A 281,221-nucleotide genomic window follows, 5' to 3' on the forward strand; every position below is an offset into this window, starting at 1 on the left:
AAAATAAAGATATAGAATACGATAGTAATCTCAGAAAGTATGAATTTCTGATGGACTTTTTGCAAATAGAATATTTTTGTCAAAAGAACAGAACTCTCCAAAAGGGGAAATTTGCCATCACCATCTAAACATTTGATGCCTTCAGCCCGTGGAGGAGAAGGCTGATGAAAACTCAAAATTCAAACTATTTGTTATACAAAATGTAACCAGCCTTTCTGCATGAACATTTGCAGAATAGCACCTCTGAAATGCAGTAGATAATCTGATGCAGCAAACAGTGACTTAATAAATGTATAACATCACAATGTGATACTCTTCTTAAAGAAAACAACATCAACAGCAAAACTTAGAAGTCTTCTATTCCTAGATATATTTTCAAACATCTTCATCTCTACATTTTCTGTTTCATTCCTTGCTTGTTTATTTCAGGAGAAACACTTAAATAAAAGTTATACATTTTCTAAGCCAAATTCTGTTGAGAGGTTCCTAATTAGTCCTCTAATGTGATGAAAAGAAAGACAAATTTATGGAAAGCTTTGAAGTTAGAGCTGTATTTATCCCATGTAACTTTAACCACCAGAAATGTATGCCTGAGGTCCAAAGCAGTCATGTGGGTTTCCTTAGTAGTCAATGAAGTGAGAGGGAGGCATCTCATTCCAGTTGTTTTGGCCACCTCTGCCAGGACATAATGACTCATAACCTGGAAGCATCCCTCGCTGTCCAATGATTGCAGAAGGTAACTGGATGTTTTGCTCAGAGTATGTGCCTAGTTCCTAGATGGTTAAAGTTTGGTGAGATTAAGTCCATCACTCTTTGAGGTTTTGTCTTGGTGTTAGCAGTAGAGAGCTCTCAGTAATATTATCATTGGATTATAATTAACTTCTACATTCACAATAAGGAGGGGAAAATGTATATAGCATAAGAATATGGATTGCATTCAATTTCAAGGTTTATATCATTATGACTAGCTTTTGGTAGGGTTTTGTTTTGTTTTGGTTTGGTTTGGTTTGGTTTTTGTTTTTGTTTGTTTCTGCTAAGTTATTTGAAACAGAAGACCTACTACAGAAGAGAAATGAATCAAAGTCACTCACATTACTTGTCCCTTTTTGATAGGTAGTCATTGGCAAATCCCATCAGTATGAGACTAGATTTTGATCTTTTTATTTTATTTTTTTCCAATTACTTGTAATGCCTTTTTACCTCAAGGGAGACAGAACACACATCACAGCCCTTCTGAAACCAAGTGTTCTGAAGTTTTCTGGGATTCCTTTTCTTCTCTTCAGTAAAGTATCAAACTTCACAAGGGCTACAAACAGATGGAGTCTGGGGGATGTAAACACTGGTGCTCAAAACCACACTGTTTACCTTGGTCTGGAAATTGTTTTTCCTTTGTCAGATTATTTCATTTCTATAAGCCAAACTTTACCTGTGGGCCTAATTGTGGATGACTTGCCTACCTGTTCCCTGAAGCAAACACTGATCTTTCTGGTTCTTGTTTTGAAATGCAGTTTTATTTGCTGAAGACTAAAACATTTTGTCCAACAAAACTCTTTGTTTGTTACAGGGTGACTGGGAGAAAGATGATGATGTGAGACAGAGTGATCTACTGTCACCTTTAGGACATGAAATTAAGACTATGTACAGGTGTGAACAGTTGCATCTTCCTCATATCCTAGATATTTATTCTCTCACAGTTTTTTGTTGTTTTTTTTTTTTTAAATATTTGAATAATTGCTTTCTTGGACTCTTTTCTGAAGAATCTTAGCAACAAAGCTGCATGAATTTTGAACAGGTAAACCTTCACAGAACCTTCCTTAGAAGCCACTGATTCCATCACATAACCTCCTGTAACTGTAGGAAAATAAACATAAAATAAAGAGTTGTTTAGTTTTATTTTAGTCACTGTAGGGTATCCTGCCTGGCTTCCAGATGCTAATCCCGAATGGTATGGATCACATGTAGGTTGGGTGAACAGGCTTAATTGCCTGCATTGGCTACAGATGGGATTTACTGCCTAAATACAGATGTTTTATGCTATCCGAGGTAGCCTTGCATAGCCCAAGCATTTGCACAGCCTTTACTGCATTACTTTTGGGAGACCGATGAAGATGTGTCCAGGAGGGTTACCTTACAGCATCTCAAAAGGGATAAGGTGCAACTGAATCAAATTCCTAATCAGTATAATCTGTGAACTTACAAAGCATGTCTTATCACATAATAGGGAATGGTTTGGCCAGGACAGTGATTTTTTTACTCCAATGACTGTCTAGCTGTGTGAGAAACCCAAATGTCAATGTTTGCATCATTTATATTGGATTTTGAAGGAAAAAATGACTTTCCCAAGCAGACAGCTGGACAATAGGTAGGACAGAAAGCCAAGGAAAATAACTGTGAGGAAGCTAAGCAGGTGAAACATAAACATAAATCCCAAAATGACAGCAACAAGAGAGACAAAATTCTGCTCTGTGCAGTGTTTGGAAGATAAGCCATCTCCATCAGAGGCAAAAGAAACAGCTGAGACACAGTAGTATACAGTCTGTCCAATCAGGACAAAGGCTTCTCCTTCAGTTGTTAGGACAAAAGTAAATCTTGTTTCATTGTGATCCGCTAATGCTCCTAGGAAGCATTTGCACCTGAATAGGAAGAGTCTTACCTGACTTGTGTTCTTCTGAGAGTTTTCCTAGTTGTTCTAATTCCAGAACATATCAGTACCCATAGGTGATGATTTTAATGCCAGACATCAATTGGTTATTCCTATTTCTGTTAGCTGAGCTGTAGTAAAAAGAGAAGCATTATGCTGAGCATACAGAACCATCTCAGTGCAGAACTGAGAATGGGCTTCTATTTTCTAGGAGATTGCCTTAGGTTGGAAGGAACCTCAAAAGTCATCAGGTTCCTAGTTCTACATTACAGAAGGTAGTGGGAACATGTGGACTACGGTCCACAGCAAGCTCTGAGATGCTCTGTGAGGACATCATCAAACTCTCCAGTTTCAAACAAATTCTTTTGTGTAAAAACCCTCCAGGCCCACAGAAATAATGTTATTATTTATTAAATAGTGTTAAAAGACCAGATGGCAACCATAATGCATCCAGCAGTTCAGATGTAATATATCCTATAATATTCTTACTTTGCTTTATAAGGCCACAAAAACCCTCCATAAAATTAACCTTTATTTTTCCATGATGAAGGCAAACAGCATGTAAATAGCTTGGGAAGCATCAAGTGGCATAGGGAATAAGGAGTTTTTCTGTCTAAAAATGTTCTGGTTTGCCCCATGATGGAAGATTAAATAGGCCCAGTACAGAAAATTAAGATAATCTTCTACCATCATTCCAAGCTGAATTTCAATGGCAGAAGGGTGCTAAATGTGGGACTCATGACATAGGCTGTGGTAGGTATCCAGTTACTGAGCCCAGTGGAAACCCCAGATGGATGGTGTCTTGTTTCTGAGTAGGTCGTATTGCTTAGAAGGACAATGGAGAGGGAAACTTGGTTGTGGGTCACTGAATCTTCTTCAAATCTGAAGACCAAGTAAAAGATCACTATGGCAGTTTCTGCAATTACTATTATTTTTATTTAGGTATGTGAGCAGAAAGCTCATTTTCGTTTGGCACTGAAAAATCTAAGCTGTTGAACATGAATACTCACGACAAACCAAGACAGAAAGCTAAATTTAAAATAAAAGGTGAGCCTGATGTTATTCTTGCAGCCTATTGCCCTGTTGCCAACAGTGACATGGAGTGCACGTTTTATAAAAGAACATAATGGACAGGACGAATATGGAGTGATGTTTTCCCCAGGGCATACCCGTGCTTTACTTGTGGATGTGCACAGGTGAGTTTGCCACTGAAGAAGATTCAAGAATCTACAGTTTTTATCTGCACCTCTGCACTCAAAGGTTCTTGCTGACCTTTAATTTGCTTCCATTAACGTACAGCTTTTCGAACCCACTAGTACTTCTAGTCTCTGAAGTGTGTCGCAGTAATGTATCCATTTGTTTGTTTAAGATTTTCTTCTTGATGGTTTTATTAGGTGTCTCACAGCACTCCTAACTGTGTGAATAATTACTAATCCCACATTCAGCTTCTCTGCAGCACAGTGATTCTGTGTTCTCTGCAACATACCACTCACACATTTCTTTTCCAGGCAGAGACAGCTATTCCATTTATTCTCTTCTCATATGGAAACTATTCCATACTTTTGATTGTCCATAAGGCCCTATATAATTTTCCCATCCAATATACATGTCTGAGAGTGGAGACAGAGATGTAGATAGCATTCAAGACACAGGGATGCCATCTACCCTCATAGGAGCATCCCACAGCCTAGGGGAATCCTAAGTGGACTGAGAAAGTCTGATGAGAAAAAAAAAATAAAGAGGAAAGTGCTATCTGTGTATTATGAACAATTAAATGCTTGAATTAATAATAGTGCTGTAACTCTGAGACTCCATTACTTAGCTCTGATAGAGCAAGAGCCCTGTTGGTGACCTGTCATTTGTTCTTCATGTGATAACTTGGCAGCTTATATGTAGTACAAGATTTGCCCATCTCCAGCTTTCACTTCTCTGGCCTTTGCAGCATATTATCACACAATGCATGTGAGCTAGGTAGCTGATTTCCTCAGACACGTGGAAATGTGCCATGCATCTGAGAAGGGAATAGCTCAGAGCATTTACTGAAAGCTTTGGTTACTAGAAGGCAATGAAAAATATTTCTAGAAATCTCAGTAAATATTTTATCAGAGAAGCAAGAGCCAGGCAAAAAGGGAGAAAGGATAGGAGTGGGAGAGAAAGCTGCTAAGAGAAAGAATAATAAGAGGAGGGATTAAGGAAATACAAATTCACCATCTTTCAGTTTTCACTTAAAATCCAAGGCATTATGATAAAGGATATATTAGGAATCTTGGAGCTAAAAGGAAAGAAAAACAGTATTTTAACCTGCCCTTTTCTTTCATGCATCACAAGTAGAAAGCATGGAAAGACTGACTGGTACAACATATTTATAGTTTGTGCTGATTTATTTTTGAAATTCTTGTAGCATTTATAAGCCCTATTTATCAGAGCTCAGGACAACTTTACTGCCAAGACAAAGTTTCCAGTCCCTTTCTGAGTCCTGATAGGCTCCTCATCTCAGCATCCCTCTTTGACAATGAGTTTCCAAAGGCAGTGTTGGAAGGTTAGTAAGGGCTTGTTTGAGAACCACTTTTTGTGCAGACCACACTCGGATCCAGAAACTATCAACTTTTCATAGCATCAGTGGGAAATAAGGATCCAAATCTTGTCCCTTCATACTCCACGTGTGTCTTCTTGTAGTAATCAAGTCACCTTGAAAAGAACAAAAACATTGAGCTTCCCCTTGCCCTGTGTTCTCATTGAAAATGCCTCTAAAGTGTTTGTAGGTCCAAAGTTACAAAGTGGAGATTTCTGATCTCAGATGTGGGATCTGTTCCAATAGGGTGCTTTTATATTGTCTCTGTTTAAGTATCTCAAATCTTATTTATTTTCCTTCCTTATTGCAGAGTCCCCCACTTTTTCTTGATTGATTTATTTTTTTAATGTCATTCCATGGTGTTTTCTTCACTGTTACTTTTTAAAAAGCCATCAGAAGAACTAAAACTAAATAGTCCGATGAGTTAAGCCATTTGGGGGGCAGGACACATCTTATGTCAGTCTTCAGTTTTGGTTGAAGGCAATAATTATTAAAAAAATTAACAAAATGATTTTCCTTTTATTCCTTTTCTTTCCAAATTCTTATGAATTAGGACACCAGATATGTTGACCTGAACTCAAGTTCCTTTCCACCAGTGAGTTTTGCCTTGAATTCATGTGGAAATGTGTAATGGGAAAGGAAAGAAATGGAAAGAAAATAAAATGCGGAAGGAAAAGAACAGATTTTAACAAACAGCAACGAGAACAACAGGTGAGTTTCTGTTAGTGGGACACTTGGAGTTGTCCATGCCTAATCTGTTCTTCCTGTTCTAGGGTAAGGAAATGGAACAGCAATGCAACCAAAAACAACAGTTGTTTTCTATGCGCTTTTGCTTCTGGAGATAATGGGTCAGATTCTCAGTGGGTGAAAATGAGCTTAAGTGAAGCTGGCAGCACTAGATTCAGTGCCAGGGAGTGTCTATTTTTGTGTTTACATTCTTGCATTGAGGAACAGTGCAATTTTGCATGGCTTGTTTTCAACTGGGGAATCACCAACACTCAAAACCAGCATCTTGCCAGGAGGCCTCAGGTGTGCTCCAGCGAAAGCAGGATCATAAAAGTGGTAGTGAGGGATGTGAAGACAGCTCCAAGCTTAAAATTTATATCTCCCAGACTGCCATGATGCATCTGTTTTCTATTTGGACTTGCACGCGTGTGTTTTTTTAAGTTGACATTTTAGAAAAATTGGAACATTTTGTCATTTCCCTTTGTGCAGATGTACAGGCGGGAGAAGTCTGTTCAGATGGGAACTTGTGCTCAGCTTGGAGGAGAGAATTTTCTCCGTAATAAAGGGTCAGATTAAGGCAACCTGAACCTGTACTTGGAGTCTTCACTCTCAGAAACAAGGTAGGCTGTAAACTGTAATCTGTAATCTGTAAGTTGTTACTTAAGACAAAGGAAAAACAAGCAAACAAACAAACAAGGAACAACAACAAAAGTATATGTTTCTCATTTTTACTGCTTCAGTGATTGGCTTGAAAGGCAAATCTGTTGAATGCCAGAGTTTGCAGAGAGCCTTAATGTAAGATCTACTGGGTCTTCAGTGTTTTCTCTCCTATTCAACCTCAACTCTAAGACAGAATATCCCAGGCTGACTTAATCTGATTTACCTTCTTGTAATACATGTCAGCTTCCCCAGTGTCATGCTGGTGGCCAAGGCTAGACAAAATACAGACTGTGACACTTACTCTGCAGGACAAGAATCCAGTCACAGAATCATAGAATCACAGAATGGCCTGGGTTGACAAGGATTACAATTATAATCCAGTTTCAACCCCCCTGCTATGTACAGGGTCGCCAGCCACCAGCCCAGGCTGCCCAGAGCCACATCCAGCCCGGCCTTGAATGCCTCCAGGGATGGAGCATCCACAACTTTCTTGGGCAACCTGCATCCAGTGATGGTCATGGCAAGATGTCATCTTCATTCTCCCAAAGATTTGACCATTTTGCCCACTGGATTCTACTTTCCTTTCACTCTTTGCCTTGCCAGAACACCAGGAGATGATGTCTCATGAGAGAAAAAACACTATGAAAAAAATGGTCCAAGTGAAAAAAAAATTAGGCCTTCCATGTTGACTTTAAGAAGTGTCTATACAAAATAAATCAAGTTCTATGCAACTTACAGACAAGAGGATTTTTCATGTAGAATGGCAGAATCATAGAGCTGAGGTTGGAAAGGACCACTAAGATCCCCATGTCCAACCCCAACCTACCCCCGTCATGCCTACTAACCACATCTCTCAGTGCCACATCTCCATATTCCTTGAACACCTCCAGGTAGTGACCCCACTACCTCCCTGGGCAGCCTGTGCCAATGTGTTACCATTCTTTTTTGGAAGAAATATTTTCTAATATCCTAATTCCTGATAGGAGACTTGTCATATAAACAAAGTATTTCTTTATGTTTTTATCTCATACTGTGCCAATTATGTAGGCTAATCTCATCATTACTGCAGCTGCTATAGCATGCAGCACACTTTCTGCATCCTGGAAATGACAGCCATCCAGCATTCTCATGACCTTAAAGATAGGCTACAAGGCATTCAGATGCTATTCAACATTATCATTCTTATTTAGTGTCCAGCCTGACAAGATCTTGCATTTCAGTGATAACCTCCCCTTGCTGATGAGTTCACAATGAGCACTGATTACCATAGCACCTCTTTCCATTTGAATTGGGAGCTAAGTACAGTTTCCACTGATTCTCACACCGTCTTGTGCAAAGGAAAGAAAAACTTCAAAAGAAACAATTGGGAATAACAGTTTTGTCTACAAATTCTTCCAGATGTTGCTCTCTGGTCTGAAGGGAAGGTAACCTCCACCTCTCAAGGATCAGCATCTTTTTAGCTCAAGGAAAGCATCTTTCCTAATTGGGCAACTCTGAAGCAAAATGAATTGCTTTCTGACACATATCAATAGCTTCTGCCAAATTATACATGATTTAAAGCAACTAATGCACTATGTGATGATAGCTGAAGGCAAGCATATCCCAAAAGATATATTGCATACCACCTGCCTGGACAAGAAGTACAAATATTATTGTATACAATTTGGGGCAGCTCTGCACTTCTAAAATTCTGACATATGTGTTTTGGGTGAGTTGTTAAGATATTTTCCATAGGATTCTGTTCTCAATTTGTCACACTGTTAAAAGCAAAAACTAAGTCCCTATTCCAGAAGGGATCCATGTGGAAAATAAATGAGTAAATAATAATCTAATTGCAGTAGCAGCAACAGAATAGTGTTAATAGCTTAATAAAAAATCTTGGTCTTTCTAAATATTATTTTAAAGCAAAGCAACCTGTAAGAATAAGTATTTCAGTGAGCTCTGAATGACGTCAAATTTTGAATTAAAATTTGAAAGTTAAGTTTTCAAGTTAGAAAAAGCTAAAAAACAATAACAAAAAAGTGAAAGCCTTATGTTCTGATGATAGAAAATATTTTCAGTATGATGACTTACAGTGTCGGTGAGTTTATCTGTCAAGAAAAATAGATGCTGTTTATATGTGCATATGAAAATTAATGGCTTCAGGGTAAAAGGTTTTATTCTTATTAGAAGAGCAATAGTTTATCCACTAAAATGTTTATGACGTTTCCTCCTAAAATCCTGCATTACTCCAAGGGAAAAGAAGTAGTAGAAATGATATCCATGTTCTCTCTTTGAAAGGCTGTAGTGAATATATGTATTTCGCTCCAAAAGTAATGTCTCCTATTTATTTACATGAAAACTGTGACAGATACAAAGAGCAGAATAACATTATTTGATAGAGCGAATTCTCAGATACAAAGTTCTGTTTTTATATAGCTACCACCACTGGCTGATTCATGTGGAAAGTTAAAATAACTGGGTTTTGGGAGGGATGGAATTGTCTTGAGAACGTGGCAGGCAGTATTTCTGATGGAGGGGATATCTGATGAAATTTACAATCATGAAAGATATGTGGTGAAAATAAATACTCAAAACCTCCAGATCATTGAGTGAACAATAACTTGGCAGTGAATCTGGAATTAGTGAAATATTTTGGCTTCTCTTAGAGGAGTGCTTTTCACCCACCCCAGCTGCATTAGACACAACAAGGAGCAGAGGGAGTAGAAATCCATTTTAGAGCAACATTCTACTTTGAGAAATTAGTGGATGGAGATTAAATGGCTTGTTTAAAGTCAGATGGGAAATGTATGACCAAGGCCCTTGTGAGATCAAAGCTTGAACTGATGTCTTATCCTTCCTTTCTTGTTTTGATTATACGTGGACTGAAGATATTACTCAGAGAAAAGTAATCTTCACAGTAAAGGTAGGGAAAAGAAGGTGGGGGGTGGTTATCTTTTTATTTCCTTCTTATCTTAGACTTAATATCCTGCTGCTGAGGTTTGAGAATATGTACATACAAGTTTTAGTCCAAGTGGAAGACCTTCTGCTTCTTGCCAAAGTCTGCAGAGCAAGTTACGTCTTTGGTCTTTCTGTGTCTGGTCAGTGGTTGGGAAGGAAGCTGAGAGATGTGGAAGCTCTGCCTTGTAAGCCTGGTGTCTATTCTGAGCAGTCACCTAATATTTCTTCCTGCCCCTTCATGTTCTCATTTCTTCACACTCCTAATAGTTTTTCTTAGGCAGAAGACAATCAATCATGGGGCTGCCTGGAGCAATGCCAGAAGGTAGCCTTGTAGATGGAGTTTCTTTATATATATGCATGTTTTCATATTAAATAATAATAATAATAATTAAGAAAAGGATTTAGTCCTAATGTTTCCAGCTATTCACCTCTGCCCAATAACTTTCAGATGTCAGAATTAAAAACCTGGTCCTTGACGACTGCCAGGAAAAGATGTGAGCATTGGAAACCACGAGAGATACAAATCTTTCCTTCTTGAAAGAAAGGGCACAATTTCCATCCAGACGATGATTTCAAACTAGTCAGAAAATAGGAAATGTGTTTTTCACAGTGTCTCCCAATCATCACCCATGGAAATGTCCTTGGGATCACATCATTTAGGTGGACAAGCTGCTACAATTGGAAGATGCTGGCTCAATAAACCCATCACCAGATGTTGAGATTCTCTTCCATGCAGGTTCATCTTGAAATAAGCACAGATGCTGACAGGACTTCCTCCTGATGGGCTCTCCAATCTCAGGATTGCTTCCCCTGATTTAATATGTTTTGCCAAGATAAGAAAAAAAAAAATAAAAAAATAGGGAGACTAAGTAAGGAGGGAAAAGAATCTCATTATTTGTTATATGAAACACTCTGAACTCCAGCAACTCTTTAGTTGCCTATTTGAGAACATAAAACAGCCTGGTTTCCTACAAATCACTTCAATGTGCACTCAGCAGGGCAAAAATTATTCATTATGCACCAGGAAGAAAAAGAAAGGATAAGACAGGGAGAGAGAGAGGCTTACATGAGAACATATCTAGGTTAACTTCTAACAGCCAAGACAGTCAGGCAATGGCAAATTCTAGAGACTCAGTTCTATTTTGGTAGTGAATGTAGGTTATGTTGGCACAGTGTTTTGAAAACAGGTGTGAGCAGGCTCCATCCCACCTCCAGATCCTGTGCAGACAGGCTTTGTAGACACTTCAGCTGTGCTGAGGGTTTTATTAAGTATTCTCTGGCTTATTAACCTGAATACAGATCCTGTGGATAGAGCCAAGTTCATGGCCAACCGGTTTGGAACATGGGCAGAGGAATTACATGTTTTGACTGGACGGGCATCCCTTGGGAATTCTGGATGCCTCCTAGAACAGTGTTGATGAGCCATAAAAATATGTAAAACACTGCAAGGAAAAAAAATTAGGAGTCCCAAGTTCCATTACTGACCTCGCCAGTGATTCAGAACATGACCTTTGCCAGCTCACCTAATCTTGTACTTGCATTATTAACTGAGAATGAGACCTTTCGCAAATGCCTTGCCCCAGGATGAAGAGTTAGCCTTCAAGGTCCCTCTGGCTGTCAGCATAGTCCTTCCTCAGTAAGAGCAATGGTTTTTGAAATCTCATTGAGATTGAAGATGATTTACAGAATGGGTAAATTCATGTTCAGGAAAGTTAGGTTACAGCAGGCATGGCTGGAGAGCAAAGCTCCTGCTGTAATCGAGGGATTGGCGAGCTTCTCTTACCAAAGAAAACTTATGGGGCTTGGCTTATTCAACCTAGTAAAGTAAAAGAACCAACTAGAAACGTTGCTGAATTTCAAAGAACAAGATGAATCACTAAAATCATACAGGTGTGGAAAACTAAAGGGGGCAGAAAGGAGAAAGAGGTCACTGCTGAGAGAAACAGGACAGAAGACTCAGGTACTTATTTTAGCTATGTTACTTATTTCAAAAGGATCCTGGCAGAGAGCAAGGCATTAAATGAGAAAGTATTTTCCCTCATCAAATGCAAACTACAAAGTGGAGAGCGGGATTCAGGCTCTGAATTGTCCCTGAGGACAGTTCAAATGAAACCTCAGCACTTACATTTGACAATGGCAGAGCTGAAACTGAGCTTAACTAGTTTTTCTAGCGGAGAGGGATGAAGTCTGCAGCTCCAGGACTTAAAGTGTAGCATCTGTACTGGATTAGGAGAAATTTGCTGCTAGTTACACTGAGTTTGCAGGTGCTGCAAGCTGCAATGTGGTACATATTGACTGGTTCCTTCCCCATTCCCTCCTCCCCTTCCTTTTATCTGTCCATGGTCTCTGGAATATTTAGTCTAGACAATACAAACTCATTATGTCTCCTAATTCCTGATCTCTTGCTGAAATCATACTGGATAAGATTACATGCCAGATAAGGCAGAAAATTCCACCAGAGCCCAATGACATGATCTTATGAAATGACTTTAATTCCTATCTCTGCTAATTAGAGTTGCATGATATGTGGAATACAGTGCAGGCAAATTCCATTCATTTCTCCCCTCCCTCTTGATTTCCCACCTGTCTGCCATCAAAGATTTTCAGTGGAGGAGATGGTAAAGAAAAAATAATAGTGAACCAAAGGGTCTGTGCTCTTCTGCAAGTTTCCCTTCCTTCTGCTATATCTTTACATGGGATAAAAGGGCTTTAAAAGTGTTCCAGGTGCTCACCTTCTGAAGGTAACTTTACCTCCTGATTTCACCTGTATGGAACATATATATGCTGAAAAAGCACAAAATTTTCTCAAAGTGGGATTTCTGCTCTGTGCAGAAATTAAGATTGTTTTAGGGCAGAGAGCAAATGGTAGTGTAAACTATGGGAGACAATGCAGTGATACCAACAACTATTTGCTCCTCTTCCCACTGCAAAGACAAAAACTCCATGACATGCAATTTGTACTCAGTCCACATGCAGATATGCTCACGTCCTTATACACCATGCTGCAAGAGCTAATTCCATCTGTGATTAAACAAGGATCTGTTCAAGCACTCCTTGCACAAACAGCGAGGATAAAATAGGACCACGTTCAAACTCAGGGGGAAAGGGTGAGTTTATTTTGTGGCTGAAGGTGATAAACACGCTCCTCTTTCCTTTCCTAGCTGTGAATCAGCTTTAACTGTGCAGAAGTAAACACCTGCTTGAAGGGCAGAGGTTAGGAGCCAGCTGTCCTGGCTGATGCTCAAGCTGGGAGCAAAGCAGGCTGCAAAGACTCAAGCATTTGGATGAAATTGTTTTCTCCCTGAGGGTTGTGTGAGATCAGAGGAGCACTGAGAAGAAAGGAGAGTATGGAGAGGCTTTAAACACTTATCTGCAAAAGCTGTCAGGGCTCAGTGTCTTGGATGTTAACTGAAAGCGTATATGCTTTATTTGTCTGTTACTGATGAGTAGGAAGGGTTTCATACTGCAAATAAAGGAAAAGATTCCTTGAGGGAGTTTTGTTTCTGCCCAGCACTTATGGATAATGACAGGTCTAGCCAAGAGCTTAGGGAGTAGCAATTTGTTCTATTTGGAGACTAAAAGAGGCTTCCAATGGGATCATTTTTTAATGCAACACTGCATGCTCATCTTCTGAAATTTATGGGCCTTTGGGTGATATCAGTGACCGTCTATGCTGATAAAAATAAATAAATAAATAAATAAATAAATAAATAAATTAAAAAAGCCAGAAAACAAGCTCAGACAGTCTTCTGGAGATGGTTTGGTCTCCTAAGCAAGGTCCAGACACAGCCCTAGACAGCAAACCCTGGGGACCATATACAAAATGAACAAGACTACAGTGTAGCATCCCAGCAGTAGCCCACAAAGCTTTGCATCTTTGACCACCATACTTCTTATAACACCGGACAGGAAGGGAAGCAATATGTTGATTCATTGACAATGAAGTTAAAAATGGAGCAATGGAAAATCATTAATAGCTGTAGGACACTCAGATAGTGGAAAGGTAAGTGTGTAGATGGACCAACAAATAGGTAAGCAAACACGAGGCATTATCATCAGAGTGTCAGTTCTCGGATTAATAACTTCCTGATCCTACTTACTCTAAATATAGCTGGGTAAAGAGACACCAGGGATGCTTGACTACCTGGAGGCTGGAACTGGATGGAGATCAATATGATTAACTTCAGATTTCCTGGCTGGTTTGCATAAAATGAAAACTAATCATCACCATCCTGCTAGTTCACTGTTTCCTTCTACACATAAATAATAGTAACCTCCTTCTGCTCAGGGATTTAAGGACAAGCATTGCAGTAAGAACTTCTCCAGTGTCACTGAAACAAACTAGTCTTTTAACCTGATGGAAGTCTGATCAATGCGAACCAACATGCCTCACCTGAATAAATAGTCACCATGATCTTTGTGCCATTCCAGAGATCATGGCTTGTTTAAGAATTGGAACATATTTTATTTTTGCTACCAAGAAATAACTGTTGTGTGTACAAATGGGAGGAAGGGAGAAGGAAAGAAGGGAGGAAGTGAAAAAGGGAGGGAGGGAGGGAGAGAGAGACACACACAGCAACAAATAGTGCTTCTTTTGAGCAGCAGCCAAAGTTAGAAGAGGACAGACACTGACCTCTGGGCAGAATCTCTACTTGCTGTTAACTTACAATGCACTGAGTACACAGCTGTGCCCTCCAAGAGGCATAACTAAACAATTTTGTCTGGTGCCAAATTTGCATTCACTTTCAGGCCTTTACATACTTGAAGGTTAAGTTAGCTCTGGTTTCCTCTCCCCATTCTTCTCCTGGGTACTGGAAAGCAAACAATTTTCCTCTCCAAATGATGGCATTTGTACTCACATGCTCCTCTCTTTGCACAGCCAGGTACTACACTGAGAAAGGTCTTCCAGTTCCCTTCTAGGAATCTGGGCATCTCCATTTGGCTTAGGTTGGCAGAATATGTGAACATAACTGGCTGTGGTTGCTTGTGTCCGTGAAATGATGTTTGCTGACCCCTGAGGACACTGAATCCAGAACTGAAACAGAATCAACAGAAGAATATCTTTTACTGACAGTCAGGATAGGAAGACATGGCTTTTCCAATCATAATAGGTAATGTACTTGTATCCGGCCTTCACTGCTTTCTGTGTGACTGATGGACTGACATGATTTGGACGCAGAATTGCAGAATCATAGTACTGAAGGGACCTCCAGAGATCATCTAGCCCAACACCCTGCTAGTGCATGTTCCCTACGACAGGTCACACATGTAGGTATATAGATGGGCTATAAGCATCTCCAGAGAAGGAGACTCCACCACCACTATGGACAGTCTGTTCCAGTGCTCCATCACTCTGACGTCGAAGTTCTTCCTCGTGTTTGTAACCTCCTGTGTTCTGGTTTATCTTTGTTTCTCCTTGTTATAGGTGCTAAAGCATTAAGGGTTAAAGGACAGCATTTAGGTCATCTAAGGCACTTGGGAGGCTAAAAGGGAGAGCAGTGCCTTATCTGCAGCAGTAATGAGGAAGAATGTAAGGAGGAGAAATGAATGCACACCACAAATTGTGGAGGAGAGGAGTTGGGATACATTGCTGAAGTAGCACTTATTTAAGGGCTAGAAAGTCTCAATCTGCTTCTTCTGTCTTATGGTAAACTTCGGAATGGATTCAGGCAGAGCTCTTTAGTAGTGGTATTCCCCATTTGTCTGACATTGTCACATAAAAAGTTTTCCTTTCTTGGATGGGCACTGGCTGGCAGGAAGGAAGGAAGTCATAAATGGTAAACAGAGCCTCACTGCCTCCTTAAACTTACCCTGAAATAAGAACTCCCTTCCTAACTCACACAGAGTCTCTCCTTCTTTACTCATTGTGCATTTTTGCTAACAATTTTGAACACTTCATTGAGTGGAAACCTAGGGAAACATTCACTAATACAATGCAGATGCTTTGCATGGCTCAAAAAGACCACATGCAAAAACCAAGCTGATTATAGATGCTTTTATATTGTTCCTGTTTTGTTATTTAATCACTCAAATTCTGACACTAACTTCTTCCTGGAATTGTTTAGAGTCTCTGTATGAAGCAATTCTTAATTGAGCAAAACTTCAAATAAAGTGTTAATGGGCATAGTAACATCAACTATTATTTTTGGATGCTGTCATGACACATGGAGGCTGAAAGCACAATTGGAGCATGGAAAGTGTGCTAAATGCTGAGTATAAGCACTCTGTGTAGCATTCTTGAAGGTGGTCAGCTTAGGAAAGAAAAGGGTGACTTTCAGTTTCTGAAGACCTAATTTTGAGTAAGATTGAGGGGTTTCAAAGAGTGAATACTAAAAGTTTAGTGTATTTGTTCATTTTATGCCAGACAGATTGGAGAAAACGTATCTGAATTTTGATTGTAAAATAGTTAAAATTTTCATCTCCTCAGGAAGAAATGAACACGCTTTGAAATCAGATCTGTAGGGAGTATCATAGACTGGTGATTTCATAGTTTTCATGTTGAACTCTGAGAAAGAGCTCACCTGATTTTTGCCACGTACCTAGAATTTTCTTAATCTTCTGTTTGATTTACATTTAGAAACAATGGACGCAACCTGAAACATGGGAAGTATTTAAACATCAAAAAAAAAGCTTTCTTTTGTTGTTGTTGTTACTGTCAGCGTGGTCAGCCATTGGAACAGGTTGCAAAGAGGTTGTGCGATCTCCATCCTTAGAGACATTCAAAACCCAACTGGAGGAGACTTTATGCAACCCATTCCTCCTGGTTCTGTTGGAACAGACAGGTGGATTAATTGATATCTAGGGATGCCATCCAACCTGAACGCCCTATAATAAGTGAGCTCAGAACAGCCCTCATGCTTTAAGAATCTCCGGCTGACCACCTTCGTGGCTGCACTTGTATTTATTTTCCATGTCTTATGATACTGGATCATATTAAGTCTGTTCTCACATAGGTGGGAAACTGAGGCACTGTGCTTTGGGACTGATCTGTTTTCCTAAGGTGTCAGTGTCAGAGCCCTTGTCACCTTCTCTGATCCTCTTCCCTTTCAATTGTCTCTCTATATGGCATAAAAATGAGGACTGGGCAAAGTTGAAGAGATCTGATCCTGAGAAGGGGCTTTTTATTTCCTTAAGAGCAGCTGAGCTGTGAGTGGACCAGATTGTGTTATTACTGGTGAAGTTAGACTAGATGACCTTTAAAGGTTCTTCCCAACTCAAATGATTCTATAATTTCTGAAATTCTAGGATTTTCAGCAGGAGGAGAAGAGTAGGAGTAGAAGAAGCAAACCTGCAGAGACCTGACTTGGTTAAGTATGCAGAGAAGGGGAGAAAAGAGGAATTAGACAGAAATGCCAAGGGTTTTGAAGGCAGCAAGGGAGTGAAATAGAAATAACTGTTGAGCTAATGCACCGTGACCTTGCGTTGTCACTGTGCTTTGCTTGCTTCCTCTCTAAGACTGGGACAAGGACCCATTCAGGACCAATTGCCCATATCAGATAAGAGTGAGCTGCCAACACTAGCTTTGTGACCAGGAGGTAGATGCTGAACCAAAATGTGTTGCTCATATCCCCCCTCTTGGGACTGCAGGGACCACAGCAGAAAATCAGATCAGAAAATGGCCCCAGCAAATCAGCTGGAGTTTGGGTGGGGGCTGGCTGTGCCACCGAAGCTGCCTTTTATTTTTTACCTCAAGAAAGATTGCAGTTGGCAGTTCCTGTGCTTTGGGCTGAGGGCTGCAGGTTCTCAGGGCTGGGGCTGGTTCACTCTCCCCCATCTCTTCCCCTGGCCTCCAATGGAAAGTCATGCAAGTTCGAAGGAAACCCATAAAAACGCCTCCTCTCCTCAAACAAACCCCAACATCAAAGGAAGGCACAAAAGGCAGCCAAAATCTCCAAATCAAAGGCACTGACTCATTTCTGCAGCACTCTCAGCGCTGCCAGCAGGGCTGCAAGCCACTGCAGACCCCCAGGTGGGCTTTGGGTCATATTCTCCCCTCCTATGGGCAGCTCCTGGCAAGACCCCACCACAGCAGCACCCTTTTTCCTGACACCACCTCTGCTCATCTGCTGCAGGAAGAGAAACAGCAAGAACCAGATCTCCTCCTTGTTTGCCCTCATTCTTCTCTACAGCTCAGACATGGGGCGACCAGGAGGTGCTTCAAAGCCAAGGGCTTTTTAATGACCAAAGTGAGGGACAACCTCTGACCTCCCCATAGGGAAAACAATAATTGTTGACAGGGCTGGAAAAAATGTTCTCATTGTGAACATAAACAGGCTAGAAGGAGCTCGCAGTCACTGCCAGATGTTGCTGAGAAGTACTTAGGAGCTGAGACAACATATGAAATTTCCATCACTTTTTTATTAATCAGAAAAAGGGTCTGGGTGGTGATTTTTTTTAATTTTTTTATTTTTTTCCTGGTCAATACTGAACTGGAAAACAGACGTCAGCAACATTCCTCTTCTTTTCCTTTTCTTTTTTCTTCTTTTTTTTTTTTTTTAACCTGCTTTCCCTTCTCTCTCCCATTCTCCAAGTTTAATTGGAATTTAAAGTAAACTGAGAATCATAGAATCATAGAATGGTTTGGGTTGAAAGGGACCTCAAGGATCATCAATTTCCAACCCCCCGCCACAGGCAGGGCTGCCAAACTCCACATTTAATACCAGTCCAGGTTGCCCAGGGCCCCATCCAACCTGGCCTCGAACACCTCCAGGGATGAGGCATCCAAAGCCTCTCTGGGCACCTTGCTCCATCTGAGGATTGAGGATGCTTTGTTTGTAGGAATCTACCTTGTTTTTGGTCTGAAGTTTTCTTTTGCTTTTTACAGTGTCCCTCATATTTTGAAGCAGCACTTTACTTGGAAAATTATGATTTCCCTCACGGAATGGATGCCCAGCTGAGTTCTCCCTTTGCAGTGCTTGTCTGGCACACATGTATACATCTCATTCAGAGTGTGATAATAGGACTCAAGACAAGCTACAGGAACTGGAGATACATTTAGCTATTCTGAGTACCAGTCTGGGTATGTCTCAAATTCTGAGCTCACGATCCACGGAAAAATTAAGTCTATGGCGTCCTGGTTATGCAAGGTAAAGCTTGAGAATTGCAGAAGAGATTTTCTTTGTCCTCTCCTCAGGGATACCAGCCAAATTCCACTGATTGAAAATACCTGGACTCAGCATGCTCTGGAGGTGAAGTGATGTACCATGATGTTTAAACAAACGATTCCAAGACTTAGTGTCCTTTGGGTCACAATACTGAGAAAATCATGTACGATAGTCAAGATAATCTTCTGCTTTCTCCACCTTACATTGACTCCAAAGAGCAAAGGAAAGATTTACTCAGTGTCCTTGGGGGCCTGTACTGCTGATTCCAAGGGCCATTTATCACATCTCCGTGGAAGCCAGCTATCCAGCACTCATTCAGGTTGGGAAAGGGCAATATTGTGTAGTTGAATTTGACTTCCAGTATCTTCTAGGGAATATTCTTGCTGTTTTTCTCATGAAGCAAGGCATTTGGCCTGTTTCTAGTAGAAAAACAGGTTAGGGCATGGGGGCTGAAGACAGAAAGCTAGGGATGTATGTGGGAAAATAAGTGGCTATTTCTTCTCATGTGGTGGAAATGGTATGACCTTTGCAACAGGTTGGGAATTTCCCTGTAGATTGTCTGTGTTGAGTCTTCTCTGTCTTTCTCTTTTCTGCCTTTAGGATTCATGTCAGAACAGAGTAGTGAAGATGAAATATCCACTAGCTTGGGCTAGGTACCATTTTTTCCAGTGCATTAATGCTCTTTCCCATCAAATCTTCCCAGTCAATCCATTTCAAGAGTTAAAGGCTAGGACCCTCCTCTTCTTTCAGGCTCAGTGAGGTCTGAAAGCTCCTCTGCATCCTAAGTTCAGATCAGAGAAATTCTTCTACCTTTCTGCTCTGGCTTTCAGCAGTAGGCCTGGAGCTTCAGCATTTCTAACCTAAAAATACCCCTGTTCTTAACATATTATCAAAAAGGGTAACCCCTTCTCCAGAGCTGGACACTATTCATTGAAATCTGCATTTTATTAACATCTGCAATTAATTATGTTGTAGGAAGCTGAAAAAAAAAAAAATTAAGAAAAATGACTTAATAGTTGGCACTTCATTTTCTACACTATTATATGAGTATATTTAACAACATACTTCCATTGTAGAACAGAAAAATACCCTATTTTTATCTTCTGAATATCGTATTTGGACAGTTATTTTTCATCTACATCATTGTGTAGTAACGCCCTTGTGGATAATTCCAATAAAACTCCAACTGCTGCCCTAAAGGGGAACTGACACAGTAACTGCATATAAGTTATGTGAGAGGAAAAACCTGGTTCTCTCTACCCAACTTTCTCCATTTGAACTGGAAATAGATATAGATCTTGCCAGTAAAACTGAAGAAATCTACCTGGAAAGTGCAGGATTTGATAATTGAGCTGAAGCTCGCTTGTGGATCCACTGTTTGAGCTTCTGTTCAATAGAACAGCCACAGATTTGGTCTCTTTTAAGCTCCTATAAGCAACTTGTGAGATTCTTGTTATTATCTTCAAGGGTAAACACTGGAAAGCAATGATGTCTCAGGATTTCTGTGCTCTGGAACTACTCTTCAGCTGGATAAGATGAGTGTAGCTCCATGAATAAGTGTGAAACTCCATTCTGTATGCTGCTAATGATGTTTCTTCTTTAATTCAGCTTTGTGATGCACCTTTCACTTTGAATCCTCAAACGCCAGCAGTCTGGAGTAGACCTTCAGTGTAAAGCTTACTGCAGTGCAACCAGTGACTCCACCTTCAAGATTATGTCCTCATATTTATACAGGCCCAGGCTTCTTCAAAGCAACATCCTCAAGATTTGATAAGTTAGTGGGTGTTCTAGAAGAAGAGAGACATCTCTTGGCTTGCTCTTTATTTCTGGAGAATTTAGTTAATGTCTGTGAAGTGGGGGACAGTGAAACATGGAGTTATGTCCCTCTCAGAGATGCTCAGAGGTCAGAGAGATGGTGTTCCAAAGACTGAACTTTGTTGTTAGCTGGCACTATATACTGTTCCTGCAAGTGTAGCATCCAGAGAAGTCAGGGCAATTGAACAGGTTAGATTAATTTTATCTGCAAATAGAACCAAGATTTTTTTGTATAACAAAGTGCAACAGTCTGAGACCTTGATTCAGCAAAACACACATTTTCTTGTCTGCCAACATGGGAATCATATCTGGTGGTCTTTGTATTCTGCTTATGCCTTCATTAGGCCCTCTGCAATCATACATGACAATGGGATAATTCCATCCAGAAAGACATACAGATCATGCGTTGACAGCCCTAAACTCCACTGTTTCTTTCAAGTTCCCAAAAACATTTGGTTAAGGGCAAAGGACAATAAACGAATCTTCAGTTCCCTGGGAAAAATCAAACAATCAAACAAACATACAAATAAAATCAGGAGGATGATACAACTTCAATTAAACTTGAGAACTTTTCCTGAATCATCAAGGGTCAATCACAGAATTAAAATTATATATGGACTTACTTACGGGTCTTTGTTCATGTCTCCTAACTTTAGTCTTGGCAATGGGGAAAATATGTTACTGAACAGCACAACACAGGTTTTATAGTCAATGAAGATCTTGGACTGGCATGGCAATCTGAAGTTCTCTCTCTGTCTTTTTACTTTTCCTATGGAGAGGGCAATTAGTTCACTTAATTGAGAGTCTGAAGTTAGGTGAAAAGAATCTGACCTTAGTCTTCCATCCTACCCATTGCTCAGGATGAAATTACTCGGGTTTTACACACAGCACCCTGCTGAGATGACACAGCAGGAGACTCGAGCAGCAATGGTCGGGTTACACTGACATCAGATGCACATTATAGGATATGAGTTGGACAAGACATTGGCACCTCTCCTTGAACCTGAAACCCTGCTGGATAGGAAATGCCCAAATGTCTCCAACTCTATCTGCTCTACAGCTCCAACCTTCCTCCTCCCGATCAGCTGGAACAATCCAGCTCTGACTCAGAGGGAAATTTGCCATTTCTTGCATCACCAGAACAATTTTCTCCAGCAGATAGGTGTTCCTTGGAGATATCCAATGAACCTCCTCACTCAGTTTGACCTTGCTTAGCTTAGCCCAGACAAAAAAAAAAAAGGCATTGCGGTGAGACATCCTGCAGGCAGCCAGGAAAGGGTTGGCCTGGGAGAGAGGGAAATCAGAGGGCAGCCCACATCTATCAGCCACTTTCCTGCCAGTTCCCATACCTCCTGAGTATTCCCCTGGTTGGAAAGCAATGTATAGGCGTTCCCCTTTTGCCTGGGGGCGCTACTATATCTGTTCCATTAAGCAAACTTAACATCCCCCTAACCTGGGGTGTTTGTTTTATCACTCAATTCCCTGACTTACGCAGATTCAAAGAGTCAGCTGGGTCCTTTGGAGATTCCCTCTCTCCCTTTCAGCTCATAACAAAGCTTTGCCATTTTGGAATTTGACGCAAAACACACGAATGTCAGTGGTTCCCAGCGGAACCTTTTGCTGTAGGTTTTCAAAGGCTTCAAACATGAATGCCAATAACGCACATAACAGTAAAAAGAAAAATATATATTGGTATTATTGCTTCAGAGCCCCAGTCATGAACTTCTCAGGGTGCCGTACAGACAAAATAAGAAATGAGCACCGTCCAAAAAAGCCTCAAAGCCCACGGCTGAGGTCCAGAATGATGTTTATAGACACATTATTCAGCTTCTTAGTTTCCAAAATGAGAATAATAGGTATTAAAAAGTGAAAATCCTAAATCTTTCAGATCAGATGAAAAGCTTACTGATTGGCACAGTCTGTTGACTGTCCCATCCTGGGGTTTTCTAAGTTTATATGTGGAACTTGAGGTTTTCAGCTCTGTCTCACCATTTGGGCAGGATTTAGCTCCTTTGAGGGCAGGAGGTCAGTCATGCTCTGCTCAGGGCAACATTTCACCAATTGCTTTAGTTTTCCTAATGTCACCATTTTTCTCTCCAGATTTTGGCAAAATCATACTACTCAAATCTCTCCAATGAACACCAATTCATCCAGGCAGGTTCATATCCTTCATTAATTGATAAGAGGATTCGTAATTCTGATAGAGGATATGATACTTCCACTGCAGAAGTGACTCCATTTCAGGGAGAGATGAAGCCATCCCTTCTCTGCACTACCACACTGAGCTTAAGAAATCAACTTGCTGTCTCCTAGGGGCAAAGGTGCCCAATGAATTTAATTTACTCAGATTCAAGTCACAGAAGGCTCCTGAAATTTCTATCTGGCATACATCACAGGTGAAGTATGTGCTCCTTGGGGGATTTTAATTCTTACAGCATTGTAATGATCAGTCTGAGGGGATGTGTTTTGGCCACTCTATATATTCAGCTTCTACTTCAGCATCATAAAACTAGAGCTGGAGCAACTAAGCCCTTGTAAAGGCAGGTTTGCAATCCACCACCAAGCCAAAATATTTATGTAAAGGATGTTAGAAAAGGATTCCAGCAGGAAGAAATCCCAGCTCCTTTGTTCCCTTTCTGCAAGTGGTTTTCTTTTGTGTGGTATGAAGCACAGTAGCAAATTCTGCCTACATGAAATAATAAAGTCAATATGGTGCACTGCATATATGCAACAGTATTTGTGGAAGCAATCTTGTTTTTTAGCTGATGCTAATAGAACAGCTGGAACAATAGGGCTCTAGATTAGCAGGAAGTTCAGAAGCTCTACAAATATATGAACAGAAAGAATAACCACAGCTGGTCCCGTGACAGAAATATTGCTTTAAGAAGGAAATGAAAAATGAAATCTCAATTATTATTTTTTCATTATCTAAATGTATTTATTTATTACTGCTTCATGAATTTTGCTACATCATTATTATTATTATTATTGCTCTTATAATTTCCACAAAAACAAGATCTACTTGTAATAATTTCTCCTAAGGTTGCACTGAAAAGAACAATTGCTCCAGTTAAAAATGTTACACATTTATTAGTTTTTTCTTTGTTAATTTTTACTTTTGGGAGAGAGGAAGATAGTCAGCTTTTAATCCTGTGAAATAATCATTTGTTTTTAAGCCCTTTAAAAAGAAAGAGAGAAAATAAAGTCTCAAAGCAGAGAAAACATCTGAAGCCTATCACGGCTTCCTAAACCATCCAGTAGCTCCCAGCAGCAGTACGATTCCTGAAAGCATTTTAGCAAACAGAAAACAAAACTTACTTCGCACAGCTGTTCTTTCAGTCCAGATATACTGCATAGACACTATGCAAATATCAAACATGCTGCCCAGCGCCAGACCATGTAAAAGGAATGGGATTTTTGCACGGAGTTGATTACAGGAGGAAATTCAGAAGCTGTGCATTTTTTTCTCTTGTGGTTTCTTTTACATCATTTTTTTCCCCACCTGCAGAGACTCTGTGCCTATTTCACATCAGCTTCCCCCTAATTTGTGTGGGTCCTCATGCACCTTTAGCAGTGGTTTCTCCTTGGTGTGAATCTCCTATGTTTATAATGGACCTTCAGGCTAAAAAACTACTTGGCCTCCAGATATGGGCAATGCTTTTAGTCTCTTTCACTCCCTTGGGCACTTAACGCTGGATTTTAGCTACTGTAGGTCCTGGCAGTTGACAGTACTCCTTGCATTTAGAGCGAGGGGAAATGTGTGAGATATGTTCACTGGGCTCAGGTAGTGAGAATTGGGACTGAATGCCTACATAAAATCATAGAATCATTAAGGTTGGAAAAGATCATTAAGGTCATCTGATCCACCCATCACCACCATACCCACTACGTCATCACCATGTCACTCTATGCACACAGTACTACAAGCCTCCTCAAAGGATATTTGTAAGGAATGAAACCCATTTCACATTCTCAGAGAAATACTGGCCTTGATATACCATCATTCTTTTATTTTTAGCTAACTCCTTTCTCCACATTCATCCACATCGAAGAGAACATGATGAAATGGGCACCAGAGCTCCCATTTCCTCCAGCAAACAAGCTCTCTCTGATAGCAGCAACCCAATGGGTCTCAAAGCTGCTCCTTCTGCAAGTGGGGAACAGAAAACTGAAATGACAGCATCTATTGGAGCAGCAGCGCTGCTGGGGTGACAGATGCCCTTCTGGTGGACTGGAGCTCCTTCTGCTGGGCAAACAGCACCATGCCTGAGTGCTGGCCTCCAGCTCTGAAATCTGAGATGGCTCCGCTTTCTCACAAACTACCAGACACAAAGCCCAGCCTGTGGGGCTTTTCTTCTCTTTTCTCCTTCTCCCATAGAAAAATAATCAAAACTTCATAGCTACACTGCAAATAATATTTATTACTTCTACCGATGCCATTTATTCATAATCTTTCATCCCCAGAATATTTAGAAGAAAATGAAAATGTTCCCTTTGACCACTTCAAAAGTGGGGCCAAGTCTGGGGAGCAGTAGTGCAGCTGCTTAACAGCTGTACTCGACAAAAAAGAAGTCGAAGATGCAGAACATCATGGCTGGCTCGTATCGAGAGGAAGCTCCTCTTTTAGGTGCTGAAAGCTCGGTTCATCTCTAATTCATTCCAGATATCTTAATGGAATCCCTCTATTACAGAGTTTCCATGCAAACACTTGCACTGATGTTATTGCTTATTACAGTCATTCCTGTTGAGATATCCTGATGCAGGAAGATGTACAAGTGCATCATACCCAGAGACAATAGCCTGATGGACAAGGAGAGATACAAAAGTAAACCCAGCACCTCACCCTCCCACCTCATTCTGTCAGTCCAGTAAGTTATGTGCTACTGACAGATTCATTGCCATCCCAGAGTAACATCATTGCAAAACTCAGCCTGCCACTGAGCAGGATGGTACAACATTTCTTTCCCACTCTTCTGAAGCAACTGCAAGGTCTCCAGCTGAGCTTCAGAGTAGGAATAATAGTCAAGATGTGTTTGGTATGGTCCAACAAAAACTAGGATGGGCTATAAATGTCAGCCCCCTGTGCAATGTTACACAGTCCAGGAGAAGTGCTAAGAAAGTGTTTGTTCTCCCAGTACATCTCCCTTCTTGCTTTTCTTTGCTTTGTGAATAGCTGTCAATGGCATCCAAAGGTTGGGTGTTTTGTTCCCAGTGGTGCTTGCTGTGCTCAGCTGGGGGCTGCTGACATACAGCCAGCCCAGGTCTGCTCCAGCCCTCTGCCTGATTTATGAAGAACAAAAGCATTGCAACTGCCAAAGCTAACCTTGAAAGAGAAGCCAGAGAAAGGTTTGCTGAAAAGCCAGGGAAGCCTCTGCTTTTCTGTCAAGTGTGTGCACTATTGGAACAGGTTGGCTTGTTTTTTGTTTTTACTTTCTCAAGATACTTCCCCTTGAGGGGATGCTTGTGCTCTTCTTGGAAGAGAAAAGGTAATACTAGAAGGGACAGAAGAAGGAAAAAGAGCAGGAAGAGACTGGAGGGGATGGGACAAAGGTGAATTGATGATGGATCTGAGCCTTCCTACACAGTGTCTCCAGGATGTGACACTGAGATACTAATCAGGGCATTTTGCTTCATATTTGGAAGGAAGGTTCTGTGCTCTGTGCTGTACCCATATAGGAGAATGTTGTTTCCATCCCAAGAAGGAGCAGACGATACACATCTGTTTAATCTTCTATTTTATGATGTCTGCATATCCCCACAAAAGAATCTGTAGAAACAAGTGGATTCCCTGTCTTCAGGTTCCTATGACTGTAATGAGGTCACCCTGCAGCCTTCTCTGCTCTTAATATGGAATTTCCTGGAACAGGCTGCCCAGGGAGGTTGTGGATGCCCCGTCCTTGGAGGTGTTCAAGACCAGGTTGGACGGGGCCCTGGGCAACCTGATCTAGTAAATGTGTATGTTTGGTGTCCCTGCTAGGCAGGGGGATTGGAACTACATTATCCTTGAGGTCCCTTCTAACCCGGGTCGTTCTGTGATTCTGTGATTCCTTAATTGCCATTCTCTTGAGTAGAACCTGAGAGATATGATGGTAAGTCTCCATGTGAGTGTTTATATTCCCACAGTGATTAAAGAACACATGAACCCCCACTTCTAATACACTGAGGTGGCACCCAACTGCCACTCAAATGTCCTGAGTTGGAGACAAGGTGCTGAGTTGTCAGAGAAAAAAAGGGAGAAGCAGGAAAAGGCAAAGGAATTCCAGGTTCATTACAAAAATCATCACAGTTCATTGTTAAAATCACCCTTCTGAGTTTATCCAACCATTGGAATTAACAGCTGTTAAAAAATTCCTCTTTGAAACTCAGCATATAAATGGACCTGTCTGCTGGATGCTGTGTGCTGCAGGTGAGCTACACTAAATTAACTGACAGGCTAAAGATCCTGCACTGAGGGCTGGAGCCTGCTGGGGGGTTTGGGACATAAAAACAGCCAAATGGGTCCCACCAAACATCCACCTAACGCAATATCCTATTTCATAAAGTTGCAAGTACCAAATGAATGCAAGAATGCGGTGAGCATATGGCAATGCTTCCATCAAATACTCTCACAGTCTATAACAATTTGTGCCTGTGGGAGTTCCTAAGCTGGACACAGTTCCTGTGCATTTGGTATCTTAATGTTTTTCACTGGTTTGTTTAGATTCTCCACGATCTTATGAAAACTTTCTGCATCTAAAACATGCAGTGAGGGAGTTCCACAGCTTCACTACCCACATAGTGAACCTATGCCCATGCCCTTGTAGGACAAAATACAGTCTTCCTGTTCTTTGTGCTGAATTTGCCAATCTGCTTGCCAATGTTATCTCATGCCCCCTATATCTTCTACGGGGACAAATGAAAACTAAGCACCTCAAACTAAGGAGTCTTCTAGTTTTTCATTTGAGTGAGTGTTTCCCTGTTAAATTACAGCCCACTGCAATTAATTCATTTGTTCATTCATTCAGTTATTTATTTATTAAAAGGGCATTCTACAATGCACCAAGGTCATTTGAATTTTAATCCTGTTTCGGAACATACTTAGCAATCCAGATCAGCTTCATATCCTCCACAAGGGATTCTTTCTTCTTCCACCAACCTTGTCTTGTAGGGAAGTGCAAATAACACATCAGAGCCAGCACGGATGCCAGCACATCCCAGCTTGTTGCTTGCATCTGTTTTGAAAGCTAACCCTTTGTACTTACTTATTAGTAGAGCTTTTTTTTCAGTTGGTCCTGCTTCCTAGTTTTGCTTGGGTCCTATTTTCTGTTCTTGCATGAAAGATGGGAAACAGTATTTAGAGCCTTATACAGGTGGCACCCTCTTGTTTCTCTGCTGTGCTCAAGGTTTCTTACTCTTACAGTGAACTAAGAGCTTCTGCCTGGCATAGAACCTGACAAATTCTTGTGATCATCCCATGGCCCAGGTTGTTACCTGGTACCACTGGAACAATTGTTTTCCAAAACAAAGTGGCCACACACAGTCTACCTCCTACAGACAGCCACAAAAAATTCCCAGAGTCTGTCTAGGTTATAGTTTTGTACTAAGAGTCCTTCCCATTCATGAGTAACTTAATGCATTGGATGTAACCTTCAAATATGCTACAGTGTGATCCATAATTCTTGATGCTTACAAAAAAAACCCAGTCTCATTAGCCTAACAGCTTATTAGGATGCTCTTCCTTGATTCCAGGCTGGGTTTGTATCCTTTTTCCCTCAGCATCAGCATCTCACATGACAGGTCTTAGCAGGCTGTCCTTACAGCTCATTGCTCAGCAGTGCTGCTCCAAACTACCTGTCTCTACATTTCCATGCCACACCATGCTGAAGGCAGGAGACTAATCAGACATGGCCCTATCTTTACACATGTATGGAGGAATGTGCTTCAAGTTGTGTTTTTGGTGATGTGCTATGGAAGAGCTTGTGACACTGGATCATTCAGTGGGGCAGCAGCACAGTTAAGGGTACTGAGAGTGCAATGTCATGGTGTTTCCCTTGGGCAGGAGGTTCTCAGTGATCTTTTCTCACTTCTTATTACTTCCTAATGCTCTCACCCTTTTCCAGCTTCCCAAGTAGGTGTCCTGGACACAGTCAGTCTGTGGATCAAAGTTAAGGCTGACCCAGTGCATTGGGGTTTACACCTGGAGGGTAGCTGCCCTCTGACTGCAGGAGATTCTGAAACCAACTATGGTGAGTCTCACATGTAACCTGGGAGACTTTACACATCTGAAGGGAACTCTTAGTTTGTGCTCTCTGGTGACTGGCTTAGCTGAACCTGATTTTACGATGTTCTTTTTGGAAGAACTGCCTATGAGTAACTGTTGATTTTGCTGTAGCCCTGGACACCGCTTGTTTATTTAAACTTCCCTTGGGTGAGGTGACCTTCTTGCGTATCAGCTGCAAAGTTGACAAGTTTATCTCTTGCCACTGATTCAGCCCTCTGTTCTCCTCACAGGCAAAATCCTGTCATGCGCTGTGGGAATTTGTTTAGCACAACAGTTTATCCTACATATTCATCATCTTCAGCTTTCAGCTGCAGTGAAAATCATCCTTTCAAGAGCAAACAGAAGGTAAGGGTGGTGAGGCTCTCACACAGGTTGGCCAGAGATGTAGAAGTCCCGTCCCTGGAGTCACTCGAGGTCAGGATGGATGGGGCTCTGAGCACCTGATGGAGCTTCAGGGGCCTCTGTTCATTGCAGGAGAATTGGACCAGATGGCACTTAAGGGTCCCTTCCAACACAAACGATACTATGACACTTAGATAAATCCCTTTCTGAGTATAGGGTGCCCACTGTCATCTTCCTCTGCACAGTATTCTTCACCTTGGACCAACCTTGTTATTTATCATCTTCATTTCTGCTTCTCTCATCAATTTGCATGGGACTCAAAGAGCAGAGGAGGCGGGGACCAAGGGCCTTATCTCTCCTATGAACTGTTTTCATTACTTGCAGGAGGAGAATTTTAAACTTCACACCTTTTCCTAAAAAAAAAAAAAAGTTACATATCACCAATTTATTTCTACTACATCAAAGCATCGATCAAGATTGGACTCTGGTGCTTTCAGCCTTGAGCACTTAAATAGTGAGATGAACCCTTTCTCCTTACAATTTTGTGAGGCAGTTGCTAAACAAATAATCAAAATAAGTAGGGATGTGAGTGGCTCAGACATGATGTGGCTGACACTGAAGTGGAAAGTATATCTTGTAGGTAAACTGTGAGAGAGAGCCCAACAAACGGCATAAACAAGCACCCTTTCCTCTGTCACAGAGACCCACATTTAGGTAACTGGATGACTTTAGTCACATTAATGAGCTACTCCCATCATACAGCTTAGAAACTAGGAGGGTTTCCAAAATCTTACAGTTTGCGTGCAGATGTATGAGCCCAGTTGTGAACATTGTGCCCTGGGTGCACTTCATACCTGCTTATACCTGCTTCATACCTGGGTCCTTGACCCTGAAGAGTCTGTATGGTTGGGACCACTAAGAGCAACATCAGTTTTAGGCTCTCAGGATGATGCTGAGGCACTTAAAGTCATGGTGTACAATAGCAGCAGCTCCGCTGCCTTACAATAGGATGTTATTATATTAGTGGGGAAACCATGGCACACACACACACCCAAGGGTTCCTAAGCTGCAGCTGCCTAGTTACAATACAGGGAATATATACAGTGTTTATGAGCCCTAGCACATTTCAGCATCCTTCAGCCATACTGTTCCTCAAAGGCAGGTTTTTATCCAACAGCCTGGAACGCTGTTGGATTTAATTCTCTGTTTCCATGTTTGAAAGGCTCTGAAGGGAGTGTTAGCTTCCCAAGTTGAACTGGCTCTCACGTCCTGTGGTCATTTCTTAATTCCCCAGGAATGGCCTTTGGTGGCAGTATTTCTAACATCCATGCGGACAACTTCTCACTTTCCTCACTCTGGTTTTCCTGTTTGGGACTGAATTCCAGGCAGTTTTCTTTCCTCAAAGAATACTTTTCCAAAAACAACTACCTTAGGCAAGCAAAGAAGAACCAAAAATACAAAGAAAAATTTCTCCATGCTCAGATCATCCTTCTGGCAGCCTCTCAGCTCCGTTGCAAAACTCATATATCTTTCAGCATTCCTGGCCAAAGATTTTCTTAGAGAGCAGTGCTATTCCACCACATGGATATTCGCACAGAGATGACTTGTAATATGTTATGAAAATCTACATGGTGCACCTGGGAGTGTGGGCTGACCCAGGGTCTTCCAGGTATAACATATCAAGATACTTAAACATGGGTAAGATGTAGAGAAGGCCCAGGGAAAGGATTTTTGGGAAAGTAAGTGGTACAGTAACAGAGTCTACAGTTGATCCCACAGGTGTCTGTTGTAGGATAAGAAAAATCACCCCCTATATTCCAATAACACATAAAAGGAGAAAGGCAAAATATTATCAGATGATGAATTCTTAGACGTATAAGGTGGAGTATCAGGGTTCCTTAAGGAATTTTCAGAAAGCAATTTGTATTGGACCTTAAACAGGCATCTAGAATAAGTCACATGAATCAATGTGTTCCTGTTCTTCTCCGGTGTCTAGAGAGGTACATGGATGTCCAGCTCAGACAGATATATCTAACTGTCACATTCTTCTTCTAACTCATTTAGAAGAGAACCTCTATAATGAGAGTCTGTAGAGTGTTTAAAAGCCAAATTATTAATGAAATTCCTCGCTGTTTGATTATCTATTTGGGCACAACACAAACAATGTATATGCAAAAGATGGAAATGAAAGTCAGAGGAAAGTTTGAGTTGTTTCCAAGACACTGTTGAAAGATTATATGAATTTTGCCATCCATTTCTGCCTGCTGCAATCCCAAACAACTTATGGTCTAGTTTACATGAGCTTAGAGAAACAGGCAAGGAAGAAAGAATGAGTACAATAGACTGTGAGGATACCTGTTGTTCATACAAAAAGGAGAGCAGCAAACTGCTCCATCTGCCTGCTAAGAACAGGGGAAGTCACAGGTTTGGAAAGCACCTCTCAAAGCTCATGTAAGATAAAAGGCTCAATTTTTTAGTGGTGGTGTGAGAGAAGAACTTCAATGTCAGTGGGGAAGGGGACTAAGTATTGACAGTTAGTTGTAGAAGGCAAAAGAAAACCCATCAAGAACATTTAATCCTGATGAATTTTTGAGTTCCTTTCCAGTCCTCTTTTTCTCTGACTCTTTGAAATGTCTTCCAGGTTGCTGGTCTGTCTTCATTTTATTTTATGCTGACTTTCCTGATATTGGTTTTTTGTTGTTTTTTTTTCTGTTTAGACCAACATATCCCTAAGGTGTCTTCTAGCTTAAAATGCATATCCACAATATTAAAGTATCCAAACCATGAAAACAGTCACTCCTTTTCCACTTCAGTGAAATTTCTGGCTCCTGCTAACTGCCTCCTAAATGTTACTAGCATTTAGAATTTTACTAGGAGGTTATTTAAGGAAAAGTTTTTGAAAATTAAAAGTGTATCTGTTATCTCGCTTTTCTAAATGGATATTTGAAATAGAAGTCATTAAAAGGATGGCAAAAGGTGTCTTAAATGATTGTTTGAGGGGGGGGGGGGGGGGGGGAGTGTTAAGAGGTTGTGTAAATTTCATATATGCCACTGGAATGAAGAATTATTTCTGGATTCTCTGAGATTCCCAAAGCAGAGATGAGCTGTATGAAGATCTCCTCCCCATCTAATTAACGCACTTTGGATCCCAGTGGGTTGGAAGTGATGCTCACTGACATAATGGGATGTGGGAAACAATTTGCATTTGGCACTGGAGAAGGCATCTGTTTTTTGTTAATTGGATAACAAGGCAGGAAAGCTATCTGATGTGTTAATTCGTTGGTCTGGCATGTGTTGAGATGGGGTAAATGAGGATGTTCTGGCACTGTGTGGTGAAGAAATATTCCCAAGTCATTTGTGAGCCAAGGCAGTTTTAACAGGGAAGATAATCATGGTTTGTAAGTTTATGGTGACCTAACGGTGATGTTAAAGTAGAAGAGCATGAGCAAATTTATAGCATGACTGCAGATGACAAAGAGAAGCAATAGATATGCAGGTTTCCCTTACAGAGAAAAGGGATATAAATACACAGAAGCCAAAGTTCAACTAAATAAAGAGAATATTATGAGATACATGTCTCTTGATTGCTGTTGATTGTATAAAACCAGTAGTTTGGGCATTAAAATGATGTAGTTCATTCAGGTTTTCTTCTTATCATATTTTGAGTACCTCTTACTTACTGTATATTGCCAGATCAAGAAGCTGGAAAATCTAAAAGGGGATGGCATACTCCCTGGAAGGTTTTGCATTCTGTAAGTGCTTCTTTCATTTGACTGACATAGAACACTAACTTTATTCCTTGATTTCTATCTCAGTAACAGGGTCATTTTTGCAATAATTAGAATAGAACTAATGACAAACATACCTGTAAAAATACGAAAAATTAAGCATCACTTTCAGTGTAGGGTAATAATCTACATCCAGCAGCTCTCCAGCCCGAGCTTTGATTTCCTCCTCTGTATTTAAAGGGAGAAAAATCCTTTGACCTGGTTTAGATATTTGTGCTAGGAAGAGATGTATTTCACTTTTATTCCTCTGGCAGTAGAGATGATGGCAACGTAGACCCTTCACAGAGGCCAAGTCTGCAGGTCTGAATGGCTTATTTATTCATACGCACTCATAAACTGTAACCACATAATCCCTTTGTTTTCTTTGAGAAACTAGATGTGCTCAGTTCTGTGTTAAAATATCTCTGATTCATCAACATTCTTTCTTGAAAATGAACAATAGATTGGAAAGCAGAGATGCAGTGATAGCCATAAGTTAGTCCTAAGAGATGAAATAACATTGTATTGCATATCTCCTGGGGTTTCACTGGTGTTTTTGTGCATAGCAGCTCTTGAGTTGATTTTAAAAGGTGAAATGATTCAGAAAAGGAAGCTCTGTTTTTTATTTAGTGACGTCTACTTCAATAATAGCAAATAAACATAACATTAATGTTTCGGATTAAAATTGAAAACAGAGAATCATTGTGGAATTCCTCCAACAGATATCCTGCTTGATAGAGATGATAGCTGTGATTGAATGATAAATCAAATATGTAAGTTCTAGTCTTGGGTTTGTCAGCATTTTTCAGCATGACAAGAGGTTATATAGGATGGGAGACATTACATATCTATAATGTGCATCTTTGTCAGGCTCTGAGTGCAATAGGACTAAATGGCAGCAGCAGACACCTCAGCTGGGATCTCAGCCCTCTGCTTTTCAGTCCCAAAACTCTGCTTAAGCTCAGTGAAAGCATCCCCAGCCCAGGTTTTGCTTTTCCTTAGCTCATGGCTAGTTTTGGCCTTCTGGATGAGTAAAAACTCATCCTTAGTCTGTCTGACTGATGAGTTTTTCAAGACGTGAACCATCATTCACTATACGTTCTATAGTGCTCTTCTGTGAGAGAGTTCTACAAATAAGGAGGTGGTCCTTTTCTGATCAGAAAAGGAGCTAAGCAAGGAGCAGAGTGTGGTCAGGAGTCTGGCATGACTGCAGCTGACAAAGAGTAACAGTAGGTGCACAGGATGTCCCTCCAGAAAGGAAGGAGAAGAGGTCAGAAATGATGAAGCGATTCCTCCAAACTGTTCTTCACATGGATAATAAATGTCAAAGAACGATGAAGTATCAGGAGACATGGAAAAGGAAATGGACAAGATACAAAATACTTGGAAAAGCAACAACAGCAACAACAACAAAAATGCTGACCTGGAAGCCACCAAGTCAAAGCTGTTTGACAAGTATTTGAAAGAGAGATCAGCTGACTCATTGTGAATACTGTGGCAGGCTGCTTTTTCCATACCATTTCTATGACAAATGCCTCCAGGCTTCAGATGTTTCCCAGAAAACACTGTATTGAGAGGGGGAGAGAGAGTGCATGATGCTAAAAGAAATGTACTAGACAATTGGAGGAAATGCTTTTTAGATAGCCCTTAGATACTGTGTTTATCTTCCTACCTAATAAAATTAATTTTCCAGGCCTACGCCTGCTTAGTGAGCCTGTTCTCCTCCTGGACCTTCTCCACACTTTGAGTGTCTGAACTTTGCTGCCAACTGATTTCCTTAAGAAAGCTCATGCCTGCCTCGTGTCTTTTCTCAAAGGAGAATTAATTATCAAGTCACTGAGAACACGGGTACCAACTCTATTCCAAAAGTAGCTGAACTAGAAAGCTGATGGCATGAACATATTTCACTGTCTATAGCTACTGGCAAAGTAAGGTGCTCCATAGCTACCAGTCATGTCAGACAATGCTATTTCCCTTGCTTGAATGACCAAGTCTTCAGCTACATCTGGGTCAGTCAAGGGCAACGTTTTAGGTTGATGGAGAAAGATTTGATTTTGCAATTTGGTCAATCATGACCCACTCAATGAGAGAAATGTTATAATTTCTTAAGCAAGTAAGTGCACTCACAGTAAAGCCTTTCCATTAATAATCAGACAGAAACACTAAAGAACTTCTAAAATAGTATTTTCATTCATTGGCCATTAAATTTTTCCTTTGTTTATTCGTTTGATTGGTGTGTGTGTGTCAGTGCTCTAATATGTTGAATAAGAATGCTCTAAAAGGATGTCACAAATCTTTCATGCAATAGTCAAATGAAGCTCATTCCTTGCTTATTTTGAAACAGTTGGTAAACAATATGATCTGAGTTCTTTTCCTGTTGCCACCTTGAAATTACAAGGCCAAGACCGACATCCAAGATATTCTTGGAAAGGTCAAAACTAGTTACAGGATTTACTTTAATAGAAAGTGACTTAAATTCAACTTTGAAAACCATTGAAATGTTTCCTAGCTCTGTCCATTTGGGTTGGCAGAGGCATGAGCACACATAATGTACGCATCATAAAAACTGAGGCATGTATAAAAGCTTACTCTTTACCAATGTTTTGACCAGGGAATGATCCTAGTTTTGCTTCTACTTCTGCATTTATAACTTTCCCCAGAAAGTCATGGTTTACATTTGGAAGTCTATTTCTTTTCCTATAAATTTCAGATGCTTATCAGTTGAAATAAGGGGCTAAAGGATATATAAACCATTGGGTCACCATGCCCATGAAGACTGTGGAAAGATTAAAAGAAGAATATGAAGTTTTAGCATCTTTCTTATTCATCTTTCCAAGATGATGTTGAAGAAAATCAGCTCCACCAGCATATGGGAATGTGAAATGACCATAATGACTGTGCACAAGAGTGGGATATCTTCAGTCCAAATTCAGCTGGCTAAGATGTAGGTAACTGAAAATGTGCTAGACACCTTAGGTATGCTTTGTAGTCCACAGAGATAAATAAGATACATCAGATTTATTTTATTAGGACAAAATAAACTGACCCTCAGACTCCCAAGCTACTCTATTGAGTGAGATACCTGTTAAATGTGTCTATGTTTTATGCTGAATATAGATTTAATTTGATGTACCTTAATTGTTTCTGTAATTGCAAATAGCAGCTCAATTCTTTCAGCCTGGTAAGAGAAACAATTATAATCACTAATACAAGCCATTAACACTACATTGCTACATTAGTGAATGAACTGAGCTGAGTCTGAAAAGTCAAACTATTCTGCAGAGCAAATAGACAGGAAAGCTCAATAAAGTATCTGTACTGAGATTTTGAGTTAAATAGAATGCATAATACAAGTTGCTAGCAACATATAAAGTGATTCATTCTAAACAGAAGCTACTGCTGAACCAAGATCAGCTTTTGAGATATCTTCCTTGTTTGTTTTTTTTGTTTTTTGTTTTTTGTTTTTTAAATACAAAGAACATTTAGGGGTGCAAGTGAAAACACAGATGAATTTTAGAAACTGTGTGTAAATGATATCTTCATCCCACCTCGTTTCCAAACAGTAATGATGTTAGTAAGAATACATAGGGTGACTAAATACCTGCTCTTTCTGCCTTAACCTCCAGTGTGCAGGGAGAGGCAGATGCATCCTGGTCTCTAAGCCAAAGTGCCAGTGCACCAAGAGGACAACAGAAATGCAGCTGTGTCATTTTGTACCACCTAAAACAGACAATTTGCACGGGAGAAACACATCTAGGAATTTTAGGTCCATCTCTCTCTTGTCTGCCTGCTCTTTAACCAACTTGCTTAGCTGAGAAGTCTAAATATCATTTCTGACTGTAGTCAACGGTCTGACAATGAAACCTCACAGCAGATGAACTTGCAGAGCTCATAAGTCACTCTTTCTTTCAGCAGAGGAACTTAGAAAGCTTTAAGGAGTTACAGAATGGCCTTTCTGAAGACTAATGATGGCTGAGCTTAGCCTTTAGCCTTTCCTTAAGAGACAGAATATACCCCAAAACCCAATTTCACTGCCTTCCCTTATTCTGGGAGTATTCAAGAGATGATCATACCTTCCTCAACCACCATTCTCACTCCCAAGGAGAGATGTATTCTCCCTCCACACTAGGAAATATCCAATATTTGGAAGCAATATCTATGTGTGAAGCTGATAACTGCAGAAAAACAAATAAACAGAAAACAGACGAATTAACAGTTCTACCTTGTACTTATCTGAAATCTTTTGGACCTCCTTAGTGTTAAAGTCCCTTTCAGACATCAAATTCTACCAGGGTCCTAATTATTGAAGCAGCAGCCTGCCCCCACTTTCCTTAAGCCCAGTTCCTGCTATTACCAGGGAGGTAACTATGGTTATTGAGGTCCAAACCACAGACTGATCTGGGCCAGTATCTTGTTTCCATAAATGGCCATTTCCAAAAGCAAATACCTCAGAAAGAGTTTAAGAATAGACAAAGCACGTAGTAATAATTCTCCAGATACTCTCCCAGCCTCCAAGAATTTACAGCTCAGTATTTCCTGAATCCTGGAAGCCTATCTTTCTACGTGATCATTTCCCATGGATGCTACTTCTGTGAACTCACTCAGTTCACCCCCAAGTCTGTATCAATTCTGAGTATCCAAAACATCCCATGGTGAAAAGCTCACATAGGCAGGAAGGATAGGAAATGTTCTTTGAAGCAATAATCCTGTTTGGTTGTACTGAAAGAAATTTTCTATCTTGCAAGGAAGAGGAAAGAAAAAGCTTCTATTCTGATGGAAAATAAACAAACCAAACCCACCAAAATTTATGGATAAATAGTCACAAAGAAGGAGGAAGAGATTTGGAACTGAGCTTGTCTCTGTGACATGGAGTAACACGTATCTTTGATGAACAGGAGCATCCAGTGCCAGTGACCACTCCTTGGCTTTAACACAACCCAGCTGGGCACAGCGCCCCGTCATTGAGCTGCTCAGTGACCAGATTTGTCCTCTGCATGAGTTGGCAAAGGTGGCTCTTGGCATCATCCATGTTGCATTGAGCGGCACAAGGAGGCTCTGTGGGATGCTCCTGGGATGCTCCCTCCCCACCTACTCCTGCAGCAGATGCAACAGCACAAGTTCTGCACGAAAGCAAAGCTTCTTTCATGCCCCTACAGCTGTACTTCCCTCCTTTCCTATGCATCCCTGACCAAGGTCATGGAGAGATGATAACAGTTATATCACAGGAAACACAGCCACACTTTGACTTTTCCTCCCTTCTTGGGAACAGGGAGGTGCAGCTGTCACTGAAATGAAAACTAGGCACACCAAGCAGCCTCCCATTTTGACCTGGATCCTGCAGAGAATCTGGGGCCGATCCAGAAGCTTAGCCCAGTTCATCCAAACACAGAAAAAATGTTTTAACCTCTCAACGAAGAGAAGTACACAGAGGTTTCTTGGGCCTTCTAAAGTGCAAAGCATGTTCTGGCTCTCTCTTTCTGGAGGCTGAAGAAACCTCCTGGATTCGTGGCAAGCACAATGTGATGTTGGGGCAGATGTTGGGCCAAGATGACAGCTTACCTTGCCACAGCTTGGTGTGGCAGAGGTGTGAAATGCCTGCAGGAGAACCATGCTGTTGCACATGGTTCTGTGTGGCCTGCATGGTGCAAGGCTGGTCCAGAGGTGCCATGGTGTGGCAGCCCAGAGTTGCTGTTTGCCTATTTAGGTTGTACTGAAGAACTGAGCTTAAAAAATACTGTGCTATCCCTCCCTGCAGAGAAACCAGTCTCCTAGAAAGTTCCCGGTGCCTCACAGAGAAAGATAGATAGGATTATTTCAGCTCTTTCCATGAAAAGCTGTACCTTTGGTACCATCCTTCAGGTACATGAGAGGTGCTGAGACCTTCAGACTGGGCATACATCCCAGACGATTGAGAAATGGATTCAGAGGAATCCATGTAAGCAAGCCAGGAGGATTTGAGTAAACCAAGTGTCAGAAGTCACCAACTTTTTCCACCTGTCCCCACCCTTAGCTAACACTTTGCAGCCATGTCACCTCAGGGAAAGCTGTGCAGATGCATCCTCCTTGCTCAGGAATAACAAACACCTCTGAGGCAGTTCCTTCTCAAGGCCTACAAGGGCAATTCCTCATGTGTTTCACTTCTTGACTCATTTCCTGTTTTGCTGCCAAGGAAAGAGAGCACCTGGTGACCAGCAAGTGCCAAAAGTTGCATCTTTGGGTTTTAGAGGAGGGTGTGGGGAGAGTTACTGGATCACCAGACGTCTTCACTTGCAAGGAAAAACACCACCTGATCTGAGGTTTGAAGCTCTTTGTAACCTGCTCAGATACATCCCAACCCCATCAGTTCCTGGAAGCCTGAGACTCAAGGGCCATACTCTAGTTTTAATGACAGAATGGCACCTGTCACACTGAAGGATGGAGTGGCACTCTCAGTCCCCCTAGCCCAAATCATGCAGCATGACGGACATATGACTGAGAAACTAGACATAGATGTGTTATGCTCCCCAGTGCTTTTCCACCTTTAGCATGGGAGGTGTCACGATCCTCCTGCTTCAGGAGGAGGAGGTGGGAGAGAGGGAACTGCTTTTCCTTTCCTCATGCAATAACAGGTGCTATAGGCACAACTCTCACTGCTCCCAGTCCTTCTTGCTCACACCAGAGGAGGAACAATCTCCCTCCAGAGAGAAGAGTGTCACAAAATATCTTACTTTTCATCTCCATATGCTATAAAAATACACCCCCCCCCCCCTCCCCCCAAGCAGCGCCAGTGGGCTCAGCTTGGATATCCAAATGAGGAGCCAAAGGAAAGGCAGAATTAGACAGGATGGCTGTTATTAAATGGCTGTCCCACCATGTGACTCAAAGCAAGCCTCCAAGCCTCCTGAATTATGAGAGGCTGTTAGTGCCAGCTAATTAGCAGCAAGCTAATAGTTCAGATGCTGGAGCCCCTGGCTGCAAGTAAATTAAGAAAGAACAAAGGAAATGAAATCTACTGAATAGGAAAGTTATTGGGGGCGGTAGCACAGGACAGTTCCAGGAATAAACTTAATAGGCTTAGTAGTATTTAGGTGTAGCTAACAAGAGCTGAGGTTCACATGCTGCTTGCTAATTTATTCTATCCTTTTGACTAGAGGCAAAGAGAAGGGACAGAAAATGAAGAAACTCTCAGAGTAGAAGACAAGGACATGTTATAATGTCTTCAAAGAGAAGATAAGCTACTTCAGGAAACCTTTAGACATTTACTTCCATATGGTTCTTTCAAGAAAAGTGAAGCAAGCTGGAAAGAGAAGTAGGTCATCAGGTTGGGCGCTGCTAGAGGAATCCGTCTACTGTCCTTCCCTATAAACATGAGACAAGTCACCTAACCTGGCCCATGCCTCCATCACTCTTTGTTCCTCCAGGCAGAGCATTTTCAATTAGATTTCCTTCCCCCTTCTTAACAGGTGTGTGTTTTTAAACTACAATAAAAAGAGATATTCTTGTTCCTGACCTAAAGGATTTCTTTCTAATCATTGCCAGTCCTTTTTATTCATAATTAGTAAACAATCTTCTTGAGATAATTAGCCTTTAAAAAGCATTGTCACAGAAAAGAAACAAGACTGAGGACCACGTTTCTTTGAGCATCTTAAATTCATTACTCCTCCTGGCCTTCAGAAGATCTTGGTCCAGAAACCACAAAGAGTCTGGTCCCAACAGCTCCTTGGGGTGTTCCAAATCTGAGCACATGAAGACAAATACATAAATTCTTCCTCCCTTTTAGCCCACATGAAAACTGGGTTATCAGCTCTTAGGCCTTTACCTCTGCCATGATTTACATCTTTGCTCAGACCCAGACAGAAAAGATACAGCAGAGAAAGCATAAATCATGGCAGTACTCTATCTACTCATCAAATCTGTCAGTTTTCCTCCCAGATTCTCTCACTTCAACTGCCATATATTAAAGCAAAATCTTCTTGGATGACATATTTAGCTAAATTTTAGCACATTTTTTTCCAGCTACAAAGTCAAGGTGAATCCTCTGGAATCTCACAGAAGAAAGAGTCGTTTCTGCTGCAAGGTCTCTGCAGAATGAAGTCTTCATGGGTAACTTCAATTTTGCATGTTTCGTGGTCAGATAAATGATAATTCATCAGGGAAATGTGGAATTTATGTCATTTATTAGCTTGCTTGCTGTAGCATAGCAGTAATAATCTATGAGCAGGTACAAATTAATGAAAATTAGAAATACATTTATTAGCTTTGGTCAGGAAAAGAACCCATAATTAAGACTAGTAGCCTAAGGAGTTTAAAGTAAATGGCTCAGTTATAGTACCTGTAAGTGTGCGTAGTCTTCAGATGTATGATATGCTCTGGCTTAGATAACTCTTAATGGGAAAGAAGTGAGCTTTGACCTTGCTGTTGGGGTGGACAAAGACCATGCTCATGCAGCCATGTAACTGACAACAAGTTTAAGCCACATTACCTTGATTGTGTGTTTGAGCTTCAACTCCTCATGGTGAAACACTGCTGTAGGCATGCCTGGCTACACTCTGTCATCCTTGTTGGTGAGGGTGGAGAACTGAAGGAATTTTTGGTGACAAGACAACGAAGCTTTCTTATTTTGTGGGAATACAACAAATTCCTTCTTTACACCATTAGAAAGGTTTGAGTTGACTGGAATGTTCTGAGAGCTGAGTACATCCTGCTTGTCGTGGTTCATAGTCTTTCTCTAGGATAGAACAGAGAATGGACTTGACATGAACATTCACCTAAACTTGACCTTCCCGAACACTGATGTGGTGCATCTTAAAATCTGCCATACAGTTTGCATGTTACTAAATGATTTTGCAAAGACAAATTAACAGAAAAAAGAGGGAATGAGTCCTGAGGGTGTAAGGCAGGTGGTTTCCAAAGATGGTTGTTGCAACTGAAAAGGTGAAAATATGCAGGCATCCATCACAGCTCTGCAGCTCTAGCACAGCTATACATAAGGGGTTACCATCACACCTCTATTTACTTCAGTTCAGCATTTAGAGGTTCAGCTTAAGTTTCTGATGAAACTTGACTTCACATTTGCACAAACTCTTAAAATTACCACAGCTGGAGATGTATCAGTGAAGTACACTGGATGAATGTGTTTATCTTAAATCATTACAACTGGCTCCACAACTCATCTAAATCTCCAGAACATAGAAGATTTATCTGCTATCAGAGATGATAGGAACTTCAGGCATTTAAAGTAGACTCTCCTCCTCTGAGTCTAGTTGATATACTGGGAAAAGACATTGGTAAGGTTTGGTGTGTGTTTGAATGTTAAGAGATCCTGCATTTGTTTCATTTTAAATTGTGTTTGTTATAAGAGTTTAACAGAAATGAAACTAAAATCAAAAGCACATCACTCAGTTATCAATCCAATAATCAGTAAAGATCCCCAGAATCACCACAAAGGCAAGTGACAGCTCTGATGTCTAAACATGGATTTGGCTCGCTCTCCATAATCAGCCAAGCTGGAAAGCATGGCCCTGTGTACTTACTTTCTCAAAGAGAAGTATTTCTTTACATGGTTCTTTGCTCTGCTCTGATTTGTACTGCTTACATTCCACAGAATCAGATTTCTGACCATGGTTAAATCTCTTAATCACCAAAACACTGGGCCATGGGCTGAGAGCAATGCACCTGCAAATCAGCCAGAAGAATAGTAACACGGCAGTCCTGTAAACCCATCCCAGATGAGCTTGGTCAGTGCAAGACTGGAGGGATTCACACTTGGTAACTATGAGTAATGTTGTTTGGGATAACACTGCAATGAAAAAGATGTCCATTCATGGTGAGCTCTGAAGTCTAAGGACAGCTACCTCACAGGGGATAGATAGAGTAACACTCTGTGCTCTAAGTTCCAGTATGCCCTGCTCCTGTGTGATAATTTCCTTATGGGTTTGAGACCTTGTGTTGCTTCCTGTGCTGACATTCCTGCCAAAAAGGGACAGCAGTGTGGGTGTCCATGAAGACAGACAAATTTACACAACAGGTTGTCCTCCTCCATTGTAATACATGCTTTGCATCACAATTTTCCTCCTCCATTACTCCCAGCTGACAAAGGCTCCCCCTTAGCAAGCTGCAAAGCAGCCCCTGTTCAGGAATGTCATTACTAGAGGGGCTTTAAAATAAAGCAGGGCACACAAAAATGTGATGACTTGTCAAAAATGCAGGCTGCGAGGTGTTTAAGGCATGAATTTCCTCTTAATGAAGCCTCGCTGAGGGAATATTGCATTCAGCCTAGAGTGCGAGCGATGATGTATCACAAATTTATGGCTGTCCCCCAGCGTTTCCCAGAGTGAGGAAGGGGGCATGAAAATAGCCACACAAGGAAGGGGTTGTAAAATCACCGTCATTCAAACACTTGCTTGGCCCCAAGCCATATCTGTCAGGGGGTTTCAGAGCACTGGGTTGCAACACGGCTCAGCAGGAGTACCGATTAGATGCAAAACTTGTGCTGATTTCCCACTTGGGTGGGTAGTTCACAGATGGTTTGGGTGGGTAGGAGGGAGATGGAAGACACTGCAGAGAGTTAAACATCATCATGGGCTGCACAGAAAAGGGGCATGAAGGAATGCACTATAACAGGTTGTCTGTCAGAAAGTTGCCTCCCCCCATTCCCAATGGTCACATTAATCTCTTCTCTCTTAAAATAAATGGCCTGCTATTTCCACCTGGAACAAGACAGGAATAATTGATTCAGTAATGTGGGATGTGAAGTCTTCCCCTCCTGTGTATGGACAAAACAATCGTAGTTTGAATAGGAAGAGTAAGTCAGTCACCATCTGTCAATGGACCTGATGGATGGACATTTCAGGCATCCTCCAGGGTCCATCACCATGGTGGCCTCCACCTGAGATAGGGAAAGACCTATTTCTTTCCTTTACCTCCACCTACAGAACCAATAAAGATACCTGCTTCAGAAAGGTGACTTCAACAAACTCTTTCTTCTATGCTAAATATCCTCAGCCACCAGGTAGCTAAAAATATGGGAATTTCTATTGCTTGAGTGAGAACGAATTAATTCATACAGGATTACTTCAGCTTAAGCAGATAAAGTCTGGAAGTGGTCAAGTTTATATCAGAAATACTGTTCATGTCTTCGTACCTGGAGACAATCCTGAGATAAGACCATGGCCTATCTTCTGCCCCATGCTGTCCACATCACTCAGTGACATTCATTTTATTTTGACAACTGATCTTAATGCTTGTGTGGGTTCATGGAGCAGGAGATACACTGCACTTATGGAAGGAGAGGAGTAGAAGTGCTTGTTCTGGCAGGGTCCTGAACACAAAGGATTTGCTCTGCAAGATACCTGCTGCTTTGGCATCATGGGGTAAAACACTGTTCATGCATAACTCAAGGAATAACCCTTGGGAGAAAGACAGGACTCAGAATGGTACAGAAGAAGAGACCAAAGTGTACAGGGTTCAAAAATCTTCCTTTCTGACTTCACACTCACAGGTAATTTCCATATGTGAGATCAGGATCTGGATTAGAACTGACACAAATGTGAGTGACCAGTTGGAGTGCAGAGACTGATTTTCTTTGGACTGCATTTTTTAAATGGCTGGGTTTCACCTTCCCTCCCTCAAGAAGCAGAAGGTACACGTTGGTCTATGCTCATCACCATTTGATATCAATAGTTGAGACAGCCCCATAAAGCTAAAAGTGGATGTTCATTATATATCTTTGACTACTACCATAACCTTTCCCTCCAAATCATTTATTGTTCTGTGGACAAAGCCATCTCGTGGTACTTAGAAGTATGAGACCATCACAGGAAATACCATTTATTGCAAAAAAAAGGAGCATTGTATCTCTATTTTACCATGAGGGATGCTGAGATACAGAAAGGTGAAGCAGGTCACACAGCAGGTCACAGGGATTAGAATTCATGTCTCTTGATTCTCAGCCCAAAACCTAATTTGGAGTAAAATCTGACTTGACAACATCCTTTTAAAGCCTGGAATTTTACAGTAAAGTGATCAGTTCTGACTGGAGCACCACACCGACATTAACAAATGAAAAAAGGGAGAAGTAAAAACAGCATGGATGCATTCAACTAAAGGGTTGCTCCTAACTCAAAAAGAGAAAAAATGGTGAAAACAAACAAACAAACAGAACACCATAAATCTACAAAACATTCTCAAGTGGAAATTGGACTTCTATCTCTTCTGATTCTCAATCGTTTGAAATCTTTTGCAGGTAATTTGAAACAGCTGACATTTTCCCTACATGAAAGAATAAACATTTAATTTGCACTGCCGATTTGGGAAGAAGAATTCTAATCCTATTTGCTCAGCCTCAGCAGAAGCACAGACGAATGCAAGATCTTCTGTAATTACTGCCTTGTTGCTACACACTTGCTGCACAAGTAATTCAATTAGGAATCTTGATGGCAAGGATCAGGCTAAGACAATATAAACCCAACATATTGCAGTTGGATATTAAGTAAGATATTGAAGTCTACTCTTTGGAGTCAGTTGTTCCAAGGTGGCAAAGGCCAATGGCACCTGCAGGTTGGTTTCCAGACGCTGCTGGGAGTGATGGCTTCCATAGACAAGTTGGTGGTCTTTCCTAGATGAGTACCTATCCAAATAAAAGCCACCATTTCTGGGGAGTTACCAGTCATTTCCTTAGTATTTTCTATGGGTTAGATGTATTCCTGAGAAAAGCAAACTCTTCTTCTTCTGCAAGTGATCCCCACAGGGGAGAACTACAGGCAAAATGTAGGGTGAATCCACAAAAGAAACACATAAATATTAGGACTTTTAATTACATAATTCTTCTGTTCTTGCAACTATTTTATGGCTTATATATTAATCACAATATTTTGCTTATAACATGGTTTCAAGATGAGATGGGTATGGCTGGGTAGCAGAAATGGTGAGAGATTTAGAAAACAATGACATGATCAAACAGGAGGAAACAGTTATTCATACTAAAAGTGAAAATATGCAGGTAAAATTCAAGAACTATCTTAAATATGTGAGGTGTTTATGCAGAGAACAGGCCATATGTCATGGCTAGGATAAACAGAAGAATATTTCTTCCAAGGAAATAACAAAATAACGAAGAGAGGATTTCTTTATCCTACTAGAGGCAGTCACAGAAGAAATGAGGTCAAGGGCAGAATATGTTATTCTGTCAGATACATCTAAAGTGGGTCCGGTGAATCTTGCCTTGCAAGTGTGTTTGTATTTCGGTTCACTAGAAAGGAAGACCTGAATGGACAAGTTCATTTGTATATGTTTAAACAACACAAGTCTACAGAAAGGTGAGACAAATTTTGTCTTTGGAAAAATCTTCCAATGTAGAAGGATGCGTTGCTTTGGAGAAGGCATAGAGCCCTTTTTTATTAGAGATTGAAACAGCAGTTACATAAATACTTGCGAGGGGTGAGATTTCTACACATGCTTCTTCCCTTGGGCAAGATGTGGATTATTATCTTTGAGATCTCTTCCATGCCTCGGGTATTCTCCCCAACTGCATATGAGGCTATGGACTCTGCTAAAGAGGTTAAGAGGTACTCCTCCAAAATAAGCAGAAATTACAGAGTTATGAGTAAAGATGGAGTCTGACATAATGGAGACCAGGGCTAATCTGTTTTGTGGGTTGATGAATGAATGAGCTATTAGAAAACCAGTTCACCTGCCTGCACACAGGGTCACTGAAGGCATTTTCAGATATCTTAACTTGTCACCAGCTCCTGAAGGCCCTGTTGGCCCCATGTCCACTCTGTCAGTGATTTGTGCATGTGCAAAACACCTGAAGGAACCCAACTGGCTGTTGCTATCTATGCTCTAGAAGCTGAACTGACCCCTTAAGTTCCTTCTCCAGCCACAGAACTTTGATTTTCAGTGCCCATTGGTCTCCACCTACTCAGTCAATCACTGCTGAAACTGTCTCTTGCTCTTCCCTGACTTCTGGTTTAAATAAATTGTATCTTACAATAATATATATAATATATATGTACAATTGATGATCCATACTAATTAAAAGGCCAGCCAAATAGGCATCCATTTCCTTAGGTGTTGTGTAAAAATAATATCTGCCTAGGATGAGCATGCAAAGTAAAGAAAATGTGGAAGAAGAGAACTGAAATGGGCTTAACCTGTTACACCATACAGGATACTGAAGCCTCTGCAGTAGAGGCCTGTTGAGACATAGCTTAGTGCTGTAATAACTTTCATAGATATATCTTTTAATAGAAGACCTTTAATAATATCTAATAATAGACACAGACTGGATCATATCCCCCAGGTATCAGCACCGACACCAGCCACCCACTTCTAGAGATTAACTCCAACTGTGGTACTGCCTGTATCTGCCTCACAGAAATGGAGTGAGGATGCATGGGGAACAGAATCAGAAAGAAGAGTGATAAATTATTTAAAGGTTACTTTAAAATGAGCTGTTCCACTTTTTCTTGTTGAGATAAAATGTTCCCCATTATTACTTCTTTGTCTGAGAACGATTTTATTCCATTGCTAACCTAGCCAGTGAGATTTAGGTGTCAGCACACTATTTAAAACAAAACAAAGAAGTAAACTCTTCATATCTAAAATGCTCCCAAAATATGGATTTAATGTTTCACAAACAATCATGGATGTGTGCTTACAGAAGGTAGTCCCCATTAACAAGGGGCTATTCAGCACTGCTCCTAAGCAACATACATATTCTGCTTGCTTTGTCTGATTGAAAACATTTAATAACTTAGTTTCCCCTCTGGTGTAGGAGATATTTAAATAGATTTTGTTCCACTGGCTGAGCTTATTTTAACCAGAACAACTTATTTTTGTCCACATTTCAGAGCGGTATGTGACTTAAATAGCAAATGACTATAGATAGAGTTGGCTTTCCATGTCCTTCTGGTGTACCAGTCTGTCTGTTCTGGCTAAAGAGCATCCCTTTCTAAATCCCCTCACAAGTTCAGGCAACGATCTTACTCCACTGATTTGTTTTAATGGGTGTCTGAGATAATCTCTCTTCCTTAAACATGATGGGACATTTGCAGCTACTCAGACTCTGAATGGAGAATGCAAGTCCCATCAATTTTCCACTGTCATTATCATAAGCCATTTTCAAAGTTTGGAAATGCTAATAAATAGAGCAATAAGGTGAGCAAAGGTGCGACTCGCTTGATTTTGTAAGGGCCTTTTAGCTTTTTAGCAGAGACAGCTGGAAGTAGGTTAGAACCCTCTGCGTTGCTGTGTTCCCCATTCAGTTCTCAAAACGATAGTCTAAACAAATGCAGGTGTTTAGGGTGACACAAACACCTCTTTGGGAGTCAGTGGCTGTACTGGTTAGAGGTTTAATCCAGTTCTCTAATGAGAGATGCCTAGCAAGATAAAACAGTCAATACATTGATATGGAGCTAGAAGAAATGACAGCGCTGAAGCCATTTAGATCAGCAGGTGAAAGTAAGGACATCTCAAATGAAACTGTCTATGAATATCTGGATGGCTCTAGTTCACATGGAGACACATATTTACTTCTACAGTCAAAGGGAAAACTCAGGTAGCTAGAAGCATCTACTGCCGTGGAGTATCAACAAGACCTCCAGATACTGCTCCAGAGGGCTGGGTCCTGTGGAAGTCTTCTGTCATATCTGCCAGGCCCATGTCAAAGACTTAGATGGTTTTTGGCACATCCAGTGGCCTTTGGGCTTATACAGGGAGCTGATTCATGCCCATTCTGGACTTCTGACAGAAAGAAGGTGAACCCCATGACCTGATGCTTGCTCAAGTCACCCAGGGCAGCACCACAAGCAGCAAGAAACTGAATTTAGGCTCCTTGGTTTCACAGTGTTGGCTTGAGCTGCTGATCCATCTTGCTTCTAGCTCTGCTGGGTCACATCTAAGCAGGTCTGCCTGCACCCCCCAAAACCCAAGGCTTTTACATCCCATGCAGGGCACTTTGAACTAATTCCAATTGTTTCAGAGACAGTGTTTCCTGTTCCTACAACCCAGCCGACTCCTTAATCCTTTTATCCAGCTGATATTGTGCCAACTTGTCCTTATGTTCCTGTTTGACCTCATCTTTATTCTTTCATCCACATGCTCCATTCCAGCACCCTGTACAAGGCATGTACTTGCAACTCCATGAAATAGATCAGTGTGGTTTATAGGGAAAGAAACTATTGAGCAAGTGTGCATAAACACATGCACACACAAACACATGCCCCAGGTCAGGCTCTTCCTGTTGCTTCACTTCTTCCATTCCCCAACTGACTGTGACACTGAACAAGTCACTTAACCTCTCTCTGTCTGAGTTTACCCAGCCATAAAATGGGGATAAAAATACTTCACCTACCTCAGGCAGGACATGTGGTTTAATTCCTTCATGTTTTCAAAGTGCTTTGAGTTCCTGAGCTGGATAAGAATTGGCTTACATTTTCTCAAATGACTAATGTTTGTGGTGTCCAATTGGATGTATATTAAACTGGTCCTACTTGTACTTGCTTGGTTGCCCCAGCACCATGACTTAGGGGGCCTTAGTCAAATTATTTTTCTTTGAACTGGGGGAAGATTTCTGACATAGAGGGCATATAATAAAAGCCAGTCCAGGGCAACTGATGAGCTTTCTGAGTCTGTGTTGGTAAAACATCATGTTCAGCAAGGAACAGTTTGCTTGCACCAAAATAAAATCCATTTCCATTTGTTTGCCCTGATTCTTATTTATTAATGAAGTAAGACCCTTTTAGACAAATTGCTGTTAAAGACTCTAAATTAAACACAGATTTGATTTCATGCAAGTTAAGATGGGTTTTGTTGCTGAGCTTTTGCCCAGCGTTGCTGTTGTCCCGGTGGATGTTCATAGAATTATATCAATCACAGAATGGCCTGGGTTGAAAAGGACCTCAAAGATCACCCAGTTCTAACCCCTGCTATGTGCAGGGTTGCCAGCAACCAGACCCAGCTGCCCAGAGCCACATCCAGCCTGGCCTTGAATGCCTGCAGCGATGGGGCATCCACAGCCTCCTTGGGCAAAATGTTGTTGTTGTACAAATAGATGCTCTAAATTTCACTGACACTGAGTTAACATTAAGTGTGTTCAGATTTAACTAAATTCTGATTATTTTTATATAATCATGGTATTAACATCTGAAATAATTTCCCAACAGAACAGTGAGCTTTACATCATCTAAATCTTAGAATTCTAAGCCCTTCTGAAAGTGATGACCCAACCCAAACAGAAGAGTTTAGAGACGTGTACATCACTGAGGGAAAATCTCAGATCTGAACTGTTTTACTTCCTGCTGAGCAAGTGTCATAACTCTGTAACTGTACCCTCTCCCACTCCCTACCTCCTCTTCATGCAGAACTATTAGTGATTACGTGAGTAAAATTGTGTTGTTTTTCTTATGATGGCCCCTGATAACATATCCACATATGCTTCCAGAGAAGGTTAAGGTGGGATATAAGAAGCATCAGACAAAATGGGTATCTTTTCCTCCTGGACACAGAATAATATGGTTCTGCATCATTTACCAAAACATAGAGCTGGCTGAACTCCTTTTCATCTGTTCTTCCCATTTTTCCTTAACAGCTGCTTTGTGTTCCATGTGTTTTGGAGGCTATTGCAACTACATTTCTTTTATTTTCCTTTTATTTTTCTTTTATTTTCTCTCCTTTTTAATTTCACTGCTTGCTTCATAGCTTTTCTCACCTCTTCTCTCCCCCACTTCTTCCATTCACATTTGTGTTACTGTGCCCTAACAGAAAATCAGTCACTCCATGCCAAAGACAACATACATCACCCTGTGACGGCTCCTTCTGCTTCCACCCATGACCTTTAGAAACAAAATAGCCAAACACAAACAAGATGTGATAAGGGCTCATTCTGGACACAGCATTTTTATTTGCTTCAGGTGTGATTTATAGAGCTGTCACTGAGTTCTGCTGGCAGCTGCGGATGCAGTAGGAAAAGTTGTTTCTGTATCCCATATAAACGGTGATGGGAAGTGATTTAACTCTGGCTGCTCCAGGTGCTGTGTGTGTGGCACTTCTTTGGGTCTCTGTCTTGAAGAGAAGGCTTCAAATCAAGAAGATGGAAGAAGAGCAGGTCCCACAGTAGATGTGGTCATAAGATAAGGGGGTGTCAATCATGTCAGGTCTCCAGAGCTCTGCCCCTTATCTTGTACGTTACAGCTGCATAACTCGTCTGATCTCCCTTGCAAGGACAGGGATGAGAGGTGAAGAAGACAGAAGAGACCTCATTGCAGCCTTTCAATACCTGAAGGGAACTTACTCCCAGGAGGGGAGTAAACTCTTTGAAAGGGCTGATAATAGCAGGACTAGGGGAAATGGTTTTAAGTTAAAAGAGGGAAGATTTAGGTTGTATGTTAGGGGGAAATTCTTTATAGGAGAGTGGTTAGGTCCTCGAATAGGCTGCCCAGGGAGGTTGTGGATGCCCCGTCCTTGGAGGTGTTCAAGACCAGGTTGGACAGGGCTCTGGGCAACCTGATCTAGTAAAGGTGTATGTTTGGTGGCCCTGCTAGGCAGGGGGGTTGGAACTACATGATCCTTGAGGTCCCTTCCAACCCGGGTCATTCTGTGATTCTGTGATTCTGTAGGAGCCTCTGTGCTACATGGATGGGGCACAGACGGATGTGTAGTACAAGTCAGTGCATCACCTGTGACCAGAAGCATCTTTCCAGGTACTACAGCATGGATGACTCTAGAAAATATCATAGTCCAAATCACCTGTTTTAGCACCTAAATACATACTTCTACTTTGGTCCAGTCATGTGCTCTCCACTCTATATATTAATTCTTCTATATTAATTCTTCCTGTACATGAAGACACTAATCCCTACTCTTATTTTATATAGAACTTATATAGAATTTCATATAGGTGCCGAGCAGCCCATCTCTCCCAGAGCCCCAAACTTCACATTGACAACAGAATCATAGAATTGCTCCGGTCGGAAAAGACCTTCCAGATCTGAGAACACAGCTTGTCTCCTCCCATTAACAACCTGCATGGACTATTTCCATCAGTTCCTCTGAATTTCTTTTTCTCCAGCATTTTCTCAAGTTCATGAAGTTCACTTACTCTCCCCAGTCCTTGCAAATGATACAAATGGGTCTGAGCATTGCTACACTACCCCAGAATGCAGGTTAGTATTTCTGACTCCCCTGCCCCCTTATTGCTGTTCATTTGAGGGGTGGCTGTAGTTAGAAAGTGGCCTTTAGGTTGTTTTTTCAGGTATTATTACACTGTCAAGGCGAGGTGTAAGGCAAGGCTGTTGAAGAAAGAGATTTGACAAGTGAATTTATTTTAACAGGCAACACAATTTAGTCCATTTAAAAACAAGGCAGAATTGTAAATGCTTTAGGGACTCAGCCCTGCAAATACTGGTGTCCATAGGCCCTCAAAAGTATAATTAAAGCAGGAGTTGATTGACTGAAGAAAAATAGAACGTCAGCAATGAAGGCAATTATAGAAAACAGCAGCTCCTTTGCATTACTGCTCTGTTTCATTTTCAGGCTTGGAAACTTCATTGAGGAATGATCCTTTGGCCTAACTACACTAGAGCCAACAGCAAAAGCTCTCTTTGGCTTCAACACAATCAAGATCTAGGCCTCAAAATAAGGTCAATGCCAGGGAAGGCACTGATGGTGCATATTTGCAAAGTCTTCCCATGGAAAACTTTACTCTAGATCGTGGTGTAAATCCTTACATTTTCAGCTGGGCTGAGTTGTGATAATCCAAACCTGATCACTGCATGAGAATTATCCAGGGAAAATGTCACCTAAATCAGGTCCCAGGTTCATGCTTCTCCAGTTCAACTCACATTGCATGTCCTGGAACTTTGCTTCCTCTTCTTTCTTTTGTCAGAGTACAGTCCACCAAATTTGGATGAGAGAGAAGTGGCCTTTTTCATATGGATGGCACATCTCATCTCTATGTCCTCAAGGCCTAACCTCATGTGCCAGCCTCTTCAAGCTCATCACTTGAACCTGAGAGAGTTCTCCTAACTCAGAGATGATAGCAGCTGGATCTGGACAAGATGTTCAGAATTGGCTTTATAGCTTAGACAAAACTCCAAGAGAAAACTTTTCCTTTAGGGAGCTGGCAAGCACAGTCCTGATCCCAGCTGCAGCCTGTAGCTGGCTTGCTTCAAAACTTCCCTGAAAAAATAAATAAGAGGTTCTCTCCAAATTCATTGAGAGAAAGTACCCCAAATGTGTTTATTGACAGTGGCTCTTTTCCCTTCCAGATAGGGTTGGAAGGAACTTCTGTCTCTGGAATATAACCAGCATCTGAGACACAACGTTAGAAACACAGCTGGGCAATTCCCAAACATCATCTCTTGGGTCTTGTTTTCTTTTATTCTTTTTACTCCCCCTCTTTCCCCTTTGAAAAGCACTACAGAGACCATATCATTCTCGGCACATTGGTACAGAGGCATGTTAAGCCAATAGCATGCAGTTGAGCATTTGGAGAGCAGAGAGAATCAAAACACTTGCCAATGGTCTTGTGTGTTGAACTGTATTGTAAATACTCCTCAAAACACTGGAAAGTTGTTACCATTACACTTAATTTATAAATGCTGAAACTGGGGCTCGGAGATGCGAAATTAATCTCTGAAGAACATTTAGCAGGTTCGTAGCAGACAGGCATCTCTTGGGAGATATCCAACAGTCACAAGACCTCACATTATTTGTTGCATGGAGTTTATAGAAATTATCTATTTTGAGCTTGGGAAAAATACCCTTGTAAATCCCGCTGTGACCTCAGAAGATCTTTCTTCCCACCCATTCCTTTCTAACTCCTACCACTGTCTTACAGCTCTCAGTAAGGAAAGGATTTAGCGGAGGGCTGTTAGAGTTAGGGTAGTATGGTTAAGCTGTGGTTGGACTGTATGATCTTTAAGGTCTTTTCCAACCTGATCAATATTATGGTCCTATGACATGTAGAAGTACCTGTACCATCTTCTCTTAAGAATGCTAGGAAGGGCTTCAGAGAACCTCCAGTTTGTGAGACAAGCAAACAAAAAAATAATAACCAGCCACAAGGAACTATTAAACCAAATTGCTATCAACATTCAGCCCATCTGGGTTACTGACAAATTCCACAAACCATTTGCAAGAGGTGTTTCTGGTAGAAAAATAAAGCTCTAGGGCCAGGCCTGGCAAAATCTCAGTCCCCTCTGAGAGGTGCTAAATGTCCTCAGATCCCCACGGAGACACTTGCTAATGTTGTAAGGTTATTGCAGGATAAATGAGGGCACAGCCTGGGCAACTTGCCCAACCGGGAAAAAGAAATAGCACTTCTGACAGTGCGTATGGCTCTGACCAAGTAGATGACCCTCCAGATCCAGCTCCAAAGCCAGGATAGTTGGTTACAGTGTTTATGAATGCAGCCCCAAGGAGAGCTTGCATTTTAGCTCTCACAGCTGATGATCTTGCTGGTTTTAGGTGCCTAAATCCCAATTTGAGATACCACTAATACTCACAGAACTCCTCCTCAGCTTTACACATAGTGGGCAGTTACATTTAATCCAACTGCTTAAACCTAAGAAACACATAGCATTTATTTGGGCACAAAACAGTGTGTATGAAACAAAACCTTCCTTGCATCCCGTAGGAGATGTGGTTTGTATAAGCACCAAGTCCCAAGAAAGAAACAGTGAAACTCCAGTGAAGGTACCAAATGATGAAATGCAGATCCTTGAGTCACTCCATCCTCATCTACTGTGCTGTGGCAAGTAGGATGATTCTTTCTACCTCAATGCAAAGCTGACACCAGGTGTATGAGAAAGCCAGGCAATCCTGGTTACTTGCAACTGGTTTTAAGAGTCCTGTAGGATTTTTACTGTCAGAAGGGAAAGTTTATGGGAATAAGGTTGTTAATTGAGCACAGAGAGAAACACATTGCAATTTTGGGGCCTTTTTTAACCACAGCTTTTCCCCTGAGCATTCCTGAAAGAGAGATCAGATACAAGTAAATATGTGTGCATAGGATAGGATAGGATAGGATAGGATAGGATAGGATAGGATAGGGGTAGGGTAGGGTAGGGTAGGGTAGGGTAGGGTAGGATAGGATAGGATAGGATAGGATAGGAATAGGATAGGATAGGATAAGGATCGGATAGGATAGGATAGGAATAGGGGTAGGGTGGGGGTAGGTAGGGTATGGATAGGAATAGGATAGGATAGGATAGGATAGGATAGGATAGGATAGGATAGGATAGGATAGGATAGGGCAGGGCAGAGTAGAATGGAATGGAATGGAATGGAACGGAACGGAATAGAATAGAATAGAATAGAATAGAATAGAATAGAAAGAATAGAATTAGAATAGAATACGAATAGAATAGAATAGAATAGAATAGAATAGAATAGAATAGAATAGAATAGAATAGAATAGAATAGAATAGAATAGAATAGAATAGAATAGAATAGAATATGTTTTGCAGAAAAGTGAGAAGGGAGGTGGTAGAAAGTGTTTTTACTGAGAGGTTTGGATTTGGTACCACGGTGACATATGCTGTGGTTTCTCCACTGCTACCAGTTTTTAGAGGTTAATTTTTATTACTCTTGGGATGGAACCTCCAAATTTTCACTTTGCATGTCAAGATGCCAACAATGCCTAACACAATGTCACATGTGACCCATTGTGTATTGACCTCCTCATAAAGATGACAAGTCCTGTTTCATAATGAGGTGGATTGGCTCCTATCTTGTCAAATCAAAATCAGTCCGAGAATGGTGTGGGTTGGAAGACACCCTCAAAGACCCACCTCCCCACCTTGGATGGGGACATCCAACTAAATTTGTTGCTCAAAGCCCCATCCACATGAATCCCAGCATTTTCCCAGACAATGCTTGACCTCTGTGCTTGTATATACTTGATTCTCATTAAAAGTAGATTCTTTAAAAATGTCTAGATCGCACATACATCTATACTAAGATCTTCTTTTAAACAGATCCTACACTGTCTAACGAACTGTAGATGCATTTGTTACTCATGGTCATACAGAGGTTCACGATAGATCTCTTTCTTCTGCAATATCACATTTAATATCATATTCAGTACCAATACTTCTTTTTGCACACATGATCTTCCAACATAATTTCTTACATTTATTATAAATAAGACATTATCTACATTTTCTCTCTTCTTAAAGGAAGACCTCTAATTGAAAACATGGAAAAATAAGAGCAATGAGGTCTCGTGAACAGTATAATTCTTGACTCCAAAAACGAAAACTTAAACTGCAGTTTTGAGCATTACTTTAGTCCTTACTGAGAACACACCTGGAGCTTATTTCTGTGTATAAACCAGTATCCCATCATTCTTGAGCAGTAAGAGACATTTCATAAACTGGCCATGATTTGGTATAACTCCACTGAAGTTATTTTACACTAAAATACAGGAAAAAAAAAAAACATTGAATTTGAAACAACAAAAAATGAAAAAATAATGATAAAAAAGTTGATATCTAGCCAAGCTTTAAGATCGGTGCATGTAGTAAAGGAAAGTGTGCAGTGTAATGCTGAGCTAACTTGCAGAAGCAGCTGAAAAGGGTGTGAAGGGCATGAAGGTTGTGCATTATCTTATGAAGCTGTAATCCTTACTCACTGTGAACAGGGACTTCACAGCACAGAACAGCTGCTGAGTTAAAGAGACAAATGCCGACCACAATTTCTACAGTTTTCCACTCATGTTTGCTCAGGACAAAGCAGGTAGCATCTTATCTGAAGTTCTGTCTCCTTCAACTGAAGCTGAAAGCACTGGGAGGGCTTTTTAGTGCAAAAACGAACTAGGCATCCACTGACACAACTCTGTGTGTGTGCATACATTTCACTGCAAAAACACATATGCATATAGTGAAGATAAAGGAAGTGAGCACTAGAAGAATAGACCCTCATTTGCATAAATTGGAGGTAAATTTAGCTGTATCATACTAAACTAAGTGTATGCAGCCAGATATCTTCAGCATTGAAAACTGTATCAAAACCAAAGAATATGAAATTGAAAGAAGTGAGGTCGTCTTAGCTCTTAACCTGTTATGTAGGGTCTGTTGAGTGAATTCCTCCTTTCACAAAACTGCTTCACCTTCAAATTGACCATTAAATTGAAGCATGAAGAGTAGAGTTTGCTGATTTTCTTCAGTTGCTGCAGAGCAGAGGGTTTTCATTAGGGCAAAACATGATTCCACTAGAATTTTCTTCTTCAAACACTTTCGTCACAGTCTGAGCAGATCTCTTGAACTGTTTGTTCCTGTTACCAGTGCAATAGTATTTGTAGCCTCTTTTATCCAAGAGCAAATCTGGTGAGCAAATTGCAAAACCAATATTTATTTAGCATCTAATCAAGCTCGTTAAATTATCCAGGACCTGCCAAGATTGGAGCACAATTTGAGCTCTGCACTCATCCGCCATCACCATCCACCTGATGTTGGATAGGAGCTGAAGATGTTGATAAAGCACCATGGCCATTAGGATTTTGAGGTGATCATTTATCATAGTAAATGAGTAGGAGTAGCTTTTCTATTTTCCATGCACTATTATGGCTGGGGTGTTTGCACTTTATGGATCTCACTCTGCGTAAACACATTTGCAAAGTTGATTTCAATTGAACTGTAACAGTTTCAGCCCAGATTTCAAACCAGCACATGACCAGCCTGTGTAATCCCAATGGGGACTTCACAAATTGATTTGGAACTATTATGGCTTATTTTATGAAAATCACGTTGTAACACCTTTGTTCATGTTGCATTAAAGCTAAGTGGGAGAATAATTTTCCCTTGATGTTCAACCCATGTTGAGATGAAATCAAAACTAAGAAAAATCAAACAGGAAGAGAAATAATACAAAACAACAGAGGGTAGTCTGTTGTTAATAAAAGGAGGCAATGGGTTAGAAGACAAAGCTGATAAATAAGTTAAAGCATTCTTAAACATCATTACCATAATTCTCAAACAATTAAGAACTGAATTCTTTGTCCAGCTTACACATGTCAAAGTTTGTGGGGAGCTTCTAAGAACAGAAAGTTTTAATAGGCTAGAAAGCAGGTGTCCAGCTTATTCTGGAAGGAGAACAAAAGAACGAAGTTTGCTTTTTCTTGAAATCTCTTCCTAACACGTTTTATCTTGATTCTATTCTGGTGTTACAAATTTATCAGTGCTTTAAAGTATAAGAGCACCCCAACATGGTGCCAGTTACCTAGGGAAATATACCAGTTCAGAAGAGATCCACAATCAAGTCAGCACATCTAGATGGCTTGAATCTTTTTGTTTTAAAGAACCTGAGTTTCATTTGAAGCCTCAGTCTTTAGCTTTGTGTTGGGAAGGGTACTGATGCTTAGAAGAAATTCCTTTAAATCCAGTTGAGATACAAATGAACTTATGTTCTCCTTGTGGAATGAGATTGTAGGTTTGATCTAACACTTGTCTAGGAAAATTCAAAGGAAATTCATTAAAATGGACATTATACAGACATAGATTGAGGCAATTCACACCCACAAGATTTTTCTCTCTTTGAAGACCAAGATGTGGAGAAAGTCAAAGTGCCTTACCTTAACATGACACAGTTATGCTGGATCAGAGCTCACATCTCTGCTTTATGCAGGTGTCCTCATGCCTAGCAGTCAGGTACATCAATCCACCCATAAGCATAGTCTGTAGAACCTTGACTTCCCACATTCCCCAACCTCACATCTCCATTATTTTCCCTGCAGCGTTCCCATGGTCTGAGAAGAGGCAGACAGCGCAGGCATCTCCCAAAATCTGACTTGGTCTGCTCCCTCCCTGCTGATTCACGAGCAGGAATTGCAGTCATTCCTAGGTGACTCCTCAACAGCCCTCTCACACAGGCTTACAATCAGCTGCAGGAGATTTTATTTTCTTGTGGTCAACCACTCTCCTCTGAAAAGTCCCTGGAGAAAGCATTATATTTCCTCATACAGGCTTTGAACCTCTGGATTAGCACGAGCACTTCCTGCACAGAAGGAATTTGTTCTGCAGCCTTGGGGAAACCTTGGGTTAAAACAAATGAGTGAAATCTGACAGCAAAAGGTTGTTTCTAGTTTCCCTCACCCTAGCAGCCTGCAGGATTTGCCTCCTTCCAGGCTTAGGTCCTGACTAGGGATGAGCTAATTGCTTTGCAAGATTCCTGCCATACAGAAGATGCAAGTCTGCTTGAATTTCTTCCACTGAGGTCTTCGTTGTCCTAAAGAACCTTTCAATTATCTGATAGAAGAGATCAGCTATTACAAAGGAGTTTCTTCAAGATGAATTACTGCCTCAAAATATTCAGTTTCTGTGTTTCTGTTTGTCAGTGTGTCATTATGCATCAATCATACTTACATATGAATGGGAAATATCTCTCCACAGCCTACCATAGTATGAAAAATCCCATGTTTGTATTTAAGCATTGTACTTAAGTGTTTGTCAGATTATATGATTTTAGAAAAATAAGCTGAAGTCTTTCCAATCTTTTCCATGACTGCATATGTTGGAAAGACTTTATTTAAGCCCACTAATCAAAGGATATTGATTAGTTCAGAATTTAGGAGAGTAAATCTCTGTGGTCCAAATTGGAGGGTCAAGGTAAGGATCACTACTCTGGTAGCGCAACTGAGGTCCCACTGTTTGTTCCTTTCTTTATAACTACTTTACCCAGAAGGATTTGATTCACTCTCTGGAGATGCAGTTTTCTCCTTTTTGCCATTAGTGTGCATTCCTTCAGGTCAGTAAAATTAAGTTCCATGGGTTTTGTTGCCTATTTTATCATGTGGACATATTCATTCATTGTCTGATTGTACATAAAGATATTCTTAGCATTAGATCTGCACTTTCAAGCCAAAGAGAACCTAATGGACAGGCATCTTCCTTCAAATGTCATAGAGCGATCCCATGGCAAAGTCCATAGTTAGTTAACTAATTATTAGGCTCCCTGGTTTCATTTTTTGATTATGTCATTTCTGTCCTATCCCCAGAGGCATTCATGGCCAGGCTGGATGTGGCTCTGGGCAGCCTGATCTGGTGGTTTGCAACCCTTCCCACAGCAGCAGGATTGAAACTAGATGATCATTATAGTCCTTTTCAACCCAGAACACTCTATGATTCTATGATTTCTGCCAACTTATGAATTAAATAAAGTATTTGAGCAAAAGAGCATGAAATTAGTCTGATACAGAAAATGCCCATCATTTGGTAAAAAAAACAAAAACAACAACACCTGTTTAAACTGAACAGGCTATTCAAATTCAAGTAGTCTTTGAACTGAGCTTTCCAGGAAAATAAACCTGGAAAATGTGATTTTTTTTTTTTCTGTTGGAGGATGTGTGGGTTGGGTTCCCTCTCAAAACTGATGGAGTCATTTCCTTCCTGATTCATCACGCTGCACCTTTGAACTACCTCTGTATGGACGGACATCTTGCTTCTGGATTAAGTGTATAGTTTGGATATCTAAACATGCTTTGAACACATGGGGAAAACTATGTCTATGTTGTGAAGAGGTAAAGAAATGCTGATAACGGGGGCAACTAAGCTCTTGTTTCGTCCAAGTTGTAAGTTACAGACAATCATTTCAATCACAGAGTGTCTAAGTGGTCAGGAAATCTTGGACTCTCTGCTTAATGACAAAGCAAATGATTGAGTTTGTGATGAATGTAAACCTAGATTTGGAAAAGAATCCAGTCTGATTTATAGCTGGGATCCGACCTTCGTTCCAGAGAAAATTCACTGCAGCAGAATTTGAGCACTTCTCTCAAATATTCCCAAAAACTACTTAATAAGAAAGTTTCTATTCTTTTCTTCATTTTGAATAGATCAGATTAGGAACAGTTTAAAAGTATAGGAAAAAAAATAAAAAATAAAAATAAAAAAATAAAAAATAAAAAATAAAAAATAAAAAATAAAAAATAAAAAATAAAAAANAAAAAATAAAAAATAAAAAATAAAAAATAAAAAATAAAAGCATAGGAAAGCAGAAGCAGCCACTTTGTAGTATATACAATGCTATCCCAGAAACACGACCAGAAAGTGAACAAGAACTGCAGAGGATGAATACTTTTCTGCTCAGGCTGTTCATCTGGATGCCAGGCGAAGTTCTGGTTCATGCTGAATTCTTGTAGACCACATCAAGTTATTAATTCCTTGCTGTACCACTACTTCTCCACAAGACATCCGAGCAGACCTGGTTGTGTCCATGCATGTGCAGACCATCCCTTGCAGAGCAGCTGAGAGTGGGGCTGAGGGTTTTCAGGACCAAATTAGGTCACCAGAGAAAGAAAAAGAGCCTAAAACTGGGATTTTACATTCCACTGGCAACACTTCATAAATTTCTCTCTCTCTCTTCTCTCTTCCTCTCAGTTGCATGTTTGGGAAATGAGGAATGATGGAATTTGTGGATTAGAATTCACTGAGAATTCTTGGTTAATGTATTTTCCTAGAAAGAACCCTGATTCACCAAGCTGCAGTTGTTTTCTTCAGTTTCTTAATAAATAAATACCTACATGCATAAACACATAAATAAATAAATGTGCTTTGAAATTGTTGTATACAGCTTTGAGTTTCTTTGAGGGAAATGTTTTATTTTGCTTTGTAATAGCTCTTGCTTTTGCATTGCTTATTACTCTATTATTATTATTATTACCATTATTGAAAGGACCTAAAGCATGAAAAATATCTCAAAGGACCTATGATGAATTCTTCACGGATTACTGGTCTGCAAGAATTATCAGGTTTTATGGTAAAACTTCTGAAATCTGAAATTCTCACAGGACAAAAGGAGGTTTCACAATCAGTTCTGTTTCCATATGATTGTTATTTTGTTTTTTATGTGTCTGGTGGGTGAAGGAATAGATTTTATGTAAATCTGATTGAAAAATATGTTTGACCACATCCTGTGTTCTTTGTCCCACAGCAAATCCAGAGTGACTCAGATAATCTTCATGGCTTTGCAGAGTCTGCTGAGATAAACAAGGGGAGAATAATTTGTCATGGTATCCCTGGAAGAAAAACAAGTTTAGATGTCACATCACATCCATTTCTGAACATATAAGTGTGTTGCTCTGTTGGTACATAGTGTTAGGAAGCCCAACAAATCTTGCCTACAAAGTCAATGAAAAAAGAGTGGTTGCAACATAAGTTTTGAAATGACTGTTTCCATATTGGGAAAAATCAACTCTCCCAAACTGCAGAACAAGAAGGAACACTTAAGTATAGAGTGGGTATGGATTAAACAGGAAGGCAGTGAAGGAAGAATTTTCTTTGAGGGCTTTGAGCATTCATTCCCTAATGGTACAGCTGCCTGACCTGTCTGCCATAATTCAGCAACTGTTTCTATTGAATATGATTCTCAAGGTGACAGGAACTTTTGAAGTGGAAGGTCTATAAGGATGGTCCTCACTTCTTCCTGTCTTCTACTTCAAGGTGCAAATACCAACCTCAAATTGCTCTCACCTTGCTGGTATCAGAAGAACGCTTTAAGAAAGGACACTCTGTTTGTGATGTATGAGCATTTCTGGGACAAAACTTCTTTGACAAAAGGCACCAGACAAAGAGATTTAGCAGAGTAAGGAAGAAGTCTTTAAATGTCAATTTTGCTTCTGCAATTTTCCAACAAGGTCATTGTTGAAGGTGGTGGGGTATGCAAAGGGATATTTGATTTCACCTCTCTGTGACTAACTATTTGTTCCCATACAGCATTCATTAGAAGTCATCAAGACCCAAATCTGCAAGATACCATGATGAATTAAGGAGAATGATAATGTCCTTTCTTCTCCAAGGCTGACTTTGAATGGGGCATCAGCAGTTTTTGTATGGCATAATTCTACCAGTGGTGAGCTTAGGCTGGTTGGCAGGAAAGGAACTGTTCATGTGATAAGAAGGTGTTCAGTCTTATATTACACAAAACTGAAAACAAAAGACATTAGGAAAAGTTTGAGACAAAGGGGACGCACCAGCTGATGTCTGGCCTACAGATATAGTCCATAGTCAAATGAATACATATGGGATTTACAAGAAGAAGTTGAACATTCCCAAAGAAGTGAAGACTACAGAAATTGAGTTTCATTGATGTTTTTCCTTTTATCCCTCCCCCCTATAAAAAATATGGGAAAAGAACTAGAGCAGCATGAAACTGAAAATGAAAACTTTCCTATAGCTTAAGCTGACATGAAATGAGATGGCAAAGAGATAAGCGGCATTTTGAAGACTGGAGAGACCGCTGCTCATAATAGAAAAGAGGAAACTTCAGATCCTAGGAGGCACTCCTGCAGTTAGGGAAGATACCAGGTCCCTGTTCATTTGATCTGAAACTCATCAGTGCTCTCAAAACTAAATTTTAAAAAGTCCATTCTATTAAACCTTTGAGAATTTGGATTTATTTTCCTTCATGTTTTAAAGGGGTGGAAGTGATAAATTATCCACATTTCCCATAGGATGAAAATTCAATTTCCAATTTTCAGAGTGTTTACATTAGCAGAAGAGCCACTTTCTGTTTTAATATTTGTATTAATAAATTTTGGAAAGGTAACTTCCCACCATTTAACAAGATCCCAAACAGCTTTTTATGATTCTAAAGTACCAGTTTCACCGGAGCCTTTCTTGGGAAAGGTCACGCTGCTCTGGGCAGGAATTTACAATTAGAAATAAAAAGGAACAGTCCCATTTTGAAACAACTAGAAGTGTGATGGTTAGAGAACATATCTGAAGTGACATTGTTTAAATTTTCAACTCAAAAAAAACCAACAAAGGAATATTTTAATGTTTCATGTTTCATAGTTCAACTTGGCCATCGGTCTTCTACCTGTTTTGAACTTTCTCTTCTTATCCTTTATTTATTTTTTTTTCAAAAAAGGGAAGACTTTCTCTTCATTCGCACTGGAGATATTTTACATGCTTATATAGCACAGGACAATTCAAAAGAGCACAACTAAAACAACAGAAGAAACCCCTGAATGGTGCACAGGATGATGCTCTTTTCCTATTGAGTCCATTGGGTAACTGGCACGATAAAAATGTAGAATACTGCTACTAGGTTGTTTCTGTTTTCTCACTCCAGCAACAGCCATGTTTTAAAGGTAAAGTTTTGGTATGCTTAGAAAAGAATATGGAAAAGTATTCACTTGTTAGCAATTTTCACTGCCAAAAACATTTTAATTTTTTCAGGTCACTAACCAAGTTGGAGGATAGACTTCACAGAAGTTTATAATAAAATATTTCCTCTACAAAACTGAAGGGGCTTGAACTCAATCAGCAATTACTAATGAAGTTTATTCATGTTATGGTATTTATTTAGCTGCATAAAATATGTCGGGGATTGGAATTTCTCCTGGCAAGTCCTGCAAGTGTGTTGAGGAAAAGTCTTTGCTCTGAATACTGCCAGTGGAAAGTCAAAATAGACTGCTTGCATTATTTGCCCTCGAGCAAACATCTCCAATGAATTAGAATTGTTCTGCTGGCACGTGATGGTAAAACCCAGCAGTAAAGGGGAATTCAAGTTGTGTCTGATCAACATGTTTTCGTGACTCTCATCAGAAGGGGCCTCCTAAGCCTTAAATACTCTTGCTTACAAAATTCTCTTCTGTCCTTGGGAAAGGTCATTATCCATGTTTACCAAAAGAGAAACTGAGGTGCAAGTGTTAGACCTACATATATTTATGAATGTTCACTCACTTTGATTTTACAGTAAATCAGGAATTTCTGTACCTTTACAAATCCATGAGCATCGCAAAACACGATGCATTGGAGCCAGGTGCTGAGCTACCAGTAGACCACTGCTGGTGGATTATGAAGAATGCATTAGTGTAAGAAATGACACAGGTAGAACTGTCCCTGCATTAATGAGATGAAGGGACTTAGTAGCAAGTGTGGGTCTCTTCCAGATGAGTTTCTCGAAGACTTTGCATAATAAGGGCACAGCACAGGGAGACTGGAAGTTACCTCATCTTCCTCAATAGGAGTGCATGGAGCAGTGAGGTAAAATGCTCCCAGCCTACAGATGAGATCCTTAGGTCTCTCCCACATCACAGTTCCCCAAATTGGTTGTCCAAGGCCATGGTATGGATCCATAAATTCATAGATCATGGCCTGTACTATAGGGAAGTGTAGTGTAAAGCCATGGGCAACAGCATGAATCTCAAGCTGTGAGACTTAGCATTGATTTATGCTGGATCTTATCCTTTAGCTGCTGCTATAAAGGCACATAGCTCTAAAGGAATTGTAAATATGTCATTTTAGGTGACACATGACTTGTACTCTGTCTTGGAAAATTAAAGGGAGAAATTTTTTTATGGATTTGCAGTCCGTTCTCCTTCAGCTGCATTTTAAAGCCTACTTTCCATACCTCCACTGTGTCTATCACCAAATCAAGCTCCCTGAATAATTCTGAATACATGCCATCTGACTGCTGTAATGAAGATATTGGTTGTCCTCAGCTTAAGCTTCATATGCATATGGACAATGTGATGTATAGGTGTAGGTATATAGCCTATAGGTGTATAGGCTGTTCAGAGTTACAGCACAAATCTGCTCAAATCAATATCAATTCATCTGTAAATTAGCATTGGCTCATCCAGCACAATGACAGTTGAAAAACACAAACTCCCCAAGATTCCAAAAAGATAACTTACAGGGAAAATACGGGCATTTCACCTGATAAACTTGCTATTCAAAGTAGAAATCTGCACTCATGGCATGCCCCCTCCTCCACCACTTCAAGCCTAGATACATTTAAAGATAAAAGATAAAAAGTTAGTTGTAAATAAATGTGGAGAAGACTAACGCACAACGTAGCCAAGAAAAACAGGGAATGTCTCTGTGGAAACCACATCCTTTGAAATATCTTCAGTGAAATCTTAGGCCCTCAGATTTTATTATCCTATCTGTTCTGTGTGTGTCACTCCAGCTTATTTCTTCACACTGAAGAACCCTCAAATGCACTGCCATACTGTGTGTGTGTGTGGGGGGGTATTATCTGTAGATAATTAAAAGCAGGGGAAAAATTCCCATGCAGTGAAGGGATGGTGAGAAAGACATAGATTTGTGTTTTCACTTTTTCTGGAAAACTCTTTATTGATGTCAGCAACAAAACCATTACTGAAAACATCCATCAGGCACTGAAAGAAATGGTATCTCATTCCTGCCACTACTTCCCCCTGCTTTCTGTTACTGGAATTCCCCCATGTTAGCATTGAACTACGAGCCCCAGTTTATAAGAGAGATGTCCCCTTGGTTTATGACTAGAAGACTACTCAAGTCTTCCTTGAGTTTCACTTGAATTTCCTGTGGCAGGAGCACAGCAGTTTACCCTGGCTCCAAAGAATGAAAGAAGGATTCAATGGAGTGCGGTTAGATAAGAGTTTAACTCATGATTCACCCTCTTCTAAAATAAATGTCTAAAACAGATCTGTGGAATCAAATCTAAAAGTGGTGACTTCTTTATGTTGATAACATGGGAGCCCAGCATGCATGTCTCATCAATAGGTAATTATGGTGCATTTACCCAAAGCTAGGCTGGAGAAAGAAAAGTTTAGATCTGTTTAGCTACTTGTACTGAACTACCCTTCTTCCTTCCAGAAATTTCTCTTGAAGGAAGACAAATATATCATCCACGAGAACTACCTCCTGACAAAGACTTTGAGTGCTGCACCTCATGTTCACAAGACAATTGCAGAGATGCCCTCTGAATGCTTCAAGATTTTCTTTTTGAAAAGGGGAACATTTATATACCCACAAGTCAAGTCAGGAACATTTAATAAACACGCTCTGTTCAAAGCTGGCACAGGTCTTGACAGCTGACTATACTGTTTTGTGGATGTGGGTGATGCTTTTCTATGATGTATTCTGTTCCTTTCAGTGTCCCCCAATGCGCTTAACGTACTTTGCAAACTGGCATTCAGTCTAGGAGAGCATGATCCTCATTTTCCATGTTTCCAGGAGGCGTCTGGATAGGGATGTTAAGCAAGAGTTCATTTCACCTGTGTAGGAGCAGCTCCACTAATGTGGCATGCCAGGTGTGGGACTGATTTCATGGAGCAAGATAAATACAGTTATTGTATGTGGATGTCTGCAAGAGAGCTGGTGTCTTGGCTGATATTGCAGCCAACAGAAGTCTAGCAAGCATCCCTGCAAAATCCATGTAATTGCTTGATTCACCTGTCTAAATAAAACCAGCTAGTGCCATTTGAGAGGGTCTGAGACACCCATACAGGTGTCATATTTGGAGGACTGACAGAGAGTTTAAAAGCTGTCTTCACCCTTGTGGTGATGAGGGTAGGAGGGATATCCTGTGACATTTACACAATACATCTCTAGGTTCAAACAAAGAACATAGTTATACTGCGGATATGTCTTAGGCAAATACTGATTTTACTAATTGCTCAGACACTGAAGGTCCATGTGGATGTGCAGTTGTGGACACTGTATCCTACTCTGTCTCCTAAAGATGGTGTATGCTGAACATCAGCACCTCAGTGCCTCTGTTAGCATTTCCCTGTCTTGAAAAGCAGTTATGTCAGACTGCACTCTGTAGCGTGCCATGGTCTCTAGACATCCCAAAGCGACAGTGATTACCAGCTGTTGAGACTCCATTGACTTCCATGAGAGTTCAGCTACTTTGTGCATGTACAGGCAGTGTTTTCTTACTGACTATAATGGGAGCTAGAGTAAATTAGCTCAGCTGTAGGCAACTGCATTGTGGATTTGCACTTTCTCATGTGTAGGCACCTCAATTTAGGAGTCCTAATCTGTAAGCTAAATCCCACTTTGGAATACTCAGCTATGTTGAAAAACAAACTCCATCACACCACTTGTAGTAGGATCTAATGCCAGGGTGGGCTATAAAAGGTGGTAGGAATGTTATATTTTATATCTCTATCCTCACAGGAATATTTTCTTGGTTCACATGAGAGATGGCTGACTGCAGGATGAGTAATAGGTGGTTTCAGCGTTGTCTCTTTTTCCACAGTTTTCAGAGAGGTTTCAGAACAATCCACAGCGCTCTGGAAGATCTGCTGTGTTCAAAATATGGCTAATTCATGCAAAAATGCAAAGAATACTAATTTGTGGAGCAGCTCATAAGCGGATGGTCACAGTCACTAAACTGCCTGAAGGTCTGGGCAGACATCTGCTCCTGTCCGCCTCCCACTCCTTATGCTTAACCAACAATTAACCATGAAACCATTATTAAGAAAGCCAGGAGAAGGGGGAAGGACAGGGATAAAGGCACAGACTTTGGTAGAAAAGCATTTTTGGGTGAGAAAATGCTGTAGAGCACAGCAGACTATTACTGACGGGCTCAGATATTATCTGCCTCTCCTCTATTCAGATCTTATTCATTATTTGTTTATTCCAAGACTCTTTAGGTTTTGTGTGGAAGGGGAAACTTTGAACATCACTACAAAATTTTTGCTCATTCACCATCTATACATTGGCTCTTTAGTACTTAAAGCTGAACTGAAGCAGCAAAAGCAACGACGACAACAAAAAAAAAAAAAAAAAAAAAAAGAGGGGTTTGTCTTTAAATTTATGTGGCACAAAGCACCAGCAGCTCAAGAAATGAGAGAGCATTTAGCTCTGCCCTGGGACTCATGAAAACAAGTCCGAGACAAGTCAGTCACTGGGCTAATGCTGAGAAATAAAAAGGGACTTTTTCTATCTGTGCATTCAGCAATCTCTGTTTGCACTGGGAACCTCCTGGATTTCCCACTTCACCTAAAGCCTCCAGGTGTATTTTATAAGCCTCATAATAGGTTTGGAGCCTCAGTTCAGGAGTTTAATTTTCACATACGATGCCATCTGCTGTCTGGACAGCCCTAAGGGGAATCCTTATTAAAATAACTCTGAAGCAGTAAAGCCATATGTGTAGCTTTACAGCTCATGGAAGGAATTATAGTCATTCAGCCAATAAGAAGAATTGCTCTGTGATGGCACGATATTTTTTCTTTGTATGTATGGACTTTAGTTCAATAAGAAGCTGCTCTCCAAATTGTGCTGTGAAAAGTTGAATTAAAGACTTAGCAGGTGGAAATTAGTGTAATGTGGACTAGTTAATTGCAGCTACAGTATTTTACATAGCTTAGAAAACAATTTGTGTTTATTAATGAAGGAACTTGGAGAATATGATTTCCTCAGTGTCACCCACTCCTTGGTTGTCACTCCCTGCTCTGAAGAGGAAAATGACCCAGATTCTTCCAGAAGACTTTTAGGGCTTCCACACCAAACTCTTCCTTTAGTATGAAGGAAATTTAAGCCTCTGGAAGCCTCAACTGTAATGGTAAAGCAGTATTCAGAGTGGCATGAGTTTCAGTTAACTTTAGAGTCTACAGTGCAGACAAAGTTGTCTGAGCCAGTCGTATGAAGCTCCCTTTATAGTCGAGGGAGACATACTTAACTTAGACAGAACAGTTAGGAGCACAGTTTCTGAAGCTAATGTCTGAAGTCAAACTAATTTTATCTTAAAGTTCCTACTTCTGTCTACATTCTACAAAGAGTAATATGGAAGATCATCTCAATCCTTGGTGATTACACTGCAGACGTCTGCATTTTTTAGAGGAGGGTTGTTGATTTATTTTCCCCATAACCGCACATTTGTCCTGAATCATTCCCATATGAATTCCAGATTATTTTGGCTTTGACTATAGGGAATGCCATTCAGGAAGTCATTAGATCACTGGGATGAGAAAAGCTGATCAACTCAGCCATGAAATATCAACAAGGAGAAAGAGTCATAGCACAGTTATAGCCATGATAATACAAAACTATTCAAGAGTCAAGGGATACGTGCAGAGATAATTTCTCTTGCTGAGTCAATGTCTGGGAGAAGAAGAGATGAGCCTTTGCATTCAAGCATTTCTTATGATGGAGGGTGAAGCCTACACATTGTCTCCACTTCTAAGTGAGGACCATGGCCATGCATCTGGGACCCTGATGTAGGCTACTTTGCTAGCCATATTACATCTCCTTTTTGAAAGTAATGATAGAAATTATACTGTTCTATCCCGTCATGAAATTTACTTGATTCTGCTCCAGTGAAATGAACAGATTGTTCTTCTACAGGATTGGTTGAATGGGGGTGTTTGGTGACAAGGGCAAACAGAAGGAGGAAGGGGATGTACAGTATTATGAACCTCACCCAAGAATTTTAAGGTGGCCAATGTGGCCGATGTGAACTACTACAATAAATGTTCTCAGCTTCAGCCACCTCCCCACTTGCTGCATAAGTTTTGAAGAGGGAAAATACAATCATAGAATCATTAAGATTTCAAAAAAACCTACTAAGATCATCTAGACTAGCAGTCAATCCATCATCACCATGTCCACTAAAGAGCAAGCATATCAAGGATAAACCTGTAGGCTGGCCACTTTATGGTTAGGATCATCTATCCTTCTCTTGTGTCTGTAAATGAAATCAAGCAAAGAAGTGAGATGATAGTTAGGACAAGGAGATGAGCTGACCAGCTGTCTTTTGACAGCAGAAGCAAAGGAGAGAAGGAAATGTAGAACTTGCAATGCTGAGAAGCTGGGATGGCAAACTGTGCTTGAGAGATCCCCAAACCTGCTGATGCGTCATCAATGATGTGAGGTCTGCTGTTGCAACAACTGCCTGAGGTACTCTTAGTGGTAAAGTGAAATTGTGGTTGATGTAATAATCCCCAAGGTTTTTAGCCATATACCAAGTGTCCTGGAACATTCTAGATGCCACAGTGTGTCAAAAGTGGATTTCTGATCTCAAAATAAGTGGAACTGAAAGGATTTTAAGGAAACAGTTCATGAGATAAGATGAACTGGCCAACTGTCATGACATACAAGAAAGCCTCATGTATCAGTAAGCCAGTTCCACTTCCCTAGGCTGTCCCTTGAAAGAGTTACATAATCCCCCCATTAAAAAAATAAAAATAAAAATAAAAATAAATGAAAAATCATAATAATAAAGCAAATATATTCTTCAGTCCATTGTTCTAATGCCTGATTTAGTGGTTGGCAACCCTGCCCTTGGCAGAGGGATTGGAACTGGATGATCTTTGAGGTCAAACTTCCAATCCAAGCCAATCTATGGTTCTATGATTCTATGTTAGATGGGATCAATTGTATTTTCTTCTGATCTACTCTACTGGTGACCATGTGGGCAAAATAATCAGAGGTTGGACACTTTGCTATACAGGAAAGTGCAATGAGGTTTCTGAACTTCCTTGAACCTTTTAACATAGGCATCGTGGACTCACTGGTCAGGCACAACACTGATGAGATGCCTTTGGCTGCTCCATAGATGTTATAGGTTTTGCTGAAACAGGGGAGCAAGGGAGCAGAGGAGTTTGCAGGGTTTCTGAGCTGTGTGGAGCCTGCTGACAGGTGAGTTCACTCCCATAGTCAAAGCCTGTCGTCTGTCATATGACCTTGCACACACTTTCATAGGCCACATGTGTGCAATACAACCAAGGCAGAACAAAATGTAAGAAAGATTATGGCCACAGAGGAAAAAAAAATAACTCTACCAGTCCTCTTGACCTTAATTAGGCAACACAAGAGGAATTGTGGCTGCTGTCTGTTAAATCCAGAGAACTTTACAGGCTTAACTCCCAGTAAAAGCCAGGAAAATTCAGGTGGTCATAAACATCAATAAAGGCACACGAAAATAAATCTAGTCATGGCATGAAAACATAGATAAAACCTTTGCTATTACAAACAAAATGTCTTTTCTTAGTCTGGTAATTTTACCTTTGCACCAGGATTTGACATAAATTCACCTTGATGTCACATTCAGGACCATGAAGGTATATCTTCATCTGTATATGACTCTCTTGCACTCAGTATTCCATGCAGTTAGGTAGGAGTAAAATACCTAAAAAAAACATGTTGGCTGAGGACATTTGCTACAGCAAATCACTACAGTTGTACTGATTTAGTGCGTCAGCTAAAGTATTGACTTAAATTTTTTAGACTGCAAATATTTATAATTTAGTCTTCTATAATTAGAAGCCATCAGGACCCAATCAGTACGCTCTATCTCACCTGCTATCAGTAAGCAAATGCTTCTTGGAACTGGCCTGGTTTGTTTTCTAACCAACTGGTATATTAATCCCAGAAATTCAATATTTGCTTAAGATAAAATGTCCTCCCAAGAGGAGTACTGCGGTACCAGGCAAGTGCCGGAAGAACAAGTGGGAAGTGTTCCCCTTTGTTAGAGCTCAGCTCTGACAGCAGGAACACGAAGGAAATGGCAAACGTTGAAAATTAGAGGGGAAAAAAAATGCAAGAAATTTAAATATGGGGATAAAAGTATGACTGAGGTGCTCTCTGCTGGATCCACTAGTACTCTGTCAGACTGATCTCTCATGACTCTAATCTGGTAGGATTAATTACCTACCTCTGCTAGGATTAACTACAACTGACAATTATAGAGGTTATGCCAATATTAATATCTTTGATGGTAAGGAATGATACCAGTGACAACACTCTTGATCAAGTCTGTTTTCACACTTAAAGATTTGTTTCCTTGTAACTCCACATCTTATGCCATCTGGGTTTGGCAAACACAGGTACATCACATCAAGTTAAAAACTCATCTCCAACTGACGAGTAACCATGTCCTTAAAGTTTCTCTGAATATTTCCTAACAAGTCTGTTATTAGAAAGATCCAGATATTTCAGTTCCTGATCACTGTCCTCTACACTTCGATTTCTTTAATGCTATCATTAGATATCTACATTCCACATGTGTATATATACAAAAGAAAAGTAAATCTTGCACGTATGAGAACACTCACTGCAAAGAATAAGCTCACAATGCTCAACAATATTTTCTTGCCCATTCTGATACTGTCATTTCTCAATAGGCATACAAAAAGTTCTTTGGGTTTCGAATTTAGTTCCAGAGCCATGAGAAATATGGAGAACATCAGGCTATTTAATGTGTGATGGGATGTCTCTTCAAGGCTCATAGATAGTTCCCAGTCTAACAGGCAGAAGTCTACAGTAATTATTGACAAACAAACAATGAAAAAGCATTGGCAACACATTGAAAGCTATCCTACCAAAAATGACCCTACAATAAGATCACTTGGAAACTGAAAATGAGCTCATGTTTTGATTTTCTCTGGCACACAAATGTTGGGAAAATATCACAGGATTGTTTGGAAAAAAATAAAAATTAAAAAAAATAAAGGAGTGCTACATGTCCCCAGTTTCAAATGTCTCCTCTGGTCAATGTAGAAAGCAAGCTGTGAAAACTCAGTCTTTCCTCTCACATGTCAGTGATTGTAGTGGAACACAGATCACAGATCACAGAATGACCCGGGTTGGAAGGGACCTCAAGGATCATGTAGTTCCAACCCCCCTGCCTAGCAGGGCCACCAAACATACACCTTTAACACTATCCCACTTGGTTGGACTTCGGGAGTTGAAACGTATCACCAGCACAGCTTGCTGTCTAGCAGTTCATCTAGTGGGATATTCTATTTCTGTGGATGTCCACAGAATCATAGAATGACCTGGATTGAAAAGGACCTCAAAGAACATCCAGTTTCAATCCCCCTGCTATGTGCAGGGTCACCAACCAGCAGCCCAGGCTGCCCAGAGCCACATCCAGCCTGGCCTTGAATGACTGCAGGGATGGGGCATCCACAGCCTCCTTGGGCAACCTGTTCCAGTGTGTCAGCACCCTCTGAGTGAAAAACTTTCTCCTAATGTCCCTCCTGTCTCAACCAATATAATGCTGAAGCACTTCACAATGACAAATAGATATTTGTCTATGTGAAGATATATGCTCTAGGATATTCCTTGTAAAGTAAGGAAAGCATTTTCACCTCAGTCCAAGCTCACAGGACTGACAAGAGCTGATGAACTGTCCAAGTGCAAGGTAGAAATCTTTAACAGGGAGCTATGATATGGCTTTCATCCTGCCCATCCCCACCTAACAGCCAACTTCTCACTGCATTAATTGTGGTCACCTACCTACCTGTTTTGGATAAAGAAGCCTGACAAACAAGCCCTGGGTTTTCCTAAGGTCATGCATAGACTTTCTCAGAGGCATGAAGACCACAAAACCAAATGGAGAGTGGGCTGAAAACAATTGCTGCCAAGAAACATAGGGTGAAAAATAGAGAGAGATGATGGAAGGAAAAAAATAAAAATAAAAACGAAAGGAGATGAAAGCCTAAAAGAAGTTGGATGAAGGAAAGGAAACTGCAACATGATACTCAGTGCCAGGCAGCTGGATGTAGGCCAGGCCGTAATGAAGACCATCACCCTAGGAGCACCAAGCAGGCCCAGCTCGTTGTGCCTCTGTTTGACCATGAACCTGGGTGTTCCAGCAGCAGCATGTGAAAATATTTAGTCTGCTGCAGGCGGGAATGTTTGGGAAAAGAGATAGGAAGGCCTGCATTCCTCCAACCCCACAGTCCGATCCTCCCCACATTCCCTGGCGCCCCGCCAGTGCTCAGGCTGGTTGGGTTTTTTGGGGATCTGCTCTTATTTCTTTTGCTCAGATCACATGAGAAGTGAATGTTGTTTTTAATATCAGCCCTTTGGTTTAAAATCAAGTGGAGAGGAATCACAAGCTAGACGTGAAAACTGCTTTGTGAGGATGAGAACTGCTTTCTTTAGTCTTCCCTATCTTCACATTATCTGTGTAGAAAAACAGCTGTGTCAGACAATCTTCCTAATAAGCCAAACAAAAAAGAGCTCAGTCTTGGTCTGGACACCTATGCCTGAATAAAGCACAGGCATTCTTCTGGAAATAATAATATAAATTAATAACTAATAATAATTATTATTTTTAAAAATGCATTTTTTCCGTTCCAGAGGTGGGTTGTAAATGCTTTGCTTCAACTCAGAAGGAAGTACAAAGCACAGGGACAAAAAAGAAGAGACCTGAGAGAGCTGCAGCTTTCAGAGGTACAAGAGAAATGGGCCACCAGAGATTGCCAATTGCCATCTTCCATTGTGCTCACAGTAGCAGGCATTTGCCATAGAAGATGAAATGAGCTACTGGCAGGAATCAGTTAGTAAACTAAATGAAACTAAACAGTTTCATTGCTTGAATAACCCATAGATCATCTGTGAAATGAGAGAATAAACCACTGTGATGTGGTCTGGGTGGAGAAAAAGTTTCTCCCCATTTAGTGCGCTGTGAGGACACTGAGGTCACATCTATCCAAGGGACAAAAAAAAAAAGTGAGATCAGCACCACAGAGGATTCCCAGACCATGGAACTCCATCTCTTAGACAAGTAGATTGATGCAACAGTCCCTCACATGGTTTTGACCCAGACCAACCACCACCCTCCTGTACTTCAGAAATGAATCATAGAATGGCCTGGGTTGAAAAGGACCACAATAATCATCTAGTTTCAACCTCCCTGCAACATGCAGGGTCACCAACCACCCGATCAGGCTGTGCAAAGCCACATCCAGCCTGGCCTTCAATGCCTCCAAGTATGGGGCATCTACAGCCTCCTTAGGCACGTTTCAGAGACCATTTACCTGTAGGCAAGTCAGGGCCAGAGAAATGTCTGAGCTGCAGTTTAACTCTCTTTAGTTTCCTCCTGCAGATAAAGCCATTATATTTTATTCTTCAGAAGAACTCACCAGCCACAGGAATGGAGATATCCATAGAAATCAAAAGGGAGGAGCCTGGAACTGGTGGGGTTTTGCCGTCGATGGCTTTCAGGAACAAATGGTTTTGTAAGGCTTACTGAACTAGGAGAGAGAACCCACAGCCCATGCACTCTGCTTGGCAGGCCTTTGACTTTTTATCCATCTCACCCTTCCTTCCAGGCATTTTTCATACTTTGGGGAAAAAAAAATAAGATTTGCTAACGTAAGGTGAGAAGCATTTTCCCATTTATTTGGAATTACCAAATTGTGCAAAAAATAAAATAATAAGAATAAGAATAATAAGCCACCATTCTGGTACAGAAGAAAAGCAACGAAACTTGAAAACATCACATGGAATGAAATTAATGACCAAAGCAGGGGGTGAAAAGGGAGAGGCAGTTTTGTGGCATTGTTCATTCTAATTTCAGCTGCTTTTATTTGACATGTGCACTGTTGTTTTGTTGTTGTTTTTTAAAGGGAATGAAAAGCTGCGTGGATGCATTCCATCATGGAATAGTAAAAAGAGGCTGCTATAGCTTGCAGAAATGATCATTTTAGGGAAAACTCACTATTTGGTTGCCAAACCAGAAAAAAACTGAGGCAGAAAATCTATCCCAGAAATGTTAGACTGGCAAACGTCGGATATTTATGGATTTGAAAAGAAGAGACCTAGAAAATCTGTTTCTCATATGCATATATTTACTATACTTTGAAAAATCAAGTCATTTTACAGTAGCTCAGCTGGGATCTTTCCATATCTCTAACCATGTTTAGAAAGTGATCTATCATTTCTCTTTTTGTATTGTGGAGCAGCTCCCCCTTCTTCTCTTCTAAAAAGTGTCTTGGATAATAAGCTTCACAGGACTTAGATTGTGAGATAAGAATTTAAAGTTCACATTTAACAATCTTTCCTTCTTCTTAAAGAATCATAGAATCAGAATGGTACGGGTTGGAAAATATCTTAAAGACCATCCAATTCCAACCTGCCATGGGCTGGTTGCCCCCCACCAGATGAGGCTGCCCAGGGCCCCATTCAACCTGACCTTGAACACCTTGAGGAATGGGACACCAGAGCCTTGGCTCAAGGGTGCAGGTGAAGATGAGCCTGTTCCACTGTGCCATAAAGCAAGCCAACTTTCTTTGCAGATGAAATTTAAAGAAGTTAGAATGGTCCTATTGTTGCAGTCTACATGGTTGGACAGTTACAGAAACAATTTCTGTGTGGCATGAAATGTGGGTAAATTCCACTTTCTACTGCCTGTCTCTGACTGCATCCCTCAGGACAGGCTCTGGGAGGACAAGCTGATCTGAGATAGCCTTTGAGTTGGGAAGAGATGATCTTGTCTCACTTCTCACTTACTCCAACTCAACCACCCTACTAATCTTCTCTAAACACAAAAGCATATTATCAGGGGTTGAAAACTCAGGCCAGTGCAGAGGCATATGAACCAGATTAATCTCACCAGGATATGGGTGGGGAGCAACATAGGGAAAAATTCAGTTGGTTTCATACCAAACAAATCCCAAGACATGAAAACTTGAACCTCAAATGATTTCAGAATTGAACTTCTGACCTACCAGAGAGTGGCCAGTTTGAGTCAGTGAAATTGTACATATAAATATTCATATTTCTTTTTCAAGTGCACAAACATAACCCCCGCCACACCCCACCCAAATAATAGAGCATACCCTAGCTAAAACCTGGACATATATTCTTATTTTAGGTTTATACTCAATGAATTATTGAGGTATAAACCACGCAACACACTACCAGGAAGACTGAAACTATGAAGTTAAAACCAAGGCTATTCTGACTTAATAGGATCCATTTGTTGTGCAAAAGAGGCACTGGCATATTTTTTTCTTTGAAAGTAAGGATTAGGTAAGTGAAATTGTCAGGCGTGCATTTATGAAATGTAATCTGGCTAACCCCAGCATTCCAGCCAGCCTGGCTTTCAATAGCTGAAGTATGCATGATAAGTTTTATTTAAATGCAGGCAGCCTTGGCTTAGTAACTCCTTCAGTGCTCAGAGTGCAGCCTTTCAGGATATGAAGAAACCTGGGCATCCTCAGTAGCTTATTCTTCCATTAGAAATACATTTGAAAAAAATTGAGATAGCATTGTTTCTTTTGAAAGCTGCTGAGGTCTCCAGTACTGTGACACAGCAAAAATATAATCATTCTTATCATTTATTTATTACCACTCCGGTTGACACAAGTGGATAAGAGTAAAATCAATCCAGAGCCTCTTCATAGAGGTTCCTGGCATATTTCCCCTAAGACTCACAAATCAACACTGCTAAGTAAAGAAATTTCCACTTAACACCTCATCAACCCCCGCCCTTGCAAACGTTTATGTACATACTTACCTTTATGAGCAGGGGGGGAGCCCTTGGGATTCCTGGTATTGGTAAAGAAAATGTGTGCATTTGCAGGGTAAAGGGCAAGCCTGGGGGTTCTCTGCTTTTCTGGCTGTTTGAGGTTTCAGAGGTTTCTGGTGTTTCGTGTAAAGTCTTATCACTGAGAGTCTGGCAAAGAAATCTCTAATCTTGAAAGGAAGAGGGAATGTGGCTATAGAACAAAGGGTAGTAGTTTTAACCTAAAAGAGGTGAGATTTAGATTAAATATTAAGATTAAATTCTTCACTGCGGGGTTGGTAAGGCCCTGAGGTAGTCTGCCCAGGGCATCCGTGGGTGTCCCATCCCTGCAGAGCTCAAGGTTAACTTGGACAAGGCTGTGGGCACCCAAGCTGGTGGGAGACGTTCCTACCCAGCTGAGGGATTAGGCTGGACAGGCTATAAGGTTCCTTCCAGTCCAAACTCTTCTGTGATCCTACATGAATTTAAAGTGAGGAACAAGTTGCCCGAGCACAAAGTATGTTGATGTCACCTGAGGTCACCACACCACAAGGAGGTGTCATTCTATGAGCAATAGTCAAGTTTGGCTGATGGAGGATTTGGCTTATTTGTCTTGAAATGGGAGTTAGTGGTTTTTGTTATGGAAATCAGATTTAAATGAGACAGGAAACCAGATTTAAGCATTCCAAGTATTTTCTCCAAATATTTGGTGTCTAAACCTGTCTCTACTTTGAATCAATTTATGTTTAATAAAGAACTTTATTTAAAAATAATAATAATAGGAATTCATTTTGACACCAGGAAGGAGGGATATTCTTTTATAGCAGTCTTGCCTACTAGTTTTGACCTCCTTGCACAAAAGAAATTTCCTCCTCCAATGTGAACACCATAAAGATGAACCACAAGTTCAGAAGCATCCTTCCCTGGATGTCTGTCAGAGAGATGGGATGTTTGAATTGATGTCCTTCGTCAAAGAGTTAAGGATGCCATGAAACAAATGAAAGGGAAATTCTGAGGGACAATAGATGGAAGATGAAATTCCATCAGAAGGTTTTTGCTTCTGATGTTAATACTGGCACTTTTGAGTAATCAGATGAGAACCTTTTCTTCCCTCTCCATTTTGTCCTGCTGTTTAGACTCTAAAACATGTCATTAGTGCTGCTCTTGGAAATGTAGACGTCTGCTGCGTGAAACCAGAGAAGGAAAAACATTTTCCAGGAGAGGAAGACTTTGGAGGTTTACATGCACACCAGGGTGCCCTGCTTAGTTTAGACACTAAGCTTGAACCAGTATGGAGTTTGTTGACTCTGGCTGGTACCTGGCTTGATCACTAGCCATAATTTCTGTTTGTCTGTGGCCAGCTGTCTCACTTAACCACCTGGCTCTTCCACAAAGACATCTATCCATCTTTTTATTTCTCTCTGTGACAGCATGTCCTGCTTTGTGAATATGTTGCCAACGACAGAATGAAGAATAGATCTTAATAATTTGAGATTAACAAAGCTCTTTGTTATCCAAACCAGGCAGTCTCAGTCTGTTTGCTGCTTTAAAGACAGACAACTTAGGCATCCAAACAATGAAATGGTCAAACAAAAGGATCATAAACAAATCCTCGCTGAACTGTGTTCCACTATGTAACCTATTGTCCAGCAATGTTCTGTTTGACCTATTGCTATCATTGCTGCAACTATGAGCTCATTAAACACTGTACTCATTCAGCCCAGTTACAGATAAAAGCTTACAAAGTCTACTTTTCTGGAAGTTTGCAGTGGATAATTTACTGGTGTTCAGTTAAACTCCAGGCTTTTCTTTTGCCTGGAAATATTTTGGAAATGAAAAGACAAATATCTGATAAGAGTAGACAGGCAGACGTACCTAAAAACGAAACGCAAAATAATCTGATCAGTTGGAGACACAATTTGTCAAAGATAGATCTTCCCCAAACAGTTCTATAGGGGTTTCTGTTTACCATATAACTACCCCAGCACTTTTTGCTATCAGTGCCAATACAGAGGCATGCCTTTCTGAACAATTAGGCAACATTATAAATGTACCATTATCACTCATGAAAGTGGAATTGGGAGTCAGGATTGCTGAATTCATTAAATTATAGATGTCAACATTAGATCAGCCTAAATCATTCAAAAAATAATCCAGAGTGGTTCAGATGTACTTCACCAGTGCAGAAACTAAGAGGCCTGAAAAATTATGGCCTGTTTAATGAGTACTTACTTGACGTCAATGGGAGGGAACAACCAGAATACTGGATTGGGGATGTCTGCCACCTCCCAATGCTCTTATCGAGTCCCCATCCTTCCTGCAGGTAACATTTTCCCTTTTTCAAAAAGTTTAGACACAAGAAGATGATCTGCCCAAGGCAACTCAAGAAATGGAGTTAATACATTATTGCCCAGCCTCCCCTTACTGGCCACACAACTATCACAGTCAGGAATATATTCAGTCTGAAGACAGTGTATGGCAATTCACTTGAACCAGCATAGATAACACAGCGCATGGTTTTCTTTTTGTTTCCCTTTACATTGCTTTCCACATGAGCAGTTTTACTACCAGTGGCAAGTGCACAGGAATGTATTTAACAGTGCAGTGTTATCAATCAGAGCTCTTGCTAGTGAAGACAAGGCAATTCAACCACTGAAATCTAACTAATGCAATAGCTATTGCACTCAGGAACCCTCTCCCATTCCCCTTATTCCTCCCTACTGACACATTCCCACTCTGACAAGAGCTGGGATTTCTCAGCTTGCTGTAGAAAGCAAATGAAAATCCATCAGTTCTTCTTTCCTAGTTCTCTTAACTTTTGGATAAGATATTACATGTTACAGCCACATATAGATTCTCCTATTTTATACATTTAGATGTATACACCTCCTCTCATGATATCTAATGCACTGCTGAAAAAGACCTATAAATCCATTTTGAAATCCATCTTGTGTTACTTATTCAGCCCACAGCAGAGCAATGTTTTTCTTGTAAAAGCCATGAAACATCCACACAGACATCCTCCTTCTTTCACATCCAGATGGGGATGTTGGCCATAGCCAGCAATGGAGAGACAAATGGAGGCAGACTATTTTCACTTAGGGGAAACATCCACTGTTTGATATGTAGATATTATGTCCCAATAAGCAGTGCTGGTCATGCTCAGAAGAGTTCCAGAGCACGAGTATCTCTTTACAGAAGCAGCCAGATATTCTGGTCCTACTGATCACCTACCTGGTAAAAGGCTGGGAGAGTTGTTGGTCCTCCGTGTTCTCAGTAAATGGAAGGCTCTTATTTTGGGCTAGCTGTTGGCTTGTCTGCCTACTGAGTACCCTTCTGCCTACAGATCTATTGCCTACAGCAGACTTGACCAGGCTGTAAGAGAAAAAAACTATGATCAAGTGTGTCACTCACTCTAGATATATGTTCTGACCAAGATTTTAATTGTAAAAGCCTTTTTTTTAAGAAGTACTTTTTTTGACTATAAGGACAAAGCAAGGGCTGCTCTTCAAGGGTATCTGTTGGAGTTAAATATTTGTAAAATGTATGAGTGTTTGTGGCTTTACACAGCTGGAAATCATATATTGCCTCACCAGTGCCGCCATGTGTTTTGAGTGGAGGAGAAAGGGATGCATTATAATCATTCAACCCTTTCATTATCCATCCATTCCTTCCTCCATCCCTTACCCTCTTCCTTCCTGACATCTTATTATTTCTTTCTCTCTTTCAAGAGCTGGCCTGTGAGAGAGCAGAAATGAATATGTAGGATCTTTTCTTTCTCATCCCAGTGTTCATTCCTCTTGGTTTGTCAGCATCTGTCTACCTACCCATCTTTCCTAAAGAAAACTTTTTGTACAGTTTTATCTGCAGTTTTCTTTCCCCTTCATTTTTATTTCACTCCTCCCCATCACAATTTTTGCGTGAAGGAGTTGATTTTGGACCAAGTGCTTTCCATTGCTTCTGTCATTATTAGATAACCTTGCATGATTGGGTTCTGCTTTTGACAATGAATTCAAAGCATAACTGTAAAAATAACAATAATGTCAGCAATAGGAACACAGACAACAGTTACCACATTTCACTCTGAGGTTCCCAAACATGTATGAGTAATTGAAACCTGTCTGCAGTTAAAAATATCGTGAAAGCCTCCAATTCTCTGGCATCCTTTGGGAATAAATTCACTATATACCTATTGCTCTCTGCTTTAGTCTTATTTTCTCATGCTTCAGCTGTTGCCTTTGTTTAAACCTCAGCAATGCATACACTTCTTAGCTTTTTTGTTGTTTTTTTTCTCCCCAGTGATCCCAAATTTTAAGACAAAGCCACACTTTGCAAATCCCTACACCAAATGGCATGTTGATTGAAAACTCTCTGATTTCATTTCCAAGTATGCAAATATTTCAGTTTTATTCGATGTTTACACTTATCACTCTTAGTTACAATACAGCTTAACATGCCGAAGCATCGTTCCAGGCAGTGTTTCTGGAAGGAAGTATTCATGTCCCTCTCCAAATCCTTTCCAAATTAGAAATGACCTTGCTTAATTCCTTAGGGTCACAGAGCCTGGTTAAGTGCTGCAAAGGTCGTGACGCAGTGGGATTTAACACTCTCCAATGACCAGTGGCCTTTTGTAAGTAAACATAAATCTCTTCAGGGTTTTTAGGTAAAATCTCCTGAGGATCTGTGGATATTGACTAATATTCACTTTGAGATTTGAGATGTCCTTTGGCTGCAGAAAATGCCAGTCGCACACTGCAGCTCACAGTGCTTGTAAAGTCATACTCTATGAACCACGTTTAAGTGGGATTGAGGCAGGAAGGAAGAAACAGAGAGAAGACTACTTTCCTGTTCTCTCCCAGACACCTTGTGGAACTGGCTTTGTAATACATCCTCCCAGTTAAACTCTCTTAGAAACACAGAGCAGTGGTAAATATCTCAGAATGAATATTGGGAATGGTCCCTGCCTTATACTAACCTCAAATTGTGCATAAGGATTTTATTTGGAAGGTTTCCAGATGGCCCAGAATGAAACTGTGCCAGAGGACATGCTAACAATTCAGAAGTGTAGACTTTGCCATCTTCTGGTTTTTAGGAATACTCCCATGGCATTTTTCACTCAACAACACAACCACAGGCCCCATGTGCGTGTATGTCACACTTGTGCCACCAGGTTACATTGTTCACATCTGAACGCACCAACAAGTCTTTCATCTAGTCAAGTTCCCTGCTCCCCCGCAGCTGAAAGATTAATTACATCGTTCCAGCCTTGATCAATTTGCTCCATCCTTTGTCTTTTTCTGTAGCCTGAGAAGCCAACCCCTCTGTTGGTGACAACCAGCACGGTCCCATAGATGTCGTGGAAGTGATGCTGAGTTATACATCCTGAGGGTCTGGCCCAAAGTGATCAAACTTCCTCCACAGACTTAGCATACTTTTCCTTTACTGGAAAGAAGGTGTCTAAGGAATGTGATGATCTCAGTCACATTCACGCTTCTTGAAGTGGAAGTCTACCCGCATCATCTGATCTCTCCTCAGTGTTATAACAGCCCCATGCTGTGCTTTTCATGATCCTGTGGGCAAACTCACTATCCATGTGGCAAATTAAAGTCTCCAGACACCTGATCCTGGAGATGGAGCAGAGCCAGGGGGCTGTCAGCAGAAACAATATTGTTCAAAGGGTGGGCTCAAAGCAGTGAGGTCAGCTGGTGTGCCACAGCCATGAGTTGGCATTTAGCGGAGTGAACACTTCACTTACTCGCTGCCTCTCTTCTAGCCCCACGTCTGCTCTGCAGATGGGAAAACACATTCCTCTGCACATACCGATTTGTTCTGCCCTGTCACGCCAACATCAGTCCTGGTGCCTGAGGTTGCTGCTGAGGGATGCAGCCTTCATCTGATTCCCCGATAACCCCTGCTGCTAACGCTCTCTCGGGACTGGGGGCTACGTACTCAGTTCCTTGTGATGTTAGAAGCCAGAAAGATATCTTTTTTTTTGCATCTGGTTTTAATGTGATCCTGACATGAAGGGACTGGAATGCAAATGGCTTTGGGGGTTATTATTTTGAATGAATCTCGAACTTTGGTTCTGGGTCTTTGATCCTGGACCACAGTTCTTCACTTCAATGCTTTCCCAGGAATGGATGACATTTGTTTTCTAATTCTCTCATGGAGAAATAAACTTCTGGTGTACAGATTGGTCTTAGGCAGTCCGGTTGTGCTACACTTTGATCCCTTTTGAAGGAAAAAGCCAGAGCCACTTCTAATCTCCCATTATTGAAGCATAAACCTCAGTTATCTACACCAACACTCAAGTGGTTTCAAACAAATCTTTCTTGACAGATAAAGCTCTCAGTTAGATTTCCAGCCTGTCTCTAGGTAATCAAAACTACCCAAACTCCCTGCCTGAGTTACTTAAAGCAGATCCCTCACCTCGTGGATATTTACTTATAATTTTGACACGGCTGAGGAGCATAGGTGCCTCTGTTCTGTCATACAGATAAAAACATCTACAAGGCCACCTGGGGTGCTATAAGGTGACATCTGAATTAGATTGCCACACTGTGTTGCCAGGATGACTGTACTGATCACTAGAGCTTTAAACTAGATGTGGTAAGGGAAGAGGACATATTGCTGAGTGACAAGGAGTCAAGGAACACTGTCACTTTAGGAAGCAGCAGGGGAAATACTCAGATTTGTCCCAGAGGAATTTGGGAGGGTTCCTCCAAGAAGGTAATACAGTCATTAGCCAGATGAGGTATCTGTATATCAATGCATGCAGCATGAGAAATAAACAGGAGGAGATGGAAACCGCAGTGCAATTAGAAAACTGACCAAACTGATAAAAGCTTTTCAAGGTAGGGAGGGGTGAAAAGAGTGGCCAGAAAGGCAAAGGAGGTGATTGTTCCCCTCTGCTCTGCCCTGGTGAAGCCATATCTGTGTTCAGTCCCTACTCAACCAGTTGGCTCTTTAATAGCTACTGGTTTGATATGACATCTACTCTTTCCTTGGAAGACAGACTCTTTATCATCTCCAGTCCTAATTTTACAGGGTGTGTCCTTGCTCACCCCCATTCACATCCCCAGCTGTTAGCAGGAAAACAAGCCCAGAAACCCTGCCCTTCTCCATGTCAGCCTGCATAGATTTGGGAGGTGATTCATGCTGGCTGATCTCATATAGTCATGGGCAAGTGTCAGGCTTATGTAAATGGATGTGTAAAATCCAGCTATGAGTTAAAATATTCATGGCTATAAACGAGAGCAGGCTCTTCCATTTCCAAATGCAAGCGCAGAGACACTGGGAGCTCAGAGTCACTTTGGAGCCCAGCAGCTTTTCTCCATTCCTTCATGGGAGAAGCCCCTTCCTGTCAGCATGCTGTGCCTTTCCTGCTTTCTCAGACACTGTCCTAAAATCCACCCCTTCAGCCCTCAAAGGGACACTGCTTGCCTGTGTTGCATTTCAGTACAGCTCCTGTCAGGAACACAGCTATTGAGTGTAGTGTTTACCTAGTCCTAGCCCTGTTTAATTGGGAAATATTTGTATTTTATAGACTACAAGAAAAAAATATTTGTATTACTTAATAAATAGCTTAAATAAATAAATTATGGCAGGGACTTGCATCCCCATTTAGAAGACGGTTTGAACTATTCCCAAATATTTGAGCACAATACACTTCTTATGAGCAAGAAATCCTACCCTTTTTGATCACATCTGCCTGTAAGTGACTTATGCAAGTGGTCTCTTGCCTGCATGGAAGGGAGATAATAAAGTGTGACATTCAAGCTGAAGACATACAGGAGACTTTGTCTGATTCTTCCAGTTTGGTGGGAGGTTGTCATCAAGTTGCTTCCCTTTGTTTTGCTGCATGACAATAATCCTGACCTCTCCCAAAATGCAGTCCCTTCTTTCAGCTCTACCAGGTGGTCAAAGAGAAGATAAAACAGATTATCTGCTCTCATTTTTCTCTTCCAGCTACAATATTGCTTTTGTACAGACCTTTTGGAGCGCATCCAGAGGAGGGCCACAAAAATGATCCAAGGGATGGAACACCTCTCCTATGAGAACAGGATGAGAGAGCTGGGGCTGTGCAGCCTGGAGAAGGCTGCAAGGTGATCAGATGGCAGCCTGTCTGTATATAAAGGGGATCTACAGGAAAGAAGGGGACAGACTCTTTAGCAGGGTCTGTGGTGATAGAACAAGGGGAAATGTCTTCATGCTTAAAGAGGGAACCCTACTGCCCTTCTCTGGACATGCTCCGGAGTCTCCATGTCTTTCCTGTAGTGAGGAACCCAAAACTGAACACAGTATTTGAGATGCAGCCTCACCAGTGCTGAGGGGATGATCACCTTCCTCCCTTACAGTTAAATGGAATCATAGAATATGATTAAACCTTCACAGACTTGAGTTCTGCACTCTGTCCCCACCTCACCATGATGTCCCAGCTCCTTCCATACATGTAGAATCCCCTGCTGCCTTGTGCTGCCCATCTCCTCCTCTCTACTCCATATACTGCTCCAGATGGTGAGCCAGGAGGACCATCCTTGCCGACTGCCTAGCTTTAATTTCAGGAAAGATGAGGGACTGAAATACAACCGCCTACATCTTGTTCTTCACTCCTTTAATCACTCATCGACATCTAAAGCCCTGTAGGTATCTAATCCCCTTCTGTCTGGTATGGCCATCAAGTTCAACCTGCAACAGGGAGTAGCAGACAGGCAAATGGAAAACAAGTATGATTGTGTCAGCCCAGCTTGAAGCAGAATCCAGGTTAAAATCTAACAAGGGGAAGGGGAAGAAGGCAGGGGGCCAATAATTTTGAAGGCATTAAATGGATAAATATGATGAGAGAAGCTACATTCCGCAGCTGTCAGGACCCTAGGAATTTGTTTTGAGTATTTTTAGAAAAGACAGACATTGTAATAAAAATAAATGCCCATTTCCAGACGTAGATGATCAAGCCTTGAGAAATGATGGCGGAGCATTCAATACATATTTGTGTTCTGTAGTTAGCAAGGAGCAGGAAGCTGGATTCATATCATGAGAAACAACTTTCCACCCCACCTGTAATGAAAAATTGTGTTTAATATTATCTCCTAGGGTTATACATTTGCAAGTCAGTAGGCCCGGACAGCTCTCCAGAGAGCTGGCTGGCTGCAGGACTAATGCCTTGGCAGTTTCCTAAGCAAAGCAAGCCATTCCCCAGACATGTGCAACTGATTTCAGAGGTCATAAATAGACTCCTGACCTCCTGCCTTTTTGCCTGGGCCTGAACCCTGGAAAAGCAGACTGGCTGATACTTTTGCTGAGGGAGAGTATGAGGATGACTACTGCATATCACAGGGAAGACAAATATAGGGAATTTATTAGTGAATCATTATTGTATGTTTACCCTATTCATATAGTCATGCCTACGTAAGTGCTGCTGGCTACAGCTGCAGATAGAATATCGTGACAGGGGTAACTTTAGACAAGACCTAGAATGGACACTCTTAGGTTTTTATATTAGACCTGACTTTCTGGATCTCTTTCCTTGCTCATGATGGAAAAACGGAATAACTGGCATAGCTATGCATTAATTCATCTGATATTAATTCAGGAAGGCTTAAGGAAGAGACAGTACAGAATCCAACCAATAAGGAATTCATACATAAAATTACCACTGGTGCCTGTCAGCATGGTTTTAAAGAACGAGAGAAAATGTAATGAGATGAGATCATACAGTGTTTTGATTGAATGAGTCTGGCTGCTAAAAGTAAATGTGTAGATTAATCTGCACATAAAGGTGCCTTTCTGGAAGACAGAGTTGAGAAGAAGTTAAGGGATCCAATGCAGAGACCACTGGATGAAATGATAAGATTAGTGACCTACAAAGAGTTAGAAGATATGTTCTACAGCAGCTTTCTTGCATTAAAATCTGGAATTAGAGTAATTATATTTCTGGATATCTCTCACCAGGTATTATATAATTATACAATAATCAGATGCCCACTTCAACTTGTCTGTGTTTACTAATGTGTCATTTTGAACATGATTAATTCAAGGCCTGTTATTCCTTTTTCCTGTAATTCTCCACTGAAATAAATATTGAAAGCTGCCATTGAAAGCCTTCTTCAGTGTCTATTTGTGTTGAAAATACTTCTCCTCAGGATGTTGAGGGATGTGTGTACTTAACCCCATCTGAAAGTCAAATGAGTTCTTGACTATTCTGTTGGTCTAATTTGATTCGCTTTGTTTATTAAACAAGAGCCAGATGGCAAATGGCCTTTGGGCCACTTAGTGATGTAAAAACATATGTATATTTTATTCATCATTGCTGATCTCCACTGCGCTGTAGAAAACCGCGGATCAACTTTCGTTCAAAAACAGTAACTGTGTAGCATTGCAGATCGCGTCAGAATCTCAACTCTGAAAGTCTCCTCTTCTAATAATGTTCATAAGTGCTATTACAAGGATTTAATTAGGATTTGCAGCTACTTCATCAGACTTAAATCTGCTTGGTGTGTTTAACAAGCTCAGACACTGACAACTCCCTCAAATGGCAGCTTCATCTTTGCACCAGTGCCATAACCCCAGATACTGAGTGTTCTGAGTGTCTATCACTGATCCTCTAGGCCAAAGATTTCTGCTCTTCCCTTCATCCAAAGTAAATTCTCATCAAATTAAAAAGGGACACCTCCCACACCGTAACCCTCAACACTGCAGCCCATTACCTTCCTGAGATGGAGGTATTTGAAGGTTTACTTCTCATGCTGAGCAGGGACTTGAATCCTGATTTCTCATTTGGTGGATCTGTACCCTAGAGACATGGCTCTCATGCAAAGTGACACCTCCTTCCCCACCCATTTCCCACAGAGAAGTGACTAATGGAGTCACCTTCTCAAATACGTAAGTTAGATGTCAAAGACCAAGAACTGGGAATTTTCTTTCTGCATTTATTAATGCTGGGTATGGTGAGGGCTCAGTCTGGGCCTGGGTTTTCCAAGTGGCCTAAGAACCTAGAGTGACCTACCAACATCTGTGCAATTAAGTCAACCAATACCACTGGTGCATATAGTGCCTGGCATGGTTTTGGTGCAGCCTGACCACCATTTTCCCATACACAGTCTGGGATCTAAACTGAAGAACAGTCCCCATATGTGGTAAGAATTGGGCCTTGCTGTTTTGGCAAGGAAGGACTGCAACACAGGGGCTGTGACAACCAACTTGCTGTTGGACACAACCACTTTGTTTTGGAGGACAGTGAGTTAGCGAGCATAAATTCAGGTTGTCCCATGCCAGTTAACCTCTAAGGCAAAGAATATCTCTGTTTGTTTAATGTATAATCCAGACATACCTTTCATAAGCCTATGTCAAGAAGGTAGATTCTACAAATCCCATCTAATCCCTATAGGGCCAAGGTCCCGCAGGCCCTTGAATTATGGGTGCTAAAGTGTTCAGAAAGCACCGTAGGGTACACAGACTTAGAAAAACATCATCTTTTAAGTGCAAACACACCTAATCTTTCACAAAGCAGCATTAGCAGGAACTGTAACAATGCCAATTTTACAGCCCAGTGCCAAACTATTTGACAAAATGCAGAAACCTGTGTTCGCATACCCTCTGCTTATTTGGGACAGAATATGAAGTCCCAATCTTCAATATAGTGGCCCTGTGTCTCCTGAGAGACTTTTCTTATTATCTGTTATTAAATCTGTTCTTTATGTTTCGATCAATTAACTGCCCATTAATGGAGGGACTACATCCCAGTCCAACACATGAACCCTTTAGCTGTTATCTCTCTCACCTATAACTTGCCTGGTTTTTGTATTTTGCTGGGCTTTGTGTGTGTTTGTGTTCACAAACTTCTGTTTGCTTTGGTTTTATTTATTTATTTCCTTCTTTATTTTCCAGCTATGCAAACTTGAGTAACGAATGCTATTCTGCAGTTCTAGCATTGGGACTCAGCCTGGAGCAGGTGCATAGAATGGTTGTTTGTACAATAAGAATAAAGAGTCTGAATGTTCTGAGGACACCAAAGTACTCTGATATTTTCAGGGCATCCAAGCCAAGACTGAAAATTGATTAAATTGCTCATGAGAAATACATGATGGAACATAAGTAAAAGAGAGACAAAAATTACTATTTACTCAGCTTTAGTCACAGCAAATGAGCTTTTAGGGGTTTGTAGGGGTCTGTAAGTCTGAAAATTAAAAAAAGAGAGAGAGAAGGGGGAAAAAAATAGTGTTGTTCATCTGAATATCAAATGTGCAACACAAAGAAGTGTCAGTTGCACAGTGTTCTGAGTCTACTTCTAAATGGTAAGTCCCGGATGGGTAGAAGTGTTGGCTGGGTAGGACACACAGTGTTTTAAGACTAAAGGCTGTGGTCACAGCTACACGGTCTGTTAACCTCCTGCAAATAGATCAGAGCGCTCTTTCTGTTTTCTTTAAATGGCTTAGAAAATTACCAATGAAAGTGAAGCAGCTTTGCCTTGTATTTTTCTTTTTATAGTCCAGGAAATACATTTATTCTTTGTTATAAAAATGTTTAGACGCGGGCAAAAAAGTGCTCTTTTCAATAACCTCTTCCAACTTTCCAGTAGGAAAAGTCAGACCAAAAAGCCTCAATTGTAAATACTCCTTTCATTTGCTCTTTTTCTTTGTTTTCTTAATTAAAAGCATCAATTTTGGTGCTGTTTCCAAGAAGACTTTGTTACATGGTTTTGTTCCCTGAAATGAATGAATAAAGGAGTTGTGATCAGACTGTTGGAACACAAATGTTGCCAAAATGTCCCACATCTGGCACAATTAGGCTTTTATTTGTTAACCACTTGCAATTTCCTTAAGACCCAGATAGACACCACGGGGCAGACTGATGCCAGCCAAAACCAGCAAAATGAAATGGTGTTTAGTGAATTGCTGTTCTAGGCCAACTAATTTCAAAATTTTGATGATAATTGTGGAGGGAAAAGTATTGAGAAAATATCCTCCATCTCTGTTGGTACGTGGAATGATTTCTCTTTCTTTTGGATTTGTCCATGATGATGCACAGAAATGCAAAACAGATTGTAGAGGTATTTGAGCATTATTGCTTCCTTTTCTCCTTTGATTTTCATTTTTCTTTCCATTCACAGCTTCACAAGGTTCCTTTTAGTGAATCTTCCTGTGAATACACCACTTTCCATCTCCCTGTGTCCTCTTTTCTTGTTCTTCTATCAACACACCAAAAGAATTTAAGTTTCCTAACACAACTGGTCATTTCAAGTACATCAGTTACAATTTCCCATAGTTTTTACTAAAGTCATTGGATGCTAGATAGAGCCGTTATAAAAATGGTTTGAATTTCTTGTAGATCTAATGGTGCTGCATCCACTTGCACAGGCAGAATTCACCCACATGGCTGCCAACGAAGTGATGCCATTTTGCCCCACGGACCTTATAGCACATGGCCATAAATGGTTGCAAATTCTTCTGGATCTTGCAGAATGCAAACACTGGGCAATGTGTTAAGCTGTTTCAGAGATTAATCAAAGTGGGGCAAAGAGGTAAAATAGACACGCAATCCCCAGTCCAAAATTGCAATTCTTAATTATCTACTGTTTGGATTTGCAAATCTGGGAAAAAATAAATGTCCAAGGATACTGCAGGGGACACAACTATACAGCTGGAGGAGCACTGCCAGGAATTCCTTCCTTCAGAAGCCAGTTCTGAATGTAAACCACTGGTGAAAAGCTCATTTCTAGCAATAACAGCTATGTCATGTTTCCTGGAACACAGGCGATGTGGAGTATCATACGAAAAGGAAAACAAACACCGGTTCACTTTCTGAATCACCAGTCATAAATTCTCAGCAAGGAAAAAACACACACACACAACTCAGAGGAAGTTCTTACAGCACCAGAAGAGTTTTCTGTCCCCCTCAATCGGAGAGTCAAGTGGAGTTACTGTCCCCCTTTTCTGAGCAGGAACAAACCAATAGTAGCAAGCAAGCAGAATAAAACAAACACAAACTACATCCATTTTCACTTTTTGAAGTGGGGTATGTTGTAAAGCAAGTCATCACACCCATTTTCTGTTTTTAAAACTCAAGTCTTGTCACTTTGTTGGGTCCTTTTTCCTGTTCTCTCTTTTCTATTTTAAGTTGATTGCATTGGAAAAGGGATGGCAAATCACATGAAAGCCCAGGGCAGTTTCACTGTCTACAAGGTGGCTGAAATTTCACTTAATGTTTTTAAAAAACATGGAAGTTTAGTCCTAAACTGGTGTAAATAAACAGGATACAGAAGTGTCTATGCTTTTCTTCACTGCCGAAGCCACTAAATGCTCAAGGCCAGCTCACAGACACAACTGCATGTAGCATGTGGGGTACCAGGCAGGTGTCTGGCCCCTAAGCCATGTATGCACCAAATAACTGGTGCATACAAGGGGAGCAGCACAAGGGTCATTTTGTCTCTCTGTTTTGACTGTGAATGCATTCTGCCCTATGTTAGAGGAAACCAAGCAGTGTAAACCTGGACAATTACATGATTAATTAAACCTCCAGAGCTCAGTTTGCTCTAGCAAAAAGATCTCAGAATTAGGAAGTACTACTTGGAGAGATTTCTGGGAATGCAACCATCACATGAATGAATGAATCTCAACACCTTTACCCAGTATCTGCATAACTGAACCCAACGAGCCCTGTTTGGAGCCCGTAGCCAACAAGATGATGCTGTGGGGAAGCAGAGCGGCTCTGCACCGCTTTTGACATCGGATGCCCTCTGAAGCTGTTCCAGCAGGCTAAAGGAGCCACTGAGGCTGATCCGTATCATTCTTCAGGCAGCTCCATTGGACGGCTCTCTGGAGAGATGGCAAAAGATCCGTATCTGCATGCTTCATAGGGACAAATTGTTAGCGCCGGTATGAGCAACAATAGAGGCTTTGAGGATCCTGATGACCAACTGTGCCGAAGCATTCCTTCCCGCACACTTACATTCATTATGCTCTCACTAATCACCCCTCTGCCTTTCAGCAGTGAAATGTTATCACCCTTCAGCAAGGCATCAAACCAGAGCTGCAGAGGGATTGCTAACACTGACCTGCCCTTCTCATCAACATGAAAAGAAAGAGAAAGCCTCTTCGGGACTGTGTTGCACTGCTGGGAAAGGATGGAGGGCAGACATTTGCAGACAGCAAAGGCCAGACAAAACATCTTCATGGATGAATATGAGGCAAGTCCAAGCCGTTTTCTCCCTCCTCTCGGTGTTTCTTTTATGTTCCTTTGCTATTTCTTGCATGCATTTTTTCTTTACAATACCATACACTCATTCCCCATGTGCTTTTGTCAGTGCAACTTTGGCAAAATGATCCATCAAAATCAACTCTTAACAGAAAATTAAGCTTTTGGAGACAGGATTTATGGCTTGTGAAAAGTGCCTGTGGGAAAATAAATAAATAAAAATGTGAATCTTAACCTAAAAGTGAAGGAGATGCATCATGGAAATATTTTGGTTGAGATGTACTTCTCTGGTGCCTTTGTTCTTTCCTTGTGGTTCTTCTTTCTAATTTGCAAACAGAGAGAGTCAGAAATATTCTCCTTGTGAAAGTGGTTAGGGAAAAAAAGCACAACTCAAATTAACAAGTGACTATGCATGCTCCAGAGTGTGATGCATTGATGTGTACCAGGTTTGTGTGCCTTTTTAGCCTTAACTCTTGTTTTCTGTTCTCTCATAAGTAAACTGACCATCTCTGAGGCCATAATATCTGGCACAGGTGAAGCCCATAAAAAACATGCCTCAGTCCATCAGATTAAACCTCTTTTTCCATGTTAACTTTCATTCCAAACTTCGATGTGTCCAGCTACCATATTGGCAACTGCTATTGTCCATCCCTACCCTGAGAGGCAGGTGGGGTTGAAGATCTCCAGAGACCACTTCCAAACTGCACATCTGTATGTGAGAATTTAAAATGACAGATCTGTTGTTTAGTCTCTCAGTGTTCTGCTACCTGTATACTAAACAAGCTCAAATGCAAACATACCCTCTGCAACAGACTTCCCTTTTTGACATAAGCACAAGTAAGGCTGATGCATTTTATACATAATTATTGGTAGAATAGTTTACCACCTGGAGTTTCCTCTTCCTTTATCAGTTATAAAGGAAGGTTAAATCATAGAGTCATAGAATGATTTGAATTGAAGGGATCTTTAAAAGCCATCTGCTCCAACTCCCCTGCAATGTTCAGGGACATCTACAGCTCCATCAGGTGCTCAGAGACCCATCCAGCCTGACCTTGAGTGTCCCCAGGGATGGAGCATCCATTGCCTCTCTGCGCAACCTGTGCCAGTGCCTCACCACTCTCATCAGCAGTAGCAATGCTTTCCTACCATAGTGGGAAATTCATATTTCTGCCTATTGGTTATAATCTACTGCTATGAAGGGACAAGGCTGATATTCCAACAAGCTACAAATGTCTTTATAATGGGATTTATAAGCTACATGAAACTAAAGGAAAATAGTTGTAGTCTTTTTTTTTTTTTTTTTTTTTTTTTTTTTAAATTCTGAAATATTTAAAATTGTATGGTAAGGAGAAACAAGTTTTTGTTTCATCAATAAAAAAAGTAACATAGCACCAGGCTTTTCAGGTAGAGTTCTAAAATGCCCAGTTTCTTCAAGGCACACACTATTTAGGGGCTGGAGTTAGGTAGAATAAACCTACAATAACTACTATCAATAAACTCTCATACTTCAGGTGTGGTTGCTTCATCTCTTTAGGTGCCCAAGGCCTGGTTGGATGAGGCCCTGGGCAGTCTGAGCTGGTGCCTGATTTTGTGGTTGACAGCCTTGCCCGTGACAGGGGGTTGGAACAAGACGATCTTTTAGGTTCCCTCCAAACCAAGACATTCTGTGATTCTATGATTCTAAGAAATTATCATGCTACAGTGGTTAACTCACATCTGGAGTTTATGAAGACCTAGAAGTCATATCTAATATTCTAGGTTAAATTTTCATGCCAGTTGGAAGTGCAACTCTACTTTCTTGCTAGTAGTGAGTTAATTCATCTGCTCCGTCGAGCCAGTGTCATACTAGAGCAGCAAGAAAGCAATAATAATAATTAAACTTTAAAAAATAACACAAGATAGGTGCCACTTTACAATGTCTGTTTGCATGACATCCTGATTTGAGATATTTTAATAGTCTAGATGCAGCTCATCTTCATATAGCATGCTTTGGTGGTAGCCCCACAGATGTTTAACTGGTATAGGCACCACCAGGGACACAGCAGACCCAGCTCTGGCCTATATCACTGTTACGAAGTGGTATTAATTAAAAATTACATCCAACAAATGCTTAATATATTTTATTGCACTTATTTTCATGGCATATCACAAAGCTTTGAATTCTTCCCTTGCTGGCTTGTCAGCAGCAGAGTAGTTTCATATTTGAAGGCAATAAGACCTTAAATTAAGGAATGGACTGTAAGCAAAACAGGGTCAGCTCATGATTCACCCAGACAGACTCACCCTCCTCAGTTCTCACACTTCAGTGTTACAGAACAAGAGTGCCACTGTTTAGCATTCCCCCTAATTCTTTGGCTTCTCACTATTTATACTTTTCAGGATTTATTCCAAGGGTGGAGGTGGTGGTGTTGGGAGATGAAATTGCTCTGTTTTTCATGAAAAGAAGTTCTCGATGGGTAATTTACTACTGTATAATTAAGCTTCAGATTTTGTTTTTACTTGGAAATGTTTTTATAAGGAAGCCAACTATCTGGTCAGATTTGTGATGCGCAGTTGATGAGAAACAGAAGCCTAAAATGCTGATCAGAAATTCAGAACCAGTTCAATAGAATGAGGTCTCAGATCTTCTGGAAGAAAGTGAGCAGAGGTTAGTATTTCCAGTAAGCTTCCAGTGTTGCTCCAGTATAAGTACACAACAGTTAAGAGAGAGCTTTTGGCTTGTACGACAGAGGCTTGTGTGTCATAGGCAGGAGTTGTGTCTTGCTGGGCCAAGCTCCCTTTGTGATCACTGCAGAGGAATTGTTAGGGTCCAGGGTACAAGTCAGTTGTCCTGTCCCGGGCATCTCAACAAAATCCTACTCTAAACACCACTGCATGGATCACAGAATCACAGAATGGCCCAGGTTGGAAGGGACCTCAAGGATCATGAATCTGCAAATCCCCCTGCACAGGCAGGACCACCAACATCCACATTTAATACTAAATCACACTGCCCAGGGCCCCATCCAATCTGGCCTTGAACCTCCAGGGATGGGGCATGAAGGCCTCTGAGATTGGTTTGGATGAAGACAGATGGTTCATGCCATCTTCTGAGATTCTTTGGAATCTGCCAGAAAAGCTTGTATCCTGCGTGGAAAGATGCTACTGCTGATTCCAGCAAGATCTTATAGCTCATTTGTGTTTTCCAGATTCGGAGGAATAACATAGTAGACTCTGTAAGTGCATTATTCTGCCTTCATTTCCCTTCCTACAAATCTTAATGCTTTATATTTAGGTCTAGAATACTGAAAAACATTGCTTTGCATTGAGTCCCAAATAAATGAGAGAAAATCTGTCAGATTAAGTACTTTTTCATTTTCAGATCCTCATTGATCTGTATTTATTTACTTATTTTTCATTTTTTTGGCCCATATTTTGTCCAGTTGCACTTTTCCCATTAAATTTAAATATTTAAAACAGAAGTTATTATGAATAACCTCTCTGTGATGAAATACAGCTATCTCTATCTGAACTTAATCTTCCACATGCCAAACAAATATGGATTCAAATATGCTGATGTATGATGTAGATGTTAGGGATGAAGCTCTAACTTAGCTTCTGGTGACTCCTAGAATTAACGTGAACTACTCTCTGTGGTCTGATTCAGAGACCACCTTGAAAATTGGTTATTCCATGTTCATCTCACACAGAGCTATCTGTGAAAACTGTAAATGCATTGCTTTGTGAAGGCCGGAAAAACAAAAAAAATCTAAGACAGATAAACAAACATCTCAATGGTGTTTCTGTAGGCAACAATACCAGCAAGTCTGTAAGTCTTTCGTCTTGGAAACATGAACCAAGAAGAAGATTCCTGCAATTCAATTTTTCCTAGATGTTTACTGCTGATGACACTTAGAGTCAGGTTGCTGGGGTATATGGGCTGCTATTCTCCTGCATTTCTCTCTGATATGTCTGCAAAAGTACGTGGTTTTGGTTATTACTCTTTGTAATGGGAAGTGTTCCAATAGTTATGTTCCTATGAGCTGCTTCTCAGAGGAGCCCATCAGAAGATGAACTTAGACAATGGGTTTTGCTGAGTGAATATCTAACACCTGCCACCCTGTCTAAAAAGACAAAAGAGTATGAAAGAAAGCATAGCAAAGAGACTTGGTCAAGGCCAAAGAGCATTGCAGTGCCATAGGAACAACATGACACCTGTCCATCATTCCCAGGTCAGTGTCTCAGCCATGCACATCACTACGTGTGTTGACAGAAGTCCTTTCACCATAACAGAGTCCAGCAGCACGGTGTCTGCTGTTTTCCAAATATGGCTCTAGTAACTTGGGCCCTTGCTAGGTACAAAAATAGCAAAGCAGGCCAGACATCTAGTCGGCAAGATGCTCGTGTTCCTCACCATGGAACATGGGGCAGCCATTTGTTATGAGTCGTCACTGGGAGGATTCTCTTTCAGAGGGTATGTCAGCACGATGGCTTCCCAGGCCACATCTCTTTCCCTGGTATCTGGGGCTTGTTGATCCTGGCACACCACCTGGGAACAGGCAGGAGGCCAGCCTAACAGATTGGCATGTGTGCAGGCAGGGAAGGAAGCTGAGCATCTGGCTTTAAACACCAGGGCTCAGATTTCTTTCTGAGGGTGTTGACAGGAAAATGCATGCCGGGGCTCTGCTGCTGCAAAGGCTGCTAAGGGAGCAGGATGGCTCTGAGGGATTTGTTGAGACAATTCTGCTTCTGAGGTCTTTCCTTCCTGCCTCCTGATCATAGAATCACAGAATCATAGAATGGCCTAGGTTGAAAAGGACCACAATCATCATCTAGTTTCAACTCCCCTGCTCTGTGCATCACACAGCCATAAAAAAAAGGGACTGAATGAGAGAGTTCATCCCTTGAAGACAAGGTGGAGTTGACCAGGACAGATGTTACCTACATGGGCTGTAGAGAAGTTTGGATCTGGAAAATGAATCCCAAGGCCCTCAGCAAGTTAGTTCTGCAATAACCATTAAGCAGGGCATTATTACCAGTGGACATCACTCTATGCAACCAAGTCACTTCATCCTCAAGGCCAGGCCAGTAACTGGCCAATGAAAAACCTATCCACTGCATCTTCCCTGAACAAGAAGCAGGTTAAGATATTAAAAAATAAAAATAAAAAATAAAAAAATGCAATTAACTGAGCTGAGGTGATGCATTCAACACAACCCTTACACCTTAGACTTGATTTATCTCACCACCTCTCACCAGCTGAAGTCAGGCAGAGCAGACAGTCTAAGCTAGTCCTCTTGGCTCCTTCTACAGTGTCTAGGAAGTCAAAGTGATAAATCCAGAGCTTGGTGCATCTTGCATTTATACAGGTGCAGCAAATCATCTCCTGGGTGTGCCTGCACCTCGCACTTGTCTACAGAGATCTCAGATTTAGCTTGGATCTCCTGGACAACTGACTAAGCAAGCTAGATCCCACTCCATGACTACAATACCTTCTTTCCATGTAGTCAAAAGTAATAACTTTGTAGTGGAATTTGGCAGTATTCAACTTTGTTAAACAGTCTGAGACCCCGAGACAAGAGACGTTAATGGCAATGCATTATCTAGACTCGACTGTTGCAATAATTTTTCTCCTTACGACTCTAAAAGGCTTTCCAGTGCTGCAAAGGAATGACAGAAAGGTTATTTAATAGCAAGGGCTTGGCTTCTGTAGACAGCTGTTTAAATGACATCGGTATAACCAGCCACGTATTGAACCATTTGCTGCCTGTATCGCTATGGAGAAAGATAAATGGTATTATCTCTGCCAATGTATTAAGAACTGATGGCCATAGAAAGTGTGAGGTCTAGGGAAGGATTTAATGGATTCATTTGCCTGAGCAATGGCTCCATGACATGAATAGGTGTGGGAAAACCAAGTAATATGAACTATTTCTACTGGGTTTCTGATATTTGGGGCAGAAAATATGTTTATCTGTCAATGGAAACCTTTTTGCATAAAATTCCAGCACAAAGTGTTTTTGGTTGGAAGAGAAGAGGATGGAAAAAAAATAATAATAGCTAAAATATTCCATCCAATAAGTAGAAGAATTTTTAATTTGTAGTTGTCAAAAAAATAAATAGAATTAAAGAAATAAACTTTCTGGTGAGATTTTTTTTAAGGAGTGGAAAACCAAATTCTTCATCTTAAGCAAAAATTAATGTTGACAAGCACTTTCTCAATTCAACCTAATTATCACAAAAAAAAAAAAGAAGTAATATTTTCCAAAGCCCTTTTCTTCCCAAATTTTAAATCAGCACCCTCTCCCTGCAGACCATCTTTCCCCTCGGAAATGACAAATAGCATCAATACAACTGTTAGAATGATGTTGGCACAACAGTGGGGGTTGTGGGTACTTTGTGGCTTCCAGAGAGTGAGTCTGGATGGTCTCTGTGGTTTGCACGCATACGTAAACTAGTGGGAGTCTACAGATCTGGCTTTTCCTTCTGGCTCTCCCAAACGTTTGCGGTGTAAGTTTGGACAAGTTCCAATCCCAAAGCCATTCCTCAGTTTCCCCTTCCTATCAGGGCTGCAGAACTCCCTTTCTTATGTAGTAAGAATAAGTATGTACTGTATAGATTCCTGAGAATGGAGACTAACAACTGAAACTCAAAGCATGAGGATCTGTATCCACATTGTGAGGGAGGGCTGTGAATCCAATCCACATCATTACATTCTCTAAAGCAAGAAACTGAATCAGATGTGTCTGCAGCTGTATGTGCAGTGACTGGGGGTGAAAACATAGTTTAAGAAGACAGATTGTCCCCCGAAGAGTGTCTTCTCCTCGGTTTTCCACAAAGCACCAGTGGTTTCCATGAGGTGAGAATGTCTCAGGGAGAAGGGGTGGGGGACAGAGAAGAAACCTGCTTAATATGCAAAGGCAAGGGAAATGGCATGTAAATCAGATCTGTCATCCCTTTCCTGACCCGTGCTGCAGCACATACTTCTGTCCGAAAGTATGTTTATACTGGAAAACAGACACATGTCCAGATTGCAAATATATAAGCATAGAAGGCATAGGAAAGAGAGCCAACACTTCTTCAGTTCATACCCTGGTTTCTGAATCATCTTAGATTTTATGCCTGTGATATACATATGCACACACATGTATGTTAGTACAAATATATGGACGCACACTTGTACAGTCATAAATGTGGAGATGCCCGATCTGACTGTGCAAAGCTATCTCCAGGCCATTAAGGATGGTTGCTTCAGAGAAAGCACTGAGAAGTGCTTCAGGCATTGAGGACATTGTGCAGTTGTCCCTCCAGACCTTCCAGTCAAGCCCAGCCAGCTTACAGCCAGCACATTTCATTCCCAGTGTTCCATCACTGGCTTTAGCACTGTGAGCTGAACTCTTTCAAAGCTGTCCAGGTGTCTGCTCTCCACGTGTCAGAGCACTTGGGATATTTTCCTCCAGACACCACCAGTGCATCAGTGCTCTGGGTTGTGAGAATTATTACCCCAGAAGAAGTGCCAGATCTGAGCTCCTTGTGGACCTGAGTGAGTTTAAAGGAAAACGTCTGCTGTTTTCAGGTAGCGTATGGCTTTGAAGGCAGAGGATCTCAGTCCTGAGTATTTGCTTTGTGTTTGGTAAGATACTGGGGATCCTAAATATAGGCTTGCCATTGAACAGCATCTGGCTTTAATTCATGAGCTGGTTCAAATGGTGGTGAGCTGGGCATGGTGACAAAGGTTTGATAGTTGTCTTTTCTAACCATGAAATGGACTTAAACCCAGTTTCACTGGGGAAAATGACAGTGTTAACAGACTATAAGAGCTAATGCAAACAAACACTGAATCTTCCAGGGGACAGACTGCTCCTGGAAGGTGGCTGCAATGCTGCTGCAGCCAGAAGAGTTCCAGCTGAGGGATGTTTGCCACCACTTGACTACACAACACCTTGTGTTTGCTTTGCCTGGATCAAGCTATGCAACAGAGAACAAATACTACCTTCCAGCAAGGCTTCTTTGAATGTGACACTTCATAAAGAAAACATTTCTTCTGCAGATTGCTTGTTGATTCCCTTGCATATGAAATAAGCAAACAAATAATACAAAATTAAAAGGAAAATGTAAAAGACATGCAGATCTATGTGTCAAGAAGTAGAGAGCCAGCTGTGTCACACTCCTGCTCAGTGCCTGAACCCCAACAGATCTGCCTTGGATTTATTAACCATAATTGCTTGCTGCAACCAGCACATCACCATTAAGTCCTTCTTGACTGTGAGAATATTTCACAATCCTCTTTTGGGCCCATCAAGCAAGAGCAAGGGATGGATGAGTAAGGAGATCTCCCATTTTCCATAGGAGTAAGATTTGCCCTTTGCAAAGCTCCTGAGTCTGTGGACATCCACAGTCAGGGATAAAGGGATGAAGTCTGGAGTGTGCTCCTGCAGGAGTGAACTCACACACTGTAAAGCAGCAAGTGCTTAAGGCCAGACCCCATAAATCCACCAAATTAGATGCTGGTGACATTATAGACCCGTTTTGTTAGTTTTTCCAGCTGAGCTGCAGACCACAGAAAATGATTTATACTCCAAGAGCTGGGATGGTGGGGGAAGGGTGAGCAGAAAGTGGGAAGGGGAAAATGGGGAGTGACTCATTCCATTTAATACCTAATTAATGTCTTTCTTCAGGAAGGAGAGAAACAGGAAAGAGAAACTTGTTCTTGGTGTCATAAGGATGAAAAACTGGGAGCAAGGGAGAGAAAGGAAGAAGGAGATTAATATTTTGCTTCCAAATCAACATCTGGAGGGGAGAAAGGCACCACGGAAATGGTGGGACACATACTATGGGAAGGGGAAAATAAAGAGAAAGGGAAGGTGTGAATCCAGGATTCATCACATCAATTGTAAACCTGGTATAGAGGCTTGTAGGAATATTACACAGAGGAATTTGGCCGCTGATACAAACCTAGAAGAGGACAACCTTGCGAATGTGAGCCAAATACTTCTTCTTGAAACCTAGGCACTGGGGCCTATGTAGCTGACATGGAGAGCCAAGCTGGAGAGGAAGCAGATGACCTAGGCATTAATTCCACTTGAAAACCAAATGACATGTGAGAGGAATTGAATGTCTGAGAAAATCTTCAGAAATCTGTCTGAACACTCTTTTCTCTCACTATTCACCTGGCTTTGAGGGAAAACAAGGACTCAGCCAGGAGTCGGCCATGACTACAACTAAACTGAGTTAGTCACTTGCACATTAACAACCACGTGCTCGGAGATGGCTGTCCTACAAAACAAGTTCTTTGAGACCTGCACCACTCCTTCCTTTAGTTTGGTTTTCAACTAAAATGGGAGATTTAGACTGGAAATAAGAAATAAGGTTGTTTGTTTTTTTTATGTTAAGGGTGGTAAGGCACTGGCACAGGTTGCCCAGAGAGGTGTTGGGTGCCCCATCCCTGGAGACACTCAAGGTCAGTCTGGATGGGGCTCTAAGCACCTGATAAAGCTGTGGGTGTCCCTGTTCATTGAAGGGGATTGGAATAGGTGACTTTCAGGGTTTCCTTCCTCAAATGGTTCAATGATTCTCTGATTTTGATATGGTCACCTGTAGAGGTCAAGTGTTCCGCAGTAGTGAGATCCATTGAGCTGTGAGTCAGAGGTGGTTGGGTCTTTTATTGAATGCAGCTGGGTAAGTTGCTTAAGTACTGACTACAACCCTGCATAATCTGGAATGATACAGATCTCCTTTCTAGGAGAGGAATCTGGGATCTTATATCTCCCAGCTCCCTTTAGATCAGATCCTTTCTCAGTCCTCTTTTCCCCAGGCTGAACAGCCCCAGGTTACTCAGCCTTTCCTCATACAGGAGATGCTCCAGGCCCTTCATCATCTTTGTGGCCCTCTGCTGGACTCCTCCCAGGAGATCTCTGTCTTTTTGAACTAGGGAGCCCAGAACTAAACACAGTAGTCTAAATGTGGCCTCATCGGGGCAGAGTAGAGGGGGAGGATCACCTTTACCTGCTGGCCATGCTCTTTTTAATGCATGCAGGATCCCATTGGCCTTCTTGGCCACAGGAGCACACACTGCTGCCTCATGGCCAACCTGCTGTCCACCAGGATCCTCAGGTCCTTCTCCACAGAGCTCCTCTCCAGCAGACCAGCCCATAACCTTTACTGATCCACGTGCTTATTCTTCCCCAAGTACAAGACTCTATATTTGCTCTTCTTAAACTTTGACTTGTTCTTATTAAGCTTCAAATCCCCTCAGATCACTCTCAAGAGAATAAATAGGGGAAAAAAAAGAGAGAGAGAGAGAGAGAGAGAAGAAAACAAAAAGAAAGGAGGAAAAAGGAAAAATAAAAAAGAAAAAAAAATGGGAAAAAATAGGGAAAAAAAAAAAAGAGATTATACTCAAAGATGCTGATGGAAAAAGAAAGGACTATTATTACACATAAAGTCTTAAAGAATGTTAGAACTTAAAACACAGTGCTCCAGAATAACAGACCAGTAATTCATAGTGTCCCAATATAAAGATGATTTCCCTTTTTTTTTTCAGTCCTATAGCTAAATTTTCTCACTTCTCCAGCTGGGCCTCAAACTCATTTTCTTGTTATCTAGCATTGCTCATCATAGTTAATCACAATCCTAACCACTGCTTAATTTCCTGGAAAATATCCAAAAAAACCTTGGAGGCAGTGTGGACTATTAGGGTAAACCACAGCTTGGTTCCCAAGGTAGCTGTTCCCACAACAAACCACCCTTCCTGTCATTGTGTTTTCATTACTTTCAAAGATATTTGTCAGGTTTGTGTTTAGGTAAAGGATTCCTGCCCTCTCTCCAATCTCTCTTCTTTATACACCTGTTGCAGAATGTGGTTATTTTGTCTGACCAGACATAGTTTTCTACAGTTTAGATGATGTCATGTGGGCAACATTCCTAAATGGAAAGAGATAGATGTTTGAGGGGGAGTATCACATCTCATTTGAAAGTGGGTATCTAAAATTAGGTCAAACTAATTATTTGCAAGCTACAAGTGTAATTTCTTTTTTCTCCTGACTATGAAGGGGACCTTGAAACAATGGATATCTAAAATGGGATGAGTTTGATCTCACTCATTAAATTCTCCTGCACACAATCTGAAATGCGCACTGTTGAATTCATGATATCTATCAGGCTTAAACCTAGACATTAAAATCAGAATAGGGTACCATGTTGGTAAATAAAATATACTTTTCAAACCATCAGGCAAAAGAAGATGTGTTATCTTCCAGTTTTACAAAGAAAATGTAAACGTGACCGAATCAACTGTTTTTACTTATGAGAAAGCTGGAACAGACAGGAGACACATCTAATTCATGTTAGGAGAAATGTAACTGGAAAGGCTGAAAAGTCAACCTTTTAGTAAAAACACACACACATGGATGATAGGTATAAATACTAATGTTAAAAAGTCAATGCTTTTTCACCCTGAACTGAAAGGGAGATAGGAATGAATCTTTTATAAATAAATCTGGGACAATTCAGGGAGCTGAATCAGTTTGTGTCCCAGATAAATTTATTGATAAAACCTTCTCCAGGTTAATGCAGCAATGCCATTTCAATCACTGTACTTAGTATGGACTTCCTGCCAATGGTAGAACTTTGATACATATTATTTTGTGGTTTTTTTTAGGGGTTGGAGAGGTTAATCTGATCTACCTTTAAATTCAGGTGCCTGTAGATGAGCTATTAGAACTACATCAACTTGGAAGGAACTGAGTTGACAGTGAAGATGTCACACAATCACCAAATCAAAGAATGATTTAGGTTGGAAGGGTCCAACTGGTCCAACACACCTATTGAAGCAAGCTGCTTGCATTGAATCAAACGAATATCATGATGGAAGCCTGATATTCACATTTGAACACCAGCAAGATATACAATCACAGAATCATACAATCATTTCTGTTGAAAGGGACTACCAAAGATCATCTAACCCAGCTTCCCCACAATGAACAGGGACATCTACAGCTTGATCAATTAAGACAGTCATTCGATACACAGAGAGAAATGGAACAAGGAGATACGGTTAGACGAGAGTCATAAATCACACAGCTATCACCTCTGTTCATGCCGTTCCGATAATCAAATACAAAGCCTTGAAAACAAAGATATTGTCTTTCTGATGGCTAAAAAATAAAATGTGCCTGAGCAAAAAGGGAGAAAAAATAACTGAAACAAGATTTGAAATGTTTTCTTTTCTTGACTGCCATTTTGACACGTGAAGAAAAGAGAACAGCATTATAATGAAAGGAAATAGTTTCCCCTCTGTTTTTTTGTAAATATCTTAATGGAACATTTCGACCTGATTTGAAAGGTTTTGACAAGCTCGTGTTGTGACGTGAGTGTCGGGTTGCCCAGCAATGCCAACCCATACAAGGAAGCAGGCAGGATCCTGCATTCGAAATGGCTTTGGGTACAAATAAGGGTTGTATTCTGTAAGTAGTCCAGAGTCAACGGGAGATTTGGAGATCAAGGAGAAAGCATTAGCCTTTATGAGGTGAAACATTTAGTACCAGTATTTAAGGACTTAAATATCTTTTAGAGTATTGCTCTTAACTATTATTTACCTAGTGATTTATAGCTTGGTTTTCCATGCAGCAAGGAAGTCTGTTCTTGCTGCAGACTGAAGTAGTTCTAGATGACTCCTGTTTCCTTACCCTCCTCTCTTCTCTTTATGGTTTCTGTTAGAGGACTTTGTTGTTATATCTCTCTCCTTGGCAGTAAGTCTAAGGTCCCATAAGAAAGGTTTCATCCCCACCTTTGCAGGCATCACAACCACCAGAACTGAAGTAATGATCAGTGTGACCCTTTAGGACTCTCGAGGTAATGTTCAGATAAAACACTGGAGGAAAAGAAGCAGCATGTACTTGTAGAGAATAGATGGAGGATCTCCCTGAACGTGGACAATCACCGCAGCATTACTTTGTTGGTAGATTATTGCAGCAGCCTCACACTGTAAAATTATAAATGCAGAAGGATGAATCTCTTCTATAGGACTTATCACAGCCCAGAGATCCATGAACACGACAAAGCTCCTACCCAGGAGGGCAGGTGGAACAGTCCTTTGTATTCACAGCTGTAGAACAAGGATACGAGGGCATTTCCCAGGGCTCAGTGCCTAATTCAGACCCAGTAACTGCAACTGATAGGAAGAAGCATGGGTACTTCATTATATGTTCTTGAGATTCATCCTTGCTGTCACAGTAAACTTTTTCCAGACATATTCCAGAGCATTCAAGAAGGGGAAAGGATTTTGTTGTGCATATCTACGAGAGGAGTTTATTCTGAAAGAAATCATGCATTCTGACTAATTTTCTGAGTACATAGTCTCTCTTTGCCCAACTTACTCCAAGGCAGTGCTAGTCCCCACACCTTGGGAACATAAGGCCAATTGAAGGCACACTGTCCAGGTGAGTTCACTCTTGTAGTGAACTGCCTTTCCCCAGTGGCACATCCTTGTTGCTTGCTGTCATCCACCCAGGCACTGCCCAGTGCTGTGCCTTCCCTTGGAAGAGGTGGGGACCTACCAAACTCCTTTGGAAAGCCTGACCTCTTCTGGGAAGCCAGGATGCAGACACTGCTCTGGTATTTTCTAGAGATATTCTCTCAAATCTGCTTGATAGCTGTGTGATCTCCAGAGTGTTATGGACTCACTCTAATTTTATCTTCTCTTCCACATTACACTTATTTTTAAGTTCCAGGGTGTTTTCTCAACCCATTCCTCTCTGTATAATACTCCGGTATCTCTGTTCTCCTTGTTACTTACTATTTTAGCCCTTTTCCTGATGCTCAGCATTGATCATAATCCTAAAGTTGTGATTGTTTCCAATAAATAGATTAGTCCATTTTGCTTCACTGTCTGCAGCTTTTGAGAGATCTATGCCCTAATGGTATCCACATCACCTACAGCTGCATGGAGAAGTGTGAACCTGAGTCCCTGAAATACTGAGACTATGTTAGCAGGTGCCCTGCTTTCCTTTGGGCAAAGTGATATGTCCATATCATTTATTTATTCCCTGGTACCTTGAGCGATTACTTTTCTTGTCTGAGAGAAATGAGGCACAAGATCCTTCACAGATATTTATAAAGAAATCTAAAAATCATGGAATAGCTTGAATCATAAAATCATTCAGGTTGGAAAAGATCACAAAGATCATCTAGTCCAACCACCAACCTATCACTGTCATACCCAGATGACTTCGAGTCTTGTTGCATTCCTGTCTTTGTTTTCCCTATGGTCTGCTTTCATAGTGCTTGGAAAAGCATTTCCTTTTAACAAGTTTTAATTTCCCTGTCTTTTATTTGAGGCTTTGCCAGGGAACAAGATGCTAGTGGTGTATATGTATATACCAAAATAAGGTCCTGCTCAAGAACGTCACTCACATTACACCTGATGTCCCTTTCATCTCTCAAATCCCTTGACAAAGCCATTAGTTCTAAGTAATATTTATGGCCTCGATAGGAATTATCACCCACTGAAATCAAAAGCCAAAAAGAAAGGGCTTTGCAGTTAATTCAAGTTGAATGAGGATACTGGACTGTCCCATCTATGATTCCTGCCCTGTGGGAAGCCAGTTATGTCCAGCAGTATTTGTAACCCAAAGGTTACAGAGGTTACAAGGGTTGGGATGGAATAAGTGACCTGCAGACTTGCCTGTATGGAGAACCAACATACAAGCAAAGCAACTCTTTCCAGGCCTGGGTTATTGACATTAAAACCACAGAACTTAATTAAAAATGATGGTAATTAAAGCCAGATGGAAGAAAGCTGCTTTTTTTTAAAAAAAAAATTTCTTTTTATATTTTTTTTTATTCCACATACCATGTTATAGACTCATAGCATGACTCACGGGGAGAGAGCAGTAAGTCAAGGTGACTGGGAATGTTCAAGGAGCGATTATCTGGGATCATTAGTGAGGCTGGTGGGCGGCAGCTATAAACCGGGAACAGGTCCTGATGAGGTGCATGGCCTTTAACTCCTCTGGTATGTAATGAGAGCTGTAAATCTCCCCATTACAGCAGCAGTGATGCCGGTGCATCCAACCAGCAGCCTTGCTTTAATCTCTTTGTGACATCAGGAGAAGAGGAGAGGGATTCTTGCTGCAGGACCTGAGTCCCCTGAAGTGAGTGAAACAATCCATTTTCATTGGAAATTATGTGCAGTAACGTGAAGGCTGAAAAGTGCCCTTGGGATTAAAATCTGGTCTGAATAGCTTTGGTATGAACCTTGAGGAACTGTACAAGTTTCCTGGGATTTACACCTCTTGGAGCAGAACGTGAAGGTTTGCATCTAAAATCCCTGAGCTTATCCACATCTATTTTATTTTATTTTATTTTATTTTATTTTATTTTATTTTATTTTATTTTATTTTATTTTATTTTATTTTATTTTATTTTATTTTCTCTCTTTTCAGTAGAGATCTGAGTGTTTCAGAAAGGAGGGAAAACTGGGTGTCTACATGGTACCACAGGTGGAAACCTGAGGCTAGAATGACCTTTACATGCAGTGTGTCACAATATGAGTTGGACCAAGCCATAAAATCATTGAATCATTTGAGTCAGAAAGTCCAACCCCCTTGCAAGGAACAGGGATAACTACAGATCAATCAGGTCCAGCCTGACCTTGAGTGGCTCCAGGGATGGAGCATCCACCACCTCTCTGGGCAACCTGTGAGGACACAATCCTGGCTCTGTGCAGCTTCCATCCAACAAAAGTTATGCTGCTTCTTTGTGCCTCAGTATCCTTCACTATAGGTCAGAGCTCTATATGTTATCCAGAAGGCAGCAGGCATAGAACATTAATTAGGCCTAAAGTTCATTTTAACTAATCTTAAATTCACATTCACTTAATATTAAATTAAACATGTCAGGGAAGGAAATTTAGCTGACATGAATCAGAATCTCAGAGGTTACAAATGCACTGAGTCAGAGTTGTTAGAAGACAATTCAGAGTCTGCCTCCTCCAACTATCCTGGCCATAAGCCTTCTTTTGGTTCTTCAAATAGCTGGTTTAGGGGACTGGACCATTGTTTCAGTCCAATTGTACTGGGTTCCCTTATGCCTGAGGCTGTGGCTCACTCATGGGGAGCCCCTGAGGCTGTGTCTCTACAAGTGCTACGCACCAAGTTGCACTTTCTACTTGCTTCCAGTCATTTTAACAGTTAAAAATCAAAAATCCAAGGTCCCAGAGCAGACCTCAGGCATTTCTCAGCCTTCCTGGACAAGTATCCATGCACAGACCTGGTGTAAAAGTTTCTGCTTCTGGCAGCAAGAACACTTATGTACTGCAAAGTGATTGCCTACAAATCATTGGCTTCAAATGGACCACATCTCTGAAAGGAATTTCCACAGCTTTTCTGGGCACTGATCACAAGGTTATTAGCCATCTGTGAGCACAGACTGATTATGAGCTCACCACCTCGCCGGGCTATCTCGTGTTGCAGCCGTCTAACTTTCAGACTCAGTTTTTCCCACTTCTGGAGTTGTACGCGCTCCCCAGTGAGTATCTCTGTTAGCGATAAATCATGAGGTTCAGTTCTATGGCTCCACGAGCTCCCTGCCTGCTCCAGAGTTTGCCACATTTAACCCAGTATCGATCCTTACCTACCCTTTCATGTCTACTAAATACTGGGTTGTCAATGTTCCCTCAGTACTGACTCTGATGTTCAAGCCTAAATAATACGTTGCAATTCAATTTTGTTCTTTGAAACCTTTGGACGTAACATTTCCATCTAACTTTTCCCAGTATATATAGATGCCACTTTCCCAAACAGGGTGAATGATTTTTCATAAACACACCAGACACACAGCTGGTCAGCCTTGGAAAGCTTTACATTTTTTGTAAGGGGGAGGAAAAGTGTCTTCTCTTACTGGCCAGCTTTCTGGATAATCCCAGACATTAACAGAAATGCTTTTGTTAAGTTTGTTTTATGATTTTTGAGCTCCCTTAATCTGCAGGATAAAGATATAATTTTTTTCTCGGTTAGTCTTAGCTGGCTCGCATTGTTATTGTTTTTCTTTCTGCAAAACTTGAGGCTCTTTGTCTTGTAGTTTTAAACCCTCTTTTATAAACTTCTGGGTGATTTTACATTCCATGAGCTGCACCATTATTTCCTCTCTGAAGAACAAGCCACTGTTTTTCTTTCTGGATACTAGAACCCACTGCCAGTGCCAACAGTGGCATTTTTCTGTGCTGAGAAAAGAGCCAAGATTTAGGATTTGGAGCATCAGGTATGGCAAGGATGAGATCCGATAACAGCAAATGCAAGTAATATTCCCAAAACATGGCAGCAAGCTGTTCTTTTCTCAACTATTCACTGAACTATTCTCTCAACTGCTCTTTTCAAAAACTATAGACAGCAAAAATATGTTCTCATCCAGTGTTTTTTTCCCAAGTTTATTCTTTCTGCCTTTATAACTAGGTGCGAATAAGCACTACCAGGGTGATATCTATACTTCCATTTTAACAAGCAACCTATGATCGGGCTTTGATTATTTCACGTACTTTATAAAGAAACTTGGAGGCCCAGTTCTTTCTTCCATCTCTCCCATTCCTTTTGATCCTCAATGAGAAGAAACCCACTGTGCTTTGCAGACAAACCTGTGACTACTGTTTTCCGTGTTCTGAAGTTACACTCACCCCTCCCAGGTTAAAATGTCACAAGATTTTCTTTAAAACCATAATCTTTTCCTCAAGAGAAAGTCAAGACTATGGATTCTGATGGTAGCCCTTTTGAGACTTTCTTGGCAACTACATAAGCTAGGAATTGGCTGTTGGCTTCCAATGAAATCTGAGGTTTTCTTCCCTGATCGTCAGACTCCTAGAATTGGGATTTTCTCAGAACAGGAGAAAAAAAAAAAAAAAAGCACAAAAAGAGACATAAAATATTTCCAAACTTCTTGTCAGGAGTAAGAAATATCTGTTTATTGCTTGCTCGCTTTGTTGTCTCTGTTCTGCTTTGAAGCCCGAATGTTTAAAGTATTTAAACACGTGCTTATCTTGGAACATACGGTACCACTGATTTCTATGGGAATGCTGATGCTCTCCCAAAGTTGCGCACATGCTTCGAAGTGCTTTGTTGGAACAAGGATCAAGGGAAAACCTTGAAGCATAAATTCTGCTGTCTGAAAGAGACTGCAGAGACATCCACGCCATGCCACCCACATGTCCACTGAAACTGAAGCTTTTCTAAGCATTTTCCACTTTCTACCCTCTTTTTTTTTTTCCCTCTGCCATATTAAATAATAATAATAATCTGCTTTTCTCCCATTTTTTGCTTCTTTTAAAATTCTATTTACTTCTATTATTTTTATTTTTGACAGGGTTTAAATTCAGGTGATCTCAACAGACTGAGTCCTGATTGCAGGAGAATCCTTTCCATCTTTTTTTTCATCCTAAGGATGCTGATGAAAATAATGAACCCCTTCCAATTGGCTGCAGAGGGTCTTGGATTGGGCCCAGCTCCTGGTGACACATTTCCACCAGACAATGAAGCTGTTAAATCATGATCACTGGACGCAGCCACCCTGGTATCTTTGGAGCTCAAGATCTCATGAGCTTGCTCATTTTTCAGCCCTACTTGTGGATGGATTAACTGTTAAATGCACAAAGCAGGAATTGACACTAAGCCAAAGACTTAGCCAAAGTCTTTTCAGAAACACTGTCCTTCCCATATACAACAGTTTGTTTGGCCTGCAGATCCTTTCTCCTTTAACTACAAGCAACCAAGAGTTCTTTTGGTAAACAACATGCTGTCATTTGTAAATGTAACAGCACTATATAGCTCATGGAAAAATGTTGCTTTCTTCCATTCTGCACAACAAAAGGACCAAACTGCTGTTTCATATGTGGTCTCTAAACGCTCTGTGAACTCTATTCTTTGTGATAATGAACCTTTATCTTTTTCTATGGCCTATGTATCTTCCAACTGCTGCCCTCTGTTGGGTGAAAGAGCAGAGAAGCAGAGATCTTCACACCTCAGTGCATGTTCTTCAGGCCCAGAATATTCTGGTGGGACAAGGAGTCAAAAGGGGAGGCCTCAGATATTTTGGTGGATCCTCAGCGAGAATGAACAGCAGTTAATCTTCTACATTGAAGGGGAAATTCACTGTGTACACACACCCACATAATTTGAAAGGTAACCTCTGTGTGGCCATAAAACCATTTTGCAACCACAATGCTGGAGAAGGAAAGGAGGTATAAGTGATGATCTCCACTGACTGACTGCACTTTAGATGGTACAAGTTTCTATCTCAGAGGTCTGGGACATAGGGTTTTGTTTGTTCAGTAAGCACACACTGACCTAGAAGTGGGAAATGCTGATGAAAAGGCAGTTGTGCATCTCATACCAACCACATGAAACCTGATGGAGCTGAAGAGGTGCAGAATTGAGGGCTGGTTTTCTCCCTTTCACAGCTGCAAGGTTGGATGGTTGCAGCGAATTTACTAAGTTGTTTGTCCAAGGACTTTCCCCAGACACACAACTCCATCTAAATAGTGGTAAACTGTTAGAACAATTCCTGGCACAGTTTTAGTCATGGTCACACATCACCTACGCAACCCACTCCTGGGTGTTCTTCAGGAATTTGAATGTTTCAGGGCCTGAATCCAAAAGACAGATGGGAAAGGGATGCCCTCTTCTGGAGGCGAAAGGTCTAATAGCACAAATGCACGTCTTTTCCTACCATGCCCTCAGGGCACCTCCTTCCCTGTTGGGTTCAGACCAAGCCACTTCTGCCAAGCGTTTCTCTTAACTCTGGGCCATAAAACTAAGCACAATAAACTAGATTAAATTATGCTTTGGGATAAAAGCATCATAGGAGACTAAAAAGAAGGAACATTGTTCTTGCGAGGAATCATTAAAAGGGACTATTCAGGATGGATTGAAGGGAAATGATAGAGAGCTATAAAATTATGAGGGACAAAGAAAAAGCAAAATGTGATTGACTGTTACTGGCATCTTCCAGAACAAATACTAAAGGGGATCAAATTAAATCAGCATGTAGCATGTCCAGTACTTGAAAAATCTTTGACATTCATTGCCACAAGAATCTGTGGATACCTACAGCCAGCCCAATTCAAAAAGCAGATTTATCTACAGCTCTTAAACAAAGATACTGCCTGTGGCCATGAATTAATGGGAGCTGAGGCATTATTCTGGAGAAGAGCACTACATACTTGTCATTTTGTTCCATTCCTCCATATAGGAACCAGCTGATACCCTAGGTGAGGTGGATCTTTGGGTTGATCCCATGTAACTGTTTCTGCATTCATACGTGGTTTCAAGGAGAGGGATTTACTCCAATAACTGGTCTTGTAAGTGTAAGGCCTGTCACTGGTTTTGTCTCATACATCTTTGTATTGTACCAGACACAGAACTTCTGACTGAGCCACTCTCCATGCTCCCTGCTTCTGCCTTTCCAGCTTCAATCCAGTCCAGTTCAGAGACTTCATCAGCCAGCAGCAGCTGATCGGTGTGATCCTTAATTTAGCCAGCTACCTGAATGTGGGTCCTGGAGAAAAGAGCCTTTAGAACTGCATCTACTAGTGATAACTAGTAGGTTCCTCACTCACCTGCATTTCACCAAACCCATCATTTTTCCTGCACCCATCAAACAAACACCATGACAGCCCTTCCATTAGGTGACCCGCTGCTCATGGCTGTTGATGTACATCAGATATGCAGCATGGCATGATGTTACCCTGCTCTAGAGATAAAAGGTGATGGAACAAAACTGAAGCTCCTGAGATAGCCACAGCCCTCTGAGGCAGCTTCCTGCAGAACCATGCTCAGTTTCCATTCACTTGAGGTCTCCAGATTCTCCATTTGCAAAAGGAAAAGAGCACATCCCACCTTCCTTGAAAAGCACAGGATAGCACAGTAGGGTCTGAGGTCTGCAAAAAGCTGAATTCAGATCTCCCATGTTTGCTGTTGTCCCAGTTTGGATGAGGTTCATCTTGGCAGCCTTAAGGGGAAAGGTTCCCTACCCCATTAGCTCTCCATTGAGCCATCCAGTCTTCCATGCAAGGCTGTTTTATTTGGAAAACATGACCACTTGTGGCAAACAATATTTACAATTCAAGTTTTTTTGTTGTTGTTCCGGCTGATGTGAAACTCCTTGGCTTTACAATGCGGGTTTAACAAACTCCATTAAAAGGGTAAATATAGCAACACCCTTTTGGAATTTCTTCCTCTTCTTTTCTTTTTTAATTGATTATTTCTCTAGAGGTAAAACTTTTAATGCAGTGGCAGAATATCAGCAGTAATTGGATTAAATACAGAGTGGGCAGGGGGCTGCTGATCTTTTATTTTTTATTTTCTTGGAGACCTATAAACCAGAAATGAAACAAAAGTTACTTTATATTTGCAGACAAGTGTGTGTGTGCGTGTTTATGCATTTCTCTCTTGCTTGCCAACTTTGCTCTTTTTTTTTTTTCTTCTTTAAAAGCACTACAAGCAATAACACTGCAGATGATAGAACCCTTTCTGTTTTTTCTTGTTTTCTTTCCAAAAAAATGAATAAGCTTGAAGGGCATTATTTTAACTAGGCTCTTGTAATCCTTTAACTGGGCTTGTTGAAAATAAGACCCAGCACTGCCAGACACCACGCAGCAAAAAGCTGCTTAGTGCCAAACTCCTTTGCACCGAAGAAGCTGGGAACTGGCTACTTTTTCCTCCTGTTCTGTGTTTGAATGTGCTCCTTCTTGGGTCTCAGAGAGACCTGAACACCTGAAACCTGGTCTCTGACCCTAAAGATTGTCCAGGATAACAAACAGTGTCTCTCTTCACTGCCTCCAGCACAGGGTTGGCAGCTCCAAGGGCTTGACTGAGAGCCTGTAGGGTTGGTATTATTGTATGAAATCACATAGTGATGCGACACTCCTGGCTCCTGCTACAAGAAGAAGAGGTTTTTCTGGCCCTGATTGTCATACTGACATGCAAAATTATGTGGATGGAAGCCATATATCAACTGGCTTAGGTCTCAGAGCCAGACTATGAACTTTGCTCCTCTGTGCCCCTTCTATTTTTAATTTTCGGTTCTTTTTTTGTTAATACACCACTAGTGTATTCTACTACAGTAAAATAAATAGATTCTTTCATTTCAGGAATATTCAAAAGAAAGGGAGACATTTATGACCCAAAGGAACCAGTGCTCTCCATGGCAGTCCTTTTGCAGAGAACATCCCATCCAGTTTCAATATCATGAACAGACTAGAGCCATAGAGAATCAGGCTATCCAGAAACACAGGGAAATGGGACCAGTTGGGCTTCAAGATCCTTCTCCCTCTTGGCATTAGTTTGAGCAACCCTAAAACAAACTATGAGAAAGCCCTCTGCATTTTTGTCTCCATTATAGGAGCAGAGGGATCACAGAGCAAAATACCCATGCCTTGATTCTCAGAGATTGACTAGGTGATGAGGACAGACAAGATCATTTCCAGGGTGGCTCTTCACCTCACCCTTGCTTATGAGCAAATGGAAGGGAGCTGTGATGGAGATGCTGCTGGCTTTTCATCATCAGTCATTATAGTCCATGGGAGAGGCAGTGATGTGAATACATCCCATGGGCTGGGAAGGAAGAGACGAAATTGGAGCAAAACACTCAGAAAAGCACACCATCTGTCAGCTTATCCAGTGGCCCTGAAAAGCCAGATGAAAGATTCTCTTCTGCAAGTTTTAGGCTTTCCACAACCACTTGGGAAAAGTATTTCCCTCTGTAGGTGTTCTCAGTGGCAAATCAGTCAGACAGTGATGACCCCAGATGAGATCTTCTGGAGGCTGTAAGGAAACTGAACAAAGTGGGAAATAATAAATAAATCAATAAATAGCTTAAAAGCACCTGGACAGTGTACTCACACTGGATCAACTAGCTTATTTTCCAATTATAGTCACATGTTTAGTGTGGACTTGTCTCTTCACATAGCTCTGATGCCTCCCTTCATCATGGAGGTTCATCATCTCCAACAGTTTAAATGTGACCAAAAAAAGAAGAAACATTTCCTTACCTTGCTCTTGCCCTGATCATGGCCCTGGGTAGTTGAGACCTCTGAAGACAAAGGAGAAGCATCAATAAGAGCCGGATGAAGTTCTCAATCAATCACATCACAGAAGTAAAATGAACACTGTTGAAAAAGGCTTTTGCTGAATAGAGATAAGCTCCCCTCATTGCTTCCTTTTTGCCAGTCAGTTCAGCAGATGCTTACATTTTCCATTTACACCTGGAAGGGCTCAAGGGGAAAATATGACAAACTGGAGGAGCTACCTGTACGCAACTAGGAAAAACAAACAGGGCCTGGAGATAAGGAAAAGTGGGAGAGAAGAGAGATAAGAACTAAACCCTCCTCCTTCCTCTTTCCCCCCACTCCATTTCCTCCTGAGATCAGCAGAGCTCACAGTGACCTGCTTTTTGCAATTCAGGTGTAGGTGATAGGCACTAGTTGTCCAACAGCCCTGTTATTCATGTCAGCAAAGTGAGGTTTTCTATGTCCTCTAAAGACACCAACCCTGTCAGCCTGAATGCACGTGCCCTTATCCAGTGCTGAAACTGAAGAGTCCCATATTTGTAAGGGAAAGAGAAGCCACAGGAATTTTGAGCATCAAGAACAGATTGGTCACCAAGCCAGATGACAAAAAATCAAGCCATAAGAATCAAATTAGATGGACATCAGCCTTGTACCCCATTGCTGAGCTGAAGAACAAAGATTCTAGGGGTGGGTACCCCTAGAATGGGTAAGCATGTACTACAAGGTCATATGAGACACAGCTTACACATCTGGGCTTGGCAATCTGCATCACCCATACTGACTTTGCCTACTTAAAATGCCAAGCTGTGCCATTTCCTGTCTGAGGCCAATACTGTCCCTATGTTCTGTTCAATAGCTGTGTTTTTCTGCCCTGGTGTCTTCTGTATTACTCTTAAGAGGCACAATCAGTACAGAGGGAGACTCAGCTTCTACCTGTTACATGTGATGGTGTCAGGAGAGCTGGGATCCAGCTTGTCCAATGTAATACATAACCTCCATGCAAGCATCAGTGTAGACATCCATGGTACAATTCATCTGGGAAAGCACCATTCTCCAGACCCACTGTAGCTGCCTTCAGATCCCCAGCTGGACTCCAATTCTGATCTAAGAGGAATACAGAAATGCGTTCCCTCACTCCTCTATTTGATGAAGTCAATCTCTAGGGTAGATGTGGACCAAGGGGTGAACTTTGCCAAGTGAAATGATGCTTAAACCCAATCATATCCCTTTGTGCAAGGTTGGCCAATCCTCTTCCTGCAGCCTGACCTTCAGAAGCTTTCATTGATGGGTATGAATTGGCAGGCAGATAATCACTTCTACATCTCCAGAAATATTCCATCTGTCTGACTCCAAGCCAGAGTGACGAGGTAGATTGGCTCCTCCATCATCCAAATCTGCTACCCGCCCCTGTTTGAAAACCATGACCTTTGGGACCACAAAGTGCAATGACAGCAAAATTGGCAAGTCCAGCTGTCTACAGAAGGGAGTGCATTTGGCATCCTTGTATGTCTGGAAATGGAGCTGTTTGTACAGGGGGAGGGGAAGGGAGACCTGCCATGCATAAGGTCTCAAATCGATCACTCATATTAACATAGCGTGCTACAGAATAATGAGGGTCCTATTAACAAAGGTGACATAAATAAAACCCCGTTAGCTGCTTCACTTCAGAACAAATTGTTTTCCCCTAGGACCATGCTTATGGTCACAGGAATTTCCAAAAAACATTTTCACTTCCATACAAGTGTGATTTACTCGGGTTACTAAATATACACTGGTATAAATCTGTCAGAATAAGACAAGAATAAAAGGAAAGATGGACTTATGATTAAAGTACTGGAGTGGGAATATGGAGATTAGGAAATTTTTCTCTACTACAGATTTTTTTTTTCCTGGATATCAGACTTCTTATATCACTATTTATACTGCCATATTCCAGATCATGCAGATCCACACACACAAAATGTAAAACCCTTCTCCCCGTTTATGAAGTGGGCTCACTAGCTCTACCTTTTTAAGCTGTGAGGCAAGGAATAAGTCACATACTCCAATTATTGTGTATGCTGGCTGAGATGATTGACTTAAGTCTGATGAGTCGAAGGGATCTCAGGATGGCAGAAGAACCAATATAGTTTAGATAAGCTGCACTGTTTTGAACACAGGTATCTGGAGATCCTTGAGATGCTCTTCCACAGTCTCTACAGGAGCATGACTTGGCCACAGGGACCAAATGGTTGTCTCAAATCCTCTTCAGTGTTATAATCTCTGCACAAAGAGATGGTTGATGACCTGTCCCTGGAGACATTCAAGGTCAGGCTGGAAGGGGCTCTGATTACCTGATCTGGTTCTGGGTGTCCCTGTTTATTGCAGGGGAATTGGACCAAATGGCTCTTAAGGGTCCCTTCCAACTCGAACGAGTCTATGATTCTAATTCTATCTTGTTTTCAGTGCTGTTTCTTAGACAACTGAACTATAGCTCAGTGTGTCAGGGATCAGGGAAATTACCAGCACCAAATGTCTACAGCTTTGGAAAAACCTTGGGGTATGTGGTAAGTTAACATGAGCCATAGATGAGAGCTGGGATCTCTGGGATACTGAGATGGTGTGCTGGAACAGCTGCTGCAGCCAAAATGTTCCTGAAATGACCCCAAATTCTGATGCATAAGCAGATGAATTGAGCTCTGGGTGTGCAGCCCTAACCAGGCAAAGGAGAATTTGCCAGTACGAAGCCTCTCATAGCTGGGTGATTGAAATATTTGTTTTGGCTGAGGAAGGCTCCTATGACTGATCTGAAATCCTGTTATTTTGCTACCAAGAAACACATCTTATCTATTGAGTGTGGGTTCTCCCTTATAAAAACTATTACACTCTGTGTCATGTTTAAATATCCACTGGGACAGAGAAAGAAAGTTCAACTCGGTCAAGAACTGAAGAGTTCAAGCACATTCCAAAGCAGACCTTCTGTAAAATGAAATTCTATGTCCAATAGACCCTCTGCCCTGCCTTGAAGGATGGACAAGCTGACATCAGCACCCAGCACTATGGCTGTATATCAGCCAAGTGTCCCGATGATTTAAGGAATAGATAAGGTCATTTGGGTTTTGTTTTTGCACATACTGTGCAAGTTTCTTCCCATTTCTCACCTCTCAGTCAAAACATTTCATTTTGTATATGCTCAAATATAATTTTTTTTCTATACTTGCTCTTTTTTCTTTCCTTTGTTATTTTTTTCCCTTCGCACCACAAAGATCTGTTGGTTATGACCCCAGCTGATGTCACGATATGTTCTGAGTTGTACAAAACTATAATCTGGGAAATTAAGGGGTCAGAAAGAGGGTAAAAGAAGCTAATCCAAGACAATTATGGGGCACTTAAAACTGCTCCCAGCCATTCAGGTTTCAGCTCAGGTCCTACACAAAATATATTACTCATACAGAATAATGTGAGCATGGATGACCCAAGGCCACAGTAATGCACTGTGGCAGTTAACCAAAACAACAGCAAGATCATTATACCTTTCCCACCACATTATTTGCCTTTAGTATCCATGGAAGATTAATCATGGGACACAGCACTGGACTATTGGCTTTCATAGTTTGCTTCTCCAGGGTCACAGTAGAGATAAAGCACGACCAAATCACAAAATCATAGAATCACTAAAGTTGGAAAAGACCATTAAGACCATTAAATCTATCTTCCCCCTACCCCCCCTATGCCCACTGACCACGTCCCTCAGTGCCACATCCCCACAGGTTCTGTAACACCTCCAGGCATGGTGACTCCACCACCTCCCTGGACAGTTGTGCCACTGCATCACCACTCTTTGGGAGAAGAAATTGTTCCTAATATCCAACCTGAATGTAATCATTCAAGGGGGTTTGTTTGAATTAGCACTTCTGGTACACACTGAGTACACTCCTGTTTGGGCGGAGTGCTGGTTCCACTTGTTCCATTGAATTTTCTCAACCATGTCTGTCCCTCATTTCCCTCTCCTGCCTTCTACCTCTGCCCCCATTATAGAGACATTAACACAGCTTTTCTGCATCCAGCTCCGTACACAATCAGAGCAGGGTGTTAATAACAAACAGGCACCATATAATTAATGTTCCCCTTTGCAGATGTATCACTATGAAGTTGGCACAGCTGCTGCAGTCTGGAGGAGAGCTGACTAGTGAAGAAGCATGGTTTTTTTTTCTGCTAATAAGACCCTGAGCCACAATTGAGCAATTATGTTCTTTAAGATAAAATTCTGACTCATGGAAAGGACTCTTAAAAAAGCAGTTTGTTGCTTTTATTTTTATTTTATCCTGAGCTCTGCCAAACATCCCATGGTGACCTTCTTTATTCTTCCTTGCTCACAGTTAAGTGGAACAACAGCTCAAGGTCAAGAACAGAAAAGAAAGTGATTTAAGGCTAAGTAGAATGAAGTGGTAAGTTTCAAAAGACAAGAGATGAGAGAAATGGAAGGGAACCCACTTGTTAAATTTGAAACCGTGGCTGATCTCTGTTATCCCTGTGGCATAGAGGGGTTGCAAAAAGAACATTCTAAATTTTTCATCTTTTTCTTGGTACCCTTAACAGATAGGGAGATATGAGGCTATATAAAAATTCTGGCTTTAACAAGCACTGAGATTTAGTGATATACTGGATATGGTCCTGAACTTTGAATCTTGGTCTTTAAAATGTTTTCAAACCACGGTGCACAGCCTGATGGTCTTGAGATTGGGCAGCTTGGGTGAGAAGGGCAATCTGCCTCACCTGGTGCTTTGTGTCCTGAAGTGGGTGGTACTGAATACTGCAAAGGAAAGGTCCAGTGACCACATGAGGAGCCAAACGAAGACTGGGTTGACCACAGAGAAGATTTTCTTTTTGTCAACCAGTTTGCTGACGATTTATAGCAGATACATAAGAGCACCCAGTCCTACTCATTTTTATGCTATTTGCATAATTCAGGTGTGTGGCTTTCCCTTGTGGCAAACAATTGCACAACCCAGGATTGTACTTGAGCAACTTGAATTGCTTGAGTAGGGTAGCAGTAATGGCACTAAGTCTGATGGAGTTGAAGGAGAATCTGGACAACACCTTGGGGTGTGGAGCCAGGAGTAGGCCTCATCCATCCCCATGGATTTCTTCCAGCTTGGGACATTCTATACTATAAACTCTCCTATAGTGCCAATCAGCTATAATGACAGAATGACTATAGCCAGAGTGGTTACAAAGGAATCACCTAGAAAAATCCAAAACTCAAAAACAAGAGCTAGCAGTGCATAGGAAAGCCATGTTCCCCAACAGCATCTCCTAGATATCCCATGTCTTGAAGGAAACTGCAGTACTTGTAGCTTGATGCCAAATTTTCCAAAGAGATTCAGAATTAGGCTTCACCTAACCAAGGAATTACATATATATCCTCATATTCTGTCTTGATTTTACATCACGAAGGGGAACTAAATGATTCAAAATAACATGCTAACTTTAACCTAAGCAAAATGTGGATGTTATTCTTCATGTGTTTATAATAGAGCCACAGTGAAAAATACTGGAGGAAATCATGCTAAGAAAAGACTAAAATTATGAGAGAAAGTGATATTGTTGAAATATGCTACTAATGAATGGCCAGCAGAAATAAGCTAGTAACAAGACAGCCCCATGCAATGATGACTTTCAGTTTGTGGTAACCACTTCCTTAGTAGAAAGGTGAGCAGACCAGGTTATGCTTAATACTTGGTTACATTAAATTAATCTGTCATTTTCTTTTCAAAGGATCAGGCGAGAGTAAAGTTCTGGAAACTGGATGTTGATTTTGAGAAGGATAAAATCTTGGACAAATAAGCACTGATGCTCTGCATCAGAGTTTGATAAGGTACTGCCAAACAGGAGCTTGAGCAGACATCTTCTCCTGGCACCCAGAAGGCAGCCAGCAGCCAGAGACAGAATGAAACTAGCCACAGACTGATAGAAAGGGGTGCCAGGGAGGAAGGGCTATTGCCCTGGCAACACTGCAACACCACGGCATGATAGCCAAAAGCTTAGATAATAATCTCATGTGAGGCTTGACAACATAGAGAACTCTCACATGGGAGAGCCAGAAAATATTTAGATGAACAGAAGCCTGAGAACATCATCCAGCAGAATGAAGTCAATAGCAGAGTGGAAATGAGGTCTACCCCAGTGGAGGTGGTCTAAACTGGGAGAGGAAGACTGGTCTGAACCCGCTTGAAGTCATGCAATACTGAACAGACCATAGGAAACTGTGGACATTAAGAAATGAAGAGGGCACTGCAGCTTAAATACAAGATTTTTGAGCAGGAATTGGACCAATGTATTGAAAATTTAGTATTAAATGGATGTATAGAATGGGATTGGAATACGGGAAGGAAATTGCTCTGGACTCTGATCCTAAGGAAGGATATGATGTGTATTTCAGTACCTTTTTGAAACGTATCCAAAATTTAATGTTATTGGTGGGACTGTCCCTTCAGAACATTGTAGAATCTTGTCTTAAAATACTTGTAGGAAGTTCCTAGTGCTTGCTACCGACATAGGGGAGCTGATGTTAATAGCTAGGGTTCCAGTGGGTGAGACTTAAGAAGTGAATCAGAATTATATAGGACCAATTAAATTCTTACACGCAGCAAATGGGTACTTTGCAGCTTTTAACATCTTCCACAGTCTACCCGAGGTTCTCTTACTTTCCTGGTGTTTATTTTTTCAATCACCATTTTGAGGCTGCCAGAAAGGAAGAAAAGGAATTAAGAAAAGATGGAGTAAGAGAAAGGAAGGAGAAGGAATATTAATAGAAAATAAAACTACTCAAAATATTAGCAGGTGTTTACAATCAATCAGGGCCTAAACCTCCCAAGTTGCGTCTGCAAATTGATTGACCTTCCTTATAGGGCAGTTTTGTGGGGTGGAGAGCTTCGAAGCAATGGAGTTAAATGAATGATATGGCTTTGGCTAAGGGGCTTTTTTGAAACTTTTAGTTGGATTGGACATTCTCACTGACTACAAGCAGTATATTTGACTGTGCTCTGTGTTCAGTGGGAAACTTTACTTCTGTTGAGCAATAAAGTCCTGCTTCACTACGACGAAACCTCTCTGATTTCAATAGGAACAATAAAGATTTATAAATCTGCTCCCAAGAAAAGGAAGTCAGCTCTTTATCAACCAAAAGAGTACATGGGATTTCAGACCTACAGATGTGTTCAGGAGATAGTCACAGAACATTTGCAAATGTAGCAGCACCAATTGTAGAAGCCATTTCTTCTGTCTGTGAATTAAACCGTTCCAATGAATAGCACTGTTGCAAACCATCACTCCTGATGCCTTGAACTAAGTCAATTAACTTTGCACTGAAGCAGATTTAAGATAGCTCAGCTGGTCTGCTCCCTCCTTGGCACATTCTCAGCCCATTCTGGTACACGTACATGAGCACATCCTTCATGCATCAGTGTATCACAATGAGAAAGGTTTGAACATTTCTTCTCAGAGTGGGAAGCAGAGCCCTGATTTAGGAGCTCATAATCTCAAGGAAGTGACTACGCAAGCAGTTCTGGATTGGATCCTCAAACAACAACACAGTGGATTCTGACTGTTGGGAGCTAGGTAGAAATTCCAGCATCTTGACTTTTTTCCCCCCTAACCTGAGGATGATAACACAGAATATCTACTGAAATCCACAAAACAGCTTTAACACCTGGATGCCAAACTGATTTTAACATGCAAAAAAAAAAAAAACACTGAGCAAAAGGAAAATAATAATTCTTGTTTCTTGAAGCCAAAATTGTTGCTTCAAAATATGGATGATAGATGAGGAATGTAGACACTAAGAATTACCTGTCATTCGAGGGTCTGAAGTGGTATGAGATAAGGAGATGGAGGAACGTATTTATAAAAGAAGGCAGAAATTCCCTTTGTTTCCATCAATTCTTAAAGCCATTAAAGGCTATTGGTGGCACATAGCCTCAGTAGGTTTGCAGGTGGGTTGACCTGTCCTCTGGAAAACTTGTCTGCCATTACGGCTTATAGCAATGGCCTTGATAGTTATCGTCAAGATAAGCTTGAATTCAAGAGATGCATGTATCCTCCAGTTGCTTAGCTGCTACACCTCCTCTCTTATCCTGATGTGGATAAGCACTTCCTAGAGTGAGTCAAGCTTGCAAAACACAACCAAAAGGCAGAGGAAACAGGCTGGAAACCCACAGAGTATTAGTCCCATGTTCTCACCACATGCCAGCCATTCTCCTATATCCTCAGGGTTGCATGTTTTTCCACATACTGTTCAATTTATTATTTGCCAGTTCCAAGTATAGCAAATTCACAGAGTGAGAAAATTCTCATTTCAAGTTGGTTTTGGCTTCTCTCTTGGAGTTGGACTCATTTGCAACAAGGTTTTTGTACTTTATTGCAGCAAATGCCCACAGGTTATTATTTCGGAGATCCATTAGGGAAAAGAATCCAAGGGGGACAGTAGGCTGAAGGGAAGCCAGGAGAAAAAGAACAAAGCTCCTGAATGCATCATATTTTTCACCTTGCCATAAAAACAAATGGCGGAGAAAACCTGAGCTAATAAACACCCATTGGGAACAGGGTAATTTTTTCCCCTTTTTTTGGCTGTGACTGCTGAGGGGTTTTTTCACCTCTTTTTAAATACATGTAAATCATAGGAAAAAATGTATTTCTTTCACACTTGCAAGGAAATATCTTGGGCCAAATTACATCAGAAATGAAGGGGAAAAAAAAAAAAAGGAAAAAAAAAATTAATGAGAAGGCTGGTGAAATTTATTAAATATTGGGAGCAAGATAGATGGGTAGAGAGGCAGAGATATAATGAGAGACCGACAGATAGAGATGAAGAGACAGACATAGATAAGAATAGACATTTTGGACCTGGATTTGTGTAAGGTGCTGGACAGGCAACTACTAGCCTTGGAGATGCTGAGACAGAGGTAGATCAGAACCAATATTAACATACTGGTTAAATCAATAGGACACTTTTCTCTTGGTTTGCACAATTGTTTCTCCAAGTGCAATGTGTCTCCCAAGACACAAGATCCCAATCAGCTATCTTCCTTTTACTGCTTTTCCCTATGTCAACATGAGGAATAGAGAATGTGACAAGTTAATTAACTGTCTCTAGTAATTTTATTAAACACATCTTTCTCTAAAGACAGCATTTAACTTCTGTCATTTCTGCCTCAATTCAGCAGAAGGTGGGATTGATCTTCCAAGTCAGAAATGGTCACCTAAGCCTTTATGTAGTCAATGGTAAGAAATAACAACTCATCATATCTCAGAGTTGCAGCTTTAACTTTACATACATAAAATTAGGTAAGGAGGACATCATTCTGCTTTGTCATCTTCAGGTCATTACTTGCAATAGGATGGATAATACAGAGGAATCACACTCAGAAAGGAGAAATTGCCTTCACTGTTCAATCAGTTGCATATCCATAAATCAAATGCAGATTTTACGTGGCGTAATCATTCACTGTATCCAAGCAAAAAGGTCTGATTATAAACCATGTGCCATTTTTGGATGATTAAAACTTACAGTCAGAAGAATCAAAAGTACAAGTAGATCTTTTCTCTGAAAGAAAGAGACAAAATCTTTTAAAATTTTCTCTTTCAATGGAAACAAAATAATCCAAAAAAATTAGGAAAAGAAAGAAAATAATCATTCCTCTCAACCAATTTAATCAAAAATCACCTTTGGTTTACTCAGTTCTGCATTAATTTACATCAAGAAAGGCAATCAGACAGAAAAGCTGAGTAAACATATCCCTGATCCACCCTGCCCTGATGGATAGTACAGTCAGTATGTGTAAAATCGTATATTTTCTTAAACTGAAGGAGTTTTATCAACAATAAAAATCAGCTTGAAGCATAGACAGAAAGGTACAAGTCTCTCTTGCTCCAGCTTTACCCTGATCATAAGTGGCCACGATCTGCTCCAACTGCATCCCATGGCAATAGCTAGGGTAGGATTCGTTGGACGAGTTGTGGACTTCCTCATCCAGTAGCAACCATATAAACAAGGTTGGAAGAATCATGCCTTAAAAGTTCCTATTTCTCCCCACTGACTCTGAAGGCAGCCCCAAGTGGTGGTTTGTGCAGTGCAGGCTGAGATGAATGGGAGATGAGGGGCTGAGTCAAATGCAACCAACAGCCATATGGTTGCCTGTAATGTGCTGAGAACAGATGGATCAGCGAGCGATTTACAGACCTAATAATGCTATATGATCCCAGCACCATAATGAAGTAATATTATCCCCGGTTTGCAGATGAGGAAATTGAAGCAGAGAGAAGTGCAGAGCCCAGTCCAATTTCTGGCAAAGCCCAATTATTTGTCTGTCATTACCCATGACGAAGAAAATCTGGGAATATAACACAGGCCTTTAGAGCCTCAGCCTGATATAGGGAATCCCAGCCATAAACTACACTGTTATTCACAGGACCTGGATCTGGCGTGGAAAGTCTCTTGTTTTGCCCTGCAGTCTGCTTCATCACAGTAAATCAGCTCAACACACCCTTCCAGCTCTGGTTTTGCTGCAGCTCTGAGGACTGCTGGTTCTCTCATATCTTTCTGCTTGTGGGTCTGGCTTAATTCTTTAGGGAAATCCCAGAAAATGGAACAGTGAAATGGTCAAGAGTGATTCTGCTACTAAAAGTCACATTGCTGGCTTATCTGGGTGTGGTTGGTTTTGTACCTTTTCTTGCTTCATTCCATGTTCCAAAGATATGGACACCTGGACACCTCATGGGCAAACTACCACAGTCCCCTGGCACAGAGCACCACATCAATATAAGCAAATTGAAAGTATTTGGGTGGGCTGACTGTGCTCTGGCTCATTTATTGCCTGGCCTTTTGAACTTGGCTGAGTGCTGGCCAAGAGGAAGACCAAGTTCTGTCCCATGAGTTCCAGCTTGTTTTCCACTTACGTTGTGCATTCAATGACCCAGGTGAGAAAACAAATAGGTTGGGTCAGTATTGTACTTCTGGGGCATATGGCTGTGGGGGATCTGTGGGTAACAACTGGAATCACTGTGTCAGCTTCATGGCCTGACTTAACTGCTCACTGTGAGCACAGTGCTGTCAATCTCCCTTCTTCCATCATCGCTTCAGCCAGCTGATACGCGTTTTCAGTCCTCATGCCTGCATGCTGGGATGTGGGTTGATATTATGTTGAATGTAGACTAAATTATAGGCTCCTGTGGGCAGGGATGTTCCCCCTTCTCCTTTTCCAGCTGTGTGGTTTTGACACCCTCGTAACCATTGTGTAGCCACATGGTAAATCAGAGTAACAGGCAGCTCAGGCAGAAAAGCGAAGAGGTTCCCATCAGATCAGCTCATCGATCCCACTCACCTCGTGGATCCAGCACAAGGGAGCACGTGGCTGGGGCTGCAGGGGGGAAAGCGCAAGGCTTCCCTCTGCTGCCAAATTAGGTGTGACACAAAACCTCTGGTTTCACAGTGCTTTAAGTGGTCTACAGCTATGGGGATGCTTCTTCCATTCTCTCTTAATGCTAGCAAGTTCCCTATGCCAGCACTAACACTCAGGTGACTGCAGGAGGCACTGGATCAGGGACATCGTGAGAGTGTAGGATATTCCTACTCAGTATTTTCCCCTGGCTGAGGTTGCAGCCAGGACAGTTCTTCATCTGGAACCATGCAACCAAGCAAGGAGCACAGCAGCATGAGCTGCAGAGGAAGAAGGCCACCAATTCTATAGGCAGACTGACTCAATGCTTTCAAATGTCTTGCCAAACAGCCCTCCAAGACACAAGCTGGCTGGGATGCAGAAAGAAGATCTGAGGAGCAGAGCAGGCCAGCACAGCACAGAAACTTGCACAGCAAACCAAATGCTGAAGCACAGACAGAAAATTTTGTAGCTTCAGGCAAATGAAGTGTTTCATGGAGCCAAGGGAGGAGGCAGGTGGATTTACTGCAGATCTGTATGTGTAGGCATTGAACCTCAGCAGGGACTGTTTGGATGGTAGGTCTGTATGGAGGAGGAAACAGAGCAATGCTCCCACTGCAGGGAGAAAATGGGGAGGGAACGCAATGTGGAAACAGTTCAGGTCCTTGTGTAATTGAGGCCTGACATGAAACACATTTCATTTCCATTCACCTTCCTGGACATTGCACGTGGAGCAGAAAACATCATTTCCAAAGAGGTGCCACCCTTTATCCAGCCTACCCTCCTAAAGATTCCAAACCATCTGGGGAAAGACTCCCCTTGCTTCAAGCTGTACTAGCTTAGATTAGAGTTTGCCTCATACTATTTTATTTATTTATATATATATATATTTGGGGGGTCATTCAGACAAAAATAATGGTATTCTCATCTGTTTTGTTCCAACATTATTATAGGCTTTCCAATGGATTCCATATTGAGCCCTCGGTTATAACATTAAACCAGCCAGCTCCAAACCACAAGATGATTGAAACATTCTGGTTCAGCTGCATGCTCCAGCACATGTTAAACCAAGCTGCTTTAAATGCATCAAAAAAAAAAATCATGGGATGAATAAAGAATGCGGGTCAAAGGCAGTCACAGAGATCTGAGGTTGATAGGAGTGGCATTTGGAGAGGGCCACAGGGGGAGATGATATTCTTTCTTTCTTTGTGAATTTAAAGTAAGTTAAGATAGAAAAGGATGTGAAAAGATAGACCGTAGAACATTATGGATCTCATCGAGGTTGCCTGGGAGAATCTGGACAAATATGTCTTTGCCTCCAAAATTCACTTAGCTAAAATATGAAGAGCCTAGGACCTCCTAGATGACATGTGAACAAACAAATTGACAGACCTGCAGGTATCCATGAACCACATGGACCTACAGACCTCAGAACTTTGAGATTATGGAGTGTGCAACTGACAATGTGAGACACAAGATGCGTTCACTGATTTTTATTTAAAATCCCCTAGTCTAAAATTGCTACTGAAATATATCCATACTTCACAGTAAGGGTGGTCAGGCACTGGAATGGACTGCCCAGGGAGGTGGTGGAGTCACCAACCCTGGGGGTATTTAAGGAATGAATAGATGTTGTGTTGAGGGACATGGTTTAGTGGGAACTATTGGTGGTAGGTGGATGATTGGACTGAATGATCTTTTAGGTCTTTTCCAACCTTGGTGATTCTATGATTCTATGATTTTTCTTAAAAGAAAACCTCAAACAGCCAAGATTTTGAAAGCTCTCCTTAAAACATGTCAGGAAATAAAGAGTTGTGTTTCACCTCCATTGGACATGTCAACCTTGGGTGACAGAAATCCTGAAATCTTTGACAACTGAACTGGGTCAAAAACAACAGCAATTTTATTTTTTGGAAAATCATTCAACCAATGGATTTTTATTCTTATTTTATGAGGCTTTTATAACATGTTCTGATGCCACTGGTGTATGTTTTAATTTCAGGTTGTATATTTGACTGTCAGGATAAATAGGGATACTGGTGTATTAGTTACAGTGAAGTAATCAGCGTTGTGGTTTTGTGTCCTGTTGAGCTATCCATCACTCTTTCCGGGACTTCTTACATTACAGTGTTGATTCAGATCGAGCTGAGTATACACAGTCCTTTATAGCTTTTCTGGATTCATTCAAGACACCAGAAGTGATTTTTTTGGCCAGTGTAAACAATAGTAATGGTGAGCTTCAACTCATTTGATGTGGTTTTTGTATTTCAGTAAACTCACAGATTTTTATTTTATTTAATCAGAGTGAGAAATGTAAAAGTGACTGTAAACGTACATTGCGCTTGCATTATTAGCTGGGAATTAGTCTGAGCGCATTACATCAGCCTGAAATATTAATTTTTTTCAGAATTCTGAGCTCCCTTTTGATTTTGAGGCCAAGTCTTTGAAACATCAACTGCACTGAGCACTGATGACGAGGGCTGCTTTGAAAGCGATGCTTCCTGTTTTATTATGTTGGCCCATGACGTCAGCGGTGGATGTTGGTGGGATGGTAATGGAGGATGAATCTTCACAACAAAAATCCACTATATTTTTGTATGACAGGTGGCAGCAGAGAGACAACCTGACAAAATGGCATCTGAAGTGCGTATGAAAGGAGTGGAATTAGACACCTCCACGTAGATAATATTGCAACTGTTGACATCCACCAACTCCTGCTAACATTTATGGAAACCAAACAGTGGATGTGAGCACAGCATGGTGGTGGGTGGTGCGTTTCAGCTGTGGTGGCAGCAATGTGAAAGACAAGGCGCATTTTGGACAGCCATGTACAGCCGTCACATCACAAGATGGAGAGCTCGTGTTCATTGTTGGAGAAAATGTAGAGCTAATGGTGGCAACTACATTGAAAAACAGTGTTTTGTAGCTGAGAATCTGTGCTGTCAAATAGTGTTATTGCATTCTTTGTAGCTTCCATGGGAATAAATAGGATGTATTACTTATAGAGCAATCTTGGGAGACCTTTGCAGCATCTTTTCGCTGTGAATCTAAGCACCTCTGCTTCAGCTCAAAAGCCCAATTCTGCACTATTTATCTGCTTAGGTTCAAATTATCTCATATAATTTGTAGGCTTAGGGCTATGGGCTCTTTGTAGTTGATGGAAAGAGACAGCTGCAACTAGAGTTCAGTCCTTCCCCTTTGTAGGACAGGACGAATTGCTCCCAGGGGCTGTTACTCTCCATCTATTCCCCATACAGTATCCATATAGACACAATAGCTATCATGTAGTTTCTTCATTTAAGCATCTGCACTGAATCATAGAATCACAGAATCGAATTAAAGGATCACCAAGATCGTAAAAGACCTCCAAGATCATCCAGTCCAAAAAACAACCCACCAACTATATTTCCTCACTAAACCATGTCCTTAATTTCAACATCTAAATGGTTATGAGGTTGGAGGAACCCAGGTCTATAGCCCAGCTGTTTGCATCATTAAGGATCATTCCCCATTCTTCATGACCCAGCACGGAACAATCCTTCAGGTCAGCAGAAAGATTGAACACTTTTACTAGAAGTGGGTATTTATGCCTCTGGGGATGGAGGTTTCAGGAAGTGATGCTGAAGTGCCATCAGCCATGCAGTTCACCTCTTGCACTCTGTCAGCCCTGGCTCCACATTCTTTGCTCTTGGCCTCCTTTCTCCCCTATCCAGCCCAGCTGCAGCCCAAATTATGGAAGAGAGCTGGTGTGGAAATTATTTTCTCATGTACCTGGAGACCAGCATAATTTCACATTAGAAGCTAAAATTAAAATCCTATTATAATAAAAGCAACTGGAATCCCGAGGGGACAACATACCAAACATTAGCCGAAAACACCTTCCTGAGCATGCAAAGAAAATCATGAGGGAGAAGGGCATCTGTTACTAAGATCTGAGTGCAAATTCTTTCCACCTGCCATGGGCAGAAAGTCAAAAACCCTTCATTTGCTGCAGAGTGCCTGAGCCGCCCATCTGGATGACACTGTAAACTTCATTAAGTGGTTTCCATCCAGCCTGCACGGATGCTGTTTCAGCCCTGGCCATCAGCGGGGCTGAGGAGGCACCTGGGGATGCTGGTCCTGCTGACCAGCTTGCATTTCCCTGCTAGTGTGGAGAACGATGGAATGCTCTCATTTCCTGAGCAGAAACCACAATGGTTTGTATTTCTGTAGATTTATCGAAGCAGGCTAGAAAATCATTTGTTGGGGTGACTTGCAGCCACTACAGGGAGGGAGCTTGATGTAAAAGAGAAGAACACAGCCCTCAGTTTGCACCAGTAAGCTAAGAACATAAATACAACAATAAATCCTAAAAGTGAGGTCCTGTTGTGTTCCATGTCAACCATGGGCCTTAAAGTCCTCACTGAAAGCAACAGAGTGATGGCCATGCAATGCTTAGCAAAGCATGGAAATATACCCTGTATGTCCAAGGTCCCCCAGGAGCATTTCCAAAGGCAAATCTGGATCTCTCAGTCTTCTATAGCATTGCTTATACAGAGGCAAAGTTCCTTCAGATTTAGGGTGAGCTTAAAAAAGTAGGTTAGCAGAATAAGTGCACAAATAGTTATGCTTTCTCAATTGCTCTGGGAGTCTCTCTCAGAGCAATCCTATGTGTCTGGCCTTAGGCAGAGCAAATCCTTCCAGAGAAAAGCTTCTCATCCCTGCCCCAAGTGTTGGTAGGACTTGTTGGATCTGGTGACTAATGCAGTGGGGTGTAAGCAAGGACTTCATTATTCATTTGGCCGTAGCATTGCTCTGCACCTCTACACAAGCTATTGGACCACCCAATACCTCAGTTTTCCCATCTCTCATTTATCAAAATGATGTCTGAAAACCCCACGATGTAATATTTGTGGAAAGCACGATCTAAAAGCCGGGCTTTGGTATTAAATCTCACCCTGAGTCAGCAGAATGCTGAAACGCTTTAAGATTTAGGGTATGCTTCAAGTGTGCGTTGGGACTCAAACGCCTGATGAAGTGTCGTGCTGAAGTGAGAGGGATTGCTGAGCAGTGGTAACACGCTCCCAGGTCACCTATTGCACTTAATTCTTTGAGACTGACAAAGCGTAAGTTGGAACAAAGCCGAATTTCACTGCAGAGGGGAGGATGGGGCACTGAAGTGTCCACCTGCAAACCCAGCCCTCCATCGATCCGTTAAAGAAGGAGCACAGGACCACCAGCATCTGAACTCTGAACCTGTCTTAGAATTATTAGAAACAGGAGAAAGATCTTTAACACATATCAACACCCTGATTTGCCTTTGTGGTCTCGAAGAAGTGTGCATTGTTCTGAAAGCAAATCAAATCCCGTAATTTTGGACATGGGTTAAAAAAAAAATAAATCATATTCTCACTTAATCACCAAAATTTGGGGACTGGCATTTTTAAGAAAAAATCCTATTTCACCTCATCACTCTCTACAATGACCCAGAAGGACATTGTAGTGAGGTGGGGGTCAGTTTCTTTTCTGAGGTGACAAACAATGGGATGTGAGGAAACAGCCTCAGGCTGTGCTAGGGAAAATTTAGATTGGAGATTTGGAAAAACCACTTTGCAGAGAGGGTAGTCAAGCATTGGAATGGAACCTGTGAAATGCTGACAAGTATTTAAGAGATTGTATGAAAGGTGCTCAGGTGTTGGAATGAGCTGCCCAGGATGGTGCTGGTATCCCCATCCCTGAAGGTATTTAAGAGATATGTGGATGTGGCACTAAGGAACATGGCTTAGTGATGGGACTCAGTAGGTCAAGCTGATGGCTGGACCTGATGTTCTTGAAGGTCCTTCCAACTTAAGTGACTGTCTGATTCTGTGTTTACCTGATTCTGTTTGGAGGAGGCTGAATGGATATTGGAAAGATGAGAACAAGGAAGGTGAGGAGACAGTAGGGCATCACAGCTCCCCATCCCTTGGGTGGGAGGGAAGAGGAGTGGGATATAACTACCATGCACAGCATTCTGTAGGCAGCTGTGGAAGCAGTAGGTGATAGTTCTGACACTGATAGCATCTGTCTGAGCCAGAAGAAAGACTATTAGTGCCTGTATGTCTCCATGACACTTGCAACAATCACATGGGAGACCCAGGATGACAACCCATGTACCTTGGTTACATTTCTAAGACCAAACAGAAGGAATCCTGGCTACATATCAGTCTTGAAAGAGAGATGAACTTCATCATAAAGTGATTCTTTCTGGAATCTCAGTGCAATGGGAACATCTATTGTCCAAGAGAAAGTTCTTCCTCTATAAAATACTTCTTGGGAGTCCAGTGAAACAAATTCTCCTCTTTTCCACAGCTACAACTGCATAAAACCCAACACGATCACTAGACATCTGAAGAGCCAAAGCTAGCTCACACAGGAGTAGAAAATAGTCTGAAGACAAATATTAGCACTACTGCTTGATCACATAAGATTTTCATTGCTCTTCTGCAACGCTAATTCACAAGTCATCTTTCAATATACAAGCTTTCCTTCAGTATCAAATGCTGCATGGAAAAGAGCAATGAATGGGGAAAAAAACGTGCATCACAAGTTGTGGGAGTCCTGTGCAAAGAGCAGGGCCAATTTTAGGAATTCATTTTGACTTTCGCTGCCACATTCAGAGAAATGCTAAGCTTATTAAAACGCACTAATAGCTCAGCTGAGCTTATTGTTGTTCATACTACAGACCCGCTTTGCTGAATGTTTACAAATGAGCAGGTGATCTCATGTCCCAGAGGTTTACCGTTAAGTCTCTTACGGACAGGCAAAAGATGAACTGTAACAACCAGTTAACCATACAAGAACTCAGGTACAGAACATTTCCGTGCACATGGAAGATCACAGGGGAAGTTCCTTGTCGAGTTGTACCTGAATATAGATTTCTCTTAATTATCAACTTTGCATACAGACAAAAATGAATTCTGAGGTCCTCACAGAATCATAGAAAGGATCATCAAGCTACAACCCCCCAGCCACAGGCAGGGCTGCCAACCTCCACATTTAATACCAGAGCAGGCTGCCCAGGGCCCCATCTAACCTGGCCTTGAACACCTCCAGGGCATTCAATGCCACAGTCTTGCCATTGTATATGGTATAAGCCATGAGATGAGTTAAAGCTGACGTGCCCTTCAGGATTTGCTGTGCAGCATACCATAAAAAACTCAGCATTAAATGCTTAATATAGTGTATCAAAGGAAAAAATACAAGCTTGTGTGACATTACAAGGAAAAGAATGGAGGTAACCCAAGAGATTCACTTCCTAGGGAGAATTCAAGTACTGGAAACTATTTCACCAACCGTGGATTCCTTTTTCCAGCCCCTGGCATTCAGCTGCTTGGTTGTACTTTGAAAGCACAACAGAGATGCTCTCACATGGACAGGAGCCTTTGGCATTGCTGCATACCTGCAATTGCCATCTCCTGACTCTCTTTGCAACTTATTGGCTGTAAATATCATTCTCTGCTGTACATGCACATTGCCAACATGTGCTGCACAGAAGACATCAGAGGATTGCAGAGTATTTCTTTCTTTCTCAGAATGACTGAAGCAGTCCTTTCAGATACTATCACAGACTGGTTGAGGTCAGAAGGGACTTCTGAGTCCATCTGGTCCCCCTCCCTGCTCTTGCAGGGCCTTCCAGAGCAGTACACCCAGCACCACATCCACATGCTACAGATTGATAGCTTATAGACTCAAATTCATTAAGGTTGGAAAAGATCACTAAGATCCCCAAATCCAACCCCAACCCACCCCATTGTGCCCACTGACCACATCCCTCTGTGCCACAACCCCACAGTTCTGGAACACCCCAAGGGATGGTGACCCAACCACCTCCTGGGCAGCCTGTACAGACACCACACATCACCACTCTTTCTCTGATCAAATAACCAACCTGAGACTACCCTGGTGCAACTTAAGGCCATTATCTCTCACTCTAAGAGCTTCTGATACCATCATCCAGTTGTCCATCTTCAGTCCTTATTTCCCCCAGCCTGCATTATCCAGGATTTACTTAAAGTCTTAACAAACAATCAGAAAAAAATCAAATTCATGCCCAAACACAAGTTTCTTAATTTTTGGTGTTGAATACTTTTAACTCCCCTACTGCCAAATCATAAAAGGGTTAAAATCTGCGGGTTTAAAATTAAACCACTTGACAGAAGCCAGGCTGAACTTTTAAACCATTAAGCCAACACTGTTCCACTTCAAACAGGAGGCAGCTTGAATGCAGGGTGCTTGTTTTGCTGTCGTTGCCTCCTGGCTCACACACAGCTGGCCCAAGCACTGCATTTACCTTGATGAGGCAAAGCGCTCACCAGTGGCAGCACAGGTTGAGTAGTGAGCAGGGGGATGCTGTGCTGCTTTCACAAGGAGCTGGGCTGCTGGGCAAAGCCCCATTGAGCTGGGATGCACGGATGAGCAACACCAGCAGCCCCAGCAGAAGCCCCGTGCTGAGCTGCAGACATGCTGGTGTGGAAGCCAAGCAATATTTACTCTGCAAAGCCCAGCTGTTAAACCAATGACTAGCACAGTTATGAAATTAGTTTTTCCCTGTACCAGGCTGAGGTTTGATATTGCTCACACACAGCCAGAGGCAAAGGGATACCACTGCCACTGTCTGCCACATTAAAAGTTAAATACAGCCCGTTTGGAGGCTGGCTTCAACACTTGCTCCATTTCCTTCCGTAAGGAGTAAACCAGTGGTTTCAAAGCACTGGCTTTGGAAACAGACAGCTATTATGAGGCTTTAGTTCAATTACTTAATTGCCTGAAAAAGCTCCTTACACCACCCGTCTGAGGGCTGCAGAGTGCCCTGTTTATTACCAGGATTCAGCCATTCCACCAGGGACATTCACACTCTCATGCAGAAATATGTTTAAGTTCCAGCTATTTCAGGCTCAGCTCATCACTGCCACAAACAGACACTGGATTATGAAGTCACATTAAGACACAACACGATCTTGTTCTGCTCTGTGTGAGCCAAAAAAGCCTTCTCAAGTAAAATCTATTTGTAATTGCAATCTCCCTAGCATTACTTCTCAGCTTCTTAATCACAGAAACAAAAAGGTTGGGAAAGACCTCCAAGATCAACTCAAACCATCAACCCATTCCTCCATGTTCACTAATCATGTCCGTATTAATGATGGAGTCCCCAACTTTACACACAGTAAGAGACAAGCAAAGACCTTACAAACCACACATGTAAAAGGCCTGATTTACCTTAAAAGCATGCTTAGCTGTAAATAACAGTTGTCTCAATGAGGAATTAAGGACAACAATATTGTTTTGTGTGATACCTGCTGCGTCTTCTCCCACTGACATGACGTGGAAAACATCACTTGGGTCTCAGGCAGGATACTCAGGAGTTTCTAAGCACTTCTGGCTGTAACAGAAACAAAATTATACATTAAGATTTGACCAGAGTAAAATCTCTACACTTGTTTATCATCTGGCTGTTCAAGCATGAAGCATCCAAGCTTCACAGTCCATAGTCTAAAAGCTGGAGCAGCTGCTCCACACCAGCCTCTAGGACAGTACCAACAGCCACATACCTTGTTCACCCAACTCTCTGTCTAGCTGATAATGGGTGTTCATTGTGATGGCAGTCACCATCCCTGGGTGTTCCAGAACCTGGAGATGTGGCACTTGAAGACACAGGTCACTGGGCACAGCAGGGTGGGTTGAGGTTGGACTTGGTGATCTTCCAGCCTTACTTGTGATTCCATAATCATGTTGATAATATTCCTCAGTTAATATTTTGTCTATCCTACAACATAACCCTATGAGAAGTTTTAGGTTCTGCTCCATAGTAGGAAAAGGGAGAGGATAGAGCATTTTTCATCATAACTTCTTAGCCAAATAAATACAAGACAGAAGATAACTAGTCCAATATATTTAATAAATTACAGAGTGAAATTCCTCCAGGTATTTGAAACTCAGCCAGGAGGTAAACGTACACCTCTAGAATGGGTCACTTCTTACAAATCATATTACAGTTTGCTTTTAGCATGGACACAGACTAACACAAATCACAGATATGGTATCAGATGCAACAGCTCATGATAAAAATTACATCAGTAGAAATATGGCACAAAGAATGCTAAGCTAAATGTTGTGTAATTGGCATTTGCTTTTGGCAGCCTTCATCTAAAGTAATGCAGTGTACAGATCCATTCCCAGTCAGCACCAGGGTCGGTTAACATACGTTTTGTGCAAAGTGTATATTCAAATTCATGACGTGGTTGTGTAAACATACTTTCACAGTAAAACAACAGTGATTTAGGTATCAGGAACGAAGGAGAATCCCAGACAATATCTTATTTCACACTATACAGTGTATGTATATATAATCATTATATTGAGCAAACAGGTAAAGTGCATGCCAGTAACAACTTTGACTGTAAATGAAGGACTTGCAGTGCAGAAGCACAATGTCCTCCAATACTAATAGGCTAATATGAAGCAATACAAAACAAGGTAGAGTAAGGTCTTGAAAACAACATACTCTGTGTGACCTACGGTGTATTTCTTTAAAAAGTAGGCTGAATTACTCTGAAACAGGAACTTTTCACATCAGCTATTAGTAGTATAGACAGTTCAAAGCTTCACTACTTGAAAATATTGCAGGTTGCATTTGAGAGCGATACAAGAAATATTCCTAATACAAAAACACTTGGGGGAGAAAAAGATTACGACAGCTATTTTGAATGAAAATAGCTGGTCAACAGCAGGGCTTAATAAAAGGGGAGGCGAAAAGCGATTCTGCCTCTCAAATACTCTGTCATAGCCTGCATGACCTAGAATCCCTCCAATACAGTATCCAGTAAGTTAGGAAAACATCTCCGCTGCCCTGTAGACTCAGCGGAGCTGACTGTAAACAAAAGCTACTAGACAACAATTGGCAACGTTCCCTTTTATTGTAGAAATGCAGAACTAAAAGGAGACTTGAAATGTTTCATCACCGGTGAGTGCAAATAAATAATAATCAGAAGGCAGACAGATGCACAACAGCAAAATGATACGCAGGTGTCTGCGGTTCCAGCCATTGGCCTCTCAACTTATGAATGTGGAGCAGATGCACAGAAAAGATGCTCCGCAGAACACATGAAGCTTCCATTTAGAGTCAAAGTGCGTGGGAGATTCCTGGAAACTGATGGTAGAGATGCAAAGGTACAAGATACCTTCCATCGGAGATATAGCAGCCCAGCTCCAACAAAGAAAGCAGGCACCACACTAAGTGAATACCACGTTCATGATGTTCTGAGGACACTGGATCCATCAGGCCCTTATCAAAAATACAAAACCACTATATGCAAGAGAGCGATACACACAGTGAACTACAAGAGATGCACTGAATACATCCATCCATGAAAAAATACCTTTCTTCACCCCAGAATCAAATCCTTCATTAATTCCGAGGTACAAAGGTGAAAAATAAAACAAAAGGTGTAGGTGTTCATCACAGACCAGCAATCCCTCTTTGGAAAGGAGAAGTGTATATTTAACTTTGACACTTACTTTTTATAAGTGACCTAAGTAAGCAAAATATCCACCCAATGGGAAAGAAATGCTTCAGTAAGTTGATGTCTGTACCAATGCACGCATATTAACTAAAATTCTTCCCTTGAATTCCCTGGGCATGGCACAACAGCTGTGGCCATTAATCCTTAATTATTCTTATAAAATTTCTGAGCACGTTAAAAATAACGTTTGAAATTTATTAAAACTACTCGTTCAGTGAACACAAGGTTTTATCACCATCATTTGTTCACCTCAGCATTAACTAACACACACAAAAAATACCTCAGTGACTTGTGGCTGGACATCTGGCCCTCAGTCCAGCTATTAACTATCTGTAAGAAACAGAGAATTAATAGTTTGTAATCATCTAAAGTAGTCTCACATGCAGTTCATTTCTCCCTTCTTTGTTGCAGTAAAAAACAAAACAAAACAAAACAAAGAACAAAATCCTTTCAAAAGCAACAACATAAAAAGCAGCATAAAAGTTCATTCAGATGAAATCACATCCCTTTGTATTTACAGATCTTCTGTAGCAAAGATTCTACTATCGCTGTTCCACCGTGATTAAAAGATTTGGCCTTTTTCATCCTAAAACAGCCAACAATCACCACCCAAGTCTGGGTTCAGAGCTCTCAGAAACTTGCCATCAACCACGCTGCACTCCAGACAACATCGCAAGCAGCTCCCACACAAAGTGACCATACAGAAACAGTCTTTAAAAAGACAAATTCCCTGATCCCCCCCTTCCTCGTGGTGCCATCCCTCTTGTTTCCTATGGGTGCTACGTCAGTTTCTTTATTCTGCGGTTCTGCTTGTCGATATTAAGCGTCGCACGGTCGACAGAGGTAGTGATGGAATCCAGGGCTTCGTCTTGTCTTTCCAGTTCTGCTTCTGTCTCCAAGGCGAGGCTCTTCAACTTCTTCAGTATCTATTGGAAGAAAAGACCGAGAGCCTTGAGCAAAAAACCATATGGCTCTGTGTGAATGTAATAGACACAAGGCAGTTACTTATTTCATTGCTCTGAATGACCAAATAATTTGTAGTCATGCCCTGAAGTGCTCTGGACAAATCTCCCTTCTCCACTGATGCAGTCGCTCCATCATAGAAGACTACCAGACTGGTCATGCACAGTCTGCCCCTGGTAAAGCTATGCTGCCTTAAATTTCCTCCCTGTCTTATATTTGTCTTAATGTGACTTCCAAGAGGATCTGTTCCACAAACTTCCCAGGCACAGAGATAAGGCTGACTGGTCTGCAGTTAACAGGACCTTCCTTCCTTTCCATTTTAAAATGGGAGCGATGCTTCCTCTTGCCCAAACACCATAAACTTAGTGCCTGATTGCTGTGACTTTTTCAATGCAATAGAATGGCTTGGCAATCATATCACCTAGTTCCCTCTGGACCCTGGAATGTATGTCATCCAGCCCCATATGCTTATGTATATTCAGATGAGAAAGTGAGGAAGAACAAATGTACCTCCAACAACTCTTTTCCAGGTTCCAAGCATTATATGATCAACAAACCAATTTACAGTAAACATAGTAATTTACCATTCGTATGTGGGACTGAGCAAACACCCTGAGCTACTCCACAATGACCAAGGAACTCTGTTGTCTGAAAAAGCTGCTACTAGTCCAAAAAGGGCTGAAGCCTTTAAAGTGAAAGCAGAAAGCCGGCCTGATGCATTCCTAAAGGGAGAAGGCATCTGTAACAATGCCCTGTGTTGACTTATTAGACCTATTAAACTTCAGCTGTCATTGGTTCACACGACTGATTCCAACATCAGAGTTACAAAGAGCAGCAATGCACTGAAAGAGGCTGCCCAGGAAAATAGTGGAGTCACCATCTCTGGAGCTGATCAAAGAATGCGTAGAAGCAGCACTGAGCAAGGTGGTTTAGTGGCTACAGTGGTGATGGGCTGAGGCTGGACGTGTTGATCTTAGAAGTCTTTACAATCTTAATGATTTTATGATCTTAATTTCTTGCTCTGTAACACAGGCTCCTTTCAGTAGCACCCTTAAGGCAGGGGTAACGGTACCATCTTTTATTCCCACTTGTGGCTACTCCCTTAATAAACCTGGTGGTATGAACTTAAAACACCTTGACTCTATAGGGGAGATTTGAAAAGCAGACCTACACCATGCCAGATCAATTGGAAATGCACCCTCTCAATTCCTTAAGATTATAAAGGGGCTGACTTTGCTATCACTACTGGTACACGTGATCTGCCAGCTTCACAGGGATACCCTCACAATGTCTGATTCATATGAGCAGTTCACAATACATCTGTGGCTTACGGTAAAATAAGAAAAGGAATTATACTCCATACACCAGTTTAACTATTATTTTATTGTCTCCGTAACTGGCAAACTCAGTTCTTGTCTTTCATAGAACCACAGAGCAGCTTTTCTTTTAGAGTGAGCATCAGCCCTCAGAAAGCTGCTATGAAACGTCAGCAGCTCCTATTTCCACACACTGAATTCCATAGCAATCCCCCCTGTTTGAAGCTAGTTAACTGCTTTTCTCAAACCAGTGAGGAACATTATATCTAACTGGAATAGCAGGGGAATCTTATGCAATCAGAATTCTTTGACTGCAGCTGGATGTCAGCCACAATAGTGGGATTTATCTCATAAAATATCTCTCAGCTCTTTCCATAAATCACGAGCAGTTAGAAATACAGCTGTTTGAATAACTTGTTTTGCAATTTGTCTGCCAAAGGAAAAATACAAAGCAAACCACGGATCAAGCCTAATCTACCTTTCTCTGTTCGAACCAAAACTACAAGTGAAGAAAACTCTGCTCTGATCCCAAATGAAACACTTCAGGTTCTACCACTGTTAAGAGTAAAGCGAGGCTGAATTCCCCAGTCTGGAGGTAGTAGATGTGTATAGAATACGCACCAAAAAGAAAAACATGATCAATTCTACCCTGTGTGTGATCCAGGAAATGGGGCCAGGAATCAGTCTTGCCCCTCCTAAGGAATTAACTACCTGCATTTGTCAAGTTAGAATGTGTTTCTACCTCAATCCCTGCTTTGAATTTCTTCTACTTACGTATAAAGTGGATGGACAAGTGCTACACAGAATAAATCCTACCAAGCAACACTGACTGCAGTCTTGCATTTGTGTCACAACATAAATAAGAACGGAAGAGACATCTAAAGGCCTGTTGGTCCACTTCCCCTGGCTTAGAGCAGGGCCAGCCTCCACATTCATCTAACGAAGTGCCTACCAGGTTTCAGACTGCACCAATGAATCTTCCAGTTCGGTGATACTTTAGGAGTGAGGTCTCTCCTCTCTTTCAATGTATCCTTACTTTCTTGATCCATGTCCTCACCCAGCCCACCCTAGTTTGTGAGATATAATGAGTGCAGGGAGCAGCGCTTCCTCCACAACACCTACACAAAGGTGAGGGTTGGCACAAAAGGATGCAGAAAAGGAGCAGGGACAACTCACCTTCCCACCTCTCCAAGAAACCTACAATTTATTTATAAGTCACAGCTGTGCCAAAAAAGGCCCAGGTTTGCCATGAAAAACATTTTATTTTCAGTTCTGAACCCGATTACTTTTGATAGGCTTCGCATTTGTTAGAGCATACTTCATATTTAAAATACAGAAAAAGACACAATTGTTGAGAACAGAAAAAGCTTTTAAAAATACCAAAGCAGTAAAATGGAAATTCAGTCAGCTACAGTGCTCTGCTCAGTTCACCTGCCAGTTACATTCTGCTTTGAAACACAGCAGGCAATGACTGTGTGGTTATACTTGCATGAAAAAATAAAAGGCAAGAGGTTCACTTGCATCTGCTCATTCTCTTTGCCTTAAACAGTTTGGTAATAAATCTCTTAACCCTTTTGTTCAGCACAGCTTTGACCATTCAAGATGAGCACTGCTACTCCATCCAAAGGGATCTGAAACTAGGAAGATGCATTTCCTGCACATCCCGCAGAGCTCGATGGAAGGAGTTACTGGAATCTGATATCTGGCCAAAGCTGGTCACTAGTTTTGCAAAGTGAAATGATGGCAAGATGTCTAGCTATCACTGCTTCAGTTCAGCAGCTCACAATACAGTATGGTAAGTCATCAGAAGATCTGCATATGTACCGCTTGTCTTAAAAGGCTGTTAATTAATAAAGTTAAAAACAGTGTGTTCAACCATGGCAGACTTGCACCTTGCTTCATGAACAGGTGCCCATCTGAGCTATGCAACCCTGAATTCTCATTAAACTTGTGGGAACCTAAGCAATGTGACTGAGATTGTGATTTAACTTATCTGCTCAAGGAGTTCAACTACAGCCCATTTCTCCCTTTTTGCTGAGCGAGGATTTGAGATGAGGCTGCAAACAATTTCCATGCAGACAGAACTGGAACGACAAGAGGACTCCAAGACCCCAGGATTTTCCCCACTACTTAATTCTATTACCACTATGCCACATCACTTGATGTCTAAACTCAAAGCATCTGCCACACAAAGACTGTATCCTAAAGGTCTTACCACAAAGACCTGACCTCGGTTTAGATCTCCAGATATAAAAGAGACATCGAAGCCTCATGTAACAAGTTTAACTTCCATAACAAAAAAAATACGGATTTACATTGCTGTCAGTGGCTATTAGAACAGCATGAAAAGGTCACTACTTGTTCATTACCTTATTCTTAGTGTCTGATTTCCCCATTATTTCTTCCTGGACTGATATGGAAATGTGATTTTAACTGCTTTCTCTACTACCTGGGAGTACAAAGCACTGAGGTTGGCACTGGAATACCATTGGCCTCATCTATACAAAAGAACACATATACTCAAGCAATTGTGACAAAGCCAGTTTCACTGGGTTCACTATCACCTTTTATTTTGATACCATGAAACACTGAAGTTACACGCAAGCAAATATATAGCAACCGTTGCACAGAGCTCAGTTCTTTCTCCAGATTGTGCTTTCATACACAAAATCCAGGGCACAATCATGACATGCGGCTGCTTGGATCAGCTGCCTGTTGCTTGCTCTTGGCCATGGAACGAGGCCATCCTATGAGCAAATTTGGAACTTAGCTCTTGGAGTGAACAGCTCCTCAACAAAAAAAGCTTTTTTCTCTGACCTAACGGTTGTGATTTCCTGAGATTGATGGCATGATAGAAGGGTAACTAAACACACAAGAGTCTCTGAATGGAGCAAAGAGTGAAAACAGAACAATCTAGGAAGTAAATGCTAAAGATATGCCACTTTTTTTCTACATGTTGTGGAGTTAAACTTTTTTAACAGCATCTGTCTTCATGGCATACACAACGTGCAGACATAGTAAATATCGAGACAACAGTTCTTTGGCAGGAAGAGTTTAGGAAATTAGAAAACACTGGCTTGGCAAAACAAATCCAAATCTACAGGACAGAACTACTCCCCCTCCTCTTAAGCTAATATTATTGCATCCCCTCCCACACCCATTGCCATTATGTCAGCCACAGCAAGGCGGTAGGCAGAGGCTCAGCCAGAGACCACAGGAACTGTGCAGGCTTCTTTCTCCATCTCTATAGCACAGCTAAGGAACACAGCTCACATCACCACTTTGTATTATGTTCAAAACTGTGTTTTCAACGCAAATGTCCTGGTGAGGTCTTTTATTCAGGCACCCAGTCACAACCGCAGACCATCCAGCGCTTCCAGCTCTAATGGGAGGAATTTAGCATCATTCAACAATTCCTTCTGCAAAGTAACTGTTATTATCAGGGCAACTACATTTTCCTCTTTTCTTTTTGATGGAGAGGAAAAGAGACATCAACAGTTAATCTGCTCATTGTAAATTTCTCTTCTCCAATTCAGCAAGTTCTACTTATCAATCACATAATAAGTAATAAGGTGAACACAGCAGAGCTGTTGTGGGCTTTGTGAGTTTGTTTTGGTTCTTGGGTGTTGGCCCTATTTTGTGGGGGTATTTTAATATTAAAATGATGCTCACATTACAGACAACCAAAGAATCTCCAATAAAGGAAATTGTTCGGAAAAAAACAACCCACTGTAGTTAAACAAATGGACCTCCAACATCCTTAATTCACCCATTAAGTGTGATGTGGCAAATGTCATAGCCTTCAGTGCGCATTAACGCATTGCCTTTATAATTGTTTCCACTACTTGATCTCTAAAGGCTTTGCTGTTGATAGACAAAGCAGGAGCTGAACTGAAGTGGTGCAAAGAGAGACCCTGGAAGCAGCTGCAACAATGTAAGGCAAGTTCTTGCTGCGGGATGAAATGACTTGTGAATTTAAATATCCCTCTCAGATGTAGTTACAAGACCCTCCCCATCCTAACATTAGGGGCTCAATACCTAAAAGGCTCCATACAACACTTAGTACGATGCTGCCCTTGATCCTCAACCTCCACCACCCCCCTGAAATCCACTTTTATTTATTCTCGATCACGCTTTCCTTCTTCATGTTTAAACCTCCTTCCCCTCTAAAGTTCACCACAAAGTTACTTAATTCTGCCTTAAGCTCCAGAGCACTGAAATAAAAAAGCAGTGTTTGGAAAACTCCTAGGAGCAGCTACAGGGAAACACTAGTCTGTTCTAGATAGGAGGCTTCATCCCCAGTTCACACAGCTTGCTGGAAGACGCTGAACTGCCCAGATCATATATTTCCTCTGCTTCTCCAGTCACAGCCAACTGCTTTGATAACATCAAGCACCGACAAGGCTTTTTACTGTTCAGATATCAAGGACTGGTTCTGGGGAAGCCATTCCTAGTCAGTCTTTTTCTCTTACAAGATATAGCGAAATGTGTGTCTTCAAAAGCATTACACGACCACTAACTCTAAATATAATAATACTCAGCCTTTTTGGGTCTGGCTGCAAATTAGAATCATAGTACTGAAAAGCTGGCATTTAAGAGAGGAACAACTAGCCCTTCTGAATACCTAATAGCTGTACAAAGTCCATGTACAAATGATTAATGGATTGCTGATATTTGTACAACTCTGATTGAGTAATAGTCTTTCAAAACCCTCCAAAAGGTCAATGCAGCATCAGAAAATGCTTATTTGTTGATAAAGTGACAGATCACAGAGACAAGCTCTTCAATTAGAACGTGACTAGTTCACTCTGATTTTGAAAAAGCCCAAATTAGATATTTCAGTCAAAAGATCTTGATTATTTTGGTTAATTAGGCAAGTTTGGGTATAAAAGGGTACATTTACGAGGCATTTTCTAGCAGGAAAAATGAACAGGAGTTTAATAGGCATTACTGCATGTATTTTAAAACTATTAATGAGTGGAATGATTATTAAAAAGGCCTGATTCTCAAGGAACAGGTGCTCAGCAATTACTGGGGGGAAAAAATAAAATCAAGCCAATTCATAGGCTGTCAATTTGGCATTCAGATCCTCTCCCCACCCACCCCTACCCACAAGTTTACCCCAAATCATTGATTGGTTTAAAAATTCTCAGCTTGGTGCAGTATAAATACCAGAATTGTCTCTTAGGCTTTAGTTAATCATCAAAGGGTTTTGTTTTAAATAACACCGGCTATTTAACATGGCTTCTAGTCCACCACCCCACACAGAAAATGTCTGCAAAGGTTAAGCTCTCACCTACCCAACTATCTTTTGGTTAGTTTTCATAATTACCTATGAATATATTGCAAGAAGTTTTCATTTTTAGTTGCTTAATTCACTGCTGCGTGCTTCTAGCTCTCATACACTCATCTATTTTGGAAACATCCACAAACCTGAGCACAGCATTTCTTGTCAGAAGTGCTACTCCTCACCAAAAGAAGTAAAACAGTAAAAGGAAAAACACAAAAGCAGCTCAAAATTACCAGCTAAACTTCTTAATCGTCAGATAAGACAGGTTAAATTGAAAGATTTGCCTAGTGTTATTAACTCTCTCTTTGACATATTTTGCCAATAATCTCCAGTTTGTCCAAAATAGCTAAAAACAAACTGAAAGATATCAGTGTGTTTTAATCACAAGCTTGATGGACTTCTTATTTTTATTTAAGTTTAGAGAGGTGAATATTTTGTGAAGGACAATGAGTACTACTTGACCCTAGGGAACCCATTTTAGCAGGAGAATCAGACTTTTCCAATACCTATGATTCTGTGACTACATTTCTGATAAAGGAAGAATATGCATGTTGCTAAGGATAAGGAGGGAGGAAACCAACTCAGTTATCTCAACTTATACCTGTTTAAGTTCTTTTGCCTCCTCCTCAGAGACCTTCTCATGCTTCTGCAGTTGAGCCTGGTCACTGTCCGTTCCCTCTCTGCCTCCCACTGGAGAGCTGGGCTGCACCACTCCTCCCAGGAGTCCTGTGGCTGAAAGAGAAATTCCCATAGTCAAAGACTGCCATCTCCTGTAATAACAGGGAGCGCTAGTATAGAACCAAACAGGCTGAACTCTGCTCTGCAGCAGTTTGCAAGAGGACAAGCTCATTCAGATACACCAGACCCATCCTTGCTTTTTGAGCCAAGTTCTCCTAGGAAGGATTCAAGCTGTATTTTGTACAGTGTCCAAACTGGAAGGAAGAACGCTGTTGAAAGACCATTCTTAAAGGCAGAACCTGAAGAATTAGTTCATTTTGGGCTGTGGGCATGCATATGAACAGACAGCAAGCAGCAGCAATGCACTTCCAATCAGATAAACTAAGAATCTCCACCCGCTGCTTCTTTTTAATCTTTTTAATTAAAGAATTTAGAAGTGATGGACTACAGACAGAACCAAAGAGTGAAGCCAGTGAACCCCTGAAGCAGAAGGGCAACAGTGACGCTAACAGCCACCCCCAGCTAGACAGAATGAATGCAGTCCCTGGTGTAACATGCCACCTGTCCTTTATTTAAAGCATCAGCTCCTATTGCACTATCTGATACTGCCCAGTGGGGTAGCAGGGACATGCTGCAAGGAAAGGGTGTTATTTTTGATGGGTTCTAAACACCCAAGACACACATCTTGGCTCCTAGAGGCTTTCCAAACATATCCGAAGTGTTCACACTTAAAGAGGCACTGAGAAGGAAGGAAGCTAATGCTGCCACTGCCACCTGCAAGCAAACAGCCTGATCCATGCAGGACAGTGGCAGCAGATCTTCAGGACATCAGGCCAGAAAGCACATCACAAGTCAGAGCTCCCTGCCAGGCCCAAGCTGGTGCCCGGCTGGCTGGCTGACAGCATTCACCTAACTGCCCTGGGGTAGTGTTACTTCTCCATGAAAGCAGAGACAAAACCTAAATCAAAAGTACAAAATCTTAAATCCCTCTCAAGAAATTACTGCAGGCTCCTAATCCTTGAACATGCTCAGTTATCAGCCTGAGAGTCATTGGACTCAGACACCGTCAAGGTTTAAGACAAGCAAATCATTCATTGTACTAATGTTACAGTGTGCAAATGCTCTTTGTACTTGGAAGGAATAGGAACCAGGCACTGAAAAAACACTGCTTATGGTATTTTATTATCATGGGCTCCCTCAAAAGGGAAAGTGGGGAGGGAATGACAGACCTTCCTATGGCAGCAAACAGACAAGATTCTGTGTGGTTCTTATCAGCTAAGCGTCCCTGTGCACTAATTATTTCATTAAGAGCAAAAAACATATATCCATTTCACTCCCATTAAGCTCTGAGGGCAAGAACAGGAGGGGGGACATGTCAAAAGCACACAGAAAGAATGGAACGGGAAGGAGATCTGTTGATTCTCAGCAATTTCTACTAACAAACAAGGAAGGAGAGAATGAATAAAAAGGCAGAGTAAAGCAATTTTGTTTCTCTTTGTTACATCCAGTTCAGTTGCAAGACTTGCTGCCTCCACGAGAGGAACTAGCAAAGTGCTGTAAACTCCTAAGAATTAAAAACGCAGTCACTGGGGATAAGCAGGGAAAAAGCAGCAGCTTTGGAAGGGATCTAAAGCTGTAAATGCAGCAGAGAACACTACCAGCCACTTTGCTGTGCCTCTACTGCAAGGATAGTTCTCCTGTACACCTCTGAATCAATGTTTGCTACCTGAAATCACACGTACAATTTATGTGGACTCAGAGGCAGGCGTGCATAACACAGAATATTCCCCCCTGCTTTGATCAACAATAACCATCATCATCTGAACTTGCGGCATGTGAACAGCCATAGAAAATAAGCGCTGGGTAAAGCACAGTCCGTGACTGCCATCTAGTGACAGTGGGCAGTCAATGGCCGTCTCCAGGGAAGTAACAAACAAGGGTTTTGGTGGAGCTGCAGAAGTCAGGATTTCCATAACCTCCCGTTTTCTTTGCTGGCATTTCCAAATTAAACAGCCAGAATGCAGGTGGGGGTAGGAGAGCAATATCCTTGACTCACTGACTCAGATGCAAACAGAGCAGAGCAGTGGGGAAATTAAGCACAGTAGGGCCGTATAACCAATTATTTTATGTAACCAGGCTTAAGACCATCAGGAACTGAACACCAATTTGCTGGAATAACTCAGTGCTTAAGAAACCAGCAGGTTGTTTTTCCTCTAGGTTGTTGTGCCGACATTTCAGTGCCAGATGCCCAGAGACTGACTTCCCTACAAATTAACAAGCTTTTCCAAGCTATGGCCCTTGATGACTCGTCAACAAGAGAACATGATCCTCCCTGCTGAAATCCAGTTGTAGCTTTGTGCTTCGAATTAGTTTTGCCTATTGTTTTAGTCTATCATTTTTTCTACTTTTTTAATTTACTGAGAATAAATCCATCCACTGATTTGTTCTTTGGCCACTAACAATTAAGAAAAACAACGTGACTTCAGGTTTGGATAACAACAGAAACACAATCCTCCCAGCATTTCAGAAGCAGCAATAGCTTAAGGTTTCCATTCTCACTGTTGTGAAGGAGTTGAAGCTCCTCCTGTGCTGTTGCTTTAATTTACAGTGATTTAAACTATGCCTTCACCTGACCTGAAAGCTAAAATTCTCCTAAATCCAAACAATGGAACTTATAAATATGTTTATTTTCACCTCTTGTGAATTAAAAATTCTGGCTTTTAAGTTATTGGAAAACTTGCTGGACTGCAAGTTTTGTTGTAAACCTTTTACATTTAACTGAGCAATGGTTTCATATTAAATGCTGCCTCCAGTTGCAAACCATCAAAGGAAAAACAGTAACAGCAGAGGATTCAGAAGCACACACTCAGAAGAAGAGAATGGGGTTCTAACAACCCTTCCCCACAGGGTAACACAATACTGAATTGGTGACCACTGGAAAAAAAAAGAATGAAACCAAAGTTAAAACAGAGCTCAGCTCCTGAAACTCAAATTAAGTTAATCCTTTCACAAACCAGTGTGGAGCTGGTGAAAACACCAGCTGAGACTACAGTGTTAAAGACAGCTTGGCATATTCTATTTGTCAGGCCCTCAAGAGACACCTCAGCTCCAGCATGTGGAGCCACAGGTTTTGCTAGTGCAGTTGGGAGAAAGTAGATCTAACCATATTCAAATGTCCCCAGCACTCTGTTAGCTCTAGCTTTACCTCTGTTCACTTGGCAAAAGGGCCTGAAGTCAACTAATAGTTACTACTACTTTATGTTTTGTTACCAGTGTGGCCTCACCACTGGGTTGGGGGTAAGAGAACACTTGCCTTGTAAACACTATATGCCATTCAGAGTTTGAAAGCCACTTAGAAACACTGTATATTAGCAATAGCGATTGTGGATGGATTGTTTTGTCTGTCACATACCTGCTTGCCAAATGGAAGTGCCAAAATCTACTTGAGGAGACTTCCCGGCACCAACAAATCCTAGGGCATCTTCTAAAAACTGTATCTTCTTGCTAAACTGCATCTCTAAGACTGAGATTGCTTCTGGCATCTTTGCTGACAAGAGTCGGTAAGAGGTGTCAGGCTTCCCAATAAACCTCTGACGGACACTGATTTCATACGGTGTGTGAACTTTGATATCATCCACATCCTTTGATTCAAACCGGTGAATGACCTGAGAATTGCAGTCACTGATTTCCAGGCCAGAAGTGAAGAGCGTGAGTTTTCCTGGCTTCACATTTGAGTCTGTTCTGTGGGTGATAATAACTGGAATTCTAATTATGATTCCTTCCTGGTTCTTCAAATCGGAAACTGTGGCAGTTTCCTTTGGCTTCGTTTCCAACGGTGCTTTCCAGAGCTTGCTGCTAAATGGCCACCAAGAAGGAGATTCGAGTTCCGTCAACAGCCTAGCAAAGAGAAGAGAGTGTTAGAAGGGAAAAGCCATTAGGAAGGTTGTGCTACCCACCAGCTGAAAGCAAATTACTGCACCTATGAACATCTCTTCACATTGACTCCAGCCCACCACTATTTGCTTCTCAATCCTATTCACATCTTACCACGATCCATCCTTCTCTTTTAAAAGCAGCCTTCCTTTATTTGCTGTAACACGCTGGAAAGCGGTCCCAGAATCTCACCATTCAGAAGTGAGAAATCCAACTTCCAGCTGGGTTTATTCAGGCCAATTTACAACCATTTGTTCTTCAGCTAACGCTGCTTCAAGCTCAGTGTTTCCACGCTTGGCCATCATTGTCGCTGCCTTTTACTACTCCTCCTTGCCTCCATCCTGCTGACTCCACTCTTCGCTTTGACCCCAGTCCCAAATTCACACTGCCAGCTCAAACACAAATGAGTACAAGCTTCTAAGCATCGGCTCAACAAATGCAGACAAGAAAGGTATTATGTGCATTGTATACACCCAGAAGGAAGAATCTGTGAGATGCTGGATATGATCCCTCTGTTGCATTTTCTGTTAGCTCAGTCCACTACCCCCTTTTATGCGGTATTATCCCAAAAAAGGACCAACATCACAGATCTCATCAGGTCTACACCTCCTAGAAGGCTATTTACTGTCATGAATCCTAGTTAAACAAACCTGATTGGACTGAAATATAAAAGTATTTCTGCTTCACCGCTGTTTTGGAAAGTCAGCTTTATTTAATTCATACAGAAGGTACTACCTGATAAAATACATATCTCAATGATGCTCTCAAGATATTGTTTATAATGATTCAGTTTCCATGAGAGAATCAGAATGGTTCTAGAAAAGACATTGCCATTTTAAGATCCTGCTTAATTTGGCTGTAAACACAGTCTAATCTGAAAGTGGAAACTAACTGAACTCCTTATTTACTAGACAAAGTTATGCACCAGCTCCTAAGCAGATCTACTTAAAGAAATCCATCTGCAAGGAAAAGCAGAAAAGAAAGCACCCTGGGAGTAAAACACATAGACAGAGGCAGAATGAATTGCTTTAACAGTATACTCCCAACTAGAGCATGGGTATCATACATTTATGTTGACAGCATGTAAGATGAGCAATGGGTCTGGGAGCTCTCTGTTGCCCTCTGAAAATGCTGTGACACTTCTTAAAGGAAAAAAAGACACATTGAAAGAGATGTAACAAAGTTCTGCGCTAACACAATTTGAAATGGCACAGTGTCACAGATTTAGGGCTGAATTCTGTAACTATGAGGTTCAACTTAAGTTCAGCATGGAGAAAGACTGAAAAAACCCTCTTAGCTCTGCTAGCATCTTCCAAATTAAAAGCCATGCAGTGACTTACACGTTGTAACTAAACAGAAACTGACCTGATCTCACTCCTACAGAGCTCAAAGCGTGTTTTCTGGCCTCTTGGTGAATGAAAGAGTTACAACAAGGTATTCCAGAACAATGACAGCTTACGCCTGCGTCCAAACCTACTAGAAATCATTAAAGTCCTACTGCAGTGTAAGCTTCTCTCATCACATTTACGGTGAGAAAAGAGCACGTGTGTTCACTTACTGAGAACAGCTGCAGTGTGACAAATCTAAACTTCTATTTACACTGTGGTAACTTACTCTTGATAGGTTTTAGCCTTAATTTTTATCCCTTTATCCCTTCACTCTCCCCCCCCCTTTCCCAAGGGACTAACTTCCTGGCTGTGTAATGTCTGATTTACAGTCAAGATTTCTCCGTTGTGCAGCCCTGACAAAGGCTCCAGCCAACTTTTCTGGCCTTCCATGGAGGAGTCACCCCCCTATATCAACAAACCAGTACATCTTTATACACAAATGAAAGTTTGCAACCAGAGTACTTTGTCCTCTCATAGCAATATATTCATAAGGAATCAGTTTATTTTTGGTCTGCGAACATCTGCTAGCACATCAGACTCAGTTCTGCTCATCTGCACACAGTTCCACTTGAAAGCAGCTGTATATACCCAAAAAGAACAAGAACAGAATTAATAACCTAAAAAAAAGCCCACACATACAACCACAAAATCAAAGTTTTAAACATATCAAGACAGAAAAAGGAGCCTGGCTTGTTTTATCAAAGACAACCTCACCATATTGATGTTGCTACCAAACCTTTAATACACAGAGAAGTCTGCTCCCTCTTAAAACCTGTCTGCACAAAATCTTTTACATGTGTACAATGGCCCTGAATTATCTCATCCATGCGGTTATTTCTCAGTAAGCTTCTGAAGTTTGCAAGAGTCAGACATAAGACACACCTGCATATTTAGTTATGTTAATAGTCTGTATTAGCCAACATGCAACAATCAAGTGAGCTCTGATCATATCCGTTTTCTACATGGTTTAGGAAGATGAAGAAAGATGTCCTCAGTTTACCAGAATACCCTTGGTCAGGAGTGGGAATGGATTTATTGAATCAAGCTACATACACGAACACTGTGTTACAAAACAAGTGTTAGAATTGCCTAAAATGCATGTGAAAGGGAAACCAGACAGGTTTATGACTCCTAACTTTGTGTTAGTCTGTGAGGAAATCGGTTCAAATCTACATAGATCAGATAAAATAAAACATCACCTAAGATTTGGTCAAGGTCTTTCTCTACTCTTCCATTTTTTAAAATCAAAGCATTTAGTTCTTCAGATTCACAAGGACAAGTAATAGCTCCCAGCACATCTTAACCCAAAACTAAACCCTTTTCCAAAAACAATGAGCAGCTGTTTATTTTCCTACTCTTTGTTTATTGCTACAGAACTTTAAAATCTATTGCTGAAGCTTTCCGTTATCTTGGCTCTTCATTAAAGGGCATGGGGAGTATCACCAGAATCAATGTGAAATCAAAACTTTCCTTGAGACATATCTTTCTACAAACAAATGCTTCTTCCAAGAACAACCAGACTGAACTTTTAGCGTGTTTGTTTCTTTATGCAGGTGTCAGAGCTTCCACAAAGACGCTCACAGCTACAGATCTTTAAACATGACAATACTATTAACTTTCTTGTCTATTTTAGACTGCTATTGAGTCCAGCTTGCACACAAAATAGCATAGAATAATTCACCTTAAATGGCAGTCATTAAATAACGAAGTTGAAACACTCTGCGATACCAACCACTTACTATTCATGAGTTCTGCCACAGCAGCATAGGCTACTCCACAGCTTAAAAAATAAACCAAACTTTGAGTATTTCACACTTATGTATAATTCTAGGACACCTGATAAAAACATGTATTCCAAAATGTGCCAGTATTAATTTGTATCTTTCCTTTAACTAGTCTTCAACCTTCTCAAAACAAGCCTTGTTTGAGATCTCTCAAATATTAACATTTCTGCTGATCATAGATGAAACTCAGAAGAGCTTGAAAAGCCATTTTGAGGACAGAGGACACATATATGGAAATAATTTATCCAGGCAGAAGAAATGCTACACAGGAAGACAGAAATACAGAAGCAACATCAAGATGCTGCTCAACATCTCAACAAGAACTAGACTGATGAGAGACCAGAGGCTTAAACTTCTACTGCAAATCAACACTTCAGTTTCCTAAAGACTTCTGTAGCTCTCTTTTATGGCATACAATCCCACAACCACTACTTGGCTCAGAAGATGCTACAGTACCATACCTGTCTGCCACATCCATGTCTCCTTCGATCTTGTTGAGCCCTTTCATGATGTTATCAAACTGCTCGCCCTGGTAATGCAGCACTTTTGCTGTGTCCTCCAGTCGTTTCTGAGACCCAGTCAATAACCCAGTCAGTTCCTTTCCTTTTGTTGACTGCAAGGCTGCTGCTTCTGCTCCTGTGCCTTCACTTGACAGCAACTGCTCCCTCCAGAAGTGCTCAAGGATGTTGAACACCGCATTTCTGCTGGGCTGCAAAGAACTGAACCAGTGCTTGGTGTTCTTCTCCAAGATGGTAAGAGAGCTAAAGATTAAATTTGATGATTCCTTCTTGATCTCACTGATACTAGAAAGATGGAAGTTGACCAAAACCTCCCCAGTCTTGTCAGCTGCAAATTTGATCGCAACAGGGGTCAGTGAGAGTCTGCCAGAGACCCATTGCTTGTTGGTGTCCACGTAGTAAGAACAAGGCCAGCTATGGATGCGGATGTCTTCGTTCATCAGCTCGCTGTTCAAATCCTCTTCCACAACAGCAACACCTTCAAAGCCAGAAAAATAAACTAGAATGAAAGTGAAAAAACATTATGTTTTATATGTTGTAAAGAATTCTCACATAACATTACAGACACTCCAATAACGAATCCTATCCACAGCTGGTTTCCAGCACATCCGCTATATCCTTCTGAGTACTTACACAACACAGATTTAGAAACTGCTGCAGATGGTTTACAACATTTGGAAGCCATTCCTATTTCCTTCTAAGAAAATGAACAAAAAAAAACCACCTCACCCTTTCTGAACAGGACTGCCAGTAATTTCATCTGCTCCTTAACAGCACTGCTTCCCCTTCTAAGAATGTTCTCATTACGCTTCAGCATGTGATTTACAACAGCATCGACATCAAATGAGCATTGCATTAACTCACTGGATATCGTTCATAATTCTGCATGGAGGAGAACCTACCAATAATAGGAACACAAAGTTTTCACCACATTTGAGTCTTTCACACACTCCTTTTTTCTGGGAAGCTATCACAGAATCATAGAATTACCCAGGTTGGAAAAGACCTTGAAGATCATCAAGTCCAACCGCAGCCAAACCAGTACCCTAACTCTAAAAACCCTCTGCTAAATCATGTCCCTGAGCACCACATCCAAACGGCTCTTAAACACATCCAGGGATGGCGATTCACCATTCCCCACCTCATCACCACATGGGACATAAAGAACATCCAGAAAGCATCAACATGAGGCCATCAACACAAACCCATGACGGTCGTCCTTCCACTCTGAACTACCAACACTCAGTTGATACGTCCCCAGATCAAATTATAAATACACTCAGACGAAAGAGATGCCATAGAGATGTGAGAAGATGTGCTGCTGGCCTAGCATATAGAACCATTCATTAGGTACGAGAGCAAGCAGCAGAACAGGCAGAGGCTTAAAAGAGACAAAAGAACTGATAGCTCAGCTCAGAGCGAACTGACAACACCCAGGGCAATGGCAATTTCATTACACCTCTGACAGCCCATGTTTTCCTAGGAGCCTGCGATGCTACTTGATGATGCAAAGTTAATCCCATAAGTCTTGCTCACTAGTATCCCGAATCCCAGCAGACAAACACAGAGTTGATATGTTTTAAGTCCTGACCTGATTAAAGCAAAACAATCTCAAGTTTGGAATGGTAAATTAAATGAAATATATCTGGATGTTCACATCTTCCCAAAGAATCAGATTGTTTCTTGCAACATCTCCTTCACAGCGCTGGTTTCCATCGTGAGTATTGAAGACCAGTTACGTTCCATGACTTAATTCCTTGTGAACAATCATTACGTAATGGTGATTTAATTACTCGCTTATTCATTCTTACTGTTCTCAAAGTCTTGACTATAGCATAATTTATAGATTGGTGTATAGCATTATCACAAGGTGCTCAGTTAAAGCTAGAGCTCTACAAAACGCCTTGCCAGCATGTAATTTCTATAAGCATATCTGACAACTACACCAGTATGTATGCAAAAGCATAAAGTTAAATTACTATTAAAATCACTGACACTTGAAACTAAATCATATTACAGCTTTAATCAACAGGAATTAGAAATTGCAGAGGTTTAACTGCCTGAAGCTGCCTGGATTTGACACTAACTTTGGTTTCTGCAATTGGGTAAAACATTTTCAGAGATATCTTCTCCCTCATTGATATCACATACTCAAAAGATTTGACATCATCACCCACTCAGCACGTTTGTAAGACAGCATAAACACTCAGGCAACATTCAGCTTCTCTGAGAAGTACTGGTAACAGTAATACGATAGCCAACAAAGAAGAAACCAAAATAAACATCTTGTATTTCATCCTCCAGCTTCTCGTGTCCTAAACATGTTGCAAAGTTAAATGGAATTCAATGAAACAAACAACACACCAGCAGCCTCCCTCTATCTATCAAGGGTGTCAGGCTTAAGACCAACCCCACCACCACTCAATTTCAAGAGCATGAAACTTGCTACTTTCACCCTATTCTGAATAATGCAACTACCTACACGCTGCTGATAACATTAAGCTCTCTTCCAATGCACTATTTTTCTAAAGAATAAATAAAGATAATAAAGAAATGGAGGCACTGAAAGATGATATACATTGCAGAGGATCACAGGAGGAAGCCGGAAGCAAAAAGGATGTTTCTTAGCCCTCGCTGCTGAGACACAGTAGAACAGAGTCAACAAGGAAACAACTCCTAGTCCCTGCCAACAGCAACAGCCATCTTCACAAAGGCATATAGCCACAGCAAGGAGAAACAAGCACATAGTTCTTTAAACTTGTGTAAAATCTCAGCATAAAGCCAGTTTTCACAGGCTGAGTCCTACAAACTATCACCAACACCCAGTTAAAACAGCACATTCTCTGACACCTGCTAGTACAAATGTAAAAACATACACAAGTCTGGCAGCTGTGCCATTCAAGTACATTTCTAAGCCACCTCTCAAGCTCCTTACCTTTATCTGTAGCTGTAGAAACCTCAGCTGGATTTTTGGGACCTGCTACATTTACAGATCTGTCCATCCGTATGAAAAATGTTTTCCTTTTCTTCTTCAAAACCCAAGAGAGCAAGTGAAATAAAGCTACATGTATCCAACAGAGAAGGTATGCTTAGAACCTGGATCTAGGAGTAAATGGGTCCTCTCAGACCAGGGGAAGAAACAAAGCTGTCACTTGACTGGTGTATATATACACGTGTGCATGCCTTGGGTCATATGACTTTTGACTCACCTGAGAGCTCAGAGGCTTTGCCTGACAGCCAGCTTCTTTTTGTGCCCGAGGCCAGAATTACCAAACAAAAGCCTATTTGGTGATTAAATCTATTGTTTCAGTACATTTTTCCCCAACATAATCATGCTTTAACTAGCAGTGGCTCTGCACAACTTAGACCCTGTCCATGTCCCCCCCCTCCCCACCCACTCAGACAAGAAGAAAAACACAGGATAAATGAAAATGCACATGAAGAAAACCAAGGATTATTTTATTCAACAGTAAACAAAACAGATACCACGGTACACAGCACTGCTGCTGTCTAAAAGCATTCAACTACTGAGCTATTAATTTAACACAAGGCTTCATGGCGTTTAATTAAAACGCATGGGAAACTTAAGCAGCATGAAGCAAAAATAAAGATGTGTGCAACCATCTGAAGTCAGATGGAAAAAGAAACATGATATATTTGCTTTACGTCTGACACTTGTATATTGAATCTTACATGTCTCTGATGGGTACTAACCTGCAATTGTATCTTCTGAACTGCTAGAAATACTGCCATCCTTGACACAGCTACCACACACACTGCAAGAACTAGGATCAACAGCAATGAAACAGGGATTATTTCCAACAGTGTCACAGCACTGCCTAAATTCCTTAGCTAATATACGAGTGGCGGCTGATTCTATAAAAAGAAGGTGACTCACCTTCTCTTGAGGTGCTGTGAGATCACTCAATGAAATGTAAGCATTACTAATTGCCCCAGGTGTGAGGAGATGCTGCATATGTATTGAGAAGATGCTGGCAGCTCACAAACAGATCATCCCTTCTCAATGTGCCTACCTGAGAGCCTCCAAAACTCAGTCACAGGTTCCTCTCCTCTTGCTAATTAACTGCAAAACACTTCTCCACACGTCTCCAATATACCTATGTTTACTTTTTGTCCTCCATCATCCAAGAGCTCCATACGATCCCTATCTTTGATGGTTTACTTCCAAACCATACCATCTCACAAATAAAATTTAACAGCTGTGTCAGCCCAGCAAGTCTTATTTTAAAAACGTTTATAAGGACTGTCAAGTACTGAGTCCTTTTTAACTAAAGGTTTAACATGCTGCCCACACCAAGCTTGTAACTTTGCCATTCCCCTAATGATGCTACAAGACACAATGTACTCTGAGGTGACCCATGAAGAAATACAACAGGTAATGATCCACAGTAACTCTGTACTGTGAAATTCATCTCCCTTCTCTCCAAAAGACCCAACAGAGCCCTACTAAAGGATGGCTCAAGGCTGAGGGGCTTCTCCATAGAATAACCTGAGTTGGAAGGGATCCATGGATCACTGAGTCAAACTCCTGGCTCCAGAAAGCACCACCCAAAATCAGATTGTATGCCTGATATAAAGCAGCTCTCTTGAAGATAATTCCACCAAATCCTCCTGCATCTAATTAAATACATGCTGCCCTGCATCCATATTAGCACTCTTCAGCTTCCTCTTCAATCTTGACTCTGCCTTGACCCCCCCATTTCAAAACACAGAATTCCACTTCTCAAGTCCCACTTCTTTTTCCTCCCAGGGTCGTAAAAACATTATGGTTAAAAAAGAATACTAAGATACCACTAAACCACATCCCTCAGTGCCACATTTCCATGGTTCTTTAGTGCTTCCTGAGACAGTGACTCTATCACCTCCCTGAGCTGCCTGTGCCAATACATTACCATAATTTCTAAGCATTTTTTTGTCCAAATATCCAACCTGAATCTCCCCTGGCACAACTCAAAGCCATCACCTCTAGCCCCATCATTGTTAGCAGGGAAGAGTCTAATCCCAGTCTTGCTCCATCATTTCAGGCAGTTCTAGAGAGCAATAAGCACTACCCTGAGCCTCCTCTTCTCCAGACTGAACAACCCCAATTCCCACAGCCCCTCCCCCTAAGATCCATACTCCAGATCCTTCAGAGCTTTGCTACCCTTCTTTGAAAGTGCTTTGGGCCTCAGTGTGATTCTTGTAGTAAGGAGCCCAAAACTGCACAGTCCACTGCCCCAGTTCAGCACTGAGCCCTTCTTTCTCCTCACCTTTCCTCCCTTCTCCTGTCCGACTGCCATCTTCAAGCCTCAACATTCTGTTCCTCACCCCCAAGCTGGACCCTCTCCATACCCACAACAACACACTTCCCTCCCTTTCCCATTCCTTTTCCCTCTCCTCACCCCAAATAGAACACAAGCCAGTTGCTGACCCCAAAACAACACAACAGACGGGGGGGGGGGGGGGGGGCTCCTTTGAGTCAGCAAACAGACGAATGCCAGTTCTGTGACACCCCTTTCTTTCTGTTTAGACTCAAGAAAAGATGAAAATCCGCTTTTTTGCCAGTCACTACTACAACCCTCATCTCTTGTCCTAATGTATCTCTATGATAACCCCCTTCAACTCCCCTCGGCCAGAACCGCCTGCGACGTGACCCCTACCCCCACATAAGCAGGCCAGACACCCACCCGGCTCCTCTATCTTCACCCACTCCATCCAAACTGCCCTCCCTACACCATTACCCCGCTCCCAACCATCTCTACCCCTCTCCTCCATCCCCAGCCCTCACTCACCCCTCACAGCAGCACAGACCGCAGAGACGCTTTACGCCTGCGCCCTCCTCCCGTTTCTATTGCCTGAGCCCAGCGTCGCTGCGCATCCCTTCTCCCTCTCCCCCCGATCCATCCTCCCCGACTCTGAGGTTCCGGACTCCATTCCTCCCTTCTCCTCTCTCTCCCCGCGGGGTTTGGGGGTAAGTAGAAGCCTCTCAGTATCCATTCCACTCCCTTCGTTCCCATCTGTTGTGTGGACGAGCCGTGAGCCCAACGGGGGACAAAGTGTGTGTCTGCCTATGGAGAGGGGGGAGGGGGGGGGAACGCAAAATGGCGGCGCCGTCTGTTTAACCAAGGTGAGGTGCCTTCAGAGCTCCATCTCTTCTGGAGGCTTTATCTACGTTGTAGGCCCGGTCCTCTGTGCTCATCCGCCTTCCTCTGTTTTATTAAACCTTTGTAGGTTGTTTGTGTATGTGTGTTTTGATCGATGTTTTGTCGTATTTTAGCTCTAGCACCCACCCCCCTCCCCAACCCCCATGGAGGGTCTGAGGAGGGTGAGTGCTCCCAGCACAGTTATTTGCTGTATAAGCGCTCTGTATATGTGTGTGTGTTCCCAGTGTTTCATCAAGAAGAGATTTCCCACTGACATCACTATTTCTGCCTTTCTAGGTGATGGGGGAAGAGCAGCATCTCCACAGCAGCATCTCCACAGCGTGATACCAAGCTTTGTTACATTAACCATTACAAAGCATGGAAGATCCTATTTATCCCAGCACTGTGGATCCTATTTATCCCAGCATAGTGCACAACTTCCTTCTTTGCCTCTGAACGTTTCTACTTCCCCATGAGCTGCCGTGGACTGAGAGAATCGAGGCATGTTTTAAAGCAAAGCTTTTCTATGCTGGCATTGATCTGAGCTGCCTTGGAGGAACATCCCGCCTGCATGGACAGGGCAACATTTGCCTGTTCCACCGCCTTTTTTCATGACTACAGCAGTTCGTCTCAGGGCACGTTCTCCACAGGACACGTTGACTTCATTGATAAAATCGAATCCTTCACTTATTCGGACTTCTTTCGGGATTATTTGATTCCCAACCAGCCCTGTGTTTTCTCAGAGAAGTTCACTGATGGTTGGGGCAGCAGGAGGAATTGGGTAACTTGGGGTGGGAAGCCTGATTTCGATCATCTGCTGCAGGAGTTTGGTAAGTCATGGCATTTTAATACCTTGTTGAAACATACGCTGCTAAATGAAACCAAACTTTGTCTAAAAATTGAACCATTGGACAAAACAAAGTGATTCTGCAAGCTTTGTTTCAAAGTTAATGTGTCCATTTTGTATACTTCTTGTCTCACACGGGTTCTAACCTTGAATTGATATTCTTAACATAAGAAGCATTCTTTATGGAATCATAGAATCATTTAAGTTGGAAGGGATCATTAAAGGCCATCTAATCCAACACCCCTGCAATAAAAAGGGACATATACAGGTTATTCAGGGTGCTCATAGTCCTGCCCATAACCACACCAATTTGTATACCTGCCTGACTTCAACTGCAAGAGCAGCCCAACACTTGATGAATGGACAAAAGAAAACATCATCCATTTGCAGTGAAAAATCTCAGAGCAAGTCATTAGTCTGTAAGTTACTGATATATTTAGTGTGTATTGATTCTAAATTAATAATACAGTTTATTAAGAAGAAACTGAAGAACACATTAAGTAAATATCTTGTGATATGAATCATGTTTGCCTAGAACTGAGGTGTTGGGAGTGAGTTCAATGCAAGCAATTGTTGCTTTATGTATTTGGGCTGTACTTTGCATGACAGTGTCCAGGCCATAGAGGTTTCTACAGTGGATAAGGTTAAACGAGTTCAGTTTCAGCACCATAGAATCATTAAGGTTGGTAAGACCTGTAAGATCATCTAATCCAACTGTCCACCAACCACCAGTATTGCCCATTAAACCATGTCCCAGATTAGTTATTCTGTTCATCAGATTTTTCTGTTCCCTCTTGAGTTCAAAGAGTTTGTATTTCAGGAGAGGCTATAGTACCTGTGGCCAACTGTGATGTCAAGGAGTACAATTCTAACCCAAAAGAGCAGCTCCCCTTCAAGGAGTACATAAGTTACTGGAAAGAGTACATTAAAAATGGCTACCGTTCATCTCGAGGGTGCCTTTATCTAAAGGACTGGCACCTGAGCAGGTAAGAGAGCACTGTGAAAATCCCTGCATGCCACACACAACAGCAAGCTGCTGTGGAGCCTTAACACTTGTCTTTTTACTGCTCACCTGTTCAATTGCGGACAGTACTGTTTGTTAGCACCTGGCCCCTGAAATGACAGTCCTGTATTGCACTGTTCTTGGGTAGTGTCTACAGTAAGAGTCTTAAAGAGATCACTGTTTCCTGGAGAAGCTCACATTCTTGAGCACTTGCCTTTCCATTTGTCTTTATAATGAGCGTAAGCCCTGCAGGAACTATGCGCCTGTACATTTGTCTTCTGCTGGCTACTTCTTAAAAAGAAGGGTATAACCCTTTAGTATCCATTTTCTTTTCTACTAACCTTCTCAGTCATTAAACCTCTTCAGCTTGTGTTTCATTTTACCCCAGCCTGCTGCTTGTGAGATGCCTGCATTGTCTATGCTTGGCCAGGACCTTTTCACCTAAAACTTCCTCTTTAAACGTGTCCTGCTTGTAATCCAGCTTCTTTGTTTTCAGTTCTGGTTTTCACTTTTGCATGTGCCTTTGACTTCTAATAGAAGAAATTAGTCAGTGTCTGCCTCCCCTTTTCACTTAACACTATTAACACTTATGCACTATTGCACACATTTTAAAGGGAACGTGGAGTTGTAAATGAAATAAAAGAGAAGGAAACAAAGTACTAATGGTCTGTGAGAGACCTAACAGGTCTCTACTTCTAGATTTTGGGAATTTAGGTAGAAGGAGCAGTGCTGCATTTTTCTAAGCTCTATATCCATTACATTATCTTTTTCAGAGCTTTCCCAGAGCAAGATGTTTATACAACTCCTGTGTATTTCTCATCTGACTGGCTGAATGAATACTGGGATGCTATAGCTGTGGATGATTACCGGTTTGTCTACATGGGACCTAAAGGTTCATGGTAAGACACTTTGGTTTCTTTCATCTTTACATACTCTACTTTTTTGTTGTTGTTGTTGTTGTTGTTGTTTTAAGATTAATATTACAGGGCATCATCACACTGTATTTAATTATATATATATATATATATATGTATGTATCATTTTGCTGCAGAAGAATCGTAGAATGGCGTGGGTTGAAAAGGACCACAATGCTCAAATGCTCATCTGGTTTCAACCCCCCTGCTGTGTGCAGGGTCACCAACCAGCAGCCCAGGCTGCCCAGAGCCACATCCAGCCTGGCCTTGAATGCCTGCAGGGATGGGGCATCCACAGCCTCCTTGGGCAACCTGTTACAGTATGTCACCACCCTCTGGGTGAAAAACTTCCTCCTCATATCTAACCTAAATCTCTCCTGTCTCTGTTTCCACAGTAAAGGTTGACTTCTATGCATTTGATTCTTGCAGACATGAATTCACTGCAAAGATTTGAGGTACTGTCTTTACTTAAACCTCTGATTTCTCCCACAGGACTCCATTCCATGCCGACGTCTTCCGTTCCTATAGCTGGTCAGCTAATATATGTGGGAGAAAGAAATGGCTGCTTTACCCCCCAGGGCAGGAGGATTACCTGAAGGACTGTCATGGCAACTTGCCCTTCGATGTGACTGCACCTGGTCTTCAGGACAGGAGTGTTTACCCTCGCTACAACCAAAGCCAACCCCCTGTGGAAATTGTGCAGGAAGCAGGGGAGATAGTTTTCATCCCCAGTGGATGGCATCATCAAGTTTACAACCTGGTAAGATGACCAATACTTTGTAATACAGACCGATAATCAGGCTTGAATCAGAACGAACTTTAATTGCCAGAGCATTTTGTGGATGAAAAAAGTCTGGGCTATGAAAAAATTTAGAGAGATTCATGGAAGAAAAGTCTTTCAGTGACTACTCAAGATGATGGCTAATAGTAACCTTGGATTAAGAATCTCTGTCATGGACTGCTAGAAAATAGGAAAGTATAGAAATAGAAGATGCTGTCTGCACTCTGTTTTCTTATGCACTTTCTATTAGGTGCTATTAGTCACTGAGAAATAGGATACTATTAATATAAATCTTGATTTCTAACTGTAAATTGCAGACGACTACTGGAAAATGCTAACACATTTGTCTTCATAAACCAAAAATAACAACCTTGTTCCCTACCTCCCCCACCACACCAACTCTGACTCCCACATCTTTGCCTCCCTGAAAGGCTTGCTAGAGCTAGAGACATTTTCCAATTCACAGATGGAAACAAAATCTGATATTTTTCAGGGGTGCTAGAAAGCAACAGCCTCTCAGCACAGTGGTTGTATTGGCATCAAAGAAGAATTTCCCTTCTTGATGGATGTGATTTCATGTTTTGCAGCAGTGATGTTACAGCTTTCCTCTCCCGTTTTCCTACATAGAGATCAATAACTCTTTAAACTGTTTCCACAGGAGGATACCATTTCTATTAATCACAACTGGGTGAATGGCTGCAATGTAGCTATAATGTGGTGCTTCCTGCAGGATGAATTAGCAGCTGTCCAGAGAGAAATCAATGAATGGAAGGACCCTATGGATGATTGGCACCTACAGTGTCAGGTATCATGATATATTGTTGTCTGCCCAACTCTTCATTAAAGGGTCAGATATTTGAGCGGTGCATTGCAACATCTTATTAGAACTCTGAGACACACAATCTTAAATCTCATACCTGGAATTAGGACATGATTCCTAAGCAAATAGGGACTGGTGACAACTTCATTTCTTGAGAAATAAAATATTACTTCAGTATGATAGGGAAAGGCTTGTCTCAGTGCATATTTGATATGTCAAGGAGGTTAGGATGCTGTCTGAAAACAAATGCTTCAGCAGCTCTTCTTCAGCTATTATAGAATGGCCTGGGTTGAAAAGGACCACAATGGTCATCTAGTTTCAACCCCTCTGCTATGTGTAGGGTCACCAACCACCACACCAGTCTGCCCAGAGCCACATCTAGCCTGGCAAGGTTATCCTATCAAGGTGATCCTATCAAGGTTAGCATTGATGTGGTACTTATGGATATGATTTAGTGTAGGGTTTTTAGAGTTAGGGTACTGGTTAGGCTGCAGTTGGACTTTATGATCTTCAAGGTCTTTTCCAACCTGGGTAATTATATGATTCTATGATTGATGTGGTCAATCAGTGTAGTAATTAACGTCCCCTTTCAAAAATATAAATGCTTTTCCATTTAAAGAACAGGTATTAGAAGAGTCTTACACAGGGGAATTGGTTTCAATATCATTTATGCTGCAAAAGCAAATCTAAATCAAGGAAAATTAAGGTGAAAGTGGTAGCAAGCTTCTGTGTCTCCAAATATGTTGCTTTCAGAAGACATAATTAATGAGCAGCGTTGTATCTGGTATGTTCCCAAAATCTTAAGTGTGAAGCAGATGTAAAATTTATTTGCAGAGGCTGTTCCTGCTGCTAGATGGATACCTTCCAAAAATAGTTTATAAAAACACAGCCGTGTAGTAGCTCATAGGAACAGTGCGTTGGGGGATAGCGAAGTTTCAAGTCAGGTAAAGAATTTCAGTGCCATCAAGGAAATGCAACAAATAACGAGCTATTAAACATGGTTACTTACAGTTCTGGGTAGTTACTAGCTTGATAAAATCAGTCCCTGTAATTCTTACTGTACATGAAAGAGTTGCTTCCATTTCAGTACTGTTTTTTTCCCCCTAGTTGATCATGAAATCTTGCACCGGTATAGACTACAAGGAGTTCTACAATTTCCTCAAAGTTATTGCAGAGAACAGGATTTCCATCTTGGAAAACGGCCTCGATGATGAAGCTTCAGCAAAGAACACTCCAAAAGCTGCCATCTCCACCTTGGGTATGCTCCACGCAGTGTTCGATTTAAAGAGGACTGTGAAGGTGTTAACATCTTTGAGTGCTAATGAAGATTTCAAGAAACTGGACCTGACGTCGCTTTCTCCACCTCCGGAGGCATTGCTCCACCACTTGAAAGCGGCAATAGACACAGCACTCCTCTAACTTCCTACCTGTTCTCTTACTTGTAAAATGAACCTTCTGTAAATTGGGTGTTTGTAGAAGAATGGCTCCTCCCTGTTTAACCAGCTGTTGCAATTCAAGTAGAAAGAGCCTTCCTATAGAGCAGGGAGAGAGTATATTCCTATGATGACTGAGTTGTTTTTAAACTGACAGCATTTGAGTATCTGGAAAAAAAAAAACTCTTAGGTTACAGGGGGAAAAAAAGCACTGTTCTCTGATAAATGAAGACCTGCTGATGAGTATGAATTGAGGGAAAGAGGAACAGAAATTCTCTGTGGAACAAGCTTACATCTGCAGCTAAATCACTGCAGATCACAGATAAATTACTGTAAGAAAGACCTGTCCTGTTTCCAGGTGTAGCTTAGACTTTTTATTGCTTTCCCTGAAGCCTAAGCTGTCTCAACAGCTGTAGCTTGGATATGGAAAAGAATACTCCATACTAGTTTCTTACACGGTGGCATCTCTACAGCTAAAAGTCTCAGGTATGCTTGGCTTTCATATTGCTCCAAGGCCTGCAGGACTAAATTTAACATACAAGGAAAATGAAGTCCTGCTAGCAACTCTGTCATTAATAATTTAACAGTGTGAACCACACAAGCTTAAAAGAGGCTTGAGTGTACTCTGTCATTTCTACACACTATTTCAGGGCACAGTGTTTTATCAAGCAGAGACTTGATGAATCAGGGAAGCGAGCATGTAACCTTGTACTATCTCCTTAAAAAGCCATGCTTTTAAACAACAAATAGCACTACTGCATGGTTACAGAGCACAATTTGCTACCTGAATGCTACCTTTGCGCTAAAGAGCACTTCTAGTGAAGTATTCCTCTTGCTTTTACTGGTTAGCAAGAAAGCCTAGAAGCACAAATGGCTGCACACTGTTACCTTACGTTGCCCCTTTAGGGCTCACTTGAATTATTGATCAAGAACCTCCTGAATTTTTAAAGAGAGTTGATCAGTAAGAGCAACAAATAAACTTAGTAGGAGTCTTCCAACAGGCTGAGAAATCTCCTTGTTTTCTAGTGGAGTTTGTACATGCATGCATTTTGCATGTCCTGTTTTGTAGTAAGTAGAAGCTGAGCATTTTGAGTAGGAAATGGTACTTGAAAATAAAATCAATATCGAAAGCATGGAAAAAATGCAGTATAGAGAAAACAGCCTCTTTATTTCTTCTTAGAACAGCTGTGACTACATCTCTGTGATTCAGCCTTCTGGCAGAGTGTTTATTTGGACTGAGAAATGGCCAGTTTTAGGCAACTGAAATGAAAACTGAAAACACGTAAGCTGTCACTTACGTGTGTTTACATTCTCAAAGCCAGGCAGCTGGAGCTTCTCTTCCTTATGAGATCTCAAAGATAAGAAACAGTATTTTAAAGCTGATGATCAGTGTACTGGTAAGAAAGCATGGTTTTGGTCTCGTGTTCCCCAGTCTCACTGCATGCTATATAACCGGTATTGGCACCAACCACTTAAAACACCCATGGAATTCACTGCCATTTTATAAAGGTTTTGCTTAGCTGAATGTTACTTGATACTTCATGTCAATGCAAGTGAAGCTTTTACACTGAAACCACCATCTCAACATAGCAGAAGATAGGACAACCTGTAGGGTAGCTAAGAGGTGTTCAAATGAATGAAGGTGAGTCACTGCCACTCACTCTCACTTACTTTTCCCTTGTGCTGTCTCTGCTCCAACAGCATCTTGAGCCCTGAAGATATGGTGACAGCTCTACATCATAATGCCTCCTAAGGCTTAGTGAGATCAGTGTGATACACTGAGGAAAAACAGGTTGGTTGGCTCAAGTAATTCTTAAAGTCAAGTTTAAGCTACATTCTCCATACTGATTCTGCAGGGAAAAGGTGCACAAGGGTTTATTGGTTCAGTCTCTCTTACTAATTTGCAGTTCAAATTCTTCCATACCCGTGAATTACCAAGGCAGTGAACAAGCCATAGATCTTAGTGTTAAAAAAATAAACCAATAAAGGACATTCTCATAAGAGTCTGAAGACAGCAATGAGGTTGAAATAAGAAGTATGCAAGCCTGGAATCTCTCAAAAATTAAACAGTTTTATTTAAATACAGTTACTGTAAAACATACAATAGGATACTCTTCCACTAATATATTAACTGTTGTAACCAGTGTACTATTTATTAAAGCATAATACTTATGACAAACAGGAAGAAACAGTCTGTAGAGTTTTGATTCGTTTTCCTGAAGTCACAGAACTGGACAATTTAAAAGTCAAGTGGTAAAAAATAAAAGCAGGTTAAAATCTAGTTCAAAAGAGCTTTAGCTCTGACGTGCTATTCACACATTAGTAGTTTCATCTGAGAGTAACAGCATATCAGAAACCCCTTTACCTTTTATTAAAGGCAGGATAAAAACTAGCCCAATTCTAATCTGATTGTGCCCCACTGGTGTCAGTGGGTGTTCTGTGCACCTAGGAAAACCAATGTATTTGCAGCTCTGTCAGTGCAGGAGGCCAAATGTTTTTATGTGTTTTCTCACCAGTATTTGAGATTTCTCGCCTTTAAGGCACACACGAGCCCCTGCAGAATTAGAAAGCAGCACCAGCATTTTCAAGGTGCAAGTGTGATATCCCTGAGATTGAATAGGAGCCTGCAAAGTATAAACTGATGTTTAGAAGTATCTTCAGAGTAGTTAGTCAATAGCAGCATTATGGTGCAATGGCGAGGTACAGAGGGAAGAAGAGGAAAGATCTTCCTCTTAGGAATGCAAGAGCCACCTCATTCCAGGAACAGGTTGTTTAGGTGTATAGAGATGGTCTCTCTTGTCCATCCCACATTTCTACCATCCAGGAGTCCCATCACGATGACTCTTCAGGCTTCATTTGACCACTTTCTATTAAATGATCTCTCTTTGTGTCTGTTTACCAGTGCAAAACAAGCACAGCAACTGAGAAAACAGTTAAATGGGATTTCGAGGGAAAGAGATGTATTGCTGTTATCAGGAAAGTGGAATCAACAAGGGCAAAAGAAACCTCCTCCACTTTCCAACACAAGCTGAGGTTGCATAGATGGCTTTCAGCCCACAGCACTTGCATGTCTGTGCTTGATAACTGTAGCTAGTCAAATAGAAAACCTAGCAAGAACCCCTCATCTGAAAAACAACCGTCCTTCCCTTTTTAAAGGCAGCTGGAGCAGCAGTGATTCGATTGCTTCTTCATCCAACAGTGTTCGGTCAAAACACAGAAAGGAGGAGCCTCCCTGCTGGTCCTGGGGCTCAGGAGGTGTGAGCCACATGGCAGTTCTCTCTTTGGTGGAGTCTCATCCTCTGTATGTGTTCATAGCATGACTGGGCAAGGAAAAGAGCAACCCATTAAGTTTATGAGCTTTGGAGCCAAGCTTTTGTCTCTCGCACAGAGCAAAGCTATAGTGCCCCCCAAGGCAAGATAAAAAGATTAAGTCTGCATATTATAAATTAACAGTGAAAGTACTCTCTTGACTAGGAGGAAAATACCTGTGCTAGGCATGTAAATAGCCCTTTAAAATTAAATGAGAGTAGAGAGCATCAGTCTTTCTACTATTCAAGAAGGGCTCCCCTACAGCAGCTTGCAACTGTCGTCGTTAACACTCATTTTCTTACCTCCAATGCTGTTAATAGAAAGTCGTACAATCCTCCTTGATTAGTGGGGTCCATCAAGTCTCTGATCAGATGGATTTCAGCTCCCAGGTGCTGTATTCTGAAAGGAAAAGAAGCACTACAAGTAGAACAAATCTCTGGGCACCAGCATTAACAGACATGTGTCTGAAATCAGATCTGGAACTCCATTGCCGATTCCTTGTGCAGCACCTCCCAAAAGCTGAGTCCCTGAAGGATCCTGCATGACAGGATCTCAGCAAAGATGACCAGTCATTAGAAAACTTCAGGTCCTCCATTTTGTGCACTCAGTCTCTTATTCCCCCTCCTCTGTCATCTACAATCAAGAAAGGCACCTAGCACACAAACCTGGGTCAACCTATGGAAATGCAGCAAAAGAAAATGCAAAAGAAAAAGCTTCTGGGTTTCAAGATTCAGCTCTAAGTTTAAACATCTCAGCCTTTTTTGGACACTGAAAACATTCAAGTCAGTCAAGGACTTGGACTCAAGACTTGCCAAATTAAAAAAAGCAAAGAATTTCATTCTACTGGATGTAAGCAGGTTCCTGCAGTTCCAGTAAAAGCAACACAGACACAGCCTCTTTGGCAGACATGTTATGTTTACAGTCATTCCTACATGAGAAAAATCTAATTACTAGATGGTCAGTATTCAAGACCTTCCTAGTCTCCAAACTGAACCACAGTGCCACACTGAGAACAGAGAAGTGACTTCTCATAGACTTATGAGGGAAGAGAGTAGTCAACCCTTATCTGTTCACTCTCAAAACATAACACCAAGTAACCCATCAGCCTTTCTACAGCTTTTTCAAACCCCTTGAAAAAGAAATTAATAGGACTGACATCTGCAGGAAGGGCAGGAAGGTAAGCTGAGCACATTTCTTGCACATCTGAACTGCAGTGGAGGTGATCTTCCTTCTTAAGATCTGTTCTTCCTTCTCATCTCTCTCTCAACCCAGTGTGCAGATAATTCCTTTGGCAGCCTCAACAGTTTGCCTTCAAAGACTTTATATTCCTACTTTTTATACAATAACCTTGAATGCCGGTCATACTGCATTTCTCAAGACAATCCCTAACCATACTATATCATAACCAACACTACTAGGCCACAAGATGCACATTAAAAGACAACCCCCAGTTTTTCATTAATGTTATTTGGCTTGGAAAGTAGAGATGCCCTTTCTTGGATTGAGTTAGTACACAACCATGGGATTGAGAAGTGAAAAGCACCACTTACTTAGCTCGTGATACAACATACATCAGGAGGGGCAAGAGATCATCCATAGGGAGCTTGTAGTCTTTCTCCACCACTCGGGACACAGTGCTCTCTATCTCCTCATATGTCTTCTGGAGGATCAGCAGCTTTTCCCGGGGATCCACTGTAGTGCTATCAGTGCAAAAACAGCTGTGTCAAAGATGTTTCCACTACACGGGTCAAGAGATAAAGCAGTAACACTTTGAAATTTCTACAGTAAGAGAAAGTGAGGAGTTAAAGGTGGTGACTTACATCAGCTTCTGCAAACACTCTGTGGCAGACAGGAAACACTTGTCTTTGATCAGGGACCGCCTCTGCAAAGGAGACAAAGAGTTGTACCTGTGTCAGATCATCTCCCCAGGAGCCACTTAATGCCTCCTCAGTGCTGGACATATTTACTACAGTGTAGGGGCTCTGTGCTATCTAAAGTGAAGCTCCACCATTGGCTGGCACCAACATGTAGATCTATACCATCTCACTAACATGCCAAATTTTGCTTTTAGGGCTACTTCTTACCTGGTTGGTTGTCAAGGTGAGGTCTTTCAGAGGCCAAAGGTGCCTGAAATAAGATTACAGAAATAGAAGTTTTAGAAGGCAGATGCTTTCATCTCAACTCCATTATCAGTCAGTCTTCATTATTAATATCTCCCCACTGAAAGCCTTACAGGTGACAATACGTTGAGCTCTCTATTCTCAACCTCACGGCTAAAGGAAAAACATAATAGCTCAGATTCATTGACCTGAATGCAGGGTTGATTTTACTTACAGATGAAAACCTAGGAAAGATTTCAATGCTAAAGCTAATGATGGATCAAGGAACTAACTTGCTATACATTAGTGCCATCAGAGCTTACTCTGGCTGTTAGTTTCACAGCTGATATCAGTAGGATGCATTCTGAAGTAAGAAAAGGTCACTTACTTCTGTACATCCAGAAACTCCAGCAGCTTGATGTCAGGAAATAGACTTAGGTCCACAATCCCTTGACAGTAGAGGTCATCTTCCCTTTCATGATAGAGCATGTAGAGCATGAATAGCTCAGGGTAGAAGCAGGGCAAGATCAACGGAAGGACCACACTGTATGCCTTCTGGTCACTACAGCAGAGAAAAGAAAAGCTGAGTCCTATAGTGAAGTCTAGAATCTTGATATGACCAAAAACTACGCAGCTATACAGGAGCCAACATAAAAAAACAACTCATAAGACTGCAAAATCTGCAAAGAACACTTGTGATTTCTTAAGGAAGGAAGAATAAATTTCACAGATAAAGCCCTTTTCCAGCTGCTTACCATTCCATCAACCCTTTGAATTCACCCATCCCACAGAGGGATGTCTGCAGACTACAGTGAAAAGAAATCTAGACCAAGTTTGGATAGCTACAAAAATACACACAAACATATATATATATCTACCCCCTCAAGAAACCCAACACTTGAGTGTCTCCCACAATTCCTTGATGTGAGTTATCTTGCAAGGCTGTGTTCCATACACCTCCAAATCCCCACACCTTTATTCTGCTATGGAACACAATTAGGAGAAGCTGCTCTCCTGCAAATCACTGAAAGCTTTGAGCTCATAGAGAAAAGTGTGAGGATTAGACCTGAGTCAAGTGCACAAATGCAATCATATTAGCACTTACTGCATTTTAGAAGATACCTCATAGGTTCAAGCAGCCTAAGGTTAAGCAATCCATGGTAACACATACCTTACCTCTCCAACCACACATTTCATGGGCAGTTGACCTTTCTGTTCCAGTGCCAGATGGAGCAAACCCCTACAGCATAAGCAGAACAAAGTTACATTTGTCTGAAGACATAGTTTGTGCCTGTAGTCACTCTGTTCTCTCCTACACTGGAACCTCTGTTTAACAGAGCTTTATACAGTGATTTCTCTCTCCAGGAGCAGACTCTCTCTTAGCAGACTAAGTATTGCAATTCAAAGGCATTTTCCAATACCAGCATAAGTTGCCAGAAATGAACAAGTGCTTTAAAATACAACTTCTGAAGGCTAGGGCAATCACTCCAGAAATCGTAACTAGTCTTCATTGAGCACCATCTGCTTGTATTCCCACTTAAGAGAGAGATGAGGTTTCATGATCAGTCACACCATTACGTTCTCTAATTCATCTATAAACATTAGAGTATGGTCATATTCTACTCTGAAACAGTAGTTCGGGCTTATCACGAAGCTTCCAAGCCAAAAAGTGTGCAATAACAAAAAAAAGGAATGGGAAGATGTTGCTTGGTTTTGGCACAGATGCATCACTACAGAAACACCTTAGCCAGGTGCACAGCAGAGCAAGGTGGTTCCATCTCCCACACTCCACCTAAAAGGTCTTGAGTTATGAATGAAGCTTTCCAAGTACGCATTGAGCCCAGAAACTCATGAAGGTTCACATCAACCCCTGCTAAGGTTATCAGCCCTGTTGTACTGTTCATGAATGCAGTTTCCCTCTACTGCTCCATGTCACAACACAGACATATAACAGATATGGAACAAGTAACAGATATAGGACAAGTAACTCTTGCTGGCAGTCCTCCTCAAGTACTCAAGGCTACATTGATAAGAAAAGAGCTTTTATTCAGCCTAGCTTTTTCAATGCAATATCTTACCCAAGTGTAGTTAGAAGCAGAGCTAAAAAGATATTCAAGCTGCAACACAGCCCCAGTTATACCTTTGATCCTGTTCTAATGTACCCATGGGCACAAGCACACTACTGAACAACCTCCATTTGGAGTTAATACCCATACCAGCCAAACCTCAGTGACATGCTTACACTGCATGTTCTTAACTCCTGTTGAGTCGAGGCATGTTAAGCTGAAATCATTTTTCACTCAAACACAGGTACTGAGTACCACTGCTTGCATGCTTTGATACACTTGCTACCTTTGTTACTTATCTTGCTCATATTTGTGCTTATCTAAGTAAGTTATTATGAGTAAGAGCTCATTAAGCAGGTGTATCTCAATGATGGTTAGTCACATTAAAGCCATACCCCCATGGTTTGTGTACTAAATAATGGATGTAACACCTCCAAGGGCCGTAAGAGCTTATTTAATGCAAGTTATCTCTTCATCTAACACTGTTCTGAGGCAAGTATCCCAAAAAAATGTGGCGTGATATAAAACTGCCCTGACATAAAGGAATTATCCCAATGATCTACTTCATACACCCACTGGAAACGTCTCAGACTTCGTTACTTACTGGTAAAACTCCCATATTTTCTTTGCATAGTACTTGACTTCCTCTTGTGCCATAGTCAGCAAGTGTCTGTTGGCCCCAATCCCAGAGTAAGTTGCCTGAAAAGCTATTGTCAAGGCCTTCAGCAGCTTTCCCAGTGGGTGCAGAGAAGATTTCAATGCCTGATGATAGAGGAAAATTAAGTTTTACAAGCCATCAGTAGAGAAGAAATACTAAACAGCTACCCAGCTTTCCCTTGTCAGCAAATGAGAACAAGCCTGGAGAGAAAGATTATAATTTTGATCTATTTTAAGTGCCAAATGCCCACTCTCCTTCCACTATCAAAAATAAACGTGCTTAGCAGAACTCGCTGCTGTGATGATCTTTGCTGTGATATGCAAAAAAGGGCAAAGGCTTCAAGGTATGCTTGGCTGAGTGAAAAACAACTTAAAAGTTCACAGAAGTAGATTAATCATTTCCAGCAACTGGTTATTTCCTGACAGTGTTTGAAAACCAAGAATAAAGCTCTGTCACCACTTTCCTGACCTGTCTGCCTGCATACAAAATGAACGCCCGCAAAGCATGGAAGAAAACCCTCTTCTTCAGAAACCTAAGATATTCACACCCATTTAAGACAAGATTTTTGAAGTCACTGACTGTATTGCTGCTGCTTTATATTAGCACACAGAAGTTGCTATGACTTGGACAGACACAAAGCTTTTTAACCCTTACCTTCTCTAAATAGCTCTGTAGTGACCCCAGTTCATGGTGTTGGACAAGCTCCTCAAGAATATCTTCTGTCTTCCAGAAAACATCTTCAGTCCCCCTGAAAATGTGGACAGGTGAAGAATAAAAACCAGTTAGGCCAAATCCCAATTGGTATTGCAGGTGGGACACAAGGGGGTTAATAGAACATAAGGAATTGTTCTGTCTACATAAATGGCTCCTCTGCTGCAATGATGGCATGCAGTACTCATACCTTTGGCAGAAGAGATACTCCTGAGATTTCCGGAGCTCCTTGCTTGTTTGTATGTGGAATCCAGTAAAAGACTCCTCCATTTCTTCTTTACAGCCCGAATGGATGAACTCCAGGAATTGATCATAGATTCCCTTCCACCTCTTCTCTACCGGGAACTCCTTGAGGCCCAGCTGACTGCACGACATGACATGGCATTAGGCTTTTTCTTGAGGAAGGGTGCAATTATTTCAGACTTCACTTTTTAAATATAGAAAGTTCCCCTGAATGAGTTATCGATGCAAGAACTATGGGAGCAGAGAAGGTCACTAGTGCCTAACTGGTGATTCAGACAAAACAACTTCAGTCTATTATCCTGGCAATGAGATACTTCAGGCTATAAGAAAATAATTCATGGTGCATGGAATATCAGTAATTTGAAACTTTGTTGATTAATTGATCACAGGGTTTCTGCTCCACTCAGGAGTATTCCTAAAGACAGACAGACTTTGTTACCTCTTTCCTTTACTACCTTCTTTGCTTTTCTGTCCTGGAAATATTGAGACAGGAATACAGAGGGTCAGAAAAGGAGCAGGAGATATATTTTATCAACCTAGTTTTGTCTCTATAGCTTCAGGCCTGTCAGTGCATGTGTGCATGCATGAACAAATCACTTCCCAAACTCCCTTCACACTGAGGATGGGAGTATGAGTGGCCAGCGGGAAGACAGGGGCCAAATATCTGTTTTCTGCCTCCCATGTGGCATTAAGATTAATGATAAGTTGTGCTCTCCTCTCCTCCTCCTCTCCCTGTATAAACACTAGACTTCAAACCCGCTACCCCTGTAGTGACTGATCCAGGGCTCTTCCAGGTGCTCTCAAAACACAAGCCACAACCCAAGAAATCAGCTGGTTTTGCTCACGCTTTGGTTATTCTCTCATCCAGCTGCTCGTTCGATGTATTCAGGATACCTTGCGTCTGAAGGCCTTGGCCCGATTTATTAGTAAAGGTTCCCTCCAGAATAAAGCCATTGGCGAATGACAGCTTTCCCTGCAAGAGAAATATGGGATTGGTGTGCCAAGATCTCATTAGCAAGAGGAAACAAGCTGGACCAAGCCCTCAAATTCTCTTTTCCACAGAGCCAGATCCTGAAATGGTGACTAAGAACAACTTCCAACACTGATGTGTACATTTTTAGCATTCAAAACAGTAGTATCATTAAGGTAACAATCACTGGAGAAAACACATCCCCGATAATGAGTAACCCATAAAGGACTATGGAAGGTGAGGACCACCACAATCACAGGGTAAGATTTTTGTACTATACTTGACTACAAGAAGCCAATATCTTTGAGTTATAAAATTTTCTGGCTTGAAAGACATGAACTGCAATTTCTCCTCTATGTTTTCCACTGCTTGTTAAAACCACAAGCAAGTTTGGCCTCATAGATAGAGGGAAGCATAAGATAGACACCATAAAAGCTTTCAGAACATTTGCTGCTACCAAGAAAAACCTTAAGTTCTCTGGGGCCAGTACAGGAGAAGGCATGCAGTAGCTTGATTGAAACTTAAAAGGATTTAATTAAACCAAATTCAAAAACAAACAATATTGAAACAAATCTGTCTTCCAAGGCAAACCTGAAATCCTTACTGCTAATAACAGGAGGCGTTCTATCTTCACATAATGAGCAGATTTTTCTTTAGCCAACCACTCAAACTAAAAATCAGCTTTGGAGGAAGCTGCATTTAAACACTACAATCAGAATCTGCAAAATTCACCCCAAAGCCTCTGGTTGAAGAAGATTATTATGACAAGTGCTTCCTCTCATGACAAGTCAGTAAATGACGGGGCTGATTTGCAGCTGCCATCACTCATCAGTTGTTAACGTCAGCTCAGCCTGATCTGACCACACACTTCCCGTCAGACTTGCCATACATTTCTGTAACAAGCTGGAGGACTCGTTTTCGCTGCAATAGGGCACATAGTGAAAGACCAATTGAAAAAAAATGTTGAATGTACCAACACAGTGGCCAGACTATAAAAATCAAACTTCCAAGATCCTTCAGCTGTGTTAACACCTTGGCTGTGCTTACATAACACCGGTACTGTAATTCTGTTTTGTTCTCTGCATCATTTCCTGAGCTCCTCAACCATTATAAAGGCTAAACCATTTGTTCTGAGAGTACAACATCCTGATTGCAACTATGAAATGCAGCTAGAAGTCTCCAAAAAACAGCAATAACAACAAAAAAACCCAAACCCTTGAGTTAAAAACAATACAATGCCCTAAGCCCCATGCTGCTCGAAATCTCCCTGTTGCAGCCTCCATTGTGTGAATGAGAGGGATAAAAGAAGAAACAAAACAAGATGTAACAAAAAAAAAGACAAAATAAACTGTTGTTTCATCTCAGCCTTTCTATATAGTTGCTTGCTTTCCACAAACTAATGGATTAGTTAGTCAGAGTTCATACACTCTCCCTCCAGAAAATACGTGCCCACCTTTCCAACAAACGTTAGATCTTGCGTGAAGTTTCCTTCATAGACTGAGTCATCTTCCAATAGCAGAATCCCAGAACCCTTCATTTAAAAGCAAAAGTAGTGAATTAATGACACTAAGTTCATACTGCAGTTTACCCAGAAATAGCCACTGACTCAAACTTACTTACGGGCTGCAGATTCTAAGAATCTTTCTGAAAGGCCAAAAAGTCATATGCAGCATTAAAGAGAAAAGCAAAGAGATGGTCTACAGACAGCCCAGTAGGCACCACAACATGGAGGAGATGTACTGAGTATCCAGGTGGTTTTAAATGACAGTACTACTACAATTATTTCCCTACAGCAAGGAATGAAAAGGTAGTTTCTCCACTCCAATAGTGGTCACCAAGAATTGTGGTATGGATGAACTCATGGTCTTCCAAGTCCCATGACCTTCTGGTGACTCTAGCCAGCTGTGTCATTCTTTGTAAGCACATTAAGAGAAAAGAGGAAGGGTGGCTGCCATGTAGGATTAGCTTTGTCCTTTGCTGTGCAGTCAACAGGGCATTAATAAGATTCTCCTAAGCACTCATAAAATGACTCGCTCCATTGCCTCCCAGCTCCCATGGCTGCTTACAGTAGCATGCGTTTCAGGGAAAGAACACAGCGATGCAGAACAGACATGGAATAACTTATGCCAAAGGGGTAAATAGTTCTCACTAGAGTTTGGCCCAAGATTTGAACCCAGAAGTTTATACGTACCCACACCAGTCAGAAAATGTGGTCACTTTTAAAGCTGTAACACATTTTCCACTGGAATGGTTTTCTTAGTGGAAAGTGCCCTTTTTGGCAAAAACAAAAGGTTTCCAGGGGAAGCTTCTTGGCCCTACCAATTTTCCACTAGGAAAACTGAAGCGATTGCTCCCCACTTGGAAGCCTTGTGAAGTTAAAGGAGCCTTTGGCAGCTGGTAGTCCAAAAGACAGCTTTACTTTGATTCCCCACAGATGGAACTTGAATGGAAAGCCTTTACAACAGTTTCCATGCTAAACATTTTGTCCTAATTTGGTGTAAGAGGAGGGAAGTTGTTTGCTTTTTTAAATGTGCATTTTTCATGAGAAGAAATACTTTTATTTCCAAGCCAGCTCTCCCATGACAGTTCCTCACACCAACATCTAACTTTCAATGAACTGGAAAGACAACTTAAAGGCATGCTCACACTGACAAGGTAAAGACTTAATAATCTCCAAGACAGACACAGTACCATATTTACCAGCACGGCATTTGAAATGCAAGTTCAGTTCTATAATTGTGACTGTTATGATGAACAGCTGAGAGGCTAAACCTATAAGTATCTTAGTATAAGCAAGAGGTGACAGCCTCACTTCTTCCTACCTGTACTTCATGAAGGTGATAAGAAACAGAAGGCTTTATTCTTCAAAAAAAAGCTACTGTTGTAAAATATCAATGCTTAATTTTCCTTGCCTTTTGTTTTACCTCAGAAACAAACTATAAAGTGAAAGCTTAATCTAGTCCTTGATGCAGGGGGGGTTCCATGTCACATTACCTAAATAGTCCACTGAAAATGGATACTCACCACCATTTTATCAGCATGAAATGTCCTCTGATAGCAGACACCTGACTGGGTGACTACAATGCCTTGTCCATGTCTGTGATCATCAAGCCATGTTCCTATGTATCTCTCCCCTCTGAAAAGCAAGAGTAAAAAACATAAGCTTTTTCCTTGAATCACTATGTTTTAGTCAATTTGATGCATTGCATACAGAAGCTAGGTTTACCCAATACAATGCTCCATGAAGAAGAACAAAAGCCAGACTTAATGTACTAATCCAGCTCAGATTCCCCGGGAGTTCCAAGCTGTAGAGCAGAGGCTTAACACATTCCCCCTTCATCCTCAATCCCCCCTGTCAGCACATGAGGCTTTCCTCATGCCAACAGATGGGAAATACTGTCAGGCACCTAAAGCCATCTTTGATCCATGCTGCCTTTACCTGTCCTTGTCTTCCCAGACTCCATATCCATTCTTCTTGTCATTTTCCCACTGTCCTGTGTATTTAAATGGATGCTCAGCTGAGAAGTTCTCCAGTATGCCAAATCCTTGACGCACATCGTCTTTGAAGTAGCCTTTGTAGACCATATCATTCCCATACCTGCAGGGAGCAAAACAGACTAAGACAGCGCATATTTGATAGCTATTATAGGAGCAGGAAGACAAGAAAATAAAGTAGATTGGGCTCATCTTCCTGCTAAACATTGCACATATTTGACTATTGGCTCTGGAGCTTGCAGTGATTCACTATTAGGAACGTGCATCACCCAATTCAAACACTCCACAGACAGCTTTCGGCATTATCTGAGGACATACCACTTAGGCCTGCAATTGTCTTGGGAGAGGCTGCTCAGCCTTTGACCTCCTGCCAGTCAGGTCCCAGTTACGATTGATAAATCCAGGCTGTGAGTAGGTCAGACCAAGCAGGAAGCCAGAACTGCCTTCCCCCCTTCATACTCCCACCAACCACCCCTTCCTCCTGGGATCACCCATCAGGGAAGAAGAGCTTCTCACAGCTCTAGCCATGCTGGACAACAGATTTTCTTCACTGCTAGAGAAGAGAAAACAGCTAAACAGAGCTGTCATCTTTAATGGTCAACATGCTTTCATGTTTTACACTACACAGAAGCACAGCACTGTTCAGTTGACTTTAAGTCCCCAAGTGGCTTCTACATACACTATACTGTTCTATTTGTAAATAAGGAATATTATGTCCTTGTTTAAGTCCTCTCTGGAAGGTTTGGTTCAGACAGCACATTCGGATGAGAGAGAGAGAATGCTGTGCACTCCACCACATCTGTCCAGGGCTGATTGCAAACCATGTGCTCTCTGCTCTACAACAACAGGAGAAAACACCAATGACAATCTCACTTATAAGACACAGAGGATATTTTGTTGGGTAGTAACAATGGTTTTAGCTCATGGGGAAGTTCTTACTGTTCCAGTATTCAGGAGACTTAGTGCTGATGAAGAGGCCATACTGCCCATCTCTGAAGCAAAAGCAAACAAAGCCAAAACCAAAAGCCACTTAAGGCCTGAATTATCCTGGGTTTTACACTGCAATTGGGCCCATGGGAAAACTTCAGCCATTACACATACGGAGTTCCCTTTTCCCCAGAGTCCATCTTTGGCTTTTACTTACTCACAGATTCCATAGCCTCTCATCTTGCCCTCATACCAGTGGCACTTATAGCAGTCATACCGGTCTTCAGATCGGCGAGGGACGAGGCATATTCCAAACCTTCAGGGTGCACATGGTAGAGGTCAGCACGACAAGTTACTCAGTTGTACTAGGTCAAGTTTAAAAACTAAGAATCTGCTAACAAGATTTTACATGACTGGGGATGGTTTTAATTCAGACACTAATGAACTGTTTTCTTAACCTCAACACAAAATATCCGAGGTCTGCATTTTCCTTTTAAAAAATATAATCTATTCTGGGATTCATGTAAAAATAAGATATCTTAAAAGTCTTACTTTCAGAAAGTTCTAAAAGATACTTAAAAATTACTTTCCAAGGTATTTTATGTGAACTATTTCATATGGATTTAGAGATCACAGGTGATATTCACCCAATCAGATGAAGGTATCTCCATCAGAACATGTCCTCTGCACTCTCTCTGTTTCTTTTTGTAGTTATTGGCAATTCACTAAGTTTCAACTCACTAAGTTTAATGTAGGTGTCCAAAATAGGACGAATAAATTGGGCTGTTACAGTGTGTTCCTGTTTCTCTAGGAGGAACAATTCCTCAGCTTATTTTGATAGCAAATAAGCAATCGAGGTAGTTGCTTCTTTGTTTGGTTTTATTTTTAAGGCTTACCCATGCTCCAAGCCCTCTTTGAAATCTCCAACATGGTTGCGACCATTACGCCACTTCAGTGTCCCCCTGCAAGCATTACATAAGGGTTATCATCAGCATCATTCACATTTGAACATATATTATCAAGGCACAACCTAGAGATTGCTAAATTGAAACATTTCCTCTGTAGACAGAAAGAGAGAAGCTTCTTCATGCACCTTGGACTGTACTGAAGGGTTTTAATACTGTAATGTTTTAATGCCTTCGAATGAGCTGAAAGAATCTTCTTCCAAATTCCCTCATCTTAAAAGCATTTTTTTCAGAGTTGCTGGGTTATTCATTTAGGACAATGTACACTATCCTTTTGTAATTACAGTGTAGTATGTGATTAGGCCAGCTGAAGTTCCAGCATGGCACGTCCCTGTAGACAAGTCAATGACACCATGGCCCAGAAATTCACTCCAACAGATGCTATGAAAACAAAAGAGACAAGCACTGCCCTAAAGGGATCATATCTTTCCATCTGTTTTTGTGCTGGGGTTGTAGAAATGATTACACGAGATAACAATGCAACAATGAGACTAGAACAGTCAGTGCAATGTGTGCTTGAATTACTGCACAGATAATGCACATCTGTGAATAAGCTTCCTCCAGCTCCCCACCTCCCCCTCCACCCACACCCACTCACTGTTTTAAACCTTGCATCAGCCCAGACACAGCCGTCTGCCCACAACCAAAGACAATACAAGATGGTGCAGTACCAACGCCATGACGCACTGTCTTGACTTTCATCAAGGATGTTGTTCTAAACACCTACACAAGACAGACTTTCAGGTATTAGCACACAGCAAAGTGGTCAGATCAATTTACATACACTTAAAATACATCTCCTTTTGCTTTGCTAGTGTCAATGAAAGACAACGGGAGCAAATCACACAGAATGCTAGCTCTAGCCACAGGGACGGTTCAAGCTATTCTCAATGGGACTGGCTCCTTCCTCTACTTCAAGGCATCAGAAGTACTGGGAAAGAATGGCAAAGAATGCATAAGATATTGCTGGAGAGCCCTGATTTGCACAACTGTAGCCTTCTGCTGGTGTGCTCTGCCATGCCAGTCTCTCCCTCAGAGGAAGACAAGCCATCAAGGCCAGCTTTGATCTCCTGTAACAACAGCTGTAACAGCAGCAAGTTCTATGGAGGAGTGATTTCAGCAGTGGGAAGGAAAGCCTAGTAACCACGCAATTAGTCAGTTCTGCCACAGGTTTCTTGGGATATTTAAGTCATGTAATCTTAAGCAACAGAGATACTCCTTCTTCACATCACTTCTCCAACCCTAAGACATAAAGAGGCAGAGTGCAAGGAAAGTGCATCTCTCTCTGTGCCGGCACACTGTGGTTTTCTAATCTCCATTGGTAATGCATGTGTCGGGTAAGTTGGAGGTTATGTAAAGAATTGCCTCAGGCTTAGCTCTACTCCAAACACCTACTTAATGCTGATTTGAAGGAAGGCAGTAGCTGTTCCAGAAAAGCTTTGAGATCAAGCTTTTGATTCCAGAAATTCTGCTTATTTTACGTCTCTTTTAAAACAAGTCACTCCACTCTTATGGCTTCAACAGAAACAAACCATGCAAATAAATAAACAAGACCAAATCTGTGTCAAATTGAGGAAGTATGCGACTTCCATAACAATCTGTTTTGGTATCTTCAGCTCTATCAGTCCTCAAAGAGATTTTAGTTGGGATCATTTAACCTTTCTTTCACAAATCACTCCTTTTTGGCCAAGCTAATTCTTAAACTTGGGCTGGTGTAGTGAATAGTTCTCATGTTTTAATAGATTCTCACACCACAGGGAAATTCTTTTTGCTTTCTTGCAAGCAATGTTTTTATAATCATTGAGTTTTGTTTTATTCTTCTACCCTTCATTGTGATGGTACGATTTCATGCCTCAGGCTGAAATTATAGTAATAAACATTAGCTCAAGTCTAACTCCTAATTATAAGCATAATCCAGTGCAGTGCTTTCAGTGTGATCATTACAACATTAGGGGCAGCCTCTACAATTTACTACATAAAACAGAGTAATTAGCAAGACATCTACTGTACAGTAGATCAGATGGCAGGCCTCAAGCTTGAACCAAGCCCTGAAAGCAAATAGGTATGTCTCAACTGCCCTCTGAATTTGTCCTCGACGCCAGATTTCTCTGTGGAAGCAAGTAAGGCAGGAACCAGAGAAGCCAGCACACCCCCAGGAGAAGGCTCTGTCAGACCTGTTAGCATAGCCATACTTGCATGTTCTTGCCCATGAAGGGGGAAAAAAAGAGCTTCTTACTTGCCATGAGGCTTTCCCCAGTGCCATTCACCCTCATAGGATGCGCTTTTGAACTTGCTCTCCAGCCTGAAGACGTAAGTGAAGAAGCGGCAGGATGAGGGCTCGGTGCCTTCTCCAGTTTTACCCCAAAGGGGGAAATCTCGCTTCCCATTCAAAGCCTGTCGGATGGCTTGGTTCAGCTTCCACTGCCAAACAGCCTAGGAACAGAGGAAGAGGAGTGCTGAAGTGAAGAAAACAAAACAGCTCCCACCAGCGAGACACAGAATCAGAGAACATTCTGAGTTGGAATAACCTCACAAAGATCACCAGGTCCAGCTCCTGGCTACATATGGCACCACCCAAAACAAAACCTTATATCTGAGAGTGGTGTCCCAGTGCTCCATGAGCTCCAGCAGCTCATCATAGACAAAATATTTCAGCTACATTTAAGCAGCTATGGAGTCCAGTAATCTGTCTTCTAAATAAGAAGCTGAAATCACGCTGCTTAATGGTATGGAATCATAGATTGGTTTGGGTTGGAATGGACCTCAAAGATAATCTGTATGTCAGCTTCCACTCAGTAGTAAACAATCTGATCCCACTACAGAGGTGCCATCCCCTCTATGCTGCTTCCCTATTTCAGGGCTCGCTATATGGTATTTTCAGGTGGAACAGAAAGGCCCTGACCACTGCTAACCTTCATCTGTGGGTCTTTGGCAGAGAGAACGAACGTTTCTTCTGGGGTTATAATGCGGAGTCCATGCCTGTGGAGCAAAAGACATTTGGGAGACTATGAAAAACATGTTTCAGTCAAAACAGAAGCTCATTTCTCCTTAAAAGCTAATGCTGTTTTTGCAGCCATTTTTTCTTTCTGAAGAGGTAATCAACTAATAAACTCATCTTTGTTCTCGATGACTGCAGCCAAAAACCATTACTAATTTATTTCAGTATGTCAGCAAATACCAGCAGTCCAAGTGCAAGCTACTGTGATCCCATCTGAGAAGCACTGCAGTTGCCTGTGGCCCAGAAGCAACCCCTCTAGGTGGAAAAAAGCTGATACAACACTTCAAACCATCCCCTCAGTTCCACAATCAAGTAATTAAGTTGAAAACATTCCCCACATATATCTCTCCAAGGAGAATTTCCCACTTACATTCCCGGAGCTGATTTCTCCCTGTAGGTTTCATCTACCCACACAAGCTTCAGATCAAAGCTCTGAAAACTGTTTCCCTGGAACAAAAGGGAGAAGACATTATGTTGATATAAACATTACACTTTGCCCTTGAACAACAGGGCAAGATTGGCAGCACAGTAAATACTCTCTTTTATAGTACATGTATCCATCTGACATTATGGTGACAAACTGAGACTGAAAAAAAGATGTAGGAGAAGGAAGAAAGTTATTAGCGTACCACTTACAAATGGTGGTCCACAAGGCCATGGCTACCATCAATAGTAACAGACCTTCTGTTCCATAGCACCTTCTTAGACAGTACTTAGTTCTACAAGAATTTCTTCCCTATCATACAACAGCATTCCCAAACCATCCCTGCCACACAGCCCCTTCTAGTTTCACTCAAGATCTATCTAGTATATAGATACCAGATGATAACAGCCACACACAGCCTATGAGGACATTTGTGGAATCACTGTTTTAACTGAGAAAACACCAAACTGGGGAAATAGTTGAAATATTAGGTGAAGATCATGTTTAACATTGCATCTCCCTTCAGTGTCTCAAGTCCAGGTGGCTACATTATAGAGCTGCACTCTGTAAGGATATAGTTGAACAAGGTTGGGTAACAGCATCATGGAGGTGCCATGAATTAATCACTAAGGTATCTACCAGATTGGGATAGAAAAGAAGGTTCAGATTCCCAGCACCAGAGTCATAATCTGCAGTCCCCAGCCAGCAGACCAAGACAACCAGTCCAGTTATGTTTCCACATGCCTCAATAACAGTCATAGCAGCAGACGAGACATAGAGGGAGGGAACCGCTGAATGAGATGTCTACAATGCAGATATCTCTGTGTTGGATGGTTATCCTCAGCTCTCATCCTGGTTAATGGAATTGAGGGCATGATTCAACTCACCCTAATTTTGCCATCTAAAACAGGTCAGATGAACCGCACCCAGAGAGCATGTATTTCTCTCCCCTGACTATAAAGGGAGCCTGGGGGGGGGATTTGCTCAGTCCTAACAAATCCACAACATAAAGTTGAATGAGATAACTGCTATCCCATTGCATCAGGCCCTGACAACTGAGCTGTGTGGGTCTGCTCAGTGTTATCACAGGGACTCGTGTGAAGTAACCCATAAGGTATATCAGCTCACACAGCAGTTGTGCCCAGATACCTGAGGCACTGGCACATTACTAAAGAGCGAGCAGAGAGAGGTATATATGGAGATCCAAACTAGATTACACGTGTTCTCAGTCAGAGCAAGCAAAGCTGGACTTAACATGCTGCAGAACAGCTTTGAACAAACGCTATGTGTTCATCCAAGACACTCCCTGTCTGCTTCACACTCTAGCCCTAAACCCCTGAGACAGCCCCAGCACACCTACAACTTCTACTCCCATGCCACTAGCGGAGTGGAACATGAAACATTGTATTTAGTCCTACGTGCAAGTGTTAACAGTGCAAGATCTTTGATTCATCAGGACCTCTTTGAATGAGCAAGAAAAATAAGCAGATTCATACATAGGCATAGACGTGGGTTACCACCTGTGTTAGCTGGGTAGTACACATTCACTAGGGAAAAAGATATATAGATGCTCTTCTGTTCCTATTTTACCAGGCTTTCTTCTCTTACTATCTAGTGCAAACCATAGGTGCATGGATCTGAGACAGTTCTGAGAACAGCAAGTTCTGCTGCAGTTTCAGTATTACAGGAATATAAATTTCAGTGTCATTCATCTGTGCTGTTTTCTTCCGATCTCCCTTCAAGGCTGGAAAATTCACCTGAATTAGCACAAGGACATCATCAAAGAGCAAGATTCGGTCTGATCGATTTGTACTGGCAGAGATGGGAAGATTTTTGCTATCTTCCAGCAGCCTCCTTTCAGGAACACACAGCATGTCCTGCAAAACATCCACAAAGATCAAGGTTGTAGACCTAAAGCATCAGGAAATGATCTGCAAGAGGACATGCAAGTCAAGCCAATGGTGTTTGCAGATGCCAGCAAGATAGCAGACAGAACAAGACACAGAGTTCAACCCCCACAAAGCTAGTGACCATAACATTTCTTCAAGGCTTCCATGCTGTCCTGTTCTGCTGACTTACAAACCAAGCCCCAAATGCATCATTTATGTCAAATTTCCTCCATGGATAAACAGAAGCGTAAGAATTCTAAGGGAGCACCCCATCAAGCAACTCACCGTGAATTTGTAGCCCAAGGATTTCCATAACGCCTTGGTAAAACAAGCTTCATCCAGAACTTGGCTAACGAAAGACTTCAGCTTCCCATATTCATTGACAGCGCTGCTAACAATGTCCTTTTCAGAGCCCTGATAGAGAAAGACAAGACTTGAATGATGATTCAGGCATGGGCAAACAAGGCACCTACTCTCTAGGCTACAGAAAAAAAAAACTCTGCAGCTCTGAATTCAAAGGATTAATGAAAGTTAATCCTCTAAACCCACTTGCAAGGAAAGCCTCCCAAACCTAACGTTATCCCTGCCACCAGCAAATGTGTGAGATCTAAAGCCATTTATGTGTCCCTTAGCAGCTCTTCCCTATGATAGCTTGAACTGTGCTGGAGGGCTCATTCCTCATTGCTTTGAGACCCTCAGGTGGACTCTGCCCCACCAGTGCTTGTTACACTACCAGAAAACAACTTCCCCCCAGCCTCCTTTGGTTTCTATCCCAAACCACAGAGCACTATGACCTATACATGAGTTTTTAACATGAGCCAGCAAAGTAACATCACATAAAGCTTCCTACCTCTTTGAGGACCTCATTCAGCTTGTTAAGGAGCAGTATATATTGCTCGATGTGGTCACGGATAGGTTTGTGAAGGACAGTATACAAGGCCAACGACATGGAGGTCTCAGAAGTGAAGTCTGTGAGGAACTGTTTCAGCACTGTCTTATGGTGCTTCCAGGCTTCACTGCACGGTGACATATTAAGAGAAAGGTTCATTAACTAATTGTTCTGCAAACTGCTGCTACTTTGTTTTCCAAACCTATTTGTTCTGCCTTGGCTCTGCTATCTTTGAAAATAGGAATCACACACACAGATGTACAGAATACAGCATAACTTTCATGCTGGTTTGCACTCTGACTGACTCAGATGAAGTGACTGTAAGTCCTCTCATGCCCATCACTCATCCTTTCAGTTGCTATTTTCCATGAGACTCTGACAACGTCTGGAGCAAGCAGTGGAAATTCCCTGCCAGATTCCCACAGAATCCTTTCTCAGGTCCTTCTCTTTACCTAAATTCCCAAATTCACTAAATTTCACTCCCCCAAAATCTTTGAGCTACGCATAGCTGCAAACAGACACTGGGATATCTGTAGACTGTTCTTAAACAAGAGATTTTGAACCCACTGACCTTTTGCTCTTCGTGGCATGTTCGAAGCCATGGACTACGACATAGTTGGCAAAAGTGACAAAATACCTGTTAACAAGGGCAAACACAAAGGCAAACATCAGCAATGAGGTTTAAGTGGCAGAAGGAAGAAGCTTGCCTGAAAATCCAATATCAGGTCCACCTTTCCAAGGCATGCAGAGAGACATTGCTTTGTACCTCTCACTCTGGCTCACTCCCATTTATTCCATGTCAGCTCCTTGGTGTAAATCTTTCATTGACTTCTGCACTAACATTGATTTAGGAAGTTTAAGTCCTGGCTTTTAGCATAAGCAGAAGTGAAATTGTGCAGGAGCCCTGGAAAACAAATCTACAAAGGCTAAGCTTAGGATATCAGCTTCAGATGTATAAGCTTCTTTTGCTTGAAGTAAAAACACGATTTACCAATGGTAAACTTAAGTAGAAGCGTCCGTGTACATGTCAATGTATTTCATCTCTCACTAGAGGGAGTTCGAGCTGTACTTTTTGTTAGCAAACACCATGTTTTCTTCCAGTAGTGACTTCAGACAAGCATTCTGTCCAGATTCAATTCTCATTTGTTCAATTTTCAGGATCATGTATTTACTGCTGATTTTCAGGCCCCAACATAGAGCTTTTGTACTCCTATTCCACTCCAAAAAGGAAAGACATTATAGGATTAAGGCTGCACAGAGTGAATCAGCAAAGGTGGGCAGGAATCAACACCCAAATCCAGGTTTAATTGCAAAATGAGAGGAAAAGAGATCTTCAGATGAGTTCCTCCTTAGTGTCAGCTGAAATTTCAGCACAAATTTTCATCTCCTATTTGACTTTTCAAGACAAACCAACTTTAACTCGCTTAATCTGTTTCCAAGTGAACATACACTGATTCAAACCCAGTTCATATAAAGGCAAAGTTTATTGCAAATAGCTTTCCAAAACGATGCTGTCCAAGTAAATAACAAACCAAAAAGTAGCCCTTCCTCCTCCTTCTATCCAAATGCCCATAAACAAACAAAACTAAGACTAGAAGAACCACTATCTCACTATCTTCCTTCATTATCTTAAGGAGGAAAGATTTAGGTTGGATATCAGGGGAAAGTGGTGAGATGCTGGAACAGCTGCCCAGAGAGACTGTGGATGCTCCATCCCTGCAGGTGTTCAAGGCCAGGCTGGACAGGGCCCTGGGCAGCCTGGTCTAGTATTAAATACAGGGGTTGGTGGCCCTGTGTATGGCAGGGGGGTTGGATCCTTGGGGTCTCTTCCAACCCAAGCCATTCTATGATATGATTCTATCTCCTGGAGGCAGCTTGCCCATCTGCCATCCTGTGCTGGTGCCAATCTGCCTAGGTGGCACAGTCCATCAAGCAAGAGCTTGGTCATATCTGCGATGAATGAAAGACTGAAGACATTCTGACCTTTATATCACCTCTAGTGCCCACAACTCATTTTTCATGGTATGACATCAACACACGAGTTACACACACTCTACTGATACTGGCAAACATTTTGCATTGCAGACAGAGAGCAGATATGTAATTGATTATATAAACAACAATGAATCAGTATGTTACTCATTGCGCTACATTCACCATTTTCTACCATATCCCTTGCCTAAAAGAAATAAACATGGCAAAAAACTGGCAATATGAACCATGTCTGATGACATCTTCCCCTCCTCATCCCCTTGGGATGATACACAGATACCGAATGCAATCTATAACCTTATGGCAGAATGCTATCAAACAGGACTGAAGATATTAAGTGTATTCCTTTTGCACCAGCCTACCATGGTTGGCAGTGTTAGTTAATGAATTGGGTACCTTATTCTTCTGTACTTACCGGATGTACAAGCTTAGGAACAGGTCTCCTTTCCAGACAATGTAAATATCCTGAATGCAGAATGACTCAGAAGTGCTGCATTTTTGCTTCACTATCCGGTAATTCTCTTCCGTGAGGTTCCAGAGAGCTTGAAATTGATCATTCAGGAGTAGAAAGAGCTTAAAGTTCTCCTTTCCTTTCTGGTCACTAGGCTCTTTGGGAGAAAAATGGGGAAGAAAAGGCTATCAGAAAGCCTCGAGTCCAGGAAATCTTGTGGAAGACACTGCCTTTATCTTGTACTCAGCCCAATTTATCAGTGTAAAGCACATACACTATTATAGGAAAGTAATTACAGGGAGGAAGAAGGTGATAATTATTTAGGGTTTGGTTTCTACGCTTAATTACATGAAGTATCCATCTTAAGGCCTTCTCCTTTCCATGCTTGTGGGTAGCATGGACACAACAGCCTGCACGGCTCAGACTCAGCTCAGACATGAGCACTGGAGGAAAATCTGGGGAGGTTTTGCCCCTGGACCAAAGGATTGATCCCATTCTCCTTGGAGGTTAAACCCAGAAGGAAATAAGGCAAGAGGGAAACAGTTTTCAGGTCTAATCCAGTCTCACCACTTTCATCCAGGCGAGTTTGTGAATGTTTATGGGGTTGTTAAGTGCAGCTGCTCTGATTTACTGCCAGCTTAGAAAGTGCACCCATCCACAAGTCCACCTTCAAAGCCAGGCATGAAGATGGGCCAAGAAAGGAAAGGCAGAATGAGCACAATTTAGGGGTCATACTTATGTGACAAGCAATACTATGCTGGAAAGCAGCCTTGGAGACTGCATTACTCAGAATCTGGATTACAGCTTCAGAGTTACAGAATCGTAGGCATTGGAAGGGACTTCTGGACAGCATCTAGTCCAACCCCCCAGCTAAAGCAGGTTCCCTAGAGAAAGGATCTAAGTAGGTTCTGAGTATTTTCAGAAAAGGATGTTTCATCACCTCTCTGGGCAGATAGCTACAGTGCTCTGTTACCCTCATAGTAAAGAAGTTCTTTCTTGTGTCCATACAGAACTTCCTATACTCCAGTTTGTGCCCACTGCTCCCTGTCCTGTCACTGATTATCACTTAAAAGAGCCTGGTCCCATCCTCTTAACACCTACCCTCTAGATACTGACGAGCACTGATCTGATCTCCTCTTAGCCTTCTTCTCTCTAGACTAAACAGCCACAGGACCCTCAGCCTTTCTTTATAAGTGAGATGCTCCAGATCCTCAATCACCTTTGTGGTCCTCCATTGGACTCCCTCTATCATTTCTGTCTGTCCTGAACTGTGGGGCCCAGAACTGAACTCAGTACTGCAGATGTGGCCTCACCAGTGCAGAGTAGAAGGGGAGGAGAACATCCTTTGATCTGCTGGCCACACTTGTAATGCACCCCTACCAAAACAACCTCTAAAACCAACACGAATCACAGTCTTGCATGAAACATTGTAGACATCCATAAGAACAGCCTTAAATGGAATAGCTCTTCCTGTCACTTACTCCAGCAAATCAGCCCCCAGTGAGTTCTCAGCTGCTGTGTTTCCAAGGTAATTCTCTTCACTCATGCACCAGCTAATCAAGGGGTAGAACTAGAGACAAAGAATATCTTTTCTGACCTACCTGACTGCAGCAGAGGCTTGAAGATGAGGGCATCCATACGTGCCAGGCATGCTGAGAAGTTTTCTTCCACTTGGAGCAAAGATGCAGTAGCTTCAGCTGCACACATGTCCTGGGTACAACACAGAAGGCACACATCAGATCCCTGCATGACCATCCATCTACTAATGGCTGCAGTGCTCATCTCAAGCATTCAGCTTTTCTTGCTCCTGAGAGCTGACAGTATTAGCTGTCCTCAAAAGGCATTTCAAAGCATTAGAAGAGGAAACAAACTCAGTAGCTCAAGACAAGGTGATATCGTGGACCACTGAGACTGAAGCCCACTCTCCTGCTGCCCCAGTTGGATACCTCATGTAGACCACAATACTTCTCTACATTCAAGGATAATCTCAAGCTTCTTGAAGCACATTCATCCTTATTGGTGCCAGATTCTGTCTCCCAGAGGGAAACCCCCATAGCACAAGGCACAAAAGATAAAGCAGAGCATCTCACACCCCATCTCTCACCAGTTTCCTGCCCTTGTGCCACATCCTACGCCTTTTAGCATTGTAAACAGTCGTATGGAGCTGCAGAGCCTTGCCAGCCATTGCAAAGCATCCAAGCCCTCCGAGGGAGCAGAGCTCTGGTGTTGCTCCTTCCTTAACAAGACACTAAGGTTAAACGTCACAACTCCTGTGTCAAGCAAAGGACAGTTTCCTTAAAGTGGAAGTGGGCAGAACTTCAAGAGACAAAATATGAAATTAAGAAATAAATAAATAAATAAACCCACAACGTGAGCACACTCCGTTAGCTTCCTCCTTCCCAGTCTTATGACCCAAAAGAAACGTCTCAGAGGAAGTGAGCGTAAGCCGACTAATAGCATGTCATGAGGGACTATCGAGGGGAAAAGCCCTGATGATGAAAATAGTATAGATGGAGACTGATGATATTGCTAATGGAGAAAAAACACTGGCTTTGAAGCTAGTTCCACTTCATGGGAAGAATTACCTTGAACATCTCACCACGAACTATAAAAGATCCCATCTGTCACTAGCTTAGGTGGGACTGTATCATTTTAAAGCTTCTTGGAGGCTGGACTCATTGCTAAATAAGAGTTTGAGTTCCCCAGACTTTCCAAACCCTGCTCAGAAGCTCCTTTTGTATGCGAGTCTGGACTTGGATTGCTATGGCATCACAGAATAAGGGACGCTTTGCAGTTTGGATGGCTAATTGGCCTGGTTTCAAGTGGTTGCTCAGGTCCAGACACAAATAGCTGCACAGTTGAATGATTATTTTCTCTTTAGTAACCTCTGCCTCTTAAATTACATTTGTCTGAAAAAAGGGGGAAATGTTAAAAAGATTCCATAATCTTATTAGATTGCAAGTGTTCGTACATCAATCTCCGCATGACCACAAGGCTATTTTTTGCAGCAACATTGCTGACTTGTCCCAGAGGGAAAGCTTTATGCAGGCAAACAGGTCAAAAGCTGGAACCCAGACTACTCCTGGCCACTCCCATAGAGAGCAACAGAGCCAGGAACAAAGCAAAACAACATCCAGCCCTCGCCCAAGAGCACCGTGAGGACAAGGCAGACAGATGGCTTTTTTTCCCCACCACCAGTAGAACCTGCAGTCTTGTATGAACAAAACATAGTTGCTTCACATAGGTACTAGAGAGCATTTAAGCTTGCACATGTTTCCAAGTTTGATTAATCAGAGGATAAAATCAGGCTGTTTACATGGGTTGGACTTGGGGATCTCAGAGGTCTTTTCCAAACATAATGAATCTAGGATTCTTGAGAATGGGTTTTATTCTGGGAGAACAAAAGGATGAGTGATAGACACCAGGCTCAGAAAGTCTTTCCCAAACCCTTCTCATATCAAAATAGCCAGAGAAAGCACCCAATTACACACAGCTGGCTTAATGGAAGCCAAAAGGATTTGAAACAAGGGTGTAGATACCCACAGCTTTGCTCTACAGGAACATGATGAGCCATGAGTAGGGGGGCAGGAGGCTGAGGGGCACACAGGCAACATCACCGCTCCACTCTAAGGCTAATTTGGTTATTTTTTCCAGTGGAAGAACTGGAGGGATCCTCTCAGATGTCTGGATGGGACTTACTGATCTGCAGCATTGCCCCTATCAACCATGTCCTGGTCTCACACTCTGACTCTTGCCCATTTGCAATCCCAATTCATTAAAGATCTATCACCTGCCATGTCTTGAGCTGGGCTAATTCCAGCCCAAACGTAATAGTTTGGGATCATTTGCAGAATGAATGAGAAGCACCAATCAGCTTTCAAAACAGCTTTTCTGCAACCACAGAAAGACCTAAATTACCACATCACATCACTCACTAAGGTAAACACGAGTTCCAGCCATCGTTCTTGTGCTTTCCTCATCAGTTCTATGAAAACAGCATCCGTACATTTATTCCAGCCCAGTCAGGCAGAGAGGATTTGAAATTTATCACCTGATGAACAAAGAACTGATGCTGATTCAGACATAGGGCAAAAAAGAAGCAACCACAAAAGAAGCAATCCAGAGGTCATGTTGTACATTCGCTTACATGAAAAAAACTGAACAACTGTGACGCTGCTGGGTGGTGGGAGCATTCAGCTGAAATCTGGGGCTTTCACATCCTCCTCCTTCCTTGGGCTCAGCTCTCACACGACTTTGTGGTTCTGTAATTCTGAGTTACAGGAAAGGCCAGGCAAGCTTGAGCAGAACTACTATGAAGCCCATTCAGAAAGCTTTAGTCTGCTTTTCTTATGTGGCTCTGCTGCTGCTGGGGGGAAAAAGACCTTCATGGACGATACACCCCTGGGCAAGATATACACATCCAAGGAAGGGTTCCAAGCACAACAGTTGCTGGTAGAAAGATGGGGGGAAAAAAAACCCAGAACATCTATAGGAACTGCTATATCTCTGTAACCCATCATGTTCTTGGACTGTCTACAATGGGGGAAGAACAAAGGGTGATGGAACAGCTAATATCAACATAAGCAGTTTCCTGACCACGGAGCAGCCTGGGTCATTGGGAAGAGCATTCATCCTCAACAGGATCTGTCCAAAAACTACTAAATGCATCTTACAACAGGAACACACATCTCTCAAGAAGCCGCAATGAGTAGTTACACCCAGCTGGAGGAAATTGCAAGAAGAGTGGGTGGAACAAAAGTAAAAAGTTATTTTGGTGAACTGTTGAATTCCAATGTTCATCTCTTTCTGTTTTGAAGTCTGTAGCTACAAGGCAAATGTTCTGCCATGAAATGCCTGGGAAGCCCCATACATGTCAGATGGGGCATAAAATATATCCTGGAAATGCATATAGTCAGCAAACTCAATCGCTTCTTCTTAACTAAGAAGCAGTTTGAATCTTCACACAGGGACTAATCATTTTCCATCTTCCTCTTGTGAATCCCCTTTTGTATTGAAGACTATCGGTCAATCTATCGGTCAATGAAAATAAAGACTTCTCAAGTAGAAGTAGAATAGCACAAACAATAGGTTTAGGCTCAGAGCATTTTAATACTGAGCTTCCTGGAATGGAAATGTCATGACCACGTGTGCTGTAATCCCTCCTCTTCTTAAACTGTTCTCTTTCTCTGCATCAGCCTTCTTGAAGGATGCTGTGCTGTAGGCCTTCCAACCTCCTCCCCACCTTTGCAGTAGAAAGCATGAAGACTTAATCCTAGATAGACAAACACCTCTCCACTTGGCATCAATATGCAGCTTGGAGCATCTGAAAGTGTAAAGCTCTCTTGTTCTTTCGCTTTACAACTCTAAGGGATGCACATTACAGAGCAGAACAACACAGACTCAGCATTAAATCTGCCAGTAGCAAGCTCCTTTCTCAAAAATTAAGCAGATAAACCTATCAAAAGTTCGTCACACAGAGTTTATACAGACCGACACTTCATATCATATCACAGTGATGTTCTGAGATATATGCAGGAACCTTAAACTGCAACAAATGTAAACCAAAGTGTTTCCTCACCTCTGTCAACTCAATGACTGTACTGTTATGATTAACATGGCTTCTTTACCTGGTTAGTTTTTAACCTAGATCTTTTCCCCAGCTTGATCTAAAGTGACACCACTTGAATGTGCTCACAAGCACAATGGGTTCTCCTCTTTCATTAGCAGTGACAGCTCAGAGTCCGTGAACTCACAAGCTCGTTATGGCTATGGGGACAAGGTCTGGTGACCTGTGCTGAGACATCGCTCCTCTTTTAATCCTAACTTTGGCTGCTTTCCTCTAAGGACCAGGCTTCCCATGCAGCTAATTGCATTTCCAACTGCCATCTCCCTCACGTGTCACGCTCCAGCTGAGTCTGCATTCAGGCCAGCACAAAGACCATTTTGTCAGGCAGAAAAACAACCCTGAGCTTTGTTTAACCAACACCAGCACTGGAGTGAATGCTCCTGATCAGAGTTTCTCTTGTCAAGCCCCACAATGAATTAGCATCCAACTTACTGGAGCCACCTCATTGCCACCAGAAACACACAATGTGCAAGAGGGAATTGGGAATTAGTGAGGTTAAAAAGACTACACAAGCAGAGAGAGAGCAACGGAGGTGGTAGTTACGTGGATTAGGCTTTAGCATGGAGTACGGGGAATATGCAGATGCCAGCACAAGTTTGTCTGTGAAAGAACTCAGGGGTCCTGGTTCAGTGTTTCCTTAAGCTAAGGAAATTGTTGAGCAGCATAGTAATAAAAGCACAACATCATTTAAAAACCACAAGAGAATGAACACCGACACCAAGGCTCTCACCTTCAACATGAGACCCTTGGGCTCTAGGTCCAGGCTCCCATGCAGCAAACATCTGGAGTGCAGCACAGCCAGCTCTGCCCTCAAGCAATGGGGCCAGATCTGGACTACCAGTAGGATGCTTTACATTGCTCACCTTGACTAATTAAACTGTGGAACTCACTGCCACGAGGATTTGTTGTTGCTATGGGTGTATTATACATGGCATTCGAAAGCAGCTATATGAGTCCATGGAGGAAAAATCAATTAAAGGCTAATAAAAATGAAGGCATCAGCTCCAGCTCAGGAAGTCCCTGAGGAGGCAAGTGCATATGGAAGAACTGTTACTACAACTCTTTCTGGTTTTCCATGCTGTCCTTCCCCAAGCATATTCTGCTTTATCAAAGGAGAGGCAGTCTGGCTTAATACAGCTGATTTTATGCATTAGTCATAAAATCATCTGCTCATCACTTCCATGGTAGGACATGAGGCAATGAGAAAAGAGTAATATAGATCAGTAAAAGCACGGGCCAAGTTAGAATCCCATCAGATTTTGGGTAATAGTGGATAGCCAGGAGCTTCAAAAGGGTCAAACATGCATTCAACATTCTCTGCTTAAAACTGTGTAATTGACTGCTTTCTGCTCCAGAACAAGTTTTGTTTTCCCCATGCAGACCTTCATCTCAGTCCATCTTTAAAAAAGGAAGCTATGAGTGGGGGAGGAGACCACATTTCTTCTCCCCCTCTCCCCGAAAACAGGGAATGCAAAAGCTCTGCATAAACATCAGATGACCCAAGTCAATCAGTTCTTCTTCCTTCCCCAAACCCAGACCGGGAGAAGCTCATGTCCTTTCCTTAGGAAGGTCACTTCTGAGCCCAATAAAAACAATCATAAACCTTCACATGACTTGAAAAGGACAAAACCCATCTGCCCTCATTGGTTATGTACAGGCTGAACTGCCCACCTTAGCTCCCCTTTGTAACCAACAAAGTTTTGAGTCACATGAGAAGCTCAACTTAATTCAGACTGAGATAAGTGGACCTTTGGGCATACCTGCTCTCTGAAACACCTGCAAGATGGCATTTTACTTGTTAATAGCTAACGCTAGGGATCATTCTCATGACAATTAGGTACATCATTCAACCTCTGCAAATAACATGTCAAGTATTGTAAGTATGATAAGGCTTGCAGGTGAGATGATGTTTATTTAGTGCTTTAATCTCCCTTGGTCCTATGCCTCCCATTGTTGTTATCACTTGCAAGCAGCACATGCAAGTGGAAGCAGAACTATTCTGACCCTGCAATTGATATGCAACACAAAAATGCTTGGTGTTAATTGATTAAACTCCATGCCAAACAGGAAGTAACTGCAGGTTGTCTGGGGGCAAGTAAAGAAATTAAATCATGAGAAGAGACAACTCCATTTTCCATTGCAGTGATACTATCATGGAAAACCCAGGTAGGTACTACATTAGTGTCGCATCTTCAGTAGTAACTTTGAAACTGGAGCTCCACATTCTTGGCCCTATACTCTCAATATGCTTAATTTGCTTTTCCAAAGCAAATGGGTCTCAAAAAGCAAAAGAAACGATGGAGGTTCTCCACATCTTGGTATTAGAGTCCACATTACCATCTACATGGAAGTAGTACTGAGTTAGGCCCACAATACCAGAGCCTGAATCACAGTCTGGAAACCAACCCAGAAGCACAGTGTCCATCACTTGTGACAATAGAAAAGCCAATAGTACAATTGTTTAATGATGAGATGGGGCTCAGTAGGACCATCATCCTGCTCCATGCTTTTTGCTCAGTACCTCCATAACTTGAGCAGGAGGGATTTTCATTTCCTCTGTGCTTAAAGACAGAGGACCATCATAAAGTTTCCACAGCAGATGACTGACCTCATGGCTTCACCAAATATTGATGAATGAGCCTATAGACTCCATCCATGAGCTGATGCCTTCTGACTCCCTACATGATACTCCTTCCATCTCACAGACATTTTCTTACACTAGGTTTATAAGGCCCAAAAGCTAATGATGCGCCACAATGAAAGGCTTGCTTTCAACACTTCACTGATCTGCCCTGCCAAGCAATACATAAAAAGCCTGAAGACACAAAACCGTTGGAGTGGCATCCCCAATGTCTGCCAGAAATAGAGCAGAGTTAGAGTCCATACACAGGAAGAAGAATGAGTCAGAAAGTCTAGCGTGGATTGGTGTCATCCCTGCACTCTCCCCTAGCACTCAAGGCATTAGCAAAGACTTAATGCTGCAGGAAGCTCGCAAGGATTAATAAGAGCCTTCGGGTGCTCTTGGAGAGCAAATTATGATGTGAAGGCAGGACAGACCTGCCAGCAGTCACCAGTGCTTCCTAACCTCTGATCATCATTCCAAGACGCCACAACTCATTGAGGTACTTTCAGTGCCAAAACCCAGGTCTTTTGATGACCTGAAGAGCTGGTCAGAAGACCCGGCAAAACTGTTTCACAAGAAAATTCCTGTTCGTTGAGCCCTAAATACTTTGCATGAGCCTCTTACATTTGAAGAGGAATGTAAACAGTTCCCTACCTGTCTGGCACTAAATGCAACAAACACATCTTGGACTCTTTCTGAGGTCCATTCCCAGTGTGTGATCCCCCAACAACAAGCTGTTGCACTGGGAATCTCAAAGAATACAAACCCTACCTGATCCTAGAATCTGTTTATGGATATCCCTCTAATATGCTTCTACTGTTTGCATCCAGAACACACTGCCAAACTGAAAGCAGGGTCTTGACACACAGTTCTGCCTGTTTTCTTTGTAAATCCTCAGAAATCTTGTATTGCAGTTTGTTGGGAACTGAAGTCACTGCAGTAGCAATAATGAAAGTACTTCATTTGGGGAGCAGCTGCTTGAGGAAGCTTCCTGATCATAGGAAATTTCCACAATGAGGCACAGGGTTTGGTTCAGGTCCAAATTAAACAGTGTTAAAGTTTAAAAACAACGAACCTTCCTGTGCACTGCAGCTCCTCTTCTTCTGTCTGAACACTTTGCTGTTTGTTATTAATTAATAAAACAACACAAAAGCAAAAATCATACCACAGAGCTCTTCAGAGTGTTGCTGCTCTTCTATCACTGGGCCTTTGACCCAGACTTTTCTATCAACACCCAAGTGATCTCCAAGTTTTCAACTGCTTCCCTCCCTTGCAGAAACCAGAGAGCTTAACAGCCTCTCTCTCCATGACTAATTAGTTGGGTATTGGTTTCTTTACTCTGCCAGGTGAGCTGTACAAGCCCAGCATGAAGGCATGGTTTGCAGCCTTATTTCATCAGGCTTACGTTGCTTGCTTGCCTGGCATGGGTGGAGAATTCCTCCCTGGATTCAGGAAGAAGCCCCAGCAAAGAGCATCGGACAGGGGTGAACGTGCTCTGAAGCATCACTTGATGGAAAACAAAAGGTTAGTGCAAGCAGAAGGTCCTATAGCTCTGGATTATATTAGGAATTAAATAACCTAAATATGGTGTGCAGGGCAGTGTGTCTAGATGAAACAAAGGGCTGCATGCAAGTGCATTTGGCACTCAGGGAAATGCATTCTGTGCCTGTGGTCACCTGCACGGGCACAATTCCTACCCATAGAAAACATTCCCCCAACTTCAAGCTGCTTCAAGAGTTTTATCCATAAGACATCACTGTAAAGCAGATCTCATTGATCTCACACCCCTTCCTGCACCACACAGCTACACATAAGCCTCAAGATTAACAAGAGCACAACCAACCAACCAACCAACCCCGGTCGCAAAACCCCAAAATAACCCAACGTACCTTGCACAAGGCAGCCAATTAAAATTCCCCTGTGCTCAGTGCTATGGCAGCAGCCGCTCCGAGCTCCCAGCCCTGAAATACCCACAGCCGCCGCTCTCCCCTCCCACCGCTCCCTCCCACATCCAGCAAAACACAGATCTGGGCCTGTTCATTAAATGAGACACCCACAGGGCCCAGGGAGAGTTACGAAACCTGCGTAAAATGAGGTTTCTACAGCAATCGATTGCTGTTTGCTTTTTGTTTTTAAAGACTCTATGAGCACATGCATGTATTAGGAGAAAACAAAAAGCAACACAAAAACAGGAAACTGAAATGGAAAACAACGGAATATGCTTTTTCTTTCCCCCGCCCTGCACGAAGTGACAGTGCTCAGCTTTAATCCCTTTTTACCTACGTTGCATTTCCATAGCTGCTTGCCGAGCTCCTGTACTTCCATCCCTGTTCTGCCGGTCTCTCTCCTCGTGCAACTTCTTGCACTTTGCTAGAGGAGCTCACAGGAGGCATTTCCGTGGGAAATGGGGCATAGGGACATTTCCTGCTGCTCAGAGCCGGCAGCTGGCAGAGCACAGCAGGCACCGCACGTGATGTGCACGGACTGTCCTCCCAGCTAATGGAAATAGTGCCCTCCTTCTTTCATAAAATAAATTGAGTTTAAAAACAAAACTAAATGTGTGGGGAGAGGAGAAAAAATGGAGCAGGGAGAGGATTCGGGGGCTGGGAGCGTAGAGAAAATTAGAGGGGAAAAAAGAAAGAAGGGATAAAAAAGGGGAAAGAAAGATGGGGAAAGAAGAAACAGAAGGAAAGGAAAAAACAAAAAGGGAGGAGGGTGGAAAGGAAAAAGAAATAGAAAAAATAACACCAAACCAACCGACCAAACTTTGACTCCTCCAGAAGGATCCAGGGTACCCCCAGCCATGTATCAGAGCCCTGACTGCATCCCATGTCCTGAACATAAAGCCCTGCTTCTTTTTCCCCCAATCAATCTGCAATTAGCAAACCTCCCACGAGTGCTTTGTCAATGCAGCCGCCTCCACCCCATGCTCACTCTCCCCCATCAGGAAAAAACAAATATGCTGCATGACAGAGCCCCCACACCCTCCTCTTCTGCTTCAAAGCACAAAGCTCCATTATTCCCCAGCTCTCCAACATGTTCCGACTCAGCCACTTGCCTCTTCCCTGGTTGTATGACCTCCAGCGTTCTTCCAAGCTACTGGAACTCCGAGTAGGCAGAAGGATGAGGACAGTCCAGCTTTGCATAAGCCAGGATGCACGGAAGACAAGAGGTGCCTCGATCACCTTTTGTTCAGAGAGGTTCTTCTGCTGCATTGACTTCCTTCCTACTTTTCCAGCCTCACAGGATGTTTTTGGACGGGAACTTGCACGTAACTCACTGTCTGCCTCAACACAATGGTTTGTAGGACACAGAGCAGCAACCCCCATACACCCAACACTGGGAAGGATGCAGCCAAGGGAATGGGAAGGGTGAGCAAACGATGAGGTCATTGCCAGCCTCCAACCTGCTCTGCAAGCTAAGGCAAGGAAACAGTGATCAAGGCTTCAGCATGACTACAGACCTTTCTCTTCCTACCCAAAACTGGGAATTAAATCAGATTTCCTGCATCCTGAGAAAGTGCTCAACCACCATGGACTGGATGGAAAGTGAACACCCTGCCATTTGAGACAGATTAAGTCCTGGTGAAACCTTTGCAAAGCTGCTTGAGTCCAGGAGGACTTTCCACAGCCTCCTGATCTTCAATGAATGGAGATTTCTCCATGACAGTGCTTGTGATAGTACCTACCCTCCAGAATGGTTTTTAGAGACTGCAATGCTAAGCATTACCTCACCAATGCTGATTAGTGGATCTCCAGCAGAACTGCGTGTAAGGCCCAGGAGCTCTGCTACCTTCAGGTTTGCCCCACTGAGTGCATTTGGACCTGGTTATCAAGCTCAGATTTGTGATTTGGCCAAGTGTTCTTTGGAATCCTGTATTTCCCCATTTATGATACAACCAGTTGCTTTTGGACACTTCTTTTCCTTTCACTTGCACTTCCTTATGCTCCCACTCATTTCATGCCCTTCCACTTCTCCAGCTTATCCACAGGCCTGATAACCCTCAGACCTTTAGGTGCCTTTGACAGATGCTAGCTGTCTAATCTGCTTTCTTCATCTTCTTCTGAGCAGCTCCACATCTCTATTCCCAGCTCTAAAAACAGAGCTCCTCCTTTCAGACACAGATATTTCCCACCATCAACTGTCCCCACTACATGGACAACTCAATTGATGGTGCAGTAAATACCAGATTGTCACAACTTCTACTGCAAGAATTGACCTTATTACACTATTAAAATCCCAAAACGACAGTGGTTTGCTCCTAATTGAACAGCCACTGAGCTGTCCTAGAGTGAGGGCTGCTGCCCTGAAGCCTCAAATCAGGGCACGTTGTGAGAGCCCCCATCCCTAGAGGTGCTCAAGGTCATGTTGGATGGGGCCTTGGGCAGCCTGATTTAGTGAGGGAGGCAACCCAAAAAACCTCATTTTTTAAGGGAAAATACACAAATTACAAGGTAAACTTGATAGACTTTCAATAGCAAAAGCCAAACCAAAATCAGGGACATGCTGAAAGCCTGAGTCTTTTATTCAAAGAGTCTTCACCTGGAGCTCTGTGAAGCCTCTTCTGCTTACAATTCTTATTAGGTGAAAACAATGTTTTCCACTGAAGTCCTTAGAAATGTTCTCTATCAGGTCTAAGTCTCCCTCATAATCCAACCAAACTGTTGTTATTGAAATCATCTCTGGCTTATTTGCAGCCACAGATCTTAAAGACGGGCTGATATAATTTCCACATGGGAGCTTATGGGATACCACTAGCATTTGTCTATCCACAATCAGCAACAGCATGCACTGCAGGCTTTGTATTTTGCTCTTCTGCTCAACTACAGCTTTATAGCTTTGTTTCCTGCACTTGCAAGTGCCCCTCTGGGGGAATACGGTTTAAAAAGACATGTAAAATGATCACTACTAATAGCTAATAAGGAATCAGAAAAGAGACAGTTGCAGTGAAGTGGTACCAACAAACATACTTTCTCTAAGAGGTCTAGGTCTGGCCTTAATTAGATGGAACAGCAAGAGGGCATTCAGCCATCTACGTCAATTAAAAGCCTTTATTCATAAAGAAAATACAAAACTGGCTTTGATCGAGAAAACTAAGAGAAGTTCACCTTGTTCCTTGCGCTTCCAGTTTTTAGCCATGGAAAAAGAATCTCCCACCAAATCTCACCAACTACTGAGAAAATCCTTTCTTCAAATGAAGCTTCCCTGAAACAAGTGGCATTTTCCATCAAAGAGGGGGCTTTTTGTTCCTGTTTTTCATTGCTTTGGCCTATTTATAGCCTATGTTCCTCTATTGAAATTGGGCGCATTTTTGAGTTCTGGGGCTAATAGCACTGTATATGCTGAGTCAGTGCTGCTGGCTGGCACATCCTTCTATCACCAAGGCAATACCACCCCATGTTACAAGAACCAACCACTCTGGAAATAGCCGCCTTGTGACTCACTCAGTTACAAGAACATCCTTGACGATGCCAGCTCTGATAGAAGGTTACTGAAGAATGCCCCAGAGCAGCAGCAACACAGTTGGCAGCCTCCAATTCTCACAGTGCCACTTAGAAAAACCCCAGCTCCTGCTGAAGCTGAACAGCAAAGGCTGTTGGAAGGTATGAAAAACCATTTCTTTCCCCCCCGAAAAGTTCTTCTAACATAAATCTAAGTATCAAAAGGTTTACTTTTCTTTCCAAAAAGCAGCTTTAAAAACAATAATCATCATAATCATCAACAGATTCGCCCACTTCTCAGTGCATCTTAAGAGTTTCAGACATACATCAGTATCAAGGAAAAAGAGGGCTTAGTTGAAAGGCGAGGAGGAAATACAAATCAAAGATGGCACCAGGCCCATGCTCCCAACTAGCACCAATGTGTTATTTCTGCTTTGCTTCAGGCATTGACCAGGGCTGTCTGAGTCTTTGGCAGGGATGGGGGCAATTGTAGTTGCTGGGATCTCACTGAGTCTTCCTACTCTAACATAGTGGTAGATTTCTGATCTGACTACACACTCTTTAATTCCTATGCCTTGCGAGGTATTTGTGTCTGTCATTGGGAAACTGCATGGAAACAGTAGCTAGATGTATGCAATTATTCATATCTCATGCAAAAGAACTTTCGCAACCTTCATGATTATCAAATTTGTCCTGGTTGTTTTCATTGAGGCAACACAATTATTATTTTTTCCTTTAAAGGGTGAGGTAGGCATAAAATGCAGGTATGCTTAGAAAACAGGCAGAACGCAAGGATTGACAGTAAGTACAGACATGTTTTCTACACCTGAGCAGCCATTCATTAGTGATATCATTAGTGATAGAACTAGAGGGAATGGTTTTAAGCTGTGCCAGGGGAGATTCAGGCTGGACATTAGGAAGTATTACTTCTCGGAAAGGGCAGTCAGGCATTGGAATGCACTGCCCAGGGAGGTGGTGAAGTCACCGACCATGGGAGTGTTCAAGAAACGCTTGGATGTTGTGTTGATGAATATGATTTAGCTGGGAAGTATTGGTGATGGTTGGACTAGATGATCTTCTAGGTCTTTTCCAACCTTTTCCAACCTTGATAATTCTGTGATTCTGATTCACTAGTAAAAAGGTATAGAAACCAATCACTTCTAGAAATTCTCTAGTCATCAGCATGCACAGTAGCAAATTCCAAGTACTGTACACTGCAAACTATTGTCTGTACTTCTGTACTCTCCACTAGAGATGAAGCTGATGATAAGACAAGATCAGGGATGGACTGCAACTAAAGTGGCCAGGAGCAGAACCAGCACAGAGCAAGTATAAGTGAAGGCATGGAAAGGTTATTAGATAAATAAATAAATAAATCACAATCTACATTGAGATTATTTCCTTACCATACTTATTTCTTTCCAGAGAAAAGCTCTAGAAAGAGTTAAGAGGCTATAACACCTTCCTATAACCACTGGTCTCAGTGCCTCCTACGCAGAGCTCAGATTCAGACCAAACATCATGGTACTGATCTTACAGTGACTCTCCATGCTTGAAGACTCAAGAGAATTGATCCCTAACAAGCACGCACAATCTACTCATTTCAGTTTTGCTTAAGCAGATATTTCCTCAGCTGTTTACATGACTTCTAGCAAGTCTGTCTCACTTAGTTATCACCACTAACACAGCATAAGTTCCAACACCAGTTAGGACTCACTATTAGTTCTTTAACTAGTAGAAGAATGGCCATCCATTCTTGAGGCATGAACAAGGCCCTGGACAGAAAGCTGCTTTGGTTAAATGAAACCTTTCACCAACCTGTTTCTCTTCATGGTAAGAGCTAGTAAGTGGCAAAAAACAAACAGGAGCACGTTGGCCATCAGCATAATGGACTAAACATTGGTCGTGATCCAAGGATCAAAAAGTACCCAAGAATGCCTGTTAGTCAAGCTGTACCAGTTCTTTAGCCTGTTGGACAAACACCACCTGCAACGAGGTGGTGCTGAAACTGTTCATCATCAGCTGAACCAACTGGTCCCCATCCTCAGCCTGTCCCACACAGCACTGTAGATGAGCCTGCAAAGACAGAACAACCAGATGGCCATGGGGGTGATGGTCACCATGTCAAAGTGCACCTCCCTCCATGTGTCTGTGCTACTTTCCTCTGCTCTCAGGGCAGAGGGGTCAATTGAGATATCAGTCTGTCTTGCAGTAAATGCCCTCCAAATGTCAGGGTGCTACGTGGCTCTCAGGATCCTGGAGGACCCAGATAGTTTGCAAACACTTTGAGAAGACAAGGGGCACTTCTCCAATTGTACCAAGCCACTCATCATGTCCAAAGACACGCTCAAGTACACATGTAACATCGTGTGGTATGATATCCCATGATTGATGTGTTTACTCTAAATCTTGTTCCACAGAACAAAACAAATCAGAAATACCAGTCCATAGAGCAGCTACTTAGTATATCGCCAGCCAACCAGTTTTCTTTAAATAAACCCACAATGCCCATTTAACTACAGAAATGAAACTTGACTCGTGCTTCAAAACTATTTATTGCTCTGTCGTAGCTTGTCCAACTATGGCCTCTTGCTAAGGAGGAAAACAAACACTGGCCTCTGGCAGCCAGTCCCAATTACATAAGAGCTGCAGAAAGCATGAAAACAGACAAAAAGAGACCCGTGCAGCACCTGGATGTCATCTTTCAGTTCAGAACTACTTCTATGCAAAGTCATTTGAAACTGAGAGACTTCCAGTCATTATTTAGTTGGATGGATAAGTTTACCGAAAACCATACAATACTTAAAAAAAAAACAAAACACCCAAACACACTGCTCTTTCATTGTAGAAGAGCAGTAGCAACACTTCAGGCTTAAAATAACATGCAATTTGTCTGAGTCAGGCCAGAGAAATGGTATTGGTGAGATAAACAGTTACTCATTGGCTGTGTCCTTTTGGGCTGTACAACTACCCAGCTGGGGAGTGGTGCAGGGGTATCCCATGCTTGGCTATAGAGAACAGTGACTTTTATCTGTGCTCTTCCAAACAACCTGAGCAGGGTGTCACAACACTGGCTTCAATACTGGGACCTTCCTCCCACTCCTTGGCAAGCTCTACCTCATGTACTCAGCTGGTGGAACAGAGGAATCCAATAGCCAGAGGCACCTGGCACGTGGAGACATGAAAGAGGAGCAAAGACGCATAGGTACAGAGATACGACGGCCTTGCAGAAGGAGGGCGCAGAAAATCTAATTGATTTCTGCTCTTTCTCAATGCATGGGATGTTTCTGACTTGAGGCCAAGACCAATCCCCCCCCTGCTTATCACCCAACTGGCTTTTATCAGTCACAATTGATAACACCGCCTTTTCATCTGGGAGGCTGGGAAGGGCTTTCTCCACACGCAAACACATGCAGCGTGGGAGCAGGTGACAAGGGGCAAGCCATGAAGGAGCAAATCAGAAAACTGAGGCGAGCCTCAGCCCAGTTTTCCCCACACTCCCATCCCTCCCAGTTCTCCAAACCCTTGTTGGGACAGCAGTGTAGATAAGCACATCAGCAAACCACTTCTGCTGTAAAAGCAATGAGTCACTACGAAACTGTCCTAAGAGGTCAAGCAGACCAGGAGGTGACCTTCCCACTGTGGCTGCACAAGAGTTGTGGCCTCCTTCTTACCGCAACACCACACGTAGACCTGGTTTGACCTCTCCCTTCACACGGGGACAGCCACATCCTGCCCCACTGGGCTTGATGCCACCTACAACCACAGGGCACGCCACCGACATGAATCCAGCAGCACAGAGATGTGATGCTGGAGGAACAAAGGCAGCTTGTCCAACAGCATTGAGGTGAATGGCACCATGACACCTTGCTTCTGTGGTACATGCCCTGTAGACTTTGTGAATGAATGTTTGCCTCCATGCAGTGAGGAAACAGGCAGCATTCCTGTTTCACAGAGGCAGAGATGGAAAGATTTTGCTGAATTCAGTCTCCTCAGATTGTCCTGTATCTTAAATGGGGATGCATCCACAAAGTGCATCCCAGCCCTGTGAAATACCCTAACAATAAATGCTAGAGATACACTGTCATTCACTGAACATAACCCTGCTTCAAAACTGCAGCTCACTGACCTTCAGCACAGCACAGAGAATAACCCTTTGCAATACGACCACCTTGTCCCATGAGACCACTCCGACAGCATCTCCCACCCAAACATTACCTGAGCATAAAGCCCCTTTCATAGGTACATTTGTAAGGGCCATTTAAAGGCCATCTAGTCCAAATTCCCCATCAATGAACAGGGACACCCACAGCTCCATCAGGTGCTCAGAGCCCCATCCAGCCTGACCTTGACTGTTTCCAGGGATGGGGTACCACCACCTCTCTGGGCAACCTGTGCCAGTGCTACACTGTCCTTATCATAAAAAAACCTTTTCTTATAGCCAATCTAAACCTCTCTGCTATTCATTTGAAGCCACTTCCCCTCATCCTATCCCCTCTTACCATGGGCTGAGCTGTCAGCTGGGGACACGCAGACATAGGCGTGGAAAGCAGAACCAGCGATGAACAGTACCCGTTCTATCTGTTTTAATGTACTCATAATAAAAGCAAGGGAAAAAAAGGGGGGAAATACACATACGCACACACAAACCAAACAAAAAACAAGTTAGTAATGTTTCTCTCCCAAAGAACACTGCAAAACATTCTTGGTAGACATGGAAACCCCTGGCAGGCTTCCAGCCCTTGGCATGTCTCTGCAATTAACATTTTAGCAAGCAACTCAACCCTCGAATGGCTTTTAGGGAATTTAAAGAGAAATGGCAGTCACAGACGGGCGATGGGACTGATGCTCCCCATTGGTAGGCATTGGGGTTGTTCATTGGCTTCCCTATGGGGAAGCTCGTCACCCTCCTGTGTTACTCAGGGCAAGCAAGCTGTGACGGAACAGGGTGGAAATGATTGCAGCCTCTGCACTTCTGCAAAAGAGATTTCCTATCCACAGCCTGCAGGGACAGAGGGTAACCTTCAAACATGCACAGGGAAGCTGCAAAGATGAAGGGGAATGCATTTTGCCATGCACAGGGGATTAAACTGCAGCAGAAGGTATTTAAGCAGCTCTGTTCCTCCCGTGCCCTAGGGCTGCCTTCTCTTTGCTCATGGTTGTATTGGAGAGCAATGAGGAACTGGGAGCACGGGCTGCTGTACTTGGAAGTCTGAGAGAAGAGATTACAAGGAAGCGTGTGGGCTTTGAATCTCACTGCTATGAGAAGAACAAGAGAACAAATAAAGCTTGGGAGTAATGCTCGAGAGCATGGGGTATTTGGAGGGGTGGGTGGGCAGGGATGATCCCATGCTTAGGCAGGAGACCCAGTTTCTCAGACTTCCATCAACGGTGCCTGCAAACAATTTTAGCAAGCCAGATGCCCAACGCAAATGTGTTTGCATTAGAAACCTCTTGTTAAGAAATCCTATTTCCATGGTAAATCAAAGCTAGAAAGAAGCAAGAAGTCTCACTGCCCTGCTTTCTACTTACAAGTATAGGGCATTTTCCAGGGACACCTGACCTTGAATCTCCTATGGCTCTTTGTCCATAAGCCCAAAAGCAGGCAGGCAGTGAGGAAGCCCCAGGGTAAAGAAGAAGATGAGGAAGCAGGAGCCATATCTCCATCCACTTGCAGTGGTTTGACTGCATCACAGAGTAAAATTGCACGGTTCAGGGCTGCTACATTCTCCAAAACAGCACTATGGTACAGCAACACCAGCATCCTGATGATTAGCAAGATGGCATGTCTAACAAGGATAAAATCCCAACAGGAGATTCCGCTATGACCTGCTGAAGGTGTTTTCCAGTTGTCTCAAAGGAAGAAGCTGGAACTAGACCCAGTGCTCCAGATTTGCCTTCCTAAGACATAGTAGAAGGGGAGGAGATCATTCCTCACCCTGCTGACCACACTTATTTCAAGGCACCCCAGGATTTCGTTGGCCTTTTTGGCCACAAGAGCACAATCTGGCCCATGGTCAGCCTGTTGACCCATGTCTTTCTCCTTTCCAACAGCTCAGCTCCCAACCCGTAATGATGCATGTGGTTATTCTTCCCCAAGCGTAGGACAAAATGAGATGTAATGGCTTTAAGCTGTGCCAGAGGAGGTTCAGGTGGGATATTAGGAAAAACATCTTGTTAGGAGTGACCAGGCCCTGACACAGGCTGCCTGTGAAAGCAATGGCATCTCTACCTCTAGAACAAGAACCATGGAGATGAGGCACTGAGGAACATGGACAGTGGGAATGGTGGGGATAGGCTGACATTGGGACCAGAGGTCTTTTCCAGCCTCAGTGATTCTATGACTCCACACTTGTCCTTGTAGAACCTTATGAGGTTACTCTTTGAATGACTCCTTGCCTGCCAAAGTCAAGCAAGAATTAACCTCATCTCATCCTTCCTCTTTCCACAGGGAGGATAGCTAGTAAGCTTTTATCCAACATCAAATTCTTAATTCAATTACACAGAAATTCAGCATCTCCCTGACCTTTATCCCTTGGCCAATTTCAACTGAATTAAAACACCAGCAACAAGGCTTTAGAAAGCCAGTGGACAGAAGGTAAAGCAGTAAAAGGTAAGAAAGGAGCAGGTGAAATATCCTGCCCAAAAACCCAATTTCCTAACAAAAATCAAGGTTAAAAACTATAACAACCACCACTGAAATCAGCTCAGTGAACCATTGTTTGGGATCTCAGAGCCCCAGATGGGATTTTCATAGGATCAGGGAGAACCAAGCTGTACACCTTCTGTGACAGATGCATAATTTTCTGCCTCAATGCTGCCACCATCTGTTGCTGACAAGGCCAGTAACACAGCACCCTGCCTCCCCTTTCCACCATGCCCTATCCTTACATCAATTTTCAAAGAACACAATTTTCCATCATCTCATGGGTGGCAACACAGCAGTGAGCATTCACTGTACAAGTGTACAAATGCAACAGAGAAACAAACTACTGCTCTTCCTCCAACGTGATAAGCACTCCATCATCTTTCCACTCTCCTCCAGTCTTCATAATTCAATCAATAATGCCTTAAAGCTTGCCTACCTATTTAAGCTTATAAAATATTCATTTTCTGTTTAGCTATTTCTCCTGAAATTGTGCTTAATCCAAATAGGGCTACAATACAGTAGCAGAAGTGACCAGAGAGGAGGGACGTATTCCTAGTCCAGCACTCAATTCTTCCTCTGAAACAAGAAAGCTACAGCTGTAAAGTCCATAAGATTCATAAAATCATTAAGGGTAGAAAAGACCTTTAAGATCATCAAGGCCCCATCCTCACAATCACAGGTTGGAAAAGACCTCCACCGAGAACATAAAGTCCAACTATTGACCCATCATCACCATGCCTACTAAACCACATTTCTCTAAGTGAACAGAACATGCTCAGTGCATTCATTTGGGCTCTGTATGCTAAGACTTTAATCTAGTAAAGCATCTTAACCAGTGTCATCCAGTCACTCTCATCCTCCTCTTCTTTTTCAGTCCTTGGCCAAAGACAGGAGGACAGCCCAGCTCAGAGCCCTACACTCCATCAAATCTGTGCTTTCCTTTTCCATCTCGCCCAGATAAACACGTTGAGCCCTTCAGCTTTAGCTCCTACTGCCTACTATGCACAGTATCATGGAATGGTTTGGGTTGCAAGAGACCTTTTCAAATCATCCAGTTTCAACCCTCTGCTATAGGCAGAGACATCTCCCTCTAGACCATGTTGCTCATAGCCCCATCCAGCCTGGCTTTGAATGCTTCCAGGGAGGAGGCATCCACAGTCTCAAAGGACAATCTGTCCAGTGTGTGATGACATTGGGCAAGGATGGTGACATCCTTGCAGTAAATAATTAATTCCTAATAATCTATTTTTTTTCCTAATATCTAATCTATGCAGATGTTCTTCCCAGTTGCCATCCACTCCCTAAAGACTTAAGGATGAGATGAAGCTGCAAACTGCAGCAGCACATCCCCACAAGATCCTCCAGGGATGAAAGATGCTTTTAAAATCCAGAGACATCAAATGCTCATCTCCAGTAACACTGGACTCTGCTTGCATAGGGTTGCTATGATGCTGGTGATGCATCAGTTTGGCTTACAGCCCTATTTCATTAGGGGAAGAGACTTCTCTCAGGGAAGAAAACAAGAGCAGGAGAGCTGGAATCAGTCAGGCAGCTGTAAAGAAGGAAAAAAAGCCACAGTTTCAATGAGAGGACTGCTTTCCTTGTGAGGAACAGCAGGAGCTCTGAGCGCTACTTCACTCCCTGCATCCCTCTCTACGAAGCCCAGCTGGAGAAGCAGCAGAGCACTCTGTAAGTGACACCAATCTAATTAATTAATGACTCTCAGCATCGACTCTGTGGCTGCTGGGTTAGCAGGAAGGCAGTAACGAAGGGCCAGGACAGCACGCAACGTCTACTGCTAACTGCTGCATGCTGCTGACAGCCAGCTCAGTCATTCATCACCTCTCCTGCTTTGGGCTACAGCACAGAACAAGTCAGATTATTCCGGGTAGAGAAGATGGCGTGGGATCCACCCTTGCAGCATCCTCTCTTCTGGATGAGGACTTCCCCCCTCTTCTTGTCGTGCTCCAGAGCGGCCGTGGCACAGTTAATTGAGGTAAGGAGCAACAAGCTTTGTGGGTTGGGGGCTTGGGGGGTGGCCAGGAGTCCTGTTTTTCCCATGCAAGGGTGGAAAGTGGGGAATTTAAGGTGGCTTTAAGGAGATAGAGGCTCCTTCAGGCAGTGCTTGTTGCTTTCTGCAGGCCCAGCCCAGTAAAGGAGCTGCTTTTAAAGCGCCAGCAGCTGATGATCATAGAATCATGGATTCATTAAGCATGGAAAAGACCACAGTGATTATCTAATCCAACCCCAAGCCACCCCACTATGCCAACTGTGTCCCTCAGTGCCACATCTTCACAGTTCTTAAACACTTCCAGGGACAATGACTTCACCACCTCCCTGGGCAGGGCATGATGGTCAGGCACAGGTGGTACTCAATGCTCTTTTAATCCCCAAAGGTGGACTGAGACAGCATGAAAACTCACAGTACAGCTCTTCCAGCCCCATGTTGCCTGTCAGCATGTCAACAAGTGCCCCATGTTAGGCACTCAGGGAAGGAGCAAGGACCAGGTTTGACCCAGGCGATCCTATCTGTAGAACCACCTGTTCAGGTTAAGTGGTTGTGCTGCATGTTTGTCCCTCTGCCTTCCCTCATTTCCTCTAGTTCAACAGCTTTGGAAGTGATGCACCCCACCCATAGCTCATTTGGCCATCCAGCAAGTCTAGGAATAAACAAGAGGGAAGAGCAGATTGCACTGTGACAGCATCTACAACTTAATTGCTTGTATTTCAAGAAGCAAGAGAACCCCCAAAAATTACAGCTGCCAAAATTGGAGTTGTTTTCAATTTCTTCATCTGTTTTGCTAACTAAAAGCCTGAGCCATGTTAGAGGAGTCTGAGTTCAGAGCCCCAGCACTCTGGTGCTGATGAGCATCATCAGCACGTTCTTACAGCAGAGCTCACTTTGCTCATGTTTCTGATTTTGGCTATGCTGCTCAAATGGCCATGCCATGCTGGTGCAGCCGTGTCTGCATTAAGAGTTCTAATGGTCTAGAAGAAGAAAATATAGTTTCATCATGTTAGATCTCAGCATCCCTACCTGTTCTGCCTCTCACATCAAGCTGGGTCCAATCTCTGCAGCCTTTAGTCTGCACATTTGAACAGTTTTCCACCAGTGCATCAGAGGCAACAAAAGCTGTGCTGAGTTCATATCCCTGCCCCATCTTCTGTCTCAACTATGTCTCAATCTAAAGTTACTCAATACGGTATGTTCAAATGGCTCTACCAAACTCATCCGATCTGACCATGGTATAACATCCCCAGCAAGCCAAACCAAAACCTGAAAGCTCATTTGGAAAATGCATACACACTGCTTTTCCCAATCTGTTCACCTACAGCAGCTCTCAAGGTGACAACCCAGGCAGAACTTTCTCTTACGGTGCACATTTGACAAAGCACGCTTCACTGAAGCTGAGTCACTGTGCAGACCCAGCTTTCACCTCACCAAAAAGATAATAATTATTATTCTTTTCAACCTTTCTTGCCATTTCCAGTGCTCAGACAATCACCTGAATAAGCAGCCTGATGCTTTCTGTTTGAAGATAGATATTTCACAGACTTACACTTTGCAGGCTTTGTATTTATGGCAAAGCAGAGCAAGGATAAATGTCAAAATTAGGCAGGTGGCTATAAAACAGGTGTGACTTTCTGATCTGTCTTATTTACACCAGACTCTTGGAAACACATCCGTTTCTTATATCATGTTGGAGACAGCAAATCTCATCTGGAAACTCAAGCTGCTCAGCAGGTTAATTACCAGATACCAAAAAATGTGATTAGATGACAAGCCAGATTTTGTATTTCATAGAATCATAGAACCATATGAGTTGGAAAGGACCCTTAGAGACCACCTAGTCCAAATCCCTGCAGCAAACAGGGGCATCTACAGCTCAATCAGACTTAAGGCAGATGAATTACAGGCAGCTCTAAAGCTCTGCAGGGCTTTTTTTGTTTTGTTTTCTACTTCAAATAATTTACACAATGTGGTTATTGTGAATAATTCAATTTGTGCTAAGCCAGCCTGTCGGAGAAAACAGAGAAGGGCAAAGGGAGTGGATATCAGAGCATAACAGTGAGCCCAAAAGAAAAGCAAGCAAATCCATAATAAGGTGGAGTGAAGAAACAAGATGCTCTTGGTTAGTGATGTCCAAGTGTTTCTAAATGTGCATAACTGTGTGCATTTTCCACTGAGAGAGAGAAGGCAATGAGAGCCTCTGATTATCCAATCTAATTGCACTGACAAGAAGCTTTTCTCTGTCATTGATAATTTATTTATCTATATCCAAGGCAAAAGTTAAGATCTGCAAACTGCCCTTGGACCAACTACATTTGGAATGAGCTCCATGGGCTGTCCTAGACCTGCCCATTTGGTGCCCTAGGAGCATCCCTATAAGGTATCTTGCTGAAACCAATGCTTCAAGCCAGAGCTGGGTGCTTTTCCCCAAGAACATCTTGTCTCTCCTCTGGTACAACATGAGGCCGCCACCTCTCATCCTATTGCTGTTATCTGGGAGCAGAGGCCAGCACCCACCTTGCTACCACCTCCTTTCAGGGAATTTTGGAGAGCAAAGTCCTTTCCCATTCTCTTTAGTAATATGGCAAGAATAATAATTATGTATCTGGTCTCCCTGTGTTCTTGCTTGGACTCCATGCAAAAGATGTAGCACAGATTCAATAGTAGGCCAAGGATATTTATTAAAAGCTCCGATTTATATTGTACATAGCCATGTATTATTGGACTCGAGGGACAGTATCCCTCATTTGTAACCTATAAGTAAATGCGATGGATGGGACTGTATGCAGTACCTACAACAATGCTCAGAGGTGTGATTACAGCTGAAATAAATGCAGGTAAAATTACAGAGTGGACTCCTGAGGTTGATTTCCCATGTGAATGCATAGTTTAATTCAAAAGCTTACAGCAGAAGAAAAAAAATAGATAAATAGTAGTACAGGAAGAAAGGCACAGGAGGCACAGCATTAGCTTTAAGAAAAGGATCTTTAAGGAAGACACAAACGTTTCAGGCCAGCTGAAATAAAAATATTATAGTAAATTACTAAGCTATTTTTCCAGAAAATTCTTTGTCATAACCACCTGAGAGAGGGATGGAGGCCACATAGGGTGCAAAGTTACTGAGCCTTCCCAGATCCCAAAACATGTGAACTTTAGAGCATGAACCAAACATGCTCACAGGCCAGACTAGTTACTTGGCAGAGGTAGAGCGCATATGAATCAGTGCATGGTCTATGCTAACAGTAATCCTGAACACCACAGCAATGCTAAAGTGATGGCCCTGTGATTGCTGCCATTCTCAGATGAAAAGAAGCATCAGGGTTCAGTCTTAATTGGTGCTCACAGGACTATGAATTGGTCCAGGTATGAGGGAGGCTGGAGGGCTGAGACCATGAGAGGGCTCCCTTCAGCCAGCCTAGGAGCTGCAAGCAAGCCTCACAACCAGCGCAACTACAAGCCTAAACTGTAATCTAATGGCAAATACCAGATTTATCATCTATCACAGTCAAATCATTACAGTCAATCTTTTTTCCCCAACTCTGAATACACCAACATATTAAGCAAGTAGAGCTCCTGTTTCCAGCAGCTATCTCCTTTCCACAGGGGCTGATACCTTTGCTGGCTGCTTACCCTGCCCCAGCTCCAATCACCACTGACAGTTTCTCTGCTTGAAATGAATCAGAAACAAAGCAAACTGGAAATTCTTCTCGTTGGAAGAACCAATGTCAAACCGTTCTGACCTAAACGTGCAACACGCCTGGAAATGATTTAGTGCACTTGGGGCTCGTAGATGTTTTACAGCCCCAAAAGTCCAATGTCAGCTCAGCTCCTGCTTCTCATGGAGTGGTTTCTGCCTCTTCCCACCCTTTGCTGGGCACTTGGAGGAGCTGTGAAAGCAATGCTTGCACGCAATGCAAATTCACCTCAGTGAGGTGAATAACTCTATGTAAGTGCCACTTTCTCTTGGCCATAAAGTAACTCCAGAACAGCCAGCTTGAACTTAATTATTTGTACCATGCATAACTAAAAGCAGAGGCTTTTACTTTAGAGAGACCTAGACTGAAGGTTAAGACAGAAATATACATTACTAATGGCATCTATTGGAAGACTTCATTGCAGCCTTCCGATAACTCTGAAGAGAGTTTACAAGCAGGAGAGGTGGCAACTTTTTACATGGGCAGATAGCAACAGGACAAGGATGAAAAGCTTTAAATGAAGAGAAAATTAAGTTAAAAGTTAGGAAGAAATTCTTTACTCTGAAGGTGGTGAGGTGCTGGGACTGCTGCCCAGAGATGTTGTGGCTGCCCTGTCCCTGGAGATGCTCAAGGTCAGGTTGGCTGGGGCACTGAGCAGCACAACCTGGTAGTAGCAACCTGCCCATGGCAGGAGGTTGGAACTCGATGATCATTAAGGTCCTTTCCAACCCAAGCTGTTCTATGATTCTGTGATTACAAAGTGACTTGAGTGCCTCAGTTTCCATAGGAGACACAGTCAATGCAGTCAAGAGTCTGAGGGGTTACTCTACTGTCCTGCCAGGAAGGCCAAAACTAGCAGTCTGTCATTGGCTTAATATTCATAATTGGTGCTGGGTAGGAGCTTCCATATTCCTGGAGACAGTGTCCAGCCACCTGCATAGCAGGAACACTGCAGTGAGGCTAACCCCCAATATATATTAAAAAGATCATGTAAATATTTGCTCATCTACTTGCCCCCCAAAACTTTCCTTGTTCCATTATTACTTGAGTATTGCTAATGCTGCCTTTCCCCTGTATCTTCTATCACCCTCCTGCAGATATTGACCAAGCTTAATATCTCTTGCAGAAGTTTTTTCAACTGACTCCAGTCTTCTGGAATCTGTAATGCGTGGCAGCCTTCTTGCACAGATAAAGCAACACTGTTATTCATCATTCTAATTACAATCTCTTCATCTACCTGTACATCTTCCACCTCTGGACCACACTTGTGACCAAGGGCATGAGTTCAGTCTTGACAAGCTCTAAGTACCATTTCTATGAGGTCTTGGTTGGTTGGCTTCCCCTTTTGGAGCTCTGTAAGAATTGCTTTGCTTCACAATTTCATCTCTCCTTTGCTTTAACTCCTTATATCTTTGCCTTTTGCCTCTGATCCAATCAGTCTTTTATCTTGGCAGTTATTGCCAAGCACATACCAGGAACTCCAAATCTTGACACTTATTGCCAAGAACAAGTCAACATCTCCACTTTCCTACAGCTACTAAGAATTGTTCTTATTAAGATATTTTTCCTCTTGCTCACTGTATTTACCATGTCCAAAAGCCAAGAGGTTTAAGTATGGGCCAGTATACTTTCCATCCACTTAGGAGTTTGGAAAGCTTTTCCAGTCAAGAGGTGTAGCAATGCAGACTCAGCCCTCTGTCACCGAGTCCCATTACATGCACAAAGGTAGTTGCCACAAATGAGCAATGGTTTATTAAGCTGCAGTAGCTTGATCAGTATGCTACAGTAATTTCATTGCATATTTCAGCCCTTAATGTATATTCTAAGGACACAGTAAAGAATGTGATTAAACACCTGCATGAATGGTCAAGACTAAGCAGTAGTCTTGCTTTATGCTCTTTTCCCCCTTGAACTTTGTCTAAAACACTCAACACATTTTGCTACTTTATGTGCTGGTTTACATCAAGAGCTTCTGTGAAACCAAGGAAAGTAGTGAAGATCTTCAACTTTGTATTTCCCTGAAATGCACATTCAGTCTTGTTTAAAGATATGCTCCTTGTCCACAACTACCTCCAAAACTGGAAATAAATTGGTGGCAGATGCTACTGATGGTTAGACCATGCGTCTTTCTGCGTACTTAAATCTCTATCCCACCCCAAAAAGTCATGCAGCTGTTTTCTCATCCAGCAGTTTGCTCTTCCTTCAGTATTTAAACTGAAGAGCCTCTAATCATCAAAATATCCCCTACTCTGTGTTTCACCTATGAAAGACCCATCCTTTGGAGAGCTGCAGTTCCTGAGAGGGTGAAGTCACATTGAGTGCTTCACATAAAATGAGCATCTTTGATTCAGGTTAAGGCTACCCAAAGGGCATCCCATAAAGGGTTTGCAAAGTCTCTGAAGAACTCCTATAGTTGAAAACAGATGTCTTTCAGCAGTGACTGTCACAGACTTTTACCTTTGGTTTCAGATATCCTTACAAGACCATACCACGGGTCAGATTTTCTTTCTCCCTACATTTAGCTGCAGCAATTCTGGATATTGAGCACTGAATGCTCCATGTCCAGCCCCAGCACAAGAGTAAGGCCACGTGGTGCTGAGTAACTAAAGTACCTTGGAAATGCAGCAGTCCTACCACCACAAATGGGCTCTCAATAGGATCCCATGGGAGCCAAAGCACTCCAGACTTGAATGGGAAGCAGCCTTCATTAGGAATAGTCTAAATTATGATTTGTATTGCACAAATAGGTGAGTAATTGGAGAGCAGCTCCAGCTCTCTAGTATCCATTACTGCTGTTTTAACAGCGTTTTCATGGGCTGAGAAGGGAAGGGCACTGCAGGGAGCAAGACATTGCTCAGGAGCAATATACTCTCCAGGCTTTGAGAGTATCCCACACCTAGAGGTCTGGCTGCTGGGGCCAAGTGAGAAAAAACATGAGGGCTGAGCTACAGCCCATGGGAACTACTTCAACCCTCAGCTCTAGTTCTTGGTCCTTGCCTGTGCCTGGCCGTGGATTTGCTCCATCTCTACAGGTTCATCTGTTTGTCTTAGTTCTCAACTCAACCCAGCTGCCACCCCAGACCTGTCCCACAGCATTTGTTCATAGGTGGTGGGATGGAGGTCTTGCTGATGAAAAGCCTGCCTTGGTGTTTGTGTTGCATCTTGAAGGAACAGCCAGTTCCTTTTATTCCTTGACATTTAGTTCTTCTGTTATTTCCTTTTTCATCTAGATGATCATTTAGATACAAGGAAAAAAGTCTTTTACAGTGAGGGTGGTGAGGCACTGCAACAGGTTGCCCAGAAATGTAGTTGATGACCCTTCCCTGGAGACTTTCAAGATGAGACTGGTCAAGGCCCTGGAAAACCTGATCTAGCTGTGGTATCCCTGTTCAATGTAGGGCAGTTGGACTAAAGGCCTTTAGAGGTCCTTTAAGGTCCTTTTAACTTTAAGGATTCCATGATTCTATGATTAATCCTAAACCACCTTTTTCTTCCCCCCTTCCCCCATCTCTCTTTCCCAGGCCACCACAGAACCCCCAAAAAAGAAACCGGATCCTGTCACTTCTGAGACGGTGGTGATCTGGGGGCTGCGCCTCTGGCAGGTGATTGGTATCTTTGCCATCTTTGTCCTGGCAGTCAGTAAGTTGTAATTCTCTGCCTTGCACCAACCACAGCTCCCACCTCTGGTAGGATCTGTGCCTGACCCGATTCAAGAAGGACTACAGACCCAGTGGCCTCAGAAACCTGAGGCTGAGGCTCTCTGGTGCCTTCAGTGGCATCACTGTGTGTTTTTGTTAAGTAGAAAAGAGGGGCAGGTGGAGTCTTTGAAGGAACCACAGATTGGCAACAATGGCTCCATCCTATAACACACTGACCTTAGCTAGCGGCATTTCAGAGCAGAATAGAGACTATGGGATTGCTCCATAGATGGGACTGTGTCAGCTGCAGTACCGCATTCAGGCTCAGTTGCATCTTTCAGCCATACTCTTGCCCTATCAAATTATTTGGCAAAAGTCCTGCCCTGTCACACAATCCACACAGGCCATATATAGAATCATTAAATATCCCAAGTTAGAAGGAACCCATAAGGATCTCTGAGTCCAGCTCCTGGCTCCACACAAGAGGTCTGTGGGCACAAATAGATCTGTCATTAGAGTGCCTGGCTGTTATTCTGAGTGCCATGACTCCTCACTTGATTTTAGCAAGGCTTTCAAGACCTAAAAAAGTCCTTTGGGAATCCAGTTATCAAGACACCACTTGCTCACAACCAGCAACTGCAATGTGATCAAGAACTCTCCTAATACACTTTAAGGATCTGTTTTGGCTATAGCTGATCCCCCACTTGAATGTCTTCATCCAGCTTTGGTTTGGACTAGATGCCCTCTGGAGATCCCTTCCAAATTCAACCATTCTGTAAAATGAAATTACACTGCCTCATCTATAATTCCCTTGGATCTGCCTTAGGTCTGAACAACCAGACCTCCAGAGCCTGTCCTTCTCATTCCTGAATGTAAACCCCATCAGCTCAGACGTTGCCTCAAGTTACCTACTCCAGAGGTGATATCACCTCCATAGACACATTGGCTTAGGCACACTTAGATCTTCTGTTGTTGTCACAGCCTCCTCTTTGGCTGCCGTAGGTATCCTGTTGCAGCCCTTTCCCAATAGCCTTCCTATTATGTTCCCACAGGGCTTAAACCAGAGACAATTTCAAAGCAACCAGAAGCATTTTCCTCTCTTTTGTTTTCCCTATCAGTACGAGCACCACACCCTGCACCCAGAGTCTACAGGCTACCTGTTTTCAATCAATGATGCTTATCCTAATCCATCACATGCCACAACACCCTCGGCAAACAAGCTCAAAAGCCTCTACAGAGAAAAGTAAACATAACCAAGTATTTAATCCTGGTGACTCCATGCACCAGGTGAAAAACACATCCAAATTAACAGCAGGAAACTAAGAACACAAGTATATTTGCAGAAGGGTTTGTTTTAGGTTGCTTTCTTTGATTTAGGCAGATCATATTGTAAGGAAATTTACACTCTTGGGTCTGATTACTTTCTTGTTTGTTAGTAAACTGGCTTATATATCCCAGGTTACTTAAGGTTACTAGAAACACCACATGAGTCAAATGGTATTAAAAAAAAAAAGGCAAGCAAGTTTTCACTCATTACTCAAAATCCACTGTAGGAAGAAGCAAACATCCATTATGTCAGACTGCTATGGATACACATTACTAGAGAAGTGGGAAAGTATTTCTAAGGAAATTGCATGGTTTAGGCTTGCTAAGATTCATAGCAATAAATAGATTAAGTACTTGACACAACAGAAGGGATACAGTTCATGGTACTACACCTCCAGCTCAGGCTTTTTGTTTGAGGAATCCACTTCTCTCTATGAGCAGAGTAGATTGAGTACAACTGTGCCAGCTTAAGCTATGCACTGTGCCAACTGTATGAGTACAGCAATCATTAGGTGAAGAAAGCAACTATTAAAGTCTGTCACCCAAATCAAAACAAGGCAGGTTCAAATTTAACCACATTAATTCAACTGAATCCCACAGTCAATTCTCACCCATTTCTTGCATCTCGCTCCAGCAACATGTTCCTCTTCCTTTGCTTCGTGATCCCCGAAGCAGTGGTAATTCCCCAGCTTTACCCAATCAAGTTGCAGCTCTCAAGAGCAGGCACAGGTTTTTGTATGAGTGAGCTGGAGTGCTTCCTCGGTATCAGTCTGCAGAACTAGAGAATAAACCTCTTTTCGAATGGAAGGAGAGCCAGAGAATAGCTTTTCCTGGTCCCAGAAGCACCTTCCCGGGCAGAGCAGGGGAGCACAGTAATCTCATAGCACTAAGAACAATACAGCACCCATCCCAGGGCTTTTCAGGGCCTGGGCATGATCCCATTGGCTTGCAGTCTCAGCTCATTATCAGTGCTTTAGGGCATTAAGGGTGTGCCTCCTTTGTTATTTGAGACGTGTTTGAAGCTAATGTCCCTACCAACCCCAATCATAGTGGTCATGGAGCACTCAAACTGGATTCCTTTTGGTTAAAGTGGAAAGAGAACACTCAAAGATACAGCCCAAATATCATGCTAAGGGTACCTACATCCCTAGGACCAGAGCAGATCTTCTCCCCAACAGCAGCCTTGAAGCCCACCAGATCAGTATGGCAGTACCCCATGTTCTCCCACCCCACAAGCTCACTCCTGCTGAGTAACAGGGCTTATACACGACCCAGTTGCTATTACCAAACTCTTGTTCTTAGCAACTTCCACAAGATGGCATTATCGCATAAGAAAAAGCAGAAAAACGGCCAAGCCCAAAACCTTTTACATTTCCTTATGTAATGAAAGGAAAGGGCAGTTTCTTGTATTTTTAACACGCATCACTGTAAAGAGCAAGGTCACTGAGATCTTCTAAGTCATAATACGATTTATGAGAGTGCTGTGAATCAGCTAGGATGCCCTCTAAAATGATGGATACGTTGTTCAATCATTATTTAACTCTTACTCGTTTACTAAAATAATCAGAAATACTATTTTTTAAAGTAAGCAAACACTAGAGAAAAATCTGGAAGGAAAGAAAGAGAAAGTTAAGTTAATATACAGAGCAGTCAACTCACTCCTATTCTCAGCCCTCAAGATTTATGCCCTTGGTTAAAGGAAACCTTCTTCTTTGGATGTTTTAATCAAGAAGAGCAAGACCGTTGTGTTCACAAGTCTTCTGAGGATGTGTCCTATAAACCTTATCAGGGCAGCCTTCTCACACCCAGCACAACTGAATGCTGGTTGATAAGAATGGAGACTGCTGTCAAGCAAGGGCATCTAGCAGAGGAAACAGTGTCTGCTTCTCAGAGAGACTTTGATAAGACAATGGTGCACAACTGAGATGGGATTTGCTACCAGGATGACTTGATTTACTCAGTATTATCATCTAACTGCTGTGTCTTGCTTTTCCTTTTCTTTTTCTTTTTTCCTTTGTGAAAGGTGTAAATAGGGAACTGAGGCCCAATGCTATCTCTCTGATACAATGGAACTGAGTCAGAATCTCTTGCATAGTCTGTTTCATCTATGAAGATCAATGGCTGAGCACCTCCAGGCTTATCTTTTGCCAAATGGGATGTTGTGATGGAGTAGGTGGTCTTTATCTATGCCTGGGAGAGCCATCAGCCTGCCCAGTGTGCTCTCCATTGGTTCCATAAACCACAAGCCAGTAGACTGTTTATTCTCCTCACTGGATTCCATATTGGATTCCCTATGGAGTGGGATGGCAGCAGGGTTGTCAGTCCACCCCACTACAAGATTCCAGATCCATAGAATCACGGTCTTGAGCCTTGCACTCAGCTTCAGCATTCTACATTCATGCCTTGTGCTCAGCTCAAGAGCAAGCTGCGTTTGGATTGCACTTACTTATCATGCCAAAGAGCTGCTGAGCTAAGCTGGCACTGCACATTAGACCACTTTGTACTTATGAGTAGGAGGATCTTAATTAACTGATATTATTCAGGGCTGCTGGTTTAGTAGTTCCAGAACAGCTCTGGAGCCACAGGAACAGGTTTGATCACTACATATACAATAGTTCAGGTTGGAAGGAACCTTAATGATCAACCTGCCACACAGTAAGAACATCCCAATTAAAATCCATAGCAGGTCTGCTGTTACTAAGAAATAAGTCTTACCTTAACTCAGAGTGACAAAGTAGTGGGCTAAACCAGAAGCTGATTGCAGAAGTTGGAGGTTCAGTTCCCATATGTTTTCCCCTACCCTTGTGTCCTACCAGTGGTGCTATCTACCCCATTCTCACCTATGCCAATCAAATGTTAACAGAGAGCCCTCATGTTTATGAGTCGATCCTCCTCTAATCTGAGAATCTGGTCTGCCATCAGGTGCATTGATGGGAATACAAAATGCAAAGCTTTTCTTACCTTTTTCTTACCCTGAACCTGCCAATAGTCCAAGAGGAATATAAAATAGTGTAAGAGCACAAGGCAGGCTCACATTGAACAAAACATGTCCCCAGTAATGAAGTATTATTTAACAAGCATCAACAAAGCTGTTAAACATCTTGAATGCAATTAACAGAACACAGTTTAATTGGAAGCATTAGAGGCTTTATTTACCAGCTTGCTCTGGGTGATGAAGTACAAATGCCAGGCAAAAGATTTACACCATTAAACAACTATTACTTTTGGGATAGCGAAACTGTCCAGATGTTTCCATTAATGTGCAACATTTCCAGCAAGGCATAGACAATTTAGGATGGATCAGGGATGCTTCAGATGGTGCTTTTTTAGCCATTTATCTACAAACGCTGCATCACTAGCAGGGTATGAGACACACTCATTGAGGCGCTGTGGTAGAGGTGGATGCTAAGAGACAGTATTGTTCCTCCCACAGAAAACTACTTGGTGTAAGAAAGGGCTCTTACATGGGACAACCTTTTGACATCCTTATTGCCCTCAGCCCCAGCTGTTGCATGGAAAACTTGTGTGTGAAACATTTCCTTCTGTTTTAGAGTTGTAGAGCGTATGTGCCTACAAAGCAGTCCCAAGCTTTATAATGCTATAGCATGTCTAGCTCATGCCAAACACAAAAAGGGAGTGCTTAAGAGGAATTCAGTCTTCTACAAAGGCAGAAGCACTTTTTATATACTCCAATGACTAACAAGTAGATATCCTGTCTTGATGATAAACCCCAGAATCACAGAATTGTAGGGCTTGCAAGGAGCCTCCAGAGATCGAGTCCTACACAGTTCTTGTTTTATTCAATAATGTTAATTTCATCTTCTGTTGTTGTGCACATTGACACATACTTGTGTACACAGATCAGGACTGAAAGACGCTGTACTGCTGCAATGCACAGTGCACAAGGTGATATCTGCACCAGCCAAGTATCACTTGTGTGTGCTTTATGGAGCTGAAAGCCAAAGGTTGATTTGCTTTTTCCTGGGCAAACTCCATTTGCTACTTGATTAGCCCTTCAAATCCTGATGTATTATTACTATTGTTATTTCAACAGACCATTACAATTCTATTTCCCATTTGCTCTTCATGTGTTCATGCCCAAAGCCCACACTGGGCATTTACTCTACCCAGTGAAGAGGCACATGGCAGTATCTCATGAAGAATCATACGAGCACCAGCCTTAAAATCAATAAAGATATTGTAGATTCTCAGAGTGACGCAAATAACAACCCAAATCCCTGGTTCTTAGCTGGTGTAACTGAATAGAAATAACAGCTATATGTTTCTTGCAATTAATCTATGTGTTCGTAGGACTACATGATGTTGAGTATTATGAAAAATTTCTGCTTCGAAAGAGTGGTAATGCATTGGCACAGGCTGCCCAGGATGGTGCTGAGTTTACTGTCCCTGGAGGTGTCTGAAAACTATGAAGATGTGGGACTGAGGAATGTGGTCAGTGGGCATAGTGGGGGTTGGACTCGGTAAGAGGTAGAGGTCTTTTCCAATCTTAATGATTCTACAACGCCTGGCAATAGACAAGTCTGCAAGCAGAGATTAGATACCAGTCTCTTTTTTTATCTGCCCAAGTCAACCAAAACTGGGTATCAGTATTGGGGCAGTACTTGAAAAGATGTATTTTGCCTTAGTAGACAAAAGAATCATCCTTTGACCTTGCCTCACCCAGATACAGTGTTGGTTGCTCCTTGAATGGTAGCAATGGGGAGTGTTCAATCCCACGTCTCATTCCTGCAGTGGTAAATCCCAACCCTGCTCAAAATGGGGTGGTGGGGAAATTGTTGGAGAAAGATCAACCTTACTCTCTGGAACTACAGTGTAAATGACATCAAAAAAGATACAGAAACTATAAGCAGCTTTAACTAATTAGGGCTTGTGTTAATTAACAACTCAGATTGCCAACTAAAACATCTAATGGGAATTTAACTGCTAGGATTCATCTCACCTATCAAGAGACGATTTCAGAGTAGGCATCCAGAGCAACCAGATGACAGAACAAGAGTTTTAGATGTCTACAGAAAGATGAGATGGTCTTCAACATCATCTATTCTAGGTACCCTGCTTGAATCTGCAGGGATGTTCCATGAAGTTCCTGATGATGCGTAGCTTGCATCCCCCCCCCACACACATTCCTTTGACAGAGCAAAATTCTGCAAGGAAACACTCATTCTGGTGGAGTGTCCAACCCTAACCTATATTTTTCATCCATGATCTCAAAATAAATACTAACCAGCTGCTATTGAAGCTGTCATCCTTGACTATATCTCAGAAAAAGAGTGGAAGGAGCTATACAGGGAGTAATGAATTAATACAGACAGAAGTTCCTGAACTTTAAGGAATATATGCACATCTCTACAGAATATATAGGATCCAGTGACTGTATAATAATTAGTAAAACTTGATAATTATTACAAGGGCGATGCAAAAAGTTCAGGGTGATACTTAAGTAAGGAATTATCTGTATGCATACATGAGCAAGAGGCAAGGAAGGTGTTTGCACCTCTGGCTGCTGTCCTGGTAAGGTCCATGCTCTTCTGTAATGCTGATAAAAAACAAGGGTGTGCAAGGAAGAAAAAAGCCAAACCTCTCACCTGGAGAAGGATCTTCTAACAGGAGCTTCTCCAAGCACTGAGTTTGGCTCGTCAGGAAGATCAAGAAGCCGCTTGCAACACTGAAGGACTTCAGAAGGTATAAAGGCATTAAAAAACTATTTTAGTCTCCTGGATAAAGCAAGAGCAGAGTCCGGAAATTAAACCGAGGTCAATTCAAATGAGAATTAGTGAAATAAAAGTGGCAGGGAAGGTGACTAAGTGTTGCCACACTCTCCAACTTTAACAGCTCTCCCCAGAGGAAAGCGGGATTCAGTCCAACATGCGTTATTGCACTGAGGCAGTAATTAAACATAATAACTTGTGACATGCAGAGAGGTCAGCTGATGTGATCTAATGGTTCAGACAGGTCCTGATTTCCAGACACCAGGAAAACATCACGTGCAGAGGTGCAGTTAAGCCTGATGGCTGAGCAAACATTGGAGCAGCCCCAGCTCCTCTCGGCAATGCTGTCAGCATCTCCTCGGGGCGTTTTGCAGAGCTCCACACGATTTTCTTAGTGTTACGTTTATACAACTGCTGAGTCTGAAGACTCAGATCTCCTCGTTCATTGACTCCTAGCTTTGCTTACTAAGAAGTTATTACGTTAATTGGAGTACTAGGGTTTCCTTGAAAGAATTGCCATAGGGTAGAGTATAAGGCTAAAGGGATCTGGGGAGAACATAGAATCATAGAATAGCCTGGGTTGAAAAGGACCACAGTGACCATCTAGTTTCAATCCCTCTGCTATGTGCAGGGTCACCAACCACCAGACCAGGCTGCCCAGAGTCACATCCAGCCTGGCCTTGAATGCCTGCAGGGATGGGACATCTATCATCTTAGCTCCAAAGTGGACTTGAACAGCTTTACCATCCCCTCTTCCCTTAAAGCACCATCTCAATCAGATAGTGAGCAGCTCTCCTGCATTCTCAAAAGCATTCAAATAAGAGTGCCGCAGTTAGCTTGCCATTGAATACATCTGCATTAATTGCTTGCATTATTAACAATGGAGTGGCTGCCTCATTAACTCAAAGTAGCACAGGCTACTTTCTAAACGTTAATTAAATGCCTCAGTGGCAGACTATATCTTTTCGGCTTCAAAGGGAACAAACCTACTGTGTACTGCAGCCAATTTCCATCCAATTTATGAGATTGTTCCGGTCTCAGTCATAGCTGTGCTAAGATAGCAGACCAGAGTATCTCTGGAGAAGGTATTTATTATTCCTAATTCCTAAGAGAATTGAGTTGGTTTTATTTTTATTATTCTCTTTCTTTTTAAGTTTGCTTCTCAGCTAAATTAGAAGTGTTGCTGTTGATGTGCTAAATTCCATTAAGAAAGGAAAGACACCGTGAATAAAGAAACTTGGCCACGTGGATGTTTGGTTTAAGCCAGAATAGCTCCCTTCAGACCTTTGTGTATATTCTTTGCTCGCTTCAGTTAAGAAACAAAACATTTTAATTCAGGCCAATGGGAGTGAACACACAGTCATTATTTTACCAGGGGCACCCAATTGTTTATGGTGCAAATTAAGTATTTAGCATTTGCTCGGTGCTTCACATGTTTCCAGGGGATTTCGGTTGTTTGAAGCCACTTCTCAGCTCCTCCAGTGTGAATAGATAAGGACATTAGGAAGACATTGACCCCTGTCACTTTAAATGGAAATATAGCAAAAAAAAAGAAAGGGTCAAGTCTCAGAGTTCCTCATTATTAGGATCTGCACTCAATGATCCCTATGGTCCCTTCCAGCCTGGGATAGTCTACGATTTCCCCAATCAGGTTTTTTGTTTTTTTAGTATATGTTGAAGAATATATAATATATAATATATCAGAATATATCAATAACGACGTTTCCTTTGCCATCACAGCTCACAAAAAGCTGGCTTTAAAATATCCTATTCATAAAGGACCACAGAATACGTTTCCTTCTTGAAAAGTTACATTTTGCATGACCAAGCTGACAAAAGCAATGAAAACTGTTTGGTGCGTTGTCAGCTGGGATCATCACAGTGGAAAGAAAATACATTGTGCAGGATCAGAACAGTCTTCCTAATTCAGACCTATAGAGGCACCATAGAGAGACTCATAGAGACTCACAGAGAGACCCCATAAAGAGACTCACAGGGACCCAGCATCTGTACTGGTCTTCTGCTGTTTTACCTATACTCACTCCTCATTCTTCTGTATCAGTACTCATCTTTCTTCTGCTCTTCCTTCTTCCCTGTATTCTCACTGCTCTTTCAGCTGCATCTGCAATGGAGAGGACTGAAAATGACCCCACTATGTTTTGTAGCACAGGCTGTCTTTTCTTTATGAAGGGTGGATAGTGATAGGACAAGGGGGAATGGTTTTAAACTGAGACAGGAGAGATTTAGGTTAGATATCAGAAGGAAGTTTTTCACCCAGAGGGTGGTGACGCCCTAGAACAGGTTGCCCAAGGAGGCTGTGGATGCCCCATCCCTGCAGGCATTCAAGGCCAGGCTGGATGTGGCTCTGGGCAGCCTGGGCTGCTGGTTGGTGACCCTGCACACAGCAGGGGGGGTTGAACCTGCATGATCATTGTGATTCTTTTCTACCAAGGCCATTCTATGATTCTATAATTCTTTTGCATTTTGTAGTTTGACAGTGGAGAAACCATGAATGATGTCACTGCTTCAAGCTTTATACAGAATATCCAGTACCTTCCCTGTACCTTTATACTGGATATCTTTCTGGACCATCCCTGGTTCTAATACATCTCAGGCAGATTGCTTTGAGCTCATTTAAGCATCAGACAGATGTTAAGACATTGATTGACTTAGGGTGCATTTGTGAAGGCTTCTCAGCCTTCTTGAAACATTGAAATGAAAATTGAAATCCTGGCATGAAAGACTGAGGCTTCATATTTTTTGATAGCATATGATTAAAGCATGGTATTAACAAACATTCAAGGCTTCAAGTTGGTATTGTGCTTGGCAGAAGAACAGCATAAGAACATCTTCTCAATCACATCCAAGCTTGATGAGTCCCCCAGCTGCCTCATCTTACAGACTCAGATTCAAAAGTGATCAAGTAATCACTATTTGTGATCGGGTTATCTCTATTCAACTGAGTCGCAGTTAAGATTTCTGCACCCATTCTTATCTCAAACAAAATCTTTAAGCTACTTTCATTGCAATCATTACCCTACTGCAGGTTTTACGTAGTGCTTTATATGGTAATTCATCTACCCTGAGAGCATGGGCTCATCAGTTAATAGGCTCAGCTGATGCCATGACATGTACTAAGCTTTTGTAAGAGGATTACTTTGATGTTCTCATGGAAGAGAGTGCAATCCAATTCTTGATGTTATCTTATGGGAATGGGTATTTTTAAACAGCAATCCTCTTTATAAACAATCCTCGTGTGATAGTAAGGTGGCTCCAGACTTCTGATATGGGATGAGAACTTCACTCTTTCATTCCAAAGGATGAGATTCACCTCTTCTGAAGGGATAATTTGTATGCTTCAGTGTAAATCTCTGATTATATTTTCTGGCCTCTTGCTTCAGATTGTCTTGCTTCAGGCGATCATAACTCTCAGAGGTCGGTGGTCAACATCAAGCTCTGTTTGTATTTAACAGGAGGACTGCAGGTGCACAAGATGATTTATCAGATCTACCTTAAATATATTTCTTAATACAAGATCAGTCATCCTGTAAAGATATTTATTGGTCTCCATCAGTAAACACAGCAGTTTAAAGCAACTGAGACTCTGATCTCCACCTTTATCTTTGAGACATGCCAACAAGTGCAGGTGAATTCTACAGCCTCCTGTCCAACTTGGATGGAAAAGCAGAAATCCAACATGCAGTAATTTGAGGTGTGGCCTCACCAGTGCTGAATGCAGAGGGACGATCACCTCCTGCTCCTGCTATTGCTAATAGTGCTCCTGTAATATTGCTGACACAAGCCAGGATGCTGCTGGCCTTCTTGGCTACCTGGGCACACTGCTGGCTCATGTTCAGCCAGCTGTCAGCCTGGCATCAGCCTCAGTGTCCTAAAGCCCTGTACCAAAATCTTATTCACTTGCCTATTGTTGTAAAAGATAATGACATTCAGTTGAACACTTATTCCTCTGCATGTCCTTGAGCCTCACACTGAACCTGCAGGGGAGAAGAAGATAAGAAATAGCATTCTGTTATTTTCTGATAACCCTCTTCCCCCAGTGGCTGGTTATGAATCATTTCACTCCCCAAGACAACATAATTCCCTTATAACTCAGTACAGAAAGTTAAACAGAGAAGCCCAGCTCATGATTGCCGTGGAGCAACAACCACTTTTGTTCTTAGTAATTTAGAAGAGTGGATCTGTGAGAGATACAACAGCTCCTACTCCTTCCCCCAGGGCTAAGCCAACCACTGGGATAGCAGCAGGCTTCTTGACTTTCAAGGACATTGACTCATCTCTCTATGCTTTACTTTAAAACTGACAATCTCAGTGTTTATCAGTCCCCAGGAAATGTGGTGCTTTCTCAAGTCTTAGGAGAGGATTTTCCAACTCAGCTGAAATCCAGAATGCTTTTAGGAAAACAATGGATCCTGATTTAACAGCTGGTAGAGAAAAAGCACGCACCCTATTCCTCTCAATAAATTGCTTCCCTGCTTTCTGTCACTGTTCAAATACATGTTTATTCCTGGCTTGGCTTTGCCCAACTACTGGGTGTTTTATTTGTCTGCCAGCATGAGAAGGGCTGTGCCACCCATTGTTTGCAGTGAGGCTTGACTCTCCAGCCAGGTGCATGGCAAAACAGCCCTGAAAATCAGTGCAGAGCCATCCATGTGCCTTTCCCATGTGCTCACATTACCCACCTGCAAGCTGCTAATGTTGTGCTGCCTGTAACACCTTATGGGTACCTTGCTCTCTTGTGATACAAGCTGAAGCTCTGTTGCTTTCAGCTTGCTGCTGACCTTTGTGGAAGACCAGGGATAAAAGCATTTTGATTGCTTCCCCAATTGCAGGTTATTACAATGTCATGTTGTTCTAGGCAATTCACTGAAGCACTGGGCATCTTACTCTGTTGTGACATTTAGATGGCCCTGAATGTGATTTCAGTACAGAGCCTGCACAGCAAACTGCCTAAAGGGAGTGATGTTTTTGGCAGCAAAAAGGGATAGGGGACCTGCTGCACTTTGCTTGGTAGCTTCATACCAGTCTCAACTAAAGCATTAAAAAAGGTGGTTTTCTGCTTTCCTTTTCTCTTCTATTATATGAAGATATTGTGTAGATTTTGTTCCTGGTTAACATGATCCTCTGCTTAGAAGAGGCTGGACTGGCACAAGGCAAACTTATATGATAGAAATAGACACACCAACAAAATGGCCTATGTGATGGTGTCGTGCAGACTCTGCACAAGGATTTTACTCCTGGTGAATGAGAAAATCTTACACTTGCAACCAAACATAACTGATTATTTTTGCCTTTTCCTTGGATTAGTCCCAAATGCCTGATGCTTTGCTCATGACAGAAATAGAAAGCCAGATCAGGTGTTTTGACTGATTAAATATGTAGAAAGTTGGATGCCTGCTATTTTCTCATAGAGATTATGCAGAATGAAAGATCTCCAGTTAAGGTGAGAGGCAGAGGATGTAAAACTGACCATACAACATCTTTCTGCCCTCAAGTTGCTGTCCCTCTGCAGAATTTGTTTCTACAAGGCATATAAATAAGTTTAAGCATTAAGATAGCTTGAATGGGTGAACTCATATTGACCTTCCTTTTATAAAGGTGCCCAGGAAAGAGCAACTCAAAAGTTCATGTTGCCCATGAGGTCACGTGCTTCTTTACATGGAGCAAAGCTATGGGCCAAATAATTGCATGGTTACTAGTTTCAATGCCTCATTACCTTTTTTCCCTAAAGTTCTGCTTTGTTGTTTTCAGAGGTTATACATGGAATAAATTATTTGATCAAGCTAACAAAGCCCTACTCTATGCAACAAAGCTATTTCATTATAATGAATTGCCCAAATCATGGTTAGATTTGCAGATAGAAATTCTTAGGTAATGTGTAGTTCTGAGAATGAATGAAAAATATATCTTTCTAGAAGCAGAATGAATAGCTCTATCCTTAAGTCATCTGAACAAGCCAAGCTCATGGAAGGAAGCACAATGAAATAGTAAGAACATGATTTAGGAGATTTAGATTCAATTCTTGACCTACCCCAAATGGATTTGGATAAAAGTCAATGAAGGCATAGACTGAACTCTTGTTCTGAATCTATTTTGAAGGGCTTAAAGTGTTCCCTATCTTCATAGCTTTCTTCAGAGGAATATCCATAACCAAGAGATCTACCTGCCACGAAAATAGATGTCTAAGACGTGGCATCAGAAATTTCCAGCATTAGCATGTTGCTGAAGGATGACAATACATCTTAATTCCCACAGCCATTTTCCAAAGAGATAAAGATTTTAAACTGTTGATGTTGTTAAATCCTTCCACATATTTAAAAGTAGTCTGATGTGTACTGATACATACACAGAGGGTTGTGAGGCACTGGCACTGCTGCTCAGAGAAGTGTGGATTCCCCATCCCTGGAGATGTTCAAGGCCAGGTTGGATGGGGTACTGGGCAGCCTGAGCTGGTGGGGACAACCAGCACACAGCAGAGACTGGAAATGGGTGATTTCTGAGGCCCTTTCCAACCCAAGCCATTCTATGATTCTATGAAACCTACAGCTTGAAAATACAACCAATGGCTTATGCTCAGAAACTGCCCTGGCTTATATGGCTGAAAGCAACATTTCACATTAGCTTAGGAGGACATGCTCAGTTCTTTACCATAATTCAGCTGAAGTGTAAGAGTTCTTTATTTTCAGATAAGCAATTTTCTTCAAACTGTGTGACTCTGTTCCTCAGATGGATACTTCCAGTGATATAAATGGATCCAGCTTCTCACTTAAAGACACCAGTGCTAAACAGAGATCTGCTCATCTAAGATGAATGTTCTTGCCTCTCTTTCTTCTTTCCTAGTTATTACCCTGTGCTGTATCTTCAAGTGCCGGATTCCCCGGACAAGGAAAGAGATTGAGGCACGATATGCTCAACGGCAAGCAGCCAAGACATACGCAGACAAACTGGATACTGTGCCACCACTCAATGAGCTGACAGAGATCCCTGGAGGTACTTTCCACACCCTCAGCTATACATAAGACCTGTCTCTTCATTTGGGGTTGTTTTCTGTATGCATGAATGGAAAGGGTTAGGTCCTCCCTACATATAAGTCAATATGGCTCCTTGAGCACAACCATGAAGATATTGGCATGATTTGGTAAGTCTCTCCTGTTCACATGCGCTATTCTAAACCTGCAGCATATGTGGCAGCAGATACAATCATTTAGATGAAGAGGACAGTTTCTCCAATAGTATAAGTCAGGGTTCTTCCTTTGCACTTCATGTTTAAAAATTCCAAAGAATCTGACTCCTTTTAAGGGACAATTTTTGGGTTGGAGGTATGCGTCAGTAGGAAGAAAAAATGTTATTAAAACTTCACACTGCCCAGAAATGGTTTGCCCCATTTGGATGGCCAAGAGTATTTCTGTCACCGGTCTCTGCTTCTCTCACTCTCCTTTCCTGATTCTGTACCCTAGGCTCTACTGAAACTCTCCCAACTCTCTCTGGTCATGTCCAGTCCAGACCTCTCAACTCCCTGCCTGTGCTGAAAGAAGAAGATGAAATGGCCCTACAAGGAAATTAGGGGACTGCCTTCCTGTCTGTCTGTCTGTCTATGGCTTCTCTTTTCCATGGCTTCCTATGAGACGCATCACATCTTCGACTCTCTGCTTCTCAGTTCCCTTTCTGCATTTCACATCTGTTTCCACAGTAACTTTTAATGAAAATCTTTATTTTTTTGTTCTGTTTGCTGTGTCTCCGCAAGTCTTGTGTTCTGTATCTTTGTAGAGACCTGTAGTTTCTTTAACTCACGACATTATGTTTCAATTCATGAAAATGATGAAAGAGTTGGACAATATCACTGTGTGAATTTAGTTCTACACCAGCAAAATATAGAAACGTGTGCTTAATAGTAAGCATATACACATACCTCAGTGTTTCCCAAGCGTTCAGTCACCTGAATATGCCAACACCCTACACTGAAGATGGTCTCTGGACTGCTCTCTGAAGCTGAACACAGTTGGCATGAATAAATCCTTGCCCATGCTGTTAAATTAAAGTACGTCAAAATCAAAGACCACCCCAAGGTCTAGTTAACACATGTATAAATATATAAGAAATCACACGTGGAAAGTACTAATATTGTATTTTTCTTACTTCCTGGCCAAAATACCAAATGCTGATTCTGTAAGGGTCCCGAGATTCCAGAGAACATGAAGGCTAATGTTTATAGATAGCAGAAAGCCAAACTCATTCATCTGCTATGTCTTCTTTATGCCTAACTGTTAATTCTAGAAAACCTATAAATTCAGTGTTAAAATATAAAAATATGATTCTATGATTCACAGTGAAATCAAATAGAATTTGATATCTTTCACAGTAAAGGAGGTGCCAAAGTGAAAGAGGTAAATTGTGCCTTAACAACGCCTGTGTGTTTTCAGTCTATGAGACCCAAATGGACTGACTCATCTGTCAATGCTGAAATGGTAGATGCAAAAGCCATGTGTGATCAAACCCACTAGTCTGGCCTCCTTCTGAGATCAGTGTGAATTGTGACCTCAGAAGGTTTTCAATTTGTGATTTAGGCATTACAATGGAAAGTAAGAAAACCTTCAGGCTTCATCTCTGTGCTATTATTTTTATTCCTGTCTGTACAGAGTGTTATGGACTCCTGTGTCACTCCATTGGTGTTTGGCAGCCCACCTTGATTTATGTGGCTGTGAAATATAATGTATGTGTTCATTGACTATATATGTACTTTCACTGTGACAGTTCCCAGTAGACCCAGCCGAGGCCCAAGAGACAACCTGAATGATTTTAGTTACTGAATGGCCATTAAATGCTATAAAGCTTTCTGTAATTGTCAAATGCTATTAATCATGAATATATTACAGTGGTTAAATACTCTCATTTCTTGGCATCATTTGACTCTGTGATGGATTCCTATAGCTGCCAAATTTCTCTCCGTGCACTGTTCAGAGTGTTGTACGTGGCAAGCCCTTTATAGAGTCATAAAAGAAAACAGACTTTAGATTTCAGCATATAAAATATTTGAAACAATTTATTTTGCCCTGTCTCACAGTCTGTGGGAGGGGTAGAAGCAGAACTGGACCCTTGCTGTGAGTTGAGATGCACTGTCTGGGTCCATGGCTTGGGAAATCTTCATGTTTTCTGATTCAGAGCAGCTCAGCTGACTTTTGGGGGCATTTATCTGGTTCCTAACATATTTCTCTGGGAAGCAGAGAGGTTAGTTTTGTTGGCTTTGATTGGTTAGTTGGTCAGTTTTGTCTTTTTCTGGTTTGTTTGTTTTTCCTCTCCTTTTTCATATGAGATGTCTGGATTTCCCCCTTGGCTGTAAGAAAAGGTCTGTCCTGTTCCACTTCCATCTGTATGTACAAATGAATTACACTGCCATCACCTGGAAATGACTTCACAGATATCCATAGCAGGGAGGTCTGGGGCTGTTTGGATCCATGCACGGGTTGAGACATCTTACTAAATGTTCCCCCTTTACCAAATTACCTCCTGATCCAGTTCACCACCACCATTCCTTGGCATCATATCCTCAGTGTCAGCTGAATAAAGCTAAACAGTGACCAGTAATCCTTCTGGTCATGGTCAGGTCATTCTGACATCTTGGCTAAGCTTGATAATTGAGTTTCATTAATGTGGCTGTTTATTTACACATCTGAGTCCTACAATGGGGGCTTTTCAGGAAAGGAGATAATGAGGGTACTGAATCCAAGGTATTCCTAAGTAAAGACTTTCCATAAGTAAAGGTGTTATCAACCATGGTGCCAAATCTGGACAGGACACAAGATGAACCTAATTTGTAGCCCCATGCTGAGCCTCTCATCTTCTGCTTGACTGTCTCTGAGAGCAGAAAACTCCAGCAGTCCACTGTCCACTCTCAGCTACAGGATGCATGCCCCACGCAGAAATCCAACCAAGAAAGCAAAGCAAAAATACTATCAAACAAGCAAAACAAAACCAAACACGAAAGTAATAATAATAATAAATAACAATAATAATTTTAAAAAGGCAAAAAGCAAAATCCAAACCAATCAAAGGAAAAAGAAAAAAAAAAAAAAGGAAATTAAAAACAGGCCAGGGTTGTATTGAATTACATCAGAGAGGTTTCTGTTCCTTTGCCTGGAAGGAGGCTGCTCCACACTGAATGCCTTTATTGGGAAATGCTTATGGACTGTCGTTCTGAAGTGCACAAAGTCACAACTCAGATCTTGAAATTATCATTTCTGCTTTACCCCATTAGTATATCTGCTCAAAACAAAGGCATGGAAAATGCTACCAGTGAGGAAAACAATCGTAGGGACAAAAAACAACAGTGTTTTCCTTTTGTCTGGGGTTTGCCAATGGGGAGCAAAAGTTTTACTCTCTTCCCATCTGCTGTCAGTCCAATTTAACTGCCTTTTTATTTTCTTTTTCCATCCTCACATACAGCTCAGGTAACAGAAGAGAAAAAGGAAGAAGAAGTTCCCACTGTCTCTGGAAAAGTAGACAAGGCCCAGGGGAAGAAAGATGCATCAAAAGACTCTAAGAAGAAGGATAGTGAGAAGGACCAGAAAGATGGATCCAAAAAAGAAGGGAAGGATGCCAAGAAAAAAGATGGAGAAAAAGGAGAAAAGGGAGAAAAAGGAGAAAAAGGAGAAAAGGGAGAAAAGGGAGAAAAAGGCAGTAATGACAAGAAACAAGGTGGTGGAAAGAAAGGTGAAAAAGAAGGTGAAGCAGCAAAATCAGGAGGAAGCTCCAAAGCTAATGGCAAAGCTGCTGGGAATGCCAAAGCTCCAGCAAAGAAGAAGTGACCCTGCTGAAAGACTGCTGGCAGTATTTTGGGCAGGGCAGTGTGGATGGAGCACTGGGAGCAGACAGCACCTGCTGTCTCCAGGTACTCAGGCTGTTGAGTGCCAGTAGATATACAGATTGATTCTATTTTGAAGACCATGTCACTACTCTTTTTGTCCAGCAAAGGAAAATCTGACCTTTTTTATTTTTTATTTTTGCTGGGCAGTGGCCTGCAAAAATATGCACTATGTGATAATAGCTGGGACTAAACTACAGCCTGAAGTGAGAACCTGGTGTGTGGATAAGCATGGAAGCAGACAGTGATGTGCATTCCTTAAATTGATGGGAGGACATTGGGAGTTTGTTAAAATTTACTCTTCATGAAGACTTAGAGGCTTTTGATGAACATACGCTCACCTCCTCCTACATGAAGTTTGCACATTTTAGGCATTAATTAAATTCTCAGTGCTAAAACCCAAAGAATGGAGTTTTTTGAGTCATAGCTCATGTGGTTCCTGAGAGTTGGCTTGGACACATGGGAGAAAGCTTTCCTTCCTTCTCTGATGCCTCTTTCTCTGAACTGCTGAAGAATGTACTTCCTTAGACACAAAGCTGCCTATTTCCCAGGAGACGTATCCACCTTCTTCTCTTTTCTCATGCAAGGCACATCAATCAAGCTGCAAGAAGATGTGCAAGGAATAAAAAGGCAGATTGCATCAGTGATGTGTGAACTGGAGCTGCCCCCTATTTGTTATCTCTTCCCAGGAGGCTGCAGATGTCGAGAGCCCTCTGAGATGATAGAGGAGATATGAAAGCCCAGCATGTTGCAGCAGAACTCAGGATCTCCAGGGTGTATTCATGTCTTCTCTCTTCCTATGTATATTTGAAGCCAGGGATTTTGCTACACTTCCACATTTCTCTCACCTCCTGCGGAATTTTCTGAAGTTCTTGTAACAGCAGTGGATTTTCTCTTTTGTTTTGTAAATATCTCAACTATTTATGCCTCAAGATTAGCAGCCATGATAGCATGGAGTATTCAGGTTCAACAGTACAAACTATTCACACTAATGAGAGTTTGCAAGCTATCATGATGACTAATTCTCTCCCCCCTTTCTGCCGGGCACACTGTGAGTATATAGACCAGTGTAATTTTTTCTGCCATTAGGGCAAGGAGGGAGCCAAATGAGTCTCTATGATCCCTGTGGTTCCCTTTCAACTTGGAATATTCTAGGATTCTATGATCTCCAGTAGGTTATAAATCTCAAGCCCCGCTGAGTGAGATTTATATGAATCCATCCATTTTCTATCTGTAATGTGGTGTCAGCACACAGAAAACTGATATATCCCTGCAAAGACATTTCTCACTTGTCCCATCGCACCTTTCTCTTTTCTCCCTTTCAACCCATCCCATTCTTAATGCAAGGGTTACTATTTTCTGCTGTATTAATGAGGTAATCAGCTCATGAAAGGCCTCAAAACCACTACAGCTTGTGAAGGGATTCTGTAGGATTTCTAGACTCATTGAACATCCCAATGGGATGGGACTCATAAGGATCATCAAGTCCAACTCATAAGCTTGAGTAACAAGGATGGGAAAGATGTTCAGAGCCACATAACTATTTGGTAGTAGACTGAATGCTGACAATTCACTGGCTCCAGGCATAATCTGGCATTCTATACAGAAAGCAGTTCTGACCCTATGTGCAAACAGGTGTTTGGAGCCCTAAATCTCCATCCACTGCCACGTAACTCATGATGAGCATAAATAGAATCAGAGAATTATAGAATCACTGAGATCAAGTCCAACCCCAACCCACCCCTACCATACCCACTGACCACATCTCCACTGTTCTGAGACACCTCCAGAGATGATAACTCCACCTCCTCCTTGGGCAGCTGTGCCACTGCATCTCTGCAGTTTAAGACAAGATAGATATTATTTCTAATATCCCATTTGAAGTTCCCCCAGCGCAACTTAAAACCATTACCTCTTGTCACTGTTACCTTGTAGAAAGGGCTGACCCCACCTCTCTACACCCTCCTTTCAGGTCACTGTAGGAAATATAAGGTCTCCCCCGAGCCTTCTCTTCTCCAGATGGAACAATCCTAGTTCCCTCAGCTGCTCCCCATAAGATTTGTATTCCAGACCCTTCATGAGTAGAAAGCCAGACACAAGTGGCAGAACGGCTCCTTCCTTAGCCTGAGAGGTCTCTGTTGCACAGGCTTATGGCAGAGGACAATTACCAAGCTGTGAGTAGGATCAGGAAAAAGGACTTTTCTCCTCCATTGGAGCAAATGGGAATATAAGAGTCATAAGGACAGTTGGGGAGGAAGCAGTTAGGGAGAATAATTAAATAATTAAAAAAAAGAAATACCTGCTTTCAGGCAGTTCTCATTGCCTGAGTCCCTGGGAACTGCACAGCTGATCTTACTGCACCTGAGCTTACTGTGTATTTTGGGTTCTGAGTGGATGCCTGTATCTTACAGGCTCCAGTTCACAGGTACAAGCCTGTGTAGAATGGGATCCAGCTGTGATCAGGGCAAGCAGACCCACTTCCCTGACCTGTAGTTTTAAGAAGGACCAGCTCAGGCTCACCTGAATGGGTACATCGCCTTGTCTCCTATTTGCCACTTACAGTGTGTGAGTAGAATGAAGAGAATGCATTACAGCGAGTTGCATCAGGAAAACATCTCACCTAACAAAGCCTGTCATAATACATGAAATAACCATGGAAGGAACTAAATGTATTAGTATGGCCCAAAAATGATGTGTGTTTTCTCCAAGCTTGTATTACAGTGGTGAGTATATTACTGAGATGAGAATTAGTGAGATGTGTATTGAACATCTCAGTGAGTGTAAAGTAACATTGCTGGAGTGGAGAACGTTGGCCAGAATGAATGAGATGAGAACTACTTTTCACACCACCAGATGGAGAAATTGCATTGGAAAAAATTACATTCACAGCTTCTGAAGCTTTGCAAAATGATTAATTAATGACACAATTGGAGATATGCTAATTTATCCGGAAATATAAGTGTGACAGCAAATCCAAAAGCAGGGTTTACGACTCAAGGCTCAGGCACTCAGGTATTAATGATCATATCTCTGCTTTTAGTATGTGGTGTGTGCATGACGTGGGTGGTAAGAAGGATGCTGAGGGAGGACTTGCAGGATCTCCTGCTCTCCACTAGAGGGGACTTTGTTCTTCCTTTGCAATATCTGAGACAACTTTAAAAGCAGGTTGTGCTGGATGGATTTTGTTTTATTTGTGATGTTAAACCGAGCCTGGCTTTAGTTACATCTCTTCCTTGACCTAAAGAAGACTTTCACAGCATCACTTTAGCTACCTGAGCCATCTTCCTTTTCCAGTATTATCCTTCCTTTTGTTAACAGATGTGACAGTTGGCTTAAAATCCCATCAACGATATAAAAGTAATCAGGAATGCAGTTATTGCCTTCAGGGGGTGAAGGTTGAACTGATCTATCCCCGGAAGGCTGCAGTAAGGATCATGAGTCTGGATGAGCAGGTCAATAGGAGGGTCTGGGAAGCTGGAGTTTTGAATTTCATCCTGGTTTATTTTGGAAAAAAAAAAATAAAAAATAAGCCCATGGATAAACTTCAGGCATCATTATTATTATTATTATTATTGTTATTTCCCTCAATTTCCTCCATTGTTTTCACTTTTTATGTTATTGATGAAGAGCGATGTAAAAAATGAGCAAAGATTTCTGCTGTTTTGCCAGGAGACTGTACACCCACAGTACATCTATTGCTAGCCTGTTGCATGATACCCTTTCAACACAGCTTTCTCTGAAGGATGGAACCCCCTGGAGTTATTAAAGCAGCCCCAGAGACTCTCAAAGGAAAATAATATTCCTTTTGCTCTCTTTTTGTGTGCTTTCTTACACAACGTGACTCTGAGCCAACTTTGTTTGGTTTCATAAAGCAGGTTTAAGTATTAGCAGTGTCCTGGCTCTGCCCTCTCTCTGCCCATCTCCCTTTTGAGATGGATCAAGGAAGAAATCTGGGTCACCAATGCCATTCTGATCACTTCAATAGACCCACAGAGAACAAACAAGGCATTCCTTGGCACTGGGAGATCCCTGCTTCCACCAGGTAACGTGGAGTCCCAAACCTGACACAAAGCTCTTCCTCTTTCCAGTGGCCAAAATGAATTAACAAGTGAACAAATAGATTAGCCCCCAAATACTTCCAGGACTGGAGATGAAACATTTTACCTGTAGGTCATGGTTGATGTTTATGTTACGGGGATGATTGGCCTTTTTTTTTGAAAAAAAAGAAATAAAGAGTTTCCAAAAGCTTTTCTTTCCCTATTTTTGTTTCCTTTTATTTTGGAGGGTCAGGAATTTAGGCACTCTGAGCATATACCTGCATACTCAGTAACGAAACACCCTCTTGAAGCATAACTCCATGCCCACTAAGGTGGTTAAGAGGTGCATCATACAAAAACAAGGAGAACACAAGCTCTCTACTAATTCCAATTTCACTTGGCACTTTGTTTCCCACTCTTCTCATTTCTATACAAAAAGCCAAAACATTTTTATGGTCCTAATCTTTTCTGGCTGAAGAAAATACATCTTTTGCTGACGTACTGAGCCCCTCATGCAGACTGAGATGCATCAAGCAGGGTAACTGGAGCACAAAAGACAGTCTGCTTAATGTCACAAGCAAAATCTGGGACAATGGATAGGACTTGACCACTGATCTTGTGAAACAGGGTTTTGTGCATATTTCATTCTTAAGACTCTCTGGGGACTTGATCTATCATAATAGTGGTAAAGCCTCCCTGATCTTTGCTGTCTTCTCTCACCATAAAACTGCATATCAAAACGAAATTATTTGCAGGGTGGTCATGGGATACAATAGAATTGCTCCTATTTAAGCCATGTTAGAAATGCATGTTCGCTTTCAAAATCTGCTGTTGAGAAAGTGAAGAGGTGATACACTGCCCTGGAGGAAGTAATTTTGCTTCAAAGAGAGTGAAGGGAAAATGGGGAAAGAAGAAAAAAAAAAGGCAGATTTTTATAATTTAACTTTCTTTAGATGGTCTTAAATCTGTGATTTTGTAGAAGAGTCTTCTTTTACAAAGAAACTTGGTGAGTCCTCCAGAAAAGCATCACTGTGTGCTTGACCTGTTCATTTTTGCCTTTCCTTTGTAGCTCTGTGCTGCCATTCAGAACAAGGGGTGTCAGGAACCTTTGGTTAACCTGACATTAGAATGATGCTGGACTTCGGTGGCGTTTGGACAGACAACCTATCATTTGATCCTCTGTAACACTTCCTACATTCCTCTGTAGCACATCCTACTTGCTGCCTGATGTCTGAAAGGATAGAAATAGCAGGACAAGGGGAAATGATTTTAAGTTGAAGGAGAGATTTAGGTTGGATTTCAGGGGGAAGTTCTTTACTGTGAGAGTGGTGAGGTGCTGGAACAGTTGCCCAGAGAGGTTATGAATGCCCCATCCATCCTTGGAGGTGTTCAAGGCCAGGTTGGATGGGGCCCTGGTCAGCCTGGTCTGGTGTGCAGGAGGGTTGGAGCTTCATGACCCTTGATGTCCCTTCCAACCCAGGCCATTCTATGATAAAGTATTTCTACCTCTTAAAGACCTTGCTATTCTCTTACATGCAAAACCCTACCTATGGCTGACCAAATGAGCTCTGAACTGTCTGTCCCTCAAGATGAGGAAGGATGGATTTGAAGCAGACCTTCTGAAAGCAGAAAGCCATCTCTGCTTTGCAGTAAGGTTCTGTCCTTTGCCATTTGTCCCTGCTACAGAATGAAGCACTGTTCTCCCTCCACCACAGCCTCAATCTCCGTGGTTCCAGGCACATCTCTTTCCTTGCTCCAAGATAGAAAGAAGCTGATGGGGGGCTTTCTCCATAGGCAGTGCATTCAGAATACCAGTTTAATGAGTTTATTTTACAGGCCTTCAAATATTCCCTGGCTCCGTGCTATCACGCAGTGGTGTATCTTACTGATGCCAATGCTTCCATATGGGGATTATGATTTTTTAAAATTCATTTTAAACATCCCTGGAGACTTTATTAAGACTTCCTGTTAGACGACAGGGAGTCTAATACAGAGGGAAAGAAACAGGAACTTCGATTTTCACCAGAACAGGGGCTTGATTTTATATCTGAAACACACTCCTCTCTCCCCTACCCTGTCCCCGTTCCATTTCCCCTTCCCCAGCTCATAAAACAGACCCTAGGATCAATGCCCCATGTGTATAGAAATAGAGACTAATCGTTTCATTTCTATGGCTTTCTGTCCAACATGTGGCTGAGCCAGGAGAGGGACAGAACCACTGTGTAGGGCAAGAGTCCTCTCCTGGTTGGAACGTGCTGTCAGGAGCAAGTAGTTGGGACAGCAGAGAGATGGACAAGGAAGGGGGGATGCTCACTGAGAGTCACTTGTGCTGGACATTACTGGCTATTAATGGAAGAGTTTAGCACATATTTCCCCTTTTTGTTTTCTGACTTAGAGGCAGCGAGAGCTGGTCCAAGCCCACATACTGGGTGGTGGCATGTAGTTGAGAGGATGGGTACTGGGGAGATGCTGTCTGTGGCACTGTTGCTGAGAAAGCTCTCTCCTGGGGGACACAGACCATCAGTCAATAGCAAAAATATTAAGAGAAGTATCAGGTCCTTCTAAAACCTCATCCCCTGAGCAGGATTTGTTGTATGATGGATAAGCAAGCTTTAGGCTATGCATCCTCTGAACTCTAAGAGAAAGGAGAAGAAGGAATAAGGGTTCAAGGCAGCATTGAAGCTGAGGCAGCATAGACTGAGCCTGGTTTGTTGAAGTGAGTATGAGAGGCAGAGTTCAGGGGACCATTTTTGATTCAGTTTGATTAAGTTCAGGCACAATGTGAGCAAGGAAGGGAAATAAACAGGCTTCTGAATTTGGTTAAGCAGTTATAATTGTCTTTCATTTACACATTTACAGATGAGGGTATCCATCTCAAAACATTGTTTGGAACTCCAGTTATCTTAACATCTCCTTCCTGAGGCGTGTATAGAATGGAGAAGGAGTGCCCAGCATGACAGAGCAGTGATGGATTAGAGTAAAGCCAAACCTCCCACGGAGCTGAACAGCAATAGGAAAATAACTAAAAAATCACAGCTAGAGATGGCAGAGCTGCAGCTTCATCTTCAAATGCAACAGCGTGAACTAGTCCATGCAGATGGAAAAGGGCAAAGAAGTCAAGTGTTTCAATGGAGAAGAGAGTAAGCAACTTTTCATTTATATGGAAAAAAAAAAAAACATGCAGGAAAAGCCCAGATATATGATAAATGTAGAAGCATGGATGTACACATGCAGCAGACTGACTCTCAGAGGTCAACTATATGGCTATAACAAAACTAGGCACTACTAATCCTAAACTAGGATTTAGGACAGACACTGGTTAAGTTTGGCATAAACCCAGTCCCTGGTGTACTTGGAGAAGTCACCTGTGTTGGTGTGAACCATCATCCATTCCTTAACCCAGAAGCTATCTGCCTCTCCAGGATGTAAACTAAAATAGTCCACTTGCATCCAAGTTGTAAGGATTGATGGCTTGTGATAATGCCTGAACAATACCCAGGAACTGTTTTGGAAAATATAAGCTAACTTATGCCAAAACCATGTTAGAGACTAAGCTAAAAATTGGCAGTGTAGGTGGGATTAGAACAATGTTTGGCTCATCTCATGGTCCTGTTGAGTTCCTGGGGTGAGCACAGCAAGTGCTAACAGCTCTAGAGACTTCTGATGGAAGCTGTAGGTGATGGCAGGCCTCACATACACCATTTCCTATAGAGTAATGTAATAACAGTCCTGAAGTGGCATCAGACTTGTTCAGGTGTCCCAACACCTATCAGTGGACATTGTGGGATTGAGCATAAATCAATGTCTGTACTTTTCCCTCCTGCTTTTCCTTCCTTCAGAAAAATGTTCTGGGCTCAGTTCTCAAATTTCATTCAGTTGTGAGCTGCCTTACATCCAAGGTCCTGTGAGATCCACACATTGAGGATCTACTGATGTCTGGAAGACCGATTCTCATAGGCCAGTAATGGCATTCTGAGAAAGCTGTGTTACAGAGTCTCCAAATGAAGCAGTATCTCAAGATAAAGAAGGGTACTCAATTTTGTTCAAAATTTCCATCCATTTTCATGTAAATGGTTGAGAAAAAATTAACAGGGAAACAAGCAAGAACCAAACCTAGATATACATCTTCACAGCAGCACTGTGTGTTGCTTTTTGAGGGCAGATAGAAGTTATTTCAGTGAAATGATTTCTTCATGCTTGATTGGAGAGACACTTATAAAGGGACCCTGAGACATGTCCTCTGATGGGAAATAGTGATCCATGAATTTCCTTGATTGCTACAGAACAGTCAGGTATTAGCCTTTTGTATTAGGAAAACTGCTTACCTAAGGCATTTCTGCATCCATTCTGTGTTGAAAGGCCTCATTTGCACTTTCAGAATATTATTAGCTTTGTTATAAAGAAAAAGAAATTCTGCTGAAGCTCTTCTTGCCTTGATATGAAAGAGAGAAACAGAAAGACACAGGGGGAGGTGGAACTCGAATAAACTGCTGTGCTCCCCACTCTTGCACACAGATTCCAGCAGAGGTTTTAGGACCAACCCACAAGTAGCAAAGCTAGATAGATAACTGTAGGACATACAGACAAGGCGGGGAAAGTGGTAAATGTTTTGTATCAACAGCATTCAGAAGCACAGTGCAACGTGCAAGGAAGACCTACAGGAAAACAACACTTGGACCTCAGTCCTCTTTGGCAAACTTGAGAAGTCCAACCAAGCACAAGAGCTGGTAAGAATAAAGGACATGTAAGTTGTGTAAGCACTGAACTGTTCTTCTTTGGGATTCTACCCATATAATAAATTATAGATTTGCAATAGGACTTAGTCCTATTGATTTAGATGTCTAATAATGTATACATAGTATGTGAAAGGCATAGAAAAACAATGAAAGCCTGAAGATTGTTCTGTTTAATTCATACTACCATATTCCTTGCAGGAGGGGACAAAAGGGCCTTTTAAAAACTACACATGTAGAAGAAGCCAGTGGAAATGAGACCTCCAAAACACTGTTCTAGCAAAACAATATCACATCTGATCCGATAGTGCAGTTTAATTCTTTCAGAAACTTCATAGCTAGTCTGCCAAATAAGATTGTCATACCAGTCAAAAAAAATCTCAGAAGGATTTTTTCAGACAAATTCCATGAAATGAATATTTTATCCTGTTACATACTGGAGAGAGAGAAACAGAATGAAGAGTCTATTTTATTCTACTTGCTGAGCATATAAGCGACATTTTGATATGAGGATTTCAAGAGAAGAACTTAAGTCGCACAGAAAACAAATAGCTAAGAGGTACTAAAGGTTTAGAGAAAATCAATTCCCTGTTTTATTTGGTTCTTTTACTTTTGTTCAACTTATTCCAAGCAGTGTTTCAACAGTCACAAGTTTCTGAATGGCAGAGAAGAGGCTGAATGTAACTCCATTGTTGTACAGGAGCAGAAAATACAGAACATGGTGAGCAAGGGCTTAATGAGTAGCAAACATGAATATCTTGTGAATTTGGTAGGTCTCACACTATGTTTGGAGACATTGGTGAAGGTTAAAGTGATCCACATAGCAATGTGGAATTAATGGCTTAGAAAAGAAATTAAAACAAGGTTTATTTTATAGAGAAGGCCAAGGAAAAGCTTGGAAATAATTTTCAAAAGCTTTAAAGACAACTAAATTTATGAAAGAAATACAATGCTTTCCTGGTCAGCTATGGACAAAACAGGCAAAATTGAACTTAGAGATATGTAGGGCAGATGGTAGAACAAACTCTAAATGGCAGGAATAATGAGGAATTGAAACATCCTTCATTTAAGATTTTAAAAACATGTTAGATGCAATTCATGGGTGGTTTAGGTGGAACTGATTTAATACTGGGGTGAAAACATGGAACTAGATCACTGCTTGAGAAGAAAGGTGGTGGCTTTGGACACACCGAATATACCAGGTTGCCATTTCAGACTGGAATTTGTGAGGCCAGTTTAAACAGTGGGGACATCCTTATTTCCTGGGACTTTCTATTTTTGGAGCTCCTTACTCCATATTTCCAGGCCTTGTCCTTCCAAAATAAACATTAAATCTAATGGTGAAAAAAATAAAATAATAAAAAGTTTATTTGAATTCTACCCAGTCTTTTTCTATGTGAAGACAAATAACAATGTCTCCTTTATGCAGGTGATCTGCCTTTCCAAAATGTAAGTTCAGATTGAAATACCTGAAGCACAGTTAGGAAAAAAAAAAAAAAAAAAAGGCAGTGCAGTGGTTGGAGTTTTAGCTCAAATTTTGGGATGAAGACCTTATTTTGTCACATGCTTCTCAATGAGCTTAAATGATTAATTTCTCCTCTCTGTTCTCTTGACCACCTCCTCTGTAAGAGGGAAGGAAGAACTCTGCCTTGTTACAAGGCATTGAAAGGAACAATATATTATAACTCAGGGATGCAGACCTGTTCACAAACAGAGCAGAGAAAACCTCCTAAAACTGTTTAAAACTAAAAGAGTGGTAACACCGATTCTGGAAGCCAGAAATTTGCTTACATAGCAATTTCAGACAGCTTACAGGCCATTTTGAGAGCTGGGTAAAATTCACAGTGTAGACAAGACCTCATTGTCCTTTCTTTCCTAAAAATAACTTTCATTCTCCTGCTTCCCAGAAGTTAGTTTGCTTTCATAGCCATAAATATTGAATTTTTGCTGAATCATTTCCCAACACTCTTCATCACGACCTGTCAAAGGCCACTTTAGGATGTCTCGTGTTGCCAAAGTTAAGAAGTCATAAACCACGAGTCAGAACCAATTGCTTCCACTAGCCAGACCTGTAACCAAGAGGCTATATACAGAGATGAAGGTGTATGTATATAACCTACATACCTGCATCTTTTATGCCTTCAGTGTTTTGGATCCCCCTGACAAAGATAAAAGTCTTCCTTACCAGGACCAGCACTTCCAAGATGTCCTCTGAGGATACTGGAGGGATCTGCAGTTCTTTTAGAATCACATGATAAAACATTTCTTCCATATATGCAGCCTAAATATACCTTCTCCCAGTTTAAAATTGCCACCCTTGTCCCACCACTTCAGGCCATAATAAAATGTCTTTCTCTGTCTTCCTTATAAGCCCACTTTATATATTAAAGGCCACAACAGGATCTTCCCTGAATGTTCTCCTGGCTAAACAGGGACGTGAGAGGTTTCAAAGCAGGTTTTTGTCATGGTCTTATAGGCAGAAAGCATGCTCTGCAAGTTGCTCATATAAAGTCCCGAAGAGCTCAATTAGCACTGAATTATGTCATTTGTTCTATAAAGTAGCCTAGAAAATAATCCTTATTGTACAGAACTATTTGAAACTTCTAAAAAACTAAACAAATTCTCCCTCCTTCCAAAATGATAATAGCAAGGTTTTGTATCCATCTGCGCTACTGAGTTAATGAATACCAAAGAACTTTCTGCAGAGCACAAATTCTGTCACCCATACTGTTAAATTCTTTTGTTCTTGGCCAATGCCAATTAGCATCTTTTCTAGAAAATGCTCAGTCCTGTTTTGAGGTTCCCATAAGCCAAGGGCTATTCTTAATATGGAATGGCCTCAGGGCCACTGGAAAGACCCTACCCTGTTTTACTTACACATTTATACAGTGCAGAGTGGGGTTCATACCAAGGAGAACATGGAAGTCTCCTGGTCTGGCTCCAACTTTCTCTTTGTTTTACAGATATAGATATGACCCATGGGAACACTGGAACGCTTCAGAAGGGTGGGCAAGATCCATTATTCATACGTTTGGTATAATTTAGTGATTCCCATTCTCTCTCTCAATTTATAGTCAAGGTTTTATTTTATAGCTGTCAAATTTTTGCTGCTCCAAATGAATCGCTGATATTAGACACACATACAACACTGTGATAAGTGTTCTGCAAACACCAGAGACATCATAGTTGTCAGACACTACATTTATTATTGTGGAAATAGGTATTCTGAAGCCAACTACGTAGCAGAGAAAGAAAAGGAGAGATTTTTGCATAACCTTGAAGTAATTCAAAATACAAAGGCAAATACAAGGTGACAATACTCAGAGTTTAAAAGGTGTAGAATAAATGCCTCAAAACCTTTTAGGGTAACACTACTTATTAATATAGTTCTGAATGCAGTCGACAGTTGAATAGGGAAAACTTAGTAGATACCCTTTGCACATATGCTCAGTGAAATTGTCTGATCCAGTGACAAAATGTCGACAGAAAAAAATATAGAAATACAGTGTCACTTGTTATAGAATTTAACTTCAAGTATAGATTGGCATCAAAGTGATTTAAAGCTGTGGTCCACCTTCAGTGGCGTCCATTTACTTTTCCCATCCATTTTTCACTATTTACTCTTCCGTCTGTTCAGAAGTAGAGTTGTGGGTTTTTTTTCTTTCTTTTGATTATTGTAGTTCTTTTGAGAGTCTTTTCTTTGTCCTCCACTTTTTCTTATTAGCAGGATTTTATGAAAGGCATTTGACATTTTTTAGGTGGGAACATGTACACAGGTTTCTCAGATGAGGGAATTCAGACCAAGGCACACTGTGGAGAGAGTGAAAAAAAGGGAAGCGGGAGATATCAGAAAAAATGATCAAGAAAGTGAAGCAGTGGCATGAGGCACCTCTGAGTCTTCCACCTGGTCTGATACTTACCAGCCAACCTGATGGGAATGCTTGGCACACTGTCTGAGGTAGTTCTCAAATGGTATGAAGTGCCCAAGTCAGATGAAGAGATCTTGGTGTCGATTCTTAGAGCTTCAATTCATACTGAAATACTATCAAGGAGGTAATTCAAAGACTGTTTCTGATTAGATCTAGGTCCTGGAGACTGAAATTCATGATGTAAAATTCATTTCTACACAGAAACGTGAGGATAAAGTTGTCCTCCTCCAAGAAATGAAGCATATTTGCTGAGCTTCTTTGGGCTATTCTGTCCAATTCACCTCCATAGGAAAAGATAAGTACACAGAAAAAAAGAAAAAAAAAGACAATTATCTCCTTAAGTTCTTTCAAAAGAGCTCAAGGATCATCCAGAATTATAAATGTGGAAAAGTATGTAGCATGTGAACAGAAACAAGGAAAAGGTCAATAAAACCTTTGTCACGATATTTACTGGGTGAGATGACTTTTAATTCAGGCCTTTGGAGGCTGATGTAGACTGGATCTTTCTGAAAACAAAAGCAAAACAAAAAGATGAAAGGCCAACAACCCCAAACCAACCAACCAAACACACACAAAAAAACCAATCAAACAATAACAGCAAAGCAAGCATTGCCTTCTCTTCTCAGTAAAACACATCTAACCTTTATATAGTAAGTGGTTCAGCTGTGTTCTTCAATGTCACCATTCTCTTGCAACCTTAGCAAAATGAAAATAGCCATGAATATCATAAACCTCTGGGCAGATGCATTTCTATATCCCTCACTGCACATCCAGCAGCCTTCCACAAGACAGGAAAAACAAGAACAAACTTTCACATGAATGTCTAGCTATTCATCAGAAAATCAGCTAGATAAAAAATGGTGAAGTCTGACATTCTCTCCTTCTTTCTGGTTTCATTCAATGGTTTCCAGATTGCATCCATTTGGTTTATAAAATTAAAGATGTGCTCCCCTCTCCTCTAATTACCAGGGATACAAATTCACTTTGGGATGAAAACATTTTGTGTGTTCCTCTTAAGTCTTCCCCAAAAGTTCTGCCATTGGAATGTGGCCAACCATTTTGTTGATGATGCATGAGCTGGAACCAAACCGAGATGATTTTTCCATTAACAGTTTTGGCTCTGCAGAACTAACAGGAGTAAAATATTAGTTTTGCTTGCTAAAGAATCCACTATGACTCAAAGACACAATAAAAAAATCTTTGGGGATAGGGGCTAATGTTCCTAGGGAATCACTTTCTTAACTACAACCATACCAGTTCACAAGGCTGTGTACAAAAGTCTTAAGTCTCTTATTACAGGCAGTCAAGAATCCAAAGGTTCCAACCTCCAAAAACACTTGGAGCAAGCAACTGAGCTTGCTGAACTTTTTGACTACAATGCAGATCTGAAAAACTAAAACCAATTTGGTTTGGGACATTACCAGAGTTTTGCTTGACTCCATTCAGAGAGTGACATAATGGACTTTCTCTTCACTTGTAAATAAAATATATTCTGGGTGTATGTTAGGCAGAGTGCTTTAAGGTATGTCATAAAGGAGACCTATGTGAGGTTGGACATTAAGGTCTTTTCAGAAGACTCAGAAAAGGAGAATACTTTACTTATTATCTGTTGTTTCATACCACATGGCTGCTATACTGAGTGGTGCTCAATACAGAGGCTACTGCTGCCTTCTTTTTCATCATTCACTGCATTTCTGCTTGGATTTAAAAGGAATTAAAAGGTTAGAGTAAGAATAAGGTTCTCTATGGAGGTACATATTAAGGAGGACATTCATATTTCAAGGGTCCTCTCTGCTGATGTCACAGTCAGAGTATTTCAGAGGCTGCGGCAGTGCTGTACAGAAGGCTTGGAAGAGGAACTGCAGGTGAGACCTACTAAAATATCAGGCTGCTTCTTTTTTCACTTGTGCAAAGTGCAGTTTGTGCACATTGAAGAGGACTGTAGGGCATGGAGGTCTGAAGTGGAAAAGGTGTCCAGATGCATGTCAAGAAATTACGAGACATCATTTCTTTTGCGGTAGAAAAAGGTCCCTTTCATGCCAATCCAACCTCCTCATTCTTAATTTCAAAAAGACTAAGTGCAGCTGATCAAGATTATACTTTGCAAACCACTGAAAAAGCTTTAAGCATCCGGCAATGTTTTGGATGAAGAACAGAAGTGACACTTATTCAGTGAATTTAGCAGAGCTAATCGAAACAATTTGCTTTTATCTTTGCATGTGTGTGTGTGTCTGTGAGCATGCTTTAGCCTTTGGGTCTACTCCAGGATCATTAATCATGCAGTAAATTAGTGTAGTGAAATAAGAATCTGTACCATAGTAACATCCAGGGGCCTCCAACAGGACCTGGACCCCACTATGTTGTGCTGCATAAACATTTACCAACAACTGGCTTCTGCCCATATTGCCTACAGATCTAAATAGGATGGCACAAATAATAAATGGGCAGGCAGAAAACATCTTCACTTCCAAATGCTGATCTGTAGAGGTTGGTTCTCTGTTACTAGCAGCACAAAGGACAGAGAAGCATCGCATCTACTCCACTTTGATGGTCTTTGGGCTGTGTTGGAAGTGCCCAAGCACAGTGAATTGAAGCCATGTGTTGTGTGGCATGAACATCCAACATGTTCAGCCCCAGCAGAATTCCAGTTTCTCCCACAAATGAAGGATGCCCTTCTGAAAAACTGTGGCTGGGGACTTGAGGCAGTCATGAGGGTTTACAAAGTGTATCTATGGCAAAGTTAGACTCCCATTTGGGTTTCACTGATGATATAAGCATGCCCCGTGCAACATTTTGGTGTGATATACTAGTTGGGTTGGGTATCAGATTATCTGCAGTGTTATAACTCTACTAGAGAGTAACATGTTTCAAACAGTTTCATACTGGGCTCTCTGCAAATCCCATTACTTGAAAGCCTGAAGAAGTTCAACTATAAAAGTGCTTGTAATAGCAACATGAAATAACACTGCACACAATCTGGTGGCTGGAAATATGCCTGAGTTTCATCCCTAGATTTTCCTTTAATATCTATGTGTATTGATACACACAGACTTGCAGTGGAATGAGAAATAAGATTTTATTGAAGCAGCCTATATAAAGTCATTGGATATTTAGGGCAAGTCATGTATCTCTGCATTTCCTTCAAATCCCACAGAGAAAAAAAAAAGTGAAATCAGCAGTATGACTCTCTGTCTTTGGTGATTCAGGCATCCTGATCCAAAATTCCAAAGTCTTATATAGCTAAGTATTTTTTACATATACCTAGCCCATTATTCAGCAGTTACAGAGGTTTTTTTATGACTTCTGTGTTTAGGACATGAGAACAAGGACAAAAAGTCTGTTAGTTTTAGGGCTGAGATTAAATAAGAACCTGATTAGGTTTACTCCTAACCTGAATTTCTAATATTGTGGAAGTTAAACAAGAAAATCTATTTATGGATCCTGAGGGTCATGTCTTGAACTTTAGCAGATTTGTCTGTATTGGTGTGTTAGTCTTCTGTCCTGCTCAGAGCCTGTTGTATCTTCAGTGGCTCTTATCTGGAGCAAGTCAACTAAATTCAGATTTAAAGAGTGATAATGTCATAGATAAATTTACAAACCATCTGGGCTCACTGCCTTGGAACACTGAGAACTTAAGGTTGAAAAGTTCCTGAGAGTCACACTGAAATATCAAGAGACTCAGACAAGTCACAGCTAGGGTGCATGATGCCATAGCTAACTTATATAGAGTTCTCTTTGTCTTCTAAAGCAGTTTCTGATATTTATTGTTAGAGATACAACACCAAAATCATCTAGTGTTTAAATTTAATGCAGCCTGATGCATCCTGGATCCATATCCTCTACCTGTTTTACAAAGGGAGTGTGAGCTACGAGCCCTTGCATGGATGAAACTGAGTAGTTCAGAGGAAATTGGGATAAAAAGTATTTGCATTTATTTTTTGTAGTGATGGTGACCAAAATGTAGGTGTTCAGTTGAAAATCCCTTCTTCATTCAGTCTCTCTGAGGCTCTGATTCCCATTTTTACAGCCATGGCTGAACTGGAAAGCTGTGAATACCTCTTAGGTTCAGGCTTGTAAATCTGTCTCCATCATCATTGTCAGGCCTTAGCTTTACTAAACACATTTTAATTAGTAAATTCCATCATCTTTAATGTATTATCTTCAGAGCCAACTGACCCCATAGCCACCTGCACCTCAGAAGCTTCATTGTCTTGTAGTAGAAAGTTCACTTTCCTTACTCCAATGACCTTTTTTTTTGAATTTTTGGAGATATGAATGCCATCAGCACTATTAATATTAGATGATAAACTGATTAATGCTTCAATGAAATTTATCTTGTGCTTTTTTTTATTTAACACAGTGCACTGTACTGGGAAAGGGATTTATTTGCTTATTTACTAAAAGACTGAGGTACAGAGGTCAATCTTGGAATTTGTGTTGAGTTCTCTGCAGATTGGATCATTGCTCATGGAGGTAATAAATCTTAGGGATGACTAAAAACAGTGAGTCAAAGAGAAGAAGACATAAAAGTATTTGCTACTATAGCAAAATGGTGTGCCCACATCTTTCCTCTCCATCCAGGAAAGGACACTTTGAGATCTGAAAATGATCAAAGGATGACAGAGACAATCAAATGCTCTGTTCTTCAGCTTGTTAAATCATGGAATTCATGGAAGGTGATGAGGTGAAACAGTGAATAAGAACCTCTACCCATTAAACAGAGCACCTGTTAAAACTGTGGAGGAACACACATTAAAAACAAATGAGAAGAACACACGTTAAAAACAAATGAGAGGAAGTCTTTTTTTTGCCAAGCTCATATCCTGTAGCACGTTGTTGCAGGAAGCTGTGGAGTCCAAATATATAGATAGGCTTGTAAAATGAAGGCAAAGCCATCGAGGATCCGCTTTAGAGGATTATTAAATTCAAGGGTCTGGATTCAACTTCCAGCTCAGGAAGATGCTGGTTTATGTAGAGTCAGATCCTGAGAGGTTATTCTTGATACAGGATCACTCTCCTACATTCCCCATTTCTCCTACTCTTTCCCTTTCTTTTTGCCCATTAAAAGATGACAGATCCAACCAGTAGGGTGTGAACATGTTCAAATCTTGCTGCTTTGGTGCCTCCTATTTTCCTTCAGTGGTCACTGTTATGAGCAGGATCACCCTGATTGTAGTCATTCAGCTCCTTCTCCATTTGAGGCATAACAATTTGTATGGCAACAAAATATCTAAGGCAAAATACCAGGATTCTCTGAGTGTGCAGGCATCACCTTAGGAGTCAATGCACAAAGCTGATGAGGTTAATTGAGAGTTTAATTCATATCTCACAATTACAATAAACTCATCTGTGCACTTGAACACCAAGAAATTTCCCACATCTTATCTGTGATATTAAATAAGATTGAAAGGATAAAGCCCTGAAAAATATCCTAATTAGCTGCCTTAAGTTCCTGTTCAATACAGGAATCCTTGTTCAATACAGAAGAACTGCAGGTTTTTAAAAGGCAGTGTAGATGACTGCAGTTTTACTCTTGGAAGCACTGAATGAGTGGATTATGGTAGCTACTAAACTGGGAGGAGATCATTCTTCCAGCTGGAGCTTCAATTTAAGGCTTTTAAATGGGAAACTTCTTAGGTCTCTTAACTGAAGTATCTATCTGCCTCTTTTTCTGAATGCACCTCTTTGCTTCCCAGAATAATCCTTTGCTAACAAGAGAGTCAGAATACCTGTGAAAAACAGCCACCCAGTGACTCCTTGGAATCATTTTGGTTTGGGATCAGGAAAGAGGAAAGTGGATAAAGAACTAAGGTACAAATCTGAGACTTGGAATAATCCTGGCATCTCATAGTCAGGAAGGAACTGGAGCTTTTGATGAAGAACACAGTCCCCAGAAGTCCATAGGCATCTAGGTGTACACAGACTTTTCCTTTTAATGGCAAATTTCTTTTCTCCTTATGTTCTGCCCTGTGTATGCTCCCAAGCTCTGTAGTCGTGGCTGAACAGACATAACTAAATAACTATTTCCCATCAAGATCCAAAAATGAGAGGTCACGGAGGTCAGATTAAAACGGACAAAAGAAGATCTACTGCCCTCTAGTTCTTTAATAGCTTCCAAATTAAAGTACTTTCCAGCATGGGAAAATCTTGAAATATGGGCTTGTTCAAGTCCACTTCATTTCTTAAATACCAGGAGAGAAAATGTTCTGTTCAAGGGCACTCTTTGTCATCCCTCTCAAATTGTCTTCTACAACAAGCAGTGGGTCAAGGATGAGAAGAAACTAGAAAGCATTCCTATCTCAGAAAAGAAGAATCCCAGATGGGTGATCCCTGCTGGGACATCATCCGAGTTATGTGAGTTGATGTCTGCCTTGTGCAAAACATAGGCATAGTTCAAGGCCAGTTTATGCTTTTATCGTTGTAAGTCATTAAATGAACATCCCCTGAAAAACCTACTCCACTAACCATTATCTGTAATTATCAGTGTGAGCACACCGGTATTGCCAGTAAGATCAGATCTAGAGTGCAATTTACAAATTGCCATACAAATTGCTGAGGAGTTACTTAAAGGGGCATCCTTGCTTTTGTGAATATGCTGGAGACACTTCAGTTAACACACAGATCGTGGGGTGCTTGAAATGCATTTCATAAAATAGCCTTGCACCGCATCTGTTTGATATGCATTAGTTTTCAGTTCTGATGCCAAGTGGATTCATTTTAAAATGTGTTGAAATCATAAAACACAAGAGATGTCGAGGTTGGCCAACATGAGCAAAAATGAATACACCTTCATTTTATCTTATTTCTATCAGCGTGAAGAATTCAGGCATTATACCAGTTTAAAGCACAAAAAGGTGATATGTTAGCAGGCTTCATCTCCTGAAAGCAGGCAACAGAAAATGCCAGGTGAGATCAGTCTATACAGAGAGGAAATGACTGTGGTGGAGATGTGGGGTGATGTGACAGTGTTCTCAGCTCACAGACAGCTGTGTTTCCTAATTGCATAGACAACTTTATTCAGTTGCCTGCACATCATCAGTTTGTGTGCTTTTGGACCAGAGACCAGCAATTAGAAAGGATTCTCTAGAGCAATTCAAACAGCATTAGTTTCTATCATTTGAGCAATCACATCTTTTCTCAGAACTTTGCTGTCTCTAATGGCAGATTAATTACTCAAAGCACATTTAATCACATCAAATTCTGCAGGTTGCTTCCCACCCTTAATTTATGTGTGCTGAGGAATAAGCTCTCATAATCATGTTTGAGCTGAATGTAAGTCTCTTGGAACTCCCCAGAGACAATATATTCCAAAGTTGCCAGGTAGAAATCTCCAGCTGAAGAGAAGTTACATCTTAAAATTAACAGATTACTTGAATTTAGGGGCAAAAAAAGAAGCACAACAAAAACATCAACAAAAGAACATTGTATTTTCCACCAATCATAGAATCACAGAATGTCTTGGGTTGGAAGGGACCTCAAGGATTATCAAGCTCCAACTCTCCTGCCACAGGCAGGTCCAGATCTGGTACTTCACCAAACGTCTGTCTGTTACACTGTAAGTACATTTAGGGCCTGATGACATTATAGGCTAAAGAGATCTTACAGGGCAAAGGGGAAAAAAAAAAATCAAATCTGAGAGGGCTGGAGAGAAAATTAAATGTGCCCTTTGGGACACAAAGATGGGATGTTTCCCTCACTGAGAAGAATCACCTTTTGCTCATTTAAATACCATTCTCATGGCCCAGGTCAATATTACAAGTAAAACTGTATCAGATATTAGAATAAACTTCATAGTCATTAAGGCAGAACAGCCCTGGAATTGAGGAGCAATGTGGCATTTCTGTCACTGAAGTTCTTCAAAGCAATTAAGTGAACACCCATCGTGATTTACTTGATTGAGTCTGGAGGCAACCACTCCTATGCTTTTAGTGTTGCATGTCCTTCGACCACACATTCCCACCTCCCACTGTTTTTTCCTGTAGATCATGCTTTCAGTATGTTTTGCTGCTGCTCCATCTCTTTGGAACCCCATTGGGGGCCATACCCAGTTCAGCAGAGTTGTAGGACCCTGGTTAAGGTCTTGTGAATGTTGATTTTTGCCTACAGTGCACAACATTAGGTTTTGTGGCATCTGTGACATTAAGGGTAGAGTCTCCTTGCCCCACTGGATCTCAAGCAGTCATTCCTTCTCCTGCTCTCGTATGAGGGTGAAAATCCCTGCTGCAATACACTAATGGTGTGTGTCCATGAAAAGAGGGGAAGGAAAGCAGCAGAGGGGCAAGAAGTCTCTTCTAAGCTATCATTGCTTAGGACAGCTGCAGACTTCAAACCTCACAGCAAGACATGCAGCTGGCACAAAGCTCCTTTTCTGGCACATCTCAGAGCTTTGCCTTGTTTCAGTGAGTAATAATGGGAAATGGCACATGAGGTTAGTTCTGCAAAACTGGGCAGGAATAGCAGGTAGCAGTTTAAACTCAGCGGCTGGGCATGAAATGTGAATGAGAAGCAGCATTATAGCTGTAATTATCCAGAAGATACCATTGCCATCATTACAAAAAACAGCAATTTATGGAGTGAAGAAAAGAAACATGCATCTGCTAATTAAGTGGTATAGATGTGTAAACAAATGGTGCATCGAGGTATCCCTTTATGAAATCACTTATTCTTTTATTAAATCTCTGCTATAAATTGCCAGCTGCACTGATAAATAATGAACAGGGCAGAGTTTTTCTTGTATTTTCCTTTTTATGCATGGACTGTGTAAGTTTAGTTGTTGTTGTTTGAGAAGATAATCAAAACTGCAGGCTCATGAGAATTAATGGCCACAAATATGAGCTAAAGCAGGCTGGGAATCATCTCAGATGTAGGTATCAGGTCTCAGCCAGCAATTTCATGCAGTGAATGATAGATGGGGGGAATTGCTTGCTGGGACTGGCTCTCTCTAGCAAAAATGATGCAAGGAAAGAAGAATTTGCTGATGGCAAGATTTGGAAAGAATGGTGAAATAACGTTCTAAAGTACAGGGTGATGTTGTAAAAAGGAAAAAAAAAGAAAAGAAAGAGAGGAAAAAAAAATCCATCTCTTCTTCTGGAGCTCCACCTTCTTTGTATTAACTAGACATAAGCAGCAATGATCATTTGGAAATGTTCCTTTGTTCTTTGCTTCAGATCTTTATTTTCAAATAAATCAACATGGAATGGGGATTATGAAATTGAGATTCATCTCGGTTGTTTTGTGTTTCTCCAATCTCTCTCAGCTATTTGCAGTCCAGGACTCTGCTGTAGCTTTACAAGGCTAATGAGGATTTGTGGGGAGGTGGTTGGTTGAAAGGAGATCTGCTCTCTGTCCTGGTTATTCCTGATGTTGTTGTCCACATTCTCTTAATTTGAATAGTAAGCACTTAACTGCAAAATTTGCAGACTATTTCTCCAGGAAAAATAAAAGAAGTTGCAACAGATCAGAATTTCCCCCCTTCTCATTCAGCATTATTCCTTAGAGCCATTTTATGAACAATTCACAGAAGAAAGGGATATCAGTCACACATGGCCATCAGCAGGCTGGACATTCCTCCCTCCACCCAGTAAGGGCTTCTCCATGACACCTCCATGGGAACAAATCCCTCTACCAGAGGAGTACACAGATGGTGCTTCTCCTCTGCTGGCCTATCAAGCAACAGAGCAAATAAGTGTGCAATTTTCCTCTCAAATATACCTCTGGAAAGCCGATTCTCAAGAGACGTACTTGACTGGAGGAGTGTTTTCTTGCTGAATTGAAATGCTTGGCACCTGATGAGGATGTATCTGTCTCCAGAAGTATGAACGGAGGTAAACAACTTTTGTTCTCTTCTAATTTGGGCAACCAGTAATTTGCAGCCCATGTGATGGGTCAAGTGTACCAAACCACTATATCCACCAATCTATAATAAACCAATAACAGCAAACCAGTGCTTATTGACTTCCACACAAGAGCCCTGCACAAAAGAGAACGGAGGTATCTTTATCACTGGACATGAGGCTTGGCCAAGCAGTCAGAGCAGGAAGATGGGACAAACAGGACAAAAAGTGATTCTAACCTTGTTTGTTATGTGACAGCATGCTTTTGTCTAATGTTCAGCATCTTCTTGTAGAGGGATGAATCAAAGTAAGGCAACAACCTCAGTCCCCGAGAAGGAGACGGAGGTGGTTGGGTTGACTCACGTCCACAGTTAGATCACAGGGGAGACATGCTAAGGTCTGGTCTACAGCTGATTTTAAACCATGGATTTATGTATATGTTGTAGTGGGCATGGTGGTGATGGGCTTGGACTCAATGATATTAGAGGTCTGTTCCAACCTTTATGATTCTATGATTCCAATATCTTTTCCTTCAGGTTTGATGCTTTGCCAGCTGATCCAATGCCACAGTGAGTCAGGAGGTCTGGAATTGATAACCTCACTCCGATTCACATCGGCTTTCACATTTTCTGCTGTTCTTCTTGCCATTGGAGACTTTTAAATGTTTTAAAACACCTTCTTTCAGGTGCTGCATTATGTAAGGAGTCGAAGATTTCTTGCTTGGCTTCCTGATATGCCCACTCAGAGTCTTTTGATGATTTATTTCTTTTTCTGGCTTGAAGGTGATTAAGAATAATCTGCAATTACAATGATAAAAGCTGTGCTCAGTGAATTCTGGAGGGAAGAAAAAAGAACACAGAATTGACTAGCTGTATACAAATGATTAATGCTACAGCGAGATAGCAAGACCAATTCTGCATCATAATTATAAAGGAAACATTTGTAGTTTTCCTACAAAAAGTATTGAATTTTTAATTTTGCTAGCAACAGTCAGGGGCTGTCATTCTATTTATCACAAGAAAACAGTCAGATCTTCTGAATGCTCATTGAAATTAAGAGAAAAAAAAATTCCCCTTAATTAAATGGAATTTTCATCAGGCAAAAACCACCCGTTAATTAGCAAATCTACTTTAGAAATAAATATATAAAAATTGAACACGGAGTCCCTTCAAAGCAAGAACTCATGTTACTAATGGCTGGTACAGACCAAACGCTGCCTGCAGGGCTCCCAGTAACCAGTTCCAGGGTTGCACAGAACATCATGGGCTTGAAGAAGCAGCTTCAGAAACAAGGAAAGCTGAAAGGGACCTCAGAGGTCATCCAATCTATTTCTCCCCATTCATCTAGCATTAATTATACCAGCAGTATTCCCAGCAGCTGTTTTTCTGACATAGTCACAAACTGCTCTCCACCATCTCTGCTCAGAGCTCCGAGCAAAGAATCAGGATTTTTCCAACACTTCTCTAAACAACAGAACTAAGCAATGCTGATTTCCAGCATTTCCTCAGAAGTCTGAAGTAATCCACAATAGCTCTAAAAAGACAGACAATCCAGGCAGACAAACAGCCTGCTAGTCAGATTTCATTGTATTTACAGTGAGCAGGACAATGTCATACAGAAATAATTAAAACTGTGAGCACCATGTGAAATGGGTGTCCTTGATAGCACTGTATGAAACCATGAACTGCAAAACCAAACCAGCATAGAAATCTGATCAAGGTATCGTGATTCATCCTCCTATCTTATACTGAGAATGACACTCACATCACTTCACATCACTGCCTGTGAAGTCAGTAGGGAAAACTGTGCTTCTAAGGGCATGGGCCTCCAGGGAAGGAAAAACTCACAAATCCATAAGTAATATAACATAAACAGGAGTGGGAACGGCTCTTTACAAGGGTGGATAGTGATGGGGTCAGGGAGAGTGGTTTTCAGCTGAGACAGGGGAGGTTTAGGTTGGATTTTAGAAGGAAGTTTTTCACTCAGAGGGTGGTGATGCACTGGAACAGGTTGCCCAAGGAGGCTGTGGATGTCCCATCCCTGCAGGCATTCAAGGCCAGGCTGGATGTGGCTCTGGGCAGCCTGGTCTGGTGGTTGGCGACCCTGCACATAGCAGGGGGTTGGAACTGGATGATCTTTGAGATTCTTTTCAAACCAGGCCATTCTATGATTCTATGATTCTACAACTGTATGATTCTATGACACTATGACTCTATGATTTGGGCTGGTGAACTGAGAAATGAAAAAGGAATATTTGAATACTGAAGAAATGTCTTCAAAGAACCTTTGAGATTAATTCAATTGAGGACTAATTCGGGTTGAATAAAAATAAGATTTTCATTCTGCAGCATTACAATCAAGTAGAAGCAGAGCACCCTCAATTAAGGCAGAGGCCTTAATCCTCAGCAGCCAACTCAGTACTGTGACAAATGGTGCTGGGAATGGTAGGAGAGAAGCTGCTCCACCTACAGAGGTCTGCATTGCCTTCACCGAGATGGAAATTCTCATATCCTGCTCCTGCACTTCAACACTGACTGTGAGGGATCTGGATAAATCAAAACCAGGCTGGATGAGGCTCAGGGCAGCCTGGTCTGGTGGAGGCGTAATTGCCCATAGTAGGGGTTACAAAAGGATGGGCTGTACGGTCCCTTCCAACACAAGTAATTCTCTTTTCGTATGATTCTATTAACTCCCAAGTTTTCAAAGTGAAGGAAACATTCATGGTAAAGCCTTGTTGCTTTCTCCATAGGCCACTTTCTACATGTAGTTATCAGTCATCAATTTCCTGGCAGCACTGTGCTATAGACTTGAGACTAACAGGAATCACTTGCAAGAAGTAAACAGCAAAACACATTTAATCTTTTCTTGACAAAAGCAATCTTTCAGGTACAGCTTGCTTGTTCTGTGCGGTACTCCAGAGGTTCCACCTCGACAGCTTTGGAGAGTCATTAGTCTTTTCAACAAGTGGATGAGCCTTTTGGTACTGCCTTTGCTTACAGTCCTCATGAACAATAAAGTGGCATTAGACAGACTTCTTACGCTCATTAGGCCGCAGAGAGGAGCTGTTGTTTGGTCCCTTGGGATTAGGGGCGGTGCATGAAAAATCATCCCCCTGATTGAAAATGACAGGAAGGATAGAAAAGGGAATGAAAAAAACAACAACAAACCAAAAAACTAGCTGAGCCTCTTGGTTCAGCCCTCCAGGGAGAAAAGCAGATTCCCCACAGCTGTGAGTCTTGTGGCATTGCAGCTTTCCTTATAGTCCTTGTTCTTGGATTTGAGCAATGAGGGGGAAAGTCTCCATTTTTTTCCATTAAAAAAGATAATTGACAGTGCCTCCTAATGATAAGACAAGCCTCTGAGGGCTTCAAGAGCAGAAAGAAATCAAACTGTTTAGCAGGATCCTAGCATTTTTTAGGATGCAATGCAGGAGGGGATCAAGGGGTAGAGAGAGATTCATGAACGGTAATACTGCAAAAATGTACCAAGAAAACACCATTCAGTGCTACTCTTCATGCCATTTCTTCATGCCTTCCTGCAGATAATCCGGAGAGTAAATGGATTGTTGCAGAGCACAGTTTCTTCAGTCAGTGCTGGCAGGACTGGAGCATCGTGACAGCATGGTGTTCTGGTAACACATGGAGTCTCAGCAGAGAGTTTGTGGCAGAGCACCTGAGCTAACAGCATTTCCAGGGCTGTAGGCCCACGTGTACAAATGACAATGCTTACATCAGAGTAATACCATCTCTAGAAAAGGTCCTTGATCAAACTATTTTAATACTAACTTTTTAATTTACCTCCCTTTCCTTCTTGGTCTTTATTGTCCAAGTCAAGGTGAGCCAGCTCCTCCACATTCTCTATTTTATGCAAGAGGCTGAAGATCAATAAGAAACTTAATTCTTCCATGCAGTCCAGATTTGGCCAGGCAACTTCATAAACTGGCTTCGGTGCTTAGTCTGTTTGTGATTTCCAGCTCCAGCCAGCTGGCCAGGCCACCCAGGGAGTGGGATAGCAGACACTGTGCTCTGTTCTTGCCCCATCTACAACTGCCTTGGGCAGCTTCATCCATCTGAGTTCTGCTCCAGTGTACTCAGACCTGCCAATCCCGGACTCAGATGTTGATGACCAGTCATTATTCCTCACTGAAGGGTGAAGGAGACGTGGCCTAACTTCCAGAAGAGCACCTTCCCAATATTCTACCATCCTTATGATCTCTGCAGGTAAAAACCATGTCACTGAATTCAGCATAAGTCAAAAGCACTGTCAGACGAGATATATTAGAACTATTTATTTACATCTGCCAGTTAATTGCTTATTGCCTATGCAGTAGCTGTTGATAGACACTGCTGAGAAAATAATGCCTCCAGAGGAAATTACCTTTTTCTTATGCCCTGTGCAGTCAGCTGGGAAATATGCTATTTCTGATAATGCTATTCATGTATTACGTGAGAAGGAAAGTATACAATCTGTACATTTGCCTACAGGCGTACTGTATTGATCATGCTTTCAAGAATATATCATTCCTTTATTTCAATTCAGCCAAGTAAGGCTGGCCCTGGTTAATGAGGTGCTTTGGTTTCTTCCAAAATAAAACTATTAACAGGTGATATTTCTTTTAGATTGATTTTTTTTTTTTTTTTTAATTCAAATCAGGACAAGAAATATGCTTTGAAGAGCACTGACAAACATTCTGTTTGTAGTTTACTTGGAAACCTTCCTCTCCATAGCTGATCAGAGACGCTCATTAGACAATTAGAAGGAAAGACAACCAATGTTCAATGTCAGGGTGACTCAAGGGCTTTCTGCAGAGCAGAAAGGGCAATAATTGGAAAGCTGGACTTGATGATCCTTGTGAGTTTCTTCCAACTTGGGATGTTCTATAACTCTGTGAAACTCAGGAACTGAAATGGCCAAGTTGAAATGCCCTTCCATTTAATATAATATGAGGGAGAGGCTTCTAACATCTCCAGAATGCCAAGACCTGATAAAAGGGTTCTTCACCAATGGAAGCCCATGGGGTGCAGGTTGAGGCCTGTGGCCTTGAAACCATTTAGTATTTTCAGGGAGCTTATAAAAAAAAATAAAAACCATCTTTTGTCACAGTCTGATAGTGATGAGACAAGGGGAATAGCTTTAAACTGAAAGAGAGGTGATTTAGTTGAAGTGTTAGGGGGATGTTTTTTACTCAGAGGACAGTGAGGCTGTGGGTGCCCATTTCTGGAGGTAGATGTCCATGGCTCAATTGTATGGGGCCCTGGGCATCCTGATCTGGTGCTAGGTGTCCCTGCCCATGGCAGGAAGTTGACACTGGATGGATTTTAATGTCCCTTTCAGCCCAAATTCAATGATTCTCTGACTCTGTGAGAGGACCCAGAGGCTAAAGTCCAAACCACAGGCTTAACCACCCATCTTTGAATGATATGTAGAACAATTAGACTTCTAAGGACCAAAGCTAAAAACAAGGCTTTGGGGGGATCCCAACCTACATCTCAGCTGTGTGCTTTGATCTTTGTCATCTTTGTGTGAAGTGTTATTTCTTGGTTGTTGTCAGAGGCCATACTTGGGGCTTACTGCAGCACAGGGCTCATTGCTGTAGCACTTCCATTTCTTACATCTCAAGTGAATCTCTGCTATTAACATTAGAAATCTGTGATATTCATGATGTGTCAGATGAAGTCTACACCACAAATAAAAACACCCTTTCTTCTTTATGGGTAACTGTTAGGCAGACCCCACAGATGTGGTGACTCCAATAAGGGTGTTTGTAGGGCAGACTCTGTGAGCAGAACAGTGGTGGCACAGGAAGCCCCAAGCACAGCCTATGTAAAGCAATTTAGACAACGGGAAGGATGTGGCCAGCACACTTATCATAAAACATTTGCACTTCTACATGGTAAGGTGGCAAAAGCTCTCCCTCCCACCACTCTGTCCCCAGTCTGAACTCATATGGTGAGAACTAAGGCAGTGCCAAAGTTTAGCACATTTTCTAGGTTGCCTTATTTTGCTTCCTGTTTTGAGCAGCCGCAGCTGAACACCTTGTGCTAAGTACATAATAGCTTGCAGAATGATTGTTCAAGCAGATTTCAAATGACGGCCCTGTGATGCTGTTGCTGTGAAAAACCCTTCAATTAAAGCCAGCATGCCAACTCCATTAATGAACAAGAGCCTTCTACCCACCTCTTCAGCCACTAGAAAAGCATTTCTATAACAAACTGCTGTTCTGCTTGCAATATAAAATTCACAAGTCCTTTTTGCTCGGCTTGAACTTTTCTTGATCAACCAAGCTACTTCATGGCAGGGTACCAGTAGTCAGGGCACAGAGTAGAGCTCGAAGGCAACTGATGTTCTGTCCTTAATAATGACGAATGTTCAACACTCTCAGAGGAACATCTGGCCTTGACAAAGTGTTTTCATTTGTAAAAGAGCTATTTTGATGAAGGAATGCATAAGCCTGTAATTCAAATTCATATAAATTAACATCAACAAGGTCACAAAAATACTTTTTCACTAAAAGAATTCAAAGTGTAAAATTTACTACAGTCTTATTATGTTAGTCTTCTCTTCCATTATTTTTATGCTATTTCATTTTGGGTTTATTTTTGTTGAACCATACATAAAAGCCATTAAAGCAATGTGTTGGGTTTTTAATGTTTGTTTTGTTTGGGCTTCGTTTGGATTTGTTTGTTTTCCATATAACATTCATCTATTTAATATTCTGCCGCAATTCAAACTTTCTCTTTGACTGGAAAATTGTTAAAGACCATTCTTCTATCCAGTAGATAAGCCCCAAACACAAGAGAAATTGTGCACAGTCACAGCAGGAGACTTGATTTGGCACTGGTCAGGATGCCCAATAAAGAGAATAAACATTATATAGCAGGACACTTTACACCATTGTTGTGATATTAATGGAACAGCTCAGACATTTCCCGTGACATCAGATAGAGCTCAGTACTTGAACATGGAAAAATCACTCATCTGCTAGGTCAGATGAGCCTTGCATTTGCTGATACTTTTATCTGTATTCATGCCCAATGATGAATTGGAAACTGCTTCAGGCATCACCAGTATTTATCATCCTTCTCTCTGTAGTTTATGTCTCTTCTCCACCCAACCATCTTCTCCCCTTCCAGCAGTAGGAAGCATCCCTAGCATCCAGTCAGGACCCAGAGTCACATCCAGCCTAACTTACTGCAGCTGTGAAACATGCAAGTATAGTTTTGGTGGTAGGTAACTGAGGCACACACACATGGAATCAATTCCCAAAGGTCTCACTGGAAGACTGTGATAAGCTGTGCCATGTGTGCCTTCCTCTACTACTGCAGCGATTAAAACATTCATAGGCACACAGACCTATAAAAGTTAGCAATAATATTAACAGCTTCAGCATCCTTAGTATATTCTTAGTGCCAAAAAGTTACGCAGCCAAGTGCTGAGAAGCTAAGACTATGATCAAGCTCCATGCATTACCAGACCTCCAATAATTTGTTCTGCTCCCACCATTGCAGAGTTTATCCATGCTTTTCAGGCAGTTTTCCAGTGGAAAAATCTGTCTGTGCAGTGCTGCAGCATTCTACAAGAATGTGGTGACTTCTTCAAGACTGTCAGTGGAAAGCAGACAGGCAGGTTACCCAACTGGTCTCCTGCCAGTTCACCTTTCCAAGGCATTCTGGCAACACAGCTACCTGTGCAATGCCCAACATAGGCTTCAAGCTGCCAGCTTTCCAGCTCTGTAGGCAGAAGGGATGGTATGAAGCTATTGCTTTTGTTTTCATGGTGGACAAGTGCTTGAAGTAGCAGAACAGTCTGGTACCTTTTCTACTTGGTTAATCCTAGGCTGATAGGCTTTGTGGGTATCTGTCAGAGACCTCACTGCTTTCCTATGCTCTTCAGTACCCAGACATCACTACGCTCTTCTAACTAATTATACGAGGCCAAGAAGAATAGATGGTTGGAGATAGAAGTTTCTCAAAAACTTTCTATCCATTGAGGAAAATAAGAAGAAACTTTGCAAATATGAGAAAAATGTCCACTTAATGATACTTTGTGAAGGAAGATGACAAATTCAAGTTTTCTTGCTGATCAAGATTTTGTTTCATTTACTTACCCAAAAAATGTGAAGTTCTGCAATATTTTCTATGGGAAATAAGTTGTTATGGTGCTTATGGACAAACTCTTTCTGCACAGAATCATGGGATGTCTTAGGTTGGAAGGGGTCTTAAAGATGACCCAACTCCAACCCTGTGCTGTGGGCTAATTACTTCCCAACAGCTCAGGCTGCCCAGGTCATCACTATGTCAGAACTCCTGTGGCACACCATATCCTAATAATGCCCAGTGCTGTGAGATGTGACATGTGGCTTATTCTGGTGAGTTATTGTGGCCACTGTGAAGCAACGTTAGTAGCGCCTCCCAGGAAACATATTGCTTTGAGAAAATGGATTGAATCCCATTTTCCTTGTCTTATGTCTTTATTGACTTTGCACAAGAAGGAGAGAATTAAGGAGTCAGTACTGAAGATGTGATATGGTACTGCTCTTATGAATGAACACTTTTCGGGATATCATAGTCCTGGATCTGAATAATTGAATTAATTTTTTATGTAAACAAAAATAGTGGCCACGTGGTGACAAATGAACAAGGAATGTTCTAACTTCAGAGAGCAGCAAAGTAAGCTGCAAAATGTTAGCTGTTCTTGGCATTGCTTTTTCCCTCACCGACGTCAATCTGGATTGGTTTTGCTGGAAACTGAGTGTGGTCTTCAGCCCTGATCATTCCTGATGTACTAAATTTAGGACACACTTAGGAGAAAAAATAAGAATTGCTGCAACAAAATTATATATAATCTTCCCTCCAAATGTACTCTATCATTAGATAGATACAGTGGATGGATTGTTACCAAACCTATAATCATAGGTTTCTCAAGAGATCTGAAGCCTACACAAGTTCTGTACTACTGTAGAGGGCCCCTAAATGCAGAACAAAATTCGAGCTGTTCTCTCAGCCATGAGTGAAGTAATACAAAGACACTACAAATATCTACAGATAACAGTGTCCCTCATCATTGAAAGTGAGTCTCTTCGTTTCTTTCTTCATCTCTTCAGCATCATGGAGATGCTGAAAAACTGATCCAGATGAGAGAAAGTTTGCAGACTTGATTTTTAAAGTAATACATGGTAGAATTTTGTGTTTCCAAGGTTTATGGATGTCTTAAATATATTAATGGATGTCTTGTAAATATACCTCAAAAGACATGAATTGCTGATATTTTAACCAAATTATATGTTTCTTGTTCAAGGAAGCCAGAGTTGCATTTGTGTTCTGTAACTTAAGAATTGAATGTCATGTCTATATTAGTGAATTAAGCAGAAACTGGATGTAGGATCAGGTGCTACCTACCCTGTGATCAGTCACAGTGTTGAGCTGGTAGCAGTGTCCATTGGAAGGTTGTGGCCTGGGTCAAGTACCATCCACAAAACAGGGTCAACCAGGGGCTTTTTCAGCTGCATCCCATTTCAAGGGAAGAAACAAGGGAAGAAAAAGGGATGCAAGCTGTGCTGTGTCCATTGCCTAAGGGTCAAAGGAGAATTTCTGGCTTGCTTCACTTATCCCACTGGATACAATACATGAGATGGTCACCTGAGCTTTTCAGTGGAGAAAAAAATATGTTGTACCAGGAAGCAAAAGGGCACAATTCCAAGACCAAAGGAAACTTGAAAGCACGATGAGCTTAATCGTGCTGACAACTCTTGCAACAGCTGATCTAGGATAGCAGATGCCATCTGTTTAATTTGCATCACTGGTGATACCCAGTTATTTCAACCTCCTCCCTGTGCCAATCTGGACAAAAAGGCCACATTTATAATAGTAAATTAAACAGGGTGAGGTCACATTGTCTTGTCCAGATGTCAATTGGCGGGAGCTGGCCACATCCACACACCTAACCTCTCTTATCCTCCCAGATAATCTGTCCACATCCAAATAGCCTATTGGGAATGATGTCTGCCTTTCACTGATGCCCAAACTAAGCTCCAAAATTGAACAGGATGAGCACTAATTGGCAGAAGTCAAAAGCATGCCAGGAATTAACGCTAAGAATTTAAAAGTATTGCTGATCAAGGCTGTGCAACATTGGTATCAAAACAGCCAGTGGAAATTCTGGCTTCAAATCGTAAATAGGAGTGAGTCTTGCTGATGTTTCATCCAAGTGAAAGTTAGCAAGGCAAAGAAGTTAACATCTAATCTTCATAGACATTAAGCAGATATGCTTCAGAATAAAGATGTTTCCTCTTCCTCCAACTTTCTTCCTAAACCCAGGGCCAGAACTGTGCAAGTCTAAACCCTCAAACTCAAGCAATGTATAGATTCTGCAGACATTGCTCAGCTTTCCTTCCACACTGTGGCTTGTAATTCATTGCAGAGAAATTGGACTGGACAACCTTTATAGGTCCCTTCTAACTCAAACAATTCTATGACTCTAATTTTGACATAGTTTGCATATGTTTGTTCACAGTTTTGGAGAAGACCTTTGGAAAAACATCTGACAGCAATCTCCTGGGTGGCTACCAAGGGATATGGAAAATAATTTCTTGGCATTATAATGTCACCTAAGGTGGGCATCAGCTCACAGGTTAAGGTAAGGTTCAAGAAACATGGAGACGTGGTGCTTAGGAACATGATTTTGTGGGCACAGTGTGATGGGTTGAGGTTGAACTTGATGATCCTAGTGATATTTTCCAACCTAAATGCTTCTATAATTCTATACATGTCTTAACATTGAAGTTACTGCATGAACTAAATATGTAAGTTTCCATTATAGCCAGTGGAGATCCACTCAAAATGAAACCTGGAGAGAAAACCAGTCAGTCAAATGCCATTGCTGACACAGAGGTGAACTGAACTGTTTCCTAGACTCTGTGATTTATGAAATGGAAGCTACAAGTCTGTTGCCTGTAGTGCCATTGCAGATGCAGTAGGGTAGCCAACTCATTTGCAAGAAACTGTCAAATACTGCATAGGACCTACAGACATTTGTATCCTCTACTGACAGTTGAAGGCTGGACTGGGTGCATGAAATGAACTGAAACAACACTAGTTCAGTGCAATCCCATATTTGCCTTTCTGTCAAGTGCTGTAGAGACTGGGTATTCAATATACACAGAAGCACTTACATCACACCTGCATTTGGGCTCCTTATATTGCGAACTGAGTTTTCTGTCTGGATTAACTCAGTATACGTTGAAGTATGAGGAGCAACTCTAAAATCTTTGATCATTTTCCCTGATTTGGAAGGAGAGGGAAGGAAAAGTAGGGAAGGGAAGGGAAGGGAAGGGAAGGGAAGGGAAGGGAAGAGGGAAGACACAACCCCATTACTGCTGCCTTTATGACTACTGGGGCTGCTCTATTGCTGGGCTATAAGGCATGTTGTAGCTGCATTTTCTCTTACTTCAAGACTCTTGTCCATATCCTGAACAGCTTAAAATATCCTTAATATCAATGAATATGGCATCTTAAGGAAACGGGGGAATAAAGAATTTGGAACTAAAAAAATAATTTAACCCTTCACTGATCGATCCATGTGGAGATTCTGATGGCCATACAAATCAAAGACAGGCAGTGTATAAAACGCTACTATTTTTCCAACCTGTTCCCATCTCACTTTGGATATGTATGTGCCCGTGGTGCAGTGGGGAAAATCACAGCCTTTTTTTTCCTTTTCCTGTACTGTTCCTCTTGAAACAGAGCTACACCCACCTGATCCATCTGTTCTACCTTTGGTTGTTTGTGTTTCTGACTATGGAAAGCATAACCTTAAAAATAAATGATCAGCAAAGTATTATTGCTTATGCCATCCGACACATTACATTGACTCAATGACACTGTACGGATCTGATTGCTTCTGTTCTTCTCTTTTAAATAGCATCAGTGGAATACAGTTGGAAGAAGGCAGTAGGTAGGAGAAACATGAGAACAGTTCCCCCTGGCTTCATTAGCTAAAAACAGAAACTCCATCTTTTTTGAGTAGGTAAAATATCATGGCAGAAAACAGGAAAGGAGAGAAATCTGAAAAGGCAAAGAAAAGCAAATGTTTGGTTTTGTTCATCAAGGTACAATCAACTGATTAAAGTGCCTTGGAGAAAAAACGCAACGTGACACAGAGGTTTTGTACCAATTTCAGCAGTGCCACATCATAACAGGAGCCCTTGAGGATGGGCAATGACATTTAGATGTGCATCACCTTTGTGGTTGTGGAGGGAGTGTGTGAATCTGACTTTCTGCTTCACACTGGTGACCTGAAACAGATTGTTTTCTTCCCGTAAGCAACAGGAGTATGTTCCCCTATGACAGCATTTTGCCATTTCTGCACTTTAGCCCTGGAGGGAGCTTTCGTTTCTCGAGGGCAATGAGTTCATGTGCACTTCACCCCACTTTATGGGGCCTTAAACTTGTCCACCTGGCTCCTGGGATAGTTTCTTCTTGTAGATTTGTCTTTCAGCTAGATGCAGGATTAGGAAAGACATGTATTAAGTGTCTGAACCCTTGCTAGGTAGCCTGGAGTGTTGACTGAATACACAGTGAAGGCCGCAACTCAGATACCGTCATATTTCTGTGTTTATACAAAGATTTTAAGAATTGTTTTGAAGGCTAAAACTCAGCAGAACATGAAGGATCACTTCCATATTGCTTGGCAATGCAAAATATCCAAGGTATAAAAATCTCCCCTTTATTATCTCCCAGAGAGCTCACTCAAATCTGAAGCATCTGTAAAAAGGTTCACACCTCTCATGTCCAACATCCATATGCAAACCCTCTTCTTCCATGCTACACTCCATCACGCAGCCCACCATGCATCCACAATCATTCGCTGAGCATATTGAAGAACAATGACTTTTCCTGTACCTCGTGGGTGGTTTTCTATTCCATTCTATTTTTTTTTCTTTAAAATTCTTTGTTCAGTCTTCCCAGAAGAGGTATAGAAGGTGGAACAGGGACTGAAGGAGAGCAGAACGGAGGTGACATTGAACAATAACATTTTTGAGTGTTGTCTTTTTTGGTTTCCTTTTCAGGACCCAAAAAGAGGTGATGAAAAATATGGGCCACAATTCAGTGTATGCACGAGTATAAAACTGCAGACAAAAAGGACTTTGGAGAACAGAGTATTCTAGGATCACCCATTAGAGGGCATCTTTCTCCTTCGAGTAGAACATTCAGAGTCCGGACCTCAGCTTACGTAGACTATCAACCCCATCCTGCTCATCTGCCTGGAGCCAAGGCTGCTCCTGACAAGTCCTCAGGAAATTATGAAGTTTGTTCTCTGCCTCACTTAACCTCTGAGTATTTACAAATGTCATGGGCAGTGTTTGTGGAAGTGAGCTGGTTGTGGTGGTTGCTTTTATTTTCCTTTTCTTTCCTTCTTGTTTTTTTCTTTTTTTTTTCCCCCCCTTCCTGTTCTTTGCTCAGCCCATTATCAAAACCACAGCAGAAATCAAATTTAGTATGATCTCATCAAAACCCAGCGAGAGCTCAGGAAGTTCTTTCCAAATAAAGGAGGATTTGCATTTATCCTTGTCCTCAAAGGCTGGCTGCAGGACTCAAGGTGAGCAAGCAGGTTGCTGCTGCACTGAGTTTTTTAGTCTGAGTTCCTTTCTTCTCCTTCTTCTTCCTCTTTGTTTTTTTTTTGTTTGGTTGGTTAGTTGGTTGGTTTTTTGTGTGTGTTTTTGTTTGTTTTTAAATTCAGAAATGCTGATATCTCAAAATGGACATTTTTTTTCAGTGCGCCTCCAGCTGCAGTCAGGTCTCTTCTCAAGTGGAGACTGCAGTCTCTGGGGCTGAAAAAGCCAACTGCCACTCAGAGACCGAGGCTAACAGCTAAAACCGAGTGGCATATCCTCACAGTATTTTATGGCAGCCTTCCTCCAGTAATCCTTTTCTTGTTCTCATAGCCTCTACTTTTGGACTGATCTCTTATCCATAAGGAATATCTCCTGCTGATAGCATCTAAGGATAACTGTAGTCAGGACTGTTTGCAAGGGTGGGTGACAAGAATGAATGAAGTCATAGAACACCTTGAGTTGGAAGGGATCCACAGGGGTCATCAAGTCCAACTCAAGACCTAAAGTGAGTCAAATACGTTTTCATAAGGAGTGTTCAACCGTACTTGATGTCTTCATCCTGTATCGACAGGAAGATATGACAGAAGACCAGTGGGTGGCAAGTTTAAAACAAAACAAGAATGGAACTTCAGTGGTGAACAATAGTGAGTACAGGTACAGAACCTATAACCATGTTTTCCACTCCTCACTCTGGACTGTTACCTTTGTACTGACATCTCTGAAACAAAACGTGGATGAGGTGACATGCCACATGGTTCCTGTTGCAAAACCCTAATAAGTCATCTTAGAACACTGATCAAACAGAGTTTCCACAGTGAAGTCAACACTAAGAGAACAGAACTTATTTCCAAGTGCTTATCTCGCTAGGGAGCTGTAATTCCTGGAGGAAGGAGATAGATAGGTATCATACCTTAAATATCCTGGTACACTATTCGTCCTCCAGTGAAGTCTGTTGGCTCAGATCTCTGCTTGACCTCAAGGATGGCAGCACAGGGAGGCTGATTTTCACACTTCATGTCCCAGAATATGACAGGTATTGGCATTGCCCTGATAGAGGTGCTGAGGTGTGACTTGAAGATTATCTCCAGACTGATAATGGATGGTAAGGTAATGGATGGACTCAGCTGTAAATGTTTCAGTTCATGTGCAGTAAGCCAAATGTGATGCTGCTCTCGGTGTCACCTAGAATGTCAGTGCTATGAAGAGTATTGCTCCTTCCTCAGTTGTGCTTGACTGAAAAACATCACTTTAAAACCATCTGCTTTTTACCACAAATTACTGTGGGTTATGTTGCAGCTATATGATGATGCTGTGCATAGCCTCTATAATGTCACATCCATGGATCAGAAGTACAATTATGATGGGCATGAGCGCAAGACACTGAGCTCGTTCCAGTGCAGGTGCTTGAAGGAGGTTGGATGAGCTATTCCATAGGGGTGAAAGCCAGCATAGTCTAAAAAAGGACCAGATTTCTATGAATCCTGTGTCTTGATAGATGTTGTTATACATGCATTCCCTCACTGAAAAATCTAAGTCTGTCTCCAAAGCTTGTACTTTGAACAATCTGTGCTTTTTTTTCTTTGTGGTCCAGAAGGTTGGGCATGGGTAAGATTTATTTTTGCCATGATCTAGAGCACAAGGATGGCCTTGTGGAAGAAACTGTGGCATTATCCCCTCTTATATCTATCGAATTAGTCATATGAAGGAAAGAGAAACATCTGCTCTGCTACTGTATGCAAGAAGAGACACTTTAACAGTGTTCATGACAATGTCTGGTACTTTTAGCTGACAGGAAACTTGTTGCTCATTTTATAAAATCATAGATTCATTAAGGCTGGAAAAGACCTATAAGTCCAACACCAATCCACCCTACCATGCCCACTGATCACGTCCGTCAGTACCACATCTTCATGGCTCTACAACACCTCCAGGGTGAATGACCTCACCACATCCCTGGGCAACCTGTGCCAATGCACTACTGCTCCTTCTGAGAATAAGATGGATGTTCCTAATAACCAGCGCATTAACAAGATTCAAAGCAAGACATAACTGAAGAGAAAAGCTGAAATAACTTCGGTTTTTATAGCTTGAAGAAAAAAAAAAAATATTGAGTGTCTGGAGATGGTCTTCAGAATGGAAGAAATTGTTCATTGTGTCCACAATGGCCACGTCAGGAAGACTTGGAGAAAAATTACAAATAAAAAGTATCTATATACATCTACAATTATATTAAGTATAGAGCAGATGTCTCTCAAAAATGGCTTATAATGTTATTGTCCTAAGACCATAGAAATGAATGACATTGTCGTCCCAATTCTTCTATGATTCTCCACAGCACTCTTTTTACTCTTATTCTCAAAACTGGAGTTCATTACAGTATTAGCTTGAGCTTTTCCACTGTATTAATCTACTGAATTATTTTTAGTTGTGATCCTAACAAAATCATTACCTTGTCCCAGATCTCATTTGTTCACTGAAAGGACAGTAGATTTGTGCTTCAATATTGCTGCTTAAGCATCTTTTTCTCTCGTTCTACTCTGGAAAAAAAACTGTGTAGTCAGCACAAACTAATTGTGATAAATTTAAAGATTATTGAGACTCAGAGTATTCAAAATGAGTTACAACCTCAGCCACTTAGATGTCTTTCTAGACTAATCTTTAGCTCTTGTACACTATTGCACTGTCAAAATTAACTAAATGCTTTGTATTTGCTAGACAACATTTTTTAAGCCCTAGTTAGGCAGACACAGATCACCAAGGCGAGAAAATCAGAGGTCTGTCAAGAAAACCATGCTCGCTCCTAGCAAGCAAAGTGACAGAGGTGAATTACCTGTGACTACATAAAGTTTAACTTCACCACTTCCTCAGCCTATATAATCTTCTCTTAATTGCCCCCAGCTAGAAAGGAGTTTTTGGCCAGACAGGGAACTCATCAAAACAAATTCTCCAGAGAGCTAATTAACCACTTATTTCTAGTGACGTCATTTCTGACAGATGTTTGTCAAACTTGTCCCTAAAGATTCATGGTAAAGGAGATTCCCAGTCCATACCCTAGCACTTATTTCCACTGTCTCACTTGTCACTCCATTACAAATTTTCTTCAAATCCAATCTTGATCTCTTCACTCCAAACTAAGAACATGACTTCTTTCTGTGTTGTCCACAGGTCTTGGAGAACAGATTATTCTCATCTTCCTCAAACACTCTGTATTTCTATAAGACTGGCAGGTGGTGGAGTGGTATATGTGAGAACTCTGAAGTCTGAGAGTCCATACAGGACAAGATGCAACAGTCAATCTGTTGTTCCACTTACTTACACTGGACAGTCCTTCCTTTCTCCCATGTCCTCACTTGGTGCAATAACATCAGATAACAAGGTCATGAGAGCAATTCAGTAGCTATTTCAGTTCCTCCTCACGAGGTCATGGGTTGTGCTGCAGCTCATTGCAAGTTAATTAGTGGTGCTGTTTTCCTGGTTTATTCTATTTGCTTTGCCATAAAATGTTCAGCTCCTAGAGGCAATATTTCTCTCCTCTTGCCCTGCAAAGTAACTAAAGCAAACAGATCTGTGCTATGTCTACTCCAGCTGCCTGGCTTTATTAACCCCTTCCATATCACTTTTAAGTTCCAACTGGTTAAGTTCCAGCTGATTAAGTTCCACTTGGTTAAGTTCCAACTGTTGATGCCAGACAAACATCTAGATTTAGTGCAATATCAGTGCATAAAAACAGAAGGCTGTAATAAAACCACTCTCAGCCTCCAGACCACATCCATGTATAGTGTTCAACCTCTTATGATTAACAGCTATCAAACATAAAAAAATTGTTTTTCCTGTAGGAACCCAATGCTTATGATAGCACCATGGTGTATTCTGTGCTCTGGAGTTGTGTGATGACTAGACTGGCTAATTGGCATCCTTCAGGTACCCTACTGACAATTAACATGAGTGAATAGTCTTTGCAACAGGACAGCCAGCTACATCTATCACACAAAGACCTAAACCATGGATGTGCCATGATAGACCGGTGCACGTAACTCTTGAATGAAGTGTTAGCACCAACACATAAGACATAACAATAAATTTAAAAGACAATAATCCCATAAAATGAAGAGCACTGGGATCCAGTAGTGTAATTTTCCTGCTTAATTCCCAATACATTCCAGAGTAACAGTAGGGGATAGGTGGGAGAAAAAGATGCACAATTCCTTTAGCTGAACCCTGGAAGGGTTTGTTCATGTAGCCAAGGGATGTGGGCTTTGGAGCACTGGTCCACTCATTGGTGAACATTTTAATGGGGAAATACTGGAGAGTTTCTGTATCACTCCATAGCAGGGAGTTCAGGGGAAGGCAGTCCAAACAAAACTAAGCTTTTATTTGAAAATGATGGGATTCTCTTTTCTCACATGGGAAAAGTGAGAGAGCTGACCTCTTCCAAGGCCAAACTGAAATTCATCTTGGCTTGAAAAACAGAGAGAGCAACAACAAACAATCTCACTGTGTCCTGTGAAGCTGAAAAATGTAATTAGTCACAGCTGATCTCTAATAATTTTGTGCCACAGGGCTTTGGGGGCCCTTATATAGCAATTAAAAAGAGCTTAGGCCAAATAAGTGTTGCTTAAAAGACAGGGGAAAAAGAAAGACTGCCATGCAAGTTCATGTCTGCAGAGGCCGTGAGCTTTTAAAGGGAAGAGAAATGTGCTGGTTCTGCCTGAACTGCCTCACGCAATTGCTAAACACATTCAGTACAGCCCACCTGACAGGACACAGTACTGGGCACTGGTTGACTGGAAACGTGAACTCATTGGAAATGGTGAGAAAAAGTGCAAAATCGTGCTGGTTCAGCAGCTGAGGCAGTGGGAGCACTGACCTGAGTACAAAGGCCTTGTCCCTGCTTGCATGACATTTATGTCTTTCGTGTTGAACACCCACTGCAAATCTCACCCTTGTTAACATTTTTAACTTGTTGACCCTGACTTGGGTTTAATACCTGGAAACAAATATACAGAGAAAACATCACTAGCAAACTCCTGGTGTTGTTTCAAGCTGACACATTGGGAGCTTTTAAAGGGCAATGTCAGAGAAGGTTACACTTTCAGGTATTTAAAAAACTGGCCCCAGGGAAGAAATGGAATGGAAATGTGTGCATGACCAGATGCAAAGCAAGCTGCTCATGGTCTTGCTGAAAGAAGTTGTCATATCACCTAGCTTTACGTATGGACAATGTAGATGTCTCCAAATGAGTTCATTATCCCACACTTTGCAATCAGTGATGAAAAACAGATATTTTGCAGTTATCTTACATCAACCTTACTTTAGATGAGTGCTTCAGGAAGAAAATTTCATCTTCTATTTGGTGTATCTTCACCAAACATTATTAAGGACCTTGGGGCCTGACCAGTTTAAGTCTTGCTCTAGACACCAGACAATTTATTCTCTCAGGCAGAAGGATCAACTGCAAGCATTCTGTCAAACTGTGCCAGAGATTAGTCCTCCTAACTAAAGAACCTCAGTGGAGGTGATAAGGAGACAGTAGTGATGGGTTGATGGTTGGACTGGATGATCTTATTGTTCTTTTCCAACTTTAATAGTACTATGTTGGAACTAGTTACACCAGAAGAGATTAGTCTGCTTTCTTTCTTGCTGTTGGTGAGTTGTATACCACAATGACAGAGTGGCTTAGGGATCTCCAGAGGTCCCTGCCAACCTAAACCATTCTGTAATTCTGTCTGCTTTGTACTTTTCCTTGGAGGAATATTCCTCACTGCAATTGTATGTATCAAAGCTCTAGTCTGGTCTTGACCTTGATCTGGATCTCAATCCTACTCTTTCTCCTTCTTCCACATCTGTCTTCTGCCATCTTCTTTCCCCTTGACTTTCTTCCTTTTCTCTGTACTTCAGTGCTCTAGCTCAGCTGGGCACCAATCAGTGGTCATGAAAAACAAAAGACAAAGAGCATTTCTTCCCATGTCTCCTAATGCTTGGTACCCTTGTGATATCAAAAAAAGCAAGAGGGAGATGTCTTATACAGCTGTGTTGAATGCATAGCAGCCTAGCTAGGATGAATGAAGGAAGGAAGGGTCAGATACATTTGTTTAGCATCCAGTCTATAAAGTGCACCATGCCTTCCAAAGGGTCACCGTGAGGCTGCAGACATATCTTATGAAGAAGGATGCCACACACAGCTGACCATGGAAGTGTCTGGTGAGGGTATGGTGTGCTTAGTTGAAATGGAAAAGTTACATGTTACACGATAGCTGAAAATCTCTCATACAAAGGATAGTTTTCAAAGGCTTATATTACTGCCAAATGTGTCTGAATTTGTTTTAGAAAGACACATGACTCCAAATTGCAATTTTTCCTTCTTTTTCTTTTTTTTTCTTTTTTTCTCCCTCTTTTTTCTTTAACTTGGGCATAGCAAAATATTTTCCCTTAACTTATTTGTGGAAACTCCTGGATCGTGTTCATTCCTTCTATTTAAATGAAGAGACTAAACCCCTACATAGGATTTTTCTGCCCAGACAATTCAATATTAACATCAATATTAAAAAAAAAAAAACAAAACTGAAATGGATTGTTTACACTGAAAGTGTCAGGAAACCTTATCTATGTTGGGACTCTTTATAA

General features: G+C 41.7%; 4 protein-coding genes and 1 long non-coding RNA gene across 14 annotated transcripts; 2 read left to right on the forward strand and 3 right to left on the reverse strand.

Moving 5' to 3' along the window:
• Window positions 1-115,944: 115,944 nt before the first annotated feature.
• LOC107308823 lies at window positions 115,945-136,943 on the reverse strand. Its single transcript, XR_001552934.2, has 3 exons — window positions 136,717-136,943; window positions 116,922-117,092; window positions 115,945-116,011 (listed from the first exon to the last, which is right to left on the reverse strand). It is a non-coding gene; the product is annotated as an uncharacterized LOC107308823 (long non-coding RNA).
• A 353-nt stretch (window positions 136,944-137,296) lies between these two features.
• On the reverse strand, window positions 137,297-160,703 carry SNAP47 (synaptosome associated protein 47). Of its 6 annotated transcripts, none has more exons than XM_015852975.2 (5): window positions 158,527-158,597; window positions 154,756-155,311; window positions 150,602-151,086; window positions 147,113-147,243; window positions 137,297-139,868 (listed from the first exon to the last, which is right to left on the reverse strand). In XM_015852975.2, exons 2-5 carry the CDS (start codon window positions 155,250-155,252, stop codon window positions 139,722-139,724), a joined length of 1,260 nt encoding a protein of 419 aa, XP_015708461.2. In that variant the 5' UTR covers window positions 155,253-155,311; window positions 158,527-158,597; the 3' UTR covers window positions 137,297-139,721. The 6 variants fall into 6 exon arrangements, with proteins under 6 accessions (XP_015708461.2, XP_015708466.1, XP_015708465.1 ...); XM_015852980.2 differs by lacking the exon at window positions 158,527-158,597 and adding an exon at window positions 157,748-157,955 and having other exon boundaries at window positions 137,298-139,868; window positions 154,756-155,290; XM_015852979.2 differs by lacking the exon at window positions 158,527-158,597 and adding an exon at window positions 157,748-157,955 and having other exon boundaries at window positions 137,298-139,868.
• Window positions 160,672-167,911, forward strand: JMJD4 (jumonji domain containing 4). Of its 2 annotated transcripts, none has more exons than XM_015852983.2 (7): window positions 160,672-160,783; window positions 161,253-161,785; window positions 162,623-162,788; window positions 163,579-163,704; window positions 164,212-164,479; window positions 165,159-165,305; window positions 166,428-167,911. In XM_015852983.2, exons 2-7 carry the CDS (start codon window positions 161,527-161,529, stop codon window positions 166,737-166,739), a joined length of 1,278 nt encoding a protein of 425 aa, XP_015708469.1. In that variant the 5' UTR covers window positions 160,672-160,783; window positions 161,253-161,526; the 3' UTR covers window positions 166,740-167,911. The 2 variants fall into 2 exon arrangements, with proteins under 2 accessions (XP_015708469.1, XP_015708470.1); XM_015852984.2 differs by lacking the exon at window positions 160,672-160,783 and adding an exon at window positions 160,893-160,939.
• An 893-nt stretch (window positions 167,912-168,804) lies between these two features.
• On the reverse strand, window positions 168,805-222,694 carry ALS2CL (ALS2 C-terminal like). Of its 4 annotated transcripts, none has more exons than XM_015852968.2 (26): window positions 200,978-201,082; window positions 192,441-192,549; window positions 190,804-190,996; window positions 188,968-189,033; window positions 188,358-188,523; window positions 187,793-187,921; window positions 187,376-187,495; window positions 185,565-185,641; window positions 185,109-185,175; window positions 184,433-184,629; window positions 182,128-182,193; window positions 181,449-181,547; window positions 180,249-180,407; window positions 179,834-179,945; window positions 178,263-178,340; window positions 176,685-176,812; window positions 175,787-175,960; window positions 175,540-175,633; window positions 174,832-174,989; window positions 173,333-173,401; window positions 172,550-172,723; window positions 172,147-172,189; window positions 171,883-171,944; window positions 171,613-171,762; window positions 170,365-170,461; window positions 168,805-170,073 (listed from the first exon to the last, which is right to left on the reverse strand). In XM_015852968.2, exons 2-26 carry the CDS (start codon window positions 192,544-192,546, stop codon window positions 170,002-170,004), a joined length of 2,856 nt encoding a protein of 951 aa, XP_015708454.1. In that variant the 5' UTR covers window positions 192,547-192,549; window positions 200,978-201,082; the 3' UTR covers window positions 168,805-170,001. The 4 variants fall into 4 exon arrangements, with proteins under 4 accessions (XP_015708454.1, XP_015708455.1, XP_015708456.1 ...); XM_015852969.2 differs by lacking the exon at window positions 200,978-201,082 and adding an exon at window positions 222,460-222,694 and having other exon boundaries at window positions 168,807-170,073; XM_015852970.2 differs by lacking the exon at window positions 200,978-201,082 and adding an exon at window positions 202,147-202,237 and having other exon boundaries at window positions 168,807-170,073.
• Window positions 203,616-241,979, forward strand: TMIE (transmembrane inner ear). The gene is made up of 5 exons (XM_015852985.2): window positions 203,616-204,691; window positions 212,453-213,174; window positions 220,406-220,523; window positions 234,436-234,585; window positions 238,036-241,979. The coding sequence occupies exons 2-5, from the start codon at window positions 213,076-213,078 to the stop codon at window positions 238,395-238,397; spliced, it is 729 nt and encodes a 242-aa protein (XP_015708471.1). The 5' UTR covers window positions 203,616-204,691; window positions 212,453-213,075; the 3' UTR covers window positions 238,398-241,979.
• Window positions 241,980-281,221: the final 39,242 nt, after the last annotated feature.

The sequence above is a fragment of the Coturnix japonica genome, chromosome 2, assembly GCF_001577835.2.
Source record: "Coturnix japonica isolate 7356 chromosome 2, Coturnix japonica 2.1, whole genome shotgun sequence".
Lineage (NCBI taxonomy): Eukaryota > Metazoa > Chordata > Aves > Galliformes > Phasianidae > Coturnix > Coturnix japonica.

Excerpts from the sequence above, each read along its gene's own strand:
- SNAP47 (XM_015852979.2), bottom strand. The coding sequence starts at position 157,814 with ATGGACAGATCTGTAAATGTAGCAGGTCCCAAAAATCCAGCTGAGGTT. Across the intron at positions 151,087-154,755 it reads GACATGGATGTGGCAGACAG|GCTGTTGACGGAACTCGAAT; the intron begins GTATGGTACTGT and ends TCTCTTTGCTAG. Across the intron at positions 139,869-147,112 it reads AGGCAAAAGAACTTAAACAG|ATACTGAAGAAGTTGAAGAG; the intron begins GTATAAGTTGAG and ends TTCTTCCAATAG.
- JMJD4 (XM_015852983.2), top strand. The coding sequence starts at position 161,527 with ATGGACAGGGCAACATTTGCCTGTTCCACCGCCTTTTTTCATGACTAC. Across the intron at positions 161,786-162,622 it reads TCATCTGCTGCAGGAGTTTG|GAGAGGCTATAGTACCTGTG; the intron begins GTAAGTCATGGC and ends TTTGTATTTCAG. Across the intron at positions 162,789-163,578 it reads AAGGACTGGCACCTGAGCAG|AGCTTTCCCAGAGCAAGATG; the intron begins GTAAGAGAGCAC and ends TATCTTTTTCAG.
- ALS2CL (XM_015852967.2), bottom strand. The coding sequence starts at position 201,413 with ATGGAAGTACAGGAGCTCGGCAAGCAGCTATGGAAATGCAAC. Across the intron at positions 172,724-173,332 it reads TGTGTGGTTGGAGAGGTAAG|TGACCAGAAGGCATACAGTG; the intron begins GTATGTGTTACC and ends TCTCTGCTGTAG. Across the intron at positions 171,945-172,146 it reads TCACCTTGACAACCAACCAG|AGGCGGTCCCTGATCAAAGA; the intron begins GTAAGAAGTAGC and ends TCTCCTTTGCAG.
- TMIE (XM_015852985.2), top strand. The coding sequence starts at position 213,076 with ATGGCGTGGGATCCACCCTTGCAGCATCCTCTCTTCTGGATGAGGACT. Across the intron at positions 213,175-220,405 it reads CCGTGGCACAGTTAATTGAG|GCCACCACAGAACCCCCAAA; the intron begins GTAAGGAGCAAC and ends TCTCTTTCCCAG. Across the intron at positions 234,586-238,035 it reads GCTGACAGAGATCCCTGGAG|CTCAGGTAACAGAAGAGAAA; the intron begins GTACTTTCCACA and ends CCTCACATACAG.